Source organism: Papio anubis, chromosome 8 (genome assembly GCF_008728515.1).
Source record: "Papio anubis isolate 15944 chromosome 8, Panubis1.0, whole genome shotgun sequence".
NCBI lineage: Eukaryota > Metazoa > Chordata > Mammalia > Primates > Cercopithecidae > Papio > Papio anubis.
The window spans coordinates 111,588,800-111,877,157 of NC_044983.1; the positions used below are offsets into that span (position 1 = coordinate 111,588,800).

The window sequence follows — 288,358 nt, forward strand, 5'->3', positions numbered from 1 at the left end:
TTAAAAAAAAAAGATGTGATATTGGGAGAGTCAACTACAAAAGATTAAGAAAAAATGTGTTACAGCTATATATGAAACTTAAAGTCCTTAATCCTTCCTGCATCTGGTATTAGCCTTTTTTTTTGACAGCCAAAAACGTGACTAGGGAATCCATCACTTGTGTGTCTAGAAGGCCCGGGCAAGCTCCAAAATATTTGAGAATTCCAAGGAGTTATAAAGAGAAAGCCGAGAGCTTATATTTCTCTATCCTTTCACCTCAAATTTAACTCACAACCTAACTCAATCTCCCTTTTCTGTCTTGAGTCCTTTCTTAGCCAACCTCTTTTTTTGTACCATATCATACATTTTGCAGGTATAACTTTCTCTTTCATTCCTCAAAAGCTTTGCGTCATCACAGCACTATTCTGTCATGTATACAAATTTTTACTTAAGCTTTTAAAATATCCAACAGTAAATACAGTACAACACAGATTAGGGATCAACCTCTTAAATCTCCCTGGTCACCCAGCAACAAACAAGGAATGGGCATTGGTAGCTTTCAAGCACTTAGAGCCCAACCAGCTGCCATGTTGCTCAGATGTACTGATAAATCAAAGGACACTATTCTAAGATAATGGCCATCATTAACAGCAAATACTTATGTAGTCTTATAAAAATATCCCTGCTTAACTTCTTGTACATCCATCATTGCCATGAGAAAGATATGTCTAGAAAATGAGAAATACGTGAAACAGAATTGACCCAGCTAGGCTCAGTCTGGAGCTGAGACCACACTTGACTTGCAGATGAATAGTAAACTCAGTCTGGATTAGCCTGGATCAGTTGCCACCCAGATGACCCACAGAGATGTGAGCTGTAGTAATAAATACTTGATGTTTTAATCCATGACTTTTATAAGGTGGTTTGTTACACTGAAAGGGCTAACCAATAGAATTGATAGCCTTTTCTCAATGCAAAACCCAAGGCACGTGGCATGACATCACCATTTATCATTGGCAGAAAAGGGTGGCCAGTCAAATCATAGGCAAACTGTAATATTCTGCTGAGAAGAGTATGGTCCTTTACTAAAGAAACTCAGAAGGAAATATTAGGAATAAAGAATATATCCTTGAAATTGGTGAGTGAAGTTTTATAATAATTATATTTCTCTTTGATGACATGCAGAATAGTACAGTGGAATGAGTGGGAAATTTGGGAATCAGATAAATCTGGTTCTACCCCAAATGTATGACTTTGAGAAAGTTATTTGACCTCTTGCTACTTTCATCTACAAAATTAAATTATAAATATATTATAAAGATTATAAATTACACACATACACACATATAATTCTTGAGAGAAATGAATGAGATAAAATCCAACAAACATAAAAACACTTATTATAGTGTCTAGCATATAATAATTACTCAACAGAGTAATAGAAATAATTATTGTTCTTTGCTCTTGAATTCCAGGCACACTGACACTGTAACAGTCTCTTTCATTTAAGATGTCTTTTAAAAAAGGACCCAAGTATGTAACACAAAATATCCACCACTTTACTCATTCTTTTGCAGATTTCAATAGCCAGTTACTTAAGAAATTTGGTTTATGAAAAGTTAAGCTCCTAAAATAAACTATTATGTATCAGTTATATAGGTGAGAGGTTGGTTCAATAAATTTTTCTTGACTAGAACTGGCTTTGTTTCAAGGGCTGGAAATACAGCAGTAAACAAAGTCATGGAGTTTACATCTGAATTAGGTGTTGAGAAAGACAGCTAATGAAAAAATACATAATAAGATATCAGGAGAAGAGAGGTTCCATGAAGGAAAATAAAGTCAGATATGGAGGCTAGAGAGTGAGGTGATGAGGGTGACTATTTTGGGATGGAATCATGGAAGACTCTCTGTTATTTAAGCAGAGGACTAGAGGAAGTGAGTAGATAAGCCTTGCAAATATCAGGCAGAAGAGGTGTTCACTTGTGTAAGTCAAGGGTGCAAACCCTGAGGTGGAGCATGCTGGGGGTGTTAAAGCAACAGCGAGGAGGCCAGAGTGCTAGGAGCAGAGGGAATGAGAGAGAGATTCATAGGAAATGGGTCAGAGAGGCAGTGGAGGCATAGGTAATGAGGACCATGTAGTCCTCATATAAAGGATTCATATATAGGAACCTCATATATTGGAACAACCTATAAAGACTTTGGCTTTTACTCTGAGACTGGAAACAATCAGAAGGTTTTCAGCTGAGGAAAGACATAATTAGATTTATTTTTAACCACATTTTTATGGCTTCTGGTTTGAGAACAAGAGGGCAAGTGTGGAAGCTGGGCAATTGTAAGGAAACTGTTGCAAGTATGATGGTCGTTTAGACTAAAATCCCGAAGTAGAAGGAAACATTGTGAAGTCAGGAAAAATTCTAGATATATTTTGATAATAGAAAAAATGGGATTTGCTAATAGAGTGGATATCAGATATAAGAGGAGCAGTGGAATTCAGCAGTATATTCAGAATTTTGGCAAGAACAACTGAAAGAGTGGGGGTGACATTTGCTGAAATGAAGACTGCAAGAGGAATAGGCTTGAGGGTTAGTGTGTTGTGAGGTACTCAAAACCCATCATCTTTAAAGATTTAGAGTGATTCTCAACTGGATAAGTAGCCTAACTGAAATGAGTATTTGAGTAGCTCTGATTACATGTTATTTTTAGTTTACTATTGTTCTCAATCTTATAAGGATACTGAAACAAGTTATCAAGTACTTATTTATAAAATACAGGGGATACTCCTGAAAGCAGTCAGAGAAATATAGGACTATACTTCCAGTGCATAATTTGCAATTCTGTCTTCTATTTTGCATGTCTCCATGATTCTACAAATAACCTGTGATTACATGTTTTGGGCATTTTAAAAAGTGGGCATTTTTGTCTCTACAGTAAGACTTCACTTTTTCTGCACTGAACCTGCTTAATCTCCGATAGCCATAACCAAACTATTTTTAAAAATAGAAGTTAAGGATTTGGAAAGAAGGATCTAACAAATCTAAATGGGTTGGGCAGTCAATTAGCATCTTGAATGCTAAATTCCCAGTAACTTCCTGTTAAAATTCAGTTTAAAATGTCTTCTTTTTTTTTTTTTTATACGGAGTCTCACTCTGTCGCCCAGGCTGGAGTGCAGTGGCGAGATCTCCGCTCATTGCAAGCTCCACCTCCTGGGTTCCCGCCATTCTCCTGCTTCAGCCTCCAGAGTAGCTGGGACTACAGGCGCCCGCCACCACGCCTGGCTAATTTTTTGGTATTTTTAGTAGAGACGGGGTTTCACTGTGTTAGACAGGATGGTCTCGATCCCTTGACCTCCTAATCCGCCCGCCTCGGCTTCCCAAAATGCTGGGATTACAGGTGTGAGCCATCGCGCCCGGCCTTAGAATCTATTCTAATGTTCCAATATTGTGGTATTGTTGGATAAGCTTTTTTTTTTTTTTTTCAGGGGAAGGGGGACACTGTCACTTTTTGCTCACAATCTCCTTGAACATATCTGACATCTTCGTGACTGCATTTTTATAATTCCACTGTTTTTCCTGACAGAGAATAGTTGGTTTGTATTTCTAGTTTCATTTGACGCTTTTATTAAAAGAAAATTCAGTCTGAAACAAAGAGGCAGTGAAAATTAATTTAATCTGAACAAGCTGAAAGAAGCTCATTTCTAACAGTTCAGGAAAGCACATTTAAAACATACCAGAAATTTTACGAAGCTTATATGTATTCTAATGAAAAAAGAAAACTCAAATCCAGACTTTCATTTATATGTATAATCCATTTGAGATAGGAGAAAAAATGTCAAGCAGTCATATTATACATGCCACAGGTAGGAATAGAAATAAAAAGCATTAGCAGGGACTTGAAAGAAAATGCAGTAAAAGTTGATTTATGTACCACGAGGGTTGAAGTGAAGGATCCTTAAGGGGAACAGAAGCCAAAAAACCAATATACTATTAATGCAAAAGAAAAAAATTCCACATTCAGATACACAAGGAAGATAAAAGCAGAGGCCCTGGAGAAAAGAAAAAATAATCTTATTGATAAGAATTTTGTAAGGGACCCAAAATATACTTAATCTATAAATACAAAAGAAAATTCAATTAAACTTAATTTCAGTTCACTATTTTAATTTCTTGCTAATCAAGTTGAAGGATTTTTCCATTTGAGAGATTATTTTTTAAAAATTCTTGATTGAAACTGAGTAAGAAGAAAGACAGGATTAGATATTTAAAAATAAATAAATAATGGTAAAAATAATTAATCTAAATAATAAAGTGGGCTCCAGCATAACCCAGCACCTCAGTAGTATTTGTGGTTAAGGAAAGATTAATTTTTCCCCAAACTTTCCCTAAGTAATCCAACTCTCTTAGTATAAACTATTATTGGGCAATGATTTAAATAGACATTGAAATCAAGATACTCCTTAAATGTCCACACTTAATTTGTATGTCTGCTTGTCAAAATTTGGATAAGAAAGTAAAGCTCACAGGTTTAGAATAGATAATTAAAAACATATTTTAGCAGGGTTATTGAAATCCTTTTAAAACTCTTGAAGGGTTGATATCAGTCAACTTTGATCATTTCTCTGGATAATTTAAAAGAGATGCCCCTAGGTTTATTTCAGATTGTCAAAGTCCAAAATGTAAATGCAACAAATACAAAGCTTAATTTAGCCTATAAGAATAAGAAATAGATGAAGGAGATATTACATGGATATACTAATGTGCTTTGGGTCTGTGTCCCCACCCAAATCTCATGTCTAATTGTAATCCTCAGCATTGGAAGCAGGACCTGATGGGAGGTGATTGGATTATGGGGGGCAGATTTCCCCTTTGGTGTTGTTCTCATGATAATGAGTGAGTTCTTGTGTGATCTGGTTGCTTAAAAATGTGTAACATCTCCTCCCTCCCTTTCTTCTCCCTGTCCAGCCATGTAAGATGAGCCTGCTTCCTCTTCAACTTCTACCATAATTGTAAATTTCCTGAGGCCTCCCCACCCATGCATCCTTTGCAGCCTGTGGAACCGTGAGCCAATTAAAACCCCCTTTCTTTATAAATTACCCTGTTTTGGGGTATGTCTTTATAACAATGAGAGAACAGACTAATGTACCTACCACATTTGATACTCTAAGAGATAATTGTTATGCCACAGTTTTAAGAAAATGTATGCCAGGCAGAAAATAGAAGAAAAGCTCAGAATAATGAATGAAAATGTTAAAACTTAGTCGTGGTGCTTAGGATTGAATTATATAAATACTTGAAACTAACATCATATAATAGATGTGGCTATAACTTACAAGCCCTCCCAAAATTTCAATATGATGGCAAATACCACCTTTTTATATATGGAGAAACTGAGGCACAGCTAGTTAAAAAGGTGAAAAACATTTATCCGGGGTCAGTGATTCCTTAAAGGCTCAAACTCTAGTGTGATGGTTAATTTTATATGTCAACTTAACTGAGCTAAAGGGTGCCCAGATAGCTGGTAAAACATTATTTCTGGGTTTGTAGGTGTTTCCCGAAGAGATTAGCATTTGAATCAGTACACTGAATAAAGAAGATCCACCTTTATCTATGGGGCAGACATCACCCAATCCATCGAGGACCTGAACAGAACAAAAAGGTAGAGGCAGGATGAATTCCCTCCATTTTTTCTTGAGCTGGGATATCCATTTTCTTCTGCCTTTGGACATTGGAGCCCCTGGTTCTGAGGCCTTTGGACTTGGATTTATCGACACCATCAGCTTTCCTAGTTCTCAGTTTACAGATGGCAGTTGGTGGAACTTCTCAGCCTCTGTAACCACAGAAGCCAATTTCCATAATACATCTCCTCCTATATACCTGTATCTGCATCTATAAAAATAGATATCTCCTATTGGTTTTATTTCTCTGGGGAATCCTGATTAAAACATCTGGTAACATGGAGAACTTTGCAAGCCATTTACCACCACCTTGACAATCCACCATTTCCTTTAAGCCTCAGGGGTAGGGTCAGTATTTCATCCCATGAGATGCACATTGGGGCATTTGCTTCAAATTACACCTGTTGACATCAGGACTCTAAACTGAAGATATTAGATGCTGATTTTCACTTTCCTCCACCTCCCCCACACTCTTGCCCTCCAATTTGTGGATTTCCTGTGGCTCTATTAGCATTATGTTTCAAGTTTATGTGAGTTTCTTAAGTGCCTGTTGTCCATCCTTTATCACCAATCTTATCTCCTATTGGTAACATTATCTCCAAATTTAAAAGCCTGAAAAAAAAAATTCTCTGATGGCAATTTAATTCTGTGTAAGATTTCTTACTCATTAATTTACTATTATTAATATTTATTCAATGTTTTCAATTTAATGGCAAAGTGAGACAAACCAAACTTTCTGTTCCAGAAGAAACTAGACATAGATATTCTTAAGTCATTGAGCCAAATAATGAAGGAGAGACTTTGTAGAAATTAACTTAGGAAACAAACAAAAAAAATCATTTTTGCTAACTTCATTTTTAATTTTTGGGGTGGACAAATGCATAATAGATTTGTTCTTGAAATGAATAGCAAAGAAACTGCAGTAGCTCCCTAAATCCCACTGGAAGAAGAGACCATCAATACTAAGAGATATCAGGTGTATCATTATTTCTAACCAACTGCCTAATATTACTATTAGTCAAAGAGGTAACACTTCAGTAACCACTATGGTATAAAGGAATTGTTCTGTGGCAAAATCCACCAAAGTGATTATGAATTAAACAGAATAAAAAGTCAGAGGAGGGAAGGAATAAACTCCACCTGAGAACAAGTACTTAATTACTTGACCAGATTCAGAGACTGAACAGCCTAACACAGAATTAGCACACGTGAACCTACTGAACGTTTCTTTAGGAGGAAATTCCCTCATGATAAGAAATGGCCTATTTGCTGCCCAGGGAACATGAAGTTTCTGGTCTTGCTGTTCTTCTCCAGAAAGCAGGGCTGAACAGCTATTTCACTTGCCCTGTTGACTTGCTGTTTGATAGTCAATGTGACCTCAAGCTAAGCATAAACTCCATGTTATTCTAACAGAGACCATGCCAAAGCGTATGGAAAGAAACAGAGCCAAATACAGATTTAAAAAAAAACACACACACACACACAAACATTAAGACAAGAAAAACTTCCAAGTTTCAGAGGATCGTGTCTTTGGGGAACACTTCCTACAAAATGGCATGCCCTCAGATTACGCTAAGGACATTTGTAGAAGGCAGTTTTATAGTCATCCATTTGCCATTCTTAGTGGCATTTACAAACAAGGCACCCAGGAAGAAGACATAGGTATGCAGGAGAGCCACTATATGAAACACTCACATTTCACTTTTCCTTCTTCAATAGTTAGAGGGATATTTTTCTGGCTGGTTGATTTACAGATTTTTTTTTTTCCTAAGTAAATCTCTGCCTATTAAATCCCAGTGACACTCTGCATGTGAAAACACATCTGATCAGCTAAAGATGTCTATCTTTCTGATAAATGCAGCCAAAAAAAGAAAAGAGATAGATAGAAATTGTAACTAAAAAATATTTAGTGACCCTTTAAATATCATAAATTGCCAGTAACTAATGGCTGGTGTATTGATTAATAGCTTGAAGTACATAGTGGGCAGTTAATGCTATAACAAACCTCTGGGATTTATTACACCAATAATCCTGTGAAACTACTAAGTTTCAAGAACCTATTGCTGAAATAAACCATATTCTTTAGCACCCACTAGCCACAGTATTTATATGCATACATATATATTTCCCTTCTTAAATAAATTGCTTGTGTGGGAAACTGATCATGTATATTTGCCCAGTCAGAAAATGTGAACATTTAAATGGTTTATCACTAGATGATGTGATCTTGCAAACTCTGTAAGTTGTTTTTATTTTTTTTAATCTTTTCACCTCCCTCTCAGGAACAAATGCCAGAAGAACTGAAATGCAAACTAGCTCAGTACAGTACTGGAAGAGATAGTGCTAATCAAAGAGCTCTGACTCGAACCAGGCCTTAGAAGGAGAAAGTACTAAGGACTAATGCATTAATCTCTTAAGCCCCTGTGTCAGCTAGGAGGAAGAAAAAGAAAAAAAGAAAAAAAGCACTGTTTAGTGATGTGCCCTTATATACTGGAGACTGAGCTTGAACTTGGGAGGCAGTAGGGATGAAGAATAGCTTTCGAAGCTAGGTATACAGTGGAGAACACAGGGAAGCCAAGTCAGAATTGCAAGTAGTGTATGGTCTTCACCATGGTGTGGAATCCAAGCTGTTTGCATATTCAAGGAAGATATATATAGCAGTTGACAAATTTTTCTGCGTATACTGAGAACCCTGGAAGGCATTGGAAAATACAGAAATAATGTCTTAGTTATTTCTATGTACTAAAGCCAGCCCTGCTTGCCTTGCAGGCTTCTACATCTCTTCTCTTCCCAAGGCTTGAGAAAGTAGGTGCCCCTGTGGAGGCTCAGCCCCATTCCTGCTCAATGATAATGCCACTTTGTGAGTTTCAACCATGTACTGCCTCATAGGCATCTGTGTCTGTTCTTCACTTCAGTAATGAAAGGCAAGCATTTTTATTTCCACACTATGCTCTCCCTTTTTGTAACCTAAGTAACTTGAACCTATCACACAGCTAGTGCAGTACAGAGATAGGATTGAAATCTGGGTCCAAACCTTACACATTTTCTAACCACACTGCTATGGGCGAGCAATAAGTTATCCTCACTGTCACCATGCTCCTGTCTGGGTGCCTGTTTAAGTATCTGGGTTTCTGCCTGATTTGTGTGTTGTAGTTCTATGCATTATGGAAAACTGGGACTCTTTCTTGGTCCTTTTTTTATAATTTGCAGAGTATTTCAGGAATATTTTCTCCATATCCCTGCCCTTCACTTTTAGCCACCAAGGGCTACATGGTTCATGAAAAGTAGTGATAATTGCTTTTTCATCTGAGCCAGGGACCCTGCCAAGTCCTTTAAGGACATTGTCTCATTTACTCTTCACAGCTACCTTATAAAGTATGTATGTATATATGTGTGTATAGCTGTACATATATAAATACACTTTGTAACCATTTCAGGATGGAGGAATAGAAATTTCAACATATCAAGTAATTTGCCCAAGGCCATGTAGTTGGTAAAGCCATAGAATGAGGATCTAAACTTAGGTCCAACTGACTCCAAATTCCAAACTTCCAGCTACCATGCTATACAGCCTCCTTCTCATGCCTCTTCCCAGGGACTAGAAACCAACCTCCAACTCTACCAGAGAGACTTCCTGGCCCAGCTGCCTGCTTATTGCCCATTATTGTGTTTCACTCATCTTCCTAGGTTTGAGGTCACTTCTTAAGATTTAGGCCTAGTACCCAAGTTTAGCTTATTGATCTTCTCCCCCATGGCACAGAGTGCTCTGTATAGCAGACTAAGGCTTCCTTCAGTACCTGCAGGTAAGGCTGAGCCCCAAGGATCTATCCCATCAAATGTGTAGACCTAGGGTCTCTTCCACTCCCTTTAGTTTTGCATGGATATACCCAGACCATTTTTATATGAAGAAATCCTCCCTTTCCAAACCCCTTATTCCAACTTGCAAAGGAGTCAAGTGGGAAAAATTCCAATGAAAGTTGTGAGTTGACCCTGTGTTCGCCATGGTTCTTCCACAGAGAAATGAGAAGTGAACCTGCTCATCTCCTTTCCCAGCCCATGCTCTCCTCCTGCTTCCCTCATCAGCACAAAGCCCATTCTGCTGGACCTGTCGTGCATACATTTTTCTAGATGGTTGGCTTCTTTAGGACCACAACAGAGACTTTTTTATTTACGTCTTGTGCCTCCTGCTCTGCAGCTCAGAACTGGTGTTCAACAAGTACCTGTAGATATTTTAAAAATGAAAGAATAAGGACAACATGAAATGGGGGCAAAAACAGAAGGCACAAAGTCTACTGCTGTCTGTAGTTTTAGAGTCAGCTTCTTTAGTAGCCATAGGAATTACCCACATATCCTCCCAACATTTACTTCAAGAAATGAGAGAGCAGGAGAAAGAGGAAAGAGAAATTGGGAGAGAATGAGATTTTTATTTTTTCTGATCAAAAAGGCCTATTATAGAGTCTCTCTCTTTATCCTGCAAATTCCCTAGCCATAACCAAAGTACACTCCCCAAACCAGACCCTATCCAATGAACCCACATGACTTGCCATCTTTTTTCAATCATCTTCTTGCTTCTGTATGTTCCTTTCCCATTTCTTTTTTAAGGCCTTTCTGCTTTTCATTTAAATTAGGCCCACCAGCAGCTTTTTTCACATGGTAGATATGGTTCCTAAAAACGATCAGTAGAAATCAGAGCTCTGTAATAGGAATTATAGGTTGACGTCATTTTAGGGATTCCTAATTTTTCAGGTGTGACTGTCCTCAGCCAGCATCATTTGTCGTCATTTCGGTTGAAAGGTTCTCTGCTCCAGAGCTTCCACATTTAATAATTAGTGGTCTGTAAAACACTTGAGAGCACTGGAGGAATTCTCTGTTTAAAGAAAATACAGGGATTAAAAATAAAAAGTCATTGCCCTTCCATTCTTGAATCTTATGAGTGGAATCAAAGAGACTTGGTGGTTGGTGGGAGGAGTTGTGGGAAAGCAGGAGATTCTAGGGAAAGGGCAATGGTGTCAGTAACTGATAAGTGGAAATTCCAATGAACCAAGAATTATCTAGAAAATTCTTTTTTTTTGAGACGGAGTCTGGCTCTGTCGCCCAGGCTGGAGTGCAGTGGCCGAATCTCAGCTCACTGCAAGCTCCGCCTCCCGGGTTTACGCCATTCTCCCGCCTCAGCCTCCCGAGTAGCTGGGACTACAGGCGCCCGCCACCTCGCCCGGCTAGTTTTTTGTATTTTTTTAAGTAGAGACGGGGTTTCACCGTGTTAGCCAGGATGGTCTCGATCTCCTGACCTAGTGATCCGCCCGTCTCAGCCTCCCAAAGTTAGAAAATTCTTTAGGGATGTAGATATCAAGCCACCTCCATTATGGGATCATGATTTAGAAGTCCTGGGATCAGGCCCAGAAATCCGTTTTAAGGAAGCATTTCCAGACAACTCTGATTATAGTCAGAGGACAATACTTTGAGAATCACTAGAGCATAATATTGTAGCACAGTACTTCTGAAGCTTTAATATACTTGAGAATCGCTACCCCTCCCCATTAAAACTTGCTAATATATAAATTCCAAGAGAACCTGATTCCAAAGGTCTGGAGATCTAAGAATTTGTTATTTCTAACAAGATCCACAAACCATACCTTTTAACTGGCACTGATACAACACAATAGTTCTCAAATTTGGCTATATAATGAATCACCTAGGAAGTTTTTAAAAAATAACTGATATCTTGATACTACCCCCTAAATATTCTAATTTAATTGGTCCTTAAAGATTCTAATTTAATTGGTTCTTAACCTGAATGTCAGGATTTTTTTAAATTTCCCAAGTTACTTTAATGTGAAGCACACGAATGTCTCTCCCATGGTAAGTTGTATTCAGTACCTGCTGTACTGTTCAGACCGGTTAGCTGCTGTAGCAATCTAAATCTCAGTGGCCTACCACAAGAAAGATTTATTTTTTGTTTACACGAAGTTTAATGTGGATGTCTCTGTTGGGATGATTTTCCAGGAAGCCCTCCTCCAAGCTATGACTCAGAGACCCAAGTATTTTTCACTTTGTGGCTCTGCCATCTTCTGGTTCTGGGGTCATTTTGGTATCATCTGGCTAAAACCCTGAGGGAAGAGAGAAAGAGAAAGATGGTGAAGATTCTTAATAACCTCAGTCCTTCCATCAGCCTGAATAGTCAGGCGATTGATCTAAATGCAAAGAAGACTGAGGAAGGTGAAGTAGCACATGGATATAAGGGAGCATTAATAGTTGCTGTCTCTTTGGTTGTGTTCCAGGCACTATGCTAGATGTCAGAAGGTGATGCAAAGAAGAAGTAAGCCATAATGCTGAGTTTAGAGTTTTGTTTTGTTTTGTTTTTACAGCAATCAACCTCTTTGGGCAATTCAGCAAGTACTGAGTATATCTCACATCAGCTTTGCTTCTGGAAACTGAGCGGTGATTATCATTCTTATCTCCATTTGGCCCCAAATACTACAGTTCAAGAATCAGTTTGAGTAAAGTCCATTTACAGAGAATAACTCAATGCAGGAGGATATGTCAGCTAGCATATGACTCTATTAAATCTACTTTTTCATTTTGGCACTTCATGGTGCAGTCTTGAGCTAGAGCCCTGATATTCATATCGGCAAAACAGAAACAATATTTTTTTTCTTTCAGAGTTGTTTTGAGAATTAAAAAAAAAAAGTGCTAATTATTCAGTAGGTCCTTGATATATGTGCACTGTTATATTCTTATATATTGCATTATTACATATTCTTATGTTATTATTGAAGTATTCTTACAACTGCTTTATGGGTTTCCTCCAACAAGACTTCAAATCCTTGACAGCATGGACCATAGCTCACAATTTTTTCATATACCATAGTGCTTGGTAAGTGATGGAAATAGAAAAGCTCATTTCTAATCATTTACTGAGTTGGGTTCACGAGAGGCAACTCTGAGAGCCTAGGGCTGGTAGCCGTCTTAGAAGTTTCCTGAGAACTATTGTTCCTAACATGGGCACTCCTATGAGGAAAAGCACTATAAAAATCCCCAAGGAACAAATACGATAAAGTATAGCTCTTGCAAAATGACAGCAGTTTAAGTTTCATGAAAATGTCCACCCTTCATTATCTTCAAAATGGTCTGGGGTTCAGACTTCCCCATTAGTTCTAATCAGCTCTTCCCTCTTAACATTGAGCAATTACTTAACAAAAAAAGAATCCCCAGTTGTGGACTCCCCTATTACAACAGCCCATTTTATAGGGAAGGATCTATATTCTAAGAGGGTAAGTGCCCACGTTCACAGATGTCTAAAAGTGGAAGAATCAAGACTCAAGTCCCGTTTTCCTGCATACAAGCCATACGTATCTCAAACTGGGGACACATCTACCCTCTAACAGTAAACAGTAGTCAGCCCAAGTGTGCCAGGATAAAAATGGTACACCTGCCTGAAATGTCAATTAAAATATTAAGGCATTTTGTATATACAGAAAGACAAATATATCGTTATGTAGAATGCAAATTTTCCATAATATATGATCACAAAGAAATTTAAAATTTGTGGTGGAGTGCTTTCAACAATGCCACTAGGCCCCTGGGGCCACTCATGTTTGCTTCTCAGGAAACACATAAGAAGAACTGCCCTTCCATGTGCCATAAAGGGCCATTATGAAATGCCAAGTAGAGCCTATTATTTGAGCCCATTACTGGAAATCTGTCTGTAAAACTCTGTTCAGATGCAATAATGATTTAGGCAGGTCTGACTTCCCAGAAATGAAGGGAAGTGCTGAAAATAAATAGAAGATAATAAATCTCTTAATGGTGCAAAGGGGAAAAATAAAGCAAATTATGTTTTATCTGGCAAAGATATCATGGTCCACTTTTTTTTTTTGTAATCTTCATTTTTCCTTTCGGTAGAAAGCAGTTCAAAATTAAAGAAAATTTGGATTACAGCTTATAACATGGTGTCCCAGTTGAGCCTAACCTGGGACACAGAAAGCAGCCATTTGCAGAAACCAATGAGCCAGTGACCACTCTAGTCATTTATTTACATAAATGCATAAATATAAGCTATGTGAGCTATTGCTGGCACAAGGACATCTGAGTCGCTCCTCCTCTGTGTGGGTCCTGGGGGAATTAGCTACAGAAGGAGCAATTGCTAAGAGCAAAGGAGTTTCATTTATCCCTTATCTAATTTAATCTTATTCCAACTTGCAACGCAGAGCTCTAGTAAAGCCGGCTTGTGATAGATAGCATTCCCTAAAAGCCAATGAGGGTCTCTGCCATCCCATGAGCTCACATCCAAATCTTGTAATTTGACTACTCCTGAGCTTACTCCATGATACTGGAGATAGACGAAGAAACAATGCACATGCTCAAAATGACATGAATAAAAAATGAAAATAAAAAATAAAGAAACTCACCTATCTTTTAATAGAGAGTAACCCTACTCAGTCATACAAGTGACCCTGTTTATGTCCTGAAATGAGAATTTGATTACCAGTTGCTCCTCCTAGGTATTAAAGGAGTTAGAAAAGAGGCAGGATAAAGAGATGGGAAGAGAGACCCAGTTTCATGAAGAAGGACATTTTGGACACAAATTTGAGTACTCAGAACAGAAATTGGAGGGACGAAGATACTGGGAAGTATTTGCTTTGGGGTGCAATAGTACTTTTATCTCCATTCCCACTTTTGCCTCCATCTTCCGTTTTTGAGCTCAGACAGAATTGGGCAAGAAATTAAACTCATTGATGAGCATGTGATTCTCTAAGCATGATCAGGATCTCTTTGGGGTCCAGGGCCATGAGAAATGATACGTGGAGTTCGTGAGAAACAAGAGAAACATTTTTATCTGACCCTCACCCTCAAACTACCAAAGACCACAGATTTGAGATGCTCAGGTCCAAGAGTAGTAATTCCTAGAGTAGTGGCTGTGCCAGAAGAGCAGGGCATTCCCCAAAAAAAACACAGATGCTAAAGCAATGGTGAGGCCCTTTGGCACATAGGATGCAATGGAGAATTAATGGACTCATTCTTGAACACAAGTAAAATGTCTTTAGAGATTAGGAAAAATTGTTGAGAGAGCTTTTGAGAACTGGTGATAATGATGAACACATGTGTGTAATTTTGTAGTTTCAATTTTTTTTCACATATCTCACATATTTGTTTCTCACAATAACCCTGATAGGTGTGACAAGCATTGTTAGTGTCCTCATTTTGCAGACGAGAAAACTGAGTCTCAGAGTTTAAGCAAGCTGTCCAAGGACATTTGTCTGGTAAGCATCAAGGTTGAGAACTCAAAAATGGGATTTTTAGCTCTAAATTCTGTACTTTTTCCACTGGAATATATTGCCAGCTTGGAGTTGTGACAGTTCAGTTAACCAGTCCTTAAAAAATATTTTAACAAAGCTGACTTAACATCAGGGAGCTGAAAGGAATTCAGCACTGGGCCTACGGGGAAAATAAGTTACAGAAATCACAAGGCTGACCAGAGCTTAAGCCCTGATGAAGAGAAAGGTGCCATCTCAGGATTGCCATGGCCTGCTCACTAAGAGTCCAGAAAGGACTGCCAAGGCTAAGAGACCAAGAGAAGCATGGAAGGTAGGAGCCAGAACTGCTCTCCAGGCATAGTAAAAGAAAACAGCAACAACAACAAAAACATGGTGCTGAGGCTAATAGAAGATTTCTGTAATTCAGGATGTGGAATATCTTTGTGCTCCTTTAGTTATTTTTTCTTAGGTTGATGGAATTCCTGGGTAGGAAGAGTGGAGAGAGGAGAGTACATTCTCTTCCTGAGTCAAGACATCAAGTTATCATGTGGACGAAGGGCCTCATCTCCACCATGTGCACATTACATGTTTGGCTTAAACTCTCAGGTGCTATAAAGGAGGTTGGGGGAATGTACCCAGAGTAAATACAGAGTAAATAACTTAAAAGTTGATAATTTAGACCAGGGGATGGCAAAACGTTTTCTGGAAAGGGCCAGATAGTAAATATTTTTGGTTTTGTGGGTCATATGGTTTTTGTCACAAGAACTCAACTCTGCCATTAGGAGCAGGAAAGCAGCCATAGACAATATGCAGATGAATGATTGTGATTGCTTTCCAATAAAACTTTATTTGCAAAAACAGGTGGGGTGGATTCAACCCAAGAGCCCTACTTTGCCAAATGCCAAGTTAGAGAAAAATCCTATCTACTTAAAGCCTTTGATAGTATTCTCATTTCCATCTATGAATCAAGGTGGAACACTGGAAAGGGTAGATGATATAATGTTAGCTATTTATTATCAAGTTTTATAACATTAAAATATTATTCACTACCACCATAAGAACTGCATTTCTGTAATTATTAATTATTTTTCAAGACATTGTTTTAAAATATTTCCTATGAAATGCTTCATTTAAGACTTTTCTGACAGAGTTTAGTATTCAAATATAAATGTTTTCCATCATAAAACTGATGTGTTTTCTTCTGTCAGTGGACTCAAATACTTGTTAGACATACCTCTTCGTCCTTATTAGAAAAGTTTTAAGAAAGTTTTATGTTTAATTCTAATCATCTTATGACTTCAATGGTTAGCATACTTTCCTTCTCTGTTTTGTTTTTACCTTCAATCTTCCCCTCTCTCTCTCTCTCATTTCTATTTCATTGGTCTTTTTTTCTTAATCCACCTCATAGTTTTACAAAAAAGGAATGAATTCCAAATAAGCACACATAATACTACAGAAAAACATTTCAATTACAAATAAAGAGAGCCAACAGAAATGTAAACCCAACTTGACAAATTAAGCCCTGTCAGGACCAAGGAGGGATGAGATTATTTTGAAGAGAGGAACAAGGTAAGACTTTCTCTATCAAATATCAAAATTTTCCAGAAATTCTGAGTAACTAAAAAGTATGGTATTGGCTCTGGAAATAGAGAAAAGATCAACAGAATAGACAAAGTCATCTAAAAACAATGAAAAATGTATGGAAATTTGGTTATGACAGAGGTAGTAACTGATTCTCAAAACAGAAAGAAAAAATCAGATTAAAAATAAACTTTTATTTTAGGTACAGGGATACATATGCAGGTTTATCATATAGGTAAATTGCATGTCACAGGGCTTTGGTGTACAGATTATTTTGTTACTAAGATAATAAGCACAGTAACTGATATATAGTTTTGTGATCCTCACCCTCCTCCCACCTTCCACCCTCAAGTAGGCCTCAGTGACTTTTATTCCCTTTTTTGCGTTCATGTATACTCAATATTTAGTTCCCATTTAAGTGAGAACATGTAGTGTTTGGTTTTCTGTTCCTGCATTAGTTCACTTAGGATAACGGCCTACAACTTCATCCGTGTTTCTTCAAAGGACATAATCTTATTATTTTTCTAAGGCCGAATACTATTCCATGGTGTATAGGGGGATTTCTTTATCCAATTCATCATTGATGGACATTCAGGTTGATTTCATGTCTTTTCTATTGTGAATTCTGCTGCAATGAATGTACATGTGCATGTATCTTTATGGTAGAACGATTTATATTCCCTTGGTATATACCCAGTAATGTGATTGCTGGGTCAAATAGTAGTTCTAAATTCTTTGAGAAATTGCCACACTGTTTTCCACAATGGCTAAACTAATTTATATTTCCAACAGCAGTGTATAAGCATTCTCTTTTATCCACAGCCTTGCCAGCATTTCCGACAGCAGTATTGACTTTGTAATAATAGCCATTATTTTTTGACTTTTTAATAATAGCCATTCTGACTGGTATTAGATGCTATCTCATTGTGGTTTTGATTTACAGTTCTCTAATGATTAGTGATGTTGGGCATTGTTTCAGATGCTTCTTGGTCATGTGTATGTCTTTCTTTTGAAAAGTATCTATTCATATCCTTTGCCCACTTTTTAATGGGGTTGCTTGTTTATTGCTCATTCAATTGTTTAGGTTCCTTACAGATTCTGGATATTAGGCTTTTGTCAGATGCATAGTTTTCAAATATTTTTCCCATTCTGTAGGTTGTCTGTTTAATCTGTTGATGGGTTCTTTTCCTGTGCAGAAGCTCTTTAGTTTAACTAGGCCTCATTTGTCAATTTTTCTTTCTATTGAAATTGCTTTTGGCATCTGTATCATGAAATCTTTGCTAAAGCCTATGTCTAGAATGGTATTTCTAGGTTATCTTCCAGGGTTTTTATAGTTTTAGGTTTTACATTTAAGTCTTTAATCCATCTTGAGTTGATTTTTGTATATAGTGTAAGGAAGGAGTCCAGTGTCAATCTTCTGCATATAGCTAGCCAGTTATCCCAGCACCATTTATTAAATAGGGAGTCCTTTCTCCATTGCCTCTTTTTCTCAGCTTTGTTGAAGATCAGATAATTGTAGGTGTGTGGCTTTATTTCTGGGCTCTTTATTCTGTTCCATTCCTCTATGCATCTGTCTTTGTACCAGTGTCATGCTGTTTTGGTTACCGCAGCCTTGTAGTGTAGTTTGAAGTTGGGTAATGTGATGCCTCCAGCTTTGTTCTTTTTGCTTAGGATTTCTTTGGCTATTCAGGCTCTTTTTGGTTCCATATGAATTTTTAAATCTTTTTTTTTTTATTTTGTGAAGACTGTCATTGGTAGTTTCATAGAAATAGTATTGAATCTGTACGTTGCTTTGGGCAGGATCACCATTTTAACAATATTAATTCTTCATATCCATGTGCAAGAAATGCTTTTCCAGGTGTTTTTCTCTTCTTTGATTTTGTTGAGCAGTGTTATGTTATTCTCACTGTAGAGAACTTTCAACTCCCTGGTTAGCTGTATTCCTAGGCATTTTGTTCATTTTGTAGCTATTGTGAATGAGATTGTGTTCTTGATTTGGCTCTCAGTTTGAACATTGTTGGGTATAGAAATACTACTGACTTATATACATTGGATACTGAAACTTTGCTGAAGTTACCAGATCTAGAAGCTTTGGGGCACAGACTGTGGGGTTTTGTAGATATAGAATCATGTCATCTGCAAATAGAGACAGTCTGACTTCTTCTCTTCCTATTTGGATGCCTTTTCTTTCTTTCTCTTACCTGATGCTCTGGCTAGTCAGAATTTCCAGTACTAGGTTGAATAAAAGTAGTGAGAGTGGGCATCCTTGTCTTGTTCTGGTTTTCAAGGGGACTGCTTCAAGCTTTTGTTTATTCAGTATAATGTTGGCTGTGGATTTGTCATAGATGGTCATTATTCTCAAGTATTTTCCTTCAATGCCTAGTTTTAGGGTTTATAACATGAGGGGATGTTGAGCTTTATTGAAAGCCTTTTCTGCATCCATTGAGATGATCATGTGGTTTTTGTTTTAAGTTCTGTATATTTGATGAATCACATTTATTGATTTGTGTCTGTTGAATCAACCTTGCATCTCAAAGATGAAGCCTTGATTGTGGCGGATTATCTTTCTTTTTTATGTGCTACTGGATTCAGTTTGCTAGTATTTTGTTGAGGATTTTTGCATCAGTGTTCATCAAGGATACTGGCTTGAAGTTTTCATTTTTTGTTGTGTCTCTCCTAGGTTTTAGTATCAGGATAATGCTGGCCTCGGAATGAGGGAGGAAGGAGTCCCTTCCCATCAATTTTTTGGAATAGTTTCAGTATGAATGATACCAGCTCTTCTCTCTACATCTGGGAGAATTTGGCTCTGAATTCATCTGGTCCTGGGCTTTTTCTGGATGGTAGACTTTTTATTATTGATTCAACTTTAGAACTCATTATTGGTCTGTTTAGGAATTTTATTTCTTCCTGATTCAAACGTGGAAGGTTTCATGTTCCTAGAAATTCATCCATTTCTTCTAGGTTTTCCAGTTTGTGTGCATAGAAGTGTCTGTTGTCATTTGTAAGCGATTGTTGTATATCTGTGGGGTCAATGGTAATGTCTCCTTTGTTTTTTCTGATTGTGTTTATTTGAATCTTCTCTCTTTTTTTATTAGTCTAGCTAGCACTATATCAATCTTATTTATTCTCTCACAGAACCAACTCCTGGATTCATTGGTCTTTTGTATGTTTTCTTCTGTCTGGATTTCCTTCAGTGTAGCTCTGATTTTGGCTATGTTGTATCTTTGTTTTTGAGATGGAGTGTCACTCTGTTGCCCAGGCTGGAGTGCAGTGGTGTGATCTCAGCTCACTGCAACCTCCACCTCCTGGGTTCAAGTGATTTTCCTGTCCTAACCTACTGAGTAGCTGAGACGACAGGCATGTGCCACCATGCCCAGCTGATTTTTTTGTGTTTTTAGCAGAGATGGGGTTTTGCCATATAGGCCAGGCTGGTCTCAAACTCCTGACTTCAGGTGATCCACCCACCTTGGCCTCCTAAAGTGCTGGGATTACAGGTGTGAGCCACCACGCCCAGCCTGTATCTTTGTTTTAATTCGTTTCAGATAATTTCTTGATTTCTCCCTTAATTTCATTGTTTACCCAAAAGTCATTCAGGAGCGGGTTGTTTAATTTCCATGTAATTATATGGTTTTGAGCAATTTTCTTAATATCGCTTCCTATTTTTATTGTGCTGATGTCCAAGAGTGTCGCTGGTATGATTTTGGTTATTTTGAATTTGCTGAGAACTGTCTTAGGATTGATTGTGTTTTCAATTTTAGATGTGCCATGTGCACATAAGAAGAATGTATATTCTGTTGCTTTGGGGTGGAGAGTTCTGTAGATGTCTGCTAGGTCTATTTGGTCAAGTATTAAGTTTAGATCCCAAATGTTTTTGTTAGTTTTCTGCCTCAATCATCTGTCTAAATACTGTCAGTGGGATGTTGAAGTCTTCAAGTATTATTGTGTGGTTATTTAAGTCTCTTTGTGGGTCTTTAAGAACTTGTTTTATGAATCTAGGTGCTTCTGTGTTGGGTGCATATATATTTAGGATAGCTAGGTCTTCTCGTTGAATTGAACTCTTTACCATTATGTAATGTCCTTCTTTATCTTCTTTGATCTTTGTCGGTTTAAAGTCTGCTTTTTCTGAAATTAGAATAGCAACCCCTCTTTTTTTCTGTTTGTTTTGTAAATTTTTCTCCATCTCTTTACTCTGAGCCTATGGGTGTCATTGTATGTGAGATGAATCTCTTGAAGACAGCATACAGTTGGTTTTCCTTCTTTATCCAACTTGTCACTCTGTGCCTTTGCTTGGGGCATTTAGCCTGTTTACATTCATGGTTAATATTGATAAGTGCAAGTTTGATCCTATCACTATGCTGTTAGCTGTTATGCAGACTCTTTTTTGTAGTTGCTTTATAGTGCCAATGGTCTATGTATTTTGAGTGTGTTTTTGTGGTGACCAGTGGTCTTTCCTTTACATATTTAGTATCCCTTAAGGGTTCTTGTAAGGAAGGTCTGTTGGTAATACATTCCCTTGGCATTTGCTTGTCTGAAAAGGATCTTATTTATCCTTCATTTATGAAGCTTAGTTTGGGTAGATATGAAATTCTTGGTTGGAATTTCTTTTCTTTAAGAATGCTAAATATAGGCCCCCAATGTCTTTTGGCTTGTAGGGTGTCTCCTGAAATTTCCACCATTAGCTTCATGGAGTTTCCTTTGTAGGTGACTGGTCCCTTCTCTCTAGCTGCTTTTAGTATTGCTTCTTTCAATTTGACCTTGGTGAATCTGATAACTATATGTCTTGAAGATGTTTGTCTTGTATAGTACTCACAGGTGTTCTCTGCATTTCCTGAATTTGAATGTTGGCCTTTTTAGCAAGGTTGGGAAATTTTTCATAGATAATAATCTCAAATATGTTTTCCAAGTTGCTTGCTTTCTATCCCTCTCTTTCAGGGACACCAATGAGTCATAGGTTTGGTCCCTTTCATAATCCAGTATTTCTCAGAGGTTTTGCTCATTTTTCTTTATTCTTTTTTCTTTATTTTTGTCTGACTGAGTTATTTCAGAGAACCAGTGTTCAGGCTCTGAGATTTGTTCCTCAGCTTGGTTGATTCTGCTAATACTTGTGATTGCGTTATGAAATTTTTGAAGTGAGGTTTTCAGCTTAAATCCGTTTGGCTGTCCCTTAAACTGCCCATTTTGTCTTTCAGCTCCTGTCCTTGGATTGGGTTACAACTTTCTCTTGAATCTCAATGATCTTCATTCCTATCTATATTTTGAATTATATTTCTGTCATTTCAGACGTCTCAGCCTAATTAATAACCATTGCTGGGGAACTAGTGTAGTAATTTGGAGGTTAGAAGACATTCTAGCTTTTTGAGTTGCCAAAGTTCTTGTTCTGGTTCTTTCTCATCTGTGTGGGCTGATGTTCCTTCAATCTTTGAAGTCACTGTCCTCTGGGTGGAGTTTTATGCTTTCATCTTCTTTGATGTCTTTGGAAGTTCACCTGGAATAATGTGGGTTCATTCAACTGACTTTGCTTCTGGAAGATTTTAGGGAACCAAGTATCAGCTCAGCACTCCAGGGCTGTGTGCTCTAACTCTTGGGGCTGGTACCAGGCTACTGGCTTTGTTCTCTGGTCTATTGAGATTAGAAACCTGCTGCACTGGAGGTATTAAGATATCCCCCATCTGTTGGCCAGAATGGATGCTAGTTTGTTGGGTAGTGCTGATGCATGGTGCAGGCCAAAGTGCTTTGTCAGGGCAAGGGAAGTGAAATCCATGCTTGCTCACTCATGCCAGCAGCCACAGTAGTGTGGTTGCCTGCATACATGTCAGCTGGGGCAGGGTAACAGTGGGAGAAGGGCATACTGCTTGCACCAACAGTCATGGAGCTTGGCAAGGACAGGAGTAGGGAGTTGGCTGGGGCTGACTTGCTGGTGTCTGTGCTTGCACTCACTCCAACAGAAGCAGTGGGGTCTGGCATGTTCAGTCCCAGAGCACAGTGCAGGCAGGGCCAGTATCTGTGCATGCCTTCACGCAGACAATGGCAATATGACCAGGTGCCCATACATCAGCAGGGTAGGGAGGGGATGTGGTGTGTACTTGTGCTGATGATAGTGGCACAGTGGGGTGTGTGCACCCATGCACAATGGTGAGGGAAGGGAAGCAACGTCCACATATGGGTGTATGTCAGCAAAACAGTGGGCACTGGCTGTGTGTGAGTGTGTGCTAACAATGCAGCAAGGTGGTAGGGCGGGGGGGTTTGGGGAGGCTGCAGTGATTGGTGAGTGTAGGTGGGCTGTGGTGTGTGTCGATGGAGGCCAGTCTGCTGGAGGTCTCCCATGGTCAAGTGAGGTCTACCACTGAAGGAGCTATGATGAAGGCCTCTGGGAAGCACCCTGGTTGGGCATCCAAGATTGTGCTGCAAGAAGGTATGGCCAGGCTACGGCCCTGGGAGAGGCCAGCAGACAGGGGTCACTCATATCAGACTGACTCTGTTTCACAAGCAAGACCATGCCATGGCTCAGTGCAGGTTTGACAGTCCCCCTAAGGCTTAAATCTCCTAGAGGAGCATGGCAGGCCTTGGGGAATGGGCATTCCTGCCGATGCTTCTTCACAGATGTTCCTGCACCAAACCTCTGGGCTCTGCACAGACTGGAGTCCTGCCCTTACCACCACTCTAAGTAGCTCTTCCTGCTAGCTCTCCATGGGCGTTATGGGGTTTCCTGCTGCCTGAATTCCAGAGATTAGTGGCAAGAGCAGGTCACTTCTAACCTGTTCAACTCACCCCTTTTCCAGGAGTAGCAGGGGGCCAGAAACAAGTCCTGGTGCTTGGTAGTCCTATACAGGGTTCCCAGCTTCCTCCCTCTTCAGCCCAGTGTCTGCATCATCCTTCCATCCACTCTTAATGCCTTCCCTCCAAAGATCTGCTCAGAGTGAACCAGTCTTACTGACATCTCAGTCTCTTGGTGGGAGATGTTCCTCCTGGCTATGTCTAGTTAACCATCTTGGCTCCTCTTCTGAAAGATCAGGGATTAGAATTGCTCCAGGACCCCAGGCACATACAATGAAGACACCCTTTGTTTCTTCAGGGTTCTCCAAAAATCAGCTTTTTACCTTATAAAATATATAAATTAAAAATTCCAAACAAATTAAAAACAATGTGAAAAAAGTAGAAATTTTTAGTATATAAATATATATCTTTATGACATCAGGGTAGGGAAAAATCTCTTAAAACATTATAAAAGCAAAAATCACAAAATAAAATATTGATATTCACTCCATTAACTTTTTAAACTTCTCATCTTCAAAAATATCATAAACAGGCCAGGCCCAGTGACTCATGCCTATAATCCCAGTACTTTGGGAGGCCGAGGTGGGTGGATCATTTGAGGTCAGGAGTTTGAGACCAACCTGGCCAACATGGTGAAACCCCACCTCTACTAAAAGTACAAAACTCAGCTGGGCATGGTGGTGGGCGCCTTTAGTCCCAGCTACTCTGGAGGCTGAGGCAGGAGAATGTTTGAACCCAGGAGGTGGAGGTTGCAGTGAGCTGAGTTCACACCACTGCACTACAGCTTGGGCAACAGAGGGAGACTCTGTCTTAAAAAAAAAAAAATATATATATATATATACACACACACACACACACACACACACACATACACACACACACACATATATGTGAAACAAAATGAAAAATAACAGATTAAGGGTTAATAAGCAGAATACATAGATATTCTAGAAAACAATAAAATTAATAAATACCAAACCATATAATAAATAAATAAACAGCCTTATTAGGGGAACAAAACAAAGTATATGTAACTCACAAAAAAGAAAAAGCAAAGACCATTAAATATAAGAAATTACATCCAATGTCAACATAAATCAAAAAATGTAATAAAACAAGAGATATCACTTGGATTGATAACAATATTAAAGACTTACAACACTAATTTTTGGCAAGGTAGTAAGAAATAGGAATACACTGATGGTGGGGGTCTGTGTTGGTACCAACACCCTGGAGAGCAGTTTAGAAATTCCTAGTAAAGTGGAAAACATATACTCATCAATGGCCAAATATTTCACCCATAGATATCAACTCTAGTGGAGCAATTCTCAGAGTTTGGCCTCTGCACCAGTAGTTGCATCTCCTGAGGGTTTGTTAGAAATTTAGATTCTTGGACCCACACATTCCATCTGAATCAGTAGGTCTCGGGGAGGGGCCAGCAATCTGTGTTGTCACAATCACTCCAGCTGATTCTATTGCATAACCAAAGCTGGAAAAACCTTCACACATGTGTTCCTGAAGACATGTACAAGACGGTTCATGGAGGTATTGTAGGTAATCACAAAAAAAGGTATGAACCACCCAGCTGATCCTCTCAAAAGAATGGAAACATAGGCTGCAGTAACCAAAACAGCAGAGTACTGATACAAAAATAGACACATAGATCAATGGAAAAGAAAAGAATCCAGAAATAAAGTTGCACATCTACAGCCATTTGATCTTTGACAAAGTCAACAAAAATAAGCAATGGGGAAAGGAATCCCTATTCAATAAATAGTGCTGGGATAACTGGCTAGTCATATTCAGAAGAATGAAACTAGACCCTACCTTTCACCACATACAAAAATTAACTCAAGATGGACTAAAGATTTAAATGTAAGACCTCAAATTATAAGAATCCTAGAAGAGAAGCTAGGAAATACCATTCTGGATACCAGTTTGGGGAAAAAATATTATGACTAAATCCTCAAAAGTAATTTCAACAAAAATAAAAATTGACAAATGGGACCTAATTAAACTGAAGAGCTTTGGCACAGCAAAAGAAACTATCAGCAGAGTAAACAGGCAACATACAAAATGGGAGAAAATATTCACCAACGATGCATCTGACAAAGGTCAAATATCCAGAATTGATTAGAAACTTAAACAGTTGGTGTTAATAACTTAAACAATTGAACAAACAAACAAACAAAACACCATTAAAAATGGGCAAAATACATGAACAGACATTTCTCAAGAAACACAGACATTTGGCCAACACACACATGAAAAAATTGTCTAAATCTCTAATCTTCAGACAAATGTAAACCAAAACTGCAATGAGATACCATCTCACACTAGGCAGAATGGCTATTGTTAAAAAGTCAGAAATAATAGATGCTGGAAGGCTGTGGAGAAAATAGAATGCTCATATACTGATGGTGGGAATGTAAATTAATTCAGCCACTGTGGAAATTGGTCTGGATATTTCTCAAAGAGCTTAAAACAGAACTACCATTTGACCTGGCAATGTCATTACTGGCTATTTATTCAAAAGAAAACAAATGATTTTACCAAAAAGACACATGTGCTCACATGTTATTCACAGCACTATTCACAATAGCAAAGACATTAAATCAACCTAGGTGCCATCAGTGGTGGATTGGATAAAGAAAATGTGGTACATATACATCATGGAATACTATACAGCTATTAAAAAGAATGAAATCATATCCTTCAGAGCAATATGAATGCAACTGGAGGCCATTATCCTGAGCAAATTAACAGAGACAGAAAACGAAATGCCACATGTTCTCACTTATAAGTGGGAGCTAAACCTTAGGTATTCATGGACATAAAGATGGGAACAATAGACACTGGGGACTACTAGAGGGAAGAGATAGGGAGAGGGGCAAAAAGGTTGAAAAAATAACTACTGGGTACTATGCTCAGTACCTGGGTGAGGACTCACTTATACCCAAACCTCAGCATCATGCAATATACCATGATAACAAACTTGCATGTGTATCCCCTGAATCTAAAATAAAAGTTGAAAAACATAAAAAGAATGAATAATAAACTCTGGGGTATTCATTCCATGGATTGTTTTACAGTTATTGGAATGAATGAACTAGTTCTGTCTATCAATAAGGATAAAATTCAAAACCAATGTTGAATAAAAAAAATCAAATGACAAAAGATTACACTTTATGATGTTATTCATGTACATTTTTAAACTGAAAAGAAAGGTAGATGTATTACTCATGTCTTTAATAATTTAAAGTACCAAAACCCATAAGAAGATGTCACACCAGCATCAGAAGGATGGTTACTTCTGGCAGAGGAATGGGGAAGTGAGGCAAAGGGATTAATGAATAATGTAGAGGTTTAACTACATCTAAAGTAACTTTATATCTTATGAAAATTCTAAAGAAAACATGGTGAATGATAGCATCATTTAAAATTGAGTAATTGGCCGGGCGCGGTGGCTCACACTGGTAATCCCAGCACTTTGGGATGCCGAGACGGGCGGATCATGAGGTCGGGAGATCGAGACCATCCTGGCTAACACGGTGAAACCCAGTCTCTACTAAAAACACAAAAAATTAGCCAGGCGCGGTGGCGGGCGCCTGTAGTCCCAGCTAGTCCAGAGGCTGAGGCAGGAGAATGGCATGAACCCAGGAGGCGGAGCTTGCAGGGAGGCGAGATTGCCCCACTGCACTCCCGCCTGGGAAACAGAGTGAGACTCCGTCTCAGAAAATAAATAAATAAAATTGAGTAATGGGTCCATAGAAGTCTGCTGTTATTTTTTGTACCTTTTTCTTTTTGAAATATTTGATAATTTTCACAAATATCTTAAAGATATAATAGCCTAGGGGGAAAAAAAAAACAAACCCAAAACTATACCATAGGCAAGTGCTTTCTTACATACTGCCAGTGCTTCTTCGTGTGCATTCCACGAATATTAAATGTCAGCAAAGGTCTCTGCAATCCCTGAGATTAAAAAGAATTATTTCAAACCCCAATCCCATAGCTTGTGAAATCCTAAATAAAAAGATATGTACATAGATACACAGTTTCTTCAGCTTTTAATTTCTTTCTTTGTTTCCTCATGGAAAATCTATACTACCTATAGATTTAGGTAGATATCTCAAGATTCAAATTAAGTTTGCCTTTAAATTGCTTATCTAGGAAATTTTTTAAAAATCTAAGGACTTAAAGGCAGTGGACGCAGTGAAAAGTGGTAATAATTAAAACAGATAGAATCATTGGAAATCTATATACAGAATAGCACAACACATGTAGAATACCAGTCAACTGTTTCTTGCTCTGAAAATGCTCAATAGCTATGAAGACAAGAACTCCACATACTGCCATTTGTAGGATACACCCAATGAAATGGATGGCTTCCCATAAGGTAAGTACAGTTAAAAGACCACAATTCAACAATCTCCAGCCCCAAATAATTCAATTTATTTCTTTTTAAATCAGTTTTATTGAGGGATCACATACAATAAAATTCATCAATTTTATATGTAAAATGTGATGAGTTTTGACCAATGTATATGATCATATAACTACCACCACAATAAAAATACAGAACATTTTCATTACCCCAAAAGTTCCCTCATGTCCCTTTGCAGTCAAATTTTTCCTCTAGTCCCCGGCTTCTGGCAACTATTAATCTGCTTTTGTCACTAGAGTTTTATTTTTCAAAAAATTCCCATAACTGGAATTGTATGGTATATATTTTTTATTCTTTCACTTAGCATAATGTTATTGAGATTCATTGATGGTGTTCTCTGTATAAGTAGTATATATATATATATATTTTATATCTGAGGTGTATGCCACTATACAGATAGGCTACAATGTAAAATGTCTTAGTCTTAAATATGAATGGATCAGCTAACACTTAAGAAAAGTCTCCTATATTGAAAAAAAAAAAAAGAGGAGATGCAACATAGTAAATGAAAGAGGGGGGGCAAACATAGAAGAACAAATAAATCAAAGGAGAGAAAAAAGCTTTGTAAAAGATTTTAACGTATATTATAAAAGAGATATGAGAATTTTTTTTCTCTCTTACATAAGAGAAAAATACTTTGAGAAAGGAAAAATTCAAAGAAACAATAAACCACTCTCAAATTTTTAAATACTATTTTTAAAAGGAAGTTGAAAGGTAAAGTCAGATAAAGTAAAAGAAATTTCCAAAAAATAAAAATACAGGAAAATCTAAGAGGTGGAATATTTAAAAGATTAATGAAGGTAGTCTAATATCCAATTAATATTAATCCCAGAATGAAAGAATGGAAAAATAAAGAGAAGAAAATTATCACAGGAAAATGTCATGGAATTGAAGGATACAAAATGTCTAGATTGAAAAAGACTCATTGACTGCCTGGGATCAGGAATTAATAAACACCTACAACAAAGTGCATCACTGTGAAATTTCAGAACATGGATGCTAAAAAGGAATACCTGAGAAGCTTCCAGAGGAAAAAAATAAAATCAGATTTAGTGCAAAAGTTCAAGAATAAAATGACATCAGACTTCTCATCAGCAACAGTCTTCAAAATTCAGAGGGAAAGGGAAGTTACTAAATATTCTGAAGTCAATGAAGCTATTAGCCAAACGTAGAATAGAAGAAATAAATGCAAATAAGCAGAAAATTAACTTACCATGTTCTCTTCTTGGTAAGCCCATTAGGATTTGTCCTAATGCTGGGACTTTGGTCCTAGTGCTCTAGCAGTAAAATAAGAGAGAAAGGGTGGGGACGGGGATTAATTTCAGAAAAAGAAAGCAAAGAATCCTTCCCAGAAAAATCAAAACTGAATTCTTAGGATAAAACCCAGTCCAATTGGAGAAGGAGGACTGAGATACTGAAAGGCAGATCGTAAGAGAAACAGAAATTCGATAGAACAATTACATGATGAACATTTGAAAATGATTAAAATTTTGTGGCTGGAAAATTATGCAAGCAAAAACTGACCCAGTTAGACACTCCAGGAAAAACAAAGCGCTTTATAAGAAAAAGATGAAATTCTGGTACACTATTTGGCTCAGCAGTAAACAATATTTACAAATCATGATAATACAATTACTGATATGATTTAACACAATTAAAATGTCATTGATCATCAAGAAATTAATAAATATTGTGCAAAGTAGATTAATCAGGACATCAACTTGTATAGGGATAATATTTAGAAGGAACATATAAGAGTTAAAAATGGTTTCCAATGGAAAGATACAACTGGGATGTGAGGAAGGACTGGGCCAGCAACTGCTGTATTCTAGTGTACACCTCTTAGTATTGCTTGATTTTTAAATATAGCATCTATTATTCTTATAAAAATTCTAATGTTTAGTTTCAAAGTTCTACCAAAATTTGGGGCTGGTAGGGGAGAATGATCCTTTAAAATAAATTACAGAACAGATTTTAATGTTTAATAAGAATCTTTACAATAATAATAAATATCCATTGAGTGCTTCTAAATTTCCAGGCCCTCTTCTAAGTTTTCTATGTGTATTAGCTGATTTAAAAGGACAAAGAAATTTACCCTAGGGCCTCAAATACAGGGAAGACATGCCTTATTTAAAATTGAAAAATTCTGGCCGGGCGCGGTGGCTCAAGCCTGTAATCCCAGCACTTTGGGAGGCCGAGACGGGTGGGATCACGAGGCTTGTGGGAGATCGAGACCATCCTACACAGGGTGAAACCCCGCTTCTATTAAGAAATACAAAAACTAGCCGGGCTTAGGTGGCGGGCGCCTGTAGTCCCAGCTACTCTCGGGAGGCTGAGGCCGAGAATGCATGCGGAACCTCGGAGGTGCTTGAGCTTGCAGCGAGCTGAGATCCTGCCACTGCACTCCAGCCTTATGTATAGAGACTCCGCCTCAAAAAAAAAAAAAATAAATAAAATAAAATAAAATAAAATAAAATAAAATAAAATAAATAAAATTGAAAAATTCTGATGTGTAAAGCAAAAGGGAATATGGTCTTCTTTTTATATTCCCACCTTCATCTAGCCTTTAGCATTTAGTATCTGAACTATAAAAAGTGCCTTCTAGTTGCCTGATCCCCAAACTTCCCCTTTTTCAATCTATTTTACACAAGCTACCAGACTAACATTCCCCAAACACTATGCTGGTTTAGTTGCACCTCTGCTCAAAAGTTATCAGTGGCTCCACTTCATCTAGCGAATAAAGTACAATCTTAGCATTCATTTAAATTTCTTCTGGGGCTCCTTTCAACTATCTTCCTTTTATAGTTTCAAGTTTCATCAAACTAGTCCTTTTGTAAATATGGACTAGTTACCTTTCTCCAACATGCTTCGTGCTTTGTACTCTCTTATGTCATACCTTGCACCTAAAATGCTTTTGCTCTCCCAAAATTCACTTAACAAATTGATAGCCCATTCTTCAAAGTGCAGTTAAGGCATCTCGAGCTCTATCTACACTGCCATCCTCAGTCACAAAGGCAGAAATGATTTCTCCTTCAACTGCATGCCAATGCCAATGAGGATCAACCTGAGTTTCTCTGTTGGCCATCTCCTGGCCAATTCTATGCCCTGCTCAATGCCACTGACTGCATCACAGATTTTCCCTTTAAGTTCTTTCCTGTTCCCTTCCTGCTCTAATGCTGTGTCTCTGAGAGTAGCTGCATCCATCCACGGACTCTGGTCCCATATTGAGGCATCTCATCGTAGTCTCTCAGTTGTCCTTCTACTCGTAATATACTGCCATGATTTACCCGAAGACGTATGAATCTCCTAGAGTGACAGTGGTTACCCACTGTTGCTATAGTCTTTTGCTTTAATTTAGGTGCCTGGTCACTAACTACATTTCTGCAATCAGACTCATGATTGGGAAGTCAATGAGAGCCTAGATGAACCATCTGGAGTAAATTCTGTGGCCCGCCAGGACTCTGGCCCATATGACATTCATCTATCTCTCATTGCCTTCTATCGTAATATATGCCTGATTTACCCGAAGACTATGAATCTCCTAAGTAAGGAGACCATACTTGACTCATTTTTGCTATTTAGGTGCCTGGTCATAATACATTTTCAATAAATGATTGGGAAGTCAATGAATCTTAACGGGCCTATTTAATGCACTCCACAAAGGTCTGGTAATTACCAGTCCCTGAATAGGAGAAGATTTTCACATAAACTTTCTGTTCTTAGATGTCACTCTGATTAGGATTATTAAAGGAACACAGTCCTGACAACAGTGAACAAAGAGGGGGAAATAGACAATTCTGAGAAGAGAGCACTTTGAACCAGAGATGTGTGAACCCAGAAGCATTTTGAGATTGGCATCATGTCTTGAACTAGTTTTCAAAGGAATCAGACTTGGCCAAACCCAAAGAGAACTTTGCCAAGCACTTTTCCCCTTAATTTTTAAACCCATGTGTATTTTAAGGGAAATTCAATCCATATGTTTCTGATTCATTTACACTTAACTCATCAAAATGTTGTTTTGTAAGAGTTATTTGATGTCCCAGTCTTTTGAGCTTTTGTGGAGAAATGCCTTCCCCCTCTTAGAAATAAAAACCTTTCGGCAAGTCATACACAAAAATTGATCCCTGAAAAGTTCGAAGTCATTTCAAACCTCAAGGCTCACAAGGTTCCAGTGATTCCTTACTGGATCTGATAGGACTCCTATCTCTGTAGAAATCTGAGGGCTTTTGCTGAAGAGACACGTGCTTGCACAAGGATGGAAGTCTGACCCAGCAAAAAGACAAAGAGAATTTTAAACTCCAAAGTGGGAGAACAGGCATGTAAAGTGGCAAAGAGATGAGAAGAAGCTACAAATCAAACACCAAAAACAGAGAGACAAAGAGAATAAATGAAACAATTTTCTGTGTACAGAAGTTCAAAGACAAGGCAGGGAGAGAGGGAAATATGAGCAAATATATGTCATGGAACACATATATCAGAGCTCTCAGAATCCTGTTTTAGAAAACCAAATGCCTTGGCCATTTGGGAAGCAATTATGAGAATGTGTTATTAATTACTTAGTTGTGCATATTTACTTGAGAAACAATAGTTCTCACTATGGATCCTGCCAGCTTGCCTGCTTGACTTCTATCACCAATACTAATATTATTTCAATAGGCCCTTCATTTTTCTTTATTCATATCCATAGCTGAACTTATACATATGCAGTTCTCATAACACTATCCTTCAAAGCATCAAAGAGAAGTGGCTATTTACAAACACAGATGACCAGAAATTGGGCCAGGTCATTGATGCTATTCATGAATATCTCCTAACAATCCATGATGCTGTTGCCCAGGAAACAAAGCCAAGTCTGTATCTTAGATCTCAAGTTCTTCTTTTGTAAAATGCCTTACCTAAGATGTCATAAAAATAATAAAACTCAAGAAAACATAAAGCACTCTGCAAAGACAAGGAGGAACAAGAATATTTCAATTGAGGGTTTAAATGTGAATAACAATGAGTGTGAGCCTTAACAAAATGCCTAAAGACTTGAGTATAATTTCCTGGGTTGACGTTCTCAAAGGAAAGAAGCTCCAAAGGGGATAAATGAGAGACTATTAAAAAAAACAAAATTCTGGCAACATAATCACTTATGTTTTCAAGTGGAAGTGAAGGTGGAGACATCTAAAGAAGAGTGTTTTTTTCTAGTTTTGTTAAAAAAATAAGCTTAGAATTTTTTTTAAAGGAGTCCACACAGGCCTGAAAGAGTGGCTTCAATGGAAAGCAATAAAGGAAGGCCCAAGCTTGCAAAAACATGTTCATGAAAATATTAAAGAGCTTTAGCAGCTATCTTGAGAGAATGGGGAACAAGAAAAACACTCCTACTTGGGGATGCAAATCAGGTAATGTCTGATATCAGCTAGAAAACAGAAATATCTGCCCTATCAAACAGAATGACACTGTTTATTTGTTTGTATTCCCCAACTGGAATACGAGTTCCTTCATGATGGGCTCTTCTTCGTTCCCCACTTCAGATGCAGAGTAACTAGTGCATCTAATTCAAGCTTAGTATATATTTGGAGAACAAAAAAATTGATGTCAAATGAAAGACTCTGCCATGTGACTATCTCCATCTCTGCTAATTCTCTCCACATATATGCAACATTCATATAGCAACCTGACAGCCATCCTATCTCCCTCTAAAGCAAATAAGGCCAAGTCTACACATCTGTCCACTCACTGTCATCATAAGTGGCATCAAGCACATACTTTACCTAGTTCACTGCATCTTCTTTCCTTTCAGCTCCATTTCACATAAGTGGGTGGACCGCTCGTAGAATCTTCCAAGCCTTGTCTGCACCTACTACTCCTACACCTACCCCTCCCTAAAATGCTTTCTAACTTTCCATCTTTGGTGTTGTGCCAATTTAAAATTGAACCACCATTATCCAACCCTCACTGGGATGTTTCTTACAATCATCTACTCCTCTCTAATGTCACCTCTTCCTGAGAATGCATCAGTTTCTGCTTCCTGTTTATTACCAGACACTCTTGCCCCAGTTATCCAGCATGCTGCCTGCATGCTTTCCTGCCTCAAGACAGCCCATGCTGGAAGATGCTATGAGGCAATGCCCTACACAGCAGTAGTCACACAGCTGCCCTCTAAGGCAGAGGAGCCTCCAAACACTGAGAAATTACACCCAGGGCCATTAGGGAAAGGAACAGGCAGTCTGCAAAAGCTCAGGCCAAGCTAACTTCATTTCTTTTTCTGGATAGCATGGATGTATCTTGATTTAAGCAAGGCATTTGAAATTGTAAAATCAGAATCTGTGGAGATTTCATAGAATTGAGGCTCAACACTTGGTTGGGGGTGAACTCCACTGAGCATCTGATGGACACTGGGAACACTATTCACACAAGTTTATCATACCATTTCAGAAGTCATGCACTACATATTAAGAACATTGTTTTAGCAGCTGACTAGCCCATCTTCCATCAATGATTTTAAAAACGCATGCTAATGTCAATGACATCTAAGTTGTATTCAAATACTATGATCCTATCATTCTAATAAAATAGTGATCATGAAAAGAAATGCGTTTTTAATGTTTGCCACATGCCAGGTTCTATCCTAAGTACTTTACCTACTTTGCTTTATTTAATTCTCACAACAAACCTATCCATTTTGCATTATTATAATCTACAAATACAATTGTAATACAGATGAGGAAATTGAGACTTAGAAAAACTAAGTCATGTGCCCACGGTCACACAGCATGTGGGTGAGTTAAAATCCAAACATGGATCTGTCGGTCTCTGTGTCAGGATAAATGAGGTTATAACTCCCCAAAGCCCATTGGCTTAAAATCACAGAGGTACATTTCCCCTTACACTAGAGGTCCATCACACCTCAGCAGGGGTTCTCTGCTTTTCTTGGTTACTCAGAGTCTCAGCTGACAGAGCAGCCACCATTTCCAATGTTGTCAGTCTCTTTATATGAGAGAAAATGAATCTGAGTGTCTCTTACAAAATTTCTTTTTAATATTACTATTTTATTAGAATCATAGGATCCCAGTACTTGGATGCAATTTAGATGCCATCAGCATTAAGATGCTTTATTTATTTATTTATTTATTTATTTATTTATTTTTCTTAGATGGAGTCTTGCTCTGTCACCCAGGCTGGAGTGCAGTGGTGCGATCTCAGCTCACTGCAAGCTCTGCCTTCCAGGTTCATGCCATTCTCCTGCCTCAGCCTCCCGAGTAGCTGGGACTACAGGCGCCCGCCACCATGCCCAGCTATTTTTTCGCATTTTTAGTAGAGACAGGGTTTCATCGTGGTCTCGATCTCCTGACCTCATGATCCGCCCGCCTCGGCCTCCCAAAGGCTTTATTTTCTTTCATCATTGATAGAATGATGGAAGACATAAGTTAGGTTAGTCGCTGCTAAAACAATGCATTAAAATTCTGTGGCCCAGAGTAACTTCTCCTCACGTCTCTTTGGACAAAACAAATCGTGTGGGCAAATGGAAAGAGAACAGGAATTGCAATCTTACTCTATGTCCAGGATGTGGAATCCTGAAAATATCTGGCAAGCATCAAAACATCTACTGCACTCCAAAAGCCCATGCTATTAGCAACAATTTCTATATACCCTCAACCTAAGAAATGAAATGTTATGTAGCTATGTTTTTCCATAGCCATGACATCATACAGGGAATAATCCATATCAAATGTCATTCCTCACTGTCTGCTTCTGTGTACCTAAAGTTTTATGGTGTGACCTATTTGGAATGTTGAAATTGCACTAAATTCCGAATACCTGCCCATGATCTGTCTCTAAAATGCAATATATCATAATATAAGGTTTAATTATAGAAGCAGTTTAGCAGTAACCAAATTTAAATCCTATTTTTTTCTGATCTTTGCCTTTGCTTTCTGGAAAAAAAAGTTCCTTTAAGCAAGCAATTTGCTGTGTTACCACAACTCATTAAAACAATGCTGCTGATTTGCCCTTTTATCTCCAAAATTATTCTATTCTGGAAACTTAAAACTACAGAAATAACTTCCTTTTGATTTTTATTTCCTCCAATGTCTGTGGATGGTGCTTTATAGTTTGCAGAATACAGGAACTTTTCACATCAATGATTTCATTTGATCAGCCTTTCATATAAGCATTATTTTCATTATAGTTCTCCAAATGAATAGATGGTTAATTTTTTTTAAAAAAGAAAAAAAAGTAGCCTAAGGCCATACAGCTAAAAAGAGGGTGATGCTGAGATTCCACCCATCCCTTCTGATTCCAGCCTGTGCTTCTTCCTGTCGTACGTCCCAAATCTTTGTGCCAATTCTCTTTAACTGCTGGTAAAAATCAGTCATGGCCTGTCCTCTTTTTTGTGCGAGAATATCTAGGACAAAGAGTTCCGTATCCCAAAATGATGCTGACCTCTGAGGCTCCCACAGAAAAAGGGTCACAAAGTTTCAAGGGAGAAAGTATGTATTCTCTTAAGCAAAGGTAAACTTAGCATCTGTAAGAAGTTCCCTAGTCAGAAAAGTTTTTATTAGCAGGCAATAAATAAATAAATAAATAAGCTCCTCAACAGAGAGTCTTCTAAAGATAGAAAAACTAACCTGTAGTAAGCACCGGCTATGAGCCCAGCCCTTGATATTGTTTGGGTTAATAATGGTTGAGGTTTATTGAGCATTGGCTGAAAAAGTTCCAGGGTTAAAGCATTACATGCACTGGTACGTTTTATCCTTGCAAAATCCCCACAATGGAGATATAGTCATCATTCCTTTTTCGCACACGAGGAGACTAAGCATTAGAGACAGATGCCAACATCACACACAGCCGACAAGTGGCTGAACTAAGATTTAAACACAGAGGGTCAAACACCGAGCCTGCCTCCTTGTGACTTGACGACGACGGCAAGCCTAGTACACAGAGATCATTATTCTCACTTTACAGAAGTGGGAACAATAGCACAGAGAGGTTAAGGAATGCTTTCAAAGCTGCACAGCCAGCAGGTGATGGAGTGAGAATGAACTCAGATTTGCCCCCATATCAAAGGCCAGTTATACCTGGTGCTGGTGAAGCTGAGTCTTTGTCCAAAGAACTCTGCCTCTTTTAACTTAGGGGCCATCTTAGCAAAGGGAACATCACAGAGATCAATCACCAGGGATGGAATGACAATGCCAGACCCACATTTGTACTCTGGCTCCCAGTCTACTGATCCAGGCATGCTGTTAATCTCCAGGGCTTATAGAAGAGGAAATTCTGTTTGTTCCTAGAGGCCTTTGAGGCATCTTCCATTCGGAACTTGCACAACACTGTTCCTCTGACTGAGATTGGCTCCAAGTGTCTGCTACTGGGGCATCATTCCATTTCTTCAGGCTTGTTTGAGGCGTTAATACTCAGACACTTCCCCAGCCATCCTCAGCCACCTCCCTTCACCAGAGTCACCATAGAGACACGTTTCCATCTGTAAGGACAACGCACGTCCCCCATTTCTAGGATTAAGCATGTCACCTTTCAAGGAATGTTATGCCTGTGGCCGTCACTCGTGCCTCTTATTTCACAGCAGATGAAGTGAATGATGATGGTCACAGCTCTGGCACATTTACAGTGATCACCTTTCTTAATATCTGAGGAGCACTGAACAGGAATGTTGAAACATGTTTCTGATTTTAAAAATTATCTTGTACAGTTAGAATGGCTATTACTAAAAAGTAAAAAAAAAAAAAAAACACACACACACACACACAGATGTTGGTGAGGTTGTGGAGAAAAGCAGACACTTATACACTACTGGTTGGAATGTAAATTACTGAAACCTCAATGGAAAACAGTGTGGAGGCTTCCAAAGAACTAAAAATAGGACTACAATCCAGCAAACCCACCACTGGGTATTTACTTGAAGGTAAGGAAATCATTTGATCTAAAAAGATACCTGCATTCATATGTTTATCGCAGCACTATTCACAACAGCAAAGTGATGGAATCAACCTAAGTGTGCATCAAGGGATGGTTGGATTTAATGTGTGGTATATACGTATAGATCTAGATATGTGTACACGTACACATACATTTGTATAGATCTAGATATCTGGATGCGTGTGTGTGTGTGTGCGTGTGTGTGTGTGTGTGTATATCTCCATACCATGGAAATCTACTCAGTCATAAAAAAGAATGAAATCATATCTTTTACAGCAACAAGGATGGAACTGGAGGCCATTACCCTACGTGAAATGACTTAGAAACAAAAAGTCAAAAACTGCATGTTAGAAGTGGTAAACAGTGGGTACACATGGAAATACAGAGTAAAATAATAGATACAAGAGACTCCACAAAGTGGCAGAGTGGAAAGGGGGTACCTACTGGGTATAATGTACACTATTTAGGTGATGGATACACTAAAAGCCCACACTTCACCACTATGCAATACATCCATGTAACACAACTGCACATGAGCGCCTAAGTCTATAAATAAAATTTTTAAAAATCAAAAAAAGTCTATAAATTAAAATTTTAAAAATCTACTATGTTCTGTTGCTGGCCAAATATCCTTCTTGGTTACAGACATAATCAGGAAGATCATAATTTTATTAATAACATGCTATTGGAGAAATATAGCAAATAATCGTGTCTCATCAGGTCAAAGTGACAGAAAGAAGTGCAGCACTTCCTCATGGTCCACAGAATTGGGCAACTTGTAGCAGTGAACTAATGACTCTGCTGTTTAATTTATGTATTTGAGTAAGGCAAGGAATCAAGAAAGTAGGAGACTTTGATGAAGAAAGCCTAAGGCTGGGCACGGTGGCTCATGCCTGTAATCCCAGCACTTTGGGAGGCCGAGGTGGGCAGATCACGAGGTCAGGAGATTGAGACCATCCTGGATAACACGGTGAAACCCTGTCTCTACTAAAAATACAAAAAATTAGCTGGGCGTGGTGGTGGGCGCCTGTAGTCCCAGCTACTCGGGAGGCTGAGGCAGGAGAATCACTTGAACCCAGGAGGTGGAGGTTGCAGTGAGCTGAGATCATGCCATTGCACTCCAGCCTGGGCAACAGAGTGAGACTCTGTCAAAAAAAAAAAAAAAAAAAGGGGGGAGTTGCAGGACAAAATGAGTGGAGAACATGAAGAACATAGAGTGTCCATGTGGTACAGTGAATGGGAATGTTCCTACTAGACAGGAAATCAGAGAGGGTGCGGGCTGTGCTAGAAATGTCCTGAAGCTTCTAACCAATGAACTCAAAATCCCTCACTCCACTTTCCCATTACCAACATAAAAGGGCAACTTTCATTGTATTCACCATCCACACATCTCCTGATTCCTTCAAACTCATTCCTACTGTTCATTATAATCTCATTCCTTGTAGGTAAAAGTAAAATAAAAATAATAAAAAGTATGTGAAGAGTAACCCAGGTTACAGAACAGAGACAAAATAACCCTGAGATGATAAAGTGCCTTGCCCTCAATACCCAGCCAGGCATTGTCCCATGCAGAGCTGGGCTGAGGACAGTTCAGAGGGCCCGTCAGAACCTCTGTGGACCATGTGACAACTACAGAAATCATCGATGGAGACCTGACCCTCAGGTTTAAATGGGATAGTACGCATGCCACAGGCAACTTTTAGAGACTTTTATTCTACCTCACATATGCAAAAATATAGCGTCTAGCTTTGCTGAGTATGAAAATCTAAATTTAGATTTTCAAAATTGCCTCTGATTCCAGGAAGAACGCCTGAAAGAACAAAACATAAAGAAAGCTGGAGACATTGAAGAAGTTGTTTTTTTGTTTTTGTTTTTGTTTTAAAAAAAGAGAAAAGGTAGAAGAACTTGTCCATCCTGACAAAATGCATCAACAAATTTCTATTTGTTTTCTCTAGAAGTCAAGTGCATAGCAGCTCAATGAGGCATCTGAATCTGCAAAAGAGAAGTGAATATTCATGAAGTTTATTTTCCCAAAAGGTCTGTGTTGTAAATGTACAGTGCAAGCAATCAAACTGAATCATTTAAAAATCAGGTTTGTAAATTTGAGTTCCCTTCCAAGGGTTTATTCTAGTAGGAATTTGTACTTCTGAGATGCTGGGGAAAGCCCTGGCAAGTAAAGACTGCCAGAAAAAGCAAAGATAGTATCTGCTGTTCCATAAACAAAGCAGTTACTGCACGGCAGGTAATTCGGCTGTGTGATGCAGGCAAGCGCTGTAGCCTGTGCTACTAACCCCTTACTAGGTCCCATCTAAACTGTTTCATGCCTGAAAATTGCTACGGGGTTAAATCGTCCATCAGCAGGAAGGGAAAGAGGGAAGCTTCATGTTCATGATAGGGAGCATGTTCAGAGACGCATCAAGCTTGAATGTAAAGAGAGGGAGGAGAAATGTCTGTAAAGAGATTGTAGAGCTAAGGTAAGAACAGCTTTAAAACAGCAGGCAGAGTCACGGAAGTAAATGGATAGAATGGAAGAGTCCACTCACTAGACCTAGAGAGACCTAGACTAGATTCGCAGAGATTAAAATCACCCCAGCTGGTACACACAAGTTTTCTAGAATTCTAGGAGTCCACAGAATAGCATTAATCACCATGGGAGTCTGGCATCACTGCTGTGTGGAGCTGCCTTCATGAAGCCGGCAGAGCAAAGATCCAGGAGCAGAAGCCCAAAAAGCATTGAAGGAGAGAAGCAGCAGGATGGGGCTTCCAGAGGTAGGAAAGGGCAATGCCAGGAAAGGATGAATCTGTTTATTTCCCCCAGTGGGCTCTCATCACGGCTGTGGAGTCGGGGGAGATTCCAGGGTGGCTTAAACAAAACCATGAAGATTAACATCTTTGGCACTTTTTTAATCTTCTTATCAGCAAGCTGAGCTCTCACTGATATCCTGTGTCTGCCAATGCTTAAGTTGCAAGGAAGTTTGGAGACAGACAGTCCCAGACTCTGCAGCTTTCTAGCTGAGTAACTTTGAACATGATATTCAAATTTTCACTTTCTCTTCTGAATAATGGGAGTAATAACTGTGCTTTACATTTCAAAGGGTTAACAAGAGTTAAAAATACAGGTGAGGGACTTAGCACAGAACCTGGCACAAACTAAGTACTCGATATTCATTGCTACCATTGTCAAGACTTGTTAAAACGTAGACTGACGAAGGCTTAAAAAAAAAAAGCTCTCTCCCAGAGTTGACAGAAAATGCTGTATTTGGATTGGTATTCAGAGGCTGGGAAACTTCGCTGGTACCCTCTCAAAGCTTCACACAAACATGAGTTCAACAAAAGAATGAGCATTTATTGTGTGTGTTTGGGGAAGCCACCAGTGACAAAAATACAGTCCGTTCTCTTAAAATATCTTAAAAAGAAAACAAAAATTAATGAAATATAATATATATTTTATATATATGTGTGTGTGTATATATATGTATACATATACATACATATTTTTCAACCTGACAAAGAACTACAAATGTATATGAAAAGTTAAGCATTAAAATTTAATACAGCAGGCCCTTTTTTGACCCATCTATTTATTTTTGAAGTAATTTCTTAAATTAGCTCAATACATTCCATTGTCTTGTTCCTGGTTTTAGATTAGATAGAAAAAATATATATATATATCTTCTTAAATGTCTGGTTAAAATGATGGTTTTCTTCCTTTAAAGATAAGTAGTAATATGTTGGATTCACTTTTTGTTGACTTGGAATACAAGCATGGATTCCACATGGGAGTCTCTGACTTCGATTCTTGTGAAATAAGCACAGGAGACTGCAAGACAGGGAAAATGAATTCTAAAGAATAAGATGTTTTGTAGCCAAGGTTGAAAAACAGATTTAATGCAGAATTAATCTTCAGAAGGTATTCGTGAGCATTTGAAATATGTCGCGTTGTTAACTGTATGATATTATCCTAACCTGTAGCCTGAAGGTCTTCCTTCATGCCATCCTGTGGCTTTTGTCATTACCTTAATCAAATGTGTAGGGCTTGTGACCATGGTGTCAAAGTGTCTTTGTAGAAAAGTCATCATTGTTGAGGGTTAAGAGTTTAACCATATCACTTGAACTCTTACCCAAAAGCTAGGGCCGAACTAGACATGTAATGTCAAGATGAAACAGGGAAGAATTAAGAAAACGTACTGAGGCTTTCAGCATTATATTTAACATTGTCAAAATCTTTTTGATATCTCAAAGAGGCCACCAAAATTATTCAGGGCTAAGCTTTTTACTTGGGGAGATAACAAACCTCTTTTGGCCTTCTTCTTTTCGTTCATTGGATTTGAAAACTTTGATGTGATATAGAAAAGAATAGGTAGCAAAGATTCTTATTAAATCAGCCAATTCCATGTATAAAAAATCAACCAATTCCACTTATAAAAAAATGTATGGGGAAAAAAATTGTCTGAAATGCTTCAAAAATTTTCTGTGGATTATGATCACTAATAATGTCATTTTCCCATTATCACACATGGATAGATTGATTTTCTTTAAAAAATGATAATTACTAAAAGTTAAGATTATTGTCTTTTAAGAATTATTTTTGAAATTTAGGGTGAAGCTATAAATATGGTATTTTCATCAAAAATATTTATATCTCACACTTAACTTACTAGTTCTTCATTACAAACACTAGCTCCTCAAAGCCTTGAGTAGTGAAATTCAATGTTCCAATTTACTTGTATAAAAACAAATATGGAAGACTTAAGATTCCATATTTTAAAATTTGTTTTATTATTTTTCAGCATCTTCTAGGAGAGACCAATGTGCTGCCAAATGGAGATTTTTGGAAATCTACTTTAAAGAATATATAATAAATAATATTTGCTTAAATAAACATAGTTACTAATACGTAACTGAATAGTAACCACCAAAATATGAACCCCTTTAAGACAGAAAAACTCATTCATCCAAGCTGAGCTGTTCTTCAAAACAAACAGCTCAGAAATAAATATGCTTATCAATAACAACATATTTGTATTTATATTTAATAAAGCACTATCTCACATATTTTATTTAGTTCTTACTGTAACCTATGGCTTAGCTTGTTTTAATTTTCATTTTAGAAATGAGAAAAGTGAAACTTTGAGCAAGTAAGCTGCTTAAAGTTTCACAGGTAATAGTTTCAGAGCTACAATTTAAGTGAGTTCTTATACTCCATGACCAGGGTTATTTCACCTTTGTCACATTAAATTCCTTGTCAATCACAGTAATACTGTTTAAGCTCAAAGTATTAGTAGAATTTTGTTTTTGGAATCACCTTTGGAACCCATTTATGAATCATAGAGGAAAATCAGTTTCATTATTTTAGAGTTGCAATGTAGTTTTTGATCAGTTAAAGAGGTGTTAAAATGGATGACCACATCATCAGGTTATTCCCCCAAATCAAAGCCACTTTCAAATTATAAAGATTTGCCACCCTGGAAAATATTCAAATAAACTCACTTGGTCTTACCAAAAAAATTCAAAATTGAAATTTCTGAACTGTTTTAATCAATGGCAAGATGGTTGAAATGAATATACAATGTACTGGGTGCACTTGAATTGCTTAGAATCTTTTTGTCTCTTAAATGAGAATAAATAACCCCCTGTAATTTTGCCTGCATTCTTCTTATTTTTAGTGTTATCTATGACACACTGAGGCAGGAATAGGAGGAATTTCATTCAGTCAGATTCTATAGTGGGATCACTTCCATGAGGAAAAAAGTAAAATCAGTTAGGTATAACAGATTGAGCTATTTCTCCTTAACAATACCTGAAACTTTTTTAACCAGACCTTTATAAAAGAGTGGGAGAGAGGAACTAAAAGGAACTGAACTCAAATAACAGAACTGAATTTTTAGCTTAAATGTAAGCATCTATAGTAAACTTCAGTTAACAAGCACCTTTAACTGCAATGTTGATCTGAATTTAATTCTATTCCATTTTCCCCATTAGGGAATTAATTTTATCCAAAGTGTTTGCCTTTAATTCTTTTTCCTTTTTCATTGTCTAGAATCCATGCTAGCTCAAGAGCTAAAATATTAAAGGCAAAGAATTTGGAGTCTTTATGTCTGTAATTATTTAAAGCTGAATTTTCAGCATAGGAGAATTCACTACCAGATTTTCTGCAGTTCTAATTTACATTTTCTGTTTCAATTTACAATTAACAAGCAAAATGAACAGAGCATACTGTGACCCATCCCATTCAGTGTTTGGCAAACACATTAATTCCAAGGCATCTAAGAATCAGCTAGGGATCATGTTTATAATGCCAACTTCTGCTCCTCCCCACCCCGATACCACCAAAAGAGAACCTACTGCAGTGGGTTTAGGGTTAGACCCAGGCAGAGAGTTCCTGAACCACTCTTTAGATGATATGAAATATAAACTTTTTCTGCTTTTACTGGGTTAGTAAACAAAGTCTAATGAACTCATTATTGCTTTTGTTAAAATGACAACTTCATAGATGAATGCTATCCAAAAGTTCTTTCTCAAAAATTTGCTATAGTATCACATAGCTAACCACCATATCCCAATTGCCAATACCTGAGATTTTGCTGTACTTTATTTATTACCTTTAGAACAAAAATATTTTAGAATGGTTTCTTTCTGATTATTAACAAATTTTGCATTAATTAAACATGTCAACTAAGAGGTTACTATGATGTTTTCCTTTGGCAAGCATCCTGAAAAGTTTTGTCGTCTGCACTTTTTACCATAATGGTGGAAGAATTCAAGAAATATTCTAAGTCTAAAGATATACAGTGCTTCAGATCTCTTATGTGGCTCGATAAAGCATGTAGATGTAATACCTGGCTGACTAATAGAAATGTTAAGAAAACAGAGTTTTAGCCACAGGAAAGTTACTGAATATGGCTTCATAAGTTTTAATAAAGATGTCATTCTCACATACTTTATTATTTCCCTTTTATAAAATGAAAGTAATTGGACAACTGGTTACTTGGAGCCTTCACTTCTGAAAATCATTTTTCTGGTGCTATGGGCTGCTGAGTGAGAATCTCTTTGGACCTGCTTCTCTCCTTTCTGTTCATTACTGGGGTTAATCAAAACCCAGACCTTTCTCCGACCTCAAACATATTACCATGATGGGCTGAGAAAATCGGTAAGTATATGTTTTCTTTGATTTTTCAAACTGTCTGTGTTTGGTAAAAGCAGGATGTAGAAGACAAAGAAATAATGAATTAGAGCTACCTGCAGTAGCTCTAATTTTAGTCTTGTGCAAGCCCCAAGGAAAGAATTTCTACAGTGGTAAAGACAAGAATGTATAGCTACTAAAGGTCAATTGCTTGTTCTGACAAGCTGCTCCTTTGGTGATGATCTCTTTGCCCCACATTCTAGAGACCTGTCTGTCTTTCAGCAACTCAGCTATCCCTAAAAGGAAGGCTTCTTAGGATAAGAATGCTGGTTTCGTGCGGTCTTGCTGTGGGAGTTGCATTTTGGCTGTCTTCTTTTTGATTGTGCTAAAAGTGAAAATATTTGAAGGATCCATGTAAAAAAAGAATAAACTCCAAATCATACAGGTATACCCCATTTTTCTAATCATTATAATTAAAAATCCAACACAGTACAATTTCATATTCTTGTAACCGTTACTACTTTCCTATGTAACGTTTACTATTTAGAGCGTCAGCCAAAGATCCAAAGGACATTTCCCTGAATATGATGCTTGAGCTTCCATCCCAGATAAGACAGAAAAAACAAAACTCTATGGGTATTCTCTGTCATTTCTGTTGAATTTTTAGTAAACCTACAACTGGTCTAAAAAGTATAGTCTATTAATTTATTTAAATCTATTACTGAATTGACACAATATTTATGAATATGCTAAACTGCATCCTTAAATTCTATCTAATATGAATTACCTAATTTCATCTGGATAGGCATGTGCTCTTGAATTAAAATTTGCCAGAGAAAATTACTGAAAAAGCTTATAGCCATTTCAATAAAGTAGGTCTTCATTGGGTTTCTGAGTGTTATAGCAAAGAATGAATGGAAAAAAGGTGGGGAAGAACAGTTCTGATATTTCATTCACAAGTACGTGGAAGGATGTGAAATGAGATACTTAAATGTGAGAGCTCTATTAAACTGAGAAGGCTGTCAGAAAGCAGAGGCCAGACACACGATAAAATTGCTCTAAGACTTTTAGAAATTCTGACAAAAATCCCATTCAATGAGTGGTGACCTGGAAAAGTTTGAAGTATCAATATAAAACACAGATAAATCTTATTTAGTAGCAGGAAGCTGGGAGACAATTACCCTTGGAGATACTTGGAGGTATTAATGGATGAAAAGATACAGTATTCATTTGTTCATTCACCTGCCAAATACTTACTAAGCACCTGTTTTTAAAGTGTGGTTCCCAAACTTTGCTGCACATTAGAATCATCTAGGGAGTTTTAAAAAAATTCTGATACCCAAGTCACATCCCATATTAATTAACTCAGAATGCCTGGGGAGGGGAGCCAGGTGTCAGTAAGTTGTTAAAGAGCACCAGGTGATTCCAATATGCAGCCAAGGTTTAAGGCATTTATCCATCCAAAAGAAGTAAATTGTGCGTGATTGCTTCTCTTAAGGAACTTGAAATCTAGGAAAGACAATTAGTCATGTACAAAAGCAAATACAAAGTAGAATGCAACATGTGCTTTATTTTTATTTGTTATTTATTTATATTTTTTTGAGATGGAGTCTTGCTCTGTTGCCCAGACTGGAGTGCAGTGGCGTGATCTTGGTTCACTGTAACCCCCGCCTCCCGGGTTCAAGCAGTTCCCCTGCCTCAGCCTCCAGAGTAGCTGGGATTACAGGCATGTGCCACCACGCCCGGCTACTTTTTTGTATTTTTAGTAGAGATGGGGTTTCACCGTGTTAGCCAGGATGGTCTCGATCTCCTGACCTCTTGATCTGCCTGCCTTGGCCTCCCAAAGTGCTGGGATTACAGGCATGAGCCACCACGCCCAGCCAACATGTGCTTTAAATGCACTATCTCACTGTGAAGTTGGCTTGGTGAAGTATCATTTCTCGAACCAAGCAGTTCTGGGGCTCCAAGGAGCTCTACAGAGAATACATTTGTGGTGATATGGTCATTTCTAGGAGCCTTATTTCCAGAAAGAGGCAGCAAACTGGAAAGGGCTCAAAGAAAAGTAACAAAATGACTACAGGCCTGGGGGAATGGACTTATGGGGAGAGATGAAAAGACGAAATAAGTATAACCTGACTCAGTGACAATTAAAGGTGGAGGGGTCATGATAACAGTCTACAAATACCTAAAGGGCGTGAACATGAGGGAAAGAAATGAATTACTTTGGATAATGCAAAGGGTGTTGGTTAAGAGTACTAGGACTGTATTATGAAAGAGAAAATGAAGGCATGGCATCAGGCAATCCTTGCTGACCATTGGAGCTGGCTGCTAAAGGAGAAGGAGCAGCTACATTACTTGAGTTCCCATAAAACAAGTTTGGACAAACACTTAGGAAATAGATGATTAAAAGAAATTTTATGTAACCTGGACAATGGCAGGAGGTAAGGGCAATTGAAAGGAGGAGAACAACTGAAATCTTTTTCAACCCTAATACCAAAATCATACTATAAAAAGTTCAAAGAACAGAAATTGAGAGGAGCTATTCTCTTTAAATGTGATCGCAAATGAGGTTGATCCTTTAGCTGTTATTAATGTGTTCATTATAGATGCAGCAAAACACCGTGGCACACATTTACTTATGTAACAAACCTGCATGTTCTGCACATGTATCCCAGAACTTAAAATAAGCCTCAACCTCCCAGGCTCAGGTGATCCTCCCACCTCAGCCTCTACAGGTAGCTGGCACTACAGGTGCACACCACCACCCCCAGCTAATTTTTGTATTTTTTGTAGAGAAGGGCTCCCACCGTGATTCCCAGGCTGGTCCCAAACTCCTGGGAAGGAGGGCTCAAGCCATCCACCCTCCTCTTCCTCTCAAAGTGCTGTGATTACAGGTGTGAGCTACTGTGCCTGGCCAAGAAAACAATTTTTAAAGAGGCTAGGTAATATATTCAAAGTCATACAGTTAGTAATGGTGCAGTGAGAAATGAAAATGCTTACTCTGTGGCTTCAGAGCTTACATTCTCCTATTTTTATGGAGTACACTAAATTAGGAACCAGATAAAACTTGTCATCTTACAAATCCTCCTCATAAACCTTATCTGTAGTATCAGGAGAAGAATACCTACGTTGTATAGTTGTTGTGATGAATAAGTGATATTTAAAAATATTTACCACAGCCTGGTACACAGTATATTTTCAAGAAATGGTAGCTTAAAAAAAAACCCCTAAAACCCACAAAACAGACATTTCCACATGAGTTTTTCTTCATACCTTCATACATTTTGTATAAATCTGGCCAGCTTTCATTCTTCTTCCTCCCACTCTCTGGGCTTATATTGTTTTTATGAAATCAGGATAAACTGATAAACTAATTTTCACTATGATTTTGTGTCTTCTTAAGAGATGTGCCTTGAACTTTGAAGGAGTTGTGAGAGAAAAGAGTGCCTATGCAAACAATTTATTTTTCCGGAAAACATTAATCAAACCTCTATTCTAGGTAAGGGGCTCTAATAGGTAATAGGACTATAATAATAAAAAGGCAGATGAGGGTCAGCCCTCCTGGAGCTTACATTCATGCAGAGAAGACACAATAAACAACAAACCAACAATGAATAAACAGACATCAATATAAACATTATAAAAGAAAGAAACTTGATATTATACATGACAGAGGGGTATAGTTACAGAGGATGATCAGAGAAGTCCTCTTTAAAGAGATGATTATTAAGCAGATACTATAAGACAAGGAGACACACACAGAAAGCCTAGGAGGAAACTTGCACAGAGTGACCAGCAATTGCCAACTTCCTTAGGAAAGGGTTTAGAATGTTCTAGAACCTCAAAGAGGCTATGATGCATAATGAGTGAGGGTGAAGGTGGCCTGAAATGAGGTTAGAAAGCTAGACAGCTGTCATATCCTGCGGGAATCCTAGCCCATGATAGGAAGGAGGGTTTGATTATGCACATGTTGGAAGTGTTACAACCCTAAAGAGTTTGAAGTAAGGAAGTGACATGCTCTACTTAATATTATTAAAGGTTTACTCTAACATGTAACTGCATAATAAATTATGTCCTGTGCTGCAGGATAGTGATGGTGGGGGATTAAGAAGAATGGAAGAATAGGATAGTGTTTACACTTCTATAGCATTTATATTCATTTGTTCCTTTTTTTAGGTTGTTTAATGATTGTTAGCTGTCATTGTGTCTTCTCCACATTGAGAAGACTGGAAGTCTAAAGATGAGATAAGAAGTGTTGAATTAGACTAGCATGGTGGCAATGGCTATGAGGAACAGTGTATAAATACAAGATATATTCTGGAGGTAGAACTGAAAGGCAGGTTAATTTTTATTTTACTTTATTTTAAGTTATAGGATACATGGGCAGGACGTGTGGGTGTGTTACATAGGTAAAAGTGTGCCATGGTATTTCCCGCCCCTACCACCCCATCGCCTAGGTATTAATTGCCACCCCTACCACCCCGTCGCCGAGGTATTAAGCACCACATGTATTAGTTCTTTATCCTGATGCTCTCCTTCCACTCCCCCCCGATTGTGTGTTGTTCTCCTCTCTGTGTCCACATGTTCTCATTGTTCGGCTCCCACTTATAAGAGAGAATTATTAGAGACATGCAAATCAAAATCATATTGAGATACCATCTCCTGCCAGGCAGAATGGCAGGTTAATTTTGAAATGCCCTAAAACATCTAAGGGACCATGCCAAGTAACTCTATTTTCTTATTTTCTGTATTATTGATGCTCTGGCTTCCAGAGCCTCACTGACAAGGGAGAGACTGTCCCCCCCAGGGCTAGCTAATCCCCAGAGATACCAAATGACTCCCTGTGGAGCACGCCTTTCATATGCAAACCAACTAATCCAGAACCCACACCTCCAACTACCTCCTTTTTAAAGCTCTCAATATTCCCCTGCCATATTCAACCCAGGCCCAGATAGCAGACAACTAGAGACCACTCCTAGAGTGCAGAGTCCACTGAAATTACTCAGTCTAATCCTAAACCTGCTCAGCTTGCTTACTCTGCCTTGCACATTCCTTCCCATGAAAATCACAATAAGGGTTATGGCCCATTCTTCTTGCTTCTTCTGCCTTCTGACCGACCCTGGTGTTGCCCGTGTGGCCCTGTGTGCTATGGCACGCCCCTTCCTCTTGAGAACTGTGTGTAACAAACCACCTTCAATGGCAAACATCTCATGACCTGTCGATAAAAACAACCCCCACCCAACCCCGTTCAAAAATAGATCCATTTTAAAAACAGGTTGTCAATGATCAAATCAGGATAATTACTCTATTAATATGTACAAATATTGTGTCAATTTAAAAAATAACAGATTGTCAGCATAACAGTGGTATTGAAAGCCTTCAGAATGACAGGGATCACCTAAGGGAAGTGTGTAGATGGAGAAAAGGAGTCACAAGGGCTGCCAGGGGAGTCCCCAGAAATAAAAATCTGTGTTTTGGATTTTACACTGTGTGTCAACTGAGTTGAAGAATTATTTTCAAGCTTTTTCAGCACCCCACAAATCATGCCACATAAGCCACTGCCTACTCCACGTAAGTGTAAGGCTGATCCTGTTTCAAAATGAGTAATCTTCACTAAGCCCACAAGCATAGTTATCTTCCCAGAGAAATAACGTGAAGTTCAAAGCCATCCACGTGAGGATACACCCAGTAGGCAGAAACACATGAGATATAAAGCAACCATCCCAACATGCTGATAAGAAAGAAAAAAAAAAAAAAACCAAAAAAACAGGGAGGTAAAACTCCTACACTGACAGACATCCAGGGTCTCTGCTGAGATGTCAGGCAACCAAATGCACACAGAGCCATATGCCCAGAGCACGTCTCAGACCTGTTCTGTTCCAGCACAGCATTCTCACAGGTCTACAGTGAAATGAGAAAACCAGACAGTGCATTTTCAACAAAGCTAAAAGTATTTATTTAAAAGAATTTCCTTTGAATCTGAGATTACAACTTTTGTGGCTTTTTTAGTATTCGATATCCTTCCTTTCACGAAATGGTGGCAAAAGTAGAGACAATTTGTTACTTTTTTACTTGATAAAAGAACAAAGAGGCAGTCCCATAGAGGCCCTTCACATTTTTTACTCTTTTCTTTTTACTGGACCATAATTTAAAAATTTGGAAACCACTAATCTAAAAGATGTTACACACCCAGATATATGAAAAAAAAAAAAATCCACTATCTATAACCAGATTTCTGCTTTCTGTTTCATCCAGACTAACGGAGTAACCCAGACATAGCTCGAATGAGATTTCTCAACGCCACCCATGATATGGAGTTTCCATTTTGACAGGTTGGCCATGAGTTAGGAAACTATTATCACAGTGATGGAGGGAATGCGTACACATCCTGATCTAAAGTGTTATGTTTTCTCAGATACTGACAAGTAGGGACAAAGGTTCAACGGTGACTAATGAATAAAATGTTAAGGTGGAGACAGGACTTAATTGTTTAAAAGCAGTCACTTGAGGCGTGTAGCTGCATTCACTGTGAAACCAAATCAAGCTTCTGACGATGTGGCAAGGACAGATATATGTATTTATTTGTTTATTTAAACAAAAAAGCCTAGCACTTCATCAAAGTCTACTCTCTGCTTATACTTTGAACAGCTACTATAAGGGGATGTAGGATGAACAAGTTATCTTTGGGGGTTTGGGCTTCTCTGTTGTAGTTTTTTGTGGGTTTTTTTTTTGTTTTTTTTGTTTCTTTTTTTTTTTTTTTTTTTTTTGCTAATTCTGGGAGTAATTACAGCATCAAATTTCTGGGCATGTTGTTCAATAAGTAGGTCAGGCTCGAATGTTTGGATACAGTAATTTAGGAGGAGGAGCTTGTCCTGAGGAGGTTGCTAGAAGGGAGAAGAGGGAGACAGAGCCAAAGGCATAATAAATGATAAGTTATGCATTAATCAGGCCACTCCTTCATTTTCCTATTGTGGTTAAGAGACTACAATATTAATCTAGCACTAGGCATTTAATAAGATGAAAAGCAGTGACAAAGAAAACTTCCCCTGTTTTCTATGGAAGAAGCAATGCAAAGCTTGAGAAATTGGCTGCAAGATTACCTACTGTCATTTCCACATTCACCTAAAGTGATCACACTTGAACCAAGACTATCACAGGAAAAGGGAGGATGTTTATCATTGGGATCTAGAACTCTGGCTTCCCTAATTTCTTCACGGACCAGAATGGAGACTGCAGGCAGCACTATGGCCAGTCTGCACATACTGCATTAAAAAAAGAAAAGTGACATGACTTTTTGTTCCTGTTGGGGTTTTCATTCAGCTGTAGCTAAAAAATAAATACATAAATAAAATAAAAAAATACTGATATCAGACCAAAGGGGAAAAAGCCATACATTTTGTTTCTGTAAATATAAACACAGTTGTAGGGGCATGCAGACACAATGTTGACATAGGTAAGGGTGTTTGTGTGCATTTTTAGAAAGGGGCATGGGGTAAATTAAAAACATAATTTCATTAGAAATTCAGAACCAGATTTATTCTTTTCAGTTACAAGAAATAAAAGCTTCCATGTAAAAAAAAATGTTGTAGTTCTGTATTGGATTGTCTTGAACTTTTGTACTGAACCAATATAAAAATTGAACTATTTTTTTTGTATTGAACCAGAAAGAGACCAAATGGTCTCTCAGTCTGAAAATAGAAGTTCACCATTCAATTCCTAAAATAACTTGCTTACTACCATAATATTTGAACAAGAAAAATTTAATTTTTAATGCTATTTTAAAAATCCATGTTGCTTGATCTCATCATGTGTTTTAAACAAAGTTATACCAGGGGAAGAAAATCAAGAAATAAAGTTTTGTCCAAAAAAAGTCTCGCTTCTGATGGAATCCTTCTTTAATTCTGAATCATCTCTCAATTCTTTTAATATTCCTCTTGCTTTCATGGACCCATCTCTTATGTAATTTCTAGTGCTGCACTGGGGAGGCCCAGAAAGAAAAAAGTCACGGTTGGTTTGTCTCACTTCCCAGAGACAAAATGACGTGGAACTCTGGGTAGCGAGATGTGGGACTGCTGAAGGAAAGAAAAAGAAGTCTCTCCAGCCCTTATGTGAGGATGCCACATTTATTCAAGAGGGGGTGGAGAAAGAGTAATTAAAGGACAGAATTCAACTTACAACTGAAATCTGTATCGGGCACCATCCTAATGCAGAAGCCAAGCAGACTACCAGCAAATGAAACACTAACAAGGGTAGCTGCTATCTCTTCAGACAAACCACTGGCGGCTGGGAGCCCACAGGATTTATTATGATCAATTAAGGGTGTGGTGGCCTGGGATCACAGAAGCAGTAGTCCTTGCGACACGGACATGGAATGGAACATTAAGAAAAACACCCTGTTTTTAGAGCTCACATTTTCCCCCAGCAAAAACAGCTCATGTTCACATTTAAGCATGTGTCTGTTTATCCGAAAGCCTTCAATTCTTACCTCTTGAAATGAAAAATAAAAATTTAAAACAAAAAGAGGATTAGGGGCTGGTTGGATGATAAAGTAAGAACTAATTAAGATAACACTTAGAAAATAAAAGCATTAATGAAATTTTAGTTCCCAAAGAGATAAAATGTTACTATTCTCATTTAACGGATGATAAAAATAAGTTTTACAGAAGGAATCGAGAAATCTAAAAAGCATTAGAAGAGTGTCAGACATTGAAACAAATCACTCCAAGAATGCTCCTGCTATATAAAAATTAGACTCATCCCACCTCACTCCTCACCTTAAATCTGCCTGATACACTCTGAACAAGCTAGATCAGGTTATCTGAGAATCTCTTTAGAGTCCTGAAGGTTAATCCTGTTCTTGCCTCATTAAGAAACATCTGACTCTCTTCTCCCATCTCTTTTAAAACTGAGGGTACCACCAACATCCCAAATGGAGCACGTACAGTTTCTGCTGACATTCCTAGGCCGGTCAGCCAAAGGACTCTGCTGTTTGTGAGCAGACACTCCTAGCACTGGGCGCTGGCTGGCTGACAAGTAACAAGTAGGGAGCAATGAAGAGATTCCTTTATTCCCTGAAAAACTGGAAACCTACAGCAAAGTAGCCTGACTCCTGCAGAGAGATTGGCAGGCAGAGAAAATGTTCCCAATGTTAAAAAACCATGCACATGTGAAGAATAAACCTCTTATCATCTGAATCATAACAACACCCCAAGAACACTCAACACTATGCCAGATGCCACGTGAAACACCTTGTAGACCTCGTCTAAATGAATCTTCAGAACCACCCTAAGGAAAATGATGCTTTGCATGTGACAGTAAGCAGAGGCATCTGAGCCTGACACATGTGGATTCAAATCCTAGTTACCCAGTTCCAAGTTGTATAACTTTAGAAGACTGGCTGTGTTTCTCAGTTTTAACTCATTCACCCTTCAGAAATGGGCTCTAGTCCTTCAAATAAGACAATCCTATAAGCATTTATTCTACCTTCAAAATCCACCCTAAATGTGTCCAATTTTTCCATCTGCACAGCCTCAACCCAAGTCTAAGGGGCAGATCCAGGTTTTGTGAGGCCTGAGGGGTTGTGTAGTTTGGGAGGCCACATTTAAAGAAAGGGCATACAAAGCTAAGAATACAAAATTAGGTTAAAAAATATTATGTACTTGCTTGAAAACAAATTTTTAAAGCTGTTTTGAAATACTGCAAACTTTATAAAAATAAAGAAAAATAATACACAATGTTTATTACTTGACATGTTCACACACCTCCATAATTTTTCCTGAATGCTTTGGCTGCACATTCTTTGATCACCTCTTTAGGACAAAAATTTTGTAAAATAGCTTTTGATAAAACAATCTTTCTTATTGTTTTATCTTTTTAAAATAGATAATACAATCTTTCTTCTGGCAAGTTGAGGATAATCACCGTGTTAGTCCAGTATCACACTGCTATAAAGAACTACCCAAGACCAGGTAATTTATAAAAGAAAGAGGTGTAATTGACTCACAGTTCTACATGACTTGGAAAGCCTCAGGAAACTTACAATCATGGCAGAAGGTGAAGCAAGCACATCTTACATGGTGGCACATGAGAGACAGCATGCGAGAGCACAGGAAAAACTACCATTTGTAAAACCATCAGAACTCATGAGAATTCACTCACTATCATGAGAACAGCATGGGGGAAACCACCCCAATAATCCAATCACTTCCCTCCCTAGACACACGGGGATTACAATTCCACATAAGATTTGGGTGGCAACACAGAGCCAAACAATAACAATCACTAAAAGCTTAAAGTATTTATTTCAGCTTTACATGTTATTGTAGTATTATGCAAACATTAGAGATTTTTGTCAAATTTGGAAAGACTACTTGCTCATTTCTTTCGTAGATGAGCTGTAAGATTTAGGAGCATTTCAAGTTTTCTATGACTAATCATAGTTACAGAGGTGATTAGTGACTAATTTAAATGACTAATCTTAAATACTCTTTGAATCAGCAAAACTCGTTAAGCAGTTTGTTGTTGATGTTCTAATTGAGAATGGTGTGTTAGTAGTTTTATGTTATTTTCATCTTGTGAAATAGCAAGAAATTTAAATATTTTGCCAATATGTTTATACGATCTGCTCCTCCTCATTAATTGGATTATCAAGCAATCAATGAACTGTCAGTTTCAGTCATCTCTTGGTAATTGGGACCAGGACCCCTCTCAGATACCAAAATCTGGATGCTCCAGTCCTTCATATAAAATGGCATAGTATTTGCATATAATCTACACACATCCTCCTGTATACTTTAAATCATCTCTAGATTACTTGTTATACGTAATACAATGTAAATGCTATGCAAATAATTGTTATACCACATTGTTTTATTTTTTAATATATTTTATTGTTGTATTGTTAATTGTTATTGTTGGTTTTTCTTCCTGAATATTTTTGATCTGTGTTTGGTAAATCTGTGGATGCAAAACCCACAGATAAAAGAATTGACTTTACTTCTCAACATTTATCTCCTCCTCTTAATGAATTAGTGAAATCTGAAAATTTGGGGTTACACAATTCAATTCTGAATGTTTTATATCTTTGTTTTATATCTCATTATTTCCCAATCTGTATTTCTTTGGCTGTCCAATAAACGTAAAGATTATCAAGTGAGTTCACTTCATTTGTTTCATGGAACTGTTCTATAGCATCTTTGCAAGTCATAGTTACAATGACATATGGCTGACTCACCTTCCCCTTGACAGGATCCCAAAAATACCCACAACCCCTCCACTATCACCCCACCCAAGTGGAAGCATGGGTGGGTGGCAGAGTCAGAATAGAAAGGAACAGTTGTCTTAACAGTTAGCAACTAAAATGTCTTGTTTTTGCAAATATCACGAAGATATATGACCCATGAATACATCACTAAGGCTCTTCTCCTAGCCTAAGAAGAGGTCTATGTAGGCAAGGGGGCTTTCATTAGCTTCAAGATAAACCCATCCAGGCCACCACCACCTCTCAGCTGGGCTAGTTTAGTAGCTTCCTAACTGCCTTCTGTGTTTTCACTCTTCTTTATTCTCCTATAATTTATTTCCATGCAGCACCCTGGGAGACGTTTACATATGTAAATTAATTTATGTCACTCTCCTGCTTAAAACCTTTCAGTGACTTCCCATTGCATATATTACACTGGCCAAACTCCTTATTACCAAATACTTGTCCTGCTATCTAGATGCTGCCTAGCTCATAGACTCATCTCATATCTCCTCACAGCACTCCCATTGCTCACGTGCTGTTGTCACACTGGCCTTGTTCTCATGCTTAAGTGCTCTACTACCCCAGTGAAAATTATGCAACAGTGTTTCAGGAACAATAAAGCACTATATCTATGTGAACTATGACTATTATCAGAGTCAGGAATAGAACGCCTGTGACTAAAATGGCTAAGGAAGAAAAGTTGTAGATTTCGATTCTTGCCAAAGTTTCTTACTACTATAAACACTGTTCTGAACCTCCACAAATGGAACTGCTGAAAATACAGGTCCAAGTCTTACAGCCACATAGCAAGTCACCATATGTGTGCATATGGTACACGTGTATATATACAATATGTGTAAGCAAATGGCAAGGGTATTTAGCTATAGTAGCTTGCCTACATTACAGATATTTTATCAAATTACAATCTACATTTAGCAATCTAGTTAGTAATTAAAATACAACGTATGGCACAGTGCTGCTTAAAGTGAAATAGCAATACAAAGTTTTGAGATGTTAGTCAATGATTTCTAATAATCCTCCTTTATCAGAAAGAGTCAATGCTTTTCAACATTATCTAGTATTAATGTGGCTGCTCGCCCCAGTTGAGAGATGTAAAGATTGAAGAATAAAGAGCTGATTCAGGTCATGTGTAATCAATAGAGTGGTCAAAAAAAGTCTTGTTGTTCCTGGTCTTGAGAGTATTTGTTCCCTTGCCACACTGGATTTATTTCCTGAAGACAGCAACATCAAGTATTTTTCAGCAACATAAAACCCAACTCAAAGACACACATGAAAATTTGGTGACCAGATGAATATGGAGAATTGATAACAATGAGGAAAAAATACAGAAGACCACACAGGCGGGAGATTAGTATAACTCCAGAGAGATGAAGAACCTGGGGTTCACAGGAGAGGATCAACAAAAACTTTGAAACTGTCCATAATAACTTTCATTTTTATATATCACACATGACAGGCTACTCATCGTTCAAATATGGTCTCTACAACATTAAATCACTTAGCATTGTCTAATAATTATTTCTTTAGATGATTTACCACTTTTGCAGTACTGGATTTTGCACAAGTTCTGCTTTCTCTCTGTGAATTTCAAGGCTCAGCTCATCTTTGCATTCAGTGACTTTCACAGTCTGATCCAAACTTAGGTGTTGCCTAACTTAAACTTCCCCTAAACAAATATTATTTGTATGTCAAATAAGTTTCATATGGTTCCCTTTATAGGTCATGATTATTCTACTTTCCATGGCTCAGATGTTCACCGAAATCCTTTCTACTACTCTGTTGATCCAAGTCCACTTTCCTTCCAAGATGATGTCAAATCCTTTTCCACAATGTCACTACTTAGAAATGCCCATAGCTATATCAGCATGATTTTTTACTGTAATGTATACATTTCCATCTAAGATGTTTTATTGCCATAATACTGTAAACTTCATTAGAATGGGGACTTTTAAAATACTCTATAGTGTCTAGTGTTAAACTAAGCACATAATAGGCACGTGTTAAATATGAATTTATCCTCTTAGCAAAGTTAAACCACTACATTTCTATTAATATTTTTCTAACTTTAGACATTATTCTATTTCACTGAAGTCTCTAGAATCAGATTGCAAGATTTAGAACCACAGCCTTTTCATTTCCTGGCTTTGTTACCATAGATGAGCTGCTTTATTTTTCTGGGTTTTGATTTTCTCAACTACAAAAGTATGATAATAAGAGTAGCCATGTTGCAAGGTTAGTGTCAGGATTAAATGATGGTGCTTAACATAATACCTGGCACATTGAAGTTTTCAATAAATAACATCTGTTGTTATTATTATTACTATCTGTTCCTTATTCTAAACACACATCATTCATGCTTATATGCACTCTCCCAATTAAACATTATTCTCATATTTTAGAATATTAATTTGAAGTTTTACACATGTTTGCCACTTTATTCTTATTAGTATTACTTCTTATATATCACATCTCCTTCTAGGATCATGTTCTTTTTTCCTGCAGAGCATATGGTAGACACAGAAGTTCTCAAAGTGTGATACAGAGACCTTGTGGGTGCTTGAGACCTTACCAATGGATCCGTGAGGTCAAAACCATTTTCATAAGAATACCAAAAATTATCTGCCTTTTCACTTCTTACTCTGTTCATGAAGTCTTCCAGAAGTACATGGCATAGGATATTAAAAGAGATTGAGTGTAAATAAGATATGCGAATTACACTGTCTACTACTAAGTCAGAAATTAAAGCTATTTTATAAAAATATAAAACAATGTCATTCTCACTATTTTAAAAAAATATATAATTTTCAGAAAAATGTATTGCATTTAAATTAACATGTAATAGGTTTACTATTATTTTAAATGAATTGATAAATAATATTTTTAATTTCTCAGTTTTAAAACTTTATCTGGTAGGCCAGGTGTGGTGGCTTATGCCTGATATCCCAACACTTTGAGAGGCCAACAGAGGTGTATCACCAGAGCCCACTAGGAGTTCAAGACCAGCCTGGGCAATATAGTGAAACCCCATCTCTGCCCAAGAAAATACAAAAATTAGCCAAATATGGTGGTGTGCTCCTGTAGTCTCAGCCACTCAGGAGGCTGAGGGGGAGGATCACCTGAGCCCAGGGAGGTCAAGGCTGCCGTGAGCTGTGATCACACCACTGTATTCCAGTCTGGGTGACAGAGAGAGATCCTGTCTCAAAAAAATAAATAAAAAATAAAAAATACATAAATAAATAAAACTTAATATAGTAAATATTGATAGATACAACTCACATAAACAAAAGTTCTTTAGGCCCCTCAGTAATTTCGAAGTGCATGAAAAGGGCTAAAAACCGAAACATTTGGGAAGCACTACTTTAAAGTTTTCTGCAAACCATGGTTTTGGTGGACTTTGGTAGTAAATTTAGTTTTTAACTTTAATTTTTCTGAAAAATCTTTATTTTGCTCTCACTAATGGATGACAGTTGTGCTAAGTATAAAATTAAGCTGAGAGTTATCGTTTCCTCTCAACTCTTTGAAGACAGTATTCCATTGTCTTTTTACTTCTGTTACCACTGCTAACAAGGATGCTGTCATTTCACTTCCTGTTTTAGTTTAATTGTTCTTTTTTTCTGGTTGCTTTCAAGTTGTTGTTTTTTTCTTCTTCAACATTCTGTAATCTCAGGAAAGTGTGTCTAGGCACGAATTTCATTTTTATTTATTCTTCTTAGGATACATTATGGGTTCAAAATCTGAGGATTTATGGGTTTTTTAATCAGTTTAATCAGTTTTTTAATAATTCACATCCATTATCACTACTTTTTCATTCTCTATGTCAGACTTTTTCATTATAGCCTTGGTCTAATAAGCTACTTAACACTCTTTTAGGTTTTATTTTTTATTATTTCAAGAATATCTTTTAAATTTAGAATTTTTCATTTTTCATTTTAATGTGTTTTTTAAATAATTTTTTGTTGATTAGTAAACTCTTTGCATTTTAACATCTTCGTTACATATACAGTTGGTACATAGAATACTCTACATAATATACTATATGTCTATACTATGTCTGAAAAACTCAAGTATCTTAGGAGCCTAAATCTGTTATCCATCAGTCCTAGAAATCTAAATCAGAGTGGCTGCTTCCTCATGCGTTTAAGGATCTTTGACTGTGAGCTCATTTCATCTTAATTGCATAATTCCTGTACATCATTGGGAACTGGGGAAACTTTTCTGCAGGAAAGATTTGCTCCTGCAAATAGCCAGGGATGCAACTGACCCAGGTCTACTTAGCTCTGCTGAGTGTCTCAGCTCATCCTTGGAGGTCCAAGCTCCTTCATTATTTATTCTGATGCCTGGAAAGTCACCATCAGAAAATTATACCTAAAGATTATGAAACCATGTATACTTTCAATAAGTCTCTGTTAAAAAGCAAATAACTTCGAGAGGGATACTACTCTTGAGTTATGAGGTGCCTTCCAATAAAGGATCAGTAGACAGATTAATAAAAGCAATGTCCCACAAAACTGCTTAGAGCTGAATTTTCAGAGGACATCTCTGCAGGTTACTAATAGTAAAAACTAAAGATCTTTTACATCTATATAGAATGAAGATGACAAATTAATGTCACCTCACATGCCAAATCCAACCAAGTGGCAGTGGTTACAGAGAGCTATATTAAGGAGTCTGTTGTCTTCTTTGGGCTCAGCAGAAACAAGTGCCATAAAAACTTGGTAATGTAATAATAGCACCCCTATGTACCAGGCACTGCTCTAATTACTTTGCATGCATCAATTAATTAAGTCCACACAATAATCTTATTCTCAGTTGTTATTTTACATTTACAGTTGAGAAAATGGACTCTGGTTAAATAACTTGCCTGAAGCCATGCAGTGAGTAAATGGTGGATCTAAGTGCTGAACATGGAAAGTCCAGCTTTAAGGCTGTCTGCATAATCATTACACAATAGTGCCCCATAAATTAGAGCAGATAAACAGAGTGAAACAGACAAATCATTCCTCTCTGTGCATACAATGGTGTAAAACTAGGATCTTTACATGTTTTATCTTCAGATAAAATGAGAACTGGAGCCTGTTTCTTATGCTATCTGGTGATCTCTACCGGTCTAACATCTAGATCAGAAATATAAGGTCCTTCAAATGACTTAGAAATCATTTAGGAAAGCCCCATGCCATGACTGTTGATGGTGACCACCGAGATCAGGTTAGTTGCTGGTGCTACTTGCTTTTAACACAAAGATTCTTCATGCAATCTGCAAATACCCAAATAACACAGGGATCCCCAACTCCTGGGCTGTGGACCAGGACCAGTCCATAGTCTGTTAGGAACCAGGGCACATAGCAGGAGGTGAGTGGCAGGGAAGAGAGCATTACTGCCTGAGCTCCACCTCCTGTCAGACCAGCAGTGGCATTAGATTCTATAGGAGCATGAACCCTGTTGTGACCTGCACATGCAAGCAATCTAGGTTGCATGAAACTTAGTTGCACATTAATGCAGACTATCTGTGTTTCTATCCTAAGCTTCTCATTGTGCTATCAACTACTTTTGGCTCTTAAGAAAGAGTAAAGTAAGACATTCTCTCTCTCTCTCTCTCTCTCTCTCTCTCCCCCCCTCCTTCTCTCTCACAGTTTGGCTGATTTGACTTAGCAGAATTATTAAAACTCATCCCACAGACCCCCTTTTAGATCTTTAACTATAAAGATAAGATGACTCTCTGATAAAACTTTCTCCATTTCAGAACTATTTCCATTTACAATTTATATTTGATTTTGAAATACGTAAAACAGACATAATTTTTGTCTTAAAATGTATAAATAGGTGGAATAATATATTTATCTTGTTTTTATTTTTTAAAGAGCTCAGTACTATTAAAGCATTCAAAGGAAAACTTACAAATGAAGAAATACACACATATCTCTGAGTTCCCAGGACCACAAAAAGCAACCACTTGTTTCGCTGATATTGCACATTATGTTTCTAGGATCACATGTGGTGTGTTTCCCACACTTACAGCACGTCTATATGTCTCCCTTAAAGTTATTTATAAGGTGTCTTGCCACCTGTAGGATACATATTTGTATCTTTTTATACACATTTATATTATTTATTCATAGATTCCTCAGATAATAAATTGGCAAGTGTTTTATTTTCCTCATGCTTATAGTGTTTGCATTATGGTACGTTCCCCTTTGGCAAAGGTTTCATAATTACGGATCCTCAAAGGTGTAATCAGAATATGTGTGTGTGTGTGTGTGTGTGTGTGTGTGTGTGTGTACACAGTCAGGCATTGCTTAACATCAGGAATGCATTCTGAGAAATGAGTCGTTAGGCAATTTTGTCATTGTGGAAACATCATAGGGTGTACTTACACAAACCTGTATTGTATACCTTTCTACAAACCTAGGCCGTATGGTATAGCCTTTTGCTCCTGTATTAGTCCATTCTCATGCTGCTGATAAAGACATATCCGGACTGGCTAATTTATAAAGGAAAGAGGTTTCATTGACTCACAGTTCAGCATGACTGGGGAGGCCTCAGGAAACTTGAAATAATGGCAGAAGGAGAAGCAAACACTTTCTTCTTTTTTGGTGGGAGTGAAGAGAAGTGATAGGCAAAAGGGGGAAAAACCCCTTATAAAATCATCAGATCTTGTGAGAACTCACTCACTATCATGAGGACAGCATGAAAGTAACCAATGCCATGATTCAATTACCTTCTACTAGGTCCCTCCCATTACATGTGGGGATTATGGGAACAACAGTTTGAGATGAGATTTGGGTGAGGACACAGCCAAACCATACAATTCTGCCCATGACCCTCTCCTAAATCTTACATCCTCACATTTCAAAACATAATTATGCCTTCCCAATAGTCCCCCAGAGTCTTAACTCATTCCAGCACTAACTCAAAAGTCCAAGTCCAAAGTTTCATCTGAGACAAAGCAAGTCCCTTCAACTAGGAGCTTGTAAAATCAAAAGCAAGTTAGTTACTTCCTAGATACAATGGGAGGACACCATTCCAAATGGGATAAATTGGCCAAAACAAAGGGGCTAGACGACAATGCAAGTCCAAAATCCAATAGAGCAGTCATTAAATCTTAAAATTCCTAAACGATCTCCTTTGACTCCATGTCTCACACTGATACAAGAGGTGTATGTACGGCCTTGGGCAGCTCCACCCCTGTGGCTTTGCAGGATACAGCCTCCCTCCCAGCTGCTTTCACTAGCTGGCATGAAGTGTTTGTGGCTTTTCCAGGTGAATGGTATAAGCTGTCAGTGGATCTACCATTCTGGGGTCTGGAGGATGGTGGCCCTCTTCTCACAGCTCTACTAGGCAGTGCCTCAGTGGAGACTCTGTGTAGGGGCTCCAATCTCACATTTCCCTTCTACATTGCCCTAGCAGAGGTTCTCCATGAGGGTTCTGCCTCTGGAATACACCTCTGCCTGGACATCCAAGTGTTTCCATACATCCTCTGAAATCTAGGCAGAGGCTCCCAAACCTTAATTCTTGTCTTCTGCATACCCACAGGACCAACACCATGTGGAAGCTGCCAATGCTTGTGGCTTGCACCCTGGGAAGCCATGGCCTGAGTTGTACCTTTGCCCCTTTTAGTCACGGCTGGAGTGGCTGAGACACAGGGCACCAAGTCCTTAGGCTGCACACAGCAGGGGCAGCCTGGACCCAGCCAAGGAAACCATTTTTTCCTCCTAGGCCTCCAGGCTTGTGATGGAAGGGGGCTGCTGTGAAGGTCTCTGACATTTCCTAAAGACATAGTCTTCATTGTCTTGGCAATTAGCATTTGGTTCCTTGTTACTTATGCAAATTTCTGCAGCTGGCTTGAATTTCTCCCCAGAAAATGGGTTTTTCTTTTCTACTGCATCATCAGGCTGCAACATTTTCAAACTTGTATGCTCTGCTTCCCTTTTGTTTATTCCCTTTTGTTATAAACGTATGTTTGTAAGTTCCAGTTTCAGATAACCTCTCTCAAGTTCAAAGTTCCACAGATCTCTAGGGAAGGAGCAAAATGCTGCCAGTCTCTTTGCATAGATAGAGTAACTTTTACTCCATTTCCCAACAAGTTCCCCATATCCATCTGAGACCACCTCAACCTGGACCTAATATTGTCCATATTACTATTGCCATTTTGGACAAAGCTATTCAACAAGTCTCTAGGAAGTTCCAAACTTTACCACATCTTCCTGTCTTCTGAGCTCTTCAAATATCTAGGCAATTCCAAACTTTCCCACATTTTTCTGTCTTCTTCTGAGCCCTCCAAATGGTTCCAATCTCTGTCTCTTACCCAGTTCCAAAGTCACCGCCACACATTTGGGTATCTTTACAGCAGTACCCCTCTCCTGGTACCAATTTACTGTATTAATCTGTTCTCACACTGCAAATTAAGATATACCCAAGACTGGGTAATTTACAAAGGAAAAAGGTTTAATTGACTCACAGTTCCACAGGGCTGGGGAGGCCTCAGGAAACTTACAATCGTGGCAGAAGGGGAAGCAAACGCATCCTTCTTCACATGGCAGAAGAAAGGGGAAGAATGAGTGCCCAATGAAGGGGGTAGCCCCTTACAAAACCATCAGATCTCATGAGATCTCACTATCACCAGAACAGCAAGGAGGTAACAGCCCCCATAATTAAATTACTATCTCCCGCTGGGTCCTTCCCACTACAGGTGGGGATTATGTGAACTACAATTAAAGATGAGATTTGGGTGGAGACACAGCCAAACATATCAGCTCCTCAGCTACAAATCTGTACAGCATACTACTGTACTGAATACCATAGGCAATTTAACACAATGCTAATTATTTGTGTATCTGAACATAGGAAAGGTACAGTAAAAAAATACACTATTAAAAACTTACAGGACACTGTCATATATGCAGTCTGTTGTCAACCAAAACATTATGTAGCACATTATTGTATATAATTTTTCCATCTTTACATCACTTGGGAACATACAATATAATTCAATTATCCATTCACAATAAAATTAGTGACCTGGATAAAAATTATGTGGATAACTAATGAAAATCTTTTAAAAAAGAAACTATTTCTAAAAGTGCTATGTATATTTCCTGCCTTCTAAAACAGATTCCTGTGGACATAATTTAATCTTTTTTTGCTAAATTTAGGATAAAGGTTGCTCATTTCCCATTTTTACAGGACACTTATAACCAGATTTATTCATTCAGCAAACGCCTATTGATTGTTTAGTATGTTCAAGTGATAAAGTTAGGCTCTGAGCTACAAACATTATTAAAAAAAGGATTCTTTTCTGTCTCAACTGTCTCATAGTCTGGCAGGGAACAAAGTAATGTGTCCCCGGTTAGTTGTAATAATTAATACAATAGTTTTGGTAGGCCAATATGGTCCATTGGAAGCAGCTGCAGTCTGAAGCTCTCACAGAGAAGAAAAAAATGATGAGTAAATTCTACATCTTCAGCTGAGGTATCCAGGTTCTCACATTGGGACTGACTAGACAGTCAACACAGCCCATGAAGAGTGAGGAAAAGCAGAGTGGGGTGACAGCCCATCTATGAGCAGCACAGAACCAGGATAACCCCTACCCCAAGCTAAGGGAGGAGTAATTGTATGACCCGATCTGTGGAAACCACACTTCTCCCACAGATCCTTGCAACTCATGGATCAGGAGAGCTTGCAAGCCCATGCCACCAGGGCCTTGGGTCTGAAGCACAGAGCTGTGCAACCAAATACCAGATACTGGCAAACCAAATCCAGCAGCACATCAAAAAGTTATCCACCACAATCAAGTAGTCTTCATCCTCAGGATGCAAGGCTGGTTCAACATACACAAATCAATAAACGTAATTTATTACATAAACAGAACTAAAGACAAAAGCCACATGATTATCGCAATAGATACAGAAAAGGCCTTTGATAAAATTCAACATCCCTTCATGTTAAAAACTCTCAATAAACCAGGTATTGAAGAAATATACCTCAAAATAGTAAGAGCCATTTATGACAAACCCACAGCCAGTATCATACTGAATGGGCAAAAGCTGGAAGCATTGCCTTTGAAAAATGGCACAAGACAAGGATGCCTTCCTTCACTCACCACTACTATTCAACATAGTATTGGAAGTCCTGGCTATCAGGCAAGAGAAAAAAATAAAGGGTATTCAAATAGGAAGAGAGGAAGCCAAATTGTCTTTGTTTTCAGATGACATGATCCTATATCTAGAAAACCACATCATCTCATCCCAAAAGCTTCTTAACCTAATAAGAAACTTCAGCAAAATCACAAGATGCAAAATCAATGTGCAAAAATCACAAGCATTCCTATACACCTACAACAGACAAGAAGAGAGCCAAATCATGAATGAACTTTCATTCACAATTGCTACAAAGAGAGTAAAATATCCAGGAATACAGCTAATAAGGGAAGTGAAGGACCTCTTCAAGGAGAACTACAAACCACTGCTCAACGAAATCAAAGAGGACACGAACAAATGGAAAAACATTCCATGTTCATGGCAGAATCAATGTTGTGAAAATGACCCTACTGCCCAAAGCGATTTATAGATTCAATGCTATTCCCATTAAATTACCATTGACATTCTTCACAGAATTAGAAAAAAACTATTTTAAAATCCATATGGAATCAAAAGAGCACAGATAACCAAGACAATCCTAAGCAAAAAGAACAAAGCTTGAGCCTGTACAGCCAAGACAATCCTAAGCAAAAGAAGAAAGCCACTCCCCAACTTCAAACTATACTACAAGTCTGCAGTAACCAAAACAGCATGGTACTGGTACAAAAACAGAACAAAGACCCATAGAATAGAATAGGGAACTCAGAAATAAGACCACACAGGTACAACCATCTGAGTTTCAACAAATCTGATAAAAACAAGCAATAGGGAAAAGATACCCTATTTCATAAATGGTGCTGGGAGAACTGGCCAGCCATATGCAGAAAATTGAAACTGGACCCCTTCCTTACACCTTATACAAAAATTAACTCAAGATGGATTAGGAGTGAACAAACACCGTATGGAATGGGAGAACATTTTTTGCAATCTATCCATCTGACAAAGGTCTAATATCCAGAATTTACAAGGAACTTAAACAAATTTACAAGAATAAAATAAACAACCCCATTAAAAAGTGGGCAAAGGACATGAACAGACACCTCTCAAAAGAAGACATTCATGAGGCCAACAAACATATGAAAAAAAGCTCAACACCACTTATCATTAGAGCAATGCAAATTAAAGCCACAATGAGGTACCATATCATGACAGTCAGAATGGCAATTATTAAAAAGTCAAGAAACAACAGATGCTGGCGAGGTTGCAGAGAAAAAGAAAAGAAACGCTTTTACACTGTTGGTGGTTATGTAAATTAGTTCAACCGTTGTGGAAGACGGTGTGGCAATACCTCAAGAATCTAGAAGCAGAAACACCATTTGATCCAGCAACCCTATTATTGGGTATATACCCAAAGGAATATAAATCATTCTATTATAAAGATACATGAACACATATGTTTATTGCAGCACTATACACAATAGTAAAGACACAGAATAAACCCAAATCTTCATCAACAGTAGACTGGATAAAGAAAATGTGGTACATACACACCATGGAAGACTATGCAGCCACAAAAGGGAACAAGGTCATGTCCTGTGCAGGGACATGGATGGAGTTGCAAGCTGTTATCCTCAGCAAACTAATGTGCAGGAACAGAAAACTAAATACTATATGTTCTCATTTACAAGTTAAGCTGAACTATGGGAACATGGACACATAAGGGAGAGCAAGACACACTGGGGCCTGTCCACAAGGGTGGGGGAAGGGAGAGCATCAGGAAGAACAGCTAATGGGTCCTGGGCTTAACACCTGGGTGATGGGTTGATCTGTGCAGCAAACCACCATGACATTTGTTTACCTATGTAACCAACCTGCACATCCTGCACATGTACCATGGAACTTAAAATCAAAGTTGATAAAAATAATAACAACAATAATTAATGCAATCAATCATACATTAAAGACAAATTTTTAAGGAGGTGATATTCTACCATGAAGCCTGGTCATCAAAAAAAACAAAAATATTCTAGCAGATATAAAAGAGGATTAAGATACTCTAGGCAAGGAAAAGAACACACAGCTGAAGCATAAATTTGAAGAGATGATGAGGAGATGTGCTAAGAGGGAGAAATAGTAAAGAGGCAATATGAATAATGGTTAGTATCATGAATTTGGAATCAGATCAACCTGATTTCAAATCCCAATTCCACTACCTAACTTCATACTTAAGAAGATTTGACCTTTTTGAGCTTGTTCATCTGTAGTTGTTGTGAGAATTAGATAATGAATGTTAAACATGTAGCTTAGGTTCTAACACCCAGTGGAGAGTACTTGAAGTTATTGATATTACCATTCATGTTGCTATTATTAGAAATGAGCCACATTCATGTCTTCAAGGATAGGTCTCTAAAGGCCGTGTCCCTAAGGCATGCTTCCTCATGTAGCACCCTTGAACCAACAGCAACGCTCTTTCCCCTCGTTCATCTACCACTATCACAATGGGCCCCACTAGCAATGCTCATTATGCCTGAACATCTCTGATTTCATATCTTGGTAAAATATTTCCCTAACTCCTACTTTTTCAGAGCTCTACTTTCTAAGAAAGAGGGATAAAAATTAGAAAAAAAAAAAAAAAGACAACCTTATCTGTGCTAAAATAAAAATAAATTTCAAATGAGTGTTCCTACCCTTGCAGGATGTTTCTATGCACTTTAAATATGCTCTTACTAAAATGACGTCTTAGGCAAAGAATTCATTGTAATGGTGAGAATCTCAAATGCAATGGCAGGCCTGAGGGAGAAATTTCCACACAAACACTTCGGAACCCTCTAATGAATTATGAGTAGGTGGCTTCCTCTACCAACATGAAGAGCCATCCCTGCAGAAAACTTTGCAGCTGGGTTCCAGTTTTGCATTCCATACATTTCCATTAATGTGGGTGGAAGATTTCATGGTACTATCTAGTTTATTCTTAGCATGTGTGGGTCATGCATTATTCAGCATTATGAGACATCTATTTGAATAATAAGGTTAAAACTGTTTTTAAGGCCATGGCTAACAAAGCTGTAAATATTATTCAAAGACGGAGCACATGAAGCCATGAATACTCACCATACACAAGTAATGAAGTGAAGAAATTTTTATAAGAGAGCTAAGACAAATCCAACTGGTTCCCCCAATCTGTGAAACTCCAGACCTCACTGTGCCTGAAGACCTTGGAGAGACCCAGTTGATGCCAACTCATTTTTCTGCAGAACCAGTGGGTGTACTCTCTGCCCACACCAGATTCTTCAGTAGCAACATTTCCAAACAAACCACTAGTTTTCTAGGATCAGATAAAGTTACAAGCATCCATAAATAAGAACTTCTTAATATAATTATGAGTCTTGCTTTGGAGGGAGGAAGGGATGCAGTGGAGTGATCCTCAGCTGGGTCATTAAAATAATTCAGTTGCAAGTTGCTTAACTGAGGACTCCCTACTCCACAACTTCTGCAAAGTAAATCTGGGCTAGAAGGTAATTGATTAATAATGTAATCGGTGTGGCTGGCTGTCTCTAGGTGCTTTGATAAAAATATAGTTGTACTAAAGGCACTATTTATTACTATTTATTATAAGTCACACAAGGGTGTGGTGTTTCAATGTTTTCATGTTTAGCAATTATAAACTGAAACTATTAAGTGCTTTTTAACCAACCCAGAAAGAAGACAAACTTAAAATAAGCCTAGATTACACGCTCTTTATAGATACCTTTTTTTTCTGGTCTTGATTTTACAGCTGAAATGTCTTCAATCCCTCTTGCCAGCAACACCTTATAATCTTTATATGGAAATCCTAAGCAAAAATAAATACTAAACTTGATAACCTCTGCTTCAAATAGAAAATAGTGGTATTGAGGTAAAAGAAGCAAACTGTTAACACAAGTAAAATCAAATCTGTCCAGGAACCTTTATTTTAGAAAGATTGGTATTCAAATCTTGATTCCTTGTGTTGAAACAGATGGGCTTAACAGGAATAATTCCTACAGTATATCACTTAAAAATTCACCATTTATGCGAAGGATTTATGTTTCCAGAGTACCAGTAAAATGCCTTTGCTCTTCTTTTCCCACATGTCCTTGAACATTTCAACCACTTTTGTGGTCTCAATTATCACCCCAAGGTGAATTAGTTCTATAGTCACATTTCCTCTTGCGCTTGCTTTAGTTTAACAGCGTTTCTGCCTACTGGTTCTGCCAGCTGTGTCTCTCCCATTAACCTCAAGCTCAAGCTGGTTGAAATGATTCATCCCCTTATCCAGTAATTCAGAGAAACTTCTGGGCTCCTAATTGTTCTCAACAAAATCTCCATGTCCAGAGTCACAGAGATGTACAATTGCAAAGTCACCCTTCCTTTTCCTTTTTCCTCTTTCTCTACAGCAGAGGTTTTCAACTTCGGCTTTATTGATATTTTGAGGCTGAAAATTCTTTGTCTGGGGGAAGGAAGGCTAGAGTCGCTCTGTGCATTTTACTCTGTTCGGCAGTATCCCTGGCTTCTACCTACTTGTTGCCAGTGGCTGTATCCACTCCCCAGGTTGTAACAACCAAATATCTCCAGACATTGTCAAATATTCCTAGGGGGTAAAATCACTCCCCACCTCCAGCCAATTAGTTGCCTAATTGTCAAGTGAACTCTCCCTATTCTTCTCTTGTAGCTTCTTCACATCAGTCCTTGCTATCTCATTACCGTGCCAGCCCCCGGGGAGAACAATCAGTGTGTGCTGTCTTTTCGCAGTACATTTTAGTGATGTAATAGGCAGTGTGTACCAAGACATGCCAGACTCAGAATCCAATAACCAATATGGGAGAAAGAAATTCAGAAAAGAAATCCTGGAAACATTTCTGGTAACTCTGAAGTCCTGAATAGATTTTTTTTTTTTAATTGGAGTCTGAGGATTTTAATGTTGACTTCATCTCTAGCAATTTAAAATCACGATTTGGGACGGAAAGGACCAGATGAGAAGCCACTATTTAGCCATTGTCTATGTAAGTTAATTATTTAGACAATCTTGAAATGTGAAGCTCTTTATAGTAAAGAATGTAAGTATGTACAGTAGAAAGAACATGGTTTTAGGATATTATTAGGATAGTGAATCCCACCTTTGGCAATGTGCTATTGAAAGATAAGACTAACTCTACCAGACTTGTTCTAAGGACTAGAATAGTGAATGGCTATTTCTATATTCCATCTTTTACCAGAACAAACTTGAGATAATTGAAAATGTTACATACTTGGCACATAGCAGGTGTTCAATAAATGTAAACTAAAAATAACTGAGTATTTCATACTGAGGCTGTTACAATGACTTTAAAATGAACTTAGATGTGATCCTGTGACTGTTCCACAAGAAATCACATTAGACAAAAACAATAGTGCTAGGAAGCAGTCAGAATTTCCTGGGGGGTGTGGGGAGAAACAAGAATAGGCTTGGAGTCAAACAATAGGTCCTACTAGGTCCATAGACTACTATAAATTAATGATGATAATAAACTGACTTTGAAATTCAGCATCAAAAGTTTACTTGCACCCCAAAGATCTTAACTGATAATCATATTAACCCTCTATTATGAAAAACAGATTACAATAATTACACCAGATCTTTGAGAATCCACCTGAGTGACCCTTCTATTACATATGCAACAGAGACCAAGAAGAAAGGTCCAGAGAGGCAGAAAATACGTTTGCAAGTGTGGTGTCACACAATCCAAGAAAGGAAATACCTCAAATAGAACAAATAGTCATTAGGAGCAAGTGATGCCGAATGATTAAATAAGCAAACAATTCAAAATGCCCTGCTGGGCTGAGAGTCATGGAAATCATTCATAAGAGCAAGTGGAATTGCTGGTTAACACAAGCAATTTCAGTGGGATGGTAACTGTGGACACCAGATTTCAGTGTTCTGAGAAAAGAATGAGAGGGAATGAAGGAGAGATGGTAAGTGTGCACGACACTCAAATGAGTTTGGCAGTGAAAGATAAAAGTGAGTTGGAAGGTGCTGTAGAATGAAGGGAGGTTTTCCCGGAAGTTCAGAAAAACTCGTTCACATTTAAATACTTAAGAAGCATGTTGAAGTTACATAAATAAGAAGAGTGCAATAGAATACAATTCCAGAAGAGGGAAAAAGATAGGTGATCTAGAAGAATGGTGGTGAGATTAGGCTTTGATGATACAATGAAAAGGATGGATTTATCATTCACAGCAGCAAGTGGGAAGGAGAAGAGCGTGGAGACCTGGCCTCTGAATCAATCACAGTACATTGAAGGAGTTCCAATCTGATGGCTTCTATTTTATTCCTGAAGAAGTTACTCTCTCACTCATTCCTCTGACTTGTAAATTAAACAGGATTTTTTTCTTTTATCCATTTTCCATTTGGAGAAACAGAGGGACAAAAATGGTCAATGGTTAAATAACTTTGGTTGTATGTATCCCTTTTGATAATCCATGATTCTTCTTTTAATCTATGAACCCACTCATAATCCACAGGTACATACACACTGAGAAATATGCACACAAAACAGTTTCCAGGCTGTGATCTGAATCTGATTCATTAATAGTTTCTCAAGTTGGTAACATTTATATTTGAGTTAAAAATGGGTAAAGTATCTACTCAAATAACATGTGATTTTAGTGTGGCAGTATTGAAGTCAACGTCTCATGTAAAGATTTGGGGCTTTTTCATCAAGACACTATATTGGAAAATCACCTGTTAAGACTGTGGTCATTACTGTACGTTTTCTGTGCAAAGCAAAGGTGGTTGATACTGTACCTTGGCGAAGCTGCCTTAACCACCTTTGTCACTGCCCAGGTGTTTCCCATGCCTGTGGCAGACTTAGAAGATGGAGGAGTAGAGCCTGCCAGACCAGTTGCAAAGTGCAGAACATGCCTCAGGGCCTCCATTCACAATCCAATTTGCCTTAGTGCCTGTGCCCAGCCTTAGCACTGCAAGGCTGACCTTTCGACACAGGTAAGTTCAGCAACAATCACTTGGCCACAGCCACAGATTCTACCTGGTGCCAGGAATTCTATGGTCTCTTGGGTGACGGCCACTTGGCAGCAATTTTCAGAGTTCTGCTCTGGCACAGAATAAGGCTGTGTGTGTGTGTGTGTGTGTGTGCGTGTGTGTATTCAACACTTGCTGGAAGGGAGAGTGAAAAAAGATATAGAGTTGGAATAAAAACACCAGTGTACCTCTCTTCTCTCTTTCTAACCTATTGTCATAACACTCTGGCTCTGCTCTGACTTCAATGACAGTGAAAAGCAAAATGGAGGAAAGGGAAAGGGAAGATGGGAGAAAGATAAAAAGAAGAAAGAAGACAGAGAATTCTGAAACTTGGAGGCAAGAGAGGGCAGAAGATGAAACACTGAGTTAAAATATTATCCTGGAATAAGACCACATGTCTTTGGGCAGAATGTCAGTTCACGTTTTCTGTCCCTACTTTCTTCCAATTCAAACCTTGGGTACACTGAAGTAGACACACAAAAAAGTCTTTTGTTAACACTTTTACACCTTCCATATTTGTGGTCTTTGAATTCCTCTAATAAATTTCCCTTTATCAGTGGAATAGCAAAATTTTTCATGACGCTTCTTAAAGTATTTTTAACTCAGTTCTACACAACACAGAGATAATTGTTTGGTTAATATTACCAGTTGGACAGATAAGTAGATGACTCAAGCCAAAAGTATTCTTTGCCAGATGACCAAAAATCCACTTCACACTGGGCTGAAGGGGGAAAAAGGAGGCAAATATTAATAACAGTCAAGGGCATATACTTTGTTATGAAAGATGTTCCTTCCTCATATAATTTCCAAATGTGATTCTATAGTAAACAACACATCTAATATGCATAATTGAAATGATTTTCCTTGTGGAAGCAAGCTCCTCTGTTCTTTTTTATATTATGGAAATACACCTGGAATTGGTTTCAAGGGAAAGTGAATCAGCTTAACTGCCTCAGCCAAACCTAGAGGGCCCCTTGCTCTCATCTGGGCTGGGAAAGAACTCAAAGTAGCATCTAATGATGATCTTAGTGCAATATCTGGCACATAGTAAATGGTCTTCAAATATTAGCTATTTTTTTATCCAATCAGGAGAAAAAATCAACCAGAACTAAACAATATGGAGGGCTTACACATTTAGAAAAAGGAAAGAAAGAAAAAGGAACAAAAGAAATACTAATGATTTGTTGTGAGTATGAGCAATTTTAAAGACTTCAATAAACTGGTGGAAATGGAATCTAAATTCTAAGCAACTCAAGAGTAATAAATGTGGTGTAGGACAATAGAGGCAATTGTAGGCTACCCTTGAGTCAGGCAGTACAAAGATGTAAGAAGATGATAATACATTCATATCATCAGGGCTTAAAGTCTATCAGGTGACCAAATAATTATCCTTCAGAACACATTTATTCTTGATATCCCAAGATGGCCGAATAGGAACAGCTCCAGACTATAGCTCCCAGCATGAGCAATGCAGAAGATTGGTGATTTCTGCATTTCCAACTGAGGTACTGGGTTCATCTCATTGGGACTGGTTGGACAGTGGGTGCAGCCCACAGACTGTGAGCCAAAGCAGGGCAGGGCATCGCCTTGCCCGGGAAGTGCAAGGGGTTGGGGAATTCCCTTTCCTAGCCAAAGGAAGCTGTAACAGATGATACCTGGAAAATCGGGACACCTTCACCCTAATACTGTGCTTTTCCAATGGTCTTAGCAAATGGCACACCAGGAGATTAAATCCCACACCTGGCTTGGCGGGTGCCACATCCACGGAGCCTTACTTGCTGCTAGCACAGCAGTCTGAGATCAAACTGTGAGGCAGCAGCAAGGCTGGGGGAGGGGTGTCCCCCAATGCTGACACTTGAGTAGGTAAATAAAGCAGCTCAAAGTGGTTGGAGCCCACTGCAGCTCAACAAGGCCTGCCTGCCTCTGTAGACTCCACTGCTGGGGCAGGGCATAGCTGAACAAAAGACAGCAGAAACATCTGCAGACTTAAACGTCCTTGTCTGACAGCTTTGAAGACAGCAGTGGTTCTCCCAGCACGGAGTTTGAGATCTGAGAACGGACAGACTGCCTCCTCAAGTGTGTCCCTGACCCACGAGCAGCCTAGCTGGGAAACACCTCCCAGTAGGGGCCAACTGACACCTCAAACAGCCAGGTGCCCCTCTGAGACTAAGTTTCCAGAGGAAGAATCAGGCAGCCACATTTGCTGTTCTGCAATATTTGCTTTTCTGCAACCTCAGCTGGTGATACCCAGGCAAACCAGGTCTGGAGTGGACCTCCAGAAAACTCCAGCAGACCTGCAGCTGAGGGTCCTGACTGCCAGAAGGAAAACTAACAAATAGGAAGGAATAGCATCAACATCAACAAAAAGGAGATCCACACCAAAACCCCATCTGTAGGTCACCATCACCAAAGATCAAAGGTAGATAAAACTACAAAGATGGAGACAAACCAGATCAGAAAAGCTCAAATTCTAATAACTAGAGCGCCTCTTCTCCTCCAGAGGATTGCAGCTCCTCACCAGTAACAGAACAAAGCTGGACAAAGAATGACATTGAAAAGTTGACAGAAGTAGGCTTCAGAAGACAGGTAATAACAAACTTCTCTGAGCTAAAGGAGGATGTTCAAACCCATCACAAGGAAGTTAAGAACCTTGAAAAAAGATTAGATAAATGGCTAACTAGAATAAACAGCATAGAGAAGACCTTAAATGACCTGATGGTGCTACAAACCATGGCACGAGAACTACATGATGCATGCACAAGCTTCAGTAGCTGATTTGATCAAGTGGAAGAAGGAGTATCAGTGACTGAAGATCCAATGAATGAAATGAAGCAAGAAGACAACACTAGAGAAAAAAGAGTAAGCAGAAATGAACAAAGCCTCCAAGAAATATGGAACTATGTGAAAAGACCAAATCTATGTTTGATAGGTGTACTGGAAAGGATGGGGAGAATGGAACCAAGCTGGGAAACACTCTTCAAGATATTATCCAGGAGAACTTCCCCAACCTAGCAAAGCAGGCCAACATTCAAATTCAGCAAATACAGAGAACACCACAAAGATACTCCTCGAGAAGAGCAACCCCAAGACATATAATTGTTAGATTCACCAAGGTTGAAATGAAGGAAAAAATGTTAAGGGTAGCCAGAGAGAAAGGTCAGGTTACCCACAAAGGGAAGCCCATCAGACTAAGAGTGGATCTCTCAGCAGAAACTCTACAAGCCAGAAGACAGTGGGGGCCAATATTCAACATTCTTTAAAAGAAGAATTTTCAGCCCAGAATTTCATATCCAGTTAAACTAAGCTACGTAAGTGATGGAGAAATAAACTCCTTTACAGATAAGCAAATGCTGAGAGATTTTGTCACCACCAGGCCTACCTTACAAGAGCTCCTGAAGGAAGTACTAAACATGGAAAGGAACAATCAGTACCAGCCACTGCAAAAACATGCCAAATTGTAAAGACCATCGATGCTAGGAAGAAACTGCATCAACTAACAGGCAAAATAACCAGCTAATATCATAATGACAGGATCAAATTCACACATAACAATATTAACCTTAAATGTAAATGGGCTAAATGCCCCAATTAAAAGGCACAGACTGGCAAACTGGATAAAAGATCAAGACGCATCAGCGTGCTGTATTCAGGAGACCCATCTCACATGCAGAGACACACATAGGCTCAAAATAAAGGGATGGAGGAAGATCTACCAAGCAAATGGAAAACAAAAAAAAAAGCAGGGGTTGAAATCCTAGTCTCTGATAAAACTGACTTTAAACCAACAAAGATCAAAAGAGACAAAGAAGGCCATTACATAATGGTAAAAGGATCAATTCAACAATATCCTAAATATACATGCACCCAATACCGGAGCACCCAGATTCATAAAGCAAGTCCTCAGAGACTTACAAAGAGACTTAGACTCCCACACAATAATAATGGGAGACTTTAACACCCCACTGTCCACATGAGACAGATCAACGAGACAGAAAGTTAAAAAGGATATCCAGGACTTGAACTCAGGTCTGCACCAAGCAGACCTAATAGACGTCTACAGAACTCTCCACCCTGAATCAACAGAATATACATTCTTCTCAGCACCACATCGCACTTATTCCAAAATTGACCACATAGTTGGAAGTAAAGCATTCCTCAGCAAATGTAAAAGAACAAAAATCATAACGAACTGCCTCTCAGACCACAGTGCAATCAAACTAGAACTCAGGATTAAGACACTCACTCAAAACTGCCCAACTACATGGAAACTGAACAACCTGCTCCCGAATGAATCCTGGGTAAATAATGAAATGAAGGCAGAAATAAAGATGTTCTTTGAAAGCAATGAGAACAAAGACACAACATACCACAATCTCTCAAACACATTGAAAGCAGTGTGTAGAGGGAAATTTATAACACTAAATGCCCGCAAGAGAAAGCAGGAAAGATCTAAAATGGACACCCTCACATCACAATTAAAAGAACTAGAGAAGCAAGACAAACACATTCAAAAGCTAGCAGAAGGCAAGAAATAACTAAGATCAGAGCAGAACTGAAGGAGATAGAGACACAAAAAACCCTTCAAAAAATGAATGAATCCAGGAGCTGGTTTTTTGAAAGGATCAACAAAATTGATAGACCACTCGCAAGACTAATAAAGAAGAAAAGAGAGAAGAATCAAATAGATGCAATAAAAAATGATAAAGGGGATATCACCACCAATCCCACAGAAATACAAACTACCATCAGAGAATACTATAAACACCTCTATGCAAATAAACTAGAAAATCTAGAAGAAATGGATAAATTCCTGGACAAATATACCCTCCCAAGAGTAAACCAGGAAGAAGCTGAATCCCTGAACAAACCAATAACAGGCTCTGAAATTGAGTCTACCAACTAAAAACAGTCCAGGACCAGATGGATTCACAGCTGAATTCTACCAGAGGTACAAGGAGGAGCTGGTACCATTCCTTCTGAAACTATTTCAATAAATAGAAAAAGAGGGAATCCTCCCTAACTCATTCTATGAGGCCAGCATCATCCTGATACCAAAGCCTGGCAGAGACACAACAAAAAAAGAGAATTTTAGACCAATATCCCTGATGAACATCAATGCAAAAATCTTCAATAAAATACTGGCAAACCAAATCCAGTAGCACATCAAAAAGCTATACACCAGGATCAAGTGGGCTTCATCCCTGGGATGCAAGGCTGGTTCAACATACACAAATCAATAAATGTAATCCATCATATAAACAGAACCAAATACAAAAACCACATGATTATCTCAATAGATGCAGAAAAGGCCTTTGACAAAATTCAACAGCCCTTCATGCTAAAAACTCTCAATAAATTTGGTATTGATGGAATGTATCTCAAAATAATAAGAGCTATTTATGACAAACCCACAGCCAATATCATACTGAATGAGCAAAAACTGGAAGCATTCCCTTTGAAAACTGGCACAAGACAGGGATGCCCTCTCTCACCACTCCTATTCAACATAGTGTTGGAATTTCTGGCCAGGGCAATCAGGCCGGAGAAAGAAATATAGGGTATTCAATTATGAAAAGAGGAAGTTAATTTGTCCCTGTTTGCAGATGACATGATTGTATATTTAGAAAACCCCATCGTCTCAGCCCCAAATCTCCTTAAGCTGATAAGCAACTTCAGCAGTTTCAGGATACAAAAATCAATGTGCAAAAATCAAAGCATACCTATACACCAATAACAGACAAACAGAGAGCCAAATCATGAGTGAACTCCTATTCACAATTGCTTCAAAGAGAATAAAATACCTAGGAATCCAACTTACAAGGGATGCGAAGGACCTCTTCAAGGAGAACTACAAACCACTGTTCAACAAAATAAAAGAGGACACAAACAAATGGAAGAATATTCCATGCTCATGGATAGGAAGAATCAATATCGTGAAAATGGCCATACTGCTCAAGATAACGTATAAATTAAATGTCATCCCCATCAAGCTACCAATGACTTTCTTCACAGAATTGGAAAAAGCTACTTGAAAGTTCATATGGAACCAAAAAAGAGCCCGCATTGCCAAGACAATCCTAAGCCAAAAGAACAAAGCTGGAGGCATCACACTACCTGACTTCAAACTATACTACAAGGCTACAGTAACCAAAACAGCATGGTACTGGTACCAAAACAGAGATATAGACCAATGGAACAGAACAGAGCCCTCAGAAATAATACCACACATCTACAACTATCTGATCTTTGACAAACCTGACAAACCTGATAAGAAATGGGGAAAGGATTTCTTATTTAATAAATGGTGTTGGGAAAACTGGTTAGCCATATGTGGAAAACTGAAACTGGACCCCTTCCTCACACCTTATACAAAAATTAATTCAAGATGGATTAAAGACTTAAATGTTAGATCTAAAACCATAAAAAACCCTAGATAAAAAACTTAGCCAATACCATTCAGGACATAGGCATGGGCAAAGACTTCATGACTAAAACACCAAAAGCAATGGCAACAGAAGCCAAAATTGACAAATGGGACCTAATTAAAGAGCTTCTGCACAGCAAAAGGAACTACCATCAGAGTGAACAGGCAACCTACAGAATGGGAGAAAATTTTTGCAATCTACCCATCTGACAAAGGGCTAATATCCAGAATTTACAAATAACTTAAACAAATTTATGAGCAAAAAGCAAACAACCCCATCAAAAAGTGGGCAAAGAATATGAACAGACACTTCTCAAAAGAAGACATTTATGGAGCCAACAGACACATGAAAAAATGTTCATCATCACTGGCCATCAGAGAAATGCCAATCAAAACCACAATGAGATACCATCTTCCACCAGTTAAACTGGCGATCACTAAAAAGTCAGGAAACAATAGGTGCTGGAGAGGATGCAGAGAAATAGGAACACTTTTACACTGTTCATGGGATTGTAAACTAGTTCAACCATTGTGGAAGACAGTGTGGAGGCTCCTCAAGGATCTAGAACTAGAAATACCATTTGACCCAGCAATCCCATTGCTGGGTATATATCCAAAGGATTATAAATCATGCTACTATAAAGACACATGCACACATATGTTTATTGCGGCACTATTCCCAATAGCAAAGACTTGGAACCAACCGAAATGTCCCATCAATGATAGACTGGATTAAGAAAATGTGACACATACACACCACGGAATACTATGCAGCCATAAAAAAGGATGAGCTCATGTCCTTCGTCGATGAAGCTGGAAACCATCGTTCTGAGCCAACTATCACAAGGACAGGACACCAAACACTGCATGTTCTCACGTATAGGTGGGAATTGAACAGTAAGAACACTTGGACACAGGGTGGGGAACATCACACACTGGGGCCTGTTTTGGGGTGGTGGCAGAGGGGAGGGATAGCATTAGGAGAAATACCTAATATAAATGATGAGTGAATGGGTGCAGCACACCAACATGGCACATGTATACATATGTAACAAACCTGCACATTGTGCACATGTACCCTAGAACTTAAAGTATAAAAAAAAAGATCTATTGTTCAGTAGCACAATAGGGCAACTATAGTTAAGAAAAATTTATTTTGTCTCAAAATAATTAAAAGAGTGGGATTGGAATGTTCCTACCACAAAGAAATGATAAATGCTTGAGGTGATGGATACCCCAATTACCCCAGTTTGATCATTACATATCGTAGGCTTGTATCAATATCATATGTACCCCATAAATATGTATAACTTTTGCATCTACAGCAATTAAAAATGAACAATTTTAAAAAGAAAAAAAGAATACATTTATTCTTGTCATCTAATCTTTTAACTTCAATGAATACTTCCTTCTCCTTATAAACATACAGGCACAGAAGTACATGTGTATTATTTATTAATTATATGAAGACATCTATAGTAAATAGATGAAAGCTTGAAACTTTATACCAAGTAAACCAATATATGAAGTCCCAAAAAGTGAATGTTTAATTGCAGCCTTTTTTTCTTTACTCTGCCAAGTTCAATTCAAGGGTAACTTGCTATTTGGGGGATACCATTGCTCTTTCAAAGTTATAATGGTGGACTATGAATGTTCTTTTCATAAGTGTCCACTACTTCACCTCAATATTTTATAATTTGTTTAAATAGCCTTCTATCTTCAATTCTTTGAATAGGCTTTTACTCAGCCAAGTTTCCTTGGGATGACTTCTGGCTCTGACCCAAGTTCTAAGTGCTGATAACCTGTCTTACTACTCAGCACTCACCAAAATTCAGAGAAGATGCTGGGAGAATTGTTCAAAAAGCTGCAGGGGAATCAGGTGATGTATTGTTCATCATCCCACTCTTTGCCTTCTTGCTAATTTATTTTCAAATGTTTCTACCATATCTTCTACCTGGGGTGTGTGTGTGTGTGTGTGTGTGTGTGTGTGTGTCTTCATTTTTACAATTTCCCCATTTAACTTATCACCAAATTTCAATTTTCTGCAGTGAATTTCAAGACCATCTAGGTATCTGCCATATTTGCCTGGCATCCACTAGAATATTCTCTTCATGCTTATATTATTTCCTTATCTACTACTTTGTCATTCAACTTTCAACTTGACTTCTTTTTCTTTTCTTCTTCTCATCATTCTATATAATTTCCTCTATCTAAGTTTCTCTCTGTGGGATGAAGGTGAGGTTATTGTATACAGTGGAATTTATTTTTAGTTATAATTTTCTTTATAAAAATGAGAGTACATTACAAAATGAAAAATAAAACACTCCCCAAAACATAATTGTTTCCTTCAAGTTTGTTTTCTTGTATACGAACTTTTAAAAATCTTCAAATCTTTCCTAAGCAAACATCTGTATAAATAAACAGTAAATATTTTAGTAATAATATTTGTAACAGCAGTATGTATATAGTTCTCTGTAACTTTTTCACTTAACATTAGGAGAAAAGCATTTTTCATGCTGATAAATAAACATCATAATTATGACTTGAAAGCTATGTGACATGCCATAATATAAACTAACTTATTTTTGGACATTCAATTTATTTCCAATTGTTACTAGTATAAATAATGTTGCTATGCATACATTAGTAGATACAGGTCTTTCCCCTATATTTTGGATTACTTTCTTTTTTTTTTTTTTTTTTCCATCAGGTTTATTTTTTTTTATTTTTTTTTTTAATTTATTTATTATTATTATACTTTAAGTTGTAGGGTACATGTGCATAACATGCAGGTTTGTTACATATGTATACTTGTGCCATGTTAGTCTGCTGCACCCATCAACTCGTCATTTACATCAGGTATAACCCAATGCAATCCCTCCCCCCTCCCCCTTCCCCATGATAGGCCCCGGTGTGTGATGTTCCCCTTCCTGAGTCCAAGTGATCTCGTTGTTCAGTTCCCACCTATGAGTGAGAACATGCGGTGTTTGGTTTTCTGTTCTTGTGATAGTTTGCTAAGAATGATGGTTTCCAGCTGCATCCATGTCCCTACAAAGGACGCAAACTCATCCTTTTTTATGGCTGCATAGTATTCCATGGTGTATATGTGCCACATTTTCTTAATCCAATCTGTCACTGATGGACATTTGGGTTGATTCCAAGTCTTTGCTATTGTGAATAGTGCTGCAATAAACATACGTGTGCATGTGTCTTTATAGCAGCATAATTTATAATCCTTTGGGTATATCCCCAGTAATGGGATGGCTGGGTCATATGGTACATCTAGTTCTAGATCCTTGAGGAATCGCCATACTGTTTTCCATAATGGTTGAACTAGTTTACAATCCCACCAACAGTGTAAAAGTGTTCCTATTTCTCCACATCCTCTCCAGCACCTGTTGTTTCCTGACTTTTGAATGATCGCCATTCTAACTGGTGTGAGATGGTATCTCATTGTGGTTTTGATTTGCATTTCTCTGATGGCCAGTGATGATGAGCATTTTTTCATATGTCTGTTGGCTGTATGAATGTCCTCTTTTGAGAAATGTCTGTTCATATCCTTTGCCCACTTTTTGATGGGGTTGTTTGTTTTTTTCTTGTAAATTTGTTGGAGTTCTTTGTAGGTTCTGGATATTAGCCCTTTGTCAGATGAGTAGATTGCAAAAATTTTCTCCCATTCTGTAGGTTGCCTGTTCACTCTGATGGTAGTTTCTTTTGCTGTGCAGAAGCTCTTTAGTTTAATTAGATCCCATTTGTCAATTTTAGCTTTTGCTGCCGTTGCTTTTGGTGTTTTAGACATGAAGTCTTTGCCCATGCCTATGTCCTGAATGATACTACCTAGGTTTTCCTCTAGGATTTTTATGGTATTAGGTCTAACATTTAAGTCTCTAATCCATCTTGAATTAATTTTCGTATAAGGAGTAAGGAAAGGATCCAGTTTCAGCTTTCTACTGATGGCTAGCCAATTTTCCCAGCACCATTTATTAAATAGGGAATCCTTTCCCCATTTCTTGTTTTTCTCAGGTTTGTCAAAGATCAGATGGCTGTAGATGTGTGGTATTATTTCTGAGGACTCTGTTCTGTTCCATTGGTCTATATCGCTGTTTTGGTACCAGTACCATGCTGTTTTGGTTACTGTAGCCTTGTAGTATAGTTTGAAGTCAGGTAGCGTGATGCCTCCAGCTTTGTTCTTTTGACTTAGGATTGTCTTGGAGATGCGGGCTCTTTTTTGGTTCCATATGAACTTTAAAGCAGTTTTTTCCAATTCTGTGAAGAAACTCATTGGTAGCTTGATGGGGATGGCATTGAATCTATAAATTACCTTGGGCAGTATGGCCATTTTCACGATATTGATTCTTCCTATCCATGAGCATGGTATGTTCTTCCATTTGTTTGTGTCCTCTTTTATTTCACTGAGCAGTGGTTTGTAGTTCTCCTTGAAGAGGTCCTTTACATCCCTTGTAAGTTGGATTCCTAGGTATTTTATTCTCTTTGAAGCAATTGTGAATGGAAGTTCATTCATGATTTGGCTCTGTGTTTGTCTGTTATTGGTGTATAAGAATGCTTGTGATTTTTGCACATTAATTTTGTATCCTGAGACTTTGCTGAAGTTGCTTATCAGCTTAAGGAGATTTTGGGCTGAGACAATGGGGTTTTCTAAATATACAATCATGTCATCTGCAAACAGGGACAATTTGACTTCTTCTTTTCCTAACTGAATACCCCTGATTTCTTTCTCTTGCCTAATTGCCCTAGCCAGAACTTCCAACACTATGTTGAATAGGAGTGGTGAGAGAGGGCATCCCTGTCTTGTGCCAGTTTTCAAAGGGAATTTTTCCAGTTTTTGCCCATTCAGTATGATATTGGCTGTGGGTTTGTCATAAATAGCTCTTATTATTTTGAGGTACGTTCCATCAATACCGAATTTATTGAGCGTTTTTAGCATGAAGGGCTGTTGAATTTTGTCAAAAGCCTTTTCTGCATCTATTGAGATAACCATGTGGTTCTTGTCTTTGGTTCTGTTTATATGCTGGATTATGTTTATTGATTTGCGAATGTTGAACCAGCCTTGCATCCCAGGGATGAAGCCCACTTGATCATGGTGGATAAGCTTTTTGATGTGTTGTTGAATCCGGTTTGCCAGTATTTTATTGAGGATTTTTGCATCGATGTTCATCAGGGATATTGGTCTAAAATTCTCTTTTTTTGTTGTGTCTCTGCCAGGCTTTGGTATCAGGATGATGTTGGCCTCATAAAATGAGTTAGGGAGGATTCCCTCTTTTTCTATTGATTGGAATAGTTTCAGAAGGAATGGTACCAACTCCTCCTTATACCTCTGGTAGAATTCAGCTGTGAATCCATCTGGTCCTGGACTTTTTTTTGGTTGGTAGGCTATTAATTATTGCCTCAATTTCAGAGCCTGCTATTGGTCTATTCAGGGATTCAACTTCTTCCTGGTTTAGTCTTGGAAGAGTGTAAGTGTCCAGGAAATTATCCATTTCTTCTAGGTTTTCCAGTTTATTTGCGTAGAGGTGTTTATAGTATTCTCTGATGGTAGTTTGTATTTCTGTGGGGTCGGTGGTGATATCCCCTTTATCATTTTTAATTGCGTCGATTTGATTCTTCTCTCTTTTCTTCTTTATTAGTCTTGCTAGTGGTCTGTCAATTTTGTTGATCTTTTCAAAAAACCAACTCCTGGATTCATTGATTTTTTGGAGGGTTTTTTGTGTCTCTATCTCCTTCCGTTCTGCTCTGATCTTAGTTATTTCTTGCCTTCTGCTAGCTTTGGAATGTGTTTGCTCTTGCTTCTCTAGTTCTTTTAATTGCGATGTTAGAGTGTCAATTTTTGATCTTTCCTGCTTTCTCTTGTGGGCATTTAGTGCTATAAATTTCCCTCTGCACACTGCTTTAAATGTGTCCCAGAGATTCTGGTATGTTGTATCTTTGTTCTCATTGGTTTCAAAGAACATCTTTATTTCTGCCTTCATTTCGTTATGTACCCAGTAGTCATTCAGGAGCAGGTTGTTCAGTTTCCATGTAGTTGAGCGGTTTTGATTGAGTTTCTTAGTCCTGAGTTCTAGTTTGATTGCACTGTGGTCTGAGAGACAGTTTGTTATAATTTCTGTTCTTGTACATTTGCTGAGGAGTGCTTTACTTCCAATTATATGGTCAATTTTGGAGTAAGTACGATGTGGTGCTGAGAAGAATGTATATTCTGTTGATTTGGGGTGGAGAGTTCTATAGATGTCTATTAGGTCTGCTTGCTGCAGAGATGAGTTCAATTCCTGGACATCCTTGTTAACTTTCTGTCTCGTTGATCTGTCTAATGTTGACAGTGGAGTGTTGAAGTCTCCCATTATTATTGTATGGGAGTCTAAGTCTCTTTGTAAGTCTCTAAGGACTTGCTTTATGAATCTGGGTGCTCCTGTATTGGGTGCATATATATTTAGGATAGTTAGCTCTTCCTGTTGAATTGATCCCTTGACCATTATGTAATGGCCTTCTTTGTCTCTTTTGATCTTTGATGGTTTAAAGTCTATTTTATCAGAGACTAGGATTGCAACCCCTGCTTTTTTTTTGTTCTCCATTTGCTTGGTAAATCTTCCTCCATCCCTTTATTTTGAGCCTATGTATGTCTCTGCGTGTGAGATGGGTCTCCTGAATACAGCAGACTGATGGGTCTTGACTCTTTATCCAGTTTGCCAGTCTGTGTCTTTTCATTGGAGCATTTAGTCCATTTACATTTAAGGTTAAGATTGTTATGTGTGAACTTGATCCTGCCATTATGATATTAACTGGTTATTTTGCTCGTTAGTTGATGCAGTTTCTTCCTAGCCTCGATGGTCTTTACATTTTGGCATGTTTTTGAGATGGCTGGTACCGGTTGTTCCTTTCCATGTTTAGTACTTCCTTCAGGGTCTCTTGTAAGGCAGGCCTAGTGGTGACAAAATCTCTAAGCATTTGCTTATCTGTAAAGGATTTTATTTCTCCTTCACTTATGAAACTTAGTTTGGCTGGATATGAAATTCTGGGTTTAAAATTCTTTTCTTTAAGAATGTTGAATATTGGCCCCCACTCTCTTCTGGCTTGGAGAGTTTCTGCCGAGAGATCTGCTGTGAGTCTGATGGGCTTCCCTTTGTGGGTAACCCGACCTTTCTCTCTGGCTGCCCTTAAGATTTTTTCCTTCATTTCAACTTTGGTGAATCTGGCAATTATGTGTCTTGGAGTTGCTCTTCTCGAGGAGTATCTTTGTGGCGTTCTCTGTATTTCCTGGATTTGAATGTTGGCCTGCCCTACTAGGTTGGGGAAGTTCTCCTGGATGATATCCTGAAGAGTGTTTTCCAACTTGGTTCCATTTTCCCCCTCACTTTCAGGCACCCCAATCAGACGGAGATTTGGTCTTTTTACATAATCCCATACTTCTTGCAGGCTTTGTTCATTTCTTTTTCTTCTTTTTTCTTTTGGTTTCTCTTCTCGCTTCATTTCATTCATTTGATCCTCAATCGCTGATACTCTTTCTTCCAGTTGATCGAGTCGGTTACTGAAGCTTGTGCATTTGTCACGTATTTCTCGTGTCATGGTTTTCATCTCTTTCATTTCGTTTATGACCTTCTCTGCATTAATTAGTCTAGCCGTCAATTCTTCCACTTTTTTTTCAAGATTTTTAGTTTCTTTGCGCTGGGTACGTAATTCCTCCTTTAGCTCTAAGAAATTTGATGGACTGAAGCCTTCTTCTCTCATCTCGTCAAAGTCATTTTCCGTCCAGCTTTGATCCGTTGCTGGCGATGAGCTGCGCTCCTTTGCCGGGGGAGATGCGCTCTTATTTTTTGAATTTCCAGCTTTTCTGCCCTGCTTTTTCCCCATCTTTGTGGTTTTATCTGCCTCTGGTCTTTGATGATGGTGATGTACTGATGGGGTTTTGGTGTAGGTGTCCTTCCTGTTTGATAGTTTTCCTTCTAACAGTCAGGACCCTCAGCTGTAGGTCTGTTGGAGATTGCTTGAGGTCCACTCCAGACCCTGTTTGCCTGGGTATCAGCAGCAGAGGCTGCAGAAGATAGAATATTTCTGAACAGCGAGTGTACCTGTCTGATTCTTGCTTTGGAAGCTTCCTCTCAGGGGTATACTCCACCCTGTGAGGTGTGGGGTGTCAGACTGCCCCTAGTGGGGGATGTCTCCCAGTTAGGCTACTCAGGGGTCAGGGACCCACTTGAGCAGGCAGTCTGTCCGTTCTCAGATCTCAGCCTCGTGTTGGGAGCTCCACTGCTCTCATCAAAGCTGTCAGACAGAGTTGTTTGCATCTGCAGAGTTTTCTGCTGCTTTGTTGTTGTTGTTGTTGTTGTTGTGTAGCTGTGCCCTGTCCCCAGAGGTGGAGTCTACAGAGGCAGGCAGGTTTCCTTGAGCTGCTGTGAGCTCCACCCAGTTGGAGCTTCCCAGCAGCTTTGTTTACCTACTTAAGCCTCAGCAATGGCGGGCGCCCCTCCCCCAGCCTCGCTGCTGCCTTGCCGGTAGATCACAGACTGCTGTGCTAGCAATGAGGGAGGCTACGTGGGCGTGGGACCCTCCCGGCCAGGTGTGGGATATGATCTCCTGGTGTGCCTGTTTGCTTAAAGCGCAATATTGGGGTGGGAGTTACCCGATTTTCCAGGTGTTGTGTGTCTCAGTTCCCCTGGCTAGGAAAAGGGATTCCCTTCCCCCTTGCGCTTCCCAGGTGAGGCGATGCCTCGCCCTGCTTCAGCTCTCGCTGGTCGGGCTGCAGCAGCTGACCAGCACCGATCGTCCGGCACTCCCCAGTGAGATGAACCCAGTACCTCAGTTGAAAATGCAGAAATCACCGGTCTTCTGTGTCGCTGGCGCTGGGAGTTGGAGACTGGAGCTGTTCCTATTCGGCCATCTTCTGGATTACTTTCTTAATGTAATATCCCAGCAGCGGAATTAGTTGGTTGGAGATAAGCGTTTCCAAATCACCTTCCAAAAGTTGTACGACCTTACTGCCATTACACGAAGATGGTGTTTTTGTCATAGCCACTTGAGCATATAATGAATTAATTTCTAAAGCTAGTTTAATATATTAATATTGTACTCCATAGATGTTTGAACTACACTAATCAATTTGAGGTAATTTTGAATTTTGACCATGTTAATTTCTTCACTTTACAAACTCATCTTCAGAATGTTTACCTTAGCCAAGTAAAGTAATAATGCCAAAGAAAGAAAATAAGGACAAATAAAGTGTTTCTACTACTTTACTAAATTTTTTTCATAAAAATTAAAGATATGGACTTGTCCATCATCTGTCTGTGGAGCAGCCATCTTGTTATTCATATGCTCTCTTTTTCCTGGCTATTATCAGGTGTAAAGCTCCATTAGGCCACCATTTCACATTTAAATAACCTGACTAATTAAAGCTTTATCAGTTAGAGATGACTGATGTGGTATATTTTGTATAAAGAGACTATAAAATCCAATACCCCTAAGCCTGTCATAATGTTTTATTATGTGAAGCACCTCAAGAGACTGGACAGATCTCTTAATCGTTCTTCAGGCATTTAAAGGTGATTAAATCACATAAATGTGATCTTTAAAACTGTGGCCATTCATTAACCCCGCTAGTGGTCACTCATATGTTAGCAATATGGAAGAACCAGCATTAGGAAGAACAAGCCTTCAGTGGCATTCATATTATATTTGTAATCTCACAATGATATCAGAATCAAAGTACAAAAATCAATTTTTTGTATCTCCTTATATACACCTCAGAAAGGGGAAAATGTGACTTAGGGACGTAACAGAATTATACCGGAGGTTTCTTTAAAGATGATGGAGATGCTATGTAATTTTACCGAGTGTGCTAACAAACCTGTTGATTTTCCACAAATTGTGTCACAGATGTGTCTGGAGAGAAGTAGAAGCTCTACTTTGCTCACAATGTTGATAAGTTTTAAGAATATGTTGATATTGTTTGTTGTCTCAGTAAAGAGGAAAGATTTGTCTGATTGTTAAAGGTATGAATAATTGACAGCATTAGGACTATAGGTTAGACTACCTCAGCACCAGGAAAATGACACAAAGAATGCACCACCCCATGTTTAATGCAAGAGAGACTAAAGATCACTTCTTTCAGTTATTCATAAAATTTGTTTGGGGGGTAAGGTGTGGTCAACATTATAATTCCTGCTACTACTCCATGTCCGGCACATTTAGTCAAACTTTTTATGCATTTTACCAATTGCTATATTATGACCAAATCGTGAACTTCAGCAAAATAGCAAATCTATGAACAATAAACAAAGATAAATGGCTAATTATTATAATAATTAGCTTCAGAACTGCTACGAAATCTTATCATGAAATGGGTACACATAGAGTTTAGGAGTCCTTTTCCAATGAGGTACAAGAAGTCATACTTTGGAACCAGAATCCGTTATACTTCTTGTGTGACAATTTCTCCAGAGGACATTTTCTACTTTTTTGTCTATTTCCTGGTCAAATTTCTAAGTTCAGTGGTGGAAAGACTCCTAAAATGTGTGTACACAAAGAAAATATTGTCACAAAACTGCAGTATCCCATGTCTACTCATCATCTGTAGTATTTTCCTCTGGGTCTGACAGAAACACAAAGACCCAAGGAAGCTAAAGCATTTATTAACTACTTTGCTTCTAGACATGATCCTTACTTAAATATTCTAAAAAGATTTATCCTATTCTTCAGGGGAGTGTATTTCACACTGTGATTAGAAGAATATGACCCTCATGTAAGTAACAAAGTAGATTTACAAAGGCCACTCTGGGGACTATGAAATCCCTGACACTTCTTCAAGTTGAATCATTCTAGAAAGACAATTTGAACAAATTCATTGACATTACCACGTTGAAGCACCCACATAACTTTAGTATTTGAATGACAACTACAATTGTATAATATTCCCGTAGTTTCTAAAAGGAAATAAACATTTTTTCAACTCACTAATCTTGATTCATTTATACATACAACAGTGTTTAATTGAGCCAATATGTTGTTTGACAATATCAACCAAGCATTGTTCCACTTCTCTCATGAAAGGCTGAAGCTATATTCATTTTATTCCATCAAAGGGGGAGAAGAATACTTGACAACTGATAATACCTATTAAATAGTTCAACCAGAGGTTCTGCCAGACCCTCTCCTCTTCTACTGGCCTCAGTGTTAAGCAGAGAATGTGTGTCTCTTCTCTGGTATTTTGTTCTCTTCAGAAAGTGTTGTCACCACTAATACATAGATAAATAGAATTCTTGTTCCTAGTTTGGCTGATATCTTCACTCTGATCCTATCATTGACTGTGCCATATTTCTTAGTAGTGTGTTTTGTTCTCAAGTGAGACAGTGGATCTAAGACAAGCCCTTAGGAATGGAAGGGCAAATACTGGAAACAACATCATTGGCTTTTGTTGGCCAATTTGTTTCTACAGCAAGGCCATCATATAACACTTTAACATACTCAACGTATTTTCACAAATGAATTAGTACATGGAGTGAGAGGAGAAATCACTAATTTTGTGAAGAACGACAGATCAGTCAATAACATTTCTTTGTGATCAGGAAAGGGAAATATTCCAGAGAGCTCCTTTCCTGGTACAAGGATTTACGTATCATGTGCCTATTCATTATATTCTCAAATCTTAATAATAGAGCCAAGGATATTCCCATTGTAAGACCTGTAAACTGAAGTTCAAAGAGATGGTGACTCTTATCCCATAAAAAGCCATCCAAAGGAATACAAGGATCATAATTTCTTATTTGCCACTCACCAGGTTATTTTTCTTTCCATGTGGCTGGCTTGGTTCCTATCCAAGTAAAGCAAAATCTTTTACCAAAACAAACAAACAAACAAACAAAAACAAAAACAAAAAAAAACCCTAGGCTTTTCCAATTAACAACATTTATAATGGAAAGAAGAGATTCTTTTGAGGAGTCAAGGATCGATCTCTCCTGGAGGCCAGCTACTGGATTTGATGGAGCAGAGGCCAAATGGGTAATGACAAATTCCAGGTTTTTATGTCTTGGTTCTTCATGTACCTGAAAACATATGGCATGAGGTTCTTTTCTGAGACACTGCAGTGATGACAAAGAGAACAGACGAGTTCAAACTCACAGGATTTTAAGGAATGGAATGGATAGGGAGCTTTGGGGAGGACAATAGTAGGAAAAAAGAAAAATAAACGTAGTATCTGTCAAAAAATACCCTCAACTTCTACCACACACTTTGCCTTCTAAGAAAGCAGTCTTAACTTACAAAAGATGGTCCATGGGATGGTTCCTTTTCTGGTGTATAGCACCAGTCAAGGACAAATTGTAAATAAATTAAACTAAAATGGAGGGAGATATTAAGAAAATAAGGAAAAGGTTTAAAGAAAAGTTGATTTGTTTCCAAGTAGACAAATCTGTGTGTACACTCATTCTCTCAGTTTTCTGTGTGTAAATTTTGGACAAATCACTTAATCTTCTCAAGGTAAAAATTAGGTTATTTGGGGAATTCTGTAAGGTATGTTTTGACAGTAACTTAGCACAGTGCTTACCATACAGGAAGCCAACAAATACTATTTTTTTCTAGGATATGAATCTAATAAAAACCTCATTTAAAGAAACGTGTTTCTTTAACATATTCCTCATTTAAAGCTCATGTTGTACACATAGTCTATTGATGCATCTAGCTGACACTTAAAATACACTAACAAAGATAAGACAATATTAAAATAATTATGAGATCCACTAAAAAGATGATAAATTGATTCCTGATTCTAATTCTTGCACTATAACCCCTGACACATGGCAGGAAATATTTTTATTTTTAATGAGAAAACAGCTTTGGATATAATTCTGGACATCTCATAGCATACTCTTTTCTTGCAGCACTGTGTCTACTGGATGCACCTACTTCACAGGCATTCTGTGAAAATTAATCAAACTTATTCATTCATATTGAAACAGACAACACATAAGTGAGACGAGTTGGACTTAGCCAGATCTCGGCTCAAATCTACATTTAGCCAAAGGAATGCGAGTCAATCATTACAACATCATCCAATATGTTTTTTTCAGATTAAGACAGAAATCATTATTGTTATGTAAAACCTAATGAGTTGAATGCTTTCTCAAACATTTTTAACACTTCATGGTATGAAATACCTGTAAAAATGCACTGAATGCAGTTAGTGGGTCACTGCTTTGCAACCTCTAGTGTGACTTTATTCAAGGAACAATAAGTTTTATGGTCTTGCAGTAAAATCCAACATTATGAATCATTACTATAGATGTAGCAGCAGCCTTTGGAAATGAAAGGTCAACAACTACAAATTGGTTGATTGCTTCTGAAAGGAAATCTTAATAATTCAGTTTGCTTAGTGACTCAGCATTAGTTAAATCTTCTTAATCCCAAAGATCTATCTAAGAGCCCATAGTTTGTCTTAATTACCATTAAAACTGTTATTTTTTTTATTTTTTATTTTTTTTTAGATGGACTCTCACTCTGTTGCCAGGCCAGAGTGCAGTGGTGTGACCTCAGCTTGCTGCAACCTCTGCCTCCCGGGTTCAAGCGATTCTCCTGCCTCAGCCTCCCAAGTAGCTGGGACTACAGGCATGCACCACCATGCCCAGCTAATTTTTGTATTTTTAGTGGAGACGAGGTTTCACCATGTTGGCCAGGATGGTCTCGATCTCTTGACTTCATGATCCTCCTGCCTCGGTCTCCCAAAGTGCTGGGATTACAGGCGTGAGCCATGGGGGCCAGCCAAAACTGTTAATTTTAAACTATAGTTACTGCTTACAAAGAGACACCTGGTGGGCTAATACCAATCTGCAACATATCAGCTATTTAAGAAAGCACTTTGTAACTGTAAATTGCTATAAATACTAAGTATTCTTACTACTCTGCTAGAGTTTTCCACAGCCACTCAAGGAGAATCTTCTAAAGAATATTCCAGCACAGCTCCATTCAGCTTACAAATTCTTCCAGCCAGTCTTCCCTAGCAGTCGTTCATATCTATTGATGTAACAGTTCTAGAGCAACTCCCCAAGCATTAATTGGCCAAATGCCTATTTGCCAAAAAATCAATGGATTGAATGAATAATTTGCTAAATGTTCTATATCCTTATAGTAAATGCTAGTATCTAATAAAGTCTTCCACTCTCAAAAAGATGGAGTAGGCATACTTTTCCCTAATCCTCCCACTAATACAAATAACAACCATGAACATTATATGTAAAAGTAATTTAAGAAAACAGTGAAAGGTGAAGCAAAGATGGCAGAGTTGCTGGGGCTTTGGAATGGCATGGTGAGGAGCCCCCTAGACTTCCCAGGTACCTCATATATCCCAGAATTGAAGCTAAAGAAGCTACGACCCAGAAACATCAACAAGTGCAGACAAAGAAAAAAAGAAAAAGCCTCCACCAAGCTGATTGTCCCTAGTCAAGGAGCCTGAAAGGGGCAGCCTAGAGAAACAGAAAACTTCCATACAGCAATCTCTCTACTTTGGCCAAACACCACAGAAAAAAACTACTCATACCAGCAAAAGCCCAGCGGAGAGTATAGACTTTCATCACAGAGTAAAGAAGCATGCCATCCCTTTCCACGCAGATGTGGGTGTCAAGGGAGGACCAGTAAAGGGTCAGGACCTTCAGCCCCACCCAGTGGTAACAAGGCCACTATCCCATCAATGGTGTCAGTGGAAACCACGAAGTGAAATCTCCCAGTATGATATCTTACAATTGCATGTGAATCAATAATCATCTCAAAATAGATTCATTTTCAAAAGTAAATTTGACAGAGAAAGACCCTTTTTTTCTAATGACTTTTCTTGGAGAGCAGAACAAGGCATTCCTACCACTGCCAGCCAAGGGTGATCAGTGGGAGTGTCCGGAGGCAGTTCTCTTGGCATGGATAGGGCCCTCGGTGTTCACATCCCAGACAGCAGCCGTGACGCTTCCCCAAGCAGTTTGGCAGACAGCAATTGTGGGAAAATGCAAGTTACAGCAGGAGAAGAAGAATAGGCAGGAACCAAGCAATAACTTCAGCTGACAGTTTGGTTCACGAGGATGGATGGGCCAACCCTTTGGAGACTCCCAAAAATAACTGGGAAACACCTGAGCATACCCTCTTTGGACTAGTAGCACTCACTTGATCATTAAAAGTAATTGTGACTTACTTTAGAAACAAAAACTAGTAAGAACTGAAACATCTGTGTTTTAATTATTCCCTGTGACCCTGACCACTGGTTCATCTAGTGCTTAATCCATTTGCCTAGATGAATAAATGAAATTCTTCATAAACAGTATTTCTAGAAAAAGGTAATATTATGAATACTTCAAGGTGCAGATTAATAGTTTCATTATTGTCCCCACAAGCATTCACCAGTTCTTCTCTGTGTGTGGTACAAAGCCAGGCACTGTACAAAGGAATAAAGAAAGGGAGTTTCTGCCTTTCAGAATTTATAACTGAAGCAAAAATTAAACACATGGAGAAATGTAGGGCAGAAATAGGCAACCACCTAAACGTTGTGTGCACAAATCCCTGCCAACAGCACCAGTGGCCAAACTGTACTCCCCATCTCCCCATGTCCATCTTGAGCTTCGTTCCTTCCATTCCTGCCCAAGCCACCTGGGCCTCACACCCCACCTGGATCTCATGCCTGAAGTGGTGATGAGTAGTAGTCGCTGTCCACATGATTTCCTAAGGGCTTACCATGTGTCAGGTTCCATGGTAATTCTCAGGGTCATAAAGAAGAAGAAGAAAACATGGCCTCAGCTCTCCAGCCTCGGTCAACGAATAACACAAATCAGGGTGACTAGTGCAGCAGGACTCAACCAGACAAGGTTGAGTAGAGGCATAAAAAAGAAAGGGAGCAATTCAGCCACACAACAAGCATCCAATTTATGGGCATTCACACCTGCACTTATACCAACCTTTTTCCTTGAAATAATGAGACAAAATAGGGCCGTCATTGGCGTGACATCAGGGCACCTGCCTATTTCCCAAGGAGGTTATAAAACACAAATGTTCAAACTATAAGGGACCTGAGCTATATTCCCAACTGCCACTAATTTATCTGGGATGTTAGGGAAGTCCTGTGGCTTTTCTGGGTCTCATTACCTTTACATGTAAAATAAAATGGTATGCAGACCACCAAAGGCCAATCCCAGATGGAAGTCATTGTTTAATCACCACCTAAAGGGCAATCAAACCAATCAGGGTTCCTCCACATTCTAGCCCAGTGAACTTGGGCAAGTCACTACCTTCCTTTGCCTCAGTTTCCTCCTCTGTAAAGTGGGTATAATAATAAGACAACTCCTAGGAGTGTCAGAAAGGTTTAATAGATTACTATATGTAAAGTGCTTAGAAGAATGCTTAGCACATACTAAGTAATACACAAATATTACCTACTATTAGAAATTTTTATTATTTCAGATTTCCAATGATATTTCAGTATTTCATTTATGTTGTTAATCCCCTCAATTGTAAGTGTACAAAGTGTTTTGCATAATCTCTCCAATAGTCGTTACTGGGAATTCATAAGTTAATTAATTAAGAGTTAGATTATGCCAAAAACACACTCCTAAAAATTAAAGTAGGTTCTTTGGAAAACCACATTATAACACAGAGGATATTATTAGATTATTTAATCATATATGAATAATACCCTTCTGACCACAAAAAAATGTATACATATTTCGAAAGCTGGCTAACATTGAAAATGACCTGAACACCTAACTTAAGACCCACTGGCTCCTTACTATTCAGGTGTAGTTGGTAGACCAGCAGCTCTGGCACTTGACTCAAGAGGTCCTATTTGGAGTCCAAGAATCTGCATTTCCGCAAGTCTTCTGGTGCTGCTGATGCTGCTGGTTAACAAAATACTTTGAGTAGCAAGGCACTAGAATTAGTCATACCAAAGTCCCATTAATGGACCAAATCTGGAAAAGGTCTTATTCAGCACATTGTACAATCACAATCGTGTCTGAAAAGTGTTTTAGAACTTACATGGAATTCTAACATGGGTACATGTATACACATAAGAGGCTCCAAATTGGTTGACATGTTGCTTGTGATTTAATTTTTGTAATAAAATATTCACTGTTACAGAGATGAACTGACATAGTTTTCATAAGTGAGCACACATGATAGGAGAAATATTCCCTGATTTTTACTTGGACGACTGTAGGAATACCTTTATATAAATATGTATCACTATCACTGTGAAAGTGGGATTTCAAAAGTGATTTTTGGTTTGCTTTCTACTTTTTAAAATTTTAGAGGGGCTTGTATTCTTCCATAAAAGATGCAAGTCCAACCCTCAGAGTGCCTTCTGTCAGAATCTTAACAGTTGTACAATGTCTAAAGATTTAAGATTAAAATTATACATATATACACATTATGGTTTAAAAAACACTGGCCTAATCCCCAGCAGCTGGAGCATAGTACAAAGAGGCCCTACTTTTGAATGCACTTGAAATTGGAATTCAAACCTTTCCTTAAAACAAATGAAAAAATAATTCTGTGGAAATGAAAACCTAACAGTAGTGAGGCAAAAGGAGGGTGTGGGAAGAAGCGAAAAGCAACCTCTTTGGTGACTGCAGCCAATCTTTACAACTGGCTCTGAAAAAAGACCGAGACGTTCCTTGCTACAAAAGATGCAGCAAAGTCACGGCTCTCCAAGCTGCTGAGAACAGGCAATGCTTGAATAAACCCTCCTCCAAACCTTGGAAGATGTATGACTTCGGGATTTCAGAGGTTTCCAAAAATATACAAAACACAGAAAACACTTTCCTCCTTTGCCAAAACACATCGGCCCTTTGTTTACATTACGTTCTCCCTTTTCTATATGTTGGAAATCAAAAGACCCCTCATGGCACTGATAAGATTGAACATAGGGGAAAGCAAATGGGAGGCCGCTCAGTGAATTCTGTCTTGAAATCTTCTTTCACACCTCTTTTCGAAATGTAAATATGGACTCAGTCCAGCTTTCCCAGTCCGAATGACTTTGGCTGAGGGCGGTTGGTATGGAAGTCATTTCCCTTCTAGGTGCAGTAGCTACTTTCCACAGACTCAACAAAGACACAAAATATCATTAACATCTGATTCTGAAAAGGTTGACAACCACTTCTTTGTTTTACTCAGCAGTCTGGGGAAAGCTGCTGTGCATTACACGATCATGAGCAAAATTATACCTATTAGGCTCCGATATGAGTATTGGAATATTTCTCTCATTTGTGCACAGCATTGAAGCTTGAATATGCCTATTGTTTTCACAGTATCCATTACATATTTTAAATGGCATGGAAAGATCATATATGTAAACATTACTTCAGCTGAGGCTGAGTGATGCTTGGCAAAGCTAGAGAGGCTGTCTGACCTCCCTGGGCCTCGGTTTCAAGGAAAGGAGCGCCAAGGGACTTTGTCAGGGGATGGCTGATGGTTACGAAAAGGAGTAAGATGGATTGGCCAATGGGTGCTGCTGCATTAAAGAAGTCTGGATCCCTTCCTTTGACACACACAAAAAGCTCCAGGCCTCAAACTGGCTCCTTTATTTTGTGGCATACAGAAAGAGGATGAAAGACTTGCCTGAGGGTCTGAAATACCAAGAGGGAAGAGTCTGGAAGAAAGGGGAGCAGGCTGACTGCTTGCAGCTTCAGGATTCATGAATAAAAAAGGGGAGGGGGAAATGGGCCTCCAAATTTAAAAGCATTTCTAAAATAGCCATTAATAATCACATTCTCAAAGATAAAAGCAAGAATCCTAAGCTGTTTTTTTAAGCACTGATGTTTTTCTTACAGTCTTCAGAGTAGGAAATGGAATTAGCCTAAAAACATGAAATCAACTGATTAAGAACTCTTGAAACTTCCCAGGGTCATGAGGCATGCTGGATGGCACCACTGGCCTCTCCTCACCATAGCAGATGTTGTGAGCAGAAACATTTCTGCACACAGGAGGTTGATGCTGTGAGCAACCTGTAATTTTAATCATTTACAGAGCTGAGTGCAAGGCTCCACCCCAAGATCTACGTCCTGGAGCCCTGGACTCGTTGGAATGTTTATTGATATTTTTCTAAAAGACGCTCTCAAAATTATCCTTGCATTTTACTCACCATTAGTCCACATTTAGAAAGCATTTTCTGCCTTTTCAAATTAGACTTAGATTTCCCTGATAACCAGGAATATAAACACAGGGAATAAGTCGTTATTTGAGGAATTTGGGCCATACAGATAGGCAAAAAGTTTCCTCTAGGCCAATTGTATACTAAAATGTTTATTGTGCTAAATAATTCTGTTTCCTTGAGAAATGGCTCATACTCACTTTTAGTCTGAAAACCTGGCCTTAGACAACCTCACAATAACAAACTAATGGCTGTTTACTGCTGTGGAAGGCAACAAAATTGCTTATTTAACTCTACTGAAGTTATTCCATAGCAAATCAAATCAACAGACATATTTTTTAGACATTTCTTAGCATATTGCCATGCTAAGAAACAACAAGATGCATGAGATAGTGTCTCCTCCTCAACCAGACTGTGAGCTTACTTACAAGTAGGCAAAGTTAAACTGTAACAAAAGATTTAAATGAACAGCAACTATGAGACTGAAATGTGATGAGATTCATTGGCGAGTAAGTAAAACAGACAACAGATGCTACTGGACACCACAGACTGAAAGGTACCATCAAAGGGTCCAGGACAGGATTTATCAAGGAAGTGAGATTTATCCACCTATGAAATCATTGCCCTTTATAGGATTAAAAGATTTGCAATAGGTGGAGGTGTTTTCCAAAACAGTTTTGTAAATAGTTTTCTTTCTGTCTCTCTGTCTTCTTTTTCTGTAAAGGTTTTTTTTTCTTTTCTTTCTTTCTTTCTTTTTTCTTTCTTTCAAAAGAAGAATATATTTTCTTTAAGTTCTGGGATACATGTGCAGAACATGCAGGTTTGTTACATAGGTACACACATGCCATGGTGGTTTGCAGCACCCATCAACCTGTCATCTACATTAGGTATTTCTCCTAATGCTCTTCCTCCCCGAGTCCCCCACCCCACAACAGGCCCCAGTGTGTGATATTTCCCTCCCTATGTCCATCTGTTCTCATTGTTCAGCTCCCACTTATGAGTGAGAACATGCGGTGTGTGGTTTTCTGTTCCTGTGTTAGTTTGCTAAGAATGAGGGTTTCCAGCTTCATCCATGTCCCTGCAAAGGACATGAATTCATCCTTTTTATGGCTGCATAGTATTCTGTGGTGTATATGTGCCACATTTTCTTTATGCAATTTATCACTGATGGGTATTTGGGTTGGTTGCAAGTCTTTGCTATCGTGAACAGTGCTGCAATAAACATACAAGTGCATGTGTCTTCATTGTAGAATGATTTATATTCCTTTCGGTACATACCCAGTAATGGGATTGCTGGGTCAATTGGTATTTCTAGTTCTAGATCCTTGAGGAATTGCCACACTGTCTTCCATAATGGTTGAACTAATTTACACTCCCACCAACAGGGAAAAAAAATGTTCCTATTTCTCCACATCCTTCCAGCATCTGTTATTTCCTGGCTTTTTAATGATCGCCATTCTAACTGGCATGAGATGGTATCTCATTGTGGTTTTGATTTGCATTTCTCTAATGACCAGTGATGGTGAGCTTTTTTTCATATATTTGTTGGCCACATAAATGTCTTCTTTTGAGAAGTGTCTGTTCATATCCTTTGCCCACTTTTTAATGGGGTTGTTTGCTTTTTTCTTGTAAATTTGTTTAAGTTTTTTGTAGATTCTGGATATTAGCCCTTTGTCAGATGGATAAATTGCAAAAATGTTCTACCATTCTGTAGGTTGCCTATTCACTCCGATGATAGTTTCTTTGGCTGTGCAGAGGCTCTTTAGTTTAATTAGGTCCCATTTGTCATTTTGGCTTCTGTTGCCATTGCTTTTGGTGTTTTAGTCATGAAGTCTTTGTCCATGCCTATGTCCTAAATGGTATTGCCTAGGTTTTCTTCTAGGGTTTTTATGGTTTTAGGTCTTATGTTTAAGTCTTTAGTCTGTCTTCAGTTAATTTTTGTATAAGGTGTAAGGAAGGGGTCCAGTTTCAATTTTCCACATATGGCTAGCCAGTTTTCCCAACACCATTTATTAAATAGAGAATCCTTTCCCCATTGCTTGTTTTTGTCAAAGATCAGATGGTTGGAGATGTGTGGCATTATTTCTGAGGCTCTGTTCTGTTCCATTCGTCTATACATAGATATATAGATAGAGATATCTATATACCTATATTTATAGATAGATATAAATATACATATAGATATAGATATGTTTTGGTACCAGTACCATGCTGTTTTGGTTACTGTAGCCTTGTAGTGTACTTTGAAGTCAGGTAGTCTGATGCTTCCAGCTTTGTTCTTTTTGCTTAGGATTATCTTGGCAATATAGGGTCTTTTTAGGTTCCATATGAAATTTAAAGCAGTTTTTTGTAATTCTATGAAGAAAGTCAGTGGCAGCTTGATGGGGATAGCACTGAATCTATAAATTACTTTGGGCAGTATGGTCATTTTCACAATACTGATTCTTCCTATCCATGAACATGGAATGTTTTTCTATTTGTGTCCTTTCTATTTCCTTGAGCGGTGGTTTGTAGTTCTCTTTGAAGATGTCCTTCACATCCCTTGTAAGTTGTATTCCTAGGTATTTTATTCTCTTAGTAGCAATTGTGAATGGAGGTTCACTCATGATTTGGCTCTCTGTTTGTCTATTATTGGTGTATAGGAATGATTGTGATTTTTGCACATTGATTTTGTATGCTGAGACTTTGCAGAAGTTTTTTATCAGCTTAAGGAGATTTTGGGCTGAGACAATGGTGTTTTCTAAATATAGAATCATGTCATCTGCAAACTGGGACAATTTGACTTCCTCTCTTCCTATTTGAATATACTTTATTTCTTTCTCTTGACTGATTGCCCTGACCAGAACTACCAATACTATGTTGAATAGAAGTGTTTGCTTGTCAGTAGGTTGTCTCTTTTTAAACACATGAGACATCTTAATGATCCATCAATCCAATGACATTTTAAAAAATAGGCCACAGCACTAGCCATCTGGGGAAACTCGGCTATGCTGTCTCTTACCTATTATGTTAAAATGACATGAGGACAAGCCGTCCTCCCTAGAACCAAATACATTTCCCCCATGCATGTCCTCACACAACTCTGGGTTCTAGGCCCTTAAAGCTTTATTTATTCTTTTCAGAACAACATGCCTACTCACTTCCAGCAGCATACCTGTGTACACACACACACACACAAACACACATACATGTATGCATATACACTGTGTAATCTTGCTCAAGAAATATTCTAGCTAAAGCCCTTTAGTATCGATAAATTTTCTTCTGTTAGCAATAGAAGAAAGCTTCTATTTCTCTTCTTTTTTAAAGCAGAAATTATTAAGTGTATGCAAGAATCCAATGGGTAAGCACCATTCTTTCCAAAGAGGTTATGATTTTATTAGATCTAAATAAAGGGTTATTGCACAGTAACTCTACAATTAGCTCACACTGCCAAAGGACAATGATGGCAGTGTTTCCCAAGAATTGATGAGGATCCCAGGTGTTTTGAACTCAGGTGATTATTCTCACAACTCCAGCAAGTAGTCAACTTGCTGTTTTAAGTCCCAAGCACAAAGAATGTGTCCGTAATATCCAAGGCAGGGCAATATCTAAATTCTGAATTGTTTGGAAAATACTTTGCAAAGAAAAGAGCTGTAATGTATTAACTTTTCACGGATGTGAAACAGAAGAGTTCAAAATTACCCAGTCAATTAGTTTTTCAAGCCAACATGCCTTCAACTGTAAAAACTGCATAAAAATGTACTGCAATTCAGAGGAAATAACCCAAGGAGTTTCTAAATCTCCACTAACTTTTAAGCAATCCAGTCACATTTAGTAGTTCATAACATTGGCTGATCTCTTTTCTATGAAATGAAATCTAAGCTGGATTCCATTAACACCCCTTCCCTAAGTGGAGATTTCTCCTGCTCCTTATCTCTCTTCTCTTTGACCCTCTTCCTCTCACCTCAAGTAGGAATGGTACAACCTGGAAAGCAGATGTAGTACAAGACTCAACTCAGAACAGGGTTCTTACTCAACATTACTTCTGATAAACTATCTGGTTTCATGAGTCCAGTAGATTGATTTCTTTGTCACTCAGGATTAAAGAATTACTTTAATACCTTGCAATACTATTGCTATATGTCTCCACAATTCTCTGAGAAGTATTCTTTCTCCTCTCATCTACCTTTCCCCATCCTTCTTGGGATCTCTGGACATTGGAATGGAGCTGTTTTAGCCATAATCTCTTGTACCTACGAAGCCAAACTAAATTTTCCTCAATCTTCCCACCGTCAGTCGGTGCTCAAGCCTGTAATAAAATTCACAAATTCAGAAGGTCAAGCAATACCAAAATTATAAACTCACCCAATGCTAGTCAATGCAATTAGCATATAAAAGAACAATAATTAAAGATAAAGGGTGGCTTTAAATATTTTCAGCTGACTAAGAGGAAAAGCATGTGAACTTTTGAAGACAAATTGTAACAAGGGTTTGATTTATTACATTAGAATCAAGTAGAGTCTCATGTACTTAGCAGCCAGTAGTTATATATCAGAAATTAAACCCCAAATCCCTGTAACATAGGAGAAGGGTGCATACATAGTTTATTTTCTCAGATTAAATACCCAACTTTTAAAGTGATGCAATAATAAATGACATTTTAATAACAATTTAGACAGAGTACCTTTGCACATTAAATAATATACAGTTACTTGATACCGTGGATAATAAAATTGTATTTTAAATACCATACATGGCAAAGAAAAATAAAGTTTCCACCTCAAAGTAAATCTCAACAAAGGAAAAAATAATTTTCCCTGGAAAGCTCTTATGTTTTAAACCCAGTGTGGGGATGATCACAAGCTTTCTTTTTTTACAATGCTATATTCTATTTGCCTTGTATTGATTTAGGTGCAAGCTTTCTAGAATTTTCCATACATAATAGAGGAAGGTACATACAAAGAGCTAAGATTCATACATAAGAAGCCATGACCCACCTATCCCACAAGTTTCAGGGACAGGAAAGACAGTGGTCTCTCCTATATGAAAAGAATAGGGAAAAAATGAGCAAAGAGCTCAAGTCACCTACCAATTTCTTAGGCCTCCATGACTGTCAATGATGCAACTAAGACTGTCACCCCAACCTCCCAACCTTCTAACTTTTAACCCAGAACTTTTTCTACCACACCTTGCTGTACCCACACCACAAAAATGAAAAATGCATTCCAGAATTCTCAGTCCCAGACACTAGAGAGTGTACAGCAGTGCACAGGAAGCCCCTAAAGGGTTGGACAATTCCCACTCTATACCATTTTACTTCTCACATCTCCAGAGCCTGTCAAAAGTCCGCTTTATGGGAGTGACAGTTGAGTCAACTGTGCTAATTTGGGAGATGGAAGATGTTTTAGAAGCTCTACTCTAGGCAAGTTCAAGTCCCTCTTGAATTCAATTTCTCAAAATAAGAGTTAAGTAGTACATAGCTCTTAGTTCTTCCTATGTACTAGGATACCACAGCCATCTTACAAAAACAAACAAACAAACAAAAAAACAGAAAAACAAGGTGACATGAGACATAGAACTTTGGTTCTTTTTCCCTCTCTTTTCCTACTATTTCTGCAATAGCAGATGACTCCTAAAAGAGCCCCATACTATCCTCACATAGAGTCAGTTTTATACAAATCAACCTCTAAAACTTTAACTTATGCTTGTGTCTGTGGCCCCTTCTCACCACCATCATGGAAAAAAAAAAAAAAAAAAAAAAAAAAAGCTTTTCACTTACTGCCTGCTTGCTACCAGATCTATCACATCAGAAGCCTCAGCCACACTTGAGCCTTCCTGGTTTCATGCACCAATCTCTGCCTCATCTAATCAGTTTCCAGGCTTTCTTTCCTCTGACAATTATCCTTCATAGATTTCACCTATTAACCCTTCCTTTCCATGTCCATTTAGAAAACTATATGAATTTTTCATGGTCCTACACAGTGGGCTGTCTGAGCAAAAGACATGTTTAAATAGCAAAGAGCCTTGGAAGCTATGGATAGTATATCCCTCAAGAGAGATTTAGAGATGCATCACCCCAGAGATTTTTGCTTACATCCCTGGCTAATAAAGCAGAAGATAAGTTCCCCTGTCTCCTAGAGGAGATTGGCTAACAATCCAGGGTAACGGGTAGTCTCTTCCTCTCTCTTTTTCAAGGGAAGACTGAGAAGATGAGTTAACTCTGTAAATGCTCAGTCTGCTAAAATTTGGGGTCCTCTGCTGTGGTGCACCTCATTGCACATGCAGGTGACACCCAACCCTCATGGAGTCATCCTGTGGGGATTAAGACATGTGAAACTGATGCACGTTGCAGCTCTAGCTGCTGTTTTTTGCCATGAGTACTGAACCATCTGTGTCTCTAATTCAGGGGTCTTCTGTCTTCTGTCAGTATTTGTATCTAAAATTGGGGCCAACTAACTTCTTTGCTTGCAAGTGGAATAAAATCTTGGACCCTTCATAGGGTGACTTAACACCCACTGCCAATGCCTTAGATTAGGTCCAAATTATCTGCTCATCTGGTTTCAATTTCTTCAGTGTTTTCCTATCTTCATTCTCTCCCCGTGTTGAATATATTCTCTTTTTAGTCATCAGAGTTATTGTCTAAAACTCAATTCTCATGCTAGCCTTCCCCTGCATAAAGCCTTCTACAGGATCACACATGCTTTGGGGCAAAATGATTAAGCTGCCTAGCATGGTCTTGCACAATCTGGGCCTATCCTGTCACTGCTCCAAACCCTGAGCACTCTCTGACACTTTGCTCCAGTGCTGTCTCAAGCTCTTCTCTGCCTGGAATGCCTTTTAGCACTATTCTCCCCCACCCACCACCATCTCCACGTGATGAACACCTACTCATTATTTCAATGTGCATCTCAAATTCTACCTCTTGTGGGAAGGCTTCCTAAAAATCCACCAAGAGTTAGCTGCTCTCTTTCCTAGGATCATCTGAAACATTGTTTTTGTGGGTCATGGAGCACACTTACTAATATTCTTTATTCACAGGTTTGTCTGATCCACTAGACTGTAAGCTGTCTCATTTCAACAAATATTGTCCCCTGTAATACAGAGTGTATATTCAATTAAGAACTGTAGAATAAATGAATGAGAATAAGAATGGAAGTGGAAATATTTTCAAAGGCCTTAGTTCTCATCCTTTCCTCATCTACATGAGGCCCGAACCCTCACAAAATCTTGTGACGATTTCCAGTGAAGCCATACATGTTATGTTCACAGGCTCTTAGACGTGTAGGGAAGAATGACAAGCAGGGCTACTGTGCCTTATCATTACAAAGTGCATCTCCCATTACACACCCTCGCCACCTCTTCAACCACAGGCATCCCTCTATCACCAAAACCGAAGTGATCTCAGAGAGTTGAGCAACAGATAACCAAATATTATTTAATTTAGATAAGTGAGTCATATTTGAAACATTTAAGGCCTTTTGTTTATTAACATTCTATTTACAAAGACTCTTAATGACTCCCTGTTCCACTCGGTCAAGGAAATGCAGTTATTTCACCCAGAAATGCAATTACTTCTCCTGGCCTTCAAATGTGAAGTGCGAACGAGTTTGATGAATCTGATTCTTAAGCTGGAGGATCAGTCTACTGGGCTTCATGGCTGGCTGCCAAAGGAAGGATTCACTGGAAAAATGATGAACGAGGCCACCAATCATGAAAGAAAAAACAGAGCAAAGTCTGAAACACTGAAAACAGGAGAAGGAAGATATCAGATAACATTTTCATTGGGACTGAAACTTTAATTGGGAGAATAAGTGTTCATTACAGACTGTGTCCCTGGAATACTTTGGCTAAGAGATTCCAATGAGTGTTAAAATCATTACTGAGTGGCCTCAATCTAAACAAACACCCACCTTTTCCATTTCACACTGAGATGAAATTACTTTGCTGTGTACAACCAAAAAAAAAAAAAAAATTCCCTGGGGTTGTCAGTTTCTCCTTTCCCAGAGGCGTTGTGAAAGTTATTTTTCCTTCTCCTTACTCCTCTGCTTCTCAAATTTAGATGTTAGTCTTCTGAAAAAGTTTTCTATCTGGCATTCAGACTCTTGCCCCACATAAGCAACACCAGCATCTCTCCCCAGTGCAAGGCTGATTGTCCACATATGCACATGCACACACAGGGCCATCCCCTCTCAGCAGAGGAAGCTCTGACGAGCATCTGAGCGGCGGGGAGAACGAAAGCTCAGGGTTGTTTATAACAAGAGTCATCGCGGACCAGGAAGAACAAAGCAGCAAGAACTGACAAAGAAGATGATACCCAGAGTACAAGGAAGAAGTAGTTTTATTGGAAGAAATGTCCCTCCTATATTTTCAATTATTCTGGATTTCTGTGGCTCACTGCTAATTGACAGATCAGGAAATGCAAAGACTTTCTCCAGTAAGCCAGGATCATTAGCATGCAGGAACCCGAGGCTTTGTGCCTACAGAACTTTTTATTACAAAGAAGATAAAAATGATGTATTGTATATTATATTCCAACAGCAGAGATCATGAAGATCATAATACTTGAAATACAGCCTTGCCTCACCCCACCTATCAATAGATAGATTGCGTGGTGCAGTTCGAGGGCTTCAGCCTGTCTTCTTTTTCATTTTATTTTTTCCAAAGAAAAGCACGTAATGAAACCTGTAAAGCAAATCACTCAAACGAGTGATTGGAAACAAATGAAAATGAGTAGTGTTTAAATAATTAACACCTGCCAAATGAAGAAGAGGAGCCTTATTGCTGATATTAAATCATGTCCTTTAACGTCTGAAACGGATGACAGTAAATAATTCCAAACAGGCAAGACAGGAAGCTAATTTTTAGTTCTTGGAAAGTTGAATGAGTTTCGATAAAGTTGACCAAAAAAAAAAAAAAAAAAAAAAAAAGGACTTCATTTTGATTTAGTTAATTCTACTTCAGAAAGCTGGGTTTGCATTAAACCTTGTCTTTGGTTTAACATACTGTAAATGAACAGCTTTAAGTCATGGTTTAAAATATATTCATTATTCAGTAAGCTAATGATGTATGTTCCACCTGGTTGCCGTGGAGCCTTGTAAGTAAAAATTGAGGGTAGTATTTTGTTACCAAGAAAAAACATTAGCCTTGCCAAGTTTCCAGTCAATAAATATAACTCACAATAGTGCTGCCTGATAGGCAAAAAAAGATGCCTCCTGCCCACCCACCCACCAACAGGAGAAAACCAAAAGAGACGTATTATCCTAAATGGACCAAGACTGAAAATGTCATAAGCACTGGGCGAAATAATCCTTAGCTCTATTAATGTACGAGGAAGAAAAAGACATAATATGGTTTAAATAATGCCATGGTTTAGAGAGTAACTAATGAAAACTCCAGCAGCTCTCTGCGTTCCTATCTCACCTGGGGTTTTATGCCCAGTCATTGAACTAGACTTGAGTGACAGCCTTCAAAGCCAAGGGTTGGCTTCCAACTCTGCCTCCTGGGCTGCAAGAGTTGGGAAATACAGCAGGGCCCTTAACTCAGAATTCTACCACTTCACCTAAACCTGCCTCCAGACGAAGTAACAATGAGACTGTCTGTGGTCACGTTTCATTTCTTATTTTGTTTTGTGGAGGGTGGTGGTTGAGGAAAGCAGGTGATGGTGATGACGCTAACTCCCCTTCGCATTAATAGGACCATTCATTTTAATTGGACTTAGTGTTGCAACCACCTTCTTATAAATTAACAAGGTTCTTTGACAATCCAGATGCTTCATATTAAAACATGTTTGGAAAGTAACTGCTCTGCACCTGAAATGGTCCACTTTAGATATCTTGGCTATTTAACAGGGTGTGTGCAGTAGTGTGTGTGTGTGTGTGTGTGTGTGTGTGTGTGTGCATGTCTTCCAAAACTGTACAGGAACATTGTCCCAACAAAAAGTAACTGCTTGTAAAAATGTTAGCCTGGTTAGAACCAGGACAATGGCAGCACTTAAGATACGAGAAGCTTGCTTCTTGTTTGCTGCTCTTCTCTCAAACACAGCTTCATTATTAGAACATCTTTTGGAAAATGTTACCATCTGATCTAACAGCGTGTTCCTCAGAAAATGAGTTAGTGCTCACTATCATATGATCAGAAGTCATCAGTAATCTAATTACTCTGGGAACCAAATCTGACATGACCTGAGCTCCTCCTATTTTCCTTCTTTTTTCTGAAACCAAACCTGTTCACATCATTGCATTTTAACCAATGAGAGATTCTGTTCCTGGTAGGCAGACCATGGGACCCAGAGGAATATTTCCAGGTAAAGACACCAGGTTGATCACAGTCCAAAAAGCTTATTTCTCCCCCATCAAGAAATCCAAGCATTCCTTCCCCTCGCCCACATCAGAATAGTTTCACAAACACTATACAAATTGCTAGTACCACCTACTGGCAAAAAAAGCAGAACCAACCTAATAACTCTTACTTAAGAGAAAGCAGGAAGTGCTACCTAGAGACAGGCACTGCTTATGCTGGGTGTCTTCAGTAACAACAGTGGAACCCAAGTCATCTAATTCCACAAGGATATGTTTTGAAATATAATTATATGTTTGTGAAAAGCTTATTAAGCCTTGGTATATGGGGATCCATTATTATTCCCATACCATAGATGAAAAGTAAAGTGAACTTCCTAAATTAAAATATAAAGTCAGTAAAAACTTTCAAGCTGGACTTTATTTTCTTTCACCTTTACTTTAAGAAATGTCTTCTTATTCAATATACACTGTAAATTAATACCTGTGGTTAAACCTGAGATTTTGCTGTGGGACCTGTGGACAAGTAAAAAAGCACAAGATACTTGAAGTTATGATATGTGGGGTTTTTTTCCATCTTCACCACAAAATTCACAAGTTATATAACATCCCCAATGACTTAGTTTTCTCATGTGTAAAGTGGGTACAATTATGTCTTTAAAATCCACAGAACATATATAAGGTTATAATCACATATTTGGAAATGTTTTTTAAAAATTAAAAAGTAAGAAAGAATGGGGAGGAACAGAAAGGAAGTGAAGGAGAGAGGAGGGAAGGGAAAGACAGCAAAGAGAAAGTCAAGAGAAGAAAGAAGAGGAGGGGAAAAGAAAGGAGAAAAGGAGAAAAAAAAGGGCAGAAAAGTGTAGATGAGGGGAGGTCAGAGGAAATGAGAGAGAAAATACAAAAGACTTCTCCACACATTCAAAGCATTATATTGCATTTGGACAGTACGTTTCAGTCAGTTAGAAATGCTGGCCTTTTGTATTAAGCGAAACTAATTAAAACTACCATGTGGGTCATTCTCATACTAATATAATTTTCAGTTTCTAACATAGTACTATAATGTGTGAGATTCATGTTCGCTTTTCCAAAGATGGCAAGCCCTAGAGTAGACAGTATGAAATAAGATGCCATCCCACTTAATTTATTGCATTGCTGACTAATTATTCCATGAGAGTTAGTCTTGCCAGGCTGGTTCTTTTTATTTTTTTCCAGCTTTATTGAAGTATAATTGACAAATTCAGTCTGTTCTTTTAGAGGGCAAGGAACTGGCATTGTTACAGTCTTCTGTTTAGCCTCAAGAAGTCTAGAATGAGATTAGCCATGAAGAGGAAAGCCACTATTCTTGCTTTATTAGAGCTTTGCATGAGTTGCTTCTCCCACCCTGCCTTTCTTACGTTCTATCTTCATGTTTCTACTTTTTCCCCCTCATTCCAATCCAGGTTAATTCACAATGCAGCATAGTAGTCGAAACTTTGGAATTACATAGACTGGATTCAAATTTTAAATGCCAAAAGCCACAATTACTTTTGCACCAACCTAATACCTTGCTAGATGTATATCTTACAGAAATTCTTTCATTCTTTTATTTTTTTGCTCTTCATTGCACAAATGTCTTCTGTGTACCTACTGTGAATCAAGCATTGCTCCAGGAGGATTCAGGGGTAAAAAGAGACAATTTCTGCCCTTACGGAGCTTACACACCAGTATATTCCAATTGTCATCAAAAATGAAAATGAGTTTCAAAAGGATGAAATGTGGGTGATTTACTTACCTCAGTGTTTGGAACATTGTAAGTGCTCACCAACGGCAGTTTAAATTTTTTGTCACCAAGGACAGCTAAAATGGGGAAGCTCTGTCTCTGAACATCGTCAAGAGTTAACAGAACCATGATTTTCATTCGAAGTAATGAGGTCAGTCATATTTCCAAAAGAACAACCACAGCTGTTCAGTTCAAACAAAAGTCCCAGCCAGGGTTAAAATACAGCAGCTTAGCCATCAAGGATGTGTAGGCCACATATCTTGCTATTGGGCATACAGATAGATAGGCCTTTCCAGATAACTATCCTCTGGAGTGATATAGTAAGAGGGAGCACAGCATAGTGGAATCTGTCCAGTATATTCAGGCTTCATTATTAGTTTTGTGGCCCTATCTAAGTTTCTGACTTTCCCCTGAAATCCATTTTATAAACCTACCAGTCTCATCCTATTTTCTATGTCCTTCTTCTGAAATGCTTTTCCCTGGGATATCCACTTGCCCTTCTGCTTATCCAAGAGAACTTGCTTGATCAACTATGTAAAATAGCAGCCCCTCACATTCCAGTTGCACTCTATCCACTTATTACCTTTCATTTACCTTCACAGCATGTCATTTCAGATGACATTACAGATTTGTTTATTCATACGGTGCTTGCCTTTTCAACTCTAGAATGTTAGCAAAGATTTTGTCACTGCTAAAACCCCAGCACTTAGACCAGGTCTCTATCCAAAGTGCTGCTCTGTAAATATTTGTTTAAAAAATGAAAAAATACATTAAAAATTGCCTACAAGTTTACTAGGATCATACATCTTTTGAATTCTACCCGTTGGGTGTTTTAGTGCTTAGAGGAGTCCCTTGACCCCAAGTTATGAATCTTTTCGTAAATCCTAGCTTGTTCATCTAACATCCAAATGTTAGATCATTAACTCTAGCATATCAAATATTGCTCTTAGGCTTTTCAGTTGAGGTCCTCCTGAATATGGAAAGACCTATACCCACCAAAAACCTTAAGTAAAGAACACTAAAGAGAAAAGAAAGCCTTCTTTTTGATCTCTCCTTTGTTGTCTAGACCAGTGGGTCTCAAACTTTAGTCTGTGTCAGAACACCTGCAAATCTTGTGAAAATGGAAATGATTGAGCCCTGCTCACAGAACTTCTGGTTCAGTAGACTTAGGGTGAGGCCCAGGAATTTGCATTTCTAACAAGCTCCCAAGTGATGCAGATGCTGCTGGTTAGAGGACATGTTTTGAGAATTACATCTGATTTCACAATGAAGAAATAAAAACTGCTACAAGCCTTCCCACTTTCACCCTGACTTTGTCTCAGCTCACTCTACAAGAGAAGTAATAATTGCATTTACTCCCTGATTTAACAAACTTGAAAGTTATGTTCTGGGAATGTGGGCAAGTTTTGTGTTTTAGTTCTATAATGAAATCTGGGCTTCAGCATCATTAACCAATCTGCTTCATAATGAAAATTAATTATTATGGTCATTAGACTAAATGGCTTCTGTCATCTGCAAAGACATAATTGGTACAGAAAATTGTTTCACAAGTATGAAATAATCAATCAGCAAAGGCTGACTATACCCATGATTTTTTTTCTCTACTAGTTTCCACTGGAGCAGCCCAGAAGTCACTTTGGAACAGAAAGAAGTGGGGAGGCAGTGAGCTACTCTAACAAGGAATGGAAGATGTGTGGCCTAAACTGTAAAACATCATCTTTAAAGTACAATTTTCATAGTTTTAGGGGAAAAGGCAAACTCATAGGGCGGCCATGGAGAGGGGGCTGGAGGAAAGTGCTTTCTCCCCAAGGCAAATTCTACAAATATGGCACCCCTCGACTGATTTAAAGTAATATGATAACATGACAGTTGAAACAATGGTGATAAAAATTCAATGGAAGAAGCAATAGAAAATATGTATAATTGAAATATCAAAAGTGATATTAGGAAGGAGAGAGTCTCAGTAGAATGCCTATTTCATGGACTCACCAGTGCCTCCTCCAATCATGCTGGTAAGCTTGCTTCCTCTGATGTTAGAACTTCACTATACCTCTGAGAGAAAGAGTTCATCAATCCCATGGGATTGCCAGAGGGTCCTTGCTCAGCAATCAGTGTGCTTCAAAGGTTCATTTGTGTTAAAACTCAACTTGCTTAGAACTAGGTTCTCCTTTCAAGCCTATTTTCCTGTTTGTCTGAATACACAAATCTACAAAGTCATCTAACAAATATTTATTTAACACCTACTTCGGCAGGGTGCAAAATTTAAAAAGCATTTATTGGTAACTCGGATAAGGGGAAAAGACAAGATTATAAAAGAAGTAGAAATCTTTTTCTTTACCCTTAAGAGTTTAAAATCTGGTCAGAGACTAAAATAAACAAAAGTAATTACATCAGAACAATACAAATTAACATATCTTCCAGTAAGACTATAAGAGCAATTTAATTAGAGAAGAAAATTTTGTTTCTGGATTAGCATGAAGAAATATCAAATGCAAACTCAGAAGCATCTGTGGGTATAGATAAATATTTCTATGAATGAGATGCTGATTTTGACCCCAATATACTCACAAAACAAATGGATGTTGACATATGCCAAGATGACTGGGATCATTTAAGCTGATAAATAAATTACTAAATTAAGCAGCCTCAATCAAGCATTATTTGTAGGGGTACCATACTACCAAAGTTTATCATGTTTGCTTTGAAGAAAAGTTCTTCATGCAGCAATGTGGCTAATTGTACATTGTTCTAAATAATATCAGATGGAGAAGGTTGCAATTTAGGGAAGATTGCTCCTAGGATCACAATATTAAACAAACATACTAATAAAGGCCTAGTGTGAATCCAAAAACAGGGTCAGCTATTCTGTGAATTCTCCCCCTCCCTCCCTTGAGGAACCAAGAGAGGATGTATTGAACCCAAAGCAAACTAAACCATTCACTTTCCATTTTGAGCCCACTTCTGGCCCTGATTGCAGTGTAAGCATTTACTTTTTTATGAGTTGCTTCATCAGTACCAACCAGAAAAGGACTTGAACACAGAGAGCCCTGTGAACGTGTAAAGTCTAATTGTCTTCATTAAAATGAAGAAACCGATGCATCCATCTATCTCAGTGGGAGCTAGCTGCTTACATGTATCTGAGGGAATTGGCTGAGTACAACTCTTTTATTTTTTTTTTTCCAATTCCCATTGTTTGTAACAAGTCTTTTATCATCTTGAAGTCTGAATTAACATTTCTGTCTCCACCAGTTTCGTTGTTTTTCCATTTGGCAAACTCTAGGTTTTTCCTGTTGTCTTCCCTTTGGGGCATGAATTAGCATAGTTGTGCAATGTTTATTGTTTGTTATTCCTTTATTTTATTATGTCATCCTCAAAGATGTCAAATCTTTTTCCTTGAGTCGTACTGGAAAACCCAAAGATTTCCATGAAGCAAGGGTCTGGGAAAATTGAATATTTGCTAGAAGTCTACGGCCTTATTGGTGAAACTGTTTTGTTTTAAGCATACTCAGCAAGCTTTTCTCTTAGGGACTATTTCAGTAGCATGTAGTTCCCCTACACACACACACACACACACAAACACACACACACACAAACACACACATACACACTCCATTGTTTCAACTGCAGAGTCAGCACAGCAGCTGCAGATAACAGAGTCAGTAAGCAGTCAGTAAGCAGTCAGTTGAGCATTGTGTTTAAGTTTCATCTTTGGGTGAAATACCTCCTGGATTCAAATCCCGGTACTGTCCCTTACCAGCCACACATAACCCCTCAGAGCTTGAGTTTTAGCCTCTATGAAATAAGAGGGAAAAAATATCATTCAGGAGTATTATGAGGAATAAATAAAATTGTATATATAAAATGCTTAGCAGAGTTCTTACTAAGCCCACTACTAATATATACAAATATCAATAATGATAGCTTTTTAATGACTATGATCAGAGCTTAGGAAGCAATATCAAATTTTGATGAACAAATGATCTACCATGTTGATTATTCTGTATGTAAATTATTCAGCAGCTAGTAGAATTATTTCTTATCTCCACACCCCTCATTGCTCTACTCATATAAACCACTTCATTTCTTATTCTGACAACCTTCCCTAGGTTGTCAAAGAGACAGGAAGTAAAATCATTTTTATTATGATTTCATAACTATAATACAGATAGATTGGGCAGGCAGTTGAATAAAAAAAAAAAAAGGAAACATTAGTTGTTAAAGATTTGGTTCCCTCTAGTCTTCCTTCTCCCACTTGAGGAAAGTCAAAAGTGAGGGAGGAAAAATGACATTGCACTAAAGTACTGTAGGGATGTCTTGGGGAAAAATAAATATGCAATCTACATGCAAGGTATCATTATATTATTATCACACTGCATTTATTTAATAAGAGATTAAAGTGCTCCAGTTCACAGCAACTAAACTTGCTTCAAACTTTCCCACGGTTTCTTTGATATTTTTTATTTGGAGGAGACTTCCATTTAGAACAATTGCTGCAATATATTGGTTTTAAACTAAAGCCCTCTTGGACATCGGAAGTACCTTTAATCTGATCATAAAATTAACTGCTCCCAGGTTTGCTCAGATTTGTTTCTTCCCAAGTTATGGCAACCTCACCTCATCCTATTAGCCCAGTAACAACCAGAACATAACTACAGGCCCTTACTCCACTACATTCTAGAATACAATCTTTGAGCCCCTTCTTTCATGGATCCCTGGAGAAACAAGTGCCTGTGTAATCCCAGGGATGCTGAGAGGCTGGAAAATAATTTCCACTGCACCGTCTGTGTTACAGATTGGGTTCTCCAGAAATAGACACTAAGGGAGTTTGGGGGTGCGAAAGCTTTGTAAGAGATTATACCTAGGAACGGAAGGAGAGAAAACAGGGTGGGGTGGAGGATGACATCAAGTTGTGTCATAGATCCCACAAAGTGTCAGTTCACCTAGCAGAGTGCTCTAGAGTGAGTATTTTTCCTTTAGTGTCTCCCACAGTGCAAACTGTCTGAACTTTTATACCCACTTCTTGCTCAGTCACCAGATACAGGTAGGGTGGCTTTTGGCAGCTGAGATACCCTAAAGGAGCTGAGAGTTGTAGGCTCTTTGCCAAATACACTTCCCATGACTGAGGACTGAGGCAACAAGTCCTCCCCTGAAGAAGATGTGGGCACCTCATCTTCAGACTCCTCCCCTCAGTCACATCTCCATGGGCTCCACGTAAAAGGAGAAAAACACATGGGCAGCCACATGTTTTCCAGTATTTGACTGGAAAGGACTATCTTAGTCCTTTCCCAGCACCATTTATTAAATAGGAAATCCTTTCCCCATTTCTTATCAGGTTTGTCAGGTTTGTCAAAGATCAGATGGTTGTAGATGTGTGGTATTATTTCTGAGGGCTCCGTTCTGTTCTATTGGTCTATATCTGTTTTGGTACCAGTATCATGCTGTTCTGGTTACTGTAGCCTTGTAGTATAGTTTGAAGTCAGGTAGTGTGATGCCTCCAGCTTTGCTCTTTTGGCTTAGGATTTTCTTGGCAATGCGGGCTCTTTTTTGGTTCCATATGAACTTTCAAGTAGTTTTTTCCAATTCTGTGAAGAAAGTCGTTGGTAGCTTGATGGGGATGGCATTGAATCTATCTTAGTCCTTTCCAGTCAAATACTCCACCAGTAGGAGGAAGAATGACTACAAAGGTGAAGTCGTAAGAAAGCAATGACCATTTCTAGCATCATTCTTTTTTTTAAAATTATACTTTAAGTTCTAGGGTACATGTGCACAACGTGCAGGTTTGTTACATCTGTATACATCTGCCATGTTGGTGTGCTGCACCCATTAACTCGTCATTTACATTAGGTATATCTCCTAATGCTATCCCTGTCCCCTGCCACCACCCTATGACTGACCTCAGTGTGTGATATTCCTCTTCTTGTGTCCAAGTGTTCTCATTGTTCAATTCCCACCTATGAGTGACAACATATGGTGTTTGGTTTTTTGTCCTTGAGATAGTTTGCTGAGAATGATGGTTTCCAACTGCATCCGTGTCCCTACAAAGGACTTGAACTCATCTTTTTATGGCTGCATAGTATTCCATGGTGTATATCTGCCACATTTTCTTAATCCAGTCTGTCATTGATGGACATTTGGGTTGGTTCCACCTCTTTGCTATTGTGAATAGTGCTGCAATAAACATACGTGTGCCTGTGTGTTTATAGCAGCATGATTTATAATCCTTTGGGTATATACCCAGTAATAGGATGGCTGGGTCAAATGGTATTTCTAGTTCTAGATCCTTGAGGAATCATCACACTGTCTTCCACAATGGTTGAACTAGTTTACAGCCCCACCAACAGGGAAAAAGTGTTCCTATTGCTCCACGTCCTCTCAAGCACCTGTTGTTTCCTGACTTTTTAATGATTGCCATTCTAACTGGTGTGAGATGGTATCTCATTGTGGTTTTGATTTGCATTTCTCTGATGGCCAGTGATGATGAGCATTTTTTCTTGTGTCTATTGGCTGCATAAATGTCTTCTTTTGAGAAGTGTCTGTTCATACACTTTGCCCACTTTTTGATGGGGTTGTTTGTTCTTTATCTTGCAAATTTGTTTAAGTTCTTTGTAGATTCTGGATATGTTAGCCATTTGTCAGATGGGTAGATTGCAAAAATGTTCTCCCATTCTGTAGGTTGCCTCTTCACTCTGATGGTAGTTTCTTTTGCTCTGCAGAAGCTCTTTAGTTTAATTAGATCCCATTTGTCAATTTTGGCTTTTGTTGCCATTGCTTTTGGTGTTTTAGTCATGAAGTCTTTGCCCATGTCTATGTCCTAAATGATATTGCCTAAGTTTTTTATCTAGGGTTTTTTATGGTTTTAGATCTAACATTTAAGTCTTTAATACATCTTGAATTAATTTTTGTATAAGGTGTAAGGAAGGGGTCCAGTTTCAGTTTTCTACATATGGCTAACCAGTTTTCCCAGCACCATTTATTAAATAAGAAATCCTTTCCCCATTTCTTATCAGGTTTGTCAGGTTTGTCAAAGATCAGATGGCTGTAGATGTGTGGTATTATTTCTGAGAGCTCTGTTCTGTTCCATTGGTCTATATCTGTTTTGGTACCAGTACCATGCTGTTCTGGTTACTGTAGCCTTGTAGTATAGTTTGAAGTCAGGTAGTGTGATGCCTCCAGCTTTGCTCTTTTGGCTTAGGATTGTCTTGGCAATGCGGGCTCTTTTTTGGTTCCAGATGAACTTTCAAGTAGCTTTTTCCAATTCTGTGAAGAAAGTCGTTGGTAGCTTGATGGGGATGGCATTGAATCTATAAATTACCTTGGGCAGTATGGCCATTTTCACGATATTGATTCTTCCTATCCATGAGCATGGAATGTTCTTCCATTTGTTTGTGTCCTCTTTGATTTCACTGAGCACTGGTTTGTAGTTCTTCTTGAAGAGGTCCTTCACATCCCTTGTAAGTTGGATTCCTAGGTATTTTATTCTCTTTGAAGCAATTGTGAATGGGAATTCACTCACGATTTGGCTCTCTGTTTGTCTGTTACTGGTGTATAAGAATGCTTGTGATTTTTGCACATTGATTTTGTATCCTGAGACTTTGCTGAAGTTGCTTATCAGCTTAAGGAGATTTGGGGCTGAGACGATGAGGTTTTCTAAATATACAATCATGTCATCTGCAAACAGGGACAATTTGACTCCCTCTTTTCCTAATTGAATACCCTTTATTTCTTTCTCCTGCCTGATTGCCCTGGCCAGAGCTTCCAACACTATGTTGAATAGGAGTGGTGAGAGAGGGCATCCCTGTCTCGTGCCAGTTTTCAAAGGGAACGCTTCCAATTTTTGCCCATTCAGTATGATATTGGCTGTGGGTTTGTCATAAATAGCTCTTATTATTTTGAGACACGTTCCATTAATACCTAATTTATTGAGAATTTTTAGCATGAAGGGCTGTTGAATTTTGTCAAAGGCCTTTTCTGCATCTATTGAGATAAACATGAGGCTTTTGTCTTTGGTTGTGTTTATATACTGGGTTATGTTTATTGATTTGCATATGTTGAACCAGCCTTGCATCCCAGGGATGAAGCACACTTGATCATGGTGGATAAGCTTTTTGATGTGCTGTTGGATTCGGTTTGCCAGTATTTTATAGAGGATTTTTGCATTGATGTTCATCAGGGATATTGATCTAAAATTCTCTTTTTTGTGTGTGTCTCTGCCAGGCTTTGGTATCAGGATGATGCTGGCCTCGTAAAATGAGTTAGGGAGGATTCCCTCTTTTTCTATTGGTTGGAATCGTTTCAGAAGGAATGGTACCAGTTCCTCCTTGTACCTCTGGTAGAATTCAGCTGTGAATTCATCTGGTCCTGGACTTTTTTTGGTTCGTAGGCTATTAATTATTGCCTTAATTTCAGAGCTTGTTATTGGTCTATTCAGGGATTCAACTTCTTCCTGGTTTAGTCTTAGGAGGGTGTATGTGTCCAGGAATTTATCCATTTCTTCTAGATTTTCTAGTTTATTTGCATAGAGGTGTTTATAGTATTCTCTGATGGTAGTTTGTATTTCTGTGGGATCGGTGGTGATATCCCCTTTATCATTTTTTATTGCACCTATTTTATTCTTCTCTCTTTTCTTCTTTATTAGTCTTGTGAGCGGTCTATCAATTTTGTTGATCTTTTAAAAAAAAAAACCAGCTCCTGGATTCATTGATTTTTTGAAGTGTTTTTTGTGCCTTTATCTCCTTCGCTTCTGCTCTGATCTTAGTTATTTCTTGCCTTCTGCTAGTTTTGAATGTGTTTGCTCTTGCTTCTCTAGTTCTTTTAATTGTGATGTTAGGCTGTCAATTTTAGATCTTTCCTGCTTTCTCTTGTGAGCATTTAGTGTTATAAATTTCCCTCTACACACTGCTTTCAATGTGTCCCAGAGATTGTGGTATGTTCTGTCTTTGCTCTCATTGGTTTCAAAGAACATCTTTATTTCTGCCTTCATTTCATTATGTACCTAGTAGTCATTCAGGAGCAGGTTGTTCAGTTTCCATGTAATTGAGCGGTTTTGAGTGAGTTTCTTAATCCTGAGTTCTAGTTTGATTGCACTGTGGTTTGAGAGACAGTTTGTTATAATTTCTGTTCTTTTACATTTGCTGAGGAGTGCTTTACTTCCAACTATGTGGTGAATTTTGGAATAAGTGCGATGTGGTGCTGAGAAGAATGTATATTCTTTTGATTCAGGGTGGAGAGTTCTGTAGATGTCTATTAGGTCTGCTTGGTGCAGAGCTGAGTTCAAGTCCTGGATATCCTTGTTAATTTTCTGTGTCGTTGATCTGTCTCATGTGGACAGTGGGGTGTTAAAGTCTCCCATTATTATTGTGTGGGAGTCTAAGTCTCTTTGTAGGTCTCTAAGGACTTGCTTTATGAATCTGGGTGCTCTGGTATTGGGTGCATATATATTTAGGATATTGTTGAATTGATCCTTTTACCATTACGTAATGGCCTTCTTCGTCTCTTTTGATCTTTGTTGGTTTTAAAGTCGGTTTTATCAGATATTAGGATTGCAACCCCTGCCTTTTTTTGTTTTCCATTTGCTTGGTAGATCTTCCTCCATCCCTTTATTTTGAGCCTATGTGTGTCTCTGCATGTGTGATGGGTCTCCTGAATACAGCACATTGATGGGTCTTGACTCTTAATCCAATTTTCCAGTCTGTGTCTTTTAATTGAAGCATTTAGCCCATTTACATTTAAGGTTAATATTGTTATGTGTGCATTTGATCCTGTTATTATGATGTTAGCTGGTTATTTTGCTCGTTAGTTGATGCAGTTTCTTCCTAGTTTTAGTCTAGCATCATTCTTATTCTTCTTTCTTCTAAAGTTTTCTTTTCTTTTCTTTTTTATTAATTCATACATTCCTGAACAGGCAGTGCCTGTTAACTCATAGTCCAAGGCAGAAATTAGGAGCCATCTTTGAGCTCCTCCTTCTCCATCATCATGCATAAAATCAGTCATAAGCCTCGGAGTCTCTTCTTAGTTCTCCTGTACCCCTCCTCTCATCTCTCCACCCACTAACACTAAACCTAAGATTGCATGTTATCACCTTGAATTATAGTTACTTATCCTTCAACACTCAGTGAGCAGAACCTCTTCCTGGATGCATTTCCTTAAAGCTCAACCCTGACAGGCTTCTAGAATAGTTCTTATCATCCCTTATATAATTGCTGACTTACTTTGTACATCTCTCCATCTCTCTACTGGAGTTTAGGCTCATGGAGACCAGGAGCAATATCTTATTTATATTTGTTTCCCAGCATCCAGCACAATGCCTCACACTCAAAAAGGTTCTAAGTATTTGTGTGTTTAATGCACTCATTTCCAACCTATTATGTGTGAAGCACTGTGCTAACTTGGGCTTTGGGGCCAGTAAGAATCCACTTCTGCCCTCCAGGAGCTTCAACGTGATAAACACAGAATAGAGTTATGAGAGGTGTCACGTCAAGGGGATATAAAAAAGAAAAGCAGCTCTCAAGAGAGTAGAAAGGGAACCAAAGTAGTGCCAAAAAAAAAAAAAAGAGAGAGAGAGAGAGACAGACAGACAGACTTGAAAATGAGACAAATGTGGGAGGAACACTAAATTAGAGCAGAGCAGAGAAGACACAGAAAGGAAGAAGTGCTGGAAAGTCTTCTTTCCCAAATTGTCAACTGAGTGATGAAGAGTTTATGTGGAAGGAAGCCAGGGAAGATGTGGTCTGGTCCAGCCATAGTTAAAATGACCAGAGAGAAGATTGATTGAATGAACAAACGTATCAATTAATTAATATTAAATATAAATTTAAATGGTTAGAAGGACAATGCTAATCAATTCTTCGTGAATTTTGCTCTCTCACCTTACTATAGTTTCTACTAAGTATGGCAGGAGATTGTAGAGTGAGTTATAAGAACATGCTTCTGTTTAGAAAAGAAAAAAATGCTATTGAAAATTTAGCAAAAACCTACTCACAATCCAATTTAATATTTCATGAGACAAGATCACAAGGCATAATATAAGATTTCACTGGATAGAGTCAACAACAGAAGAAGGCCCCAGCCCTGCAGGAACTGACTGTCTTACTTTTAGCAACCTGAAAGTCATACAACACATTAAGAAGAAAATGAAATAGGCTCTGACTCCTTACAGATATTAGATATATACAAAACAGATAGAGAAATGAAGTATCATATTTTACACCAGATTGTGATGTTCTTCATCTTTTTCTTCTATGTAACCCCACACCAACTCAGAAGGCAGGCATATAGTAATGAAACCAAGTGAAGAAACCCCTTAGAAAAGACAGACTTTAAAATGGAATATAAGAACGGGAAAGATGACAAGGAAAGAAAATATTTCCTTCTTAGAAATAAGTGAGATATGAATCATCATAACAACAGCATTAAAGATATAGGGAATATAAAATCACCTTGAATTGTTAAAATCAACAAAGCACTGGAATTATAGACCTGAGCTTATTATTACTAAATATCTATTTCTTCTTCAAATTCCTTATTTCTTCTCCATTCTCTATTCCCTCTAATACATTTTTCCTCTTCTGAATTCCCCATTGGTAGACATTACTCAGTTATCAGTCTTCAGTTCTCTTCTCTTTCTCTTTCACCACACACAAATTACCTTTAACATCATCATAAAATTCTTAGATTTGGTTCTGTGTAGTTTTACACACACACACAATTTTCAGCCTGGGACTATTTATTTGAAAGTCACATCTAACGATATCTTTTAAACCCATTTATCCCCTTTTGTGTCTACAGCCGTTATTTAATCCACACTGATACGACCTCTCATGTGGATTACTGCAACAGCTACCCAAGTCAGAGCCATCCCAGACACTACTGCCAAATCATTCTAAAATCATTCCTAGTTGTCCCTGCCCAAATGCTTTCACAATTCCCTCTAACCTACAGAATAGACTCCAAACTTCTCACATGTATTTACAACTTTCCATTATCTGGCTCTGCCTATTCACCCATATTGTTACTTTTTTTTTTTTTTTTTTTTTTTGAGACGGAGTCTCGCTCTGTAGCCCAGGCTGGAGTGCAGTGGCCGGATCTCAGCTCACTGCAAGCTCCGCCTCCCGGGTTCATGCCATTCTCCTGCCTCAGCCTCCCGAGTAGCTGGGACTACAGGCGCCCGCCACCTCGCCCGGCTATTTTTTGTATTTCTTAGTAGAGACGGGGTTTCACCGTGTTAGCCAGGATGGTCTCAATCTCCTGACCTCGTGATCCGCCCATCTCGGCCTCCCAAAGTGCTGGGATTACAGGCTTGAGCCACCGCGCCCGGCCCATATTGTTACTTATGTCTCAAACAAAGCCTTTGTATTTTCCAGGCCACCAAGTGTCTATCTGTCCAGTATCTTTGAAGAGCACAAGTTATAATGCTAACTGTGACTGATAGGATGGAAGCTTAAAGATATGAGTCAGTTTAATCTAGAACATTCTGCAAGAAAAGAAAAATGGGATTCAAACTCAAGTGTTCCTCACTCCAAAGCTGTCCTCTTAACCATTGGTATTTCAGTCTTTTTCATCCAAAAGCAAAAACTAGCACTTTTAACCACTATTCCTTGCCTTTTTTATTAATCAAAGCATGTATAACTTACCAAAAGAAAAAAAAAATGTCTAGCTCTGGTCTGGTTAATAACTCTATTAGCTAAGGCTTATACATTACGCAATTTTCAAAGACAAGTACATATTGATGTTTTACATGAATATGTATGCTAAAAAGGATGAAAGTGTATTTGATGGATCCTCACTCCTTGATGCAAAATCAAAAGTGTAGAAATTTGCTGGGCATGGAGGCTCATGTCTGCAATCCCAGACATTTAGAAGGCTGAGGTGAGAGGATTACTTGAGGCCAGAAGTTTGAGACCAGCCTAGGCAATATAGCCAGACTCTATCTCTACAAAAAATTTAAAAATTAGCCAGGCATGCTTGTGTGCACCTATAGTTCCAGCTACTCTGGAGGCTGAGGTGAGATGGTGGCTTGAGCCCAGGAGTTCAAGGCTGCAGTGAGCTATGATCAACCCACCGCACTCCAGCCTAGAAGACAGAGTAAGACCCTGTCTCTAAAAAGACAATGTAAAAATATTACAAAGTGTATGAATTTAAGTTCTCTATGAAATCAGAAAAAAATTCTGTAATCTAATGAAGACTTTAAAAAATAGCTTCTGGGACAGAAAGCTAAATAGATATATAATTACACATTTCTTTCCTCATGAAGACAATGAACTAGAGTTCGGTCTCTCTTTTCATGCAAATATATGTGCTCATGAATTTATGTCAGTTTCATTCTCTTATTATACTAAAATCAAAGCATATAAATGGCAGTTTCTTCTTTCTTAATAGTACTGAAATCCCCAGAGCAGAAATCCAGCCAAAGCTTATAATACTATGTTTGTCAGAGGTTGTGAAGCAGTGGCCTGAAGACAAAATCTGGCCTGCATGTGTGTGCCATTGGCCCTTATGGTGTTTTCTGTTTAATTGAATTAGTCTCAAACATTCAAAAATCAAGACATTTTGCATAAAAATCCAGATTTCCAGATTTTCTTGGAAAATACAGAGATCTGAAAACACTGGGCCCTCATTCCTGCATGGCAATAATCCCGTAGAACTCCCAAGTCACTGGCAGGCTCCCCCTGGATGGGGGTGAGTTCTCTAATTCACCTGCCCTGTCATTTATTCATGACTCTGTCTGTGTCTTGCAGACATTTTATTTCACATCCTCAGGTTTTACAGGTGATCAGAGTCTTGAAAATCATTTGTGGAGGAGGGGAGTACAATGAAGAATGTAGGAAGAACAGAGTCTAGGAACTCAGAACATCATTCTTGTGTTTTGTTTTGTTTGTGTGTTTGAAATTGTTGAAATTCTTTCTTGGGAAGGTGGGAAGTGCATCAAAGCTCTTTCACATCTCCTGCTTCTTTTTCCATGTCATCGACTACACTTAAAACACAAAAAAATTTTAAAGACGGAAAGGACAAAAAAGAAAGAAAGGAGAGAAAGAAAGAAAGAAAGAAAGAAAGAAAGAAAGAAAGAAAGAAAGAAAGAAAGAAAGAGAGAGAGAGAGAGAGAGGGAGGGAGGGAGGGAGGGAGGGAGGGGAGGAGGGGAGGAAGGAAAGAAAGAAAGAAAGAAAGAAAGAAAGAAAGAAAGAAAGAAAGAAAAAGAAAGAAAAGAAAGAAAGAAAGAAAGAAAAGAAAGAAAGAAGGAAAGAAGAAAGGAAGGAAGGAAGGAAGGAAAGAAAGGAAAGAAAGAAGCAAAGAGAGAAGAAAGAAAGAAAGAGAAAGGAAGAAAAGAAAGAGAGAAAGAAATGAAGGAAGGAAGGAAGGAAGGAAGGAAGGAAGAAAGAAAGGGAGGGAGGGAGGGAGGGAAAGAAGGAGGGAGGGAGGAATGATCAGCACCAAAAAACATGAAAAGAAAAAAGAATGAAAGAAAGAAAGAGAATGAAAGAAAATAAGGAATGAATGAATGAAGGAAGAAAGAAAGAGAAAGAAAGAAAGAAGGAAAGAAAGAAAGAAAGAAAGAAAGAAAGAAAGAAAGAAAGAAAGAAAGGAAGGAAGGAAAGGAAGGAAAGAAGGAAAGAGGAAAGAAAGAAAGAAAGGAAGGAAGGAAGGAAGGAAGGAAAGAAGGGAAAGAAAGAAGGAGGGAGGGAAAGAAGGAAGGAGAGAGACAAAGCAAAAAGAAAGAAAGAAAGAGAAAGAGAGAGAAAGAAGGAAAGAAAGAGAGAAAGAAGGAAAGAAAAAGAAAAGAGAAAGAAAGAGAAGAAAGAAAAAAGGAAGGAAGGAAGGAAGGAAGGAAGGAAGGAAGGAAGGAAGGAAGGAAGGAAGGGAAGAAAGAGAGAGAGAGAGAGAGAGAGAAAGAAAGAAGGAAAGAAAGAAAGAAAGAGAGAAAGAAAGAAAGAAAGAAAGAAAGAAAGAAAGAAAGAAAGAAAGAAAGAAAGAAAGAAAGAAAGAGAGGCAGGCTGGACGTGGTGGCTCATGCCTGTAATCCCAGCACTTTGGGAGCCTGAGGCAGGTGGATCACCTGAGGTCAGGAGTTTGAGACCAGCCTGACCAATATGGTAGAACCCTGTCTTTACTAAAAATACAAAAATTAGCTGGACATGGTGGCATGTGCCTGTAGTCCCAGCTACTCAAGAGCTTCAGACAGGAGAATTGCTTGAACCCGGGAGGTGGAGGTTGCAGTGACCCGAGATGGTGCCATTGCACTCCAGCCTGGGCAACAGAGCAAGACTCTGTGAAACAAAGAAAGAGAGAAAGGAGAGAGAGAGAGAGAGAGAGAGAGAGAGAGGGAGGAAGGAAGGAAGGAAGGAAGGAAGGAAGGAAGGAAGGAAGGAAGGAAGGAAGGAAGGAAGGGAGGGAGGGAGGGGAGAGAAGGAGAGAGAGAGAAGGAAGGGAAGGGAAGGAAGAGAAAGAAAGAAAGAACTAACTGAAGAGATAAGAGAATTATTTTAATTTCCTTTTTTCACAACTCTCATCTCTGTCCTAGCCTCCATGCCTCAATTTGGGAGACAATTAAAGTTAAGAGTTGATCAAATCTTATATAGAAAAGTGTGATATTTTAATAGTAACTTACAAAACAAACTGGAAGAAAATAATACAATAGCTTGAGGAAAAATCAGATTACAAGCATGAAAAGTAACCTCAGAGATTGTGGGTACATATATAATTAAGAAAAAAAGATAACCAAACATAATACTGGGGAATGACACAAAGGATATTCTTAACACTGAATCAAGCAGAGTCACCAAGATTTTTGGTTTGAAAGGAATCTTCAAGGATGTTTTATATATATAAAAGCAATCTCAGCAATTCTCAAGAAGTTACTATGTCATTTCTTTCTATGCTGCTGAATAAAAGGAACCTATGATTAAGTAGCAATTCATGACTTAAGGAACCAATAGAATTCATTGGAAATTTTATAAGAGCTTTTCTAGTGGCTTCCCACCTGAGGACCTAGTTTCGATTTATATGCTGTAATTAATCAGATAGCTAGAGCCAGAGAGAATTCATCAAAGAAAATGGAAACTTATTTTTGTGTAATTAGCTACTCTGATGATTGATCAGTTAGTCACTTTATTTTTTTCTGTTCACTGCCAATTCTGACTATATATTTTATCTTATTAACCAAGAATCTTCAAATGGAAAAACCGAGTAATTTCTCTTGCCCTGCTTAAGTGTCAATGAAGAGAATAATAGAAGAAAATTTCTCTCTAAAACTGTTTTTCCAAACTTTATATGTGAACTCCTCTCTAAATATTGGAATTCTATTCTTCCCATAGAAGTGGCTGTGCTCCACAATATAAGAACAGAACAGTAGATTAAGTAACAAAGCAAGGACTTACTAGACAGTCAGGATGTTAAAGAGGAAAGTGGACTTTCTGGTTTGTGGTTAGAACAATCCATTCAAAATCTTCTGGAAAACAAAGAGAAAGCTTAACTAATTTGAAAATTATTGCCATTCTTTTTTTTCCTGAGCCACCATCAATTTATTAATTCCTTTTTTGAAAATCTCCTCTATTTTTCATTTGGCAAACAGGTTTTCTTCATTGCTACATACTGATGGAGGGTAAGAGGGAATGATGTCTTCTTATGTATAAAGTAAACCATATGAATGTGTAAATTTAGACAAATGGGAAAATAAATGGATGGTTATTATGCAAATAGTAAAAGCCAAATGAATACGTAAAATTTCTTAGACCACAGTGGCGCCTTCTCAAAGAAATGTTCCCTTTGGTCTTTCCTTTAAGTTTCACAACTCCTAAGAACCAAAATCAACTCAAGAGGTTTAGCTTTCAGCCCTTAGCTTTTATTTACTTCTCCTTCTTCTTGGTCTAAAGTAAACTGGCCAGTCCTACTATATATAAGCACATGTAAAGAAGATCAAGAATTAGGTGATACAATTTTGCTATAAAGCAAATAAACTAAGTTTATGTAGTTCTTTCAAGTCCACCAAATAAACATGAATCTACTAGTAGAAAACTATCTTACACCTTTTGAAACTCTTACACTCAGTCTCTCCCAGAATGCAAAGTACTTTTCATCTATAAAACTTTGAAAAATGAGAGGATCTTAGAAGGTAACTGGGGCAATACTCTTCAATAGCAATACTCTTAATCTTCTTAGATTCTGTACCATTAAGTTTAAGTACTAGAAACTCAAAAGTTTTCTAAAACTCTCACAGCCCTTTTGAAATTATAAACCAAAATGCTGTCTTCTTTCCTGGCCACCTTTTCAGATAAGAGTTGCTCAGATTATCGGTGTATGCATTGGATGAAAGCTCTTCCAAGCCTTCTATCTTTAAATTGGCTTATTTCTTTTCAGTCTTTGAAATTATATTACTGATGGCCCTTTGAATAACCAAATCTGGAAGACTTTTCCCATACATCATTATCCTGCATCCAGAGTCTCTTCTCCAAATCGCTGGTCTCCCCTATCTTCCAGTCCCTCTGGTAAGAGCTGAGATTTCAGTGTTAATATTTGGCATTTCCACTTCCTGGCCATTGGAATTTTTTTTTCCCAATCTCAACTCTCTGTCACTGAAGCAAGAAATAATTTATTCTTGTAACCAATAGGTACTTGTTACAAACCTCTATATGTTAGATGAAAGTAAAGACTCCATCTCAGGCTCAGGAGACCCCCGACACCTCCCTGTGTTCACTCTCTGTTCTTTCTGCCAAGGTGTTATGTGTTTCACCTCTCTTCCTCTGAGTGTATCAATAGAAAGGAAATCAGAGGCTGGGTCCTACAACTACCATTTAGATTTTGACCTCAACTTCGCCATTTCATCCTGTTTCTTCCATGGGTCAATTTTATGGCATTTGTGGAACTGAGATACCTCAGATGCCCCCTGAACCCTCATGTATTGATCAGATCATGTGACAAAATTCCATCTCCAAATGCTGGTAGCCAAGGGGGTTGACGAAGTCAGCTACTGTCTGCCATTACTGCTGAGGGCCATGGTCATAACAGGGAGTGAGGATTATATGTATCATCCAAGGAATAGGAGGAAGGACTAGGGCCAAAGTTGTTTAAAATGCTTGTGTTACTCCTCAAGTTATCTTTTGTTGACCCTGCAGATTCATTCCCTAGTTTTCTTTACCCTGCCTTACCCCAGGAGGCTGACCAGTACGGACCGCATCAATAGAACTCCAGTGCTTCCTGGTTTCTAATTGGGTTTGGCCAATGGGATCTCCGGCAGGAGACTGAGAGAGGGAAGAAAATGAAGTCACCATATTTTTGCCCTGGTCCCCCTCCTTGCAGAGTTGCCCTGGATGCATGGCTCTCTCAGCATCACAGCTCTCCAAGTGGACTTCTCCAACCACTCTCTTTCCTGGATTCCGGTGACTCTTCCTTCCTTCCTCAGGCCTAGTGGTAACAGATCTGCTGCTGCTACCTCCGAATTCCGGCATTAACTCTTGTGGCTCACCTAAGCCCTGCCCACACTGTTCTTATTAATGCTCACATAAATAAAACGCTGTAAATTATCCTAATTTTAGTGTGTCTCCTATTCCTATTTGGAATCCTAATGTAGCCAAACTTTATTGATAAGATTTTGCAATATACATATTCTATACCTCACCCCAGACCTACTAAATCAGAACCTTTAGAAGTGAAGCCTGGAAAGCCATTTTTAACAAACTTTTCCATTGATTTTTTTACACACTGTTTGGAAACCACTGTCCTATAGCAGCGGTGGGCAAACAACAACCCAGATCTAACACAACCGGCCAAATCCAACCAGCCCCATGCCTTGGTTTGGCCTGCAAGTGATGGTTTTTATTTTTTTTTAGATATTTTCAACTTTCATTGTAGATTCAGGGGGTACAGGTGCAGGTTTGTTACCTGGGTATATTGCATGGTGTTGAGGGTTGGGGTACAAATGATCCCATCACCCAGGTACTGAGCATAGTACCCAATAGTTAGTTTTTCAACCCTTGCTTCCTTCCCTCCCTTCCTCCTCTAGCAGTTCCCAGTGTCTATTGTTGCCATCTTTATGTCGATGAATATCCAATGGTTAGCTCCCACTTATAATTAAGAACATGTAGTATTTGGACTTCTGTTCCTGAATTAATTCACTTAGGATGATGGCCTCCAGATGCATTGAGGTTGCGCCAAAGGACATGATTTTGCTCTTTATAAGGACTATATAATGTTCTGTGGTATATATACACCATATTTTCTTTATCCAATCCACCACTGATGGGCTCCTAGCTTGATTCCATGTCTTTGCTTTTGTGAATGGCATGGTTATGAACATATAAGTACATGTGTCTTCTTGGTACAATGATTTATTTTCTTTTGGATATATACTCAGTAATAGGATTGCTTGACTGAATGATACTTCTGTTTTAAGTTCTCTGAGAAATCTCCAAATTGCTTTCCATAGTGGCTGAAACAATTTACATTCTCACCAACAGTGTATAAGCATTCCTGTTTCTCTGTGGCCTCGCCAGCATTTCTCATTTCTTGACTTTTAATAATAGCCATTCTGATAGATGCAAGATGGTATCTCACTGCAATTTTGATTTGCATTTGATGTAGAGCATTTTTTTCATACTTTTTTGGTGGGGGGCACGTGTGTGTCTTCTTTTAAGAAGTTATCTGTTCATATCTTTTGATCATTTTTAAAGGGTTTATTTGTTTTTGTTTGTTCAATTGTTTAAGTTCCTTATAGATATTGGATATTATATTTTGTCAGATGCATAGTTTGCAAATATTTCCTCCTATTCTGTAGGTTGTCTACATACTCTGTTGATAGTTTATTTTTCTGTGCAGAAGCTCTTTGGTTTAATTAGATCTCAAATGTCAATTTCTGTTTTTGTTGCAAATGCTTTTGAGAACTTAGTCATAAATTGTTTCTCAAGGCCTATGTCCAGAATGGTATTCTTCTAGGATTCTTATAGTTTGAGGTCTTACTTTAAAATCTTTAATCCATCTTGAGTTAATTTTTGTATGTGGTGAAAGACAGAGATCCAGTTTCATTCTTCTGCATATGGCTAGCCAGCTATCCCAGCACCATCACTGAATGAAAATTCAATTAGGAAGTTATTTCCTAATTTCTTATTTGGTTGATTTTGTCAAAGATCAGCTGGTTGTACGTGTGTGGCTCTATTTGTGGGTTCTCCATTCTGTTCTACTGGTCTATGTGGCTGTTTTTATACAATACCATGCTTAGTTATTGTAGATTTAAAGTTTAGTTTAAAGGTGAATAATGTGATGCCTCTGACTTTGCTCTTCTTCCTAGAATTGCTTTGGCTATTTGGGCTCTTTTTTGGTTCCATGTGAATTTTAGAATCATTTTTTCTAGTTCTATGCAAAATGACATTGGTACTTTGATAGGAATAGCTTTGGGTAGTATGGCCATTTTAATTATATAGATTCTTCCAGTACATGAGCATGGAATGTTTTTCCATTTGTTTTTGTCATCTATGGTTTCACTCAGCAGTGTTTTGTAGCTCTCCTTGCAGAGATCATTTACCTCCTTGATTAGATATATTCCTAGGTCATTTGTGTGTGTGTGTGTGTGTGTGTATGTGTGTGTGTGTGCTGCTATTATAAATGTTATTGCATTCTTGACTTGGATTTCAGCTTGAATATTATTGGCGTTCAGTAATGCTACTGATTTTTGTACAGTGACTGGATCCTGAAATTTTACTGAAGTCATTTATCAATTCCAGGAGCCTTTTGGCAGAGTCTTTAGGGTTTTCTATGTACAGAATGTTATTGTAAGCGAAGAGAGATAGTTTGACTTCTTTTTCTATTTGAGTGCCTTATTTGTTTCTCCTTCCTGATTGCTCTGGCTAGGACATGCAATATTATATTGAATAGGAGTCGTGAGAGTGGGCATCCTTGACTTGTTCCAGTTCTCAAGGGGAGTGCTTCCAGTTTTTGCCCATTCAGTAACGATGGCTGTGGATTTATCATAGATGACTCTTATTATTTTGAGGTATGTTCCTTCATTGTCTAGTTTCTTGAGGGTGTTTATCTTGAAGGGACGTGGAACTTTATTGAAAGCTTTTTCTGCATCTATTGAGAAGATTATATGGTTTTTGCTTTTAATTCTGTTTATGTGATTAATTACATGTATTGATTTGCATATGTTAAACCAACCTTGTATCCCAAGGATAAAACCTACTTGATCTTGGTGAATTATTGATGTGTTGTGGGATTTTGTTTGCTAATATTTTGCTGAGGATTTTTGCATCTATGTTCATAAGAATTTTGGCCTCTAGTTTGGTTTTGTGTGTGTGTGTGTGTGCGTGTGTGTGTGTGTGTGTGTGTGTATGTCTTTGCCAGGTTTCGGTATCAGGGTAATGTTGGCTTCGAAGAATGAGTTAGGGAGGAGTCCCTTCTCCTCAATTTTTTGGAATAGTTTCAGTAAAATTAGTACCAGCTCCTCTTTGTATATGTGGTAGAATTTAGCATGAATCTATCTGGTCCAGGGATTTTTTTGGTTGATAGGTTTTTTATTACTGATTCAATTTTGGAACTCAATATGGGTCTGTTCAGGGTTTCAATTTCTGCCTGATTCAAACTGGGAAGATCGTGTGTTTCCAGGAATTTATCAATTTCCTCTAAATTTTCTAGTCTGTGTGCATGGAGGTGTTCATAATAGGCTCTGTGGATCTTTTGTATTCCTGGGAGGATAGGTTGTAATGTTACCCTTGTCATTTCTAATTGTGCCTATTTTGATATTCTCTTCTCTCTTTTTTCCTTTGTTAATCTAGCTAGCAGTCTGGTGATCTCATTTATCCTTTCAAAGGACCAACTTTTGGGTTCACTGATTCTTTGCATAAATTTTGGGGTCTGAATTTCATTCAGTTCCACTCAATTTTAGTTATTTATTTCCTTCTGCTAACTTCGATATGAGTTTGTTCTTGTTTTACTAGTTCCTCTATATGCAGTGTTAGATCATTAATTTGAGATCTTTCTAACTTTTTGAAGACAGTGTTTTCCTCTTAACAACTGCTTTTGCTGCATCCTAGAAATTTTGGTATGTTGTGTCTCTGTTTTTATTTATTTCAAATAATTTTTTGATTTCTGCCTTAATTTGTTTATCCAAAAGTCGTGTAGCAGCAAGTGAATTTTCATGTAATTGTGCAGTTTTGAGTGATCTTCTTGGTATTGAATTCCATTTTTATTCCACTGTGGTCCAAGAGTATGGCTGGTATAATTTTGTTTTGTTTTGAATTTATTGAGAATTGCTTTATGGTCAAATATGTAGTTGACCTTAAAGTGTGTCCCATGTGCAGATAAGAACAATATATACTCCATGGTTGATGGGTGGAGTATTTTGTACATATCTATTAGTTCAAATTGGTCAAGTGTCGAATTTAAGTCCAGATTTTCTTTGTTAGTTTTCTCCTTCAATGATCTAACATTATCAGTGGGGCGCTGAAGACCCCCACTATTATTGTGTGATGTCTAAGTATTTCTGTAGTTCTAGAAGTACTTGTTTTATAACTCTGTGTACTCTTGTGTTGGGTGCATATATATTTAGGTTAAGTCTTCTCATAATAGAACTCTTTATCATAATGTAATGCCCTTCTTTGTCTTTTTTACTGTGGATGGCTTAAAGTCTGCTTTATCTGATTTAAGGCTAGTGACCCCTGCTCTTTTGTGTGTTCTGTTTGCATGATAGATCTTTCTTCAACCCTTTACTTTGAGCCCATGTGTGTCATTATATGTAAGATGGGTCTCTTGAAAGCTTGCTTCATAATGTCTGTGGACTATGTATTTAAGTGTGTTTTTGTGGTAGCAGGCATTGTTATTTCATTTCCATGTTTAGAACTCCCTTAAGGATTTCCTGTAAGGCTATCTAGTGGTAATGAATTCCCTTTGCACTTGCTAAAATCTGGAAATGATTTTATTTCTCCCTCACTTATGAAGCTTAGTTTGGAGGGATACAAAATTTTTCTTTGGAATTTCTTCTCTTCAAGAATGCAGAAAATAATCTCCCAATCTCTCCTGACTTGTAAGGTTTCTTCTGAGAAGTCTACTGTTAGCCTGATGGGATTCCCTTTGTACGTGATCTAACTTTTTTCTCCAGCTGACTTCAAGATATTTTTTCTTTAGCATCAACTTTGGACAGTATGAACATAACTATATGCCTTAGTTATGTTCATTTGTTATAGTATCTTGAAAATGTTCTCTGGCTTTCTCATATCTTGATTTCTACCTCTCTAGCAAGATTAGGAACATTTTCTTGAATTATTCCCTCAAATGTGTTCTCCTGGTTGTGTACCTTTTCTCTTCTCAGGAATGCCAATAATTGATAGATTTAGTGATCTTACATAATCCCATACTTCTTGAAGGCTTTGATGATTTTTGTAAAATTATTTTTTCTTTATTTTTGTTTGCCTGGGTTAATTTGAAAGACAGGTCTTCAAGCTCTGTAATCCTTCTGCTTGGTCCAATCTATTGATAAAGCTTTCAACTGTATTTTTAAATTCCTTAAACGAATTTTTCAGTTTCAGAAGCTCTGACTAATTTCCTTTTAAGATGTTTATCCCCTCTTTCATATCAGGCATTGCTTTAGAAGGTTCTGTGTGTTCATTTTCAACCTTCTCTTGGATCTTGTTGAGCTTCCTTGTAATCCATGCTTCAAATTCCTTATCTGTCATTTCTGAACTTCCATTTTGGTTAGGAACCATTGCTGGATAGCTAGTGAGATCCTTTGTTTTTGTATTAGTCTTTTCTCACACTGCTGATAAACACATACCTGAGACTGAGTAATTTATATAGAAAAAGAGATTTAATGGGATCACAGTTCCATGTAATTGGGGAGGCCTCACAATCATGGTAGAAGGTGAAAGGCACATCTTACATGGCAGCAGGTAAGAGAGAATGAGAGCCAAGCAAAAGGGAAAACCCCTTATAAAACCATCAGTTTCCATGAGACTTATTCACTCTCACAAGAACAGTATGGGGGAAACTGTCCCCATAATTCATTTATCTCCCATTATCTCTCACTGGGTTCCTCCCACATGTGGGAATTATGGGAGCTACAAGATGAGATTTGGGTGGGGACACAGCCAAATTGTAACATTCTACCCCTGGTCATGCCCAAATCTCATGTCCTCACATTTCAAAACCAATTATGCCTTCCTGACAGTCCCCCAAAATCTTAACTCATTTTGGCATTAACTCAAAAGTATAAGTACAAAGTCTCATCTGAGACAAAGCAAGTCCCTTCCATCTAAGAGCCTGTAAAATCAAAAGCAAGTTAGTTATTTCCTAGATACAATGGGTATACAGGCATTGGATAAATGCACCTATTCCAAATGGGAGAAATTGGCCAAAAACAAGGGGCCCCACACAAGCCTAAAATTCAGTGGGGCAGTCAAATCTTAAAGCTCCAAAATGATTTCCTTTGACTCTACGTCACACACCCAGGTCACATTGATGGGTTCCCATGGTCTTGGGTAGCTCCACCCTGTGGCTTTGTGAGGTACACCCTCCCTCCTGGCTGCTTTCACATGCTGGCATTGAGCATCTGCAGTTTTTTCAGGCTCATGGTGCAAGCTGTCCATTCTGGGGTCTGAAGGACAGTGGCCCTCTTCTCACAGCCTTACTAGGCAGTGTACCAGTGGGGAAACTGTGGGGGCTCTGATTTCACATTTTCCCTCAACACTGCCCTGCCAGAAGTTGTCCATTAGGGCCCCGCCCCTGCAGCCAACTTCTGCCTGGATATCCAGGCGTTTTCATACAGACTCTGAAATCTAGGCAGAGGTTCCCAAACCTCAATTCTTGACTTCTGTGCACCTGCAGGATCAACACACCATGGAAGTTTCCAATGATTGCAGCTTGCACCCTCTGAAGCCAAAGCCTGAGCTGTACATTGGCCCCTTTTAGCCATAGCTAGAGCAGCTGAGCTGCAAGGCACCAAGTCTCTAAGCTGTACACAGCAGAGGGCCCTGTACTCACAACAGCATTTTTTCCTCCTAGGCCCCCAGGTCTGCGCTGGGAGGGGCTGCCATGAAGGTCTCTAACATGCCCTGGAGACACTTTCCCTATTGCCTTGGGGATTAACATTTAGCTTCTTGTTACTTACACAAATTTCCTTGAATTTCTCCTCAGAAATGGGTTTTTGTTTTCTATCACATCATCAGGCTGCAAATTTTCTGAATTTTCATGCTCTGTTTCCCTTTTAAAACTGAATGCTGGGGGCGCACCCAGGATGGCCGAATAGGAACAGCTCCAGCCTCCAGCTCCCAGTGTGAGTGACACAGAAGAAGGGTAATTTCTGCATTTTCAACTGAGGTACCAGGTTCATCTCAGTGGGGCATGTCGGACAGTTGGCGCTGGTACGCAGGTACAGCCCGACCAGTGAGACCTGAAGCAGGGCGAGGCCTCGCCTCACCTGGGAAGCGCAAGGGGGAAGGGAATTCCTTTTCCTAGCCAAAGGAAATTGAGACACACAACACCTGGAAAATCGGGTAACTCCCACCCTAATACTACACTTTACCAAGGGTCTTAGCAAACGGCACACCAGCAGATTATATCCCACACTTGACCCAGAGGGTCCCATGCCCACAGAGCCTCCCACATTGCTAGCACAGCAGTCTGAGATCTAACTGCAAGGTGGCAGTGAGGCTGGGGGAGGGGCGCCCACCATTGCTGAGGCTTAAGTAGGTAAACAAAGCTGCCGGGAAGCTCGAATTGGGTGGAGCCCACCACAGCTCAAGGAGGCCGGCCTGCCTCTATAGACTCCTCCTCTGGGGACAGGGCATAGCTAAATAAAAAGCAGCAGAAACCTCGGCAGAGGTAAATGCCCCTGTCAGACAGCTTTGAAGACAGCAGTGGATCTCCCAGCATGGAGGTTGAGATCTGAGAACAGACAGACTGCCTGCTCAAGTGTGTCCCTGACCGCTGAGTGGCCTAACTGGGAGACATCCCCCACTAGGTGCAGACTGACACATCACACCTCACACGGCAGGGTACACCCCTGAGACAAAGCTTCCAGAGCAAGAATCAGACACCAACACTTGCTGTTCAGCAATATTCTATCTTCTGCAGCCTCCGCTGCTGATACCCAGGCAAATAGGGTCTGGAGTGGACCTCAAGCAATCTCCAACAGACCTACAGCTGAGGGTCCTGACTGTTAGAAGGAAAACTAACAAACAGAAAGGACACCCACACCAAAACCCCATCAGTCCATCACCATCATCAAAGTCCAAAGGCAGATAAAACCACAAAGATAGGGAAAAAGCAGTGCAGAAAAGCTGGAAATTCAAAAAATCAGAGCACATCTCCCCTTTCAAAGGAACGCAGCTCATCACCAGCAACGGAACAAAGCTGGATGGAGACTGACTTTGACAAGATGAGAGAAGAAGGCTTCAGTCGATCAAACTTCTCAGAGCTAAAGGAGGAACTATGTAACCAGCACAAAGAAACTAAAAAGCTTGAAAAAAGAATGGATGAAAGGATAACTAGAATAATCAATGCAGAGAAGACCTTAAAAGAACTGATAGAGATGAAAACCATAGCATGAGAACTACGTGACAAATGACAAGCTTCAGTAACCAACTCGATCAACTGGAAGAAAGAGTATCAGTGATTGAAGATCAAATGAATGAAATGAAGTGAGAAGAGAAGTGTACAGAAAAAAGAGTAAAAAGAAATGAACAAAGCTTCCAAGAAATACGGGATTATGTGAAAAGACCAAATCTGCGTCTGATTGGTGTGCCTGAAAGAGACGGGGAAAATGGAACCAACTTGGAAAACACTCTGCAGGATATCATCCGGGAGAACTTCCCCAACCTAGTAAGGCAGGCCAACATTCAAATTCAGGAAATACAGAGAACACCACAAAGATACTCCTCGAGAAGAGCAACTCCAAGACACATAATTGTCAGATTCACCAAAGTTGAAATGAAGGAAAAAATGTTAAGGGCAGCCAGAGAGAAAGGTCAGGTTACACACAAAGGGAAGCCCATCAGACTAACGCAGATCTCTTGGCAGAAACTCTCCAAGCCAGAAGAGAGTGGAGGCCAATATTCAACATTCTTAAAGAAAAGAATTTTCAATCCAGAATTTCATATCCAGCCAAACTAAGTTTCATAAGTGAAGGAGAAATAAAATCCTTTACAGAAAAGTAAATACTTAGAGATTTTGTCACCACCAGGCCTGCCCTACAAGAGATCCTGAAGGAAGCACTAAACATGGAAAGGAACAACAGGTACCGGCCATTGCAAAAACATGTCAAAATGTAAAGTCCATTGATGCTAGGAAGAAACTGCATCAACTAATGAGCAAAATAACCAGCTAATATCATAATAACAGGATCAAGTTCACACATAACAATATTAACCTTAAATGTAAATGGCCTAAATGGTCCAATTAAAAGATACAGACTGGCAAATTGGATAAAGAGTCAAGACCCATCAGTTTGCTGTATTTAGGAGATCCATCTCTCATGCAGAGACACACATAGGCTCAAAATAAAGGGATGGAGGAAGATCTACCAAGCAAATGGAAAACAAAAAAAAAGCAGGGGTTGAAATCCTAGTCTCTGATAAAAACAGGCTTTAAACCATCAAAAATCAAAAGAGATGAAGAAGGCCATTATATAATGGTAAAGGGATCAATTCATCAGGAAGAGCTAACTATCCTAAATATATATGTACCCAATACAAGAGCACCTAGATTCATAAAGCAAGTCCTTAGAGACTTACAAAGAGACTTAGACTCCCATACAATAATAATGGGAGACTTTAACACCCCACTGTCAACATTAGACAGATCAACGAGACAGAAAGTTAACAAGGATATCCAGGAATTGAACTCAACTCTTCACCAAGTGGACCTAATACACATCTACAGAACTCTCCACCCCAAATCAACAGATATACATTCTTCTCAGCACTACATCGCACTTATTCCAAAATTCACCACATAGTTGGAAGTAAAGCACTCCTCAACAAATGTAAAAGAACAGAAATTATAACAAACTGTCTCTCAGACCACAGTGCAATCAAACTAGAACTCAGGACTAAGAAACTCAATCAAAACCGCTCAATTACATGGAAACTGAACAACCTCCTAAATGACTGGGTACATAACAAAATGAAGGCAGAAACAAAGATGTCCTTTGAAACCAATAAGAACAAAGATACAACATACCAGAATCTCTGGGACACATTGAAAGCAGTGTGTAGAGGGAAATTTATAGCACTAAATGCCCACAAAAGAAAGCAGGAAAGATCTAAAATTGACACCCTAACATCACAATTAAAAGAACTAGAGAAGCAAGAGCAAACACATTCAAAACTAGCAGAAGGCAAGAAATGACTAAGATCAGAGCAGAAGTGAAGGAGATAGAGACACAAAAAATCCTCCAAAAATCAATGAATCCAGGAGCTGGTTTTTTGAAAAGATCAGCAAAATTGATAGACCGCTAGCAAGACTAATAAAGAAGAAAATAGACAACAATCAAATAGATGCAATAAAAAATGATAAAGGGGATATCACCACCGATCGTACAGAAACACAAACTACCATCAGAGAATACTATGAACACCTCTATGCAAATAAACTAGAAAACCTAGAAGAAATGGATAATTTCCTGGACACTTACACTCTCCCAAGACTAAACCAGGAAGAAGTTGAATCCCTGAATAGACCAATAACAGGCTCTGAAATTGAGGCAATAATTAATAGCCTACCAACCAAAAAAAGTCCAGGACCAGATGGATTCACAGCTGAATTCTACCAGAGGTACAAGGAGGAGCTGGTACCATTCCTTCTGAAACGATTCCAAACAATTGAAAAAGAGGGAATCCTCCCTAACTCATTTTACGAGGCCAACATCATCCTGATACCAAAGCCTGACACCAAAGTCTGACAGAGATACAACAAAAAAATAGAATTTTGGACCAATATCCCTGATGAACATCGATGCAAAAATCTTCAGTAAAATACTGGCAAACCGAATCCAACAGCACATAAAAAAGCTTATCCACCATGATCAAGTGTGCTTCATCCCTGGGATGCAAGGTTGGTTCAACATATGCAAATTAATAAACGTAATCCAGCACATCAACAGAATCAAAGACAAAAACCACACGATTATCTCAATAGATGCAGAAAAGGCCTTTGACAAAATTCAACAGCCTTTCATGCTAAAAACTCTCAATAAATTTAGTATTGATGGGACATATCTCAAAATAATAGAGCTATTTCTGACAAACCTACAGCCAATATCATACTGAATGGGCAAAAACTGGAAGCATTCCCTTTGAAAACTGGCACAAGACAGGGATGCCCTCTCTCACCACTCCCATTCAACACAGTGTTGGAAGTTCTGGCTAGGGCAATCGGGCAAGAGAAAGGAATAAAGGGTATTCAATTAGGAAAAGAAGAAGTCAAATTGTCCCTGTTTGCAGATGGCATGATTGTATATTTAGAAAACCCCATTGTCTCAGCCACAAATCTCCTTAAGCTGATAAGCAACTTCAGCAAAGTCTCAGGATACAAAATCAATGTGCAAAAATCACAAGCATTCATATACACCAGTAACAGAAAACAGAGAGCCAAATCATGAATGAACTCCCATTCACAATAGCTTCAAAGAGAATAAAATACCTAGGAATCCAACTTACAAGGGATGTGAAGGACCTCTTCAAGGAGAACTACAAACCACTGTTCAGTGAAATAAAAGAGGACACAAACAAATGGAAGAACATACCATGCTCATGGATAGGAAGAATCAATATTATGAAAATGGCCATACTGCCCAAGGTAATTTACAGATTCAATGCCATCCCCATTAAGCTACCAATGACTTTCTTCACAGAATTGGAAAAAGCTGCTTCAAAGTTCATATGGAAGCAAAGAAGACCCCACATGGCCAAGACAATCCTAAGCCAAAAGAACAAAGCTGGAGGCATCACGCTACCTGACTTCAAACTATACTACAAGGCTACAGTAACCAAAACAGCATGGTACTGGTGCCTAAACAGAGATATAGACCAATGGAACAGAACAGAGCCCTCAGAAATAATACCACACATCTACAGCCATCTGATCTTTGACAAACCTGACAAAAACAAGAAATGGGGAAAGGATTCCCTATTTAATAAATGGTGCTGGGAAAATTGGCTAGCCATAAGTAGAAAGCTGAAACTGGATCCTTTCCTTACCCCTTATACGAAAATTAATTCAAGATGGATTCGAAACTTAAATGTTAGACCTAATACCTTAAAAACCCTAGAAGAAAACCTAGGTAATACCATTCAGGACATAGACATGGGCAAGGACTTCATGTCTAAAACACCAAAAGCAACGGCAACAAAAGCCAAAATTGACAAATGGGATCTAATTGAACTAAAGAGCTTCTGCAGAGCAAAAGAAACTACCATCAGAGTGAACAGGCAACCTACAGAATGGGAGAACATTTTTGCAATCTACTCATCTGACAAATGGCTAATATCCAGAACCTATAAAGAACTCAATCAAATTTACAAGATAAAAACAAACAACCCCATCAAAAAGTGGGCAAAGGATATGAACAGACACTTCTCAAAAGAAGACATTCATACAGCCAACAGACACATGAAAAAATGCTCATCATCACTCGCCATCAGAGAAATGCAAATCAAAACCCAATGAGATACCATCTCACACCAGTTAGAATGGCAATCATTAAAAAATCAGGAAACTACAGGTGCTGGAGAGGATGTGGAGAAATAGGAACTCTTTTACAGTGTTGGTGGTACTGTAAACTAGTACCATTGCATTGTGGAAAACAGTATGGCAATTCCTCAAGGATCTAGAACTAGAAATACCATTTGACCCAGCCATCCCACTACTGGGGATATACCCAAAGGATTATAAGTCATGCTGCTATAAAGATACATGCACACGTATGTTTATTGCAGCACTATTCACAATAGCAAAGACTTGGAATCAACCCAAATGTCCATCAGTGCCAGACTGAATTAAGAAAATGTGGCACATATACACCATGAAATACTATGCAGCCATAAAAAAGGATGAGTTCGTGTCCTTTGTAGGGACATGGATGCAGCTGGAAACCATCATTCTCAGCAAACTATCACAAGAACAGAAAACCAAATACCGCATGTTCTCACTCATAGGTGGGAATTGAACAATGAGATCACTTGGACACAGGAAGGGGATCATCACACACTGGGTCCTATTGTGGGGAAAAGGGGGAGGGATAGCATTAGGAGATATACCTAATGTAAATGACGAGTTAATGGGTGCAGCACACCAACATGGCACATGTATACATATATAACAAACCTGCATATTGTGCACATACATACATATATTATACTTAAAGTATAATAAAAAAAAAAAAAAAAACTGAATGCTTTTGACAGCATCCAAGTCACCTCTTGCATGCTTTGCTGCTTAGAAATTTCTTCTGCCAGATACTCTAAATCCTATCCCTTGAGTTCAAAGTTCCACAGATCTCTAGGGCAGAGGCAAAACGCCACAAGTCTCTGCAAAAACATAGCAAGAGTCACCTTTACTCCAGTTCCCAACAGGGTCCTCATCTCCTTCTGAGACCACCTCAGTCTGGATTCTATTGTTCATATCATTATCAGCATTTTGGTCAAAGCCATTCAACAAGTCTCTAGGAAGTTCCAAACGTTCTCACATTTTCCTGTCTTCTTCTGAGCCCCTCAAACTGTTCCAGCCTCTGCCTGTTATCCAGTTCCAAAGTTACTTCCACATTTTCGGGTATCTTTACACCAGTGTCCCACTCTTGGTGCCAATTTACTGTATTAGTCCATTCTCACATTGCTGTAAAGGATGGCCTGTGACTCGATAATTTATAAAGAAAAAGAGGTTTAATGGAATCATAGTTCCATGTGGCTGGGGAGGTCTCACAATCATGGTGGAAGGCAAAAGGCATATCTTACATGGCAGCAGGCAAGAGAGAATGAGAGCCAAGTGAAAGGGGAAACCCCTTATAAAACCATCAGCTCTCATGAGACTTATTCACTACCACAAGGACGGTATGAAGGAAACTGCCCCCATGATTCAATTATCTCCCACTGAGTCTCTCCCATAACACATAGGAATTATAGGAGCTACAATTCAAGATGAGATTTGGGTGGGAACACAGCCAAACTATGTCAGTTGTTGTCACTTCATGCAGGTTTTTCATGGTGCCACAATTCTTGCACTAATTCTTTCTCATCTGGAGATGCTGACACTTCTAATTTTTGTAACTATTTTCATGGAGTTATAATTTTTTCTTTGCCTTTCTTTCCGCCATAATATTATTGCTTTTTTTATTTCCCTTTCCCTTTTCCCCATCCCTAGGGGATGTGATGATAGAGAATACTTAGGATTTTTTGGCTTTGCCTCTATAGCCCTTAGTACTTCTGTCATCAGGTTTTATACTGGGCTGTGGAGTTTGACCCACAAGCTAGTAGATGGTACTTATGGGTAAGAGTGGGCTGCAGCTATCATGGTTGGGTATATGCTTGATTCATGTTTTCTGACAGAAACTCTGTTGCCTCAAGCAATAGGCTGACTTGTGGAGTGCACAGTGGTCTAAGCTCCCTGCTCAGCCCTGAGAATAAGGGCATGATGGGTGGGGCTGGACCAGGCAAGCCCACCTATAGGTCCCTCGATGGCAGGCACAAGCACTAGTGCCAAGGGGAGAATCCAGTGGGTGATCACCAAGTTCCCAGAAGTGTGCCTAGGTGTAGATATGGGAAACCTCCTCAGCCTCAAGTTCTCTACACAGTATAAGGAGTGGCCTAAACTACTAACCCAGGAGAGTGGGTGCCACAGATACCTGGAGATCTGCCTGGGCATGGAGCACAGTGGGATCCACTGCACCAGGACCTGTGCACAGGAAGGGTAGGGTGGTTCGGGGTGACAATCCAGGTGAGGAAGTGCTCCAAACCCCTGGAGATATGTCTGGGCATGGAGTGGAGAGGGCCCCACTGCCTCACAACGTCAGGGGAGAAGGATGGGTCACCAAGTAGACCAGTTCCAGGTTGCCAAGCTGACCCTGACTATAAGTCTCATTGTCCAGGAGAAAGTGCAGCTATAGCAGATCTCCTCCCACCCCAGACCTGTCATAGGGGAGAACTCAATTCTAGTGTCTACTTCTGAGGTGCTTTCCACAGTTCTGGCTGTGGAGGCCCCTATCCTGCTCCAGAGCAGGTGCTCCATTCTCCAGCCTGAGACAAATGCCTGCACAGCCATGCTGCCATGTGGCGAAGAATGGCTGGCTTTATGTGTCCAGATTTTAACAGGCCTCCTGCTTTCAATCCCAGGTCTGGGAAAATACCTGCAACTTTTCCCAGTATCTTTCCCTAACAGCATTTCTAAGCCTCTGCCAAAGTTAGCTCCAAGGCTTGGGAGAAACAAAGTACTCTTTGTGTGGGTCACTCAGATCTGCAGTGGAAAGATGAGTCACAGCGGGAGGCTCTCCGCCCTCTCACACACTGAGGCTTCACTCACTTTTCTCAGCCAGATGCCATCAAGGGGGCTGTTTGCCCATGTTCCCCTTCTCTGGATCTGGGGTGTCCTTCACAGTTCCAGGATGGATTCTCATTTTCCTTCTTGAATTAAAGCTTAGAGTCGACCTTTATGCAGTATCTTGCTATTTCCAAGTGGCCGAAGCACGCTAAAAGCTTCTAAGCTGCCATCTTGGAGAACAATAAAAAGGTTTTCACAGTTTTAAGTAACTTTGCTTAAATCTAAATAGTGTGATTACATGTTGAAATTGTTGAAATTTTGCCCATAAATAAAGTTTTATGGGAACACTGCCACGTTCACATGTGTACATTTGACTATGGCTGCTTTGGTGCTGTAATGGCAGAGTTGAGTGGTTGCAGCACAGATTGTGTGGCCTGCAAAGCCTAAAATATTTACTGTCTGGATCCTTGCAGAAAATCTTTGCTGACCCCTGGTCTTAAGGGAAGGATGTCTTCTTATTCTTGACCTCTTGCTAAGGCAACTTCTTATTACCTATTTGGACTAATGACCAAGATCACTTCCCAAGTTATGCAGGTCACTCACCTACTATGCAAAGCAATGCTGCTCAGTGACAATTCCAACCTTTCTGTGGTTTGGGATATATTTATTCATATGGGCATTTACATGAGTACATTTTATGTGTTTTCAGCATTTGAAACAGGATTAATGGACATTATAATTTGATGTATTTCAGCATCCTGATTTACAATACCTGTTCTACCACTTATTTGTTGTGACTTTGGGAAGTTACCGTTCTCATATTTATGTAATTTAAGACCTGCTCCATACATCGTTGTACAAAATAAAAGAGAAAGTTTTATGAAAGAGTATAGCACGAGACACTTAATAGTCTATAGCTATTAATTCCTTTCCTCTATCCCCATCCCATCTCATTACCCTTCTGCTCCTTTACACTTGTAAAAAGTCAAGAGACAAGAACATATCCTTCACTGGGTACTTTCCCCCAATGAACTAAATTTTCCAAGTTATTTGAGAAGGTAAAACAGCTCTTAGAAATGCACTAATGAGAAAATGAACATCACAGAGGTTTTTATCTTGTCTAACACAATAGCCCACACCCTGTGGGCAACTCCATAAACACTAACTGAATTCGATTTTATTATGCTGTTAGACCACATCCAATTGTTTTGCTGCCTCTATAATCAGAAAAGCTGGCTTAAAATGTATGGAAATAAACAATTTACCCATTGGTCCATGCTTGGAAAGGAAAACTTACACGTAGCAGCTGAGACATTATGCTTTGATAGATTCTACCCTTGGGGTGGGTTTAAAAATGTAGCTTCAGTTTCTCTTTTATAACTATACAAAAGTTTTCCAAGAAACAAAGATTTTAAAGTCTTGCCATGTAGCATACATCATGTTGTAGAAGCACCACAGCACTAGCAGTACTACCAATTGAAATTGGCTTGAAGACAAATGAAGACTTGCTAGAACCTAAAAATAGAAGATTGTAAGTGAAATAAACCTATCACTGAATTCTACTATTTCATACATGCTTAAAAAGTTAGAAACCATATGTATAGTTTCAGAACTGTACAATACCTTAGAGATGATCTCTTCAAAGAGTTTTCACACTGGAGCCCTGGGGGTCTTTGGCAACAACTTAGGAGACAGAAAGACTGCTGTATTTTTTCCATTCCAACCGTTTCCTCAGCTACAGAAATGTTTTGCTTGTTTTGTATATTGGAGTTTTGCATAACGTTTAGTTTAAAAATGGGTCTCACCAATTTTAAGAGGTGGAAAGTTAGTGACCTATCTCTTGTACGTTGTAGATCATGAATCAGCAAACTTTTCTGTAGAGGATCAGATAGTAAATACCATATTTTAGGCTTTGCCTGCTATACGTTCTCTATCTTAGTTACTTAGCTTGACCACTGTAAGTGAAAACAGCCATAAACAATATGTAAAATAATGATTGTGACTATATTCTAATAAAGTTTTAGTCACAAAAACTGGTGGCCAACTAGATCTGGCCTGTAGGCCACAATTTGCTGACCCTTGTTGTAGATAATAAAAATGAGTTCTGGATACGTTTAAATGACTAACCAGGTGGTTAGTGACAGCTATGAGACCAGGATTCTTCTCACTACACTGCTAATAGATTAGGAAAAACTTCACAAGATACCATATCTTTGGAAAGGTAGTGGATAATATCAGAAAAGGTTCAATTCCATAAGTATTTTGAATGCCTATCCTGTGGCTAGTGCTGCATCCTGCCACAATCCCAATCAATACTTTTGTTACAATAATTTGTATACCACTCTGTCTAAAAAACAATGCTTCAAGGTGAAAAAGAAAATCTGTAATGTTCTTATGTGACACGACTCATTAGTTTTGCCAATGTTGTTCCGTGAAAGGATATATCGCTTAATTGTTGGTTTTGATCACTCTACCTACAGCAAAATGACATCCAATGTGCTGCATGTAAAATTTTATTTCATCTCTGCAACTCAACAGTTATATTATGATGTGAACAGTAAGCCTTAAGTATTCTCTAGATAGAAATGACTTGCTCTCTGTATTCTCTTCCATCTTGATACAATTCTGTCTGCAATATCAACATAGCAGAATCTATTTCCCAGAACTAAGGAACTTTTCCTAATAAAAGGGAGTCTCCCCACCTGATTATCAAAGTCCCACTCCCTCAAGCTCAGCTCACAAGCAGCCTCTGCTCTTGGTGATGCTGCTCCCCACACTCACCTCTGCAGCCTTTATCTACACAAAGGGGAAGAGAAGCCTCTCAGAGCAAAAGTAATGCTGTTGTCAATTCTTCCTGAAACTCCTTCTTCCTCTCTGAATTCAATACTGTTTTGACCTTTCCCACATCATGAGTTTCAGTTTCTTGTAACACCCTCCTCCTTCACAGGTTAGTAAAAACCCAACTGGAAGGAGCAGTAAATCAACTCAGAGCATATGGGAAATACCACATACTCCTATAACTCAAAGAACATATGAGGCAACAAGGAACAGGAGAAACTAAAATTGCTGTTCTGTACATCGATTCTTATGACAGTCGTAATGAAAATGGAAAACAGTTTTAGCATAACATTCCAGTTACAGTCTCAAGATGGTCGTGTTGTGGTTTTCCTTGACTAATCTGCCCAGTCAACAAGAGAGACCTGAAATTGTTTTAGAAAATAATTATGGAGACTTAGAATTCAAAGGTCCATAAAACACACATCAGAATTTTAAAAGAATTCAAAGGGACAGTTCTCATAAGTGTATTTTTGCCACCTTAAGCCATGGCAAATAGACTACCTTTTCCTACCTCTCTACCCCAAAACCATAGCTAGGTATTTTCAAAAGATAATTGACCATTTACACTCCCTTTATTATTTAGAATAATGAGATCTTAAAGCTAGAAAGGATCTTAAAAATCAACCACTGAAATACCTTGATTTTTAATCATAAGGAAATTGAGGTACAGGATGATTAAAAAGTAGCTTCCTGGGATCTCAGAATCAATTGGCAACTCTAGCATAGCACCTGAGTTTTCTAATCCCCATTCAGAAGTTTTATCTGCTAGTCCATGAGGCCTCTTTCATTACAATCACATTGACCACCATTATAATCTTAAAAAGAATATATTTTTAAGTATCTTTTACTGAAATACTCTCCACGTTTTCTCATGAATCATTGATTGGCAGGATAAAAACCTTGTGGAAACTCCTCAAGATTACTCAAGGAGTTTATAGTAAAGGCAGGAAATATTTTATGTGGGCTTTTGTTTTTTTTCATCTTTGTTTTTTCTTTGTTTTTAATTTTCTATCCACATCTTAGGCCAAGCAATCGACCTTCTGAATGAAGTCGTCTCTGGTTTTCATGAATTTGTTTGTGTTTAGCTCATAACTATAACCAAAGGTAAATCGCCATAGCTTTCCCTTGCTGGTGTTTCCAGTCCACACCAGCATATTGGCATCAACTCTCACACATAGGAAGCTCTGCTTTTTTTTAATGTCCTCTTCGGAGAAGGGCTTCTTAAAAATTCTGTTTCCCATGGAGCCTAATTAGAAGTTCTTCATTATCACATTTCCACATTCTCTGTCCTTAGCTATAGCTCTTGGTTAGCACCTAGTTAGTGCCTCATTACTTTTCTCTGTCCACCTTTCCTTCTCTCTGCAGTTTTCAGAAAAAAAAAAAAAAAAAAAAAACTTTCCCACAGAAAACACTGAATAGTCCAATCGGGCAGCCAGAGACATGTATAGCTGGGAGGATTATTAGCTAAATCAGAGTCCCATTTCAACTGGACTCGTATCAGAGGACTTCTTCACTCCCTAGAAACTGAAGATACTAAATTATTAATCTCCATCTTCTGCCTCCTCCCAGCCCCACAGACACAATCCATTGTATTGGATTTTTGAGTTGTGTGTTTAATAAAGCATAAAACCTACAGGGCCTCTTCAACTACCAAACCCCTTAAAAATAATAAAAGTAATAATAAAAGATGCTTTCAGAGAGAAATTTAGTCACACTAAGAAGTGAATTAATCACAAAAGAAGTTGTTGAGAGAGTGGATATAGCTAGAGCAATAGAATTAATGTGAGCAACGTTGATAAAATTACTGTAAAAACATTCAGGGCTTGTTGTGTCAATGGTACTCTCTTCACACAAAGTACTGGTAAGGATGTGGAGTAACTAAACTCTCATACTCTGATGGTAGAATGGAAAAATAGCAAAGAAACTCTAGAAAATGGTTTAGAAGTTTCTTATACAGTCAAACATGCCACTTACCATAAAAACCAGAAACACCACTCTAGATATTTACATAAGTGAAATGAAAACTTACGATCACACACAAACATATTCATAAATGTTCATAGCAGCTTTTATTCATAATGGCCACAAGCTGGAAAAAAACAAATGCCTTTCTAGTAGTGAATGGATAAACAAACCATGTGACACCCACACAATGGAATGCTACTCAGTAATAAAAAGGAACAAACTAGCCATACATGCTACGACATGGGTGAGTCTCAAACACATTGCGCTAAGTAAAAGTAGTCAATCTTAAATGGCTATATACTGTATAACTCCATTTATGTGACATTCAGGAAAAGACAAAAGTATAGGGACAGAGAACAGATAAGTGGTTACCTGGGGGTGGGTGTCAGAGGAGGGGCTACCTAATAAAGAAACACAAAGGAATTAGGAGGAGCAGGTAGGTGATGGAATTATTCTGTTTCTTCATGTGATAGTGTCTACATGACACACATTTGCCCAAACTCCTAAGAGATGTATGCTTAAAAGGGGTGAATTTTACTGGATTTAAGTTCCACCTTAAAAAACAAAAGTGCTGTCTTTGGCACAAACAAAAACATTGTCTCTGCCCTCAAACATTAAAAAATTATTTTGAGGAGACCAGAAATTTTTCTAAAAGGATAGACAAAGATGTTTTGCAAGCTATACTATTCCCAAATAGATGGCAGACCAGTAATATATCATCTTCTGGGGACCTAATTTTAATATCTTATAGAAGTTAGTTTTACTTTCAGTACAAGTTAACAAAAAAAAAAAATATATATATATATATATATATGTATAAGTATATATCGGGTGGCCCACCAAGGTTTGGGGCCACAGGTGGTCACTGTTGCATAAACCCATTGCAGAAGAGCTCAGGAGCAAGGCAGGCACAATAACTGTGGCTAATATTTAGTAAGCTGCTAATATATGCCAGACACTGCTCTATGAGCTTTACTTATCTTATCTCAGTTAATTCCCTCTACACTGCTGTGAGGTAGGTATTATTCACTGCCATTTTTGCAGATAAGGAAACAGGCCCAGAGAGGTAAGATGAGAGCCTTGGGTCACACTGCAAGCAGTGGAACTGGGATCACCACGGGTTGGGCTGTTTGAAGGAAAGGGATTTGCACTGGGTTTTCACAATGATACAATGGAAGGCATAAGGAAGTCACATTAAGCAGGAAAGGTGTGATTGAGAATCAAAGGTGTGTCCACACAGGGGATCCCAGGGAATGTGAGTAATCCAGCTTCTTGGGAGCAGGAGACTTTCTTTAAGAAAACAATAGAAAAAAAAAAAACAATTAGCCAATTAGGGAAAGAGCAGTTTGTAGAGAACACTGAATAGCAGACTGATAAATTTCCTTGACCATCCCCCATTAGAGGTACCTGGAAAAAAGAGCAGCCAGTCTGGATCAAGTTGATTTGAAGACAAGGATGACATAATCCCTTTGGAAGACAAACCAGACAGTGGTATCAGGACTGCTTCCTAGGCTCCCTGGTAATGGGGAGACATCACCACGCTGTAATAGGTGCTCACCATGATTTATCTCACTTAATGTCCATCCCCACTCTCTGGAGTAGGCACTATTATCCCCATTTTCCAGATGAGATGATTGAGGCTGATAGAGGGTAAATGATTTTTATTAAAGTCCCACTTCTGGGAGAAGGTAGATCTGAGTCTGAAGCCCAAGTGCACCTGACATTTCTTTACAGAAGCCTGGTTGAAACCTCTTGAAAGTGATGCAACCTACTAGAGGTACACATGATAGTCAGAGCACTTAAGTAATGTTTCCTAAAACAAAAGAAAGAATCTTAATAGATAAATAATATGACAGAAGAATTGGCAGGACTTCATGACTAGTTGGATATGAAAGAAAGGCAAAATCAAAAGGACTGGGGAAATAAGGGTCTTGGAAAGAAACAGGCACTGGGATGCCACACAAATAAACTTGTACATTTGTGGGAACTCATGAACACATTATTCAGGTACTGAATCTCTATTGATTTTACAAGCATGGAAAGACCTCACTCACCTGTGTATCCAGTGTTCATCTCCTTCTCTTTGCCATCCTAGCACTTTTTGACTCCCTAAACAAGAAGACTAAGGGAAAGTAAGTATCCAATTAAGGCAAACTTGCCCATCTACAGAATGATGCACAGAGAGAGTATATTAGTCTGTTCTCACACTGCTAATAAGACACACCTGGCAGGGTGTGGTGGCTCACACTTGTAATCCCAGAACTTTGAGAGGCCAAGGCAGGTGGATCTTGAGGTCAGGAGATCGAGATCATCCTGTTGTCCCAGCTACTCAGGAGGCTGAGGCAGTAGAATCACTTGAACCCAAGAGGTGGAGGTTGTAGTGAGCCAAGATCATGCCACTGCACTCCAGCATGGGTGACAGAGCAAGATTCCATTAAAAAAAAGAGAAGAGAAGAGAAGAGAAGAAAGAAAAAAGAAAAGAAAAGAGGTTTAATATACTCGCAGTTCCACATGGCTGGGGATGTCTCACAATCATGGCAGAAGGCAAAGGAGGAGCAAAAGCACATCTTACATGGCAGCAGGCAAGGGGGCCTGTGTGAGGGAACTCCCATTTATAAAACTATCAGATCTCATGAGACTTATTCACCACCATGAGAACAGTATGATTCAATTAACTCTACCTGGCCCTACTCTTGACAAGTGAGGATTATTACAATTCAAGGTGAGATTTAGGTGGGGACACAACCAAACCATACTGGGGAGAGACTGTAAGACCAAGCCTGCTCCACGTGCTCAGATCCAAGCTTCCCAGACTAGAGAGGGTTAGCTTTCACCACTTTTTAGAGGTCCCAAATTTTCCCCAACTCCAGAAACTTAACAACAGAGCCGATTGTGAATAAGTTTAATAAAGAAACACCCTTGGAAGTTATTAAAATACTAGAGAAAAGAAAAATATTCAGAAATAACAATATGTGCCTTTTCATCCTTTAACTTGAATCACCCATTTATTCAACAATAACCTACTGGACACACACTATGGACAAAGTGCTATACTTGTGTTAGCAATGCAAAAAATAAAGTTTACCTCCAAAAAAGAAAAAGTTATAAGAAATTTGCCATTCTTGTTCTCACACAGCACATAATTTGATTGTCAAAAAGGATTATAAATATAACTTTTGAATTAAATCTAGAATTCTTCTAGCACTTCCCTTCTATTAGAGACCAGTTTGTTAATAATGATAACTGAACATCTAATTTTATTCCCAGTGTTCCTGCATTTTGCTAAGAATATTTGTGGCTGGTTTTGTTTCCTCCTTACTCTTGAAGAGTTGGAAAATAAATGCCACCATGACAACACATTTGGGGACCATAACAGTGCACCCTGCTGATCTCCTGTTGTGAGGAATATAATTTACTGACTGGTGCCAGCAGCTGTTCTCATAATCCACCACCACATTCATGCTGAGGCCACACTTCCCGCAGGCTACTCCCAGCCAGTGGCGGAGCCCAGCAAAGATACTGGCACAGACCCCGTGCTGGGAGATGCAGGACTCTGCTACAGATCTTGGTTCAAGGGCTCTCTGTCAGCCTGGGCACAAATTTTCTTAGAACTGGCTGCAGTATAGGACTCTTTCTTTGATCCCATCCTCTTTCCCTCTCTCCTCAGGGGTTAGACCTGCATCATGCTTTGAAGGTTGTCCCTCCATCTCCCTGCCCCTCTCCCTACTGGGCACTTCCCCAATACATCTCCTGTATGTCTAATCCTGCCTTGATGTCTACTTCTCAGAGGATTCAAATAAGCACAACACGCACAAGCAATAAAGATTTTCACATTTGCCTTCTACAGTACGTGCTCCCTCATTAATAGTACCAAAGGGTATGTCTTTTAAAAAGTACCTGCGTGGGAGGAGGGAGAGGATCAGAAAAAATAACTATTGAGTACTATGCTTATTAACTAGGTGATGAAGTAATCTGTACGCCAAACCCCCATGATACACAGTTTACCTATGTAGCAAGCCTGCACACCCACCCCTGAACCTGAAATAAAAGTTATAATTTAAAAAATTTTTAAAAATTCAAGTTTTTTAAAAGTACCCCATTCATAGCAACTTGCTCTTTTGTTGCATTTATCAGTATATGTGAGATAGTTTCAACGTGCATACTTTGTCTTTGGTACTACAAAGTAAGAACTTTTTTCTTCAGTTCATTAAGAGAAAATCACCTTATTCCTCAGGATCTGGCCCAAAGCAGAGTTTAAGGACACTGTAGTGTAGTGGGTAGCCATGGAATGAGACCTCATGTTCTCCCATCCTGGGACGCCTCTTAATAATTATGTGGCCTCAAACAAGCCATTTAACCCCCCCTGAACCTGTTTCCTCTATAATATAGAGATATTAGTATCCTCCTTGCTAACTTCAAAAAACTGTTTTAAGAATCAAATGAGTTAGTTATGTGAAAGTGACTTGAAAACTAGAGTGCCATACAAAAGTAAGATATTATAATGATTGTCTTCTAAATAATAAATGTGATTGACCTACTTTATTCACATTTCCTAGGGGATAAGCACTGGATATAATGAAGTAATTTCACATCAAAATATATACATCTCAGTAGTAGGATAGGAAAAGTGAAAAAAACTGTGGAAACATCGAAGATCAAGTTACGTAAGCCAATCTTAAGACATCCAAGTAAGTTACAAAATTATAAACCCAGAGCGCTACTGAAATTACCTTACCTCCTACAGACTAGAGTAAATGTAAGATGCTGGTTTAAGTGGAAAGAAAAAAAACCTTCAAGTTTAAGGTAATTTCCAAACCGCAGTGATCTGGATGAATCTTAGAACCAAATATAAGCCTTCCAATCTGCTTGAGTTTAGGTAGTAATAATAAATCTCACCACACCAGCAACTTGAGGTTTTCCTTGGTTTGATTATAAATCACTTTTCATATTAATAAAAGAAGAAAAACATTCTCAAGGGTCTATGGGTACATGCGAATATATGTCATTTTCTTTTCTGATATTATGATTGAATTCAGGTGTCTCTCTATGACAATGAACTTGGTGTAAAAGTTTGTGAAACAGCACAAACCTACAGCGCTATAGGCTAATCGCAGGCGTGAATATAAACCATTACAAACTTGATAGAACTAAAACCTATGAGAAATTTCTTTGTAATGCTCTTAATCCCGAAACCAACAGCTTCCACTGAAATCATGAGTCCTCAATTTAAAAACTTGGGAAAAATTCTCCTTTTCCTGGTTAATTGCAAAATAAACATATGTCCTTGAGGAGAAGGTGGCTCCTTTGTTGACTGCCTTAAAATGAAGGTAATATTTGAGTGGTGCTTGGGACTCTGTTAAACTAACTATGCCCTTCTCCCAGTGTTTGCTTTGGGTTTCCTATTTCATTACCAATGTTAAGTCTCTATATAAGAAGCCTGTGAAGTATATACTCATACTCATCCATTAAATGGAGATACCATGCAAAGTTGTTGGATACGAGAAGAAAAAATTAACTTTTTTTTTACTACTTACCCCATCAAAGGGAATACTTGTAACCCAACAAAACAAGGGTGGGCTGTCTCACTCACTGTCTGGATAGAGGCGACTCTGCACCAAAGCAAAACTGAAACTCTTGCTCCATCCACAACACTTAGGACAGATTTGAGAAAATCAGGAGACAAAGTCAGCCCAGTTCCTTGAGGCAGCATAGGGTTACACTGATGGACTGGTAATAGCTGAAGTTCATCTGAAGGGATGTGGCAGTTACTATTTAATTGATAGTAATCTGATCAGTCCTTACAAAATCCCCTCAAACACATCCGTCCTACCACGATAAAACCCCCCTCAAATGTAGTCCACCTAAGCACCAGAAAACTCAATACATCTCTTGGATGTCTAATCCTGCCTTGCTGTCTGCTTCTCAGAGGATTCAAATAACCACAACACACACAAGCAATAAAGATTTTCACATTTGCCTTCTACAGTACGTGCTCCCTCATTAATACTACCAAAAGGTATGTCTTTTAAAAAGTACCTGACTGGGAGGAGGGAGAGGATCAGAAAAAATAACTATTGGGTACTGTGCTTATTACTTGGGTGATGAAACAATCTGTACGCCAAACCCCCATGACACACAGCTTACCTATAGGGCATATAAAATGAAGACTGAAGACAAAAGAACTGAGGAGGCTGGGAATTTTTACTTATAGAAGTCCTGGAGCAAGAACAAAAAGAGGTCTGAGGGTGATTACAAGGTCACATTGCTTCATTTCAAATGTCTTCTTCAAGGGAGAATCAGTTTTCATCAGCTTTTCCAGGCTTCTATGTCCCAGATTACCCCCATGTGTCCATCCAAACAGAGCTTCTAAATAAATACAAATGCATTCTTCTTAGTGGGGTTGCACTTTCAAATTAAACACTATGAACTTGCTTATGTGCATGCAAATAAAATGTCATGCTCATCAGGGGAGCATACTTTGGCATCAAGTAGTATATGGTAAATGGCACATAATCTGATTGAGAGAAAACATCTCTATTCCTGAGGAGAGTCAATTTGGCTGGATCTGCTTATGATTGAATTGACTCTGTCACAGACACCCCCCGCAGAGACAACCTTATCCTTTCACATACAATGACACTCTGCCCCTTCTACACTACCAAAGTCAGTACTGCTTGCTTTTTTATCCATTCATTTATTCGTCAAATACATTCTGAGCACCTACTATGTACCAGGAGCTATTCTAGGTACAAGGTCATCAAAATGAAATACCGTTCCTGAGATTATAAGTCTGGTTAGAATTTTACAATATATACAAAGAAACAACTGAAAGCAAAAGTACCTACAGTGCACAGAAATGTAAATAGTACAGAACTTGCCAAACAGTAGGAGCTCAATAAATGTTAGGTGAATAAGAATTTGAATAATTATTAATAGAGGGCCATGCGGAGTGCTAGAGTATAGAGAGCTCAGAATTATTCCTAGTGCATAAAAACACAGTAAGTATTTAGAGATAGAACAAATGAAAGAAAAAATACTATAAGCACGTAGAATAATGGTTACCTAACACAAGCAATAGCTTCACTATGAAGGTGACATTTAAGCTAGATTAATAAAATACCAAAGAAAATTCTAGACAGGGAGAGTAATAGTAATTGGCGAGTTGACTATGTAACAAGTCATATGAGCTGAAGTATTAACCTCAGAATATGGCTGCACTTACTTCATGCTGCCTGACTTACATTGATTGCCCAACGCTCTGAAACATGATCATGTAGCTAGCTTCATCGAAGACAAGAAGAAGATTCAAGCCTGCACCTTCAGGAAAGGGTGATAATCAATAAGCCTGTGACATCGTCCTTATAGCAAAAGCTGATTTGTTAGTGCTAAAATGCAGGGTATGTAAAAAAAAAAAAAAAAAAAAAAAAAAAAAAAAGTAGAAGACAGGGACAATGAAAAGCAAGAAAGAACTAAAGAAAGGTCCTTGTCTTGTGCAGTTTACAAACAGTAGAAACACAAGAAAAAATGAAGACACCACTATTGAGGCAAAATATTTAACAATATAAAATCAGTTACATCACTTCAAATAACTCAGTTCAAGAATACTGTCCCTCAAGAAAACACTATAAAAAACAAAGCTAGTTTTACTAAAATAAATGCTCAGATTTCAAAGAGAATATTTAACTTGGTATAGAAATAAGGCTGTAGAACCAGATAATTATTTGAATTCTGTAGGATGACTGTCATAAGAAAGGGATGTGCAATATACAATCAAGGGCTGATTCTCAGAGCAAATGACTTTTAGACTGCAATGTGACAACTATATTTGCTGTGGGTTTGTCCCTAAGCATATAAAAAATCCAAATGAAAAAATGCAATTCATCTTAATAAAATTTGCTTTACAAACAACCATTCAGGTAAGTATTAATTATCCCACAAAATGAAACTTGCTGTTTCTTTTTTGGGTAAAATAACATTTCTCAATAGTTTTGCAACTGAAAAATGTGACATATTGATATGTTAAAGAAGCTCCTAGGTCACATGACTATCCACTCCTCTGTAACATCCTTTCTTTACAATAACCCAGTCTCTGACAAATTTATTGATGAAATGGAGAATCAAGCTACAATAATACAAAACAATAATCTGTTTGTCTTAATTGAAAAGAAAATGTGCTACCACTGAAAGATATATATATATAAAGATGGTGATATGGTTTGGCTGTGTCCCAAATCTCATCTTAAATTGCAGTCCCCATAATCCCCACATATTGTAAGAGGGACTGGTGGGAGATAATCGAATCATGGGGGCAGTTACCCTCATGCTGTTCTTGTGATAGTGAGTGAGTTCTCATGAGATCTGATCGTTTTATAATGGGCTTTTTCCCCCTTCACTCAGCACTTCTCCTTCCTGCTGCCATGTGAAGAAGGATGAAGGATATATTTGCTTCCCCTTCTGCCATGATTGTTAGTTTCCTGAGGCCACCCCAGTCCTGCAGAACTGTGAGTCAATTAAACCTCTTTTCTTTATAAATTAACCAGTCTCAGGCAGTCCTTTATAGCAGCGTGAGAATGGACTAACACAGTAAATTGATACCAAGAGTGGGGCAAAATGTGGAAGTGGGTAACAGGCAGAGGTTGGTATAGTTTGGAGGGCTCAGAAGAAGACAGGAAAATGTGGGAAAGCTTGGAACTTCCTAGAGACTAGGAGGGCTCAGAAGACAGGAAGATGTGGGAAAGTTTAGAACTTCCTAGAGACTTGTTTAATGGCTTTGACCAAAATGATGATAGTGATATGGACAATAAAGTCCAGGCTGAGGTGGTCTCAGATGGAGATGGGAAACTTGTTGGGAACTGGAATAAAGGTAACTTTGTTATGAAAAGAGACTGGCAGCATTTGCTCCTGCCCCAGAGATGGTTTCCTGGGCCAGGTCCAGGGTCCTCCTGCTGTGTGCAGCCTTGGGATTTGGTGCCCTGCATCCCAACTGCTTCAGCCAAGGCTAAAAGAAGCCAATGGGCCAGGAGTTGTGGCTCACGCCTGTAATCCCAGCACTTTGGGAGGCAGAGGCAGGTGGATCATGAGGTCAGGAAATCAAGATCATCCTGGCCAACATGATGAAACCTCATCTCCACTAAAAATACAAAAATTAGCTGAGTGTAGTGGAATGCACGAGTAATCTCAGCTACTCAGGAGGCTGAGGCAGGAGAATTGCTTGAATCCCGGAGGCGGAGGTTGCAGTGAGCCAAGATCATACCACACACTCCAGCCTGGCAACAGAGCAAGACTCTGTCTCAAAAAAACAACAAAAAGCCAATATACATCTCAGGCCATTGCTTAAGAGGGTGCAAGACCCAAGCTTTGGCAGCCTCCATGTGGTGTTGGGCCTGCAGGTGTGCAGAGGTCAAAAATTGAGGTTTGAGAGCCTCCACCTAGATTTCTGATGACGTATGGAAATGCCTGGATGTCCAGGCAAAAGTTTGCTGCAGGGGCAGAGCCTTCATGGAGAACCTCTGCTAGGGTAGTACAGAAGGGAACTGTGGGGTTGGAGCCCCCACACAGAGTCCCCACTGGGGCACTCCCTAGTGGAGTTGTGAGAAGAGGGCCACCATCCTCCAGACCCCGGAATAGTAGATCCACAAACAGCTTGCACCATGCACCTGGAAAAGCCATAGACAATGCCAGCCATGAAAGCAGTTGTGAGAGGGGCTGTGCCCTGCGAAGACACAGGGGCAAAGCTGCCCAATGTGGGAGCCCACTTCTTGCATCAGCATTACCTGGATGTGAGACATGGAGTCAAAGGAGATTATTTTGGAACTTTAAGGTTTAATGATTGCCCTATTGGATTTCAGACTTGGATGGGATCTGTAGCCCCTTTGTTTTAGCCATTTTCTCCCATTTGGAATGGGTGTATTTGCCCAATGCCTGTACCCCCATTGTATCTAGGAAGTAACTAACTTACTTTTTATTTTGCACGCTCATAGGTGGAAGGGACTTGCCTTGTCTCAGATGAGACTTTGGACTTGGACTTTTGGGTTAATGCTGGAATGAGTTAAGACTTTGTGGAGACTGTTTAACCCATGATTGTGTTTTGAAATATGAGGACATGAGATTTGGGAGGGACCAGGAGCAGAATGATATAATTTGACTGTGTCCCCCACCCAAATCTCATTTTGAAATGTAAATCCCATTATCCTCATGTGTCATGGGAGAAACCCAGTGGGAGGTAATTGAACCATGGGAATGGTAATCGTCATGCCATTCACGTGATAGTGAATGAGTTCTCCCAAGATTTGATGATTTTATAAGGGGCTTTTCCCCCTTCACTTGGCACTCCTCCTTCCTGCTACCACATGAAGAAGGACATGTTTATTTCCCCTTATGCCGTAACTGTAAGTTTCCTGAGGCCTCTCCAGCCCTCCAGAACTGTGAGTTAAAACCTCTTTCCTTTACAAATTACCCAATCTCAGGCAGTTCTTTATAGCAGCATGAGAATGGACTAATACACATGGTAAACTATATATATATATTTTACCTCAATTAAAAAATTAAAAGGAAGAGCTGGCCATGGTGGCTTTTGCCTGTAATCCCAGCACTTTGGGAGGCAAAGGCAGGTGGGTCAACTGATGTCAGGGTTTCAAAGCCAGCCTAGCCAACATGGCGAAACCCCATCTCTACTAAAAAAAATTACAAAAATAAATTAAATACTCTGGTGGTGGGTGACTTAGGTCCCAGCGCACCAGGTGGATAAATTGAGGAGGAACCATGAACTCCAGGGCCGCGATGCCTGCAGCCTGAGCCGGGATGACGCTGTCTGCAACAACCGAAACCGGATAGTAAACAAACATCCTAAGGAATAAAATAGCAAATAAATAAATAAATAAATAAAGATGAAATAAATAAAATAAATAAAGCAATAAAATAAAATAAAAGAACAAAGAAGAAAGAAATAAATAAATAAAATAAAAGATGATGATGATGATGATGATGATGATGATGATGATGATGATGATGGAGGAGGAGGAGGAGGATGGAGGATATAAAGAAGAAGAAGAAGAAGAAGAAGAAGAAGAAGAAGAAGAAGAAGAAGAAGAAGAAGAAGAAGAAGCAGCAGAAGAAGGAAAGAATAGCAGCAGCAGCAGCAGCAGGAAGAAGGAAGAAGCTTTATGCTTGCTTAAGTTTTATATTTCGTATTTCCTGATTACTAGCCAATTAGAAGTGAATATTGGTCTTTTTGGCAGTAGATCATCTGTGTTCATGAATATTTGCTCCCTTTTATGTCACCTTCATCAGAACTATTCCACTTTGCTGGAGTAAACACTGAGTCAAATGAAAAAAACATAATAAAAACAATTTTTAAACCCACTATTTCTCTTCACAAGTAGAAGTTTTCCTAGTTTCTATAATAATAAAAAACTAAAATGATGGGAAAATAATTGATTATATTTGTTTTCTGCCTTAGAGTTTAAAAAAATTTCTCCATCATTGTCTTTTTTCAACCCTCATTAAACAACTCCTATGAGTGCTTGGAGTTAAAAATCATAATAAGGATTCTATTCCAAGATGTCCGAATAGGAACAGCTCCAGTCCGCAGCTCCCAGCTTGATCGATACAGAAGACGGTGAATTCTCCATTTCCAGCTGAGGTTCCTGGTTCATCTTATTGGGACTAGTTGGACAGTGGGTGCAGCCCATGGAGGGCAAGCTGAAGCAGGGCAGGGCATTGCCTCATCCAGGAAGTACAAGGGGTCAGGGGACTTCCATTTCCTAGCCAAGGGAAACTGTGACAGGCTGTACCTGGAAAATGGGGAGACTCTCACTCAAATACTGCACTTTTCCAATGGTTCTAGCAAACGGCACACCAGGAGAGTATACCCTGTGCCTGGTTTGGCAGGTCCCGTGCCCACAGAACCTTGCTCACTGCTAGAGCAGTAGTCTGAGATTGACCCACGAGGCAGCAGCCTGGCAGGGGAAAGGGCATCCACCATTGCTGAGGCTTGAATAGGTAAACAAAGCGGCTGAGGAAGCTCAAATTGGGCAGAGCCCACTGCAGCTCTGCAAGGCCTGCTGCCTCTGCAGACCCCACCACTGGGGGTAAGGCATAGCCGAACGAAAGGCAGCAGAAACATCTGCAGACTTAAATGTCCCTGTCTGACTGCTTTGAAGAGAGCAGTGGTTCTCCCAGCATGGTGATTGAGCTCTGAGAATGGACAGACTTCCTCCTCAAGTGGGTCCCTGACCCCCGTGTAGCCTAACTGGGGGACACCTCCCAGTAGGGGCTGACTGACACCTCATGCAGGTGGGTGTCCCTCTGGGACAAATATTCCAGAAGAAGGATCAGGCAGCAATATTTGCTGTTCTGCAGCCTCTGCTGGTGATAACCAGGAAAACAGGGTCTGGAGTGGACCTCCAGCAAACTCCAACAGACCTGTAGCTGAGGCACCTGACTGCTGGAAGAAAAACTAACAAACAGAAAGGAATAGCATCAACATCAATAAAAAGCACATCCACACCAAAACCCAATCTGTAGGTCACCAGCATCAAAGACCAAAGGTAGACAAAATCACAAAGATGGGGAGAAACCAGAGCAGAAAAGCTGAAAATTCTAAAAACCAGAGCTCCTCTTCTACTTCAAAGGATCACAGCTCCTTGCCAGCAATGAAACAAAGCTGGATGGAGAATGACTTTGACGAGCTGACAGAAGTAGGCTTCAGAAGGTCAGTAATAAGAAACTTCTCTAAGCTAAAGGAGGAAGTCCAAACCTATCGCAAAGAAGCTAAAAACCTTGAAAAAAGATTAGACAAATAGCTAACTAGAATAAAAGTGTAGAGAAGACCTTATATGACCTAATGGAGCTGAAAGCCATGGCACGAGATCTACATGATGCATGCAGAAGCTTTGATAGATCAAGTGGAAGAAAGGGTATCAGTGATTGAAGATCAAATTAATGAAATAAAGCGAGAAGACAAGGTTAGAGAAAAAAGAGTGAAAAGAAATGAACAAAGCCTCCAAGAAATATGGGACTATGTGCAAAGACCAAATCTACGTTTGATTGGTATACCTGAAAGTGACAGGGAGAATGCAACCAAGTTGGAAAACACTCTTTAGGGTATCATCCAGAAGAAGTTCCCCAACCTAGCAAGGTAGGCCAACATTCAAATTCAGGAAATACAGAGAATGCCACAAAGATACCCCTCAAGAAAAGCAACCCCAAGGCACAAACTTGTTAGATTCATCAAGGTTGAAATGAATGAAAAAATGTTAAGGGTAGCCAGAGAGAAAGGTCAGGTTACCCACAAAGGGAAGCCCATCAGACTAACAGCAGATGTTTCAGCAGAAACTCTACAAGCCAGAAGAGAGTAGGGGCCAATATTCAACATTCTTTAAAGAAAGAATTATCAACCCAGAATTACATATACAGCCAAACTAAGCTTCGTAAGTGAAGGAGAAATAAAATCCTTTACAGACAAGCAAATGCTGAGAGATTTTGTCACCACCAGGCCTGCCTTACAAGAGCTCCTGAAGGAAGCACTAAACATGGAAAGGAACAACCAGTACCAGCCACTGCAAAAACATGTCAAATTGTAAAGACCATCAGTGCTAGGAAGAAACTGCATCAATGAATGGGCAAAATAACCAGCTAATATCATAATGACAGGATCAAATTCACACATTACAATATTAACCTTAAATGTAAATGGGCTAAATGCCCCAATTGAAAGACACAGACTGGCAAATTAGATGAAGAGTCAAGACCCATCAGTGTGCTGTATTCAGGAGACCCATCTCATGTTCAGAGACACAAATAGGCTCAAAATAAAGGGATGGAGGAAGATCTACCAAGCAAATGGAAAGCAAAAACAAGCAGGGATTGCAATCCTAGTCTCTGATAAAACAGACTTTAAACCAAAAAAGATCAAAAGAGACAAAGAAGGCCATTACAAAATGGTAAAGAGATCAATTCATAAGAGGAGTTAACTATTCTAAATATATATGCACCCAAATGGGAGCACCTGTATTCATAAAGCAAGTCTTTATAGACCTACAAAGAGACTTAGATTTCCACACAATAGTAATGGGAAACTTTGACACCCCATTGTTAATTAGATCTTATTGATCTAATATTAGACAGATCAATAAGACAGAAGGTTAACAAGGATATCCAGGAACTGAACTCAACTCTGCACCAAGCAGACCTAATAGACATCTACAGAACTCTCCGCTCCAAATCAATAGAATATACATTCTTCTGAGGCCCACGTCGCACTTATTCGACAATTGACAACATAGTTGGAAGTAAAGCACTCCTCAGCAAATGTAAGAGAAGAGAAATCACAACAAACTGTCTCCCAGATCACAGTGCAATCGAATTAGAACTCAGGATTAAGAAACTCACTCAAAATCACACAACTACATGCAAATTGAACAACCTACTCCTAAATGACTACTGGGTAAATAATGAAATGAAGGCAGAACTAAAGATGTTCTTTGAAACCAGTGAGAACAAAGACACAACATACCGCAATCTCTGGGACACATTGAAAGCAGTGTGTAGAGGGAAATTTTAAAACACTAAATGCCCACAAGAGAAAGCAGGAAAGATCTAAAATTGACAACCTAATATCACATTTAAAAGAACTAGGGAAGCAAGAGCAAACACATTCCAAAGCTAACACAAGGCAAGAAATAACTAAGATCAGAGCAGAACTGAAGGAGATAAAGGCACAAAAAAACCTTCAAAAATTCAATGAATCCAGGAGCTGTTTTTTTTTTTTAAAGATCAACAAAATTGATAGACCACTAACAAGTCTAATAAAGAAGAAAAGAGAGAAGAATCAAATAGATGCAATAAAAAATGATAAAGGGGATGTCACCACCAACCCCACAGAAATACAAACTACCATCAGAGAATATTATAAACACCTCTACGCAAATAAACTAGAAAATCTAGAAGAAATGGATAAATTCCTGCACACATACACCCTCCCAAGACTAAATCAGGAAGAAGCTGAATCTCTGAATAGACCAATAACAGGCTCTGAAATTGAGGCAATAATTAATAGCCTACCAACCAAAATAAGTCCAGGACCAGATGGATTCACAATCAAATTCTACCAGAGATACAAGGAGGAGCTGGTACCATTCCTTCTGAAACTACTCCAACCAATAGAAAAAGACAGAATACTCCCTAACTCATTTTGTGAGGCCAGCATCATCCTGATACCAAAGCCTGGCAGTGACATACAAAAAAAGAGAATTTTAGACCAACATCCCTGATGAACATTGACGCAATAATCCTCAATAAAATACTGGCAAAGTGAATCCAGCAGCACATCAAAAAGCTTATCCACCACAATCAAGTCAGTTTCATTCCTGGGATGGAAGGCTGGTTCAACATACACAAATCAAAAAACATAATCCATCACATAAACATAACCAACAACAAAAACTACATGATTATCTCAATAGATGCAGAAAAGACCTTCAACAAAATTCAACAACCCTTCATGCTAAAAACTCTCAATAAACTAGGTATTGATGGAACGTATCTCAAAATAATAAGAGCTATTTATGACAAACCCACAGCCAATATCATACTGAATGGGCAAAAACTGGAAGCATTCCCTTTGAAAACTGGCATAAGACAGGGATGCCCTCTCTCACCATTCCTATTCAACATAGTGTTGGAAGTTCTGGCCAGGGCAATCAGGCAGGAGAAAGAAATAAAGGGTGTTCGATTAGGAAAAGAGGGAGTCAAATTTTCCCTATTTGCAGATGATATGATTGTATATATAGAAAACACCATTGTCTCAGCCCAAAATCTCCTTAAGCTGATAAGCAACTTCAATAAGGTCTCAGGATACAGAATCAATGTGCAAAAATCGCAAGCATTCTTATACACCAATAACAGACAAACAGAGAGCCAAATCATGAATGAACTCCCATTCACAACTGCTACAAAGAGAATAAAATACCTAGGAATTCAACTTACAAGGGATGTGAAGGACCTCTTCAAGGAGAACTATAAGCCACTGTTCAACGAAATAAAAGAGGACACAAACAAATGGAAGAACATTCCATGCTCATGGATAGGAAGAATCGGTATCATTTGGAAGAATCGATATCATGAAAATGGCCATACTGCCCAAGGTAATTTATAGATTCAATGCCATCCCCATCGAGCTACCAATGACCTTCTTCACAGAGTTGGAAAAAAACTTCTTTAAAGTTCATATGGAACCAAAAAAGAGCCCGCATTGTTGCCAAGAGAATCCTAAGCCAAAAGAAAAAAGCTGGAGTCATCATGCTACCTGACTTCAAACTACACTACAAGGCTGCAGTAACCAAAACAGCATGGTACTGGTACCAAAAGAGAGAAATAGACCAGTGGGATGGAACAGAGGCCTCAGAATTAATATCACACATCTACAATCATCTGATCTTTGACAAACCTGATAAAAACAAGAAATGGAGAAAGGATTCCCTACTTAATAAATGGTGCTGGGAAAATTGGCTAGCCATATGTAGAAAGCTGAACTGGATCTATGCAAAAATTAATTCAAAATGGATTAAAGACTTAAATGTTAAACCTAACCTAGGCAATACTATTCAGGACATAGGCATAGGCAAGCACTTCATGACTAAAACACCAAAAGCAATGGCAACAAAAGCCAAAATTGACGAATGGGATCTAATTAAACTAAAGAGCTTCTGCACAGCAAAAGAAACCACCATCAGAGTGAACAGGCAACCTACAGAATGGGAGAACATTTTTGCAATCTACCCATCTGACAAATGGCTAACATATCCAGAATCTACAAAGAACTTAAACAAATTTGCAAGATAAAGAACAAACAACCCCATCAAAAAGTGAGCAAAGGATATGAACCGATACTTCTCAAAAGAAGACATTTATGCAGCCAATAGACACATGAAAATTTGCTCATCATCACTGGCCATCAGAGAAATGCAAATCAAAACCACAGTGAGATACCATCTCATGCCAGTTAGAATGGCGATCATTAAAAAGTCAGGAAACAACAGGTGCTGGAGAGGATGTGGAGAAATAGGAACACTTTTATGCTGTTGGTGGGACTGTAAACTAGTTCAACCATTGTGGAAGACAGTGTGGCAATTCCTCAAGGATCTAGAACTAGAAATACCATTTGACCCAGCCATCCCATTACTGGGTACATGCCCAAAGGATTATATATCATGCTACTATAAAGACACATGCACACATGTTTATTGCAGCACTATTCACAATAGCAAAAACTTAGAAACAACCCAAATGTCCATCAATGATAGACTGAATTAAGAAAATGTGGCACATATATACCATGGAATACTATGCAGGCATAAAAAAGGATGAGTTCATGTCCTTTGCAGGGACATAGATGAAGCTGGAAACCATCATTCTGAGCCAACTATCACAAGGACAGAAAACCAAACACCACATGTTCTCACTCATAGATGGGAATTGAACAATGAGAACACTTGGACACAGGGTGGAGAATATCACACACAGGGGCCTGAAATGGGGTGGGGGACAGGGGAAGAGATAGCATTAGGAGAAATACCTAATATAAATGATGAGTTAATGGGTGCAGCAAACCAACATGGCATATGTATATCTATGTAACAAACCTGCACGTTGTGCACATGTACCCCAGAACTCAAAGTATAATTTAAAAAAACATAATAATAATCATGACCATTAATTTCTGCTCTCAGGAAGATATAACAGACATACTTTTCCACATTTCTACTACTAAGTACATTCAAAAATTCTGGACATTACATACAAAACAAACATAAGATGACTCTAAAAGACAGAAAGAATAAAGAAGGCCAGCTAGGAATCTCAGAACACAAAGAAAGACACAGTGATAAGTTCCCAGCATTTTTGTTTTGCGTCATCTGTTCCAGACTTACAGCTGAAGAAGCCATCAACCTAGAAACGCAACAAGCTCAAACAAAAATAAAAACATCAAAAATCCACTCTCTCTCATCAAAGGATCAGGAAAGGGGCATCCTAGCAAGACAGAAAACTTTCAGATCAGTTACTGCTTTACTCCAGAAAAACACTACAAAAATAAACCTAGCAAATTAAGAACCTAGCAAATAAATTAAAAAGTACCTCCCACCTATGGCAGCAAAGACCAAGCAGGGGGCCTAGATTTTTCCCCTCACCCCCTCACCTGGCTGTATCAAGGCACCCCAATCTTTCAACAAACCTAGAGCAACCACTGACAATGCCGTAAAAGAGCAACCACCGACAATGCTGAGCACTATCTATAGTGCTCAAAAACACTATAGATAAATCAAAATGGCATACTAAAATATGTGTAAACAACCCACAGGGAAAAGAAAAAAAGGAGAAAAACAAAGCAGAGAGAATGAAGAAACAACCATAAACTAATAAGCTTACGTTTTAACATAGCAATAATTCAATTAAATGTAATGGTCTAAATATACTAATATAAGACAGGGATTCATAGAGTAGATTAAATATATATATAGCCCAAATATATGCTCTCTACAAGAAACTCAATTCAAATATAACAAGACACACAGGTTGAAAGCAAAAGGATGGGAAAAGGCATATCATGTACATATTAATAAAAAGAAAACAGGCATATAGTCAGATAAAGAAGACTTCAGAGCAAAAAAATTACCAAAGACCAAAGAGAGAGAAAGCATTATATGATGACAAAAGGGTTAAAGTACCATGAGGCTATAGCAATCCTAAATGGTTGTGTGCCAAATGTAAGTGCTCCAAAAAACTATGAAACAAAAACTGGTAGACTTGAAAGGAGAAATAGATAAATCCACAATTACAGCCGAACATTTCAAAACCTCTCTCTCAGCCACTGATAAAGAGAAAATCACAAAGGATATTGAGGAGTTCAATACTGTCATCAACGAACAGCAGCTAATCAACATGTATGAAATACTCTACCCAGCGCGAACAGAATACACATTCTTTTCAAGTGTCCATGAATAATATATCAAAAGATTTATCCTAAACCATGAAACAAATCTCAACAAATATAAAAGAACTAAAATCATACAGAATGTTTCCTCCAATCACAATAGAATAAAACTAGAAATCAGCACTAGAAAGATAATAAGAAAACCTCCAGACACTTGGAAACAACACACTTCTAAATAATCCATGGGTCAAAGAAGTAGTCTCAAGGGAAATTTAAAAATGCATTGAATTGAATGGAAATAAAAATGCAACATATCAAACTTTGTGGAATACAGTAAAAGTGGTGCTGAAAGGAATTTTACATGACTAAGTGCATACTTCAGGAAAAAAGAAGACATCACAAATCAATAAACTAAGCTCCCAACACGAAGAACATAGAGGGAAAAAAAAGGAACAAAATAAACCCAAAGCAAATAGATGGCAGGAAATAGTAAAGAGCAGAAATCAATAAAATTGAAAACAGAATAACAATAGTAAAATAAATTAAAGACATGTTTCTTCAAAAAGATCAATAAAATTCTTAAACCTCTAGCAGCATTGACAGAGAAAGATAAATACAAATGTGCAATAAAAGGAGTTAAAATGGGGATCTCACTGCAAATACTACAGACATCAAAATAACATGGGAATACTATAAAACAATTCTAAACACATAAATTTGACGACTTAGATAAAATGTACCAATTCATTTAAAAATACTAACGACAAGAACTCTTCCAACATGAAATAAATAACTTGTATAGCTCCATAACTACTAAAAAGCTTGAATTCATAATTTTAATATTTTTAAAAAAGAAATTATTCAGGCCGAGATGGTTTTACTGGAATATTCCACCAAATAATTTTAAAAGGCTTAGCAAAAATTTAACAAAATCTCTTCCAGAAAATAGAAGAGGAGAGAACACTTTCAAATTCATTTTATGAAGTTAGTACTACCCTGATACTAAAGCCAGCAAAGGCAGTAAAAGTATTTCATAACCAAGTGGAACTTATTCTGGAATTCAAGGCTAGTTATACATTGTAAACTCAATCAATATTATTATCCATATTGAGAGGCTAACGAAGAAAAGTCATATAACTGTATCAATCATGCTCCAAAAAAGCCTTTGACAACATTCAACACTAATTCAGATAAAAACTCTCAGAAAAATAGGAATAGAGGGGAACTTTCTCAACTGAATAAAGTGCATCCATAAAAATCGTGCAGCTAACACCATTAATGGTAATATACTGAATGCTTTCTGTAGTAAAACAGTCTGTAGCATGGCAAGATTGATGCCATCTTGAAGCAAAACCACTATGATGATCAATGTTTGACTCCTGTGTACCAAGGTGTTCCTCAGCAAAGTCTCAAACATTGCCTGTGGGAGAGAGGGAGGGAAGCAAGGACTGAAAAACTAACCATTGGGTATTATGCTCACTACCTGATTGACAGTTTCAGTAATACCCCAAACTCAGCATCATACAATATAACTTTGTAACAAACCTGCACAGGTACCCCCTAATTCTAAAATAAAAGTTGAAAAAGAAAAAAGAAATTTACAAAGATGCAAGCTGGAAAAAGAAATGTCTATAGAATAGATAACTCCTCTTAAAGGTGTTTATCTAACCTTCCTCATGATCATGGGTTGCAAGAAAAAAAGTCTGAGACATGACCAGCTGCACATGTTTTTATCCTGAAAGCTTGTGATATAAAGAAGACTTTCCAGAGAGCAGATGTGGGAATCCACCATCTCACGGTTGCAATGTTTGTAGGTCCCTATTAAATATTTCTTTCTGCAAAACTGGATTTGTCAGCCTCTTTTTCCAGCCTCTCAGCACCCTCAATCTTTGAAGGTAGTTTTGCATATACCTGCTCACTGAGGAACACCTCTCTAAGATACGAAACAGACAAGGATATCTGCTTTCACTGCTCTTATTCATAGTGCTGTAAGTTATAGCCAGTGCAATGAGATAAGAAAAGGTAATAAAATCCATATAAATCAGAAGATAAAAAATAATATTGCTCCTATTTGCAAAAGGCATAATTGTCTACATAGAAACCCCAAGGAATCCCATTTTTTAATTCCTAAAATTAACATTATTTCAACAATGTGGCAGGATATAAGATAAACATACAAAAATTAGTTTTATTTCTATACATTAGGAATGAAAACATAAAAACCAAAATTAAAATACCATACCAATCATAATTGCTTAAAAAGTAAGATACTTAAATGTATATCTATCAAAACATGTGTATGACTTGTATGCTGAAAACTATAAAATGTTAGCGAAATAAAACAAGGAAGAGCTAAGTAAATTGAGATACAGCCATGTTTATGTATTGAAAGATGACACAGTAAAGACAAATTACTCCTCAAAAGATCCATGCAATTTCTATCACTATCATATCAAGATATTTTATGGATATAAAGATTAAAGATTATTACATATGATTTATATAGAGGTCAAAGGAATTAGAATTCTTAAAACAATTTTTTAAAAAGAACAAAGTAGGCTACATCAGCCTATCTGATTTGAAGACTTATAGAACAAAAGTAATCAAGATTCTGTGGTATTAGCAGAAGGATGGACACATGGATGACTGAAACAGAATAGAGAACCCAGAAATAAACTTGTACAAATAAGTTCAATGGATTTTTGGCAGAGGTGCAAAGGCAATTCAATGAAGGAAATAAGTCTTTTCCATAAATGAGAGAGTGGAATTCATAAGCAAAACAAACAAAAAAAGAACATCAAACTAAGTTTCATACTTTATAGTTTTGCAAGATACTACTTTTGAGGGAAGAAGACACCTGGGAGTAGAAGACACATGGGGTCTTGGTACTATTTTTTAATAAAAACATTTGAGTTTACAATGATCCCAAAATAAAAAAGGTTGATTAAACAAATGACCTGTACATGTATCAAGTGGAGGAAACAGAAGGGTAAACAAACATTTATAGCACAATGTGATATGTGTGATGATTGACACATAAATCTAATTCCTTTAGGATAACAGCATTATCACCAAGAAAGTTATTAAACACCTTCCAAAGAACTGAGATTTGAGCTGAGTCTTGAAAGAAGAGGGACGCTTACCAGCTTTCTTTTTATTCTTATAATTCTATGAGATAGAGGTTATTATCTCTCCCTTAGAGAAGGCTTAATAATGTTAAATCAATGACCCAATGCAACAGTTTCCAATTGCAATTTCATTCACTTTACATTTCTATCATAGTGTTAAATTATCAAAATACTATGTAATAGAATCAAAATGCTGAAGAAGTAATAAATTACAAAAAAAGTTATTTAAAGGGACACTCATCTATTCAGGCATTTAGTAAGCATTAACATATTCCTGATGTATTGGCACTCAGGTAGGTGTTAAAGATAAGACAAAATCATATAACTCAAAAAGGGAAAGGGAATCATTCAGTATCAACTATGTTTTAAAGCCAGTGATTCTCAAATTTCTTCCTGCACAAGAAACTCTTATTAGTAACATTCCTTAATGCATGCAATGATTTTGGGGAGTGAGAAAGAGGCAAATAAATAAATTCAGGATCTTGGGAGGAGATGAAACATACATTTTGTTTATTAAAGTACACTCTCCCCCAGTAATTTAGGGTGCCCTCATAAGGGAGTTATAATCCCTCTAGCAAAATATAAAATACTGTGAAAGTCATTTTATATTCTTCAAAATATTTTTTTAGTATACTAAATATTTCTCAATCTTGGCCTTATTGACACTTAGGCCAGATAAACCTTTGTAATAGAGAGGTGTCCTGTATACCACAGGGTATTTAGCAGCATCCCTGGCTTCTACCTACTAGATACAAGTAGCACCCCTCTAACTAGTTGAGACAATCAAAGAATGTCTTCAGGATTACCAAATGTAGCCCAAGGACATGCAAAATTACCCCCAGTTGAAAAATTAGCTGGGTGTGGTAGCACGTGCCTGTAATCCCAGCTACTCAGGAGGCTAAAGTGACAGAATCGCTTGAACCCAGGAAAAGGAGGTTGTAGCGAGCTGAGATTGCGTCATTGCACTCCAGCCTGGGCGACAAAATGAGACTTCATCTCAAAAAAAAAAAAAAAATTACCCCCAATTGAGAACCACTGGTCAAGCAGTGTTGTTGCCATTCTGCAAATGAGGACTGATGTTTGGAGAGGTTGAATAGACTGTCAAAATTCACAAAACTATTAATTGATGGAGTCAGGTATAGAACATAGGTCACCTTGATTCCAAAGACCAAGTTTTCTCTACTACATCTAGCTTCTTATGAAGAGTTCACATCCTAGAGGGAAAGTCATAGCTGTAAACCAAAATTATGAAATAATGTGACTGGGGCTGTAACAGAAGAGTCATCAGAAGGTTCTAGATTCAAAAGGCTGTTCTGCCTGGGGTAGACAAGAGACAGTACGTGTATTCATTGTCTATTCCCACAGAACAAACCACCACAAACTGAGTCACTAAAACAACACAGATTTATTATCTCACAGATTCCTTGGGTAAGGAGTCTGGGTATGAGTTAGCCAGGTCCTCCAGTTCTCACTAGGTTGAAATCAAAATATTTCCCAAGGATGTGATTTCATCTGAAATTCAAAATCCCTTCAAAGCTGACTGGTTATTGAAAGAATTCATTTCCTTGAAGTTATATGATCAAGGTCCCTGTTTTCTTGCTGGGACCATTCTCAGATCCTTGCCATGTGGACTTCTCATCTTAAAACATAGTAACTGATTTTTTCAACAAGAGAGAGTCTGTTGTTAACCTTTTGTCTCTTTTACCAGTTCACCTGGTTAAGTCAGGCCCACGCAGGATATTCTCCCCTTGAGAAATTCAAAATCAACTGATTAGTTGACCTTGATTACACCTACAAAACCCATTTTACCATATAACATAACATAATCCTGGGAAAGAAATCCCACCATACTTGCAAGTCCCACCCACATGCAAGAGGATGGGATTGTATAATGACTGTCAATAGCAGTCATTCTGGAATTTTGCCTACAATAGGTAGTTCTTAATACATGAACTCATTTTCTTCCTGGATTCCCAGATAACCCCTGTAGTGCCTGACTTGGCATCTGCCCTCTTCATCATATGCCTGGTTGCCCCCAGAAATACTCTCCCATGGCTGGGCACGGTGGCTTATGCCTGTAATCCCAGCATTTTGGGAGGCCAAGCTGGGCGGATCACAAAGTCAAGAGATTGAGACCATCCTGGCCAACATGATGAAACCCCGTCTCTACTAAAAACACAAAAATTAGCTGGGCGTGGTGGCATGCGCCTGTAATCCCAGCTATTCAGGAGGCTGAGGGAGAAGAATTGCTTGAACCCAGGAGGCGGAGGTTACAGCGAGCTGAGATCTCACCACTGCACTCCAGCCTGGTGACAGAGCAAGACTCCATCTCAAAAAAAAAAAAAAAAAAGAAAACTAAAAAAAAAAAAGAAAAAAAGAAATAGTCTCCCAGCCCCTCTTATGTAACCACTCCATTCTGCTTACCTTCTTTATACACAATGTTTCCTCCTGAATCCTGGGCAAAACCTAGTGTATATTTGAATCTTCCTTTTAAAACTTGGCTTTCCTCTAAGATGTTCCTCTAATCCCTAGACATAAAAGCAATCCCTGTCCACTGTGAAATGTGATGCTTAAATAAATTGTCATACTGTTAGACAATTTTGCATGAGTCATGTTAACTCACATGGTTTTATATACTGATAATCTAATGAAGTGGGCTTGTCCCCATTTTTTTAAATAAGAAAATTTAGGATCAGCATGATTAAGCAACTTTCCCAATGTCCTACAGCTCAAGGAAGTGACAGAGTCACAAATTCACATGACTCCAAGTTCATGCTTCTTCCAGGGCCCATTTCCTTCCATTTTATGGAGGGCAGTAGGGGAGCAGTGGTTGAGAAATTTATACTTCTCTTGCCCTGTCGCCAAGTGGCACCTCCTCCCTTCAGTACTTCCCTGCTCAACTGCCACAACTATCTGAATAAATCTCATTTTGACTGTTTTTCTAATTGATACTTTTATTCAAATCTCATCTTCCCAATCTTCTAAGGATCTTATAGAATAGAAACCATCTTTTTTTTTCTTTTTTCGTCTTTTTTTTTTTTTTTTTTTTTTGAGATGGAGTATCCCTCTGTTGCCCAGGCTGGAGTGCAGTGGCGTGATCTCGGCTCACTGCAACCTCTGCCTCCTGCGTTCAAGTGATTCTCCTGCCTCGGCCTCCTGAGTAGCTGGGACTACAGGCACGCACCACCATGTCTGACTAGTTTTTGTATTTTTAGTAGAGACAGGGTTTCACCATATTGGGCAGGCCGGTCTCGAACTCCTGACCTCATGATCCACCTGCCTCAGCCTCCCAAAGTGCTGAGATCACAGGCGTGAGCCACTGCACCCGGCCTAGAATGGAAACCATTTTCTTTACAGACCCAGCAGTGCCTACCCAGGCTTGCAAAAATGACAATGCTTAAGAATTACTTGTATACATGAAAAATTAATTCCCTTATAACCCAATTAAATACTACTATTCAGAAAAGATCCATAAACTTGGAAAAGGAAAGGGATGTGTGTATAAAACATCCTTTCCACTCTGCTGGCATCCCCAGCACTTCCTTACACTTGCTAACTCTCTACAAGAAGCCGTAGATCAGTTCTGCTCTACTTCCACTATCTGCAGACTAGATATGGAACTTCACGCTCCGGTGTCTTTAATAATATTTTATTATATCAAAAAAAGCTCTAGCTTTCCAGTGACATTTCTATAAAGGAGTCTTTAATAGAAATGGGCTGTAAAGGGGCCTAACATTGACTCAGATGTACAAATAAACCTATACCAAGGTCTGGCATTTAGTTGTAGGGAGAGAGGGTGGGAGATTTAAAAATCATATATTTATTAACAGATATTTTTTGAACTCCAGAAATGTGCCTCTCTGCTAAGTACTGGAACTAATCACAGCTCAGAGGAGTTTACAGTCAGCAGACGTGGACAAAGATGGAGGAAAGGGAATGCAGCGTGAGGAGCCCGATGAAGGAAGGGAATGCAGGGTGCATGGGAGGACCTGATAACTCAGTCCTGACTTGGACTTAAGGGTGCCAGTCATGGAAGGCTTTCCAGTGATAATTCTATCTCAGCTGAGCCTTAAAAGAGAGATGGGATTTAGCCAAGGCAAGAAGCTAAAATGAGTGTTCCATTCAAAAAGAAGAGCATGGACCCAGAATGCAAGGTGGAGAATGCTAACACAGGAGGCTCTCTCAGATCTGGGAAGAGTCTCGGAGACCGGATAAAAATAACTTGGATCTTCTTTATCCACGGAGCAGAAGGAAAACATTAAAATACTTCGGGAAGGGAAGTGGCTTAAACATATCACTGTGGCTACAGAATAGAGAAGGACTGGAGTGGAACGGGCCTGGAAGTCAAGAAGGAAATCTGGGACACAGTGGTAATAATCCAAGCGAGAGATGAAGACAAAGCAGTGATAGACAAATTTGAGCAACTTTAGGATTAGTCTGTCTGGCAATCAATTGGATATGGAGGGGAAGGAGGGAAATATATTAAGAGTGACACTAGGGCTCTGGCACAGTCACCTGGGAGGACATTGGTGCTACTCATTGTTTTGTGGAAACCAGGAGAAGATGCAGATTTAGGAGCTGTGCAGGTCAATATTGTATACACTGCATTGAATATGTTGCATTTTAGGACCGGATTCATATAAACAAAGGTGATGCCAATAACAACAGTATAGGAACCCTTCTTTTTCCTTGCAAAGGTATTCCAGGACAGGTTTTTATAGCTAGGGTACCATCTACCCCACTGCCAAGGCCCCCATTTTCCTAATTGTTTAATGTGACTTAATGTTAAATGTACATGGGTTCAAAAGCCCTTACCTCTCAACCAAAATGTGGAATCAAAGCACTGCATGAATTAAGTGTGTCTGTCTGCGCAGATGTTGTGCCCACCACATCAAAGGCATTTCGCACTTGCCATAGGGGATGGCTTCATGACCTTGGAAATAAATTTGAAATGTATGGGCTCCCTGAAACCACAGAGTCAACCAAATATGACTTGAATTATGGTAATGCATTATATTCACCAAGAAAAAGACTCAGTGCAAATTGTTGAATTTGAGGGTTTTTAACAAAAGGAATAAGAGACCCACAACCTAAATTATTGGATGACAGATCATTTTCAAATCCTCAGTTAGCAAACCATATCTATATACATATACTGGTCTACAAAAATGTTCACTCAGGCCATAATATTTTTTACGAGCTTTCCTCACATTTACCAATACCAGTCACACCTCTTTATCATACCCACACTTTCCTACAGAAGTAACAGTTGTGACAAGTGCTTTGAACACTATAATGCACTGTATCGAACTAAGGTTGCCAATAACATAAACCCAAGACCACACCTACTTGTTGGTAGCCAACATAGTAGATTAAACAAACAACAACAAACAAACAAAACAAACAAACCAAAAAACCCTAGCTGGCCAGCTGGTCTCACTTCTTGTTAATATAGTATGGTTAATTACTTACAATGTTCCATTTTGTTTTCCTTTCTGCCATGATTTTTGGGAGCTAAGAAACATATTGGAATACCAAGTAAATAATCCCATCCAGTCATAAAAATTACCCGCAAAATTCTGTCTTCTACACAGAAATTATATCCATTCCTATGATCACTTTTTAGGAACTACTTGCATATTTACATGATTTCCATGAATGAGAAATCCTGTAAATACTTCTGCCCTCTGATCGAATTATGATTTGGGGCCTCACATAACTTTTTAAATAAAAACCACTATTTATGCATGCCATACTGTGTGATGGACACCATGCCTAGCATCCGTGTACATTACCTTGTTTAATCCCTAAGACAATATTTAGTAAATATTACTTCCATTCTCTAGATGAGAAAACTGAAGCATATACAGGCTTAGTCTCAGATCACACAGCTAGCAAGAAGAAAAGCTGTGAGTTACTGTTATTGTAGATTTTATATCTCAATAACAGTAACACTTAGTAAATGATATTTTTATAAATGAAGATTAAATATACTAGCATTGTGCATCAGATTAGTTGGTCAAACATTCTACAAAATGCTGCCTTTAGAAGGGTTAGCTAATTCACTATACACACACAAACAGCCCAGTCAGTCAATTGAAACATGGCAAACATTAAATATGTAAACAAAATGCAAAGCCCACCTACTTGCTTTAACTTCTGAGTCAATCCTAAAGCTATAAATTTTTAAAGATGCACATCATACATAAGAGAAGATTAAATAACAATAATAATCGTATCAGCTCTCCTTGAATGTCTAGCTATACAACGGGTAAAGTTGAATGCTTTACCCATATTATAATTTTTAATCTTTATGAGTCTGTGAAGAAGCTATTATTATCCCTATTCTGAAGATAAGAAAAGTTTGGCTCAATAGGATTATGTAGATTGCATGAAAGTGTTCAGCCAATAAGAAGAAATGGGCCTAGGACTTGAAGTAGAGATTTCTTATTCCTACTCTGCTTGCAGACCTTATGTCCATGAAACCCGATACCATACTGTGCCCCCACAAAACATTGTATAAAGCCCAGGTACTTCCCTGAGACGTTGTTGAAAACCCTGGGTGACTGAACGTCCATTTTATGTCTTCCATGTGTTAGCAACACTATAAAAGTTAAATTCATTGGCATCTGTAATATAAGAACTAATGGGATCAGTATTCTTTGAAAATTATGCTTTTTTCCAAATGTCACCTTATGTTCCACACATATTTTCGAAAATGAATGTTCGGGTTTTAAAGAGGGACTAAACAAAATTGACAATGTAATTTTATCCAGGTATTAAAAAAAAAACCAAAAAAACAATCTCTTGCCTTATGGGTTGCTCCACCAGTCAGGCCGTGATAATAATTTACTATTCTGGAATATAGTTATTCTTCCAATTTTGACATAACTGCCATGTTATTTCACTCACATATTCTTCTGTCTGTCCCAGTAGCCAGAGGCCATTTTTCATGCTGTTCATTTGCATCAGAAATTACAGGTTTTGATACCCCTGCCACAGCCTGTGTTTTAACTTTGAAATATATTGTAGCTAAACCTCTAATGTGGCTAATCTAGTTCATGATTCAATATGACTGCAGTTATGGTTCCCTGAAAGGGTTGCCACTGACAAAAATGCCACCCTGTGTCATGCTCAGGAACTCCTTAAGGCTCAGCTCCCAGCTCAGGTTGAAAGAGGTCCCTGAGTAAATAGCTGTCTGAGCCTCTTCCTATCCGGGTCAGGTCACCAATTTATTCTGCGACCTTGGCACCATTGAGCCTCCTCTCCATGTCTCTCTTTCTTTTTTTTTTTTTTCTTTATGACCGTAAATTAGAAAGGCACAAACATAGCTTTCTTAATTTCTTCCTCCTTTCTGCCTTTCAGGTCCCTGGAAATGTGATTAGATCTTTCCAAGGGCTCTGACGGGGCAGGCACTGAGAGTCTTCTCACCATGAGCTCCACCAAAGGGCCAGGGCTTTCTTGGATGCTTAAGAGTGCATCTCAGTCATCCAACAGGATGGGTGGAAGCAGAAACTGCCCAAGATGGGGAGAGTCACAGGCTTCCAAGTTGGAAGGAACTTGGAGATTATCAGTGTGCTTCCCATTTTCCAGAGGCACAAAGACTTAAGTGAGCTCAAGGTCACCCAGTGTGTCCCAATTAGTTCATCATTGAATCCCTTCATTCAGCAAACATCTATGGAGCACTTACTGTGTCCTAGATGAGACTCTAGAGATCGGATGTGGCCCTGCCCTCAGGAGAGCACCATCTAGCGGAGGGGTTAGGTCAACAAGGAAGGGCAATAAAATGTCAGAGACAGTGTGGCCACACATGCTGGTTAGTCCAGGAAAATCTCAGTTTACCATCAGTAGCACGCCCTTCCACTCTCAAAAGTGTCTTGGTGGTCAGGCGCGGTGGCCCATGCCTGTAATCCCAGCACTTTGGGAGACCGAGGTGGGCCGATTACGAGGTCAGGAGATAGAGACTATCCTGGCTAACACGGTGAAACCCCGTCTCTACTAAAAGTACAAAAAATTAGCCGGGCATGGTGGCGAGCACCCGTAATCCCAGCTACTTGGAAGGCTGAGACAGGAGAATGGTGTGAACCAGGGAGGCGGAGCTTGCAGTGAGCCGAGATCGTGCCACTGCATTCAAGCCTGGGCGACAGAACAAGACTCTGTCTCAAAAAAAAAAAAAAAAAGATGTCTTGGTTTGGTTTGGGTGACAAATTAAACAGACTTTCCAGTTATTGGTGAGAAAATTGTGAAGTGGAGAGACAAAAGATAGAATTCTGCGGCAGGGTGTGGTGGCTTATGCCTGTAATCCCAGCACTTTTGGAGGCTGAGGCAGGCAGATCACCCGAGGTCAGGAGTTCGAGACTAGCCTGGCCAACATGGCAAAACTCCATCTCTACTAAAAATATAAAAATTAGTTGGGAATGGTGACAGGTGCCTGTAATTCCAGCTATTCGGGAGGCTGAGGCAGGAGAATCACTTGAACCCGGGAATTTAAGTAGAACCGGTAGTTTTATGGAGGTTACTGTGAGCCGAAATTGCACCACTGCGCTCTAGCCTGGGAGACAGAGTAAGACTCTGTCTCAAAAAAAAGAAAAAAAAGATAGAATTTTGTTTAGGTTAACTCTAGTAAACTTTGCATAATTCTTGTTCTATGGTTGGGGGTGGTGCACGGTTCATTCATTCTCAATGAGTTTTGTCAGTTGTTTTCGAGAACAGATGAGGTAAGCCCCTTCAGGCTGACTTCAGAGGAAAGAGGGTCCCAAACTGACTGGACCCAATCTGATACTTGGATTTGGCTGTTGGGCATAGTCACATAGCTGGTCTGCAACAGAGCCAAGCACTAAATCTAGCTGCCTTGACTCCCTGTCCAGTGCTCTTATTATGATGCTCCATCAAACTGACTGCCTGGATGAGTTTTTGACTGAGTGGACCTCACCTAATAAGATACCCTGCAACCTCTAGCTCACTGGCTCTTGCTCACTGGCTCTGCTATCTGTTCCCTGTAAGTCTCCCAACAATCCTCCCCATCCAGGGTATAAATTATAAGGATACAAAGAGAACTCACTATAAAAGAACCTATCCTGATATTTTCCTTCAAACGTTACATTAGAAAAAATTTCTGAGGGAGGTTCCAAGATGGCCGAATAGGAATTGCTCCAGTCTACAGTTCCCAGTGTGAGCCACAGACAAGACTGGTGATTTCTGCATTTCCAACTGAGGTACCAGGTCCATCTCACTGGCACTTGTGGGATAGTGGGTGCAGCCCTCAGAGTGTCAACCAAAGCAGGGAGGGACATCGCCTCACCCAGGAAGTGCAAGGGGTTGGGGAATTCCCTTTCCTAGCCAAGGGAAGCCGTGACAGAGGGTACCTGAAATATCGGGACACTCCCACCCTAATATTGCACTTTTCCAACGGTCTTAGCAAACGGCACACCAGGAGATTACATCCTGTGCCTGGTTCGGAGGGTCCCCCACCCACAGAGTGTCACTCACTGCTAGCACAGCAGTCTGAGATGGAACTGCAAGGTGGCAGTGAGGCTGGGGGAGGGGCGTCCACCATTGCTGAGGCTTGAGTAGGTAAACAAAGCGGCCAGGAAGCCCAAACTGGGTGGTGCACACCGCAGCTCTGCAAGTCTTGCCTGCCTCTGTAGACTCCACCATTGTGGAAGACAGTGTGGCAATTCGTCAAGGATCTAGAACTAGAAATACCGTTTGACCCAGCCATCCCATTACTGGGTATATACCCAAAGTTATACAAATCATGCTGCTATAAAGACACATGCACACGTATGTTTATTGTGGCACTATTCACAATAGCAAAGACTTGGAACCAACCCAAATGTCCATCAATGATAGACTGGATTAAGAAAATGTGGCACATATTACACCATGGAATACTATGCAGGCATAAAATAGGATGAGTTCACGTCCTTTGCAGGGACATGGATGAAGCTGGAAACCATCATTCTGAGCCACCTATCACAAGGACAGAAAACCAAACACCGCATGTTCTCACTCATAGGTGGGAACTGAACAATGAGATCACTTGGACACAGGGTGGGGAACATCACACTCCCGGGCCTGTCGTGGGGTTGGGGGACGGGGGAGGGATAGCATTAGGAGATATACCTAATGTAAATGATGAGTTAACGGGTGCAGCACACCAACATGGCACATGTATACATATGTAACAAACCTGCACGTTGTGCACATGTACCCTAGAATTTAAAGCAAAATAAAAAAAAAAATTCTAACAGCAGCCAATAAAAGAGCTATCATTTCCTAAGGACATGTTTCAGGCACTGGGTTAGATATTTTATGTGCGTTACTGTAAGCCTCAGGATTTTTCAACAAGGTAATACTATTGTACCATTTTACAGACGAGAAAACAGAGGTTCTGAGAATTATTATATTTAACTTGCCTATTGACACACAACTCGTAAATGGCGGAGTCAGGACTCAAACCCAGGTCTACCTTGTCTCAGGCTTTCTCCCTTTCCACTACAATACATTGATTACTTATGTTTCATTCCAGTTCTCAAGGGGAACATTTGCTGAAAACTTCTGAAAATCAATTGATTACCAGTATATAGTGAGCCTTTTTATAGTTAAGGCATCCATGGAGAAATACAGATGCATGAGACACAGACCTGCTATCTGGGTAGCTATAAACTATTTGGGAAAATGAAAAACATACACCTATGCACACATGCGTACACACACACACACACACAGGTAGTAACCACATGGAACAGAAAGGGCCCGTTCAACAGAGCAGATTACAAATTACAAATCCAAATGCTACAGGATTCCAATGTCTAAGATGAAGAAGACCAACGTAGTGGTCAGGGAAGGTCACAAAGAGGAGGCAGGATCTGAATCATGAATGAGGAGGAGAGTGGCTCCAGTTAGCTAAAATCTGGGGTGGAATACTCCTTTCAGGGCTCTGCCACTGGCAAATCCAGGAAGGACTGACTAGAAATAGAGAGTGACTAGAACGGAAATGCTGAGATACTTTGGGGTGGCACAGAATCATGATTAGGAATATGGCTCTGGCAAATAACTTCCCTACTATCTCAGGTTCCTTATCTGGAAAATGAAATATGCCTACCTTACAAGGTGGTAAGAGCAATAAAAGGAGCTGATATATGGTAAGCTGTTTAGCATAGTAAATAGCACTTAATAGTCACTTGAAAAACTGTAGATGTTTTTATTACCTGACGATGCTGACAACCATCTTGGTGGCTTCGTGTCTCCTTGTTGCTGTGCATAAAATGAAAATAGTCTTGAGAGGTATACACCAGGCAAGAAATACCCAGCAACTCATGCAAACTTTCCAGTCTTCCAGGGACAAGAAGCCAGATCAGTTTCCCAACAGATATTGACCCCTCAGACTTCAGGGCAGCTGAGCAGTGGTCTCAGCTGTTCACTGCAGTGTGCAGGTGAATTATTCTTCTCTCAGTGTGCCAGAGTGTGGAAGAGTCAGGAAACATGGAATAAGAACCAAGCAAAGGGACAAAGTTTTATGCAAGGCTGAGTATGCTTATCAGTATATGATAGATCTCTGTCAGTAGGCATGTTTAAGGGAAAACAATAAGGATTTATTAAACATTTACTTTGTGTTAGGAACACTTAATTTTTTGTTTTTTCAGTCCTCAGAGTATTCTCAGAAATACTCTAAGCAGCATGCCATGGATTTACTTCTATCTGAAATACTCAATATGCATTTACTCTTTAATTTGAAAAAAATTACAGCCTATAACTAGCTTCTCTTTACATTTTCTGTTTTCTTCCTCTTCCTATTCTGTACAGCGGCGGTAATTAACCCAAGATGCACATTAAACTTATCTGAATGACTTTTAAAAAATTCTAGTGTCTGAGTGTCAGCCCAAAGTTTTGATTGGAATGGCTTGGAGTTTATCATAAGCATCCATATTTTCTGAAAGTCTTCCCTACTTCTTAGGCAACTCCAATGGACATCCAGGGTTGGAGCCTTTTCAAGAGGATTCTAACACCTTCTAAATTGTGCTCAATCAATTCCTCCAATTTAATACTACATTCAAAAGTTGACATCTGAGATTGGTCAGTATCTGTTTGAGACTCAGAGGAACATATGAACAGAGATGCCACTTTGCAACATAAAGAGACAGCAGTCTTAACTCTCTTAGAAACTTTTACAAGTACTCAAATGGGGACATAAAAAAAAAAAATCTGTGTCTAGTCTTCCCCCAACATCCAACACACACATCATTACCAAATGCAGGAGTATGCAGTATAGCCACAACTTACATGCTTCTAAGTAACAATGTATTGATTTATAGTTTGCACAAATTGCAATAAATGGCATTTTTCTGTTATGTGGTGGGTAATAGATTGTTCTGGAATGAATACAAGTCCATAATTCATTCAAGGACTGTGCTGATTCTGTAAACTAAAGCTCACAATTTAAGCAGTTAATCTATGGTAGTTTAATGCTGAGAATGGATTTCAGGGTGGTGTTAAATTTGGTGACCATCTATTATTTCAGTTGAAGCATAATTAACTTGACATATATAAGAAGAAGCAAGAGAAATGTTTTCAGGGACTTTTGCCCTTTCTTCTACCTTCTAACCTCTTACTACTTCTCCATGTTACTCTCCAGAATGGTCATTTCCTGCTTCAGAGGCAGACTGGGAACAAGGAAAGGTTGTTTCAGAGACAATTGGTACCATGTCATTTTCACTGCAAAGCCTCAGCTTAAGTGAAACAGGCTAGAAACTATTGTATTTGCCACAACCCATCAGATAATTAGTTTATCAGAAGTGCAGTGGCCTGGGTGACCAAATCTTAAGGCTGCTGGGGAAAGGGAAAAATCCTTTTCAAGATTTGGTTTCCCTCACTGCTACAAGTCTCTTTTTCTCTGTGTTCATCTTCTTTAGCCTCCTATATCATGGATAGGTTTCCTCCATCTCTTAGAAATTGTGTCTATCTATGAGATGGAGGAAAACCAAAACAGAGAGAACTCTTGGACAATGATCCTATGAAAAGTCTTCATCCACTCAGAATCCATGAACTGAAACTAAGCCTTTCAAAAACAGACAATTATTACCACAGACTTTAAAAGAAAAAGCAGAAATCCATATACTCTGGCAAAATGTCTATGACTTCACTGGACTGAAAGTTTCTCAGTGACAAATTCTAACTTTTCTGCGTTTAAGATATGGTTAAACAGATGGTATTGATTCGATTAATATTAGAAGAGTCAAGACCTTTACAAGTTAACATTATAGAAAGAGCAAAATATAATCAGAACTAAGTCTACAATAAAGAATCCATGACACCACAGCCTTATTTTTCTTGAATTCCAAATGCAGATAGAAAGATTAAGTGAAATTATAGAGACATTAAATAATCATAAAATGGTTAATTCGCCAAGAAAACATAACAATTCTAAATGTATATGCACAGAACAAAGCTGCAAAATACATGAAGCAAAAACTGGCAAAACTAAAGTAAAAAATAGATGAATCCACAATTATACCTGGAGAATTCAATGCTCTTCTCTCAGTAGAAAATAGAACTAGTGGTCAAAAAACCATCGAGGATACAAAACTGAACAACACTATCAATTTACTGGATCTAGTGTGTATGGAACTACACCAAACAGCAGCAGAGTCTTGTTTTTTCAAGTTACATGGAGCATTCACCAAGATAGGAAATATCCTGACTCATAAAACAAATCTTGACAAACTTAAATAACACAAGATATGTCCTCAGATGACAATTGAATTAAACTAGAAATAAAAAAAAAAAGAAGAAGAAAAACTTTACACACTCAGAAGTTAAACAGCACACTTCTAAATAATCCATAGTTCAAAACAGGAGTCTAAAGAAAATTTGAAAATTAGAAAATATTTTGAACTGAATAAAAATAAAGCTACAGCATATCAAAATTTCTGTGATGTACCTAAAACAGTGCTTAGAGAGAAACTTACAGCATTAAATGCTTCTGTTAGGAAAAAGAAAGGTTACAAATAAACAATATAAGCTTACACCTTAAAATAATGGAAAACAAAGCAGAATGAGAAAAATAATGAAACTGAAAACCAAAAACTAATAGAGAAAAATACATGAAATCAAGAGCTACTCTTTGAAAAGCAAGATTGATCAACCTATACGAAGACTAACAAAGAAAAAAGGAGAGAAATACAAATCACTAATATCAGAAATAAATGGAGAGCTGTCACTTCAGACCCCATGGCCATTAAAAAGAAAATGAGGGCATATTATGAACAACTCCATGCACATAAATTTGCCAACATATATAAAAGGAATCAATTCCTCAAAAGCCACAAACTATCAAAGTCTACTTACGATGAAATAAATAACATGACTAGTTCTATAACAATAAGAGAAATTTAATCTGTAATAAAAACAATCTTCAAAAAATGAATTTCCAGGGCCAGATGGTTTCACTGCTGAATTCTACCAAATTCCATCTCTACACTAACTGTTTCAGAATATAGAGGAAATGCTTCCCAGTACATTTTATGAGGCCAGTATTACTCTGATACTATTACAAAACAAAAACAGTACAAAAGAAGACCATAGACCAATAACCCTTATGGATAGAAATGCAAAAATCCTCCACAAAATGTCAGCAAAATGAATGCAGCAATATACAAAAAGAATAATATAATATGACCAAGCAATGTTTGTCCTGGCAATGGAAGGCTGGCTCAATATTTGAAAATCAGTGTAAATCTATCATAAATCACAGTGTAAATCTAACTATCTAAAGAGGATGTTAACATGATTGAGCTAATGCAGAAAAAGCGTTTGACAAAATTTAACATCTATTCATGATTTTAAAAAGCTCAACAAGAAGAAACAGAAATAATTTTCTCAACCTGGTAAAAAGATCTGTAAAACAATAGCCTGTAATCCCAGTAATTTGGGAGGCAGAAGCCAGGAGTTTGAGACCAGCCTGGACAAAACGGCGAAACCCTGTCTCTATTAAAATTACAAAAATTAGCCAGTCATGGTGGTGCACACCAGTAATCCCAGCTACTCAGGAGGCTGAGGCATGAGAATCTCTTGAACTGAGGAGGCAGAGGTTGTAGTGAGCCAAGATCACACCACTGCACTTTAGCCTGGGAAACAGAGTGAGACTCTGTTACAAAAAAAAAAAAAAAAAAAAAAAAACTATTTAAAACCTACAGCTAACATTATACTTAATGGTGAAAGACCAAATAATTTCCTACTTTGGGAATAAAACAAGAATTTTCACTCTTACCACTCCTATTTAATTGTACTAGAAATCTTAGCCAGTGAAATAATGCAAGAAAAAGAATAAAGAAAAAAAAAAAAATATATATATATATATATATATATAAAAATTTCCTAAAACTAGTAAGTGAGTTTGGCAAGGTCACAGGATGAAAGGTCAACACTCAAAAATTTTTATATACTAGCAATATAAAATTGGGAGTCAAAATTTTCAAAAATAATATTTATAATAACTCCAAAAAATTAAATACTTAGGAAAAAATCTAACAAAACATATACAAAATCTTATGCAAGAAACTACAAAATGCTGATGAAATAAATTAGAAAAGAAAGAGACATATTTTGGAAGACTCAACATAGTAAAGATATCAATTCTCCTCAAGTTAATCCATAGGTTTAATTCAATTCTAATCAAAATCCCAGCAGGATATTTTTTTAACCTTTAGACAAGATGACATTAAAATGGATATAGCAAAGTAAAAACTAGAATAGCTAAAATAATTTTTAAAAAGAAGATTAATAATAGAGGAGTTCTGCTACACAATTTTAAGTCTTACTATGAAGCCACAATAATCAAGAGAATAGGGTGTGAAAGGATAGACACACATATCAATGGAAAAAAAGATGGAGATTCCAGAAGCAGCCACACAAATACACACTGTTTTGACAAAAGTATAAAAGCAATCCAATTGGAAAAAAATATGATAGTCTTTCAGCAAATGATCTTGGAACAATTGGATGTCCATAAGCAAAAAATAATAATAAACTTCAACCTAAACCTCACCTCACATGTCATCCAAAAATTAACTAAAACGAATCATAGATATAAATAAAATATAAATCTATAAAAACGTCCAAAAGAAAAACATCATAGAAAGCCCTTGTATCCTAGGGATAAACAAAATTTTTTAAAGCATGACACCAGCAGCACAGTCCATACAGGAAAAAAATTGATGAACTAGTCTTCATCCAAATTAAAAATATTTGCTTGGCGAAAGTCACTTTTAAGAGGAGTAAAAGGTAAGCAATGAACTGGAAGAAAATATTTGGAAGTCATATATGTAACAAAGTATATATATCCAGACTCCATAAAGAACTCTCAAAACTTATCACTAAGAAAACAGACAACTCAATTTTTTAAAATAAGCAAAATGAACAGACACTCACCAAAGAGGATACAAAAATAGCAAATAACCACACAAAAAGATGTTAATCATCATTAGTGATTAGGAAAATTTACATTAAAATCATAAAGCGTTACCTCTACTAGTTAGAATGGCTAAAATAAAAAATACTGACAATACCAAGTGCTGATTAGGATGCAGAGTAACTGGAATCTCATATATTACTGATGATAGTGTAAATTAGCACAGCCATTCTGAAAACAGTTTGACAATATCTTATAAAGTTACACATACATTTACCATATGACCCAGCAATATCATTCAAGGGTATTTACCCTAGAGAAATGAAAACTTATGTTCATATGACAACATATACACAAAAATTTATAGCAGCTTTGTTCATAATTGCCAAAAATTGGAAAGCATCCAAATGTCCTTCAACAGGTAAATAGATAAACTGTTAGTACATCCACACAATGGAATGGAACAGTAAGAAGGAATGGTAAAAGGAAGAATAAAGAGGAACAAACTATTGAAAACACAACTTGGATGAATTTCAAAGATATTATGCTGAGTGAAAGAAACCAGTTTCAAAAGATTACATACTGTAAAATTCCATTATATAAAATTTTCAAAAATACAAAAAGCTATAGAGGTAGAGAGCAGTTCTGTGGTTGCCAAGGGTTACAGGTTGGAGAGAATGTCCTTTTAAAAGACTTGCACAAGAGAGTTGTTTGGGATAATGGAATTATTCGTATCCTACTTGTGCAATAGTTACATGAATGTGTACATGTGCTAAAATTGATAGAACTGCAGAACAAACAACAATAAATATATATGTATATAACATTCATGTAGTATTTATTATATAACAGTCATGTAATATTTTTAATATTACATATTTATATATTATAAATAAGTGTGTTACTGTGTTTTAAGATTTCCTCCTTGAAAGTCAACACAAGGAATAGCATATCCTTCGAAATAAACTGAAGGATTACAGTTATGTTGGTGTTTTCCCACTAATCCTGAACTCCATAATCCATTGAGCTGTTAACAGCCAAAGATGGCTACAGAGAAGACAGGCTATGAGGCTGATTTTCCTTGTAGGTGGAAAGTCCCAGGTAGCTTTAAATGGAAGAGTTGCTGGGTCTTGCCATGCAGGCCCAAGTTAAGGGAGGTTGCACAAATGCTGGTACAGTCAAGAAATTAAACCAAAAAGCCTTTTTCAAAATTGCAAAGCTCTCAAAGAGGTAATTACAAACTGCTAGCAGTGAGTCATGTCTAGGTCTGAATCAGCTTGTGATGTGTTTCCCTTAAGGCGATTGAAGAAATGGGAGTTAGAAGAATGGAAAAGAACAGGGAAAGGTAATTTTGAAGTATGGGGTACAGTTTCAAGAGAGCAGATCTGAGTAGAATTGTATAGTCAAAATAATCACAACAGACAGATAACCAGTCAGGGAGAAAAAGAGGCAGAAGACTTGAACAAACACTTCTCAAAAAAAGAATATTCAAACAGCCAATAAACACATGAAAGTACCCAAACTCATTAGTCATCACAGAAATGCAAATTAAAACCACAAAGTGATACCACTACACACTCCCAGAATTTCTAAAATGAAAAAAGACAAACCAAACGTTGGCAAAGACATAGAGTAACCAGAACTCGCATCACTCCTCGTGGGGGTGTATATTAGTATAAACACTTTGGAAACTGATTCGACATTGTCAAGTAAAGCTGAAATGTGCATATCCTATGACTCAGCAGTCTCCCTCCCAGGGAGACACTCAACAGTATTATGGTTGTATTTTTACCAAAATACAAGTATTAGAATTTTCACAGTGGCACTGTCAATAGGAGCACTGTATTAATTTCCTTCTCCTGCTGTAACAAATTACCACAAACTTGGTGGTTTAAAACAACACAAATTTATTATCTTACAGTTTTTAGGTCAGAATTCCAAAACGAATCTTATGGGTTAAAATCAAGGTGTCAGTGAGCTACACTGGCTCTGGAGGAGCTAAGAGTGAATCTGGTTCCTTGCCTTTTCCTGCTTCTAGGGACCAACTGCCATCTTTATATTTTGACCCCTTTCTTCATCTTCAAAATGCATCCCTCTAACATCTGCTTCCATCATCCTATCTCCTCTCAGAATTTGACTCTCCTACCTCCCTCTTATAAGGACTCATAATTATATTTCCAGGCCTGGATAATCCAGGAAAATCTCATCATCTCAAGATCCCTAACTTAATCACATTTGCAAAGTCCTTTTTACCATGTAGGTAACATAGTCCCACGAATGAGGACATGGACATCTTTGGGGAGCCATTATTCTGGCTACTACAAAGCCCAAGCAAGAAATTGCTTAATGTCCCAGCAACAAAAGAATGGAAAACTGTGTATTTGTATACCGGAATACTATAATAGCAATGAGAATGAACACCATTTGATGACATGTACTACTATAAATGAACCTCACAAGCATAATATTGAGGGAAATAAGTCAGGCACAGAAGACTGTATGAGTCCCTGTGTATGAAACACAGAAAGAGGCAAAAGTGACCTATGGTAGAAGTCAGGATACTGGTTGCCCTGGATGTGGGGATTCATGATTGGGTGGGAACTTTTGGGGAAGTTGATGGTGTTTTGTTCTTGATCTGGAAGCTGATTCATGGGTGTGTTGTTCATCTGAAAGATTCATCAAACTGTACACTCATGATACATGTTCACTTTCCTTTTTGTATATTTTACTACAGCTTTTACCAACCAAGGGGAAAGATAGGGCCCTGGGAGTATAAAGGCCCCCCAAAATGCTGTAACTTACTGCTATGGGAAAAACTTAAGCTTCAGAATCAAATAGGCAGGATCTGGAATCACAGCTCATTACTAGTTCTGTGATCTGCACATTATTTAATCTCTTGGTCCTCAGTTTCCTCCTCTATAAAATGGGGACAAGAACACTTCCTGCCTCACAACTTCACTGGGTTGTTGTGATGTAACGTATGGGGAAACAAGTGAAATGCAACAAGGACTGAGTAAACGCTACCTCCTCTGCTTTGCTCTTAAATCTGTCTTTTGGCAGAGCAAATATACAACAGGAGAAAGAAAAGAAATAACCATCTCAGAAGTTGTATGTTTTTTTCATTTTCAGTGCCGTGTTTAAAAAATATTTGCCAAGCATTGTAGAAGTTGCTCCAGACTCTGTAAAACTGGTGAAGTAGTTCTTTGTTTCTTTATAAACACTGCCTATTTCTTTATAAAACTGACAGTTGCATTGTGAAAATCCTTTTTACAAAGGTGAGCCACTTGAGATCATGAGAACTAAAACATGTGCAGGAATTATTCAAGGAGCAGGGTGGAAACACAGCCACTACAGACTTCTACCCACAAAGCAAGCACAGCCTAGCTCATCTATCCTTGTGACTAGAAGGGATATCTTGAGACCAAACTTACATCTAGTCTACATAGCCCTGCAGTAGGGTATAAGAAAGAAAGAAGAAAATAAAGACAGGTATAAAGTTGGTTTCGCTTCTTCCCAGTAAACAGCAGAGTCGTGATAAGGCTGGTCTTACTCTTACTGGAAATAAACCCAGGCAATCTGGTTCAGAGCTCCTGCAGTCTCTCAGGAAAACAAGGGCAGTCCAAACGATCTTTGCAAAGACCCTAGAAGAACAGAACACAGACTGCTCTTTTCAGAAATTTAGCGATCACAAGAAGCGTGAGAGATAGGGAAGTTGCATGAAAGAAACACAGCGTATTTGCCACCAGAACTGCGATCTGGAGCCTCAGAGGCAGTTTAAAGAGTTTCGGGCTCTTGGAGTTACTGTGCTTGTGTCAAGGTCACTCAGACCCATATGCAGTCTGGTTTACAATCATCTTTTTTAAGTCTTGGTTTACATTTCCCATTCCCAGCCAGAACCTTTTATTTGTGATGTTTAGTTCTTTATTTGTATTTTCTCACCCCCATTTTTATTACCACTAGTATTATTTCAGCATCATTTAATTTTTGATGCAGACTTGGGTTACTTCTCCAGCCCTATCTTGCACCCTCCCCTCTTTGAATTTTGCTCCCCAAATTTCCGCATTCTCCTTCTCTCCAAGTACTTTGTCACTCCCTCTCCTCCATGCTCCTCCGGCTCAACCCTCCTACGTACTTCCCCATAGGCACCTCCACAGGGAAAGCTTGCCCTGTTCCTCCAAGCCTGCATCATTTCATCACACCTCCAGGCAAAATTGAATCATGCATTTATCACATGTAAGCTGACTCTTTACCTACCTGTTCTGTTCCCTAGATCCAGCACTCCATCAGAACAAGGACTGGGTAATTCTCTCCTTCCTTCCCAGTGCCTCACTTAGAAGGTGTTCCATAAATGTTTGTCGAATGAATGAATGTCTATCTGGTGGCTATCAGCTATAGGCAGCAGGTAACATCCTCCGGCTTTTACTGCATGTGTAGATTGACAGTCTCTTGTTACAAAAGTTATCAGATTCCATTTTTAACATAATGGTGCCTTATTTGTTACTCATATAACTACTACCAATAAGCTCTTAGCCCTTTGTTCACTCTTCCCTCTTCCCTTAAACAGAATACCTCCCTTATTCTAAAACAATCTTCATGACATATTTAGACCTCTCTTATCTATCCAATCGGTAATTTTAAACCAAGTGTAGGAAAGAAATGCTGTGAGAATTCCAGGTAACTAGTGAGGTAATTATTGCCTTATCTTTACCTTAAAGTCCAAAAAAATAAAAATTGCTTCCCCAGGCCTAAGTGATTATCCTTTCTGTGGGTACAGAGATTTTGATAGAAGAGGCTAAAGATCTGTGAGTGGTAGCCAGTCCATTCCATTACGTGTAGATGTATTTTTTTTTTTTTTTGGGAGGCCAGTCTGTTGCTTTCTCCCTTAGGCACAGTGCAGTGGCGGGATCTCAGCCTCCTGCAAATAGCCTCCCGGAGTTCAGCAATTCTCGGCCTCCAGCCTCCCAGTAAGCTGGGACTACAGAGGCAGCTACCACCACCTGTGACTATTTGCATTTCTTAGTAGAGACGGGGTTTCACCGTGTTAGCCAGGATGGTCTCGATCTCCTGACCTCGTGATCCGCCCATCTCGGCCTCCCAAAGTGCTGTAGATGTATTTTTTACTTTGTGATAGTGGCTGTTATTTCTCTTGTCCTCACTTCCAATTAGAAGAAAAAGAAATCTAAATTTCAAAAATGTAAGTCATTCTCCTTAACAAAGTACAAACTCAACTGAATTCTAAGGGAAATGTGAGTATTTATTTCAGACATGAGCTTAATTTTGAACATAAAAGCAGATGAGACACCTCTCCAGACAGAGCTGCTGTAAACTGCTCGAGTGGTGTAAATCCGGGCTTGAAAAGGCAGCAATAAAGCAAGGCTCAGTAAACAGCAGAGTCGTGATAAGGCTGGTCTTACTCTTATTGGAAATGAACCCAGGCAGTCTGGTTCAGAGCTCCCGCAGCCTTTCAAGAAACAAGGGCAGTCCAAACAATCTTTGCAAAGACCCCAGAAGAACAGACTACAGACTGCTCTTTTCAGAAATTTAGCGATCACAGGAAGCGCGAGAGATAGGGAAGTTGCAGGAAAGAAAAGCAGGGCCAAGGAAAAGTATTTTCAGGGAAGGAGAGTTTGGAGCCTGATTTTAGCTTGACAAGAAAGAGCTAAGGGAGAAGGAGAGATGAAAGATAAGAGCAATGGGGGTGGCAGCTGGTGGAAATTCCCCTGCCCCCCGCCAGAAGGCTGTAATGCATGCCGGTCTGAAGAGGGGTAGACAGATTCGACTTTTAAAGGCGATGAGACTCTGAAACAAGAAAAAGGAATGAGCAGAACACGGGTGAAGATAAAAATAAATTTTGAATCAGAGACAAGGGAGGTTGAGAGTTCACCGTATATGGCTTCAAGGATCGCTGTGAAATAGGAGGTAATTTCATCTGCTGAGAGGGAGGGAAGTGGAGGGCTGGGGATTGAGCAGTGTAAAAAGGCCCAAGAACACCTGCTCAGAGGAACAAGATGTGTAGGTAAGAAAGATAAGTATGAGGCTTGCCAAAATTTACTCACGACTGCAATTCGGGAGCAATTTTAGTTGCGCTTCAGTGAGCAAGGCCCTGAGAAAAAGGAGGTTGGGGTTTGACACTTTTTTCTCCTACATAATTACAGCTTGATACCAGCAAGTTTATTAAAGCTCTCTTGCTTCATTTCCCCTATAAAACAAGTTAATAATACTTACCCCTTTCCTACCCCATAGGACTTTAACAAGCATTAATTAATATCTTCAAAGTGTCCCAAGTGCCCTGGGAAAGCACTGTACAGGATTTTTTCATCATATCTGTTATTCTCACAATTGCATTTCCACACCCTCTGTTTAGAACAAGTTGGAATACAATCTTAACAGCTTCCCTCACTTTATCTCAAAGTGTGTGTTAAGACTCTCTGAAATCAACCATTGAGAGGCATCAGAAGCAAAGAACAAAATCTAAAAGGTTATCCAGATGCCATTACACCAAAAAGAAGCATTATTAGGAGACATTACAAACAAAACTTGTAGTCTTTATAGAACTCATTGACCTATGAGTATGTAATGAATCAAAAGCAAAGGATTTCAAACTGGCCCTCCCTGAAAAATGCCATGACCTAATAGACAAAAACCCATAACTACTAATGAAATACACAATACAGTAATATTGAATACTTCATTGCATGATATAACAATATCTCAATGCTAAGGAATCCATTATTCTATATCATAATTTTTCTAGCTTTATTGTTTAGCATAATCCAAATCCCTTCTTTCCTTCCTTTATCTTGTTATTCAGCAAATCTGTGTTGATCATCTATATGTGCAGGAAGTACGTTAAGCCTGAGATAGTGTGCGTAGCATCCACCTAGCTATGCTTGCCTCTCCCCTTTCATTAACTAAAATGCTGTTATCCTTTTATTTTTATTTCTTTTTGAATGGAGCTTAGATAAGTAGAGCTGAAATTCTATACCAATGTATTAGTCCATTCTTGCACAGCTGTAAAGAATTACCTGAGACTAGGTAATTGAAAAAGAAAAGGTTGAATTAGCTCAAGGTTCTGTAGGCTGTACAGGAATTATGGTTGCATCTGCTCAGTTTCTGAGGAGGCCTCAGGAAACACAGTCATGGTGGAAGGTGAAGCAGGCACGTCTTCCATGGCCACAGGAGAAGGAAGGTGAGTGGGAGGTACTACACACTTTTAAACAACCAGATCTCATGAGAACTCGCTCACTATCATGAGAACAGCAAGAGGGAAATCCAACTCCATGATCCAGTTATCTCCCACCAGGCCCTACCTCCAATATTGGAGATTATAATTCAACATGCAATTTGGGTGGGGACACGGATCCAGACCGTATCAACCAACACCACCTTCATTGTGTTGACATTATTTACTGGTATCGGTACGTGGAGTCCTCAGCAGCATCTCTGATACCAAGAATTTGCTAACCTTGATCCAAATGACTGCTTCACAGGCCATAAAATCATTTGGATGAAACCATCAGAACTTCATCTATGGGTAAAGGTCACTTTCACAAGTTGATTTCTGATAACAGCAGCTGTGTGTCTACAAGATGTAGTTGCTATGATATGGAGAGAGAAGAGGAGAAAGTTCTTCCTTTACATAAAGTTTTGCCAAAGTTTGCTCCTTTGCACTTAAGTTGAGATATGATATGGTATATCTGATTTCCATGGCACAGGATTGAGTTTTGAAATCAGAAGAGTTTCTTCAGATTCTGTAAGCCAGACTTAGATTTTACTCTTCTACATTATCTAAGACCCCAGGATATAGCAAGGCTATAGTTGGCTGGATGGAGAAAGTGGGGTAGAAGGAGGAAAACAGAATCCTGTTAAAAGAAAGGTAAACAAAACAAAATCTCAAAGCTAAAGACATAAAACTGACAATACAGCATTTCCAGTCCAAGAACTTAACATGGCTATGATTTAGGTTTTGTGAAGTGGAATTTGTCTTGAACGCCAACACAATGTGGAGAGAGCTCAAGATTCTTGTGACCATTCCACAGCTACAGACATCAAGAAAACTGCATGCGTGGATATGTGACATGCTCACGATTCCTTTTACAATTCCTCAAATTTGTATCACCTAAAACTATCCAGTATTCTTTGTGTTTTACATTTGTTATGCTTGAGACTAATTCCACAATTGCTTTAACCCTGAGGGAGATCAAGTTCAAATATTTTCCCAAAAGAACTCACAAAATAATATTGTCTTCAATGTCCAGAAATTTTGCCCCAAAATAATAATAAGGAAGCAAAGGTGAGGGCAAAGAGACAGATGCAAATGTAAAAACCAAGCTAAGCAAGGGAGCCGAGTCAATTAGAGCCAATGCAATTTCCATATGGAGAGAGTTAGGATTTCTCAAGTCGCAAGTATGGCAGGCTATTTTCCTATGACAGTAGCAACATCTTCCACTGCACGTGTTTTCCAAGAAATTTGCCATTTTTCCAGCAAGATGGAAGTCTATGTCCCCTCCCCTTGAACCTGGGCAGGTCTTTGTGACTAGCTGACCAATCGAGTATGTCAGAAGTGACATTATATGACTTCTGAGGCTAGCTCATGCTATGCCACTCACATTCACCTTGTTCTCTTAGGATACTCTCTCCAGAACTCAAAAAGCATGTTCTGAGGAAACCTAAGCAGACCATGAAGAGGTCTCCATGGAGAAAAGTCAAGTTGCCTGCTCACATCCCACTCACCTCCCCTATGCTTTGTATACATTAAACTTAGCATTCTGTCCTCTAATGATCTATCAGTTTTTTTCATTTGAACCACCGCAGCTTTATGAAATTTTTATTACTTGTTAAGGCAACTTGCCTCTCAAGCTTCTTCATCTAATTAGCTACCCCTGTCCAAATTGAAAACTATAAAAATTAAGGATATGAACATTTCAGTTACACAGGAGCTCAAGAGGTCCATTATGTGACACAGTGATATAGTTAATAAGAATGTATTGTACACATTGGCCTTCTGTGTCCACAGGTTTTGCACCTGCAGATTCAACCAACTGTGGATCAAAAATATTTGGAAGAAGAAAACAATAAAAAAAAAGCAACAATTAAAAAATACCAATTTTTTAAAATACAAGATAACTATTTACATGGCATTTATATTGTATTAGGTATTATAAGTAATCTTGAGATGATTAGTTATAATAAAGTATGAGGATGTGCACAGGTTGTATGCAAATACTACACCATTTTATACAAAGGACTTGAGCATTTGCAGATTGTGATATCTGCAGGGGGTCCTGGAACCAACCTCTCACAGATACTGAGGGATAACTGTACTTGAAAACAGCCAAAAGAATGGATTTTATGTGTTCTCATCACACATAAAAAAATCTAAATGGGATAATGCACATGTTGGTTAATTTGATTTTGCCATTCCAAAATGTGTACATCAAACATGTACACTATATAGACATATAATTTTTATTTTTCAATTAAAAAAATAAATTCACATGAATGATTTTAAAAGCTATTAAAATTACATATATACATCTATGTAAATATACATAATGTTAGTTTCCTAGGGCTGATGTAACAAAGTCATACTTTTTGGAGGACATAATTCAGACAAGACCGGGCACGTTCAGGGTGGTATGGTTGTAGATGAGGACATAATTCAGTCCTCAACACACACACACACACACACACACACACACACACACACACACACACACACTTTCTGGGAATTTTGCTATATGATAAGTGCTAAGAATCTCAATTAACTTATTTTCTAAATGACAAAGCAGTTTTCCCCCAATAACACATTAATTAAGTCATTGTCTTTATATCATTAGGGTTATCTCCTCTACCACATATAAATTTTCACATGTTCTATATCGATTTGAACATTTCGTTATGGTCTATTTTTTGTCTACCTGCCCAAATACCACATTGCTTTACTTATTATAGTTTTATAATATGTTTCAGTAACCTACAGGATAAGTACCTCTCATTGATCTTATTTTCCACAATTACCTAAAGCTATTTTCACTTGTTTATTGTTCCAGATAATTTCAGAGATGCTTTCTTGAGTTTCATCAAGAATTGGGATGGTATTAAACATACATACTAATCTAGGAAAGATACAAGCTCCCATTCAACCTAAAAAGACTGCCCAGGCAGGTAGGGCTGGGCAGATGGACTTGAGCTTTTCAGTCCCTTTAGTCCCCAGAAACCCACCTCCCATCCCCTACCGAGACTCCTGTTGGATCCACAGATGGCATCCACAGCTCCTTTTTGTAGCTTATCCAGGTTTCAAGGAGCCTACATGGCAAATCCTTTGAACTCTGCTTTTCATCTGGGTGACCTCTAGACTTCCAACCCTCTATAGTGTTTCCCTGATCTCAGGCCATCTGTATCTTCCTTAAAATGGGCCTGGTTTCCTCATAGCCAACCCAGTTCGCCAACCTTCTGTTTGCCACATCCTTTCCTCTGGCTCCAAAGGCAGCACATAACCAAGCTGTAAGAACAGGCTCCAGGAAGACAAAGGGATAAAATAAGGTATGCAAACCCAAAGGTCTCAGGACATGCAACATAGCAAGACTAATGTGGCATCCTCTCATCCTTTCTTAACTTGATGACACAGGACAGCTGGCTAAAACTATTGAGTGCCTGTCACTTGTCTATTCCTGACACTGCTCGAAAGAAAAAAAGGGGGGGTATGCTATCAACATCTAAAACATTTTTCCTCTTTCACAAGCTAGTTTCTTCACTGCAGAAGAGCACAACGTGGACCTAATGAGTTGTTCATTTGCTTTTTCATGCTCTGCTACAACCGCCACAGCCTGTGAATGAATATATCTTTGCAACAGCCAGCCGCTTTGTAGCAAAGGGACCAAGCCCACTGACTCTTCTCACTATAGACTAAGCTGGACAACAGATCACCCCAGACAACATATTTTTCTTTTCTACCTCTTTCTTTTGCCTTCCCCTTCTTTTGTTCCTTTGATTTAGAGTTCTATGATGCTTAATGAACAATACACTTCCCAGCAAACATAAAGCAAGAAAAATTCAGTTAGGATTATAATCGCAGTTTCAATTATTTACACATGTTAGAAAATATTGGCATTGGGTTCTCTGAGTTATTTATTGTGTTTTCTTCTATTTTGAAGTGCAAAAATATTAGCCCTATTCATTACAAACCGATTGTTTTTAACATGATTCTTCCCCCTCCCCTTGCCCGTCTGAAATCCAATTTACAGCCTGCTAAAGGCCTCATACGTTTTTTATGGATTATTTCCTGGGGTCACATTAATCTGGTTCCTTGTTACTTTACACTAATTTCACTTTGCCACAGTAAAGTAAGGAGATTCGATCTCTTGGGAATTAATCCATAGAGACCTCTTAATGAGGCAAAGCTGGAATGAAGTGAGTTACTGTGTTTAATTCCCCCAAGCACAATGAAGAAGAAGGAGGAGGTCATCCTGCCCTTCCTTGCAGTGTAACCTGGAGCCAAGTTCTGGGAAGTGACCAGGGCATGGGTGAGGGGCAGAATAGAGCAGAGAAGTGAAGCAAGAGAGCTGTCCATCACTGGGGATGGCAGGAGGCTGCACACTCCTCTGCCTTCAGTGTGCAAGGCCCAGGACCATGGCCCATGCAAGCCTTGAGGAGAGGGGGCAAAAGAAACAGCAAATCAGCCAGATGGGACGAAAGGGTTTCCTTGCTCTTACTGAGCATACGCTGACACACAAGACCTAACTTCTCTCTCCTGAGCCCACTTTGTACACCCTTTACCCTTTGCCTGTGCACTTTTGTTTTCAGTGGAGGCCCTCATGAAGAAATGTCTTTAAGATTCTGTCCTCCTTTTCTCTTGTTTCGAAGGTCTGGGGTTCTTATGATTTCCTTTTCCAAGAAGCAAAAGCAGGAAACTCTTGCAACGTTTTGCAAAGGATTGAAGTGAAAAACTTACACTTGAAGAGAAATTTAGTGGCCCTCACAAGTTGTAAACTGAGGATAAAAATAACTTGCAGTGGTTATCATTATTATAGAGAATTGACAGAGAAAATAGAAAAGGCACTTAAAAACAATACATGTTAAGAGAATATGAAGAAAGAACATGTAAAGCCTCCAGCACAGTGGCCTGACATGAATAGGAATACATAAAGGGTAGCTGTTACTATTCACATTATTATCATACTCTCCAAGAATTCTCCAGATTTTTGTCATTTAGCAGTGACTAGCTACTGGAAACATTTTTAGAATAACTGACATTTTTCATAAAGCACTTTCATATGTGTTATCTTACCGAATTTTCATATCAGTGAGATAAGATGGGCAGGTAGTATTACCACTTTTTCATAGATAAAGAAACTAAGGCTAGGAGGGCTAAATAGCCACTAATAATTAGCACCCCTGGTATTAGGACTCAGGTCTTCTAATGACCCAATAAACATTAATTACACTGCTTCCTTTAAAGGAAAGAACAGGCAAAACTCTCAGGTGGCACAGTTGTTGTTGACAAACTGACTCTCAAAAGATCACCATGCTCACTGTTAGAGGAAACGCAATGCCCACTGTTGAAGTAACCATGTGTTAAGATTCAGCTGGACTCTCTCCTGTTCTCTTTCCCCATGTCATAGGGAGAGTGGCTGATGTGGTTGTTGAATTTGGGAGAAGACACAGAGCATGCTTTTCTTGGCCCTTTTTTATTTCCTCTCTTCCTAACTGCCCCCCTGACCGAATGTAAGGTGCTCCCATCTGGAGAAGACCTACATTATTCCTGCTATGTAAGAGACTGAAGGGGCAGTGGATGTAAAGTCTGTCTATTCAGAGTTGAAATATCAGCAAATTCCTTTGGCCAAGAAATGAATGTCACATGCTTCATTACTTTATCAGTAATAAAGCTGACACAATCCATTGATCTCTGTCTTACTACTGGAACCAACCTTCTAATTGGAAGGGCAAAAAAAGGTATTTATTATATTGACACCTTGCCCTCTTCCCCTCCCTCCAAGAAAATCCAACACGTAAAATATCAACAAAAACTAGGCATTGCTAGGGAACTGTGCTCAGTTATGCAGATGGAGGAATTTACAAGTTACCAAATCTGGACACTGATATGAAGCCAGCATCCAAGCTAGAAAGATTACATTACCCCATTGTTATCTCAGCAAATAACTTCATTTTGTAGAGACATTAGAAGAGGAAAATATTATCTCCTGGACTTACTGAGAAGATTGTCAAAGTGTGTGTTGTAGATATGATCAGAATCTTCCAGGAGTTCAAATCATCATATACCAAAAAAAGAAGTTAGTGATCGGCCCTATATGATAGTAAATTAAAAACAGTCATTATATTGATGATAATGTTTGTGAATAGTACAATGAAGAGCAGCTCTGAGCAATGGTGATCCACTGATTTGCTCTACACCAATAAATCCACTAAAACCTCTAAGATCAAATGTAGGCCAGTGCTTTAATTGTGAAACCACAGTTAGCAAAGTTCTCAGTTGTCCTTGGTTCATCCATCAGTTCTTCCTCGAAGACATTAAAAACAGATGCTTCATTTATCAGTCTTTTTAATTTGTGAAATGCATTACTTGATATATTTTCATCTCTCCTTGATTTAGATATAGTTGCCAATATACTTTCAGAACCAAAATTAACTAAAAGTAATCAAGTTCAGCAATTATGCATTGTTCCTGATATTTGATCTTAAGTGGTAAAATGATGGGAAGAAAAATCAATAATTAATGTCTTTTTACTAGCATTAAATATTTCAAACTAAGCAAAAACCTCTCTAAGAAGACTTCAGAGCAGAAAAGTCCTTCAATTGTATGGAGATCCCCATTTGATGAAGAGAGAGCACTGGAATTTTGGCATAATCAATTGTCCCATAAATCTATCCAAACTACAGTAGGAGCTAAAGTTTCCAGTGTGGCGCCTCTGGGACAGAGTGAATAGAAAATTGAAAATGGAGAGTGTCTACTCATGAAAGAAGACATATAAACAGCCTCACAAATAACCATAAAAATAAAAATCAAAAGTTTTTTTTTTCACCTATCAAATTATTACAGATTTTTAAATAGGTAATTGTCTGACTTCCACCCCCAGCAAAGGAACCAGTGCTTGCTGAGGTGGGGTGAAAATTCAGAAGGCAGAACGCGTGCTTGGACCCCTCAGCTGAGCTGATCAGAGATAAAGGGTCAGAAGAGTGAACTAAGTCAGAATCTAGGCAGAAAATTTAAATTCTAACACCTAGAGAAAGATTGGGAAGACCGGTAGATCTTGGAAGGGCCAGAGGCAGCATCAGAAGCAGAGCACAGAGCCAGGAAGCTGAGAAGTTCTACTCCCACGCAAAAAGGATTAATAGGGGACAGATTTAACTTCTCACCTTCAACAACTAAAAAGCTGGACAACATACTATGGAACTACAGTTTTCAAAACTTGGACAATGGCAATGCAGAATAGTAATCTTGAGAGAAGGGAAATAAGTTGAGCCCTATAAGTGACCTAGCCTAATACCTGGAGAGCATTTTTCAGACCACAGCAGTGGGAGGAGGAACCCAAGCAAAACTCACCCATGTCTCCGAGTTGAGAAAGCCCAAGGTGGAAAAAACTCTGGGGCAGAGGAGAAAGCTTCAACGTGATAAAGTTCTGGATATTTGCAGAAGGGTCCCCTGAAGCTTTTTGCTAACTATTAATTATCACATGCATGTGAGAAAACTGCCAAGGCCAAAGAAAGAATCACTGGAAAAGAGCTAGCAGAACAATCTCCAGGGAAAACATAGGATGATGAAGAGTTGCTGTCCTCATCAGCCGGAATAGAGGAACTCCTAACGCACAGGACATTAAACAGTGTCCTCAGAAGAATATTGCCCCAGGAGTGTGGCCAAATTAACCCTAAACTTAAAGGTGCTCTAGATTTCCCTTAACAAAACTGTCAATGAGTAAAGGAATCCTAAAAAAGGGGAGGAGAGGGAGCCAAAATTATTTAAAAGAATAAAAAACTTAGCAATCAATATGAAATACACAATATCTACATCAAATCAAAAATTACCAGGCATGCAAAGAGACAGGAAAACATGGCCCACATGGAGAAATGCCAATCAACAGAAACAGACCCAGAATGACACAGAAAATAGAATTAGTAGATAAGGACACTAACCAGCTATATAAATATACTTTATATGTTTAAGAAAGTAGAGAAAAGTCTAAGTATAATTAGGATGAAGTAAAAGGATACCAATTAAACTTACAGAAATTAAAAGAACAACATCTGAGATTCAAAAAATACTGCTACATATGATAGATTTTAAAGCATGTCCCTAGATGTGGTTGACAGCAGATTAGATGTGGAAGTAGTGAATATAAGAAAAAGCAATAGAACTATATAGCATGAAACATAAGGAGAAAAGATACTGGAGATGGAATTCATAAACAGAGATTCAGTGAACTATGCAACAGTATCAAGTGAACTAACATATGTGTAATTGGAGTCCCAGAAAAATGGGAGGCACTAATATTTCAAGAAATGTTTTTCTAAATTTGACAAAAATCATAAAACCATACACACACAAGAAGCTGAATGACCACCAAACAAAAGAAACACAAAGAAAGCCACATCAAGGCAAAGGATAATTAAATCTCTGAAAACCAATGACAAAGAGAAAATCATAACAGTATCAATTACATGAAGAGGAAGAAAACTAAGAATAATAGCAGACTTCTCATGAGAAACAATGCTATCCTGAAGATAACGCAATGTTGAAAAAAAAAACAAAACCTGGCAACCTAGATTTTTACAGTTAATGAGCCTATCTTTCAAAATGATGAAAGTGAAATAAAGACTTAAGGAAAAGAGACAATATGTACATGCGTATATACATATCTTTTATCCTATGTCAATAGAAACATGAGACAAAGGACTAGACTGATGGAAGTGAGGAGGAGAGGATACTCATTTGTGTAAATTGTTAAGGAAACCACACCCTGTAGAGGTGATATTTGAACCACCCTGAGGGTGGCAGTCATGAAGACAACTGGGTAAAAAGTGAGGCAGGCAGAGAGAACAGCAAGTGCAAAGGCCCTGGGGCAGGAGTGTAATTGGTGTGTTCCATAACAACAAGGAGGCAAGAGTGGTTGTATCAGAGTGAATGAGAGGAGAAATAATAAAAGGTGAAGAGGGCACAATCAGGAGCACAAAAAGAAACGCTTTAGGAGTCAGTAGCAGCTGTCCAGGGAAGAGATGTGGGCCTAGAGCAGGATAGTAGGTGTGGTGGGCAGAATAATGGCTCCCAAAGAGATCCACATCCTAATCCCAGGAACCTGTGAATATGTCACCATACATGACAAAAGTCGCATTGCAAATGTGGTTAAATTACGGATCTCTAGGTATGGAGATTATCTTAGATGATCCGGATGGACTCATTCTAATCATGTGGGTTCTTAAAAACAGAGATCCTGTGTAAACTCGGGAGGCGGAGCTTGCAGTGAGCTGAGATCCGGCCACTGTACTCCAGCCTGGGCAACAGAGAGAGACTCCGTCTCAAAAAAAAAAAAAAAAAAAAAAAAAAACAAAAAAAAAAAACAGAGATCCTTTCCCAGTCGTGGTCAGAAAGGGATGTGACTGTGGAAGAATGGTCAGAAAGATGCAACATTGTTGGTCTGAAGATGAAGGAGGAGATTACAACAGGTCAAAGAATGTGCACAGCCTCTGGAAACTGGAAAGGCCAAGGAGACGAATTCTCTTCTAGAGCCTCCAGAAAGGAACTCTGCCCTGAATCACTTTGATGTTAGCCCACTGAGACCCCTCTCAGACTTCTGACTTACAGAACTGAGGGGAGAAATGTGTGTTGTCTTAAGCCACTGAGTTTGTGGTCTTGTTACCACAGCAACAGGAAATTAACGTAATGGGTATGAAGGCTGAACTATCACCCTGACCACAGTGGAAGGAACTAAATGGAGAAGAGAATGGGTGAAACAGAAGGCAGAGAAGAGTCAACAATCAATGTTGTGCATTTTCTGTCCAGAGTTCAGCTCTTGCCTTTACCTCTTATTTTAAGTTATACTAATGAGCCTCTACTCATGCCAATCATAACAAGAGAAACTTCCACCATCCTTAAAAACTTAGAACAAAACATGCTTATCAAAATGTGGAGTGGAAGGTAGATGCATTACAGTGAAGTTCCAGCTAGAAGAGAGTTCACACAGGCTTAACCTAACAGAAAGTGACAGGCATAATCACCATTGTGATGATCCCATAGAAATCAACTTTACTAACAATAAAATTACATTGCTAGATCTCTGCATTGGCAGACATCTCAAATCACTTTCCACTGAAGTATCTCCAGTGTTTTTCGCCAGCTCCCTTCTAGGGTGGTGTGGGGCAGGGCATGTGAAGTAGATATCCATCACTAGAGCAGAGCTGTCATCTACAGAAACTCTTGCTCAACTGGGAGGATTGTCAAGACCACCCCTTGAGTGTCAGCCTCCTACAACCCTGTTTCCAGAACCTTGAGTCACTCTTAATAATCTCAGTGAGATCAGTCACTATTCTTCATGCCCACATGGATGAAAGTCATGGCATGACAGTTATTGAGCCTGAGTCTCTACAGATTCTAAGCATCTGGCCTGCATCTGGGCCCCCTCAGAAGGGTGCCGCTGATCACCAGAATTCTTTTCTTCTTCTCGGAGCTGCCTTCTCCAGTCCATAAACTTTCAGTGGCTCCAGTTCTTGCTTCTCTTTTGTGGAAAGAGATTTCTTTTTCTGTGGTAGCAAGATATTGAGGAGATTCAGAAGAAAGTTCATTCTCACTTTCAACATTTTCAAATAGGACGTATAGGAGGTAACCCACACAGCAGAGGACATGGGCTTATGCCACAGATAATCAATCTGTGCCTCTTCTTAGAGAAGGGAGGGTCAAAGAGAACAATGATTGGTATGAATCTTTAAGTATTTACTATGTGTCAAGTGCTATGCAAAGCACTCTATGTATAGCATATCATTATATCCTAACACCACTTTGAAGCAGGTATCATTATCTTCACTTTAAACATGAAGGAATTATGGCTTGAAGAGCTTAGATAACTCACTAAATTTCTTACAGTGAATACATAGCAAAATCAGAGTTCGACCCCAGATCTGTCTGACTCCAACGGTTTGAATCACTCTATCAGATAATGAGAACTCCTGAATTCCTGGATATCTCTCTCTCTTTCTCTCTCTCTCTCTCTCTCTCTCTCTTATTTTTCAAACACTTAAACGTAAGGTTGATCTATGTGCAGCCTGAAATAGAACTCATGTGCCCTAGACAACAACTACAGCCTCTGACAGTCTTATTCGAAAAAGTATTTGGGATGCATTTGCTACCTAGAGCTACGGATTATGACAAAAGCCCAGTGAGCTAGAAATAAAGAAGAACTCAGACTTGGTTGAAAAGGTTTATTTTTAATTGCACTGGCACATCTGTATTTCTATAAACCTGGCTGTTTCCTCTCATTTATCCACACCTGATGTAAGCCTAACCTTTTGGTCTGTGGGGCTAGTGATTCTTCCCATCTCTATTACATCTATTGATGGAATCCATCCAGATCACTACCAGGAATCTAACCACTAATCCTATTGTCAGTATAGCACAGCAGTTAAGAATGAGTGATTTGGTAGAGAATAGACTTGGGTTCAAATCCCAGCTCTGTCACTAACTAGCCCTACACTCGTAGGTAAATCACAGCTTTCTACACCTCGTTTTCCTTTTTTTTTTTTTTTTTTTTTGGAGACATAGATGGGATCTCACCCTGTTGCCCAGGCTGGAGTGCAGTGGCGCGATCTTGGCTCACTACAACCTCTGCCTCCTGGATTCAAGCGATTCTCCTGCCTCAGCTTCCCAAGTAGCTGGGAATACAGGCGTGCACCACTATGCCCTGCTAATTTTTTGTATATTTTTAGTAGAGACGAGGTTTCACTCTATGTCGGCCAGGCTGGTCTCAAACTCCTGATCTCAGGTGATCTGCCTGCCTTGGGCTCCCAAAGTGCTGGGATTATAGGCGTAAGCCACCGCGCCCCGCCTTCCCTTTTGTAAAGTGAGGATAACAGTACTTCGCAGGATTATAATAAGGACAATGAGGTAATGTCCGTAAATCTCTCAGCACAGTGGCACATAGTAAGCAGTCAACAAATGTTAGCTATTAGTGCTATTACCACATAGCTCAGGGCACAAGTGGCAATTAAAACCAAGGACATACAACACAGACCAAAGCAATGAGCCCTTCACTCTCTGAGCCTCCAGAGAGATCTTAGCATCGTGCATTCCTCTGAACAGGGCTGATGCTGGGCAACCCAGAGAGGAAAGCTTGCCATTAGCACATCTACTCTGTTTCCTTATGATCTCTGGGTGTGGTCTTCTAACTAGCCATGGCCTATCATACCAGGCTCCTCTCCTGCCCCTGTTCCCCTACTCCATCTCAGTGATCCCTCCAGTGGAAGCTCATGAAGATAATTTGTTGGGATAATAAGAAGAAAATAGTAAGATGTTCATTTATGGTTCTATATTCCTTTAAACTTATATTTAATGTATTTTTAAATGAAGATATATTTGATTACATTAATATTTGTATTTAACCTATGCATACACATATAAATATATTTGGGATACGTGCTCAGGTTTTTTGAACTAATAGGGTGTGAAATCTGGAAAAAAATTGAAGGTTAGAGTTCTATCCCATTCCTAAAGGGATACAAGGTTATAGGCACAAGTGCTTTCCAGGGCTGTGCCCATAGACAAATGCATAGGGCCAAAGGACGCAGTGGAGAAAATGGAGAACTGAAGAGTTTATGCCCAGCCTCCAGCTGTTCAAAATCAAAAATAGTCTGAACATCTGTAACTATTTTTTAATAAACATTTGCTGAGCAAGTCAAGGTGGCAGGCATCATTCAGCCAATGGAGAGCAGCAGGGTGAGCTCCCCACCCCCATGCCTTCTGCTGATTTCCACTGGTCCCTACTAATGTGTTACCTTTAGAAGTCAGTACCGAGCCCTAACCCAGATTATCAAGGCATCTTGGGTAGGACTCTGGGCTAACAGTCAGAATAACTGGATTCAGATCCTGGCTCTGTTCCTTACTCGTGTGACCTGTCATTCATTGAGTCATTTAACTCAGAGATTAAGTTTTCCTCATCTCTTTATGGAATAATAATACTCACTTCAAAGTGTGTTGTGACATCTAAGTAAGATGATGTATTTGCAAGGGCTTCAGTGACTTCAATGACTGTTGAATGTAACTCACTCACCTCTGTGGCAGCTTAGCTGAGAGTAGTGATTGATTTACGGGGTAACACTAGTTGAGGGTCTACTCTGTGGAAGAGAAAGGAGAACTATTCCGTGTTATCCCAGGTGGGAAAATCCAAAATAAAAAAGAATTTGGGGAACAGAATGAAAAGTCTGCACTTCATTGCCAAATATTGGATTCCCAATCACAGACATGTTTAAGTTAAGGTTATAAGTCTAGAAATTGTGTGAAGCAGACTCAGATTTTGAATGAGGAAGTTTGGGGTAGAAAACTTTTACATTCCCTTCAAACACTCAAATTTTATCATTCTAAGCCAAGTAAAATGAGAACTAGTTAAAGAATAACATAACTTCCAGCAAATTTAGGCCCTCCTGCAGGTCAAGGGGAAAAAGAAAACCATTTGGGCACAGAGGTATCTTCAAATCACACAACTCCTTAATTCATCTGCGAAGGACTTGAATCTGCCTCGCATATGCCCCTCAAGTACTTGCCATATAGAATAAGCTGTTTGACAATTCACTTAGCCTCTTGTCCAAGACTACTTGAATTATTCTGCATACAGAGATGTGATACTAGGCGCTGAAGATGAATAAATCACATCAGCTATCGAAACTATATGCAATTCATTCACAAGTATGTTATCTCCAGCCGAGACCTTGCCTTTGAGGGCAGACCAATCTATTCAACCTATATCCTACCATCTCACTTCAACACTTCCTGAAGTAAATTTATCATCTTCCCCTTCTCCTCACTTTCTGGGCACCACTATTCATCTTTATTCCCTGCCCAGAAACCTAGGGGTCATCATTGGTTCCACTTAAGTCTTCTATTCCCCATATCCTGTGACTTTTTTTTTTTTTTTTTTTTTTTTTGATAGATTCTCACCTCTATCATCAGGCTGGAGTGCAGTGGCATGATTTCGGCTCACTGCAACCTCTGCCTCCTGGGTTCAAGTGATACTCCTTCCTCAGCCTCCTGAGTAGTTGGGACTACAGACACGCACCACCATGCCCAGCTAATTTTTTTTTGTATTTTTAGTAGAGATGGGGTTTCACTATGTTGGCCAGGATGGTCTCAATCTCCTAACCTCATGATCCACCGGCCTCGGCCTCCCAGAGCGCTGGGATTACAGGCGTGAGCGTGACTGTTACATTCTAAATATCTCTTGAATATATCCACTCCTTTCTAGCTCTTTCATCACTACTACCTTAGACCAAGTTTTCATCATCTGTTGCCTGGACCGCTATTACAGCCTTCAATATCTTCCTCATCCACCCTTGCCCTCCTCCCATTGTTCACTGCATGCATTTGCCTTCACCTCTAAAACAAAGCTTCAGAATGAGCTACAAGTTGCTACAGTGTGCAGCTCTGACTCACCTCTCAGCCTTAGCTCTTTCCTGCTCACTTCACTCTTACGCCTTGTGAGATCTTATTCATTCTTCGGATCACTATTTAAGCATCATTTCCTCAAGGAAATTCTCTGTGACCTCTCTGACCAGCTCAAACGTGCCTATTTTAAGCTCTTAAAGCAACATGTAGTAATTGTCACAGATGCAGTTGCATATTTGTGTGTGATTCTTTTTATTAACGTGTATTTCCCCCTGTAAACTATAAAACACATGAGGGCAGGAACAGTGGTGCTTTTGCTCAGGGCCTGGAACATAGTAGGTCCTCAATCAATAGACAGTTAATAGCTAAGAAAATCAATAAGTGATGAATGAAAGAAAGAATGAATGATATATATGCTTGTGCGAGTCACTTCATCTCTCCACGCTTCATTTCAACTCTGAAATTTGCAGGCAGGGGAGTGGGTAAGGAATGAACAGAGGAGGGAATTAGATGGCATCTAGAATAACTGTTCTAAAAATTTTTGGTTCCAAATGCAAAATTTACAAAAAAAAAAAAAAAAAAAAAACTGAAATAAAAGATCCAAAAGGAAAGTTGTGCTCATGCTGAGCTCACAAATACATGCCTTTTCCCCCCATAAATAGAACAAACAGATGCTATTTGCAAGGCCCACAGCACATCTGCGTGGATGGAGCAGCGACACTCAAGTGTCCTGGGAAAGGAGTGATTTGCATGTTTGCTATCCGGTGTGCAGGAGCTCACACATTCTTTTCAGATAACGCTGCAATGGCAACGTTCAGAGATTCAAGTTCTTCAAGTTCACCTTCAGTCCCCATGCTAGAGAAATATTCATGCTTTTAAAAATAAAATAAAAAGAAAGAATTGCTGGCTGAAGGGCTTTTTCCCTCCCTGTCACCCCACTTCCTCAAGCTTTCAATTTGAGTGCTGTCAAGTTATCATGTATTAGCTAATCAAAACAAAGGGAATAAGAGAAATGACTAAAAGTTTCATGACAAGTATGAAAACCGCCTGAAGGATGTGGTGGCACCAGCCATTCAAAAGACTCAACTTTTTTCTGAGAGGATAGGACTTTGATTTCCATACACTGTTTTCTTCTTAAGGATCTCAAAATCTCTTTTTAAGAATTTAAGGCCGGGCGCGGTGGCTCAAGCCTGTAATCCCAGCACTTTGGGAGGCCGAGACGGGCGGATCACGAGGTCAGGAGATCGAGACCATCCTGGCTAACACAATGAAACCCCGTCTCTACTAAAAATACAAAAAAAAATTAGCCGGGCGTGGTGGCGGCGCCTGTAGTCCCAGCTACTCGGGAGGCTGAGGCAGGAGAATGGCGGGAACCCGGGAGGCGGAGCTTGCAGTGAGCTGAGATCCGGCCACTGCACTCCAGCCTGGGCGACAGAGCGAGACTCCGCCTCACAAAAAAAAAAAAAAAAAAAAAAAAAAAAAAAAAAGAATTTAAAAGGTTACTTGGTACAGAGTTTTCTTAAGCCAAGTAGACAAACTGAGGCATATAATGTACTTTTTTCTTTTTTTTTTCTTTGAGACAGAGTTTCATTCTTGTTGCCCAGGCTGGAGTGCAATGGCACAATCTCAGCTCACTGCAACCTCCGCCTCCTGGGTTCAAGTGATTCTCCTGCTTCAGCCTCCCGAGTAGCAGGGATTGTAGGCGCACGCCACCACGCCAGGCTAATGTTTTGTATTTTTAGTAGAGACAGGGTTTTACCATGTTGGCCAGGCTGGTCTCAAACTCCTGACCTCAGGTGATCCACCCGCCTCTGCCTCCCAACGTGCAAGATACAGGCTTGAGCCACTGTGCCCGGCCCATAATGTACTTTTTATAACAAGGCAGTAGCTGAAATAAATTGAAAGTGATTTCTTTATTCCCACAAGAGATAATGTAAGAAAAGAGGTGGTAATGGGAATTATTTGCCCTGGGAGCCCTGGCTGCGTGCAGCTTAATCTAATTTGCATACAAAACTGGGAGTTCCTGGAATTACATTCCCACGTGACCCCGACACTCGCACCACTGACTACATGCTGCCTTGTTGATGGAAACTGGACATTAAGCTTAGGGAAAGCAGCAAAGTTCAGCCAGTCACTTAGAAAGATGGGCAAACAGACTACTCTAAAATTGTGACATCTTCAAGAACCTTCTGTAGTTACTGAAATAAACAAGGGAATACTGTATCTACTGACAGTTAAGCCAAAAAAGGAAAAAGTTAATGTTTCCTACTCAATATATTTTCTCCTTTCAAACTTCAGACAGCTTCACCCCACCACACCCAGCTACTTGTGACTGGTTCCAAAGAGTGACAGTAACTGATGAAAGATGACATTTTTGCAATCCTTTCCCTCAAAAGACTCATGGTGAGGTGGCCCTTCTCCACTAGACTATACACTTCATCATCCATGTCCATCTTTCTGTCCAAGGCGGGACAAGTTCCAAGGGGGAAATCATCCTGCCTCGACAGCCCTGGATCAAACCTTGGGAATTGAAACCAGGGATGTGCGGATCAGCCGGGAGTGCTGGCTCTCCCCTCGGAAGCTGAGTCACCGACCTGGCTGGTTTATTTAATCGCTTGGAAAGTGGTTAGACTGAACAGGACATGTAGTGATTAGTAATTCAGACTGGTCTCAGAGCTTCATGTTTTTTACTGTGAGACGCCAACTGCAGCCTTTCTCTTGGAGTCAACAGGAAGTGAGAAGAGCAGGCCAAATTTGACACCCCTTGACGTAACCAGAGATGGACTCCAGCCCTCATTTCTCCACCCAATAACACAGAGATTGTGAAAGCAAGCCCTTCTAGTTAAACATATCTACCAAGTACCAGGGGCGGAATAAAGAATGAAGAATTGAAGAAAACCTGCTTTGATAACTCCGATTTGGCTGTTTCTTATTAGCTGGCTCTCATTTAATAGAAGAAGCAGGAGGAGGAGGGAGGAGGGGGAAGAGAAGGGACAGAAAGGAGGAGGAGGAGGAGTGAGAGGGGGGAGGGGCAGAAAGTGGAGGGAGAAGAAGAGGAAGGTCAGCAGGGGCAGTAGTAAAGGGAGTTCCCTCAGATACAGAGGTGAAGATGGCAAGAAGAAAAAGAAATAATATTTATTAAATAAGCTACTCCTCAAACCAATCAGAAAAAGATTATGAATGAAGCAAACAGAGAATCTACTTTTTCTGATGATTTTTTTTTTTTTTTTTTTTCATTATGCCACATTTGTAGAACATTCCAAACTGGGCACAGCAATACATAGCCACGTAGTCAGAAGTGATACAAATAGACTTTTTATGAAACATTTCCTATTTCTGGTTACAATTACTGTTGCAATGATTGATTCATGGTCAGCTATTTCCAACTACAGCTGTGGTAATAGCAATGAGATTTAAAATTTGATCATTTCACATGGGGGGTTTAGTGAAAGAAAGTAATATGCACATATCTTTGCACGCACCTCTATTTTTTCTCTATTTTATATCTTTCCTCTCTAATTCATTCTATACTTAGTTCCAGATTCGTTTTCCTAAAATATCACTGTCGTGAATGTGTTCACTTGCTATCATTCTCTAATGAAACTCAGGGCAAATGCTCCATTGGTATAGAGGCTAGAATTATTATTTTAACCACCCCTCCTCCAGTCCCCCTGGCCAAGGAAAAGTTTCAAGCTATGTTATTAGGAGGAATATACATTTTTCATGTAACACCAGATAGGATGATTTTTAGAAAAAAAAAATTATATATATATATATATATATATGATTATCGGAAGCTGGGTTTATTTCACATTCTTTAAGAAGGAACCGAAGGCCGGGCATGGTGGCTCACCCCTGTAATCCCAACACTTTGGGAGACTGAGGTGAGCGGATCACCAGAGGTCAGGAGTTCGAGATCAACCTGGCTAGCATGGTGAAACCTCGTCTATATTAAATATACAAAATTAGCTGGTCGTGGTGGTGCATGCCTGTAATCCCAGATACTCAGGAGGCTGAGGCAGGAGAATCATTTGAAGCTGGGAGGCAGAGGTGCCAGTGAGCTGGAATCGAGCCGCTGCACTCCAGCTTGGACGACAGGGTGACACTCAGACTCCACAAAGAAAAAAAAAAAAAAGGAACTGGAGCCCCTGGAAAAGAAAACCCATCCATTCTTCAAGGTCCCAGAGTTTCTTTTTCCTGCCTGCTCACCCTGACCCCTACCTACACTCCCTGCCTCACCTCAGGGAGACATCAAACATTGGCACCTCCTCTATTGTAGAGTCGAGGACTGAGTGCAAGGTACAGTCTACCAGATCTGCTTTAGTCTGTACAGATGGCGGAATGTCCCAGGGAAAGAGGGCATCAAAACACGGAAGAATTTAGTAGAAGAGTCACCCTGAGAGAAAGAAAGAGGGAGTAGGAGCCAGGAAAAGTGTCCATGAGGAAAACTCTTGGAAGGCCTAGGCAATATGGCTCCATCTCATTATATGGGATAAAGGATTAAGTCGGCTGATTAGACCCCATTTCTGATTCTCCCCTCTCCTCCTTACAATGTGTGACTCCGACGCAATTAGTTACCCAAACCCTTCAGTAAAAAAAGAAGAAGAAAAAAGACCAGAATCACACATGTGGAATGAGCAGCTGACAAGGACAATCCTAGTATGACACTGCTCATTATAAACCATGGGGAAATACATCCCTTCAAATGATAAGGACATCCCTAAATATATTCTTCAGTAGTCTAAATCGGAATACTACCTACTCCCCAACCCCACACTGAACTTCTGCCTTCCCAGGAGATATTCTAAGGGTCCAGGTATGCCCAGGCTCTAACACTGGAGGAGCAAAAGCCCCCTTCAATTGGGGAAAACCAAGACATTAAAAAGAAGCCTACTTTTGACTGCCTTCTCTGTGTCCTCCACCTGACTGCTGATGTTTCAATCACAATTTTAAAAGTTTCCATCCTCAGCTTTACGAATTAGTGTATCAAAATAGTTCCTCATATTATATTCTGAATGTGTCACTTTAGGAGCAAGGGTTCACAGGCAGCTGCTCCATCCCAGCCACACTTCTATCTGTGGGTTATACAGAAAGCCAGCCTGGCCTTGAATAATTTTAACTTCATTTTTCTGGGTCCCCTACCACTCACTTGGAAGCCAGCTTTCATTCATCTTGGTTACACAAGCCCACGAGTATCAAACATGTCCTATATCAATAGTTACAGCACTTGTCATACATGTCTACAATGGTCATTTAATGCATGTGCCAGAATGTATCATGTGTTCTTAATCAATTTCTTTATCTGTAAAACAAATAATAATAATACATACCCATAGCCATAAAGTTGCAAGAATTAATTGAGTTAGTATGGCCTATATGCTTAGACCAGGCATTAGAAAACTTTTTTTTATAAAGGACCAGATAAAAATAAGTTAAGTTTGCACTTCATACAGTCTGTGTCTTAACTGCTCACCTCTGTCACTGTAGAGCGAAATCAGCCACAGATAAATGAGTGTGGCTGTATTCCAATAAAACTTTATTTACAAAAAACAGGCGGTGAGCTGAATTTGGCCCACAGGCAGTAGTTTAATGACCCCTGTCTTAAACAATACATGTTCAATAAATTTGTTATTAGAGTTATTATCTTAATCAGTACTGACAGTTATCCATTTTCACATTTGCTTATCTTTCCTAGTAACATTTGTAATTGAATTCTGGATATGTTAACTTGCCCATTCATCACTGAGGTCACTGATGAGGAAAAGAAATGGCGGAGGACTTTTATCTTGCTTATACGTGTATAGCATCTAGTGGTAGAAGAGTGTAATTGCAAGTTTTTTGTTTCGTTTCGTTTTGTTTTGTTTTGTTCATGTCCTTGATCTTTTTCAAGCTCATCTTCAGTAAGAAGGCAGCTTCCTCAGTCAGCCCACAGTGGGAAGCTGCATCTGGATGACGAGGACAAGTCAGATCCACCTGTTTCCAAAGATGTCCCTAATAGACCTTTGCCCAGGGGGTTCTCATAATGCAGGGTTGCATGTAGAGACAATCGAAAGTATTCACCAAAGGGATTTAAAAATGACCGTGTGCCGGGCGTGGTGGCTCACGCCTGTAATCCCAGCAGTTTGGGAGGCCGAGGCGGGTGGATCACCTGAGGTTGGGAGTTCGAGACCACTCTGACCAACATGGGGAAACCCCTTCTCTACTAAAAATACAAAATTAGCTGAGTGTGGTGGCACATGCCTATAATCCCAGCTACTCGGGAGGCTGAGGCAGGAGAATCACTTGAACCCGGGAGGCGGAGGTTGTGGTGAGCCGGAGATGGTGTGATTGTATTCCAGCCTGGGCAACAAGAGCGAAACTCGGTCTCAAAAAAAAAAAAAAAAAGAAAAGAAAAAAAGAAAATGACCCTGTGTAAGAAATAAGCTGTTATTTGTTAATCCATCAAATATCATCTATGTATGTGTGTTTAATCATACTAACAAATACTTTAGAGAAATAATAGAGTGTAGTTATGTTTTATCTTAAAATTAGCCTTCATAAAGTATTCAGTGATCTCTTAGCATGAAGCAGAGGCAGCTGCCTCAGCCAGGTCAGGTCTCCCTTTACCTCCTTTGTGCCTGCTGCCTGTTGACCATCTTCTACCCCTCATTTTTATCTACATTCCTTGCTTGTCGCACTTCATACGCTACTGCCTCCCTTTGTTGCCAATAACGCCAACTGTTCAGAATTCTCAGTCTCTCTTCTACTGTGTAGAGTTTAGATTTTAAGTAGATAGCATCTTCCTAAACCAAGGTTCCAGAACTCTGGTTCTTTGTTTCTAATATTTTCTGCTGAGGACCTGTCAATCATCATATTCTATGATAAATTTTTTGATAGGTAGATGCCTGAAGATACTTTTTTTCCTGTCTGTTCTTAGGATGGAGATCAAGATGCAAATTTTTAAAATGCCATTATTTAACAGAGAGAAAAAAAAAATCTTCCAGCTCTGTACTTCCTCCCTGTGTGTGCCTCCACTGAACAGAAGTTATTTATGAACACTGTTTGGGTTACTCTATAAAATAAATTCTGAGATGTAGTGATCTGATTTCTGATTTTTTTCCTCCCCTGGAATCAGTAAGAAATCACTGGGTTCATCTCCCATCAGCAAGTTCATATCTTATGTACAACCGGGGAGTTCACATTCAAGTTCACATCTCAGTGGGGAGCATGAGCCAAGGGCTGCAGTTTTCAATGCTTTGTCAGCATTATCAGAGGAAGCTTCTGATAACCTCTGATAATCTTCCCACTCCCAAATGGCTCTGTCCCCTTCTTCCTGAACTTCCCAGGTATTTACGTTTTCTCTAAAGTTCTCCTGCCATCACCATCAGTCACCACAATCACCACCTGCCTTTCATAGCAGCTGGCTGGCCCGGGACCTGCTTCCCTAACTTTTGTTTGTGGCAGCCTCATTTCCTGGGCACCTGGGCCCCTTCCCCTCATTCCTGCCACATTGACTTGGAAGAGTATCCTTGCTCTGATTTTGAGGAGATTCTTCATCCTATATTTCCAAACAAGTCCCTATTTTTGTTCCCCCAGATCTTAAAGCTGACCAGAAAACTAGACTGAATTGGCCACACCACTATTTGGACTCTCTTTGTGATTTTTGGCTACTTGCTCCTCTCAGTAGTTTATAGGACATGTCAGATTTTCCACAGCAGTCATATAACATACTCCTCCTTACACCTACCTTGGGACTGGCCCAGCAAAGTTTTAGGACACACTTGGGATTATGTATGAAGAGAGTGCTGGGCATTAAAATAACATGGATAAAGCCCTCTCAAGACCAAAATTTTTCCAGAGGCTGGGCATCAATTGATCGCTAGACATCAATTTCCTCAATAAAATGAAGACGTTTGCCTCAACAAGCAATCAAGTCCCTCTGAGCTCAAATAATCTGTCATTCGAAATCTATCTCATTATTTAAAGAGACCTCTAGGTTCTAAATAGAATCCATTTGTCCTTCTGTTAGGTAAAGTTGCCAGAATAATTTCCCAATTGTGAAACTGGGAAAGTTTATCAGAGAATAGGATGGTTTGTGAATACAACTTGTGATGCGTGGTAGTCAACCTTCTACGCTCTGTTACCAGTATCCTACTACTAAAGCTTTCACTCTCATTATTGGGGTTGGGAATGTGTTTTTCATTCTTACTCAGCTTTTGGCATTGTCTAACATTTCTTCCAGAAATGGCCTTGCCGGTGAAAGATCTCTTAACATTGGTTTGAAATTACTCAGTTATCAATCCTGACCTGATTCCTTTCAGAGTTGTCTTCCCTTCTGAAGCTCCTCCAGGGCCTACACTCAAGAGGTGCCTGGATTTAGCATGGACTTCACTGCTCTCCATATCAGAAAGGGCCTGGGGATCCTTCTGGATAATACGTAGGTTTCTTCCCATCTCAGAATTTCTGTTTCCAAGTTCTATAAGAAAGAGATATTTTTGAATTTTTATTTGTGGCATATATCCTGCTTATGCCAGCAGATGCGTCAAAGACACCATAACTAAAATAGGATTTTTTATAGGAAAACAGAATTTAGGGCCTGAATTAATTGCTGACATCATATGTACTCCCTCAGAAAATGAGCTATTCAGAAACAACTCTGCTCCCTTCTAGCATACTCTACCCTCTAAAACTTCATTATTATTAAGGACACGTGTACAGAAACAGGATCCACGACTTGTCAGACTCCTTCTGTGCCAGCTAGTCATGCCCCAACTAATATTATAATCCTCCCTTTTTCACATCATAATTGGTTATTGTGCAAATAAGTATGTTCTCCCAAGAACAGATTGTGACTTTAGGTGGATAAAGAACAGCCATCAGAAGCAGATGAACTCTCCGTAAGCCAAGATTGAGACCTCACCACAAATGTCTTTAATAACACACAAGAGAATAAATAAACAAACACAAAGAGAAATAAAAATAATAGAATGAAAGACAGGATCAAATTATTTTAAAAGGAATCTAAAACCAGGTTTGCTAAGAGATGTCACTTATTATATAGGATGTGCATGTTTTCATTCTCAAGTTAGAAACTGTAGCCTGCATCTAAATTTTGAGGTTTATTTCTCTACCTTTGCTGTACACAGACCTGTGCTCCAAAAAACAACTATTCTACTATTCTTTGCTTTTAAATATATTTCTATGCCATTATTTCTATTAATCTCACTACCTGGAATGCCTATTCTCTGCCGTAAGGAAATTCCATGCATACTTCAAGGTCTTTCTCAAACGTCACTGTCTTCACCACATCTTAAAAAGTAAAGGAATGTATTAGTCCTTTCTCACGCTGCTCATAAAAACATATCCGAGACTGGGTAATTTATAAAGAAAAGAGAGGTTCAATGGACTCACAGTTCCACATGGTTGGGGAGGCCTTACAATCATGGCAGAAGGCAAAAGGCACATGTTACATGGGAGCAGGCAAGAGAGAATGAGAGAGCCAAGTGAAAGGGGAAACCCCTTATGAAACCATCAGCTCTTGTGAGATTTATTCACTACCACAAGAACAGTATGGAGGAAATCGTCCCCATGATTCAATTATCTCCCACCAGGTCTCTCCCATAACACGTGGGAATTATGGGAGCTACAGTGAGATGAGATGTGGGTGGGGACACAGCCAAACCATATCAAAAGAATGATGAGCAAACCATAGAGAAGTCAGAGAAGATGCTACAGAAAGACTAAGTCTGGAAATTTGGGCAGTGATTTTAATTCTGAAGGTAGAGACACAGTAAACTACAAAATGGACCTGTAGGTTGTTAGATGAACTTTGGCTTAAAGCTGCCTTCTAACATATTTTAAGTTCAGTCTAAAGTTTCTCCACACATATTTAACCGTTCCCTAACTGGATGTGTAAACAGACTGTAACCTCCTATTGTGCCAGTCACTAAGTTTTGGCCAATCAAAGGTGGCCAGCTGTTCAAACCAGGTTCAAATAAGGAAAACACTAAGCCTGTAACCAATGTATTTTCTGAATGTCACTTTCTTTTTTGTGTCCATCAATCTTCTTGGACTGTATGGTAGCACGGGGAGCCTCTCCAAACCTATTCTGGTTCAGGGGCTGCCTGACTCGTCAATCATTCTTTGCTCAATTAAATTCTGTTAAATTTAATTTGTCTAAGGGTTTTTAAAAAGAAGATAAAAGAGATGTCATGAGTCTATCAGAGAACTTTCTAGAACTGTGCTGTTCCTTGATGGTGATTTGCCTGGTTACTTCCTAAAATACATTTAATATTGTGTATTCAAAATCATGCACTTTTCACCATCAGTCAGTGTGCTGGTCTTTTGGGTATGTTCCTGGGAAGGCCAGGTATGGAGGGAAACACAAATAAAACGCAAAGAAAACTACAGGTAGAAAACTCAGTATCTCAACTGCAGACCTCCATTTTATGGATACTTCCCGTGTTCAGGTAGTTTGTTATGCATTTTACACAATACCTAATACATTGAACCTTCATCTAAAAAACAAAACAAAACAACACTTTGAGGCGAGCAGAAGTATCTTCATTTTACAGTTGAGGAAGGGAAAGTTGAGTAACTTGCTCAAGATTCCACAGCTCATGTATGAAATCCCAGGTCAATTCAATTTTAGAGCCTAAATTCTTAGCTCCCCCTCAAAGGTTTCTCCATCACTTTCCAAAAGCAGGCCAGCTATATTCCTTCCGCACTCAGCATGCACTCTCATTCCCTGCAAGCCCAAAGGTAGCTGCAAATTCATGAATTTGAAACTCGGCCATGAGGCAAAAACGATTTAGAAACCCTGGCTCAACAGATAATGCTCTAAAGAGAGTTGCGAGCCCTCAAGTTTCTTCCCTGTCTCTTCTTGTGTTTCCTGTGAGCCTTCACCAAAACATTTAACTCTCACCTTCGAAAACTGCATGTGCTCCTCCTGTTGCCTGAAATACTCCATGGAGAACTCTTCTACAGGCCTTCTGTAAGCCTGTATGCTCTGCCCTGCACAATTGCTTCTTCTGAATAAATCAGAAACATCCTTTTTATGCGGGTCTCTTTTAGCTTCAGCAGTTCACAGTACTTTAATCTCTTGCTCACACATCCTGTCTCCCACTTTTCTGGGCAGTCTTCAAAAGTCAAGTACTCTCTCTTAGTTATCTTAGCTCAGTGATATTTATTAACATGCACTGAACAAATGAACAAATCAAAAGATGGATGTCTTACACATATACAAACATCTATCTGTTTAGAGCTTTGAGCGTCAGAAAAAGAATGATATCTGAATCCAATGCACAATTTTCAGAAATTTACAATCTGTGTTTAAGACGGTAATTTTTTTAAAATATCCTTCTTAAAAAATGAGATAAATTCAAGTATCTCTGCCCTCTTATTTTGGAAATAGGATCTCACCACTCTCATGGGATACACAATCAGAAATTAAAGGTAGAGAGGCAGTTGAATAAATATTTATTAAATTGAATTGTATGTAATTGAACTGAATTAAACTGAAAGGCAGACTTAGCTCTGGATGGAGATCATCGAGCTGTTTGGATGGAGAGTCAACCCTAAGGAGAGAACAGGGTTGTTAGGGAGCCTGAGTTCTGGGTCTGGACTTCTCAACCCTGGCTTCATATTATAATCACCTGGGGAGCTCTAAAAACTTGTGGATACATGGTTCCCACCCTTAGGATATTTAATTTAATAGGACTGAAGTGGGACGTTGGCATCAGTGTTTTTTAAAGCTCCCTAGGTGTTTTTAATGTGCAACCAGCCATGAGACAACTCCTCCAGAAAAAAAAAAAAAAAAAAAAAAAAAAATTTAAAGGGTTACTTCCTCATACCTGCATTTCCGTAGCTGGGGAAGCAAAAAATAGAAATGCGGTCTCTGGTGTCTCTGGTAGTGGTTCCACTTCCACCCCATTTCACTCTACAGACTAAGCTTGCCTGCAGCCTGTGCCTCCAAAATGTGGAGGTGGGGAGCTCTAAGAAAGAGGGGTGTCACTTGCAAGTATAAGCAAATCAGACGCTCCCGGTGCTACAGAAATGGGCAAGGAGAAAACTCAGCATTTTGACTGGGATTTTGTTCCAACCAAGCAACTCTCTTCTACTTTTGTTGTGTATGGTTGGCACCAGGTAAGGAGAACCAAAGAAAACACCAGGGAAATATTGTGATATTGCCACAGCTGTGCCTCAATCGGGAAAAATAAATAAATTAAAAAAAGAAAATGCCTGAGGCTTCCCCTTCTCTTTAACGCTTCTTCAGCACTTTGTTTTCCTGTTGGGAAACAAATGAAACTGAAAAAGTTTCAGGTTGCTTTCCTGCAATTACACAATCTTTTCCCTCCTTTCTCCCATCCAAAAGCCTGCAAAACGGCAGCACTGTATTTTCCAGCCAGAGCAACTGGACATTCCCCAGGAGGTAACGCTCCCCCTGTAGCTGCCGCCCTGAGAGAAACTCAAAAAGCACTTGACATCTGCGCTTAAGCGTTGTGTTTTTCTGCTGCAATTCCAAAAGCCTCTTGAAGATTTCATGTTTGTATTTTCCCCTTTTTCTGGCTTCATACGCTCCTGTGTAAATGAAGAAAGCTCCTCTAGTAGGAAAGAATCGTACCTTTGGAGCAGTTGCTGAATCATACACATTTGCTCCCATTTAAAGCAACTTTGCATACAGCAGCATTTTGTGCTGCTAAGGAAATCTAGAACAATTTAAGAAGAAGCCCTTTTAAAAAGCGATTCCAATGAAGGACAAAGCAAATAAAAATGAAGTCATACACATTCATCTGAGAAATAAATACTGCAGCCGTATTTCTGAATGTTATTAAATTTTACTTATTTTAGTCTTGCATTATCTAGTTATTAAATATGCAACGTTTTCCCTCCTAAATCTTTTCTAATGTAGGCACTTTAGGTTTGACTACCTCATCCATTTTTTATGATTATGTTTTTGCATTTACCTTTCAGTGCTACTGAAACTCCATACTACCACCCACCCCAGCTGATATGGGAACTTTTTAAAATAAAATAAAGGAGTAAAATTCAGGAAAGTTATGGCCAAGGAAATTTCTCCTTGGTTCTGTCTTCTCCAGGACCAGGCAAAGGGAGGCAATAAAGAAGCGCCATTGCAGCAAAGGAAAATTAAGAATACCAAAACTGTCGTTATTTAGAAGTTTATATTTTGTGAGTTGTAAAATGTTTGCATTAATTTTGAATATTTCATTAAAGTATTATTTATCTTGCTTATGGAGTTTTTTTGGTGCGTCTTTAATTTTGTGCCTGAATCCCAGTCTTGGTTCTCCTTGAAAGACAAGGAACCAGTCACGTAGACCGACACAGCAGAGAGTTCACAGGTAGATGTAATGTGACTCTTTACATTGGGGTGTTGAGAATTCTGCAGCCTACATATCTCTGTGTATTGTTGATGAAGATATCCCAAACAAGAAGGTTAATGTGATTCATTTCTCAGGAATCTTGGAGGCCCTTGAAAACTGTATGAGCCTGCAGGTTGTTGCTAGAAGTAAATCAAGGTCACAAGACTTAAGAGGTGCCCTCCTACGAAACCAGAGCCTCAACCCAGAGTGCCTGTGTGCCCTACCTTGGGAAGCAAACTGATGTTTAATTTTACTCAACAACATCCCCACTGATCCCCTCCCATGGGTCAGACCCTGTACTTACTGCTACTGAGTCTCAGCCCCAATCCTGCGGAGTGCACAGCCTAGTGAAAAATTTTTAAAAATAATATGACATAGATGCGCCATGATAAAAGTAGTAAAAGAAGGAGCCGGGCGCAGTGGCTCACGCCTGTAATCCCAGCACTTTGGGAGGCCGAGGCAGGTGGATCACAAGGTGAGGATATCAAGACCATCCTGGCTAACATGGTGAAACCCCATCTGTACTAAAAATACAAAAAATTAGCCAGGTATGGTGGTGGGCACCTGTAGTCCCAGCTACTTTGGAGTCTCAGGCAGGAGAATGGCTTGAACCCAGGAGGTGGAGCTTGCAGTGAGCCGAGATCACGCCACTGTACTCCAACCTGGCGACAGAGCAAGACTCTGTCAAAAAAAAAAGGGGCCCCAGCACAGAGGCAAGTGCTTCAGATCTTGAGAACACCCTCCAAGTGATGGCACAATAAAAAAAAGGAATTACTAATAATACACAGGAGATCCCTCTACTCATGCATAAAGCTAGGATTCTAAGACCCTGAAAGTGTGTGTGTGGCTAAGACCTCCTGCAAAGCACAACTTGAAAACATACCTCCAAATGTCTGCATTGTGCGTGTACTGCATGCCATCCCACATCCGTCAGTAGGACATGTGCTTTGAGTTGTTTTCACAGTAGTAATTATGGCCCACACTCAGCTATCTACATGCTCTAGACTGGCTTCATTGGTGACCAAGGACTCACATTTGTTAAACAGCTGGACAAGAGCAGAGATGCCAAGTCTTCTAATAAAACAATTTATCTCTCTTCAAAACTAAAGCATATTAGAAATCAAACCTTCATCCTCAGGTTCATTATCATCGATGTGGCTGCCAGTACCATCCTATCAGTTACTCCATTATGACGACTTTGAAGCAGTTTATTTGAGTTTCATTGTTGCAGTCGTAAGTTGAAAGGAGCTAGAGGAAGATGGAAGAGAGGATGGTTGAGAGAAGATTCTTTACTTAATTCTCAGCTTTGTGTGTGGGATATCATCCCACCAGGACTCTGTGGATTTAGAGAAAAAGGCTGAGTTCATTGATATGAATCAATTTAACCTACAAGGAAGTTGAGCCTATCTCCCACAAACTCTGTCTTCACAAAAAGAAATCCAGGTCACTCATTTCTTGAACTCAATAGACACTGAAGCAGACAATCCTGTCATTCCCACCTCTGATATTCCCCTCCAGGTGGAGGACAATCACTGGCATAGTGCTCTTGGCTCCTCTCCATCCTCTCACTCCCTCCCTGCTGACTGGTGAGTTTGGAATGAGAATGAAGACCTGTCACCTCCTCTTGGGAGCAAGCTCTTAGAAGGGAACACATGTCCTCTGGTCTTCTTGTGTGAAGCCAGTGCCGAGGCTAGTTGAAAGGATAAACCTGGCTCCTTGTGGAGTTCTCCAGGAGGAAGCCCTATATAGACACATGCCTTAGTCTTCATTCTTGGTTTCATCAATCATAAAAGTGATATCTTGATCTCCACTTCTTTTACTGCTTGATTATCTCTTTCAATTGGTTCAGCTCTTAAGCAGGAAAGATAGCTGCTATTTCTTGCCTCTATGCCCCTCAAATTTTCCCTTAGCATCTAATCATTTAGACTGAATCAACCAGATAGCCAATTCTAGCAATATCATAATGAAATGCTGGAGCTGGAAAGAAACTTCAGAAGCCTTTGAACTCCATCTCCTCCCTTTCAGTGTAATAAGGTATCATGCAATAGCACTAACTGGGCACTTAACATGTCCTCCTTTGCTCAGCAATTCTTTACTATATGTCATCTATTACCAATAGTCCCATTTTGTAGAAGAAGAAAGTTTTCAAATTTGAAACAGGTTGTATAACAATCAGTGGATGAAAGTCAGGTTTGTTTAAATGCAGAGGCCCCTAGATTAATGTAGGTCATGAGTCTTTATGCCATCAGGTGGATGCTCACATTCTGCTTAAAGATCAAAGACAATAGTTGATTCAAGGAGCATTAGAGAGTAAACTTCATAATGACACATTTCCAAGTTCAAGGGTTACTAGAGCCTTGGGGCCGGCATGTCTTCACTAAAAGTCTCGCCCAGTCTGAGCATGACACTAAAACCCTGAAACTTGTCAGTATAAAGCATTGTTCCAGCAGTAAATGCAAGAAAAAAAATGTAAGCTCTACTGGGCAGATTGACTAGGGAAATGTGGTGCTTCTATCAGAAGTTTGTACTTTTAAGAATCTCTTGTGTTTTAGTGGCACCAACACACAAAGGGAATTAGGCCATTTTGATCTCCAATAATGAGAAACATGGCTGACGTTCAGACCTGAAACTATTTAATGCAAGTTAATTTTTTAAACAAATCTGGAATGAAATGAGGGAGAAAAAATAATCTTATGATGGGAGCCATCAACTAATGGATTACATTTCTTTCTTCTCAATTAGAAATGGCAGAGGGGTTTTAATTATTTTTCCTTAGCAAGCACATCAAAACATATCTACACAAAAACACAGCAAATATGTTATAAACTTATTTAAGCCAAAGAGCTCGTCAACACTGTTTGCAATTACGAAATCATTTGGGGATATGGTATTTTTCTGGAAGGAATTGTTTTTCTCTTAGATGCAAACCACATCACAGCCCATCAGACATAAATCTTTTCTTGTATCTTCAAGAGCAGAAATGTAAATTGTGCAACAAAGGCACCACTGATAAAATGCAACTAGCCCCCCAGAATCATTTGGGTGATCTCATTATTTAGGGGAGATAACAGGAAATGTCATGCTTTCAAAAATGCTCTTTTGGGGAAAAAATGTTGAAATTAAATGCTGCCTAAGGAATTCCAAAGAAGAATTATTGGGAACTCTAGCCCCCCAATGCCATATGTTATCACAAGCACGAAAGAAAAAGGAGGCTTTTTTAGAGACTTTTTTGTCATTCGGTGAGCAATGAAGGGCTTGGTAGAGATGTAATAAAGCAATATAATACACTTGATAAGAGCATAGCTTCAGAAGCCAAACTACCTGCATCTTTATTCAGGCCCTGCCACTTAACAACTGTCTAATCTAACCTATTTGTTCTTCAGTTTCTTTGCCTAAAACTGGGGATAAGAACAAGACCAACTATTCTTATTAAATGACATAAATGTAAAACTTAAACACATATTCTGTAGATGTTTATTATCATCATCATCATCATCCTTATTATCATTATGTAAGTTTTCAGCAGGAATATATGACAGAATATTAGACTTAAGTTGTAGTCTAGAAGTGGTGCAGGGTCAGATAAGGGCGTCAGAAATAGGAATTTACACACTCAAAAACCAGAGCCAGAAAACCAAAAAGAAGAATAAAATGAGCTAGGAACTCAACGGGTAATTTGGGTCATGAAGAAAAGTCCAAGGATGACAACTTCAGAAACGGTGTCTATGATTCAACTGTTGTTTCTGATTCAACCTTATCATACCAGAGATATGTCATACAGTCATTCTTCCTTTGTCATCTTCATCTAATCAGTCACTTGTCCCTTACCTTATTCTGGATCCTGAAATCCTTATCTTCAGTTAATATAGAGAACACAGACCCCAGCCTTGATGGACTTGGATTCCACGGCATGTCTCCAGTTCCTGAGAGGCATGGCGAAGGGGTGATTACAAGACAAGGGCCAACATTGGGGTAAAAGGCAAATATTTTCTCACAGGAAGAAACAAATGCTCAGAGTCTGAATCCAAGAAGATAGTCACTGTCAAATCCACAACAACTTTATGTTCATGGAGTTGATGATGATTTTACCTGGGAATTATTTTTAAAAGTCAATTTTGAGGCTTCGTATGAATCACAATCCTTGGAGATAAGTTTAGAAATCTGAAAAATGTTTCCCAAGATATTTTTATACACACTAAACTTTGAAGACAACTGGACTAGAAGCTGAGCTGGTCTAGGGCACGAGATCTCAGGAAATGTAGAAGGAACAATCAATCAACAAGAACTCTAGGAGTCAGTCAATCATTATATGCATGGTCTGATCCTCCAAATACCTTCTGTGCGACTTTTATTAGATTTAACACTTTCAACTCTTTACCATCTAATGAAGGTTACTAGAAATTGTGGGGAGCAGAAATAACTTGTGGTAGAATTCTATTTCCCTCATTATAGAATGAAAATTTCAGTGTAGTGGTACATTAGACTCAATTGTGTCGACGGTTAAACTTTGAAGACTTGCCCCCTTTGGGATCCACCATTATCCAAGGACTATAGGATAAGACTAAAAAGTTGGAAGATGAAATTCCTCCTTGGGATGGTGGGGGGAGGGAGTTGCAACAGAAATAGGAAACAGACAAACACAATAAGCTTTGGATGGTATTTCAAGAATTGAACCAAGTAAGAAATATCTCTGAGAATTTGAAAGGTTTTCAAGTGCAATAAGAAAACAATGAAATGAACTAACATTTATTGAGCACTTGTATATGCAACTAGGTGTTGCATATACAACCATGCAGGACTCTTCTACTCTCTAAGTTAATACCATGCCTGTGGCCCTCTCCTGAAGGAAATTTCCAGGCATATCGTCCCGGATATGGTACAACCATGGCGAACTCTTAAAATAGGACATTCTATCATGCCAGGTGGGCCCTAAGCACAATAGAACACCCGACACAGGGGCAGATAAACTACTTCCTGCCCAGTGGCCTATGGGGTCACCTAATTCAAAAGTTCTACCCTTACCTAGCAATTAAACAGACTACTCAGATTCCCTTGGAGATTTGTACTAGAGATATGAGTTTCTCCTTTAATCCTTACCTTGATCTGACAGTACTAGAGATTCTCTTTTCATTTTAATAATGAGCAGGTGGGAGCTGAGTGAGGATAAACAATATTCCATGTTAGAAAGATGTAACCCCAGATCTTTGTGATGCCAAGGCTTGCACTTATATAGAAGATGGACCTAGAATCTCTAAAATGATGTTGCAAAATGAAAATCAATAAAGAGTTCTGTAACAACTGGAACCATGCCAAAGTGAGCCACTGAAAGATCAGTGGAAGTTTCCCCGCAAAAGCTGGATAACCTCTGCTTCGGGAGGCCATTCTGGGAAGGAAAAGCTGGACAAGATGACTTCCACAATCTTTCCAGCCTAAGGTATTATAACTTATTGGCAAGCAGAGCGGCACCACATTAAGTTAATCCTTTTTTGTCTTGGCAAAAGTAAATTGCATTCTTCTTGCAGAAACTTCTACTGGCAGTGCAGTTGCCTTGTGAAAGTAGAAAAGAAGCTGGGAAAACTGTTTTTTTCTCAGGATCTTCAGAGAAGGCTTATAGCAGAGTGGGATTATAGGAATATGCAAAGTATGATTATGCATCATAATAATCTAAAATGCTAGTAAAAGTAGGTTTATATGCTGGCTCTGCCTCTTAGGAGCTATATGACTTTGGGCAAGTTGTTTGACCTTTCTGAAATGTATTTCCTCCTTTGAAACAACCTACTTCACAAGGTTGTGAGAATAACATGATGCACGTCCAGCATTTAGCACAAGGCACATAACAAACTGCCAATAAACGGTAACCATTACCTGTCATACAGTAAAATTGGTCAACGGGACGCCCACGTGTTTCTCAGCTGCTGTGTCACCCTAATGCTTGGCCAGAAGCGGTTCCTGAAAACTGGGTGCATACAGAAATCATGTTTGGAATGAGACTGAAGTGTCATACATAGTCTTTCAGTTCAAAAGTTTAGAGGACCAAAATGAAAAGTAAGTATTGATTTATAGCAAGAGATATGAACATCAGGTTGGCCAAAAACACAGTTTTGAGACAACTCATATTGAGCATGTACTTGCTAGTGACCCTCAACATAGTGTTTCACACCACATGCCTTTCCATGCATCCATGCCTTATACACTTTCCTCTACCTGGGTCTCCTTTATCTTTTAGCAAACTTGTTCCCATCTTGTGAAATCTAACTCACTTTTTTTCTCCTTTGCAAAGACTTTTCAGTCGTTGCACAAAATTACTTCCTCATCCAGTCTCCCAAAGCTACACCTGTTTGGTCCCACGCAACACTGTAATTATTATTATTATTATTATTATTATTATTATTATTATTATTTCAGACGGAGTCTCACTCTGTCGCCCAGGTTGGAGTGCAGTTGCACAATCTCGGCTCACTGCAAGCTCTGCCTCCCGGGTTCACCCCATTCTCCTGTTCTCCTGCCTCAGCCTTCTAAGTAGCTGGGACTACAGGCATCCGCCACCATACCTGGCTGATTTTTTGTATTTTTTAGTAGAGACGGGGTTTCACCATGTTAGCCAGGATGGTCTCATGATCCACCCGCCTCGGCCTCCCAAAGTGTTGGGATTACAGGTGTGAGCCACCGTGCCTGGACTCAACACTGTAATGATTTACTGGTGTCTCCCTCACTAGACTAAAAGTTTTCAGGAGCAAGGACTGTGTCGCATTCATGCTGATAGCCCCAGTGCCCAGTACATTGCTGGCGATATATTCTAGTAGTACAGGAAATATATATTTATTGAATGAATAGTCCCAGTCAAGAAATTTCTATGTTTCGTGCCTCCACTATGGGCCAGGCACTGTAACAAAAGCTTTAGATGCAACATCTTTTATTAAATCTTTCCACAATCCTATGAGTGAGAATGGATCTCACAGAGGTTAACTACTTAAGCTCAAGCAGCTTACTGAGGGCAGAATCTCAATTTGAACCTTTCCTTGTCTTTCTCCAAAGCCTGGATATTTCCCATATGTTACAAAGCCTTCATGGCTGGAGCAATCTCAATATTAGCCAAAAGTACCATTTACAGGTTTGCTTTGACTTCTCTTGTTTTCTTTTCTTTACAATAAACTAGGAATTAGACCCTTCATTTATTAGAAAGGAAAAAAAACCCAAAGCAAACAAATTATTATTTCAATGTCCTTCTTCTAGACACACTCAGTTATACATTGCTGTGATGAAAAGCTTAAGTTAATGTGTGATTATCCTATAAATAATGCACAAGCTGGTATCCATGCAGAGTAAAGCTTAGTTCCCTACTTTGGGAGTTTTAGAGTGATAATCAAATCTTTTTTTTCCCCAAGTGAAGAGCAGATATATGAGTCAAACAGAAGATGAACATATAAGGTTCATTTCCATTAAAGCTAAATTTTAAAACAAAGCTTGATACCACACCTAGATCTCCTTTAGCCAAAGGTGGGTACCACTGCACCCACTCCAGCTACTATGTGAGTATTGACTGCATAACATCTCATAGATGACTTCCTTATCTGAGTAGTTATCCTCAGCTAATGGGGCTACTTCATCTGAGAAGTTAAAAACCCATCGTCCACTCCCTGCCCCATCCCCCATAGCCCATCAGCCCTCTTGTTTCAAAAGCAAGTAACTCTGCCCTGGTCTCTATGTGCTGGCGTCTTCTACTGTGGATCAGGTGCACTTAACCTGAGGCCACATCCTTGTTTGCTCAGCTCTTCTCCCTTTCTTATTCTGCTTCCCTCCCTCCAATGTGGGTTTTTCTGCTGAGCACTCTCTCAGCAAACCACATGCACGTAAATCCTCGCCTTAGGCTCTTCTTCTAGAGAGCCCAACCTAAGATACTTGGTTTAGATTGAGGTCACAATCAGGCTTTCTGATTCTACCACCCATATGCACCCTGAACTTAACTTCACGCCCCCACCCTAATCATAGGAACAGCTGGACACCAGCAACGATACCCTGGTTTTCACAGAGAAGGAGAGGTCAGAAAGAACCCCAATGTGTTTCTCCTACACTTCTCCCTTCCTGGGGAGCAGAGCAAGAGTTTCCTTCTAACCACACACAGAGCCTTTGTGTGAAGTTGGAGAAACACACCCATGATAGTGGAGCCTACCCCAGTGTTAGTACAGCTTAGTGACCCAAGCATAGCTCAATTCCAGCTGCTCTCTGCCTCCTGTCCTGGTTGCTCTGTGCTGAACTAACCTGAAGAGCAGCGATGAAGCTTCTGCCCACTTCTATGGAAATATGAGTCAGGGATAAGCTCCCCTCCCCACCACCCATATTGGGAGGAGCAAAAGCAACAAATAGACAAGAAAATATTTAATCTTGTGGTTCAAATCTTAGCCTGCCCACATATTATCAGTGTGAACAAAGGCAAACTATTTCACCTTTCTTTGGCTTCACTTCTTCATCTTTAATGTAGTGATAATAAAAGTATATTCCTCATATGGTTGAGGTGAAGATTAAGTGAATTAATACACACAAAGTGCCGAGAGTAACTCCTGACACATAGTAAGCTCTTAATAAATGTGAGATCCCAATTGCTCATCATAAACGCACATGGGAAACTCGAAGAGTGCACCCCACTCATTTCAGAAGACAAGGCTAGGAAAAACGCCACCCTCTGAAATTAAAACAGGTGAAACTAATCTGTGATAGAGGAGATTGCCTCTCTAGAGAAATAGCTCCATCTTAAGAAGATGGTTTGTAAGCTGTTTTCTAATGAGAAAATGCAGACTCCCAAAACTCTAGCTAGGCAATCCAGTTACCAGTGAAAGCAAAGCCCCTAAAGAATATGCTCAGAAAAGTGTAATTGGTATGTAATAATTGTTAAAGAAAGTTGAGGCCATCTCAACTATGCTGTATATACTTACCAAATAATATGCTTCAATACTATTATCTTCGGTGGCTGATGGTTAATAAGAGTTTGCTGTTGCTTATCCAGTATTGTCTGAAGTAGAAAAAAAATGCATTTTGTGGATGGAAGTATCCTAGTTATTAGGAAATTATACTCTGCCACAAAGTAGAAATAATTCATGGGGCTACAATACAACTATAGCAACACATGACTCTTATAGAACAGCAGTCCTTTCAGCAGGCTTCCAGACCAGCAGCATTAGCATGACCTGCAGACTTGTTAGAAATGCAAATTTGGGGGCTCCATTCCTTGAGCAGAGACTCTGGGAACGGGGCTCAGCGATCTGTGTTTTATAAGCCTTCTGGGTGATTCTAGCACACACTAGAGTGAATCAAAGGGGTCGGGTGCATTGACTCACACCTGTAATCCAAGGCAGGTGGATCACTTGAGGCCAAGATGTCAAGACCAGCCCGGGCAACATGACAAAACCCTGTCTCTACTAAAAATACAAAACTTAGCCGGGTGTGGTGGCACATGCCTGTAATCCCAGTTACTTGGAAGGCTGAGACATAAGAATCACTTGAACCTTGGGGGCAGACGTTGCAGTGAGCCAAGATCGTGCCACTGCACTCTAGCCTGGGTGACAGAGTGAGGCCTTGTCTCAAAGAAAAAAAAGAAAAGTAGACCGTCTATATTTCTGTGCTCTGATTCTGTGCTCAAAAGCAACCTCGGTGATGATTAATTTGATTTCACAGGTGCTGTGATACTAGAAAGGAGTAGTATGGTTAGTGTACAAGAATAATCTATCTACTAGAAATGTATCTCTTTTTCCCTAAATAATTGACCTGCTGGTGCACCATAATTTTTTGGAAGTTTTATTAGTATGGGACAAATTCCAAGAGTTTAAAAACCCTAAATGAGCTGATGAGCTTCCTTCACAACCCACTAAACCTCCTGATGGCATCTCTCTCAGTTCAGCTTCTTAGCCATGACAGTCATCTCTGTTGAAATGAAACTAAGAAAAAATAAATAAACTGAGGCAGCAGGGGCAGAGACAAAAAGATCTACATCTCACCATTACTGCCACCACACGCACACCCATCCCCTAGAAGAAAATGTTATAAGGCTTTGACCAAGAAGAACCAAAAGTAACTGTATCACCTGCACCTGTTTCCAAAATCACAGCACACAGTAAAGTCAATGGAAAAAAGATCCAGCTTGTTTGAAAACATGCTTATGACCCAACACTGAAAATACGTTTAAATTAGACATCCGCATCTCTTCCCCAAATTAAAATGGGGTCTATATAGTGTTTCTCTTCCAAATGAAAGTCTAAAGTGTGCATGTATGTGCTAGCATGTGTGTACCTAACAAAATACTATTTCAAAGTAGCTATATTTATTTCTAATATACCTAATAAGGGTCATCACAGGTAAAAGATAATTAGTGACGTCTTTGCTGTTTTCATTGATGAGAAGGAAATGAAAGAGAGTGGTGGAGGATGTTGAAAATGCACTATTTTAACTAAATCTGTTACATCACATTGTTTTATTTCCCTTTGAACCGTTTTTTTGTTGTTGTTGTTGTTGTTGTTTTTGAGACAGAGTCTCGCCCTGTCGCCCAGGCTGGAGTGCAGTGGCGCGATTTCTGCTCACTGCAAGCTCCGCCTCCTGGGTTCACGCCATTCTCCTGCCTCAGCCTCCCGAGTAGCTAAAACTACAGGCACCGCCACCACGCCCGGCAAATTTTTTGTATTTTTAATAGAGATGGGGTGAACTGTGTTTTAATCAAAGCAGGTTGATTTCCACTTCATGAAAATGTTTCATTTCAAGCCACTGGAGTTTTATGGGTTATCTACCACATTTTACTGGAGCCTTGTAAATCTTACAAAATTCTGGAATATCTAGACCATAAAAACCATCATTCAAACGTGTTTTCTGTAGAGATGTTTCTCCCCTATGTAGATTCACAGGCTTTGCAAAGATTCGTGGAGGGAAACAAAAAAAAAAAAAAACCTTTGAGATATATTCCACAGTTCCTGAGTTAAAAGATCACCTTTTCAGTTGACTGGAATTTCACCTATCACAGTCTAACCCTTTATAGAACTGTTTAAAAGACTGAAGCCTTTAATAATAATAATAATTTTAAAATTCTATCACTCTTTCCCTGTATGCCCCTTGCTTTCAATCCTTTTAAAGGCACATGGTACTAAAAGCACTTCTGAGAATTCTAAAGCCAGTGATGGATTATTGTCATGAATGAACATTCATCACTGTTATTAAAGGGAGTGGTTGTGCTATTAGCTGAGATCCAGCTTCCAAGATTGCTGAATAGAGTGCCCCAAATACAAACAAATATGGTAGCAAGGAAAAGACAGTACGCACCTTTAATAAAACAGAACCAAGCTTCTGAATGCTATTAAATGAACCACTCCTTTCTTCTCACAAAGTTTATCAATTTGGCCTCAGAGTAAACAGAAACAAATTGGCATTCTTTTCTATTTATCTGTCTAACACGTTGAAGAGTGCTAATCACACATGAGATTTCTAAATCTCATATATTTTATTTGTACTGTGATTCCTAAAGCTATTTGCATCAAGCTTCTCAGTCACCTATGTAAACAGAGTCAATGCATGGGTGAACATTGACGAATGAATCCAAATATTTATTTCATGATAATTTTATGAATTTCATGTAAAGCCACTTTTCTAACCTAAAAATTAACCCTGCTTTCACCTTCTTCAGATGGTTTGTGTCTAAAGTTAGAGAGGCATTTTATATCAGAAATTAATTCTTTTGCTGGAGAAGAGGGAGTAACGGAGAATCTGCCACTAGACAGCAATCAGAAATTATTCACGGCAGCTCAGAGGAAACCAGCATGTCTATGTTAAGATACCTAAAAAGTTGTTTTAGGCCGGGCGCAGTGGCTCAAGCCTGTAATCCCAGCACTTTGGGAGGCCGAGACGGGCGGATCACGAGGTCAGGAGATCGAGACCATCCTGGCTAACACGGTGAAACCCCGTCTCTACTAAAAAATACAAAAAAAACTAGCCGGGCGAGGTGACGGGCGCCTGTAGTCCCAGCTACTCGGGAGGCTGAGGCAGGAGAATGGCAGGAACCCGGGAGGCGGAGCTTGCAGTGAGCTGAGATCGCGCCACTGCACTCCAGCCTGGGCGACAGAGCCAGACTCCATCTCAAAAAAAAAAAAAAAAAGTTGTTTTAGTCTCTAAACAAACAACTTTTCATGTGGGACACTTGTGGGTATCCACACTGGATATAGGTGTGAAATACCTGAAAATACGCACGTTAATTGAAATATTTCTGAACCAGAATACACAATTAGTACTACATGATTTTCAAGCCCAATCTTTCCCCTAAGGATGTTGCCCAGTGATTTGGAATCGAAAGACCTAAGTTCCTGTTTGTTTTCTCTGTCACTTAACTTGCTCTTTGACTTCAAATCATTCACGACTTCTGTGAGCTTAATTGCTTCATTTGAGCCGAAATACGGTTTACGGTTATAAATCTATTAGTCAACTACCTGAATAGACCACTGAAGGGCATCTCAGATCTCTTAAAGCCAAAGACCCAAAGCTCTGGAGTGCTGTTTGAACGTGGAGTGATCCAATGAATTGCTGTGCGATTAACATAAGAATTGTTAATATCGTAACTCTTAAAAATCAATCCCATAAGTCAAACGCAATATGAAAGCAATAATAATACTAAAAGACATTTATATGGTACACTACCTTGAATCTGATGTTGTGCCAACTCTTCACAGTTAGCCATTGTGGTATTACATTTAAAGAGAAAAACAAGTTGAGAAAGCTTACATAAATTGCTTAAGGTGGCAGAAAGTCACAGACTAAAAGCCCTTTGATTTCTTAATAGATGAAAACCAAAGGAAGAGGGAGAAGAAATTAAGAAGTGTTTCTCTTAAGACTAGAGAGACAAAGTCAGATCTCTTGAAGACAACCACATCTGCTTAATGCCATATGCAATGTGAGTCCCAAAACATGTTACATTTGTGTTAAAGAGGGAGTCTCGGATACAAGGATAATCTTGGTTTCACATCTTCTGTGAGACTCACCTATTTCTACCTACATGTAAATACAGTGTGACTCTCAAAACAGCATTGTAGTATACTGGAAACATATATTCTGCAGTTAGAAAACTGAGCTTGACATTACTATTCTGCCTCTTTCTAGTCATCTGTCATTTAATTTCCTAATTTGTCAAATGAAAATAACAACACTATAGTTAAAAGCATTTGCAAACTACATATTTTATATAAATAGACATTATTACTAATAACAAGAAATAAAGTAATAAATATATGGAGTAATAATGTACTCCCTTTTGATATCTATTTATCATCAACAAAAATAGAAAATAAGTTATATCAATTGCAATGAAGGAAAAAAGGAAAGGAGCCCTATATGAACTAGAAAAGGTCTAAATTAGCAAAAACTTAGAAAAATTAACGTTTTTCAATATTACTTCAAGTCTGGAAACTGCAAAAGAATCACTGCTACTAAACTCGTGAAGAATAAAAATTAATGAAATTCTATTTTATATATGAGAAAGTATTTATGGCCAAAAAAAAACCACATCAAATAACTCGAATTTGGAAGTTTGGGAAGGGAGAAAAGAAAGTATCTTGGAGTTGTCAAGTAAATAACCATTAATACAGTATTAAACTAGGTTATGAAAAACACAAGAAACACAGTACTAAAGCAGCTTCACTAATTGCACAGTAAGATTTTGTGTAATGGATGGCCTGTAATTATTACAGACCTGAGGTAAGGTGTGTGCCAAAGTGGATGTCAGAAAAGAACAAATACCTAACACCACTGAGAATTAGCATACACATACACTGGGGCACTGTAGCATGGGGAAAGGAGTGTGAGGCAAGACTGAACAGTGGAGAATTAGAAAAGGAATGCTGAATTTCAGTCTGTTGATGATATGAGGAAGGAAAAAAAAGAAGTGTAGCCCAGACTCTCACAAAGTACAAATTGCAAAGTAAGACACCATGGGTATATTTTTTAGCTCCAGCTAAAGAAGTGGGAACTCTGTGCCAGATCCTGGCTTCTAGCTCTTTGATCATTTCTCCACGATGGAGAAAAATCTCATGTTGGGTTCTCCAAGCCTGCTAAGATAATGCTTAGAAATATCCAATTGCCTTAGAATCACCATATTCACCCAACACTCTCTGTAACTGTAAAAATAAAGGAAAACAAATTTAACAATCATTGTCAACTTTTGTTGAGCACTTACTCTGTTAGACAAAAATAACCTCCAAGATCATCTTATTTTTATCCTCCCAGTGGCCCTTCAAAGTGAACTTTATTCACATTTTAAGGATGAGGAAACCGAGGCAAGGAATGTTGGAGGAATATGTCCAGCTAGTAAACAGTAGGACAGAAATTCAAATCCAGGCGATTTTACCCTGGACTCCTCATTCTTCTTCACCATGTCATTCCACATCCCGTACTGCAATTTGTTTCCAAATGAGACCAAACATCCAAAAAAGAAAATGTTCTCCATAGAACATTCTCAAGTTATATCTTCGGTCATAAAGTAGGACATCTTTCTATGTGGGTTCTGGTTAATATCATTTGCTTCTCTAAATACAAGGCCTACATCGATTCATTGGCCCAAGATGTAATCATACCTCTACGAAATGACACTTGAGTTCCCGGATCTGGTAGTTCTCTGCCAAAATACAATAGGTTGTCCTCACCTAAATGGCCTCCCCCAGTATGCAGAGACCAAGTAATTTATTAGTAAATTCACAAATTAATTAACATTTAAAGAAGTAAAATTTTTATCTACCGCATGTATACGTTAGGAAGGACAGTAGTAGGGAAACCACAGTAGTCCAAAATCTTTGTCTATATGACCAGGAGAGACAGTCCTCAGTGAATAAGAACCTGCAATGAACTTGGTTCTCAGATAAACCTGAACCTAAAGCTCATTTCTGCTACTTGCTGGCTGTGTGGTCTTAAACCTCTCAGAGCCCTGGTATTCACACGTAAGTAGATTAATAGTACCTACTTCTGAGGCATTATAGACAAAGTTCCTTTTTGTAACAATGACTGGAACAAAAAATACTTGTTGTCTGTTATTATCACTATTATTATATATTGTATTCTTTCTATACAATCTCTTAAATATTCTTACAAAAAAGAATCATTTACAAGAAGAGATTAGAAGCAGCAGTCCTAATGAATTGCAAAAGTATTTTAACTATAACAACTTTTTATGCTTCACGAGAACAGTCAGAGACAAATACTCTATAAAAAGATCAATTATTTTGCTTCATGGAAAAGACTGATAAGTTAAACTATTCCCCTACTTTCCGTTTTCCATCAGTAAACCTACAAGGACATGAGTCCACATACGCCAGTGCATGATTATACCAAGTTTGATGTAGTTTAGGTATCCAATGCTATCACAGATGTTTCAGCCCTTGAGACATATATTATATTGCATGTCCGTAAAATAAGATAGAAAAACATCGCATTCTGACAAACCTGGCATCATATGCACTGACTATCGGCATTTCCAGTACAGGCAGTGTCTTTTTAAACAAGTTTCACATTCAAACAGACCTCACTGAATCCAATGGTGCCAAGACTTCACCAGCTTGCCTCTGAAGAGCAAGACAAAATTTTTTGAATCAGATAAGACACAAACTGTATTTTTCTTCCACAGGTGTTTGTTCAGGAGCTGATTTCCTCGGGGGCAGCAGAAAGGGCTTAAGTTGCTGACACTCACTACACCAGTTAGAACCAAACCACGGGGTTTCTCATTTCCTTCAAAGCATAATTCAGAAAGTGTAAAAGAGCCTCCCAAGTTCAACACTAAATATTAAAATAATAATAATGATGCACCACCATAATTTAGACCAAAGCTTACATATTTTGACAATGCTGTTGGAAGAGTTCCAATTAAAAGAAAAGTGTTCAGTCTTAGAAGACATTTACCAAGCACCTACTATGTAGGAGGCTCTATTCTAGGCTCAATATAGCTGGGAACATAGTGGTGAATAAGACAGATGATAAGAGTTGCCTGTGCAAAACAGTCCTTATTTTTAAGATGGCTTCCAGGCCCTGCCTTGTGCATTACCTGAGGCAGGGAGGCAAGTGATGACCATCATAAAGCATGGACTTTGGCATCACAATTACCAGGGTTCAGTTCCTAGCATCCCTGTATTGTAACGTTGGCCAAGTTGCTTCGGCTCTCTCAACTTCCTCTGGTGTCAGATCAAGATATTAATGGCACCGTCCTTAGAGAACTGTTGTAAGGATTAGCTGCTTCGGACTGTCACCTAGACAACAGTCAACAAAAAGCAGTTTATTCCATTCCCTTGTTCAAGCCCAGTTATCCTTAGTGGATAAGGAAATATGTAAAAACAAGATGTGGAAGTAATAAATGGGTCTGTCTCTGAAATCAAGGTGGGCACTCAAAAAATTAGGCAGCAGTTTGATATTTGAGTCTTCCGTTAGCAATTCAGGAAACTGTAAAAGATGAGCAGCACACATTGCCTCCTTGTTTTGTCCTTTAAATTACTGTAATCAATGATTCTTTAAGAAGCATAAAGTCAAAAAAAGAAATAACAAAACTCTGAGATATCTGAATCTGTAAATGCTTACCAAAAACCCAACAAAAACAAAAAAAAAACTGCCATGATCTGCTAGAGACCCACATGAAAACCTGGATACCACTTTCTTCTCACAAACTTGCCAGTTTTGAAAATAAAGCTCAAACACGTTGCCTCCGTTCAGTTCAGCAAAGGTAGCAGCTTAGACATAAAAGTGCAAACACTGGAGGGGGAAAAAAAAAACAGCTGTGGCTGGCTGCCAGCTCTTGGCCAATCAGTCTTCACAAGGAAGGTTGCGTCAGAGGCTTCGAGCCTGCTGGAACCTCTGCAGCTGCCTGCAACACAAGCTTGGACCACCCAGGCCGAAGTGGATGGGCATCTGGAGAAACGCGTGAACAATGGAGAACGTTAGAGTCCTGCATTTCCAAGCCCGTGACTCTGTCCCTAGGCTTAGCTGGGACTTTGAGAAAGTCTTGGGCTAAAAAGAAATCTAATATAAGCTAACTGGCCCTACTATTAAATTGCTGTCTCAGTTCAGCAGCATAACCCCCAGAATGGAAAAATATTTTTTCAGTGGAAAATCACCCGTCTCAGTATTCATGGATCCAGTTTTCAACGGGTGTTGGGCTCCCACCCAATGTAATTAACATCTTACCTGTGGGTGGCTGGTAGAATTGCTTTACACCTCTCTCATCATCCCAGCACCTAACACTTCCTGAAATGCAATATACAAACAAATAGGAAATTATGTTTCTGAAGGTAGACTATTTGGTTGGGGGCTTTCTGGTAGCCCCTCAATTCTTCTCTCGGCAAATTTATTTTTTCTAGTTTAAATGTCAGAGAACAGGCTCACGTCACTCAAAGCCTTGCTCAAACATAAGCCATGCCAGCTTGTTATAATTACAATGAGATACAATAGCGGACGTGGGGAAAGCCTAATTAAAGAGTTGAACCTGGCATCCCAAATGGAAAGCAAAGTACGTGGCCTTCTATCAGATCTGAATAAAAACCCTGCTCCACTGATGATGGATGTCTCTGGGAAACACACACCCTCCCAGGACCCAAAGTACAGATGCTCGGGAAGGAGTAGGAGAGAAACATTCTGCTAAGACAGAAACTGAAACTAAAGCCCAGGGGGAAAGCAATCGTGCCTGCATCCCAACCCCAGTGACTCTGATTTAATAGGGTCTGGGGTGCAGCCTGAGTGCCAATTTTTTTTTTTTTAATTCTCCAGGTGATAGTATTGTGCAGCCAAGATTGAGAAACCCTACAAAAGAATTCCGTAGATAATGACCTCCACTTTAACAGAATATTTAACTAGGAAGTCAGTGTATCATGGCAGAGTAATTTACTAGATCTAACAGAGCAAAGCATAGCAATCATTTTCTACACTGCACTATAGATGTTGATTGTGCCTTCTGAACTAGACTGGAAGCTTCAAGGGGGTATTTTATCTCCAGCCCCTAAGAGAGGGATGTAGACATAGCAAATAGAAGCATTTGCTCAACCATCAGATAGATGCTTAGAAAACATCATACTGTCTGGATGTTTAAGCAGAAAGACAAACTTTACAGCCACTGGTTTTTCTACAATCCTCTAAAGCATTTATTTTTCAAAATGTAATGTGCATGAGAAGTTTATTAAATATGTAGGTTCTTATGCCTCACCCAGAACCTAAAGAGATACTCAGAAAATTTCAGTCCAGTTCAGCAGTAACTGCACAAGAATTCCTCCATTGCCTGGTACAACCTGGGAACAAAACAGCCCAGTGGCAAATCTATATATCTGAGATGAGAGTCCACAAACGACCCGCTAAACAAGAAAAACCTCCTTTCATCTAAGTTCTTGAAGCCAAAGATACATCATAGGTTAATGATACAAAGGGCATGAAAGAGTCGTGTAGTTCACTTCAATTCAACACAGAGAGAGCGGCTCTTATAGATTTAACATAAGTAGTAAAAAATGGGGTGGAGTGAAAATTCTGGATTCGGTGTAGGATTCTTAGCAGTAAGAGGCAGTGTTTCTGGCTGAGAGCTACACTTTATACTCAGTGAAGAGAATCCAGATGCGTTCCCTTCCAGAGTTCATTGCAGGGCTTGAATTGAAGTTGCATTTCTTGTTACCTTAGGTAGGCTCTATAGGAGCCAACTTTTAGGAAAACCAACAAAGCAAGTAATCTTATATCCTCAGAAGAGATTAGGCAATACACTGTGATATAGAGTTGCAATATCATCGCAAAACACAAAAGTCTCTGCACGCAGTTCTTCCTCTAAAGCGAGTATGACCCCAGGGTAGAAAAGGATTTCTTTTCTCCAAGTCACAGGCTTAGAATTTAATGGTGCCATTATACAGATTTCCTTCAAATTCTAGTCTAGTCTCATGCTTGCTGTGTGACCTTGGCAAGTTACTTAACCCATCTGAATCTCCATTTATTCATCCTTTCCATGGGAGATTTTTGCTTATTTTAGAGTTATTGTGAAGTTGAAATGTAAATTACTGAGCAGAGTTCTGATGCATATTAACTGATGATGAGGAGGAGAATGCACCTTCTGTATCTTCTGCTGGTCCTAGGCAAGGTGAAGTTCTTCATGCCCAGTTGTCTAGTCACAATCCCTGTGCTTTCCCCACAGTTGTTTTATTTGAACCATTGAATTGTTTTCTCTTACCTTCTTTATTCCTGCAGAGAGAACTCTTCAAAGAACTACAGGGGGCCAGGAGCAGTGACTTATGCCTGTAATCCCAGCACTTTGGGAGACCGAGGTGGGCAGATCACTTGAGGTCAGGAGCTCAAGACCAGCCTGACCAACATGGTGAAATCCATCTCTACTAAAATACAAGAATTAGCTGGGTGTGGTGGCACATGCCTATAATCCCAGCTACTCGGGAGGCTGAGGCAGGAGAATCACTTGAACTTGGGAGGCAGAGGTTGCAGTGAGCCAAGATCACACCACTGCACTCCAGTCTGGGGGACAGAGCAAGACTCTGTCTCAAAAAATAAATAAATAAATAAAATAAAGAACTATAGGGGGACAACCGAGCATCAGCTCAGATGAAACTATCAGGCTAGCTGCTATAACAAATAAACCACCAAGTTTTAACAGCATAACACCTTAAGAACTGAGTTATCCACATATCTGTCCGAAGCTGTTATTTCCGATTGGTGGGTAGTTTTGCTCATATGGTGATTAAGGAACCTGTTCCCTCCACCTGTGGCTCACCATCCCCTAGACCTCAAAGGTTTCTGCATTCACTGGCAGACAGGAAATGACAATAGAAGAAGCCCAGCCTGTATCTTAAAAGCCCTCACCCAGAAGTTAGTTACATTCCATTAGGTCTCATTCAGTTGGTGAGAACAGTCTTATGGCTACCTCTAGAGAGAAAATGGAAGATAAAGTCCCTGACTGGGCATCTCCTCCCAGCAACAACTCCACACTATGCAAAACAGAATACAAACTTTCAGTGGATTGTCATTCATCTCTACCAAAGAGCTCTGTTCTAATTCACACGAAGGTGATTTCCTCCTTGCTAAAGCCCTGGAAACCTAAATTGGAAAGAAAATTCGAAATCTACCGTGACATGCTACAAATGCAGATGTGCCGCAAACACCACAGACTGGTCATCCAGCCAGTGCCAGATCATCATGAGAAAGCTTTGTTAGAAAAGCTTTCCTTGCATAGTCCCAATTGAGCCATCTGTTGCAAGCCAGGATGAGTATACACATGTGCCTCATCAGACTTCAATCCAAATAAATGTAGCTGTCTGTAGTCCTCCTTTTTCCCCACTAAATGTTTGTAGCTGTTCAAATGTTCTTCATATACTATGGTTTTCAGACTCTCCACCACCATGTTTTCTCTTCACTGCAAAGTGCATCATTTGTCATGGTTCCCGAAGGATTAAGACCCCTGCCAAATGAATACAATACTCCAGACACATGACTGGACATGCCATTTGGTGTCATCTTTTCTAAATTACACTAACCAGGCTCACAGTTCTTCCTTCACCTTTGTTTTCTTCTTTTTCCTAGGTTTTAATTTCTTTATTCACACTTTCCAAACCAACTGATATCTTTAGCCTTAACTTGTCTGCTCTCATTGTTATTTAAATTCCTGCCAGTCATTTTCTGGCCCATCACCAAATTAACATTCTTGCAAGGGCTGTTCAGAAAGTAAATTTACAAGGTGTTTTTAGAAAACTGATTTTAAGAGATGACAAGTAATCCCTATAAGTATTTAAACAGCAGCTGATTGCTATGTTTCCACATAATCCAACAGATTCACACATTTTTTAGACCACAGGGCCAGCTTTTTATGCCAGCTCAGTAAAAGTTGCAGGGTCTTTGGTTATGAAATCAACTTCATATCATATCAGTGAACACAAGCTTTCCTGAGTCCCGGGGTTGTTGCAAATAATGTCTCCAAGAGACAGAATGAGTTTTGCTTGAAACTGGGGCACTGATACTTTCCCACTTCAAGTATTGATTTGTTTAGTGATTTGTCCTCCGTGTGTTTCCAGGTCCTTAGGTTTCATCTCCTTATTCACTGCTGTTCTACTTTCTCCCCAGAACTGGACGTATCATTCTAATACACTTTCAATTAAAAATGTCTTTGACATAAATTTAAACAAGTTAACCGTGAAATTCTGCAGCAGAAACCTTATTTTTTTTTTCATTTAAAAAATGGAAACACATGTTATAAAAGAACATTTAATGACATGGAAAAATATTCAAGATATATTGGTAAAGGAAAAAAGCAGATTTCTAAAGCATAAACACAAGATGAATCCATATTCGAAAAATAGAATAGAGTATGTGTGTGTGCACATGTGCACGTATATGCTTGCACAGGAAGATTTGAGAAAGATATTCACCACAGGGTTATCAGATTCTCTCTTTTACGTTTTCTAGAGATCACTTTTGTCCTTTTTTTTAGCTATATTTTCTACATTTTCTGTAACGCACACTACAGCTTTAATAAAGACAAAACTTAACGTTACTTATTTTTAATGTAATAAAAATGGAAGCATAACTCTAAACAATTAAACATGATACCACATGTCCAGAATAAGTACTGTTTGTTTTGAGACAGAGTCTCGCTCTTCTTTCTTTCTTCCTTTTTTTTTTTTTTAATTTTTTTATTTTTTTATTTTTTGAGATGGAGTCTTGCTCTGCTGTCCAGGCTGGAGTGCAGTGGCCGATCTACTCTCACTGCACTGCAAGCTCTGCCTCCCGAGTTCATGCCATTCTCCTGCCTCAGCCTCCTGAGTATCTGGGACTATAGGCACCCACCACCACGCCTGGCTAATTTTTTGTATTTTTAGTAGAGACGATGTTTCACTGTGTTAGCCAGGATGGTCTTGATCTCCTGACCTCGTGATCGGCCCGCCTTGGCCTCTAAAAGTGCTGGGATTACAGGCATGAGCCACCGCACCTGGCCCTCGCTCTTCTTGCTTTGTCACCCAGGCTGGACTGCAGTGGACTCTCAGCTTACTGCAACCTCCGCTTCCTGGGTTCAAGTGATTCTCCTTCCTCAGCCTCCAAAGTAGCTGGGACTACAGCCACACACCACCATGCCCAGCTAATTTTTTTGTACTTTTAGTGGAGATGGGTTTCACCATGTTGGCCAGGCTGGTCTCAAACTCCTGACCTCAGGTAATCCGCCTGCCTCAGCCTCTCAAAATGCTGGGATTACAGGCGTGAGCCACTATGCCCGGCGAAAAATTCCTTTTCTATAGTCATGATCCACAATACTTTGTCTGTGCCTTTAGTGCCTAAAGAAACATTGTTATGGACTAAATGTTTGTCTCCTCCCAAAGATCCAACCCCCAATGTGACTGTATTTGGAGACAGAGCCTTTATGAAGGTAACTAAAGTTAAAAGAGGTCACAGGGGTGGAGCCCTGATCCAATAGATTTAGTGTCCTTGTAAGAAGAGACACAAAAGAGCGAGCTCTCTCTCCACCTTATGAGGACACAGTGAGAATGTGGCCATCTGCAAACCAGAAACTAGGCACTCCCTCACCAGGAACTGAACTGGCCGATGCCTTGATCTTGGACTTCTCAGCCTCCAGAACTGTGAGGAAATACACTTCCGTTGGTAAATTTTTATAGTATTTTGTAATAGCAGCCTGATCTGACTAATACAAACATCATGGCCCAACAAAATTATCTTTATTACTATGCATTGGTAATTAACCTCATCGTTGAGCTTTTGAGCAGTTGCACCATTGATACCCCTGTTCACTGTTATCAAGATGCAGAAGAAGAGACAGTGCTTTTTCATTGACTTCCAAATGTTCCAGAGCTACTTTTCCTTCTAGGCATTTTTTATTCTTCTCCACACCCTGCTGATGACTCTGCCGGTTCATCTTTGGGGCCAAAGTAGTTCACACACACTTAGTCAAGAATGCAGTAGGCATTTAGTAAACATGGACAGAGCTAATGACACACACGTGGTGGGGATGGCAGGGAAATGTTTTGGTGCACAATTGACGTAGAGTCAGAAGTCAAAAAGGCAGATAGAAATAAAGAAAGGAGCATGGAAGGGACTTGATGAGAACATCTTAATCTAGGAAACCCAAAGATATTTGCTGTAAGCCCAGAATGTAAATTCAAATTAAATCAGGCACAACTCAAAGCAAAAACTCCTCATAAACAATCTCCCACTGACTTCAAAGGTAGATTTGGGCCACAGGGCAGATAGGAAAAGAGGTTATGGAATGTACCAGAAGCTTTGCATTTGTCTACTGCAGAGTAGAATTAAACCCTTAAACCCTGGAGGTTACTGACATCCCTCTGGGTCTTTGCGATCCCACAGGATAGGTTGGACAGTCCTCCGTTGTCCAAATGTTAGTGTCCGTCTGAATGCTCATTTTAATTGGAATCACTGGGTACATGAGCTCCTCTAGTTCAAGGGCTCTGGGTGCATAAGTGGAAACAAAGCTTGCTACAGAGCATACCTCCCTCCCTCTTGGTTCAGGAACATATTTCAAAATGCCACTTTATTAGCAGCTAAACAAAAACACCTCTTCGACAGGGATGAGGGAGCGTGGAGTAAACATGTCATCCCCACCTATTGTTCTGCAGAGTTGAAATTCTCCTATGATTGATTATAAAAGGCAGTTATAGAGGAAACTGTTTGAGTCTGCTGAATTAAAAACAAACAGTGAGGCATTCAACGACGAACAGATCTGATGGATTAAAATGCACCGAAGAAAGACATCTCAAGCGATGCCTGAATAGGCCAAGTCAGAACGAGAGGAAATTTGGCCTGCAATTTCCAATCAAGGGAAAACTGGCAAAGCAACAGAATTTGAGGCTTCCTCAGATTTACACTTTATCTGCTAATTAGCATTAACATGCGTGGTAGAGGTATCTCACCAGCTTGTGGCACAATAAAAAACGGAATGTGTTATCACCACAGAATGTATAATTACTTTAAGCACTGGCTGAAAATTGCAGGGTACTTCATTTCAGAATTTGTATATATTTATTGTTAGAGATAAACTTGTTGAAGTATATCTAATCTAATTTTATGTTATAATTCCTGTTTAAGATAATTTTAGTGTCAGCAAGCCAAGAACTGAAGTAAATACTGCCGTAAATTGTAACACATTAAAATACCAGAGCAATACTTCCATTTAGCCGTGACTTGATTTGCTTATTGTTTAAGGACAAAAAATAAAAAATTCTCAGATTACATCAACGTTGGAAATACATCCTGTTGTGTTGCCCCTACCATGTCAGGCCATACAGCTGATGAAGTTTGCCAACCTTAACTCGCCCAGTTCCCTGGAAGTGTGAATCACTTTTAAAAGAATTGTAGATTTCCGTTTCCCGTAGGTAAGATGTATTATTTTTGTAAAAATCTCCTTAAATTGCTCTGTATGTTCCCACAAGGGAAATGCATTAGGACAGATTATTTGGCTTTAAATCATAACGAGGTTAATATTTGTTTTAAGTTTGATTTAAGACCTAGTTTAAATTCCTCCTTAAATTGTTAAGCAAGACAATTTGGGGCTATGAAAGGGAAACTATACTGTGTTTTCCAGTAATATGATATTATGGCACAGACTACCAAATCATGCAAAAGCAATTGCTGATTTTCCTACTAATAGGGGATTATAGCTAAAGCATTGTCGGCATACAGACTGTTCATTCTTTTAGCAACATTCTGTCAAGTCTGCAAAACTTGGAAAAATGTAGAGATAATGCTGCCTCCGAGAAGGGAACACTGGATCTAATACTATTTTTGTTCAGTAACTATCAATTTCTCTGCCTTTTTATGCCCTTGTTTCACCAGGAGAGAGAAGAGAGAGGGGGGCAAAAAGGATATACAGGGATGCATGGTTCACAATGTCAATGCTTTTATTCATATAATTTGTGTTAATAAGATGTAAAAACCTTCTTATGTTTTTCTCCCAGTTGTCTGCCTACTGTTCCTCTGAGGAAGGCATGAAATTAAGGATCCCATTGGATAGATCTTGTTATAATTCATTTGGAAAGAGCCCTAGGATTTTAATGTCTGCCCATTGGCCCCCCTGTTGTGTGAAAAATGGTGGGAGCTAATGAGCCCTTGAATGACTCTGGCCATCTCAGAACACTGATGTATTGGTTGTCTAAGAGCCTTCTTCCTACGTGTAGCAATAATGAAGCTATATAAATGGAAAGTCCTGAAACTTCTAAATTCTTTGCCTAGAGAAGCAGCTTCATGCTGCACATTTAAAGCACAACTGAATTTTTCTTTTCATGGCTGCTTTTTTAACATGGAAAATTTATATTTTCTGTAATATTGATTTCTAATTAATATCTTAGCACCAAGTTCAGCACATTAAAGGCAGGACTGGTATATAAACAAAATCAGAGCGACTCTGTGATAGAATAGGAGTGAGCAGACTTGAGATCTTCCCCGGAGCTGAGGGATACCAGCAAGGGGCGATGGTAGCAGCAATTCATGTGGTTTACTCTAGTGGCCAAAAGCACTGAAAAGGTGTTAGCCCTGCTGCTCTGGCTAGAGGCCAGTGAAGTATTTATAAGATGCTGCCTCTGATTCCTTCTATGAGTCTAAAAGTTTGGGGGAAAAGGGGACCTTTCTTTCCAGGCCTTATTCCTTGCCTCTTGAGCAATGATGTGATGTGTCCAGGGAAGCAGCTATCCTTATTTCACCTCTGAAGCTGTTTCACCTCAAAGAGGTTATGATTTCCCCTAATGCAATAGCTGGCCATTCTCTTGCTGAATGTGGAAAGTACTTTGGAATCCTATGGCACGAAAGCAACTAAGACAATTTAAAGTCACAACTGTCCACATCATGTGAAAATCAACACTCTTTTCCAAACCAGCAGCTAGAACAAGAAGTTGACTTGAGGATGTTGACTCAATACTGACGGGTAATTTTAGGACCTTTTCTAGGGATACCTCCTGTCTTAGTCCATTCAAGTTGCTAGGACAGAATACTATAGACTGGGCGACTTACAAATACAAATAGTTATTGCTCAGTTCTGCAGTCTGGGTAGTCTAAGATCAAGGTTCCAGTAGACCCAGAGCCTGGTGAGGTCTCGCTTTCTTGCTCATAGATGGTTCTATGTCTTCTCACTGTATCCTCACATGGTAGAAGGGGTGAGAGAGCTTACTGGGGTCTCTTTTAAAAGGGCATTAATCTCATTCATGAGGGCTATATTCTCATAACCTAATCACCTTCCCAGAGCCCCACCTCCTGATACCATCACAGTAATGATTAAGTTTCAACATATGAATTTTGTGGGGACACAAACATTCCATCTATAGTACCTTCGCATAAAAACTATTTCCAAAATAAGACTTTCTATGTGTACATGGGGACTTACCACAATTCATAAGAAGCAGTATGAGCTGTTGGGCATAAACAGAGCTTTCTTCATCTAGAATCTTCTTAGCTTCCACCTTGCACCATAGCACAGGCTGAAAGCCTGAAACCACGACTGTCTTGGCCAACACAACATTAATCCATGAGAGAGAACCAGAGGGACGAGACAAATCCTGCCATAGACACCTGCTGCACACCCTCCAGTGACTGCCCATTCTAAAGCCTCTCCATCATCGGCATTCACATGGCTTTTCTTTCCTCTCATTCAAGGCATGTTCATGTTTGCTTTTTAGTGAATAATATTATTTATAATGCTTTTATTACTGTAAATTACTATTATTTGAAAATTTGCTTTCTTTCTGTAAGCCCTTAGAAGAGGTGAATGAAGTAGCCTGACCTCCATAAACGCACTATACAGAGGTCAGAGTTGGAGTTCAGTGACTTATCAGTCAGGAAACAGAAGGCACACTCATCAGATAAGGTACTGCAGAAGAGCTTTGTAAAGGAATGAGATAGAAAGATGCAAGAAGAAGTAGTGTGAAGTCCATTGGAATTACCAACAGGTAGTACACTAACCACCCTTAGCGTGGTTGCATATACAATCCAGAGCTGTAGCAAAGTGCCCTCCACCCCTCCACATACAGGAGCTATGCCTTTTGGTAGAGAAACAAAGACACTGATAGGGAGGTAGCAAGAGAAATGAAGACCTTGACCATACTCTGCTCCTGCCCTCTCCTGCTGCTGCCCGAGTTGGCTAAATTCAACCAGAAGTCAGAGAGCAAAGGAATCTAGTTGATGCAGTCTATACAGATCAGCCTCCCAGGGCACAGAGCAGGGTGAAGAGGTAGAAACTCTAGCCAAGGGGGCAGATAAAGACCTCCCAGCACAAGTGAGTCATCCAAGTCATTTAACTTACCCCCAGAAAAATGCTTGATGTAAAACAGGCATCTCATGAGTTCCTGCACTACTATAAAGCCCACCAGTAAAACAAATTTGTTGCCACTTTTCACTTCTTATGGATTTTCACAATAGTCCTCAGAGGCCAACAATCACTGTTAACTGCTGTTGTCACCAACATCTTAATGGAAACACACATTCCTAGTGTATATATGTTCCAACATGCTAAGTGGTCTTTTAACTACCTTTTGTCTAGAGCTAGTTTTACAGGCTCTTAATTATTTCCTAATTGTTTACATTTTCCTAATGACGGTGCCTTATTAACTACACATTAAAAGAAAGTTCCATTATAAAAAAATTATCAAAAATATAACTTCTTTTTAATGTATGGTTAACAGGGCACTGTCATCAAGGAAAATGTAAACAATTAGAAAATAATTAAGAGCCCATAAAAGTAGCTCTTGATAAAAGACCACTTAGCATGTTTGGACATATATACCCCAGGAATATGTGTTTCTGATCCACAACATGAATGAACCTGGAGAACATTATGTCAAGTGAAAGAAGTCAGGCACAGAAAGACAAATACTGCATGATTGCACTCATACGTGGAATGTAATAAAGCTGATCTCATAGCAGTAGAGACAAAAACGGACATTACCAGAGGCTGGAGGGTTGGAGAGTTGGGGAAAAGATGTTGGTCAGAGGAGGAGTAAGTTCAAGAGATCTATTGTATAGCATGGTAACCATAGTTAATGATGCTATGTTGTATTCTTGAAAAATGCTAAGAGAGTGGATGTTGAGTGTTCTTGCCACAAAACAACTGTTGAGATAACACACATGCTAATTAGATTGATTTAGCCATTCTACAATGTATATATGCCTCGAAACATCATGTTGCACATAATACATACAATTTTATCTGTCAGTTTAAAATTAACTCTTTAAAGGAAGTTCCATATCTTTGTAATTTCAGACATAATTTTTTTCTGTTTTAAAAATTTTTTTAGTTTACTTTAAGTTCTGGAATACATGTGCAGAATGTGCAGGTTTGTTAAATAGGTATACATGTGGCATGGTGGTTTGCTGTACCCATTAAAACGTCATCTAGGTTTTAAACCCCACATGCATTAGGTATTCACACATAATTAATTTTATCATTCCTATAGATTTATTAATGGGAACTATTTTTTCTTATTTAAAAAAATATTTTGGCTGGGTGTGGTGGCTCATCTCTGTAATCCCAGCACTTTGAGAGGCTGAGGCAGGCAGATCACTTGAGGCCAGGAGTTCAAGACCAGCCTGGCCAGCATAGTGAAACCCCATCTCTACTAAAAATATAAAAATTAGCCAGGCATGGTGACGCACACCTGTAATCCCAGCTACTCAGGAGGCTGAGGCATGAGAATCGTTTAAATCCAGGAGGCAGAGGTAGCAGTGAGCCAAGATCGTGCCACTGCACTCCAGCCTGGGTGAGAGTGAGACTCTGTCTAAAAAAACAAACAAACAAACAAACAATCTCTCCTGCTTTGTTTGTAAGATATTTTCTCTTCTACATTGATGCTTTGCTACATGATTAACTTATTCTCTCTCGTTCTCTCCCTTTCCCAGATAACCTAGGTTAGATGTATCATAGACCGTTTTTTTCTACTACAAATAGCTGTTTGGTGGCTTTACTGAGAAGATCCTTCTGCAGCCAAAGCAGGGATATGTCTCCTCTTCTGCCGCATCTTCAATTTTGTTTTAGGGTAAACATCAGGGATATACTATTGATCCTATTTGTAATGTTCAGCCTGGAATGGCCTCATGTAATACGTATTGAGTAATCCTCACTCAAACCCAACTAGATCTGTGCCTTGGCCTGTATTTCTACTTCTGAGAGATTAATATTCTTAGTAGCTAAAAGTAATTTCAATTTTCTCATTGGCAATCCTTTATTCAGTAAAATAGGTCATTTAAGTTGTTACTACATATATATTTTATATATAAACATATATATATATGGCATCTATTAAAGCTTCTTTAATTTTAGATTTAAAAGAATTTGGCCAAAAAATATTTCCTCCAGAATTGGCCCTGGAGAAATTAAAAACACCCACTGTGACATTATGACAACTGATGCAATGGGAAAGAGGGAAAGTTTTGGCTTTGGAGGCACAGAGCCCCAGGTTTGAGACCCCACTCTCTGGCTAATACTCACTATGAGTGAATGTTATTCAACAAACACAACACGGGGCCATTCTAGGTTGAAAATTATAGATATCTAACCTCCCAGCTTCTCTAAACTGCAAATGGTATAAGAATGCCTGCTTGGTGGGAGAGGTTTATGTTTATTAAAGGGGATAATGTGGGTTCAATGCCTGAGATGTAATACCTACTAGAAGTCAGGACTTTCCCCTTCTGCTTCTCCCCTGTCCTCCCACTCACACACCTGTGTTGTCCTCGGTAGGTCCCTGCTCTAGGCCAGGCCCAGGAGCCTGGTGCTCCCAGGATTTTGCATTATTTCATCTCCTGTCTGCACTTCTAGCCCTTTCTTTTTACCCCATTTGTTCCTTCTGCTTTTTCATCTTCCTTTTGTTTTTCCTCCCACATCTATTGGAGCTGACAAAATTGAAGACTCACCTGTCAAGTAATGTAAATGTGTAAATAAAGCAGAAATAAGATAACAGTGAGTGGTAAAGATTGTGGAAAACTAGGGAATGTTTGCTCTACCGACAAATACTCAAAACATAGTAAGCGCGCGCGCACACACACACACACACACACAAAATATATATTTACCAAGCAAAATACATCAGCATGTTGGATTTGGCTTATGGCCGCCATTTTATGAGCTTGCCTACCAGCAAATGCATAGGTAGTCATTGTTCCCAAATCTCAGGTATCACTGTGCTGCTGACACTCAAATTTGAGTTGTAATTATGCAGTATTTTTAATAAAACTTTTTTCTGAAAGCATTCACACATGATATATAAGAAGGCATGGATTGCTTTGCCTATGTAGGGATGTAATAATCAGGATGTATATGCTTACTCGTCTCCACTAAAGAAGCTGTAAATATAGCCAAAACTGTTCCATGATACACATACACAAAAACTTGAGAAATAAAGCTAAAAGTCTTTTGAGGAACAGACACATTCCAGTGTAATAAAACACTGTGCAGATTCCAGGTACCTCTATAGAATGCCAACATTCCTTGATCCACTGTGTGAGTACCAAATTCTGTACTAAATGCTAGCTTGGGGCCCTGAAGTGAGTTAATCTAATTAGACTTCCTCATCTATCACAAAAGCTTCTTAAATTATTTCATGTGCTTCACCAGTAACCTCTACACACCTAAAAGTAAAGACGAGATTTCCAATGAGTTTATATCACTCAACCAGGCTAGTGACCTGCTAAGGCAGCTATCCCAACTCCAATCCATGTTTTAGTCTTGAACCAGGCCTCATGTCTAAGACAGAGAAGAGCAATCCATATCAGCTTCTATGCAGTCAACCAAAGCGACATATCCACCAGCAAGGTAAATATATTTGTTACCTTAAACTGAACTATATGCTTATATGGATGTCTCAACATCTAGGATATGACATTTTGAAGATGCGGGACTGTGTTATAATAATAATGATAATAATATATGGACTGAAATGTGTTTGCCCAAAATTTATATGTTGAAAGCCTAAGTCCCAATACTTCAAACCGTGACTGCATGTGCAGATAGGATCTTTAAAGAGGTGCTTACATTAAAACGAGGTCATGAGGGTGGGACCTAATCCAATATGACGGGAATCTTTGTAAGAGGAAGTCTGGACACAGAAACATGTGGTGGGAAAACCGCGTGAAGACACAGGGAGGAGACCGCCATCTACAAACCCACGAGAGGAGCCTCTGAAGAAACCAACCCTGCCAACATTTTGATCTCAGACTTCCAGCCTCCAGAACTGTGAGAAAATAAATTTCTGTTGTTTAAGCCAACCTAGACTGTAGTACTTTATTACATAAGCCTTAGAAAAATAGTAAGAACCATAATATATTAAACATTCATTACATCCCTAGCACTAGGGCAACCATACAACTTTTGGAACCAGATTTTTTTTCTTCCAGTTTCTTCTTCTTGGGGTTCCACATTGAACAGAATAATTGAAAGAGATTCACAGTCTTTCAGCATGAAAAGCAAAAGAGGATCATGAGATTTTAATCCAGCCCATGTGATTATCATGTGGACACCATGCCCTGAGGGTAGACCAATGTGGAAACCTCTTTTTCTTTGCCCCCTTCCTCCCTCCAGAAAGGATTCCCTGGTGCCATCCAGCAGGAAACAGAGCCAAGGGTGGCTGCAGGCTGGCACCCTTGGGGATAGGAAGCTGAAGGAGATAGAAAGATCAAGTAGCTGCAGGGAAGGAGGAAAACAGACAGGAGGTCCAAAAAAAAAAAGAGGCTGTGTGCCAAGCCAGAGGACAGCCAAGTAGGCACCATACAGTTGAGAAATAAGAACTACAAGAAGCCAGAAAAATGTCCAGTGGAGCAGGGTAGTGAGGCCCAATATCAACAAAGTCTTGCACAAATACATTTGAAGTATGGTTACTAGAAATGGATGACCTCTTGCTCAAGGCTCAGAGCACCGGGAATACAGCGAAATAATGTCAGGCTCCATAAGCAGCATGTACCATCAAAACCTCCAGCCAGACTCTTAGCATGTGTGCTGTGTGGAATGGAATGTGGGTCCTACACCTGTGCTGTTTGCTTTTTTTCAGACAAATGTGCAAACTGATAACAAGACCATCTGCTTCTTCATCCTTAGATATAAAAGATGCCTACACATGCAGCAAACTTATCATTTTCCTCCCTGTAACTGCTTGTCTGATTGCATAAATATGTTAGTACAGTTCCATTTAATAGTTATTGCTTTAAAATTTTCTAATCCTCAGCTTTGTTTATAAATTCTTAACTTCCCAAGAATGCAAAAGTATCAAGTTAATTTCTTCAATTACAATATCAACAATAACAATACTGCTTTCTTAGAATTGAAATCCAAATTTCTGTCTTTCCATGATGCTGCTTTAAGGAACGATAGGACATAATATTTGAAAGTTACGAATGCAACTAGATAAACAAGGACGAATCGGGATTTCTGACAAGGCAGTGTGACCTGCGACATAAAGCCTTGTTGTCACCTCCCTTGCTTCACACTTCCACTCTGGTTTTTCTTGCTTGGGTCTGCCCCAATTCTACCAACAATTCCTGAGATTCTGAACCAATGTGGCTTCAGTTGCCAGCAGAGCTGATGTCTTTGACCTTCTGCTCATCTTCAACCAATGAATATTGGTTAAATAAATCCTCTTTCCTATTAGTTTGATCGATAGTATAGTGGAATATTTCAAAAAGGGATCTTAAGAAATAAGGAATAAAGAACACAAAAAATAGACCCTCAAACATTTACAGAAGACACAAGTGTTACCTTAAAGTTTAAGTCTATCATAGACAGATACTGCTGGTGCACAATATCTATTTTACCGATTTTATCCTCCACCTTGTCTACCAAGAAGTCCGAGTGCAGAAAAAAAGATGGTACTAGAGTCCTGTACACTGTCCCAGCCAAGCTAGCTGTGGCTGAGGTTTGGTTAAATCAGGTGAAGAAATTACATGGTTTTATATTTTTTGTCCTTTTTATTTAGTTTCCAAGTTAATATTACTTTGAAAATACATGCAATTTTACCTTTGTTAAAATAAAGGAGAAAGGGGCCCTTGGCACATATAATAAAACCAGTAGGAACCCTCTAGAGCCATGTTCTTTAAAATGGAACCATTTACCTCAGGGGGTAATGTAGAAAGAAAACATTAGGACTTTTATGTTTTGTCTTACTCTTTAAAAAAGTTTTACCTTTTACTTATGTTTTAAAATATATACAATATGCTATATGGTAGAATATGTACATAATGTCTAAAAAATACCTGTATATTGGGGTGCCTGATCAAAAATTGCTCATTGAGGAGAATATGATGAATAGGGTTTGGAGACCACTACCTCAGATGATTAACTGCGTGGCGGCAATCTCCATGGAAGGTTGAGATCTGAGAAAAAGCTGGTGGAGATAGACCAGAAGGTACACACAGAGGCAGTCAAAAGGCCTAATATACTGATCACTCCCTGTCTAATGTTTTCCTTATAACCACAATTTGTGCCTTCTGTTAAGTGCACAGGCTTTGTAATCAGACAGACTCTGCCTCCTTTACTTACTTTCTGTGTGAACTTAGGCAATATCTTCCACTATTTAAGTCTCGATTTTGTTTCTATAAAATGGAATTAGTAGTGTCTAAATTATATAGGTTATTATAAAGACTAAATAAGATCATAGAGATAAAAGGACTTAACATATTACCTGACAAGTAGTAAGCTCACAACAAACAATAGCTATTGTTATTTCTATTTGATCCTTACTTTAAAGACCCCTAAACCCAAATATCTAGGCAAAGAAAATTCCAAAATTTTTGCTTGTGGCTTATGGGTGGTGATTTCTTACTCCTTAAGTAAGAGCAAAGGACTTGCCAGGTATTGTTCTGTCTTCACATGTATTCACCATTAAATCCCTGTGAGCTAGATAATATTACTTCTTCTTTTAACTTATCACAAAACTAAAGCACAAAGAAGTTGAGCAGTAACTTACCCAAGATTATGCAGTTTACAACCCAGGAAATCTAGCTCCAGAGCCTGTGTTTACCTGCTAGCCAAGGGTCTCTCAACCTGAGCATTATTGACATTTGGGGCCAGATAATTCTTTGTTATGGGGGCTGTTCTGTTCTTTGTGGGGCAGTTAGCAATCTCCCTGCACCCTGCCCACTGGATGCCAATAGCACCTCCCCCTCAGTCTTGGCAATCAAAAATGCCTCCAGACGTGGCCAAATGCCCCCTTGGGGGCAAAATTATCTCAAGTTGAGAACCAGTGTTGCACATCAACCAACCCTCTTTATTGCTTTAAAAATTGCTTTTGTCCTTAATCTTGAGTTAGGTAATATTGTTTTCCTCATTTTATGACAAAACTAACACACCAAGTTAATTCTTATTCTTAACTGTGTCTATAGTGCAGAGCCATGCAAGAGTTTTTAAAATCCCTGATGCTCAGCCTGCATTCCAGGTCACTTGGATCAGGATCCCTGGAGCAGAAGGGGGCATGCAGGCCTCTGTGCATTTTGAAGCTCGCCAGGCAATTCCAGTATGCAGCCAATGACAGCTCTACTCACTCTTTTAAGAATCAATTCACGGAACTATTTACTCGTTACGTACTTAGGAGTCCAACTCTGTAATTACAGGGCGCTTGTACTGTCCCCACTTTCCTGAGTCTCTTCCACCAAAGGCTCACACTCTATGTCCCCCTCTCAGGCCATGCCTTGAGCATTTCCTTTCTCCACCACACATTCCTTGTCTGTATCTGCCTCCCTGTTTTTTCATGACGGTCCTTCTGTAAAGCTCTTCTGTTGTTTTTGTCCTGTCCCTGGACTCAATCACCATCAACTTTCATCTGGCTTCAGCTGAAGTCAGCTTAGACATACCCTTTTGGAAACTAGCCTCAATGCATCATCATTTTCTGTACCACCCACTATTAGTCCATTTTCACACTGCTAGAAAGACATACCTGAGACTGGGTAATTTATAAAGAAAGGATATTTAATTGACTCGTAGTTCTGCATGACTGGGGAGGCCTCAGGAAACTTACAATCATGGTGGAAGGGGAAGCAGGCACATCTTACGTGGCAGCAAGCAAGAAAGAGCACAGGAAAAACTACCATTTATAAAGCCATCAGATCTCAAAAGAATTCACTCGCTATCATGAGAACAGCACAGGGGAACTGTACCCATAATCCAGTCACTTCCCTCCCTTGACATGTGAAGATTACAGGTCCCTCCCTTGACATGTGGGGATTAAAATTTAAGATGAGATTTGGGAAAGGACACAGAGCCAAATCATATCACACTCTGAAAAGCATTCACACGGTCCCTATCAACATTACATTGTCATCTTGGATATTGCCAGTCTCCCTCCAACCACCCGATTCCAAACTAACATCACCAGATTGGTCTCCTAAAGGACTGATCCATGTCATCTATCTCTGAACCCCCAGCACTTACCGACCAGAATCTGATACATTGGGATCAGCTTAATGAATGCTTGTTGAATGTGTGAATGAATAACTTGTTCCCATTTTCTTATCTTCATCTTCCTTCCTCCCTCCCATGGATCTCTGTGGTGGCCTCTTTCTTCATCACTTTCTCCATGCACATTTCATCACTGCCAACCCTCCTTCCTCATCCTGAGCCATTTGCCCACTGCTGAGAGTAGTGGCTGAACTATTTTCACTCGACAGAATTCAGAGCAAAGCCAGGCAGCTGTGGCTATAACTCATCTCTGCCTTTGACACCAAAACGAAGCATCACAAACTTCAAGTTGTGATGAGCCTTGTTCATGCTCAGATCAGCTTCTGTCTTTACCATGATTCTAGGATTGCATGTTATAATCCAAGAGTGATAGTGGAACTGCCATGGTCTTTCTGTGTCCCATCACTGAGGGTAATCCAATTTGTTTACCATAATGAAGTTGCACTGTTATCTACTGGCTTCATTCTGCAGGAAAGTAAATTCCTCCTGCAAGATCCCCATCATTCAGAGGATTTTTTTAAATGCACTAGAAATTTGTGGGAAAACATTTATCCTAAGTATTTTTCTTCATCGTCTCGGTTCTTAGGACAAACTATAGAATGGACAACCTCTATGAGAAGGAAGAACTCATGCATATGAAGAGAAACTCCTCCTCATAAGGTCAGAGCCAGAGGAGGCAGGGTGCAGGGGAAGTGGTCACTTCAGTATAACAGACAGGCAAGTGCCCATCTCCCTGACTCCCCTCTACTACCCATCTGACAGTGACCCCTGACCATGACCCCTGACTCTAAGGCTGGGCAAGGATGGTTCTGGACCAAAGTAGGATTCTGAGGATGGCTAATCCCTAAATCTTGTTTAGTCAGGAACTCCTCACAAACCTAATTTTCTAGAATAGTCCTCCCCCTCCCCCAACCCTTCATAAACATCAATAAGGTGTCCCTTGAAGTAATAACCCTTTAATCCTCAAAAAATAGTGAGGTTAGGTACAGTGGCTCACACCTGTAATCCAAGTACTCTGGGAGGCCAAGGCAGGCAGGTCACTTGAGTCCAGGAGCTCAAAACTAGCCTAGGCAACATGGAAAACCACCATCCCTACAAAAAATGCAAAAATTTCCCAGGCGTGATGTCATGTGCCAGTAGTCCCAGCTACTTGCGGGGCTGAGATGGAAGGATCGCTTGAACCAGGGAGGTTGAGGCTGCAGCAAGCCATGATCACACCACAGCACTCCAGCTGGGGTGACAGAGCAAGACCCTGTCACAAAAAAGAGGGGGGTGAGGATTTCTTCCCTTGTAGAGAAACACCTTACTTCAGACTTACCAAAGTGCCATGTTGATTGCAATTTACTTGTATAATTTAACAGCCATCATAAAGAATCCAAAAGAAAAACCACCATTTAGCACCAAAAGTAGAATTATGCTAGCTCATATTTTTGGCATAATTAATAATTCTAATCGTGCTTGTTTCATTAGGAACCTTCCAGACTAAAGAAGACATTTTGTCTAAAAGAGTTGATGAAGGTGACTTATGATGATTTTTAAGAGTGGCAACATTTGTAAGAAAGGAAGAAAGAGAGAAAGTTTAAATGGTGAATAAAATCCTGCAAGAGTTTTTTTTGTTTAAATGGAAACTTTTTTGTGAAGATTAGATAAATAAAAGCTTCAGTAAAATTAACCAAGAAACGAGCAAGATGTCAAATGGAAGTTTTTCCGGTTTGTAGAGAAGTCACAAAAGCTGTTCCATCAGTTAATTGCCAACCCCCTCTCCAGCTTTTCCCAAAGTTAATAAACTTTATCCTGCGAGGTATTTCAAACTGTAAACTATAGAACTAAAGTGACTATTTCTATCATTTATATATTTACTCTTAGGGTTCCTTCCTCTCTGAGGAATGATCGTTTCAGTCATCCTAAACATTTCAATGTTTTTTAACCCAAAGAGATAACTGGCTGCTTTTGTATAGATTTGTTCAAGAATAAACATTAACTGGCATTGAAAGACTGCTCTTAGAGTATATATTATGCATACTACTACTCGCCAGAATAAAGTTTCAGTTATTACACCTACATTTATAGATATACACATATGTGTGTCTATATACAGACAAGTAGCCTTTTATATAGAGAGACTCTGTGTATATGAAAATGAGACCTTTATTTGCTTGCGTAATGTGCCAAAATATTAAAATTAGAAACTTCAGCCAAGTGCTTCACAGTTTTGCTTGAAAATATATTTTAAAATTCATGCAAAGTTGATTCACTTTCTTGAGAATCTCAAAAGAAGCATGGGCCAATCTCAGTTTCACAATTTATTTGATTCTTAAGACTGCATTTAAAAAGAAAAAAGGGGGGGAGAAATTCATCCCCAAAAGAAAATAAATGGTAAAAATTAATCAGTGTAAATAAATGTATGATAAAAGGAAATTATTTCTTAACAATCATGATTCTCCTCTTTAATCAGAGTATTAGGAACCAGATTTTTCTCGGTCCCTAAAACTCTCCCAACTTTCTAACACAAACCTTATTTGAAGGAAACTAATGCCTGGCCATTAACATAAGTCATGAAAATGAGAATAGCTGCATTACATTCCCAGAAAATTTATTCATCCTTTACATTACCCTCATATTCTTCTTGAAAACTTCCCTGGTTCCTGCTACTTATCTTTTCTCCGGACTTTCATTGCACACCTTCGCCTGATTTATGTTTCCCTTCCAAGCAGGTACAACCTGCTTATGTGTCTGTCACCCCAATGAGACTGTAAGTTCCTAAGGGCAAAATCTGGGTCATTCACAGCTTCGTAGACTTAAAACAATGTCTTTCTTTCTGTCCAAGATAAATAAATGCCAATTGCATTATAAGACGAAAGAGAGAGAGAGAGAGAGAGAGAGAGAGAGAGAGAAAGAAAGAAAGAAAGAAAGAAAGAAAGAAAGAAAGAAAGAAAGAAAGAAAGAAAGAGAGAGAGAGAGAGAGAAAAGGAAGGAAGGAAGGAAGGAAGGAAGAAAGAAAGAAAAGAAAGAAGAAAGAAAGAAAGAAGAAAGAAAGCAGAAAGAAAGAAAGAAAGAAAGAAAGAAAGAAAGAAAGAAAGGAAGGAGAGAGAGAGAAAGAAAGAGAGAAAGAAGGAGGGAGGGAGGGACGGAAGGAAAGAAGGAAGGAAGGAAGGAAGGAGAGAGAGAGAGAAAGTGAGAAACAAGAAAGCAAGAAAAGAAACACAGCTGACATCTACATTTTCAGATGGTGTGGTTCACTGCCATCATTCACTGCTATTAACACAGTGCTATTAACACAGCTTCTGTGACCCTAAGACATGCGCCAAGGATTGGACAGCATCTCAATGCCGACCAACACATTCTCAAAATAGTTCCAACTGCTCTGCTATTAATCACAACATCCTTCCTCATTTCAGTATCTCTCCATAAATTAGATTCTTCCTGCCCCAAATAAATTACATCAGGAAAGATCCTGGTCATCAGATCCAGCACTAGAATAAAAAATTACTGCACTGAAAGAGATATACTATTCACTCATTCATCTATTCACTCACTCATTCATTCTATTGGTTATTCTCTATGTGTCTGTGTTGTTTCTTCATTTATTTGTATAATAATCAGATGTGCAGAATTGGATTAATCCTAATCCTCAGTCCATAAGATGCCATCACCCTGATTTCATGCATGGTTCTACTTCATCTTAATTCATTTTATTTTATTGTTGGTTTATTCTGATAATGTAATAAATTCCCTTGATTCCAACACCCAGCTACAGAACTAGAACGTTGACAGTAACTTAAATCTAAGTGTTTCTTCCCTGTTTTGTCCCCCTTTTCTTCTGATGTGAAGAAACCACTCTCCAAAATGTATTACCCTCTCACGGTCATTTTAGTTTATCACATATTTTTCCATACCTAAACAATACCTTTATTCATATATATTCAAAAGTACTTCTATTAATGTTTTTATATCAGGAAAAAACAGATGTTTTGTTTTACTGAGATACTCAATGAGCTTTGGTCAATGTACACATGCACAGCATGTAGTCGTGGTTCAGTAATCTCTGGGCAGAGGTTTCAGGCCTGGAGAGGATAAAACCACTCTTTCCTTTGGCTGATCCTCTTGTCCTTATGCCATAGCCTCAGTCCTGTGCCCAGTAGTGTGGTGGGAGCTAGAATTCTCTCCTCTCCTCTGCCATTGACTGGTCCTCCCAGGCAGAACATGAATTGTCAGTGGGGCTTAACCAAACTCATATTTGCCATTTGAGGGCCAGGTTCACAGAATTCTACTTGCTTGGTCAATATAACCTCTCCCCTGTGCCCCTTTTTATATTGCTGCTCTAAAAATGTGTTTCCATTACATGCACATGTTTAATCTTACAATTTAAAAGGATTATAACTCATTATCCACAGACACAAAAGTGACTTAGATGATATCAACAAACGGTTGAAGAAAGAATGATGCACTATGCAGCTGTGTGCTACCACAACCCTCTTCATTCTGCTCCTTTCCTTCTTGAATGCCATCATCTCAGTCAGCCCTGGTCAGGCTCCAGTGAATTACTTGGTAGCTTCAATGGCCTGGGATCCCATCCTGTCTCATCTCTCTCTCTCTCTGTGACTCTACTCAGATAAATGGTAGCTGTCAGCTCTAGGAAGAGGCAAAAGGCAATTGAGGTCCAAACCATGTGAAAAGTATTATTCTCCCCTGTGTTTATATTTCACTTTACAACCTCTCAGTGTCTTCATAGACAGTATCTTCACTGAATTTAACAAAAGGCTTTTGTGATTTGTGGGCTAGGCATTTTAGAGAAGACAAAACTGAAACGCAGAGCAGTCAAGAAACTTGACCAAGGTTTCATGGTGACAGGAGTAGACGGGACCCAGAATTTCTGATTCCTAGTGCAGTCCTTTCCCTTGTACCCTCTTCTCCCACCGTCTGCAGGCCCACACCCACAGACAAGAAATGATCATCAACCTACAGCCTTTCTGCGGAAGATTGGAATTGCACATGGTTTCAAAATAACATGCAATGCTCTGTCTTCCGTGTTCAGCTATTTTTCTCACGACATTTGCAACAGAATAGCTATGGGGCAAAACAATCTTTGGAAAACCATCTTGGCTTATTTGCAATTTCAATCTCTGGCTCCATTTTACATCACATTTATAGAAAGGCATCTTAAATACATGCTGCTAAGTTTATGTTTAAGGGCTTTGTAGGCACTCCCTTTAAAAGCAGACACTTTACATAGTTCTGAATTATGTCAGTCCTGCCATTGTCACGTTGTTCTTTGAAAGCCCATCCTCAAAGTGATGTTAACAAACAGTCCTGAAAGACAACGGTTTACAGCCACCTATTCCACTAGAACTCAAGGAAATGTAATTTATTCTATTTATCCAGCCCTATGGAGTTAATGGACTCCCTTCATTCATCTTGTCAATAGAAAGGTTCATGACCAGACTCCATGCACAAACAAAACCACTTTCTCACCTTCACTTCAGCCCTGATCACTTTCCCCACCACTGCCATATTTTGGTTCATAGAGTCTCCCACCAAGAACAGTACAGCTTAATTACCCTCCAGAATTCATAACTAATCATGGGCATTGCACAAAGGAATGAAATGTAAAGATTCATTTGAAAACATGAGGTAGTATGACCCACTATATTTCATACCTTGAATATCAGCAGCATCCTGATTGATTTCATGTCAGTTTCCATTTTTAATACTAGCACTGCATGTACAGGAGGCATAAAAATCTGCTGTTATAGGCAGCATTAATCTGCACTTGTTAAAGAATGGTTTCTCACCACCAACCCACAGCTAGCTCAATCCACAGTACGACTCAAGTTCCCCGACATTCAGCTACACGTCCTTCTGGCCTTTGCAGGTTAAGGAAGCCCTCACAAAGCACCTGCAGTCTCCAAGCGTTTATGAAACTGCCCTGGATTCCCTGGGGCTCTGCAGGCTGATGCGAGTCTGAGTAGAAGGGGCAGGTGGGTGTACCAAGCAGCCGGTTTTTATTCTGGCATTTGCCAGAAGGGAAATTGCTAAAATGTTTTAGGGCCCCCTCAGGAGTATAAAAATGTCACACTGCCTGTAGCTTTTATCCCTCGCTGAAATCAATGTTTTCTAAAAGAGAGCTTTTAATACCTTTATAAGAGCTTTCCTTCTGATCCAGCTTATATTAATTAAGCACATGCTTTTGGCCAGGGTTTTTAATAACTTCATTTCCATAACAATCAGCAATTAATCACGTTCAACTTTCAGTTGCAGAAACAGGCTGGAAGACTGAGTGGCTTATCCAGGTCATACAGTATAAGGGGCAGAAGCAGAATTTGAACTTGGCTCCCGGGACTCTAATGCTTCTCACCATTTAATGTCACTGCATCTCATCATACTCTAGTCATACATCTGTAGAGGAAGAAAAGTAAACTAAAATTAAATAGATTGTGTCTGAGTTCCCTATGGACTCATCATGATTCACTCACTCATTCTTTCACCAAATATTTATTGAGAAACGACTATGTACCAGGCACTCTTTTAGGTGCCAAAGATATAGTGCAGATCAAAACAGACAAAACTCCCAGCTTCACAGAGTTTACATCTGCTGTGAGTCACAGTGAATACACAAGATGTAAAAAGTAAAATAAATAATAAATTAGCAATCACTAAGTACTAAGAAAGAATTTGGGAAGAGAAACATGAAATGTCACAAGTTGAAAAGGGTAGAAATTTTCAGTAATATGGCCAGAGAGAGTTTCTCTGAGAAGGAAACTTTTTCAATTTTTCCTGGCGTTTTAGTTGCATTCAATTATCTCATTGGTATTTGTTCTTTGGGATTGTTATAGGGAATCCTACCATTTTCTTTCTAGGAAACACATCGTGAGAATCAACTTGATACTGTTAATCAGCTCTCCCATTGAATCCACTTTGCTTTGGCTAGTGACTGAGGATGCAGCTAAGGACCACAAGCTGTGGGTGTGGTCTGGACAGTTATTGGCTACTGCAGAGGCCACAGGGAGGATGAGCATGAGGCTCTGAATTCATTCCTCCTGCAGTCACATTTGGATGCCCTTGATTACCAGCTTGTAACTTTCAGCATGTTACCCAACTTTTCCGTGCATTAGAAAAATCTGTCAAATGGAAATATTGGTAGTACTCACCACATAGGACTGCTGTGAGAATTATGTGAGAGTAATTCCTGATGTCTGTACTCAGAAAAGGGTCTGGTATATGTAATTTATATATGTAATATACATGCATAAATGTTAATAAATGAAACATTAGTTTTGGTGGCATAGTCCTTAAAAATAAAGAAGTAAAGATAGCCATACAATCTTATTCCTCTAAACAACACAGATGTCAGCATGGATCAGGAGTAGCAAATATCCAGCATGAGAAAAATGTTTTTAATTTAAGGTGTGAATATAAAATAAAAAGGCAGAGCTTATTAGAAAAGAGTTTCAAAGGCAATTCACTAAACATCTTGAAAAATAGCAGCAGAATTGACCTCAGTTCAGGATTTTAAAAAATAACATTCATTGAGACGTAGACATAATTGTTCAGGTGACTATTTTTCATTAGTTAAAAAAAAAAACAAGAGCAAACCCATCAAGGGTAAAGACTACAAACTGCTATCATCTGTGTATTCCTGATCACTGGACATGTATAAAGGGACCTGGCTGGGCGCGGTGGCTCACGCCTGTAATCCCAGCACTTTGGGAGGCCAAGACGGGCGGATCATGAGGTCAGGAGATCAAGGCCATCCTGGCTAACACTGTGAAACCCCGTCTCTACTAAAAAATACAAAACAAAATTAGCCGGGCTTTGTGGCGGGTGCCTGTAGTCCCAGCTACTCGGGAGGCTGAGGCAGGAGAATGCCGGGAGGCGGAGCTTGCAGTGAGCCTAGATCGCGCCACTGCACTCCAGCCTGGGCGACAGAGTGAGACTCTATCTCAAAAAAAAAAAAAAAAAAAAGAGACCTAGGACAAAGTGGCAACAAGAGCCACAGGAAGTGTCCAATGACAATTGGGGTCTGAGCATGGCAAGCTCAAGCTTTGCTATAGGTTTGTGGCTTTCAAACTCTGCTCCAGATTGTCCTGGGGTTCCACAAAGATGCTTCTGGGCCTGTAACTTCATAATGGCAAGGCCTTGAGAGCAGGACTCTAGCCTCCCGACCTCACTTGGACTATTCCTGCATTTTCATGTTCATTGATTTTTAATATTGGGTCCCATGTAAGAATTCATTACAATTTTTTTAAAATTCCATCACTTAAAAAAATTGAAAACTATTACTTCATAATAGCATATAGTTTCCATACTAGCATGCTTTCAGAATCTAGCCCAGTGCCTGACTGATAATAGTTCTTCTGTGACTATTTGCTAAGTGACTGGATCATGCTAGAAAACCAGAATAAACCCATATGACATAGCTAATAGGAAGTCGTTTCCATCCAACTTCACCCAGCACAAGCAGTGACAAATTTCAGTATTGAACCAAAATGGACAGGATGGCCAAGGATGTTTCTAAAATCACTGAATCCACTCAGAACTTTAAAGTGAGAGAGGCAATGTAACAGTAGATTAACAGATAATTAGTTAAAAGAAGAGTGAGAAGGACAGAATCTGACATCGGTTAAGTCTGAGCTGAAATTCTTCATTAGCTGTGCGGCATTGGGCAAGTAACTTAACCTTGCTAAGCCTCAGTCCCGCTGTAAAATGGGGATAATAATACTACCTATCTGATTTAATTTTTGTGCAGATTCAATGAGATAGTACATTGAGAGTTCTTAGCACAACGTGTGGCACATAAAAAGCATTCAGTAAATATTAGTTTCATATATATATATACACACACACATATATATAATATATAGTGAATGTAAGTGTGTTTGTTCGAATTTTAAAACTCAGGTGTTAAAAAGTTATACAGTCCTGTGATTTTAATATGTGTTTATTAGCAGTAAGACCCTTTATTCAAATACATTTTTTAAAAAAATCCTATGGGTTCTCTGGCCAAATCAAGAGGTTAGGTTAGAAAGCCCATTTCTCCCCTCATCATACACACACACACACATACAGACACACACACACACAAACATACACACACACCATCTATGCCAGAGCTCACATAGATAGCACTCTATGTTTTAATTACTCTTATCATCACCTAGCAAAACGCTAAGGCTCTTTGGAAAAAATTTAACTTTTATCAAATTCAACTCTCTTACGTGTCAACAGAATAAAAAGTTTCAGAATAATGAAGACATTTGCCTTATGTTTATAGAATATCCTAAATAGATAGCTACTGTTTATTGAATACTAACTATACAACAGGTACCACTTTAAGCAGTTTGCCTATATTACCCTAATTTTTTCAACAGCTCTAGGAACTAGGTATTATTATCATTAACACATACACACACACACACACACACACACACACACACACACACACACACACATATTAAATAAATTGGACAGGCCAGGCGCGGTGGCTCACACCTGTAATCCCAGCACTTTGGGAGGCCAAGGCGAGCGGATTACTTGAGGTCAGGTGCTCAAGACCAGCCTGACCAACACGGTGAATCCCCATCTCTACTAAAAATACAAAAGTTAGCCAGGTGTGATGGTGCATGCCTGTAATCCCAGCTACTTGGGAGGCTGAGGCAGGAGAATCACTGGAACCTGGGAGGTTGAGGTAGCGGTAAGCCAAGATCATGCCACTGCACTCCAGCCTAGGTGACAGAGACTCTGTCTCAAAAAATAAAATAAATAAATAAATAAATATAATAAATTGGCCAAGGTCCTAGAGGTGGTAAGTGCAAGAGCCTGTGTTTAAACCAGGTTTATGTAATTTCAAGGCCTCAACTCCATTACACTGTGATCTTTATAACCCAGGAATCCTGATTCCCCATTTCATTAACTTACACTTTGCCTTAATATTGTTCTGGATACCCTAATTGATTTACTTCCCTTCATTTGAGAATGTGAAAGGCCATCTCCGATTCACAAATGAATCAAGTCACATTTTTAATAAGTCAGATGTCCCAGCAAGGGATCTAAGCTGTCTACATATAATCAGTACTGTTGGAGTCAACTCAGTCAGCCTATGTCAATCATGCTGGTTGATCATCTTTAAATGTCAGTTTGAGGAAAAACTCCAGAAACCAGAGGGTTGCATAAGGTTTTCCATTAACTTCTGGCTATTTTGGTTCTCTTTCAAGAATGCCTCACTCTCTAAAAAACTGACATCACACACCAGTAATTGCAGAGAGCACTTCTGTGATCAAGTTCCCAATGAACAGCTCTGGCAGCCTTGGAGACAGAGCCATCTAATCAATTTTTCTATGTATTCCCCATGAGCCTTTATAAATTAGGCATTTGCTGCCATACTTAAAACTCATTATTGGATCATAGAAGCCAAGACAGCCATGCATGACATAAAGCAATAGTACCACTGTGACACTAGATTTTCCTGAATGAATGAACAACACTGTTGGCCATAGGGCAATAAATTTCCTTGATTATTTGTGTTTCCTAATTCTTACAGGCAGCTCAGGCCTATATAAGAGCTAAACATTTCATTCATTTGTTTGTTAAATAGTTTTTACTGGCCAGGTGTGGTGGCTTATGCCTATAATCCCAGCACTTTGGGAGGCTGAGGTGGGCAGATCACGAGGTCAAGAGATCGAGACCATCCTGGCCAACGTGGTAAAACCCTGTCTCTACCAAAAATACAAAAATTACTTGGGAGTGGTGGCATGTGCCTGTAGTCCCAGCTACATGGGAGGCTGAGGCAGGAGAATTGCTTGAACCTAGGAGGTAGAGGTTGCAGTGAGCTGATATCGCACCACCACACTCCAGCCTGGCAACAGAGTGAGACTCCATCTCAAAAATAATAATAGTAATAATAAAAATAATAATAATTTTTACTATGTGTCAAGCACTGAATTAGAAATGAATATTAATTTATTAAAAATTTTAAAATATCTATTACTTGTGTTAACCAGAGTCCAGGTACTATGTTAAATATTTTCATACATTACATCATTTAGCTCTCAAAACAATGAGCTTGAAGCTGTTATTATTCCTGGTTTACAGATGAAGAAATAGAGACTTATCATGTTAGGTAATTTACTCCAAGTACTCCAGTTATTTCATGATAGATTTGGAAAACTTCTAATTAAAAAGGATTTTATGGTATTTACTGAATGACTCAAATAATGACCCCATAGTGGTGTTTACCGTGTTTACCAGATGACCTCAATGACATAGACATCCACAGGTTTTTTTGAGATATGCATAGAGAGACTTTGATCTTCAAGAATTTTACAGTTTAATAATACAGACCAATAGTTCTCAATTCATGGAGATTTTTCCCCCAAGGGGACATTCATCAATATTGTAAAACAATTTTTATTTTCATGACTGGGGCATCATGATTACTTGTGTATGTTAACAGTAAGAGTCTAGGGATGCTATTAACCACCCTACAATACAAAGAACATTCCTCTCCAGCAAAGAATCACTTGGTCCAAAATGTCAGTAGTGCCAATGTTGAAAAACACTGGTATAGATAAGACAACTCAGAGAAAGATATAATCAATCAATGGTGAACAATTTAAATTATGTAAAAGCACTGAAGGAAAAAAAAAGGTTAGTGTATTAGTCTATTTTCATGCTGCTGAGAAAGACATACCCAAGACTGGGCAATTTACAAAAGAAAGGTTTAATTGAACTTACGGTTCCATGTGGCTGGGAAAGCCTCACAATCATGGTGGAAGGCAAGGCGGAGCAAGTCACATCTTATGTGAATGGCAGCAGGCAAAAAGAGAGAGGGCTTAGTCAGGGGAATTCCTCTTTTTAAAACCATCAGATCTCGTGAGGCTTATTCACTATCATGAGAACAGCATGGGAAAGACTTGCCCCCATGACTCAATTACCTCCCACCTGGTCCCTCACAAAACGTGAAAATTCAGGATGAGATTTGGGTAGAAACAAAGCCAAACCATATCATTGAAACTCTGACCCCTCCCAAATCTCATATCCTTACATTTCAAAACAAATCACGCCTTCCCAAAAGTCCCCCAAAGTCTTAACTCATTCCAGCATTAACTCAAAAGTCCACAGTCCAAAGTCTTATCAGAGACAAGACAAGTCCCTTTCACCCATGAGCCTGTAAAATCAAAAGCTGGTTAGTACTTCCTAGCTATAGTGGGAGTACAGGCATTGGGTAAATACAGCCATTCCAAATGGGAGAAATTGGCCAAAACAAAGGGGCTATAGGCCCCATGCAAGTTCAAAATCCAGCAGGGCAGTCAAATCTTAAAGCTCCAAAATGATCTCCTTTGACTCCATGTCGCACATCCAGGTCATGCTGAAGCAAGTGGGTTCCCATGGTCTTGGGCAGCTCCACCCCTGTGGCTTTGCAGAGTACAGCCTCCCTTCCAGCTGCCTTCACAGGCTGGCATTGAGTGTCTGTGGCTTTTCCAGGCACGAAGTGCAAGCTGTCAGTGGATCTACCATTCTCGGGTCTGGAGGACGGTGGCCCTCTTCTCACAGCTCCACTAGGCAGTGCCCCAGTAGGGACTCTGTGTAGGGGCTCCAACCCCACATTTCCCTTCCACACTGCCCTAGCAGAGGTTCTCCATGAGGGTTCCGTGCTGCAGCAAACTTTTGCCTGGGCATCCAGACATTTCCATACATCTGAAATCTAGGCAGAGGTTCCCAAACCTCAATTCTTGACTTCTGTGCAACCACAGGCTCAATACCACATGGAAGCTGCCAAGGTCTGGGGTTTCCACCTTCTGAAGCAGCAACCTGAGCTGAACCTTGGCCCCTTTTCGTCATGACTGGAGTGGCCGGGACACAGAGCACAAAATCCCCAGACTGCACACAGCACCGGTACCCTGGACCTGGCCCACAAAACCACTTTTTCCTCCTAAGCCTCTGGGCCTGCAATGGGAGGGGCTGCAGTGAAGACCTCTGACATGCCCTGGAGACATTTGCCCCATTGTCTTAGGGAATTAACATTTGGCTTCTCGATACTTATGCAAATTTCTGCAGCAGGCTTGGATTTCTCCTCAGAAAATGGGATTTTCTTTTCTATTTCATTGTCAGGCTGCGAATTTTCTAAACTTCTAAGCTCTGTTTCCCTTTTAAAACTGAATTCCTTTAAAGCACCTAAGTCACCTCTTGAATGCTTTGCTACTTAGAAATTTCTTCCACCAAATACCCTAAATCATCTCTCTCAAGTTCAAAGTTCCACAAATCTCCAGGGCAGAGGCAAAATGCTACCAGTCTCTGCTAAAATATAACAAGAGTCACCTTTGCTCCAGTTCCCAACAATTTCCTCATCTCCATCTGAGACCACTCAGCCTGGATTTTATTGTCTGTATCACTATCAGCATTTTGGGCAAAGCCATTCAACAAGTCTCTAGGAAATTCCAAACTTTCCCACATTTTTCTGTCTTATTCTGAGCCCTCCAAACTGTTTCAACCTCTGCCTGTTACCTAGTTCCAAAGTCACTTCCACATTTTCAGATATCTTTTCAGCAATGCCCCACTCTACTAGTACCAATTTACTGTATTAGTCTGCTTTCATGCTGCTGAAAAGACATACCCAAGACTGGGCAATTTACAAAAGAAAGAGGTTTAATTGGACTTACAGTTCCACAAGGCTGGGAGGCCTCACAATAATGGTGGAAGGCAAAGAAGAGCAAGTCACATTTTACATGGATGGCGGCAGGCAAAGAGAGAGAGCTTGTGCAGGGGAATTCCTCTTTTTAAAACCATCAGATCTCATGAGACTTATTCACTATCACAAGAACAGCACGGGAAAGACTTGCCCCCATGATTCAGTTACCTCCCCCAGGTCACTCCCACAACACATGGGAATTCAAGATGAGATTTGGGTAGGGACACAGCCAAACCATATCAGTTGGATTACAGAGAAGATTCACACAGAAAAACTTTGGAGTCCATGGACTAGAATTCAAGCTTTGCAGTTGAACAAGCCTGCTCTCAAGTCTGCCCTTCATCATTTAAGTCTGGACAAGTTTCAGTGCCCTCACCTTTAATTGAAAATAAAAATACTGACCTTGTAGGAACATTACAACAATTGAGATGATGTATTAATTATCCCTGCCACCCCCAAAGTGATAGCCCTTCTTTTTTTTTTTTTTTTTTTTTTGAGATGGAGTCTCGCTCTGTCGCCCAGGTTGGAGTGCAGTGGCATGATCTCGGCTCACTGCAAGCTCCGCCTCCCAGGCTCACACCATTCTCCTGCCTCAGCCTACCAAGTAGCTGGGACTATAGGTGCCCACCACCACGCTCTGCTAATGTTTTGTATTTTTAGTAGAGAAGGGGTTTTACTGTGTTAGTCAGGATGGTCTCGATCTCCTGACCCCATGAGTCACCCACCTCAGCCTCCCAAAGTGCTGGGGTTACAGGTGTGAGCCACTGTGCCTGGCCCCAAAGTGATAGCCCTTCTAAAGAGAAGCCTTCACTTTTCCAAGTCACTTTCTGTCAAAGTGACTAAAACAGTTGGACTGGATTTAGTGTGATGTGGTTATTTGCAACCATTTTAATGATATAACAAGTCACCACATGGTCTCTCAAGCTGATTGCTGTATCAATTGTTGCATTCCTGGACAGCCCAGAAGAGAACTCAATATTCCTGCCGTCCCACCAGAGCCCTTGGCTCCTGCATGTTCTTGGGAAGTAAATTGCCTGATTCAGGCCACTGCACAATTCCTGAGTCATACAATTCCACTTATCCCCTTTGATTTAAAAAGTAGGTTAACATACTGACAATTGCAAAAGGCATACTGAAAGCCTAAACATTTTCATGAAAACAGTCAGCTCCTACCTGTCCTTCCGGCCTCTACCTGTTGTACCCGAGCATATCATGCTTCCCAAACTGCTTTCTGTGATCCAGGAGTCAAACTTCCTAACAACTTCAAACAGGAAGATCTGTATCTTCAAAGGAGCCATCGGAGTGACCCTGAAGCCAACCAAGGACAAGTACAGAAAAACAGATTTAAGTCCAGGTCAGTCTGAGTGCAAAGGCTGGGGAGGGATTAGGGCCTGCAGTTGAGAATGAGGTTCAGGTACCTAAAGATCTGCCAGAAAGCAATGTGTAGATTATACTAGATCACACAGGCCCAACTGGTTAGCAATATTATTTCTGTCCTGGGAACCTCAAAATAGTCCCACTATCCTGAAGAAAAGGAGCTGGAATGTCTGGGAATTGCTTATGAAATTGTTTCAAAATAGTCCTCCTAGGCAAGTCTGAACACAATGTGTTGCTGATCAAGTGACAGTAACTGGTCCTTGATAAGGTGGTGGATGGTCTTCCATTGCTGTCACTGCCCACATACATGGCAGGGCCTTGCTTCACCGTGGTCCTGCACCAGCTCATCAACCATCAACATAGAACCTGCTCAGGCCAGGCTTCACACACTGGGCCCTGCCCCTCTGCTCAGGCCTCTGCCAACCTGGCTTGGAACACACGTGGTTTCTTTTTTTTTTTTTTTTTTAGACGGAGTTTCGCTCTTTTTGCCCAGGCTGGAGTGCAATGGCGCAATCTTGGCTCACCGCAACCTACGCCTCCCGGATTCAAGTGATTCTCCTGCATCAGTCTCCCGAGTAGCTGGGATTACAGGCATGTGCCACCATGCCCAGCTTTTTTGTATTTTCAGTAGAGACAGGGTTTCTCCATATTGGTCAGGCTGGTCTCAAACTCCTGACCTCAGGTGATTCTCCCGCCTCGGCCTCCCAAAGTGCTGGGATTACAGGCGTGAGCCCCCGTGCCCGGCCCCACATGTCGTTTCTTTTTATAAAACTCTGAGAATTAGCATTTCTACATGCTATTATATCAAAAGTGGAATTTTGCCTCTCATTCTATTGAAAGGGGAAACTTCTGCCATTGAATGAGTGCCTGACACAGACCCACTCTCTCATGCTCTACATTGAAAAGTCAAATCAGACAAAAAAAGTCTCGGCCCAGCCTCCATCCCTTGCTAAACAAGCTTGGCCATGTTACAGCTGTAGACTTCAGCTATCTTTCTCTGTGAAGTAGAACAAATTATACCTACCTCAGAGGGCTGCTTTGAAAATGAAATAAAGAAGTGAAATAATGCTTTGACAGTTTCTTGCTTAGTGCCTGGCACTTTGAAGGCAGTCAACCAGTGGTGGTTATTAGGCCAGTGTAGTGGCTCACACCTCAGCCCTCTTTGGAGGCCACAGCAGGAGGATCACTCGAGGGTAGGAGTTCAAGACCAGTCTGGGCAATATAGTGAGACCCCCATCTCTACAAAAAAAATACTTTTAATTAGCCAGGCATAGTGGTATGTGCCTGTAGGGCTAGTTACTTAGGACGCTGAAGCAGGAGGATTGCTTGAGCCCAGGTTCAGGGCTGTAGTGAGCTAAGAAGATGCCACTGCACTCCAGCCTAGGCAACAGAGTGAGATCTCATCTCTAAAAATAAAATAAAATAATAATAATAAATGCTGGTTTGTTAATGTTATGGTGATTATAACTGTGTGGGTTCAGTTTCCTTGTCTGTAAAAATGCATATTCACTCATTCATCCATTCAACACTGAATGAGGCTCCAGGGACATAGCTGTGAACAAGACAAATGAGGTTCTTGCCATTATGGAACTTACTTCCAAAAATGGAAAGACAGACAATATGAGATAAATAAATGAATGAACAACATAATTTCAAATGGTGAGAGGTGCTATGAAGAAAAGCATGGCAGGGCATTGCAGAATGACTGGTTGGGATAAGGAACGACGAACTTCTATGACCAAAGCAGGTTTCACTGAGAAAACTGCAATTTGTGCTACAGACTGAATGGCAACAAGGAGTCAGGCCAAGAAAGAATTGGGGGCAGAGGGCTTCAGGCAGAAAAAAAATCAGCAAGTGCAAAGGTCCCTGGGTGACAACAAGCTTAAGGTATTCCAGAAAAAAAAAGAAGGCCTGTGTGCCTGCAGCACAGTGAGCGAGCGGGAGAGTGGCTAAGACCAAGTCAGAGGGGCAGGAAGGAGCCCAGTCGAGTGGGCTTGTGGGTTACGGTAAAGAATTTGGATTTTATTCCAAGTGCAATGGAAAGCCAGTGTGGGGTTTTAAGAAAGGAAATGATGAGTTTTGATGTATAATTTTAAAAGATAACTTTACCTTCAGACTTACCGTAAGAGGGCAACAGTGAAAGCAAGGAGCACAATTAGAAAGTTAGTAACGCAGCAACCCAGGCTGGGAAGAGGGTGGACTGAGCCACAGCAGTAATTTCCTTTTCTAATTTGTTGTGAAGAATAAATGCAATAACATAAAGGCACCTAGGAGAATTCTTGGCATCAAGTAGATACTCAAAATATTTTAATTATCTTCTTCCAACTCTGTACTACAGCAGAGATCTCTATTTCCACAAAGAACTCCAAAAAGACAGACATAATGCATGTAACTGAATGCCAGAGACTTGAATTCTCATCAACTGAATGTTGATACAGCAACATTATAATATGGCCGAGTAAATGCCAATTTCAGGCTGGTACATATTGCTTTGTGTTGCCATTCTGTTAGAACTCCAGAAACTATTATGCTTGAACATCGGAAACTCATTTTTTTTAAGTAGCACAGGGACCATAATGTGTTTTGAATTCACAATCTAGGATCACCATTCTCCTCTAGTCCAAAGAGAAGATTTAAAATATTCCAATTTAAAACTATACCAGATTTGTCTTTCAATTAATGCTGAAGGCACAATCCAGCTGTCTTGAATTAAAGCGGCATGCTTTGCTGCTATCAGCTAATACTATACTGGAATACCATAAAGGGATGGTTGTAAAGTAAGTGCAAGGAATACAATGTTAATTGTTATTCAGATAGGGAATAAGAAATGTAATTGATGCTAGAGAAGCTCTGGATTAGCACATTCACAATGAGTCAGGAAATGGCAGCATGGTGTAATGGTTAAGAATCTGGACTCCGAAGAAAGACATCCTGGGGATGGGTCTGCCCTTCTCTTACTTATTCTTGTGTGTGTGACCTTAAGGAAGTCTCTTAACCTCTCTAAAAATCAGTTTCCTCATCCGTGGAACGTGAAAAATAATAATACTTCTCTCATCAGATCGTAGTAAAGATTCTATATGATCGTCGACTTAAAGGGTTTAGCACGGTACTGGCATAAAGTTTAAAGAAGTATCAGTTGTCTTTATTACCCTTCAGTATCCAGAGGCTCGACTGAGGAAACTGGAATTATTTATTCTAGAATTGAGAAGGTTCGATGTGTAATTTAGATTTTAATGATAAAAAAAATCACAATGTATTGAGTCTTCAGAGGCCATATGCTATGCCAAGGATTTGTGCTAAAAAATAAAAAAAGGAAAGGAGCCCTCCAACATTCAGTAGCTGGCCTGGCATTTACGGCTGGGTCTTGCTGTTCTTCTGTTAGACAGAAACCATCTCACAGAATACCAACCTCAGACATTGCTCTAAGACCATGATAGAATGAGACAAAGCAAAACCACTTTGTAAGTACATCCAAGCACAAAGGTAAAATCAAGTGCCACCCTAAACATACCAAGCAGTCTCTTTCTCTTCCAAAATGAATGACTGCCGCTGATTTGTCAATTACAGCTTTATACTTGTGCTAGTCTCTACTCCTTATAGATAAGATGTACCGAGCTATACAATCATAGAAGTGTCCCTGCTTTCCAAAAGCCTCTAGTCTAGACCAAACTCTCCCCACAAATCAACCACCCAAAGCCCAAATCCCATATAGGTTCTTTCTAACACCCTTTTATTGAGACACACCACAGTTGCCCAGAGTATACGGGCAAGTAATGCCCCTCTGTGACAAGCCCAACTTGTTTAATTACAGGTATTTACCCTGTCGTCTTTGGCTGAAAAGCATTGACAACATATCTCATTCAATCCTTACACAACCCTGTAAAGGCATGCATTATTACTTCTATTCAACAGCAGAGGAAACTGAGTTTCCAGAGCAATTAAGGAATTTCCCCAAGATTCTAAACATAGTAAGTGACAGAAGACCAAAACCCAAGTTCACAAATGCCACAATTTATTTCTTGTCTTAAAGGGTGATCATACATCCACTGGAGTGGTCCAACTGATAATGCTGGAAGAGGAAATTAATTTTCCTACCAGTAAAGGATTATTCTTTTCAAATTAAAATATATTAAAATAATTTTAAGATGGTAGAGAGAGATATTTTGACTTGGAAAAGGCCGAGCAACTTAGAAGGGTAGGTTGGCAGAGAGAGAGGCAATTCTTACTCCCCTAAATTCTATTCTTCTATGATTTGATTCAGAGATAGTGGTCTACAGCTGAATGGTACTGATGTTGACAATGAAGATATGGAGACCATTATGGAGAATATTATCTTTTAAATGATTGGAAACACTGTTCACATAAACAAGAAGGAATGATTTCTCTTTTTAACATTTCAAATTTATCTTAGCAATTCAATAATATACGATTTGCTTTGATTATTTTTTAGGCAGAAAGAAGATAACTGGCAAGTGAACATTTAATGGGGAAAATATATAGCTTGCACAATTTAAAAATAAAATCTAACAGTTTGTGTGTTTAGCACCTTTCATGCAAGAATCTCGGAGCACTTTATGAAAATGAATTATGACTCCTTCTCTTCCCCCAACACCCATGAAGAGGCTTTATTTTACAACTGCAAGAAAAGGCTCATGAGAGCATGATAAACCTTGAATGCCCAGAGACACCCTGAGTTGAATGGAGGGCTTGGGTTGATCTTTTGTACAGTAGCTCCCCCAAATTTGTTAGCCTGATTCCAGGGAAGCATAGCCCCTCCTCTGGATCCTGCTCACTCCTCATCTTGTGCTGCCTCTATTATAAACCCCTTTCATCCCCTCCTTTGAGGCCCCATACTTTCTTTCCTCCACTCCAGGAAATCAGTCATACAGCTTGACCTGGATTCCTTTGAATAGTCCTCAGGGAAATTGAGGAGAATTAGAAGTTCAAGGGAAGAGGCAGGCTTTAAAAATCATGTCGTTAGAGGAGGAACCTACAAGGTTATCAGACCTTCATATGGCCTCTGTAGGCTTTGTCTTAGCTAAGCTAAGGTGGAATTCATTCATTTGTTCAACAAATATTATTGAGCATCAAGTCATCTATTCTAGGGGATACAAGTACTATTCTAGGGGATACAGCAGTGAATAAAACACAGAGACAAATTCCTGCCTTCATGGGGTGTACATTACGGTCAGGGGAAAGTCAATAAGCAGAGTAAATAAAACAAATTGTATAGTACATTAGAGTGAGTTACATGTTATGGGAAGGAAGATAAGGGTTGGGGAGGTTAGAATTTTTAATGACATGGTGAAGAAAGACTTCATTGAGAAGATGATGTTTGAGCACAGATCTGAAGGAAGTGAAGGAACAAGCTGTATAGTACCTAGGAGAGGAACATTCTAGACAGTTAAAATAGAAAGAACAAAATCCCTGACCCAGGGGGATTTGCCTGCAATGTGGCTAAAGTGGATACAGCAAGGGGAGAGTAGCAGTCATAGAGGTAAATGTGGAACAGGAGTCAACAGATTGGGTAGGGTCTCAGACATCACTAGAAAGGCCCTGGCTCTTCTTCTGCCTCAGATGCAGAGCCATTGGAATTTTTGAAAAGAATAGTGATATCATCTTAGTATTTAAAGGAATCTCAATGGTGTTTTAAGAATAAAATAAACAGAGGTGAAAATAGAAGCAGAAAGTCCAGTTAGAAGTTCGTTCATCCACCAAAAGATGATGATGACTTGGATAAGAGAGGTAGAGGTAGAAAAGGTGTTAGGATTCTCAATATATTTTAAAGGAAGAGCCAATAATGTTTGCTGACAGATTGAATATGGATTATGAGAGAGGGAGAGGAGTTGAAGATGCTACCAAGAAATTTGGCCTGAACAAGTAGGAAGATGGAGTTATCTTTAACCACGATGGGAGAGACAGAAGGTGCAGCAGGTTTGGAAGGAAAGATCTCCAGCACACTGTTGGGATATCTGATTTCAGATGCCTGTTAGACATCCAAAGGAAGATGCCCAGAAGGCAGTTGGACTTATATAACTGGAGTTCACAGAGCAATCATGGTGGAGATATAAATTCAGGCACTGTCCGAATATTGATAGTATTTGCAGTCATGAAGCTGAATGAAAACACCAAGGAAGTGAATACAGTTGACAAAGAGGAGAGGAGTAAGGACTAAATCCATTAGATGTTAGGGAGATGAAAAGGAACCTGCCAGTGAAAGAGAAGAAGCCGTCAGTGAAGTGAAGAGGAGACAAGGAATAGGGAGTATGCTGGAAATCAAGTGAAGAAACAATTTCAAAGAAAAGGAAGTAATCACTGCATCTAATGCCTCTGATAGGCCAAGTATAAGCACTGAAAATTGACTGATAAATTTAGCGATGCAAGGTCATTGGCAATTTTGAGGAAAACGGTTTCAGGAAAGTGATGGAGATCTGTATGGAAGAAACACTAATATGTATATTTCTATGCTGAATAACGCTAGAGAGGAAAGAAGTTAGTGATACGAGAAATAAAATTACTAGAGCAATGTCCTTGAATAGTGCGAGATGGTATGGAATTCACCGTAATGGCTGGCTGTCCTTAGATAGGAGCACAGACATTTCTTCTATATAGCAACAGGAGGGAAGAGAAAGCAGAACAGCACAGGTGCTGGAAGGCAGGCAAATATGGTGGTGGTTGTCTGTAGGAAGTTAGCCTTAGATTGCTTCTTTGTTTGCAGTAAAAATAGAAAGCAAAGTAATATCCAGTGACACAGAGATACTGGACATTTGAAAAATTAGGAAAAAGTATAAAATTGCTACCTAGAACAGCAGGGCGAATAAAAAAAGAAAGAAAATATAGTATGATTCCCGGGAAGTGCTAGATATTACCATCAGGTTCACGGTCATAAATTTAACAATTAAATGAGTTATGGGGTGTGTGTGTGTGTGTGTGTGTGTGTGTGTGTGTGTGTGTGCTTCAGCCACATTCAGTGCATAGGTACAGGCATCGAATTGGCAGAGAATTGGAATTTACCAAGGTTGGGGTTTTGCCAAGTGAGTACCAGGAAGCAAGAGGATCAAGGGAGTTGAGGGCAGAGGTAAGGTGGTGATTATAAAGACTGGCCACAGTATTTAAGTTGGGAAGGGAGGAATATGATTAGAAGGGAGATAAAAAAGGGGATAGAATCAATGGGTGCAGGAGGAATTGGATTAGGAGGGAAGGAGAGGAGAACAAACAGTGTTGGGATCAGTAGACTGCAGATCCCATGAAGTCTAAGGAGTGATGGTATCAGGCTATTAGAGGGATTAAGCTGCAAATGCAGGAAGTGGTGGTCGAATGGTCAAGTGTGATACTTGAAAGTGAAATTATGAATAGGTTGCACAAAGTGTAGAGGAAAGGAGCTGCAAAGAGATCACTGAAGGGAAGGGGCTCCAGGACAGGAACCGAGTGGTCAGGATGGTGGAAGAATCTTCTAGATATTAAATTTGGGAGAATTAGGGAGGAGAGGATGTCAGTGAGCCAAAAGCTAAAATCAACAAATGAACAAAAATGATCCAGGGGTCTGTAGAAGACTATACCAAAGAGGGTAGATGACAAGGGCACAAAGCCACCTCTTTCTTTAGAAAAGAGGGAGAGAGAACGCGTGGTCTGGAAACTGAAATGTTGAACTGAGACACCCAATTGTACTTCCAGGCCCAGTACTAGGCAAGGTGAGGGAGGGAAAAAGCCACCACTGGAGAGGGCTGTGAGAGGCAGGGATTGTGCTCAGAGAAAGTTTAGATTTAGTGTAGTTGAGCATGCATGCACAGACACACACAAACACAGTTGCACATGTACACACTGTCTCTCTCACACACACATACATGCATATGCACACACATACTTATACATTCACACACCCTTGCACACACACAAGCACACTTGTACATACAAACACCTTCACACACATGTGCATACACATACACACACACAAACACGCTTGTACACGCACACATCCTCACACACATGCACACATATACATGCATGCACATACAAACACTGGTACAGATATCCTCGGGTGTGCACACACATACATAAATGCAAACACATTTGTACATGTGCACCCCCTCACACATGTGCACACATGTACACGCATGCACATACAGACTTACACCCTCTCTCCCACATACACACACAAGCACAAGGAAACATACAGATGAGTATATGTTTAAATAGGTGGACTTTATGGTATTTGAAATATACCTCATTAAAGCTAGTTTTTAAAGAGTAGAAAACATAAAGCTTTATAAGACCAAGAAAATCAGACCCATGGCGGGGAAAGGGAGTCATCAAGAAAAGTCCTTTTGAGATAGTAGCTAATGGAGATGTCCCAATATGAAAAAAAAAAAAAAGTCTTTCATTTTAGCACATAATGATATTATCATTTCCTTCTTTGAATTCACAGTGCTCTCTTCGAGTGTCATTCGTGGCCTTTCTATCACACTCATTTGAGTCTCTGTCCTAAATCTTCTACATGTTTGGAAGGCCTCTGCGGATCTGAAGACTGTCTCCTTCAGCTTGATATCCTCTGTTGGATTTAGCACCGTACATAACTCACTGGAGGCCCACATAAATATTTCTTTAAATGTGTTGAATTAGTTTAAATATTTATTATTTCAAAGTATCAAAGTAATGCCTTATAAAGGCATTTTCAATAGAGACAGAAAATAGTTCAACCAAATACTACATTTATTCATATGAAAATTAAATCAAACATAAATGAGAATATTTTGTTAGCTATTATCATTAACTAATAATCATCTTCGAGACTGAGGCTGAGAAAGAAATGGTAGAGATAAATATCAAAAATATGTTCAACATGTAACTTTTAGAATTATATGGTGGAAAAAACTAGTATAAAATTGCCAGAAAAGCTATTTAAAGCAGAAGTATGAGATTAAAAATGCCAAAGGTGTAAACAACTTTAATCTGCTAATTTATTACACATGTCTGTTACAGCCAAGTTTTATTTTAAGATTAGATCTTGGATATTTTCACTGTGTTACTGCAAACGAAACTACAATTTTCTAAACTCAAATGCTATGCATTTTTCATCTTTCAGATGTCACTTCGTCTCCCCTGAAACCAAGTTGATTTCTATAATTTATAATTTAAGCATTGTGAATATATACATTCATATAGACATTCATTTAAAATCTGAAAGGTACTAAGACAATGCTTAACCCTGTCTGCATTCTATCCACAGACTGCTTTAGGGAACAGACTGGTTATGGAAGTAAGAGTTACATTTTTATTATTAAAACAGCAAATATGGCTTTAACTAAAAAAGATAATTTAGGGGCACTTGCTAAGGAAAACCATCCATTCAATCGAATTTGGAGGAGGTGTGAAGATGTATTATAGACTCCATATTACACACCGGACCCAATTACCTGCAACCCTTTCTTCTCTTACAACCTAAAATCTACCTTGGTTTCTGGACATATCTAATTCTAACTGCTAACTTAAGCCTCTACCTATATAAGGAAGCAGTCACAATAAAAACTGAGGTGCAGTCAAGTATTTAAAAGATGATTCACTACCAAAAGTAAGTGGTTTTTGAATAGGTCTATGTTCTCAAACTTTCCAACAAGGCTCTGCTACCTCTGCTCCTAAGAAACACCGTTCTCCAGTTACACCACCATGAAATGTGACCTTTCTCCCCAGCTGGCATGGAGGTTTAGCCACAATCATTAAAAAAGTACAGGTGTGCTGAAAATTCAAGCTAGCACAACAGTGGCATGGTGTTAGACTTGGTGGTTGGAAAGGGGAAATTTACAGGAAGGCTTGCACAAAATTGGATCTTTAATATAATCTTAATAATATGAGCTCTTTCAGCCAGATATTTGGGCTCCCCTTTCCCTGTGAAATATCATGATTGACTGAGAGCTTATAAAAAAAATGAATTTCAGGGATATTGTAGGATTTTCGTGTACAAAGTACAAATATTTGCTACATGTATGATTTGTCCAAGTTTGACTCTGCCTTGTCTCCTTCAGCATGAATCCCGAAAAGAAGAAGTCACTGATTAGCGACTCTTAACCAGTGGAGAAGCTGGTGATTTGAAAGGGTAGAACTGGGACCAGCGATAAGACAGGTGAATTTCATTTCCTCATACGAAAGAGCTTGATTGAAGCAGCTACAAAGAACAATGAACTGGCCGGGCACAGTGGCTCACGCCTGCAATCCTAGCACTTTGGGAGGCTGAGGTAGGCCGATCACCTGTGGTCAGGTGTTCAAGACCAGCCTGGCCAACATGGCAAAACCCTGTCTCTACTAAAAATACTAAAAAGGTAGCCGGATGTGGTGGTGGGTGCCTGTAATCCCAGCTACTCTGGAGGCTGAGACAGGAGAATCCCTTGAACCCAGGAGGCAGAGATTGCAGTGAGCCAAGATCGCTCCACTGCACTGTCTCAAAAAAAAAAAAAAAAAAAAAGAAGAAGAAGAAGAAGAAGAATGAACTTCCCTGGAAAGCTTTCCATCACTGGAGGTGTTCAAAAGGCAACAAGTAATCATCTATTAAGACATCATTGACCAGAGATGATGAGCTTTTTTCATATGTTTGTTTGACTCCATAAATGTCTTCTTTTGAGAAGTGTCTGTTCATATACTTCGCCCACTTTTTGAGGGGGTTTTTTTCTTGTAAATTTGTTTAAGTTCCTTATAGATTCTGGATAGATTCCTTATAGACCTTTGTCAGATGGATTGATTGCAAAAATTTCCTCCCATTCTGTAGGTTGCCTGTTCACTCTGATGATAGTTTATTTTGCTGAGCAGAAGCTCTTTAGTTAGATCCCATTTGTCAATTTTGGCTTTTGTTGCAACTGCTTTTGGTGTTTTAGTCATGAAGTCTTTGCCAATGCCACATGTGGGGCTTAAAACATAAATGATGTATTGATAGGCGCAGCAAACCACCATGACACGTGTATACCTATGTAACAAACCTGCACATTCACATTCAGCACATGTATCCCACAACTTAAAGTAAAAAAAAAAAAAAAAAGAGAGAGAGAAAAAAGACATAATTGAGTGGCTTGGATAGATGATCCGAAAGACCTCTTCAAACTCTAAGGTTTTATTTCAGATCCCCCAGGTAAGCACTCTAATGCTGGTGTATTTCCTGTTCTCTGACAGTGCCACGTTTCCTCTTACCCCTGAGTCTTTGCGTACAGCATTCCCTCTGTCTAGGCACTCTTCTACCTTCTTGCCCTTCAAATATGAGCTTACAAGTCAATTCCTTTTTCACTTTCTTCCAGTCTTCCCTGTCCCAACAAATTAGGGTAAGGACCCTTTCCTATATGCTTTTATGCTACTCTACACCTCCCCCATCAGACTCCTTAAAGGTGAGGAACATATCTTTGTCATAATTCAACTTTCATCACCAAAACAGGGCTTGCAGCCTAGCCAGTTCTCAAGGACTGGGTGTTAAATGACTTAATTACTTTGTTAATGAAAACTCTGCTATGGCTTCCCCAGAAATCCATTGCACCTAGAAATACTTTAACCAGAGATACTTTACCTTGCTTAATCATACTATTTTATGGCTCTTACAACATTTTCCCACCCAAGACAGGATCCCTGGCTTGACGAATGGAACATCAGTACCATTCGTGTACTATAGGAATATTTGGATGCTGTCATTTCACAAAGCTATCTTTAGGAATAGAGCAATTAATTAATACCCACCAGGGCTGCACATTCATAAAAGGTCACCAAATAAAGGTAATAAGTCCATTTACATCAAAACCATCTTTTGGCCACCAACTGCATGACTCAGTTTTTCATTTTGGGTTATTAAACTGAGTTTGAATTAAGAGTCCCAATAAGTCCATCCCAGGGGGAACCTTGCCAGGGCCAATCCCCACAAGTGAACTCATAGACCTCCCACCCACTTCTGTCTTTAAAACGCTCTAAATGTCTGTGATGTGCAAGATACCTTGCTCAGCTATTTCCTGCAACTGTCTGTGGGGGCAAAGAGGATAACTTAGCCCTAAAACAATGACTGTGTAAACATCAATCCAGGACCTTCAATAAAAAGAAAATAATTCAAATCACGTTTTCACATGATATGAAATGCATCCATTAACATTACTGACTTAAGAAGCTCAAACAACCTCAAAATTAAATGTGACTGAATAATACTCAAATCTATAATTCCATGGTTTCTCATATTCCTCCTGCTTTTAAACTATGACTGCTTCATTATTGTTTTGTAAAAATGACTTTAGTCATTGGAAACTCCGCAAGTATTGTTGGCAAGAAGAATCAGGCAGCCTGTGCTTGCCCCTTATCATGATGACTGAAGATGAGAAATATGCACAGTTAACAATCCCATGACCAGCCTGCAGCCATCTCCGAACTTCCTGACAAATCTGAGACCTTGCTCTCTCCCAAGCCTTTCTGCTCAACTGCAATTCTCAGTACCTTCTCCCTGTCTCTTCAACACCTCCCATTAAAAAAAATCTTCATTCCTACATGGCTGTTTCTTATCTATACCCATGTTTCTCAAACTTTCATATGCTTTGGAATTGCCTGGAGATCTTGTGAAATGCAGATTCTAAATCTGGAGATCTAGGGTGGAGCCCGAGATTCTGCTCTCGTAAGTGCTTTCAGAGACTGCTGATGTGTCTTGGCCCTGGACCGTACTTTAGAGTAGCAAGCACTCAGCACAGAATCCATCAATCCAAGCAGCTTCAGTAGGTCTGCAAATCCGTGAAATTTTAAGCAAAGGTTTATGTATATGGAATGTTCTAGGGAAAGCGTTCATAACTTCCATCAGAATCTCAAAGAGTGCAAGAGTTAGGAGCGATTGGCCAATGCTGCCACTGTTCTATTCCCAGCTATGTCAGATCACCTTCTATCCTTCCTCCCAGTCTCTCTTACTAGCTGCTCCAAAATCATTCATCTAGCAATCCCACAAGCAACTGATTTTCTATAGCCAACCAGATTTATATTATTTGAGGTATCTGCTATGGTGGACATATTCATTTTTAAGGTGCACTAGCCAAAAAACAAAAACAAAAAAAATGAAAAAAAAAATGATGTTTGATATGAATGACCCAGAAACATAGGAATTAAGATAACATGATGTTGGGCAAAAAAAATGATTCCAAGAAGCAGAAAGACCTGAGTTTGAATATCAGCTCTGTATCCACCTGACTCCAGGAACTTCTATGAGTTAGTTGCTCTATGTTTCAATTTCCTCCTCTGTAAATAAGACCTACTTGTAGGCCTTTTATCAAGACAAAATAACAAGGACAAACTTCCTGGCACATAATGTTACAGAATTAATTAGTTACCAGTTCCTCTCCTCTCTATCATAGAAGAAGAGGACAGATTAATTAAGATGTAAATTATTAATAAATAACTTAAAAGTAAGCTGTGATAAATTAAGATCACACTAAAAGAAGTATCTTTTTAGACCTGAATTCTGAATAATAAGAAAAATATCTGGTTTTAGATGACATTTAGGCCAGGTGTGATGGCTCACACCTGGAATCCCAGTACTTTGGGAGACCAAGGCAGACGAATCACTTGAGGTCAGGAGATCAAGACCAGCCTGGCCAATGTGGTGAAACCCTGTCTCTCTAAAAATACAAAAATTAGCCAGGCATAGTGGCACATGCCTGTAGTCCCAGCTACTTGGGAGGCTGAAGCAGGAGAATCACTTGGACCAGGGAGGTGGAGGTTGCAGTGAGCCAAGATTGTGCCACTGCACTCCAGCCTGGGTGACAGAGCGAGACTCCATCTCAAAAATAATAATAATAAATAATATAAATAAATACATACATAAATGACATTTAGATACTTTTTCTCTAGGACCTAACATAGTCTAGGACTGAAAATTTTGGTGGAATTTTTAAGGGAAAATAAGAAATTCTTAAGCCATATTTCAACCTTTCTTGATTTGAGGAAATTGTGTGAGAAAATGCTTGCTATTCAAGAACTCGCAGCAAATATGTGTCCAATTATAATACAGCACTATAAAGCTGTTTGGAAAAGTTAAAATTAGTTATTGACAGACTCTGGATGGGAAAAAAATATTTTTTAGAGGTAAAATGATTTCGAATGTGAAGAATCAGGCTTAGGGACTTTTGATCATAAGTCTTTCAAATATGACAATAAAAATGCCATTAGGTTTCTTATCATACAGCAATTCAGCCTTCATTAGCTCATTTTCACTGAAATGCAACACAGTTAATCACTGTAGGACTAATATAAAAAGTCCCCCACTTCATGCACAGTGTGAAATTACACCTTTACTTGTTTGTCCCACAGAATTCAGCATTTATAAGATCTCATGGCCCCAACACAAGCATTTAGAAGCATACTTACTATCCTATCATATTCTATTTTTAAAAACTACTTGAAGAATTTGGAAGCAAAACAATCTCTTTGGACAAATTTGTCAAATAATGAGAGTTCAAAGCTCTAGTTATCTCTTATTCTAAAACACTCCGTTATCCCTCAAGGATAAATTTTTCCATTTCTGATAAGGTCCTCATCCAATCCAAATTATAAGCAAAGGAAGTCTTGGGAGCAACAGGGTTGGGGGAGATGTGTTTACTTATTTTTCCATGTAACACCATCAAAGAAATTTAAAGGAAGAAAGAACTGACCCTAAGGATATCTTCCAGAAGTAAAAAATTCAGTAAGACATTTTCTTCATCCTCCTAAAATACAACCTTTATCTCTGAGGAAATTGAACCAATACTCAAGATCCTACCTCTCAAAGCAATGTTTTTCCAAAAGAGTTGTACTTATTCATCTAATATAAATATCATCTGTGGAGTCATTTTTTTATACCCCCAAGATTCACATTAAAGCTAGTTTAAAAATAATTTGCCATTTACATATGTTTTCACTAGATTGCAAGTCAAAAGCTCTTCAACCCTTGCCGTTCCAGCAACAAAAGACAGAACCACATTATCTTAGGGTTTTGTTCAGCAAGATAGAGAACGGAGCCTCTGAAGAGATAGGTTTCCCGTGCTGAAGGGTTAAAAGAGGACACCAAACCACCCTCTGGAAGTCATTAAGTTACAAAGCCCCAAGAAGATAAAAGTTTCCATTTTCTAAAATGTAAATCAAAAACATATTCATTAGTATTGCAAAACAAACATGCAAATCTTCACCACTTGAAAAGCTCGGCTAAATATGTACAAGGGCTAAACCCAAAAATACATCTGGTCCTCGGTTACAGAACTTGCTTTTTTGGTTTTATCTAAAGAGTTTGTCTGTCTTCCATGGTTGGCTTCTTGGATTATTGCAATTCATAATAAGCCTTTTAGCTAAGGATGAAATAAACAAAGATAAAGTCTATGTCCTAGTTTTAAATGGTCCAGATGGGATGATTTTTCCATATGTTTAGCACACCCACTGTTTATTAATCATTGCTAGCAGAGCTTAGAGGATTACTGGGTTTATTGCCTGGGCAAGGGCTGAAATTTACGGTTTGTATAATCTCTGCACACCTTTTTAATATTCCATCCTTTCTGGATTGTCCTTTCTG

General features: G+C 39.1%; 1 long non-coding RNA gene across 3 annotated transcripts; it reads right to left on the bottom strand.

Annotated features, from left to right (window-relative positions):
• Positions 1–4,996: 4,996 nt before the first annotated feature.
• LOC110744005 lies at positions 4,997–241,690 on the bottom strand. 3 transcript variants are annotated; one of them, XR_002523952.2, is made up of 4 exons: positions 237,818–241,690; positions 215,613–217,461; positions 11,528–11,757; positions 4,997–10,517 (listed from the first exon to the last, which is right to left on the bottom strand). It is a non-coding gene; the product is annotated as an uncharacterized LOC110744005 (long non-coding RNA). The 3 variants fall into 3 exon arrangements; XR_002523950.2 differs by lacking the exon at positions 237,818–241,690 and having other exon boundaries at positions 215,613–218,371; XR_002523951.2 differs by lacking the exons at positions 215,613–217,461; positions 237,818–241,690 and adding an exon at positions 72,880–74,620.
• Positions 241,691–288,358: the final 46,668 nt, after the last annotated feature.